Here is a 240,365-nt window from a genome sequence, read left to right on the forward strand (position 1 = left end):
GGACTTATTAGTTGGAATTTCACACTCTCCAACAGCTTCAGAAAGCTCTTCATCCCCCTTTTTCTTGATGTTAAATTTCTTCTTCAGAATTCAAATCTGAGCCCCAGAACAGGAAAATTCAGGACCAAATCAACTTCTTATATATGCAGTTTGCCATCACTATAAAGATTCATGACTGAAATCCTCAGCATAATTACTGTAACATTAGTCCAGTAAAACTCCATGAAACTTCTTCCAAGGAAACATGTCAAGAAGAAGGTTAGGATCAAGGTGCATGACACATGGAAGGGGGGGGGTCTTCTGAGCTCTGCTCCGCCAACTCCAGAATCCTGCACCAGGCCTACCTGCCCAACACAGAGCCTCTCAACTCTGTACCAACTATTTTGCCAGCGCAGACTTGAGTAACCCCATTGCAGGACTTGGGCCTTTCCCCAGGGGAAGGCAATGAATGTCCTCTTCCCTCAAGGAAATGCCCATGGTTGCCCAAAGCCCATGGGATGCAGTAGTAGCCAGTTAGCCACTGCTGCTCCTCTGGGCAATGGGCAGCTCAGGATTGGGCTGTAAGTCTCATTCAACACAATGGGACACTCATAGGATTGTGCTGTTAATCTGTTTCCCCTTGTCATTTTCAGTTCAAAATCCCCCTCTTCAAATTGCTTTTTTCCCCATGGAAAGTACAAATAAGATGGGAAGAACTAAAATCTTTCCCAATGTAGGTGAAAAAAAGCACCTTGTGGAGGGTGATTACGAGGTTAAAAAATGACTTGAAAGGCTCAATCTGCCCTTCCTTCATCCCAACTCACAGTCCACCCTCAGCATGAGGAGGCACAAGAAGGTGACACTTTACCAGCCCTGGAGATCCATGGGGGCTAGGCCTAGCAGCCCATTATCTTCAAGAAAAAAAATGAGGTAAATTGTAGGTCATGCCTACATACATAGCAGTATGCAGGGCAAATTAAAATCCTTCTTCACAGAACACATAATTGATGGAATTTGCTGTCACAAGATGTGTTGATGGCTGCTGGCCTAGAAAACTTTAGAAAGGGATTAAACAAATCCCTGGAGAAGAGGTCTATTACTAGAATTACTTGGCATGATACCTGTATGGAATCTCCAGGGTCAGAGGTAATATGTCCAAATACTAGTTGGAGCAATAGTATGAAAGGGCTATTGCCCTTAAAACCTGCTAGTAGACTGTCGTGAGATGGAGGATTCTGGACTAGATGAATAGTAGGACTTTTCTTCTGAAGGGCATAAATTCTCATTAAAGAATCTAATCTCCTCTACCTTGATTGGCAAACCCTGAATTTTTGATGTTAAGATGATGAATAAACTGACTGGTCAGACTAGGTATCTAGTCTGAAATACGTGTTCATAAAACGTTTGTAACTACTATGTCCTGTTCTGTTTCACACTTACCACAGTAACATTAAATGCTGCCATTACAGCATCCCATTTTTAAACTGGCCTTTCAGTACTGCTGAGTTACCGTATTTTTCGCTCTATAAGACGCACTTTTTCCCCCCCAAAAAGTGGGGGAAAAAGTGTGTGCGTCTTATGGAGTGAATACTGAAAAAAAAAAAAACTCCGCCCCTGGCCCCGCCCCCTGCCCGCTCTGCTCGGCTCCGCTTCCCAGGAAAGCGTGGGTGGGGTGGCAGTCTTGCTGAGCAAGCCCGCGTGTCTACTCAGAAGTAAGTCTTAGAGTCACTGGGGCTCACTCCCAGGAAAGCGTGGGTGGGATGGCAGGCAGGGGTGCTCATTATGTCGATCCTCGAGCTACCAGTCCATCTCCAGGCGAAATGAGTCAATCGCCGGCTTCTCTCCTGTCCACGCATCCCTAGGAGTGAGCCCCTGGCAGGCTTGTGAGCCCAGGGAGCGAGCCTAGGGAGTGAGTCCAGGGAGCCAAGGGATTGAGACAGGCTCCTCCCTGGGAGAGGAGGCGCTGGCAGGCTTTTCTCCCGTCCACTCATCCCTGGGAGTGAGCCCCATTGGCTCTACTGGGGCTGACTTACCTTTCCCCTGCTTTTGCACTGCTATGTATGGAGATCTGCACCCCCCCCCCCACTTCCATCTGTTGGTTCTGTGTGCAAGGGGTTCTGCACTGGTCTTGCTGTGATGCCTATACAGAGATCTTACCTGCCCCACACTTTTCCCCTGCTTTTGCACTGCCATGTATGGAGATCTGCGCCCCCCCCCCACTTCCATGTGTTGGTTCTGTGTGCAAAGGGTTTTGCAATGATCTTGCTGTGATGCCTATACAGAGATCTTACCTGCCCCACACTTTTCCCCTGCTTTTGCACTGCTATGTATGGAGATCTGCGCCCCCCCCCCACTTCCATCTGTTGGTTCTGTGTGCAAAGGGTTTTGCAATGGTCTTGCTGTGATGCCTGTACAGAGATCTTACCTGCCCCACACTTTTCCCCTGCTTTTGCACTGCTATGTATGGAGATCTGCGCCCCCCCCCCCCACTTCCATCTGTTGGTTCTGTGTGCAAAGGGTTTTGCAATGGTCTTGCTGTGATGCCTATACAGAGATCTTACCTGCCCCACACTTTTCCCCTGCTTTTGCACTGGTATGTATCGAGATCTGCACCCCCCCAACTTCCATCTGTTGGTTCTGTGTGCAAGGGGTTTTGCAATGGTCTTGCTGTGATGCCTATACAGAGATCTTACCTGCCCCACGCTTTTCCCCTGCTTTTGCACTGCTGTGTATGGAGATCTGCACACACCCCCCCACTTCCATCTGTTGGTTCTGTGTGCAAGGGGTTCTGCACTGGTCTTGCTGTGATGCCTATACAGAGATCTTACCTCCCCCACGCTTTTCCCCTGCTTTTGCACTGGCATGTATGGAGATCTGCACCCCCCCCTTCCATCTGTTGGTTCTGTGTGCAAGGGGTTTTGCACTGGTCTTGCTGTGATGCCTATACAAAGATCTTACCTCCCCCACACCTTTCCCCTGTTTTTGCACTGGTCTGTATAGAGATCTGCTCCCCCCCCCCCTTATATTGGAATCCAGGAAGATCTGGTGAGGAGGTAGATGTGGTGTCAGCAGTGGCCCCTTTAAGGGTAAGGCCTGGGCATCCAGCAGAGAGTGCTGCACAGCTGCAGCCACTGGAAGGCAATAGGGCCCTCAGGGATATAAGGAGTACCAGAGGCAGAAAGGGTTTGTGGGTTTTGAAGAAGTGCAGGTTGGAGGTAGGGGAGGAGACTGACTGGGTTTATTGAATTTGGAATCTGACTGTGGATTGTGACTGGACTTGGATACCCTGATGGATTTAACTGACCTACCTGGAACCTGACCTTGGACTGTAATTTGGCTTATTGGCTCTGGACTCTGATTTGGTAACTCTGAATGATGGGACTGATTTACTTGGCATCTGTGGACTGGAACTGGACTCATTTTTGCTTGCTGCACTGGTGAATTGCACAAGGGGGACTGATCAGCCTTAAGCGGGCACGAGGCCCAGTGGATTGGAATTTGGCAGAACATCATTGTAGCAGAAAGATAATGTGATCCCCTATTTGTGTGCACCTACTTTTGTGAGCTTCATAAATTCTGACTCTAGCGATGATGAGTTCTTGGTGTTTCCAGAAAACTAGAGTGCTCAAACCTTTAAGTCTCTCCATTTGTTAATGACAGTGATAATGGTTCTTAATGCCACTGTTGACTGCTGTTCACTTTACATGGTTCAAATGTTATTCTGTTATAGTTTATTAAATATTTTATTACACTATTTGGTTCAGAATATTTTTTTCCTTGTTTTTCTCCTCTAAAAACTAGGTGCGTCTTATGGTCAGGTGCGTCTTATGGAGCGAAAAATACGGTATCTTCCTTTCATTCCTTCCATTCATTAACTTGTGGAAAATGTTTGAACAATTATCAATTACCATATGCACAATTTTCAGAACTCGGATGTTGACCCAGGATATGTTAGATTACATTTATAATTAACACACACATACATAGTTGTTACAGAGGACAAACACAAAATTGCCTACTGTAAATCTGGTCTGAATTTCAAAATAAACCTAAAGTCACATTCAGTAAATGGATACGATATAGATTTATCACATCTCTTGGAAGGTATATTCTTCCTGTGAAAGAAAAACATTAAATATATTGGATGCAAAAGAAATGAATATATTCAAAAAAGAAAAAAGGAGGGGGTTACAGACACTAAAGAGTTATTCATGCCTCACATTACTTTTGGATACCTAGGGGTATAATTTCACGTATCTCTGGGGATCTAAGCTGTAGACAGACATTGCATGAGGAGTGAATTATGAGTACATACCAGGAGAAACTTACCTGTTCTCAGCCTAAAGGAAATGTGATAATTTTTCTTCCTTTTCCCTCACAGATAACTCTTGCTTCTATAGGAGATATCTCTCCATTCTTCATCCTCCAGGGGATCACTATGCTGTCCCATGATGCATGAAGAAGCTTGTATTTTTTAGACTGTTTCTGTTAGTTCATCCGCCAAGACAAGCAGGAAGTACCGCTTCAAGAAGTACGTTTGGAATCTTGGGAGAGTTGTTGCCATTCCTACCAAAATAGTGGTGTCAAGCATTTCATCAAGGCAAGAAATGTTGCATCTAAGCAGGAAAAAGTTAATCCCCTTCAATGAGGGGATTAGTTAAAAGGAAGTTAAAAGCAAGGGAGTCAAATCTCTCCAGGATGTTTGGAAGTTATTTAAATCACAATAATAAAAGCCTGGCTAGGATGTGTACCGCAAATTCAGCTGCAATCCTATACACATTTACTTGGGAATAAGCCCCACTGAACATAGCGGGACATACTTGTGAGCAAGCATGTATAAGATAGCATTGTAAGAGCCCAATCCCGAGCCTGCGTGCACAGTCACAAACTTACCATAAGGCACATTTGCAAGGCTTACCACTGGGTAAGCACCAGTGCTAGCCCAGTGCTGGTCGGCACTGACCGTCAAGCCATGGTAAGGTAAGCAGGGTGGGAGTGAGGCAGGGAGGGGGTGTTCCAGGGAAGGGAGGTGTGGAGAGGGCGGGGAGGAGGCATGCCAGGGGAGGGAGCGGGGAGGGATGGTGGTGGGTCCCTCCACCGGATCCAGAGTGTTCATGTGGGGCATGGCACCCTACACAAATGCTCTTCGCTCGTTTGCAGGGCTACTTCCCCTACCTGGGAGAAGGGGACAAAAGTCCCCTTCTCCCGAGGTGCTGCCCGTGGCTGCTGTGGCCATGCTGGATGCAGTGGCAGCCATTTTCAATGCTGCCGCAGCCATGTACCACAGGTGCACAGGATTGAGCTGTAAGAAAGGTACTGTTCCACACAAGACAATGACGGCATCGCTAATGAGCAAAGTCAATAAATTATAAAAGAAGGCTTATTTTGAAAAATGAAGTCTTGTCCAAATGAAGGGGGGAGGAACATGAGCTTTGGCTAAACAATTGTATTTAACAATTGTATTTTATTATTATTACAATTTTAACAACCACCACAACAACAATAATAATATTTTAATGAAAGGCAAGCCCCCCAAAACTGAGGAACATATTGCTAAAAGCATTGACCAACAATGAACATTGCCCAAAGGACAGCTAGATAATAAGAAGATTGTAGAGAAACTAAATTAATTATTTGTACATTATTGATCCTCTACAGAAAACGCTGTACAGATACATATGCCTTATGTTGAAGAAAGGGCATTTGAATAACCAAATCAGAGATGGCAAAAGATGATGTGCGAGAACTCCTTGATAAATTAAAAATTAGCAAGTCATTGAATTTAGATAGTGGACTTGGGAGTTCTTAAAAAAATTCAGATGTGAAATTGCTGATCTAACAAATACAAACAACTTGTCTTTAACAAATTATTGGAAAGTAATCAACATGATACCAATTTCTTTTTAAGGATCCTGGAGGAGATAAGGAATTACAGGCCAGGAAGTTTGACATCCTGCAAGGTACTTGGTAAAAAGAATTATTAAAGCTAGAATTATTAAACATATAGAAGAATAAGCCTTGCTGATGAAGAATCAGCATGACCTCTGCAATGGAAAGACTTTGAGAATGTCAAGACTAGAGAGGGGTGATCCAACAGACTTCCAAACAGCTTTGGACAAAGTTCCTCACTAAAGGATCCTGAGTAATCATAGCAGTTGCTGGATAAGAAGGCACTCCTTTTATGGATTAGGAACTGGTTAAACAACAAAAATCAGTGTGAGGAGTACATGGGTATTTTTCATAACAGATTTAAGTAAGTAGCGGCTAATCTCTATTGGGACCAATAGGATCTCTATTGAGGATCAATGCTATTTAATGTATTCATAAACAATGTACAGAAAGGTTAAGCAGTGAAGTAATCATGTTGCTAACAGGTGTGCTGTTCAGAATACATGTCAACATGCGAACACAGAAGAAATCTGTCTCATATGCTCAGACATTGTGTGGTGGCCAGTAGCACAGCTCAATAGTTTGGCAGGTAAGGATGACGGAGACAAGGGTAAAGGTGCAATAAACAAACATTTATGGGATAATTTTACAAACACATGGAAGGAGAATTAAAATAGAAGCAATTCAGTGTTCCTCAGCCATTCATACAGGTAGGTCCTAAATGTAAGCAGTTGCTATGTACTATGGTATGAAGTTGCTATGCTATGACGAGAGAGAAAAGGAAATCCTTAAAAGAGAAAGATGCTCATGATGTCACAAACATGGAGAGGAGAAGAAGGGGGAGAGAAGAACATCGGGAAATTAGGAAGGTTACATAAGGGAACTGGGTCTGAAAAAAACCGAGGAATTTGATGGTACCAGGAAGGAAAGTGGAGAGAAGGAAAACTGGAGGAGAAAAGGTAAGAAATTGAGTGGGGTTCCTATGACTCTAGCTGCAGCAAAAGTTTGTGACTGAATGCAGTTCTCTGTAACCCGTACCAAGAACTACCAGGGATGGGCAAGTCAGGAGTGCCATGACTTGAGTTTCGTCATGAGTCTCCGGCCCCCGCAACTCAACTCAAAAATGAGTCCTAACAGGGGCACTTTCTGAGTCACCCAGAGCATTTTTACAACTCAAAAAGACTCGAGTCTTGAGTCATTCCCTTTCAAAAGCCCACCAGGGGAAAAATGGGGCAGCTGCCGGGTGTGTGTGTTTGTAGGAGTTCTCTTTAAACACTCCCCTGCTGTGCCTATTCCATCTGTAAACAAGGCAGGAGGGGGTGGGATGGGCTACGAAAAAGCAGGGACAGAAGTGGCAAGAGGGAGGAGAGTCACACACAGCAGCTGCAAGGCTTACCAGGATGACCCAATTTTTTGCAGCTCTACTCAGAAGTAGTCCCATTTGCACCAATCATTCAATGAAGCGTTCTCTTTCCAAGTAACAACAGAGCCATGAGGAGCCATGCATTGGAAAGTGTGACCCTGCCTCCTCCCCCTCCCTGAGCCAATTCCAAGGCTAGAACCCCCTTGGGCTCCTTCTTCTGCCCCATCTCTTCCAAAGAAAATATCAGACCGCCCATCCTTCATCCAATGACCATCGGTTCCTTTGGAGATGGGCAAGAGAACCTGCTCCTGTCTCCTGCCCAATGCAAAACATTAACCCTTCCCTGCCTCCTGACTAGAACTTCCCTGCTGCTTGCCTGGTCTAAATGATGGCTCCACAAGGTCTTTCACACTGCAAAAAAAGTAAGCAAGCACACCCAGAGACAGACAGACTTGAGTCTGCATGCGTGGGGACCACGTGCCAAGTCAATGGCCTCAGACTCGAGTCAATGTCCAAGTCATCTGCACAGGTAACTCAAATCTCCACGAGTCAGTGAAAAATACTGATTTTCACAACTCGGACTCGTGTCACTTGACTCAAGTTCCCATCCCTGAGAACTGCAGGCAAGGAGTGAGGCCCTCAGTGGATTCTGAAATCACTTCACTCACTGGTGGTGGGGCAGCTAGCATTTCCACCGGACAAACCCTCCAATGGCATCACTGCTGTTCAAAGAAAGTCCACCTTGGGCAGCCTTGGGCTGTTTGAGGGACTGGAATGATGGCTAGGAAGTCTAACTGGAGGCCTGGGTTTTAGGCCTCCCCCTAAAACTGTGTAAAACAGACCAGAAGTCCCAGACAAACAAAACTCACACAAAGAAAGTCTAGAGGTGGTAACCGTGTTGTCAATTTGACTGCGTGCAAGAGGAGGAAAGTTTTTGGGATTGATGGTGAAGATGCGGCAAAGACTAAAGTTACTTCCGAGGCAAGGTTTCCTCCAAGTCAGCCTGATAAACTGTGTGCATGATGGGGGGGGGGTGATTGCTCTTAGAGCTCTAGGCCTGTGGGATCTGAGATTCTTGCCATTAGGCCTACTTCAAGTCTGGCCTGGGACATACTCTTCCAGCAGGCACCCAACACTATATACAAATGTATATATTTGTGGCATGCTTCACACATTAAATAAAAATTCTTGTCAGGTGAAAAGTTTGTACATGAGGTTGTTGGAAGAATTGGTGAATTGTGAGACAAAAGTTCAAGCGTAGTCACTACAGGCAACATTGTAAATAGCAGAAAAGGTATATTGTTGAAACATCTTGAACAAATGTTTAACAACTCAATCCTAAGCCTCCCAGTGCCCACAGCTCCAGCAGTGCCAAAATGGTGACCGCCAGATCCAATGGGCACTGGGCTAGTGCTGGGAGTCTCTACGGGGTAATGGAGCGCTTGGGCTCGATCCTCCCCTCCTTGCGCCCTGTTCCACCCACTCCCTGCCTCCCCCCCAAAAATATTCACCACCAGCCAGTATTGCAGGAGTAACAGCCTGGTCTAGCACCAACAGCCCCTCCTCTTTTGAGCATGCTTTTGAGCATGTTCGCAGCACCCAGCACCACAGTGTTAGTACTCCAAGCCCTCAGGATTGGGTTTAGTCACTATTATAAGCAAACTTGTGTAAAGGGGAGTAAGTGACTTTAAAAGAGTTAAATCTTAAAAATGTCCTGCCTTTTCCCAAGAGGCAGTTAATGATAGTTGGAACACCTGGCTCAGCTGCCAGTTATCATGATATGCTGGCATTAACTCCCAAAGCAACTCATAGCAGCTTATTAAAAGGGCAGCTGTGCTTGGGGCTCTCACTTTCTGCAAGCCAGCAGGAGGTGTTAGGCAGCAGGTTGTCACTCTGACAAGACAACCAGAGTCTTCTGGGTCATTACCATCAGGCCCACTTCCTTCTTACTCTCATTCAGGCTCTTGGTTCTCAGAAGCCACTTGGACTGTTAGTCTCTGGCTCTCTGCCCTTGATGTCACCAGGCTAGCCCCTTTGCTTTAGTACTATCTTTTGTTCTCTTTCCCTGTTCTTACAACAAAAATCCTTGTTGAGTTTGAGAGAACTGTGTTTGTGTGTGTCCTTTCGGATCATTCTGCCAAGCTGGCATATCAATACAAAAGATCCAACACATAAACCATCTTGTTTGGGCTTTTTGGGCCATAGGTCAAATTATTCAGGCCAGTGAAACCCACGTGAACTAAGAAGAGCTCCAAAGGGACCTCTTCAGATTCAGTGAACCGGCAACAAAATGGCAAAGTTCAAGTGTTTGCGCTTATACTTGCTGAAGTCCTTCTCCCAACTTGTAATAGATTTTTGGAATTCACAAATTTTGGAATTTTGCTGCCACAAGATGCAGCTATGGCACAAGACGCTGAAATGGCTCCTAGCTTAGTTGGCCTCAAAAGATGTTATACAAATTCATGGGGGAACAAGTCTGTCATGCAGACCACATGAAATCTCCATGTTTGATGGTGCTACAATACTGAATATCTAGCAACAGTGTGGAAGGGTGATTGCCTTCATCTCCTGCTGATGGGCTTCCCAGAGCCATCCAGTTGGCCCCTGTGCGGAGCAAAATATTAGTCTAGATAAGTGTTTCCCAAACTGTGGGTTGGGACCCACGAGGTCGTCACAAGCCAATTTCAGGTGGGTTACATATTAGACTTGATGCTCCCATGGTATGTGACTGCATTTGGGGAAATATAACCGATCTGTACTTTTAACCAGCTACTATGTATATTCTTTTAACAATGATAGTCAATGGGACTTACTCCTCAGTAAGTGTGGGTAGGATTGCAGCCTAGGATTGTTAAAAAATTTCCTGCTTGATGATGTCACTTCTGGTTATGACATCACTTCCAGTGGGTCCTGACAGATTCTCAATCTAAAAAGTGGGTCCTGGTGCTAAATGTGTGAGAACCACTGGACTAGATCAGGGGTCTCCAAACTTTTTGGCCAGATGGCCGCATCAAATATCTGATGTGGTGTGGAGGGCTGGAAAAAAAAATTTAAATATAAAATTTAAATAAATAAATTAGAGGTGGAACTTAGGAGAGTGAATAAATGAATGAATAGGCTCATTCATTCAACCTCTCTGGCCCTCAGAACACCCTCCAGACACAATCAGAGCACAATTCTGGTCATGTTCAGTTGAGTGGGCCAGAGGCTTTCAGGGGACAAGAGGTTGGCCGCGGGCCAGAAAGAGGCTTGCTGCAGGCCGCATCTGGCCCCGGGGCCAGGGTTTGGAGACCCCTGGTCTAGATGATTGTTGAAAGACTGTATATATAGCACACAATTGTCAGTAACATAAAAGTTAACAAAGGGTTTGAGATGTAACATATTCAAAGTCGGATAGCTGCGTTTAGACTAGCCTTTCAATCCACAGGTGCTCCAATTCCCCAGAGACCACAAGCCAAACATCGGTCAACTGCCAGCTTGAACTGTGACAGGATGGAGACCCAGGATATATTTAGAAAGGATTCTTAAGCCAACACACTCTCCCTGTTACACTGGCTGGCTAAACTAGGTCGCTCATAATTGCTAAACCATACTGCTTGTGCTGTGTTTCAGATTCTGTTTTTTTGATTGGAAGACCAAGAATTGTTGCCATTTCCACCTTTTCCATGTTCCCTATCTGTCTCTGCAGTGAGAAACATACCCAGCATATAATTGGTTGGAGAAGTGAGTGTTTTACCACACATGCAGGGTGTGTGGTTTTTTTAAGTGCAAAGCCTGTTATGATTAATTATTATCTTTGAGGAACTGGGTTGCTTCTGAAAATAACAAGAGGTGGCCATTAAATTATATACCCTAAGACTTGATGCTTCAAAACTTCCATTCATAAAAAGCATCCCTGTCATAACGGTGCATTTTGCTATGATTGGTTTTTTCCTTTTCCTCCCTGTTAGTTGCCACATTGGATTCAGCAAAGAGATGAATCAAGGAGAAGTCCTTTTATGGGGTGTGCAAGCCTCACAAAGCAAATTCTCCGAGAGCAACAATGGAGTTAGCAGGATTTACATGTGAGCAAGGGCTTAATGCTGAAAGGGCAGCCAGAAAGGGAGGGGATTCACAGAGGACATATTCTGAAACTAGAACTCTCTCTCTCTCTTTCCAAAAAGTGCCTCCTTCCTCAGGTTTAGGAAATGGATCCCTGCTGGGATTTCCTTTCAAAGGTGACTTGTAACCTCCTCATTAGGGTAGATTTCTGCAGGGCACTCATGAACGAATGGCGTCTTTGGCTGGGTCAGCCAAAAGCTGTGTATGTGTTTGTGTGTGTGTGTGAGAAAGAGTGTGTGTGTGTGTGTGTGTGCATGCAATTTGGGTGAGGGGGAGTATTTGCTTCTCAAAGGGTGGAAAATACCCGCAGCCCTTGGCAGCAGCAGCAGTAGCAATAGCAGCTCTGAGAAGAAGGGAGGACAGGCAATGCTCTGATAGGCACTATGGAGTTCCACAAAGATCCCAGTGCAGTAGCTCTAGAAATGCTTCTCATAGTCCAGCCTGAGAAGAGGAAAACAGTGCAGAAGTTGCAGATAGACAAACAGACGGAGAGTCATACTCCACACCAAAGCCAAGGTAAAGAAAATGGTTTTGACTGGGTAGCTTGCAGGGATGGGCAGTGCATGTCAAACCCACTAGCAAATGATCAGCTGAGCAGGAAAAAAAAAAATCAAGGGAAAGGAGGCTGCTACTTTTGCAAACAATAATTTTTATCAAAACCTGGAAAACCCTTTTGTCTTAGTTTCTTTTGCAAATTTTCAGCTTAGCACCCTCCTGCCGACCTTCAGGTGAAAAATGTTTATATGGGTGAATGCTTTACATATTTCATGTAAAGCTGCATGACTTATCTCTGTAGCATACAGTAGGGAGTCAACCTGTGCAACAGAGCACAGAGAATCAGCACAACTGAGTGCTTTGTTATGATAAGGATAATGGGTGTGTATACTGCCCTGTCTCAGTGTGAGATTTCACCATGCAAGAACCTCCAAAGTGTCATTCAGAAAATGCACTCAATCTACAGACAGAGCCAGTGAGTAGGTTGAAACGGACAGTTCTTCTGTAATTCAATCTCCAGGCTGTTGTCACTATCAACAAAAGGAACGAACACACATGTGTGTTTTTTGCATGCATGTATGTGATTAATTTAGGGAACACTGGAATGAGCTACTTATATAGCTACAATCAAACCAAAAGCCTGAATGACATTTTGTGGAAGGCATAACTGTAATGGTGACTTAAATAGAAATACCCTCCTTTCACTGTACAGGAAAAAAGTGACATGAGTGATCCCAGAAAGGCAATCCATAATAAATAATAGCAATAAACAAGAGATTAGGGTTACTGATCCTGGAGTTGGGCAAAACAGGTATTTCAATTTGCCTGTAAAAGGTACAAGTGACTGAGATTGTATTTTTCTTCTGCCCATAGTGGCTGTCTGAGCTCATGGGAAATGGGCTGTCCAATCCATTCACCTTCAGGAGAACCTGTACATTTTGCCACTAACTTCTTCAATGTGCATGATCAAAAATGCTTAGCCAATAGGTGGATCTGGGTGAACCACTGTCCTGTCTGCCTCTCATCTTCAATTGGGGTACAATGTAATAATATTGACCTACTTTACCTGCTACGGTAAAGATACTCAGAGCATTTCAAGCACTGTACTCAGAGCATTTCAAGCACTGAAATAGTCTATAAAGCTTCAAAGAACTTCATATACATTCTCTCCAAGATCCTAGAACCACCCAAGAGGGAAAGCAAGTATTTACATCCACTCAATGGGGTCGGGGCTGAGATAACAGGAATTTGCCCAAGGCCACCTAGTATGTTCTTGACAGAGATCAATTCAAACAACCAGGGACTTCCTTGCTCATAGTTTATACTTTTTAGCACACAATTCTATACATGTTTATTCAGAAGTCTCAAGGTAACTGTACAGAATGGTAGTCCAGTAGTGCAAGCTTATAAATGTCTACTCAGAAGTAAGCCCCACTGAGTTTAATGGGCCTTACTCCCTAGTAAGTTTGTTTAGGAATCCAGCCTTACTCTTATGCACCTGGGAGTAAGGCCTGTTGAACTCAGTGGGACTTAATTCTGAGGAAACAGCACAGGCTTGCAATGTAACCACATCCACACTCTGTTGGAATGATGGTGAGCAAAGTTCTAGTTACTCTTCATGGTCAGACAACCCATTTGCCAACGTTATCAGGATCCCATGGTTTCTAGTATTTTGTTGATTTGTCAGACGCAAAACAAAACAAAAACTTGGAATTGTGCACAGTTTAACCCACACTGAGGAGTTCCGGTTGTTATTGGAGGAGGAAGTGCCTACATACTGTATGATGGAGCAGAACGCTCAACATTCAGAGAGCGTTCTCTGCTGCTTGCCACAACAAAGAGCAATATATTAGGAAACAAAGCATTAAAGGGTTTTGTGGGGGTGCACCACTGTGGTGATAAAATTAGGAAAACATGGAAACACAATTTTCTTTATTGGGGGATATTAAACTTTTCTGTTTACCATGGTACACTGGTTTGCCTGTAGTAATACAGAACATTGCAGGTTTATCTAATTTTATCCCTAGAAGTATAACATAGCTGAAGTTCTCGTAACAGTCATGGGGATTTCCAGAACGAATCAGGCAGTTCCAAATCTGGCTAAATGGGAGCAATACCGACACAGGCTGCATCATTGAGCTACATGGTTGTGAAAATGAAATTTCTACTGTTGTTTGCTGCTTATTGCTTACCCTGCCAACCACTCACCTCAATAACCTTTGAAAAACAGGTGGGCGCCTGCAACATAAGAGCAGACAAGATACTTTAAATTGGCCACAAATAAAAGTGACAGATAGTAACAGCGTGCTCCAACATTGCTAGACTGCAGCTCTCAGACAACTTCCTTTTAAATAGCCCCACTGGTTTCTGTGGGATTACTGTGGAATAAACAGGTTGTGAGCATCTTGCACCTAAGCTCCTTTCTGAGCTATATCTTAAAGCTTACATTCTAGGTGCATTTACTTGGCAGTAAGTCCCACTGAACTTTGAAACTTCAGTTATATATGAGTCATATATAGGATTGGGCTGCACAAGGGCAATCTAGAGGTCATTTATTCCAGAGTTGCCCTAGTCTCAAAACATCAAGGGACTAAACTCTTCCCCCACAAATTAGTCTCAGGCTGCACACAATGGCAGTAGAGTCAAGTGTTTAAAACCAAATCTACCCCAGCCATGTAGAAAGGAGGGTAAGTGTAGGGGTTTGATATAATGAGCAAAACAGAAATGCAGTTGAGAGCTGAAAAACTCTCACCCTTCCTATAACTTACCTCCCTGTATTCTGTCCTCCAGTGAATTCCCACAATAGGTTTTAATAACAGTCTATGAGAGAAAGGTGCTTAACAGGATGGTGGTTTCAGCCCCTTCACCATTTTACTCCTTTTTCTCAATAATGTGAACACATTCTATGTGACTGTGAGAGAGATCTTGGGGTGGTGGTGGACAGGTCGATGAAAGTGTCGACCCAATGTGCGGCGGCAGTGAAGAAGGCCAATTCTATGCTTGGGATCATTAGGAAGGGTATTGAGAACAAAACGGCTAGTATTATAATGCCGTTGTACAAATCTATGGTAAAGCCACACCTGGAGTATTGTGTCCAGTTCTGGTCGCCGCATCTCAAAAAAGACATAGTGGAAATGGAAAAGGTGCAAAAGAGAACGACTAAGTTGATTACATAATATCAGAACCAGGGGACATCCACTAAAATTGAGTGTTGGGCGGGTTAGGACAGACAAAAGAAAATATTTCTTTACTCAGCGTGTGGTCGGTCTGTGGAACTCCTTGCCACAGGATGTGGTGATGGCGTCTAGCCTAGACGCCTTTAAAAGGGGATTGGACAAGTTTCTGGAGGAAAAATCCATTATGGGGTACAAGCCATGATGTGTAAGTGCAACCACCTGATTGTAGAAATGGGTTATGTCAGAATGCCAGATGCAAGGGAGGGCACCAGGATGAGGTCTCTTGTTATCTGGTGTGCTCCCTGGGGCATTTGGTGGGCCGCTGTGAGATACAGGAAGCTGGACTAGATGGGCCTATGGCCTGATCCAGTGGGGCTGTTCTTATGTTCTTATGACTGGATTTGATTTGGAAAGTGCAGTATAGGAGAACCCCACCCTATGCATTAAAGACCATGGCAACAATCCAGCACAGAGTTGGGCCATCTTAAACCCAGTGAAATTAGTGGGCTTAAGTACACTCACCTTTGTGTTAGATTTATAATAAAAAATTTTCATTTGCAATATCAGAGCATTCTGATTTTCCTTCAGCAACCTGGTCACTTACTGCTCCAGTGTTTTGTGTGCCCTGGTCAGCTGCAGTGGGATGGATCAAACAAAGCATTCCAGGCTGGAAGTCTATTGCCAAACATGGAAAAGTAACAGGGATGGGGGTCAGGAATCAAAGACAGAAGATTTTTCCTTGCAATGAGCCAATGCATTTCAGAAATTACCCTGGGGAGATTTTTGTTTCTGGCCAGGCTTTTGGTTCATTCATCCATTGGAAAGGCTTTGTATATTATTTTAATTAGCAGCTGCAAAAAAAAGGAATAATCTGAGAACAGAAATCCAGTTTATAGGAAGGATCTTCTAAGCTCTAAGTGCAGGTGTTCAGTCACCCTGAAGCACTGATATTTCTGCAGTCAACCATTTATCGCCAGTTCTATAAGCAGGGCTGCATCATGACTCCGTGATCACACCTTTGCAGCTGCAAAGGCAAGCTTTCAATTTTTAGTAAAATCTCAGGGACCAAAGGGAAAGCTATACAGGATTTTCAATAAACATAAAGTAGAGCTTTGGTGTCTGCATAGCTCTTTGCGATTCCCCAGGAATTGCAAAAGCAAACTAAATTATGCAAAATGAGCAAACGTATGCAAATATTTTAATTTATACAAGACACAGAATTCAATTTCCTTGGCATAAAATTTTGTTTTTGTTTAACACACTATGCACAGCCTTGCTTAGAATTCATCTGCAACTTAATTGGACCATTCACAGGTTCCGAGGACGAGTGAGCGTTTTAAGTATGCTAGAGGAGTAGTCTTAACAGTCTGCCATACCTACAAAAGCTGTTAGATTCGGGATGACTGCAGAGAGACAGCAAGAACGGCACTGGGTTCCTAGTAGCTGCCTAGGACTCAGTTCCCTGGAAAGACTGCATTGTGGTGACCCGCTGTCTTTCAGATTTGGATTTCTAACAATATGATGAGTTAGTTAGTTGGTTGGTTCTTGATATTTCTTTTAATTAGGGCTACATTGCTTAATCAATTACTGTAATAAAATTAAGTTGAAGAGGGTCTCTTGCATGTTTCTCCATGGTCTAAAACTCAGTAGGCTTTTTAATTATATCCTCAATTCCTCCCTCTACCCACCCCACTCTAATCTAAGAATCTAACCACTACTAACAGATTCTGAACTCATTCATGATTTTCAGTCTTTTTGTGACCTTCCAAATAGCCCAACAGGTCAAACAAGATTGTATAGCCAAATATTAATTCAATAGTACTGTATAATGATTTTTTTTTCCATATTAGATAATGGTCTTTGAACAAAATTACCAAATTAGTTCCAACACTGGTTTGGAACATCATTGCATATCTTGCTCAAATGCACAAGTCAAATACCATTGGTTTATTATTTTATACAGATTCTCTCTAATATTCAAATATGGAGACAGTGGCATCACTAGGGTTCATGTCACCCGGTGCGGGATGCTAGCGCGTCACCCCCCCATGCAGTGGGCAGGGCAACACCCCAGGTGGTGGGCGTGGTGATGAACCATCACTCCACCCTCATTGGTTTTTTGGCTGTATCTTTTGATAGACAAAGATAGAACACACTCTGCATGAAATTACGCATTGATTGATATATAACATGCTGGTATTATTCTTCCAAATTATGATTTTAGTGATTTTGGTCACTAGTGGTATCACACACAACCCCTGGGTGTCAACTTACTAACACCTTATTGCAGTAGTTCTCAAACTTTTAGCACTGGGACCCACTTTTTAGAATGACAATCTGTCCAAGACCCAACAGAAGTGATGTCATGGTGGAAGTGACATCATCAGGCAAATTAAAATAAATCAGTATAAATAATTAAAGTAAAACAAATAATTAAATAATTATTAATTAATTAATATTAAATTAAATAATTAAATAAGCAGAAGCCAGCCCTGTTCCGCCAAGTGAATTTCCTCTGCAGCCTGCCTGCAATAACACCCCCCCTCCAAAACCAGTAAGGTTTTCAGCTTTACCCAGTACCCAGTTCAATTTAAGAACTTCTGTTTAAACCAGATCACTGTCAGGCTCCACCTGGCTTTGCAAGTCTCAAAAATGTTCACCTTATCAGCAGAAGCCTCTGTTTTGATCCTTTTTAGTGGGGGGGGGAGGCTGCTTTCTGGAGTATTTGTTGAGCTCCAGTTCCATCAGATCAGGACCATTCTGGTAGCCTTGCACTCTCGTTCACCTGATCTTCCACACCAGTCAAGGCACATTTACTTACTTGTGAGTAAACGCAGCCATGAGGCTTAGTTTCGCTTTCCATAGGACTCAATACATTCATCTGCTTGGAGGGAGGGTCTTCCTTCTCAGGTGTTTTTGGGGGCTGCATTCATTTGATCAGGACTGTTCTGGTGTCGTTGGATTCCTCTCAGCCTCCCCTTTCTGATGGACTAAGGCACATTTGCCTACTCACGAGTAAACACGCGATACACTCACGCCTATTGAAATCAGTTGCCAAGTTGATTTCTCCAGCAGTAGGATTCCTTATTAGAAAACTATGTGGTTGCAAAATGTATTATGATTTAATTTTTGGCTAATTTCTGCTCTATCCAAACATGTCCCTTAGTGTATAACATACTTAATTCTACTCGTAAGTACATCATATAATACCCAGTCTGTAATACTCCTCCTAACTGAAATGATAACAGTGAAATACTGTTATATAAATGATAACAGTGAAATACTGTACTTAGGCTAGATGTTGCTTGTTTCTATCCTGAATCTCCAGAACTGCACTTTTACGGGGACCAGAATCCATCATTTACTGAAGCCTGAGAATATTTACCTAGTTAATACCATAGTTCAAATTTTAAACCTGAAGAGCTGCTGCCAATCTGTGTTGACAGTACTGAGCTAGGTGACCAAACGTCTGATTCAATATACAGCAGACTCTTACATTCCTATCTGCATACAGCAATACTAGTCTTATAAGAGATCTGCCTTATCCCAAAAGACAAAGTATACTTTTTTTCCCTATAAAATACTTTTTTTCTTCATATGCAGATTTATGCAGTTTACAGCACAATCCTATCTTGCGCTGGAACAGGCAGGCCAGGAGGTCTGCATTGTATCCAGTGCAAGATAGGGACCCAAAGTGGCTCAGCCAAAGGCGAAGAGATTACCCCTGGGTAATCCACTGCAGCTCCTATGGATCTCCTTGGACTTGCACCACCTCCTAAGGTGGTGCAAGTCCGAGGAGAACGGAGTGGCTTGAAGCCGCTCTGCGCTGCTCGGGAATGGGAGGTTGGGATTCAGTATAAGAGCCAGGACCCAGTCCCACCTCCCGCTTCCCACCCATCCGCCCCCAGGACCGCCCTCCACCCATGCTCCCTGGCCCCAAAATGCCTCCCTCCTGCCTCCTGCCTGCCCACCCCAGAGCCTTGCATCAGCCAAGCTTGGCTGACGCAAGGCTCCACAGCACAGTTGGTACGAAGGCTGGATTCAGACTCCGAAGGCCAGCGTGCATCCTGCGCCTGCCCAGCCAACTCACAAGGAGGCACAAATGTGCTTTACAGCGCATTTGCAACCCTCCTGGGCTGGCGCAAGGGTCAGGATTGCACCCTTAAGTGATCAATTTTTGCAGTTTATTCAATTAATAAGCTAAAACACATCATTGACCTAATAAGATTTTCTGTAATTTATTATTATTATTATTAAGAATATTTATATACCTCTTTTCAACAAAAAGTTGCTAATTTATGACCTAATCCTATTTGAGTGCTTCATCAACAGTGCTTGGATGACATTGCAACAAGAGCCAAATGCCAGGCTTTTTCTGGCAAAGCCATGCTGTCACAGCCCTTCCCAGTAGCACTCCCAGTGTCCATGGAAACTCTGACACAGCCTGTTAACCCACAAATTGGGTTTAGCAGGTTTTTCATTGGAGGAGGTATTTAAAATTAAAAAGGGGACCACCAAATATCATAGAAGCCACAATATCTTGCTGTTTTGATCTTTTCCCAAATTTGTGATGTCAATTTTTGATATGATGGCTAGTTTTCAGGTTTTGGTGAGCCACCTTTGGTTAGGTTCCTTTTTGCATTCCTCCTTGTTCTGAAAACATAATTCATGTTATCATGACACAATTAAAGTTTTGGGGATGCAAGGCATACTGATTCCTGACTACTTATAAGAGAAAAAGAATTATTCACTTTTGAAAAACAAATTATCTTTTCCCTTAGCAGACCATATTCATGCTATGCATTGGCTGGTGTTTTCCATAGAAATCTAAAGCCAAATTGTTCAGGGTTATCCAGTGGGACATGACTGATGTTCAGGTGCCCGGGCAACAGCAATACAAGGCAAACCTCAAAGTGTTCTTGGAGTACATTGAAAACCACATTCAAGGACCCAATATGAAAAGCCATGTTATCACTTTCTTCAGAGAATGACTTTTATTACAGGTATCAGCAAGAAGCTCAAGCTGATACCATCCTCCCTGCTACTATGTTTCCATAGGCATTGGGCAGGTGTTGTGGAATGGGAGGGTTAGATTAAGGAGCACTGAAAACGCAATTGTATTCTCAAGTGGTTAGAGGCAAGAAATGATCGTACCACATTCTATTTCTGCATGCTCAAATGGACTCTTAGAATCTCATACTATTTACTTACTTTATAGGCTTCCAAGGGGATGGAAATGGAAACAACAAGCTACAGCAATACAGAGGAAATGACCTTCACGGTATGTCAGTTTCTCACACCCTTTGGCTTTTTGTGTGAAAAATCCAGTTGTGTCACACTGCATTCTAATACTAGTTGAAGGCAACTGTACTATGCTACGATGTATGAGAAAGACTCTTGGTAGTTTAGCTGTTCTCAGCCTGCAGATGCACCAAAGATGGCCCAAGAGATTTTGATGATTGAGACACAAAGCCCAGATGATGTCCCACTCCAACACAGTGACAAAATATATTCACTAAATTGTTGACATCTGCTGCTTTTTAATGGTACCACAAAATCAGAGCTTCCTTCCTTCCAGCCAGCCAGCCAGCCAGAGGGCAGGCAGCAACAGAATCCTGCTTGTGTTATAAGTGCAGGTGCAAGCAAGAATGGCATTAGAGGTCAGGCATTGGTTGAGGGCCCATCTGGCCAGCCAACCCCATCAGTACCAGTGGCAGTGGTATTACCAATGTGCAATTAGGTGGTAGACAGGAGGTGCCATGGGGGGGGGGAGTGCAGGGCTTTGCTCCAGGGCTCCCAGCAAACTGGTGGCAGCACAGGGTAGAAGAGCATTAGCAGAGCCACAGTTCTGTATGGGGATGGGGAGAGGGTTTCCAAAGCCCTGAGCCAAATGCTGGTATTTGCAAATGAATTTTTCAAAAACAAAATCAAGTAGTAGGTACAAGCATAGCCCTATTAATCATGTAGGGATTCCTAGTCTGCTAATCTCAAACCAGAGTCCAGGTTTGTAATAGTTGGACAGATGGGTGGAAAGTATAGCACCCAGCTCCCACTTCCAGTCCATTTCATTCTGAAACTGGGTTTAACAGGATTAACTTGCCACCACCCAAGAACAGGGAAACCTCCATCCTGCAAGAATGCAGCTGAAGGTTCCCTTAAATGTTGCACAGTAGTGAAGGATGGCGATCTGAGGTAACAGAGTGACCAGTTCTCTCCCAGCTGCATTGAGGCCAAGCGAGTTAAAATAGCAATGGTAAAAATAAAATGGTTTATTAAAAAAAATAAATACCCCAAAACAACAAGGGAGAAAGAAGAAAGGCAAAAATAAAGCACCTCAGAAATCACATAAAGGCAAAAGAAGGTTTAGGTGAACGGGTGATCACAACAGTTGACATACAGCAGGATCGACCAGCCATAAGGCCAACTGAAGCAGTCGCTTCGGGTAGCAGATTGGTGGAAGGGTGCTCACCTGCCTGCTTGCCTCCTCTGCTCCTCTTCCTCCCTCTATTCCCTGGACTGGAAAAAGAAGAGAGGGGACAGAGAGGAAACGTGAAGGGGAGGAGAACGCTGAGCAAGAACCATGGGGAGTGGGAGGAACAGAGACCGGTACATCATCACACAAGTGGGGGGCAGCATGTGACACATCAGATTTTGCTTACCAGTTATCTGAGAAAGAAAAAGATCAACAGCAAACAACAGTGAAGCAGTAATGGCTACCTTGGGCTGACTCAGCTGTCAGGATGCTGAACTCCATACAGGAGCCCCCTTGAATGGACCAGAATAGATTAAAAATAGGGGAGAACAAGGTATTTTCACCACAAAATTACAGAATCATTCTGCTCCACATGCTAAGCAAGCTGTCACAAAGCCAGGGTTCTAGCCAAATCATTACTTGGAATTTACCTGTGACCTCCAGGTGTGACATTTTCAGATCAGAGACATAAAGCAGCTGCTCAGTGCTTTAGATTAATCTAACCCACAGTTTGTCGCAACTTCCCCCACAGTCTTAGGTATCGGCTTTCTCTCCTTACTCCATGTATTGTCAAATGTCCATGTCCCAGCATGGAGGTGTCAACAAATCAATTTCAGGCACGGTGACGGGCTTACTGTACTTGTGAAGTCTGACACCGCGAAGCAGCCGGTGCTCCTACAGTATTTCTGATGATGTAATTACAGATTGAGCCATATTAAAACAAGCACATGGCCATCATGCACATTGCAGTGATAGCTCATCATTCATGGGTCTCAGCCATGCCAGCCATGAGATATGTGGTACCCAGGATGGCAAATGCATTTTTGAAATGCTGCAGCTAATCTTTAGGGACTGTCAAGATCTTTGGAGGAATAAAGGTGCAACCCAACATATTAATTTCCATAGACTGATACACCCTGAAGACTGGGTGCAGGTGACAACTACCGTATTTTTTGCTCCATAAGACGCACTTTTTCCCCCCAAAAACGTGGGGGAGAAAGTGTGTGCATCTTATGGAGCGAATACTGCAAAATAAAAACAACAACAAAAACCTCCGCCCCAGCCCTGGCCCCGCCCCCTGCCCGCTTGCTCTGCTTCCCAGTCAGAGGCTACTCAGAAGTAAGTCACAGAGTCACTGGGGCTCACTCCCAGGAAAGCGTGTGTGGGGTGGCAGTCTGCCCAAGCCTGCTTGTCTACTCAGAAGTAAGTCACAGAGTCACTGGGGCTCACTCCCAGGAAAGCGTGGGTGGGGTGGCAGTCTCACTGCCCAATCCTGTGCATGCCTATTCTGAAGTAAGTCCCATTAGAGTCAGGGGGGCTTACTCCCAGGAAAGCCTCTCTCTCCCCCCCCCAAGCCTGGAGCAACACAACTTCTTTGCAACACAAACACTTCCCCCCGTCTTACACACACAGATGCTCTGCCCCCCCACACACACACACACTCACTCACACAGTAGGGAGGGGCGCTTTAGCTCACCTCATCCAGCATCTGAATGTAAGCCCCATCACAAAGAAAAAACTGTCTCCTTGGTCAGAATGCCAGTGTTTGCTTATTGCACAAGCCCCAGGTAAGGCTCTGTTCTCACTATAAATCCAGAGGTTTGTTGTGTCTTGAGAATTCACGTTGTGGTTGGACTTTCCACTTGTTCATTTGTATTGGAATCACGGAAGAACTGGCAGGGAGGTAGATGTGGTGTCAGTAGTGGCCCCTTTAAGGGTAAGGCCTGGGCATCCAGCAGAGTGTGCTGCACAGCTGCAGCCACTTGAAGGCAATAGGGCCCTCAGGGATATAAGGAGTACCAGAGGCAGAAAGGGTTTATGGGTTTTGAAGGAGTGCAGGTTGGAGGTAGGAGAGGAGACTGACTGGGTTTATTGAATTTGGAATCTGACTGTGGATTGTGACTGGACGTGGATACCCTGATGGATTTGACTGACCTACCTGGAACCTGACCTTGGACTGTAATTTGGCTTATTGGCTCTGGACTCTGATTTGGCAACTCTGATTGATGGGACTGATTTACTTGGCATCTGTGGACTGGAACTGGACTTACTTTTGCTTGCTGCACTGGTGAGTTGCACAAGGGGGACTGATCAGTCTTAAGCGGGCACAAGGGCCAGTGGATTGGGATTTGGCAGAACATTATTGTAGCAGAAAGATAATGTGATCCCCTATTTGTGTGCACCTGCTTTTGTGAGCTTCATAAATTCTGACTCTAGCGATGATGAGTTCTTGGGGTTTCCAGAAAACTAGAGTACTCAAACCTTTAAGTCTCTCCATTTGTTAATGACAGTGATAATGGTTCTTAATGCCACTGTTGACTGCTGTTCACTTTACATGGTTCAAATGTTGTTCTGTTATAGTTTATTAAATATTTTATTACACTATTTGGTTCAGAATATTTTTTTCCTGTTTTCCTCCTCTAAAAACTAGGTGCGTCTTATGGTCAGGTGTGTCTTATGGAGCGAAAAATACGGTCTTTTAAATCAAAGACCAAGGTGGAACAAATTTCCTTTTCAAACATAAAACTAAAAAAGTACCATTTGGTCTGAATGTCCTCTGGAAACCAACTTCCAGAAGCTGTTAATAACATGAGAATCTTTTTCTTGCTGGGTCTAACAAAACATCAGTTTGGTTTTTTTCCAACATAGTAGTAGGTAGCCCAAAATCACAGAGCTTGTATGTGGGACATATTAGTTCAGTAGTAGTGACCATCCCCTGTTAGCCATTCTCAACATTGGGTTCTTGAATTTCAAGGTTAGAGGTTGGCCAGCTCCAACCGCCTTCTAGCAGGAAGACTATTTCAGAGTCACCCTTAAGAATCCCTACATATGTGCCTCTCATCATATGACCCTGCCAAAATGATGGATCCAATCAGAGACTTTCACTGGATCCTCAGGATCATGGTGAGAGACAGGTAGTCTCTTGGGTATTTGTAGTCTCTTGGGTATTTGAGATCTATACTGGTAAGGCTTAACGTGATCACAACCAGCAATTTGAATTAATCCTGAACTAGCTGCAGCCTCCAATTTTTTATCAAGGAAAGCCCAATACAGAATGTATGACTTATAGCATAGCCTCAGTTGGAGTGTAATTTGAACCAGGCCTCATCATGGCTTCACCCTGGAGCATGTACAGAGATTCTTTTTCTTATCAGTGCATAGATGCAGTCACTCCCAACACATCTGGGATATAGGAGCAAAGGTCTCCAGATCAAAGAACAAAACATGCTGAGCAATTTGAACTCTATTATTTAAAAAGAGAGGCACAGGAAGAAAAGAAATTAAGCAGTGGTCTCAGGCTTATGAAGCTGTGAATCATAGTTACAGGGACTGAATCTGAAAAAAGAGGAACAATAACCAGATTTCCAAGTACTATATACACTGAGAAGTATTGTCCTGGATGATGGTAGTAGCATAAGAAGTTCCCCAGAGTCATAACCCAAGAGTATTAATAGTTTCAGCAAGCATGACAAGCTAAGGGAGTGGGAAATATAAAGAACATTATTGATTTGACCAAGTGTACCTAAAAAGCCAAAAATTAGTTAGCAGTTCAAACTCCTAAATCTTAAATCATGGAAATGAAATCAATTATTTAAAATCAAATTGAAAATCTATGCCAAAGTGCTTTGATATGCTTTGAACTCTAAATATACAAACTCTTTGGCAGTAGATAACATTTCTTAGGCTGTTTACATGGGTTGCAATTAAGTAGGCCTAAACAAATTTCTTTAAAATGGAAAATGTAATGAACGTCTTGCATTTAGTGAATTTGCATAATTGTTTTGTAAATTTTGATTTCAAAACTTGAGAAAATTCACACTGTGATTACAATTCAAATGTCATATAGGCATGCCCCCTTATCCACTGGGTTCTGTTAAGAAACAACCAACACTCCAACCCCACCCCCCATAGATAACTGAAACAGGCAATGGATACAGGCAAATGCCCATCCCCGCATTCCCCTCTGCTCCCCTCGCCTCCGGAGGGGCCTCTAAGCTTATCAGAGGCTGAGGATGTCTGTCCCTGGCCTCTGCTGAGCTCTGACTGAACTTTGCAGGTAATAAAACACTTCCTTGAGAAACCGGAAGTGATGTTTTTAATGCCTCATAAGGCATTGGGACATCCTCCTCTGCGGAGCTTGGAGGGGATACACACAGGTGCATGCGCTGGGAGGGCCCGGACCTGATCCATGATAAGTGAATATGCAGATCCGTGGACATGCCCACATTCCAACAAGATCACAAAATTTGCATCAAAATTTAAATTTTGAAACCGAAGTCTTCTAATTAGAATTTGTAATTTATTCAACTTTGCTGTCTATATTTAAAGTAATGTCAATAGTATGCACAATTCTCACTTGTCCATGCCTTTTAGCTTTGAGGCCTAACATTGAGTATAGCACTGTGCTGCTCTCAGCTTTGTATACATGCTTCATGGGGCACTCCTGGATCAGTGTCCTGCATTGCTTCATTTTAATTTTTTTTACTAAAAACTGGACCTGCTTTTGTGATGACAGATCCATTTACCATGGGCTCCGTACCATGAGAAAAATATGTTGTCATTGTAATGCTTCCTTTCTGTCACCAGGCCACCAATGTGGCACAGGTGCAGCAGTTCAGATTGGTCCTGTTCAGAATAATAATAATAATAATAATAATAATACAGGTATTTATATACCGCCTTTCTTGGTCTTTATTCAAGACTTTATTCAAGGTGGTTTACACAGGCAGGCTAATTTAAAACCCCATAGGGATTTTTACAATTGAAAGAAGGCTCTATCTTTCAAGAGCCACAACAATTCAGATGTTTCATTCTGATCTGGCTTCCGTCCTGGCCTCCCATGCTCAGAGCAGATGGAAATAGCTTGGCTCAGCTTGTCAGCTGCTTCAAGGTCACACGATGCTGGTGGCCTCGGACTGGCGACCTGCGGATGTTATCTTCAGGCAAATGGAGGCTCTACCCTCTAGACCAGACCTCCTGGAACAGACTAAGGTACTGTTCCATGCTCATGCCCCACTTTTATGAGTGGTGAGAAAATCCAGGGGTGTAGTGTTACCTGGGTTTGTGTGCTACCTTTAGAGGAGAAATCACTGGACAATTATGGTGTCTATTTCAGTTTACTTACAAATACAGTGGGCTCTCCTTAACTGCGGGCTCCTTAGCCCATTCTTCAGAGGGCCTCCCAGCTACGACTGAAAGTCACTTCTGATTCACACCAGCAACTTCTGGTCACATCCGGAGGTGTTCTGAGATACAGGGAGGCTGTGTGCTACCTCTGGAAGGTTGGATGTTATTATCGAACATTGAACATTATACATTATTATCGAACATTAAATATTCAATAATTTAACTTCTAACAAGTTCTTCAGTTTTGATCAACCCCAAAATTCTTGCTTCCCTTAGGAACCCATGTAACAGTAGAGGTACATGCTAGAAATTCCACCCCACAGTTATTCAAGAAACTCTCCCTGGGAAAAGGTATGAAGCTTTTAAAAAAACAAGTGCTTATTAAGTAAATTACAGGCTGTTGCTTGACACTAAGATCCTGGCATAAACTTGCAAGCTTCACACAAGCTCTATGCTCAAAGATGTATCTAACAAACAGATGGAGTATTGACCACTACTATAGAGGAAAGGTGCTTCAAATCAATCCCCCCACTCCCAAAAGAAAGGATTGGTGTTACCCCCCAAAAACAGGCAGTCAGTGTTCATAAACTCAACTACCATATTTGGGGGAAGAGAGAATGCTCTGGTTCAACAAATGCACTAAGTGCACAAATGGAGGCAGCTCAGCTCTTCTGTTGGGCAGCCCAGTCCTATTCCTGGTGGCTCTGCCAGATGTAGCAGCATCAAAATGGCTACCACTGCATCCAGCAGCACTGCTGGGGCTGCCAGAAGCCTTGGGGCGAAGGGGACTTTTGTCCCATTGAGGCAGGGGCCACAATGTGTCTCCTCCATTCTGTGCCGGCTTTTCAGCCTGACATGGAGCATAGGATCCTATGGAGAATAGGATCCCACCCCCCTCCTGCCCCAGTTCCTCTCCCCTGCCCCAAGGCCCTCACTGCCACCCAGAGCTCCTACCATGCTCCAGGTGGTGTCCATCCAGCGCTGAGCTCAGCACTGACTGGTGCTGGGCCGGCGCTGGCGCTGACTCCTCTCAGGGTGTTGCAGACCTGCCTTATGACACCTAGCGCCGGCACTGAAGCTCAGCACTGGCGCTAAGGTATCTTATGATTGGGCCCGTAGAAGTTGTTCATTCTATTTTGTTTTCTGTCTGCCTGTCTCCCTGTTCATCTGTCTCATATTTTTCTCACAATTTTATAGGTTTTCAAGACAATGGAAAACGCAGACCCCGCCCACCTGGTTCAAAAGACCAACATGGTAACTCTACGGCTGTACTAGACCATCTGTGCACTCCTACAAAACAGTTTTTACAAAGGGACTAAATAGTCAGAACAGGAAGCATTATTTTCAAGTTCAACATCTTGTGAAAGGATATTACAAACTTACAATAAAATAGATAACAGTTTAGCAACAACAGCAACAGCTGTATTTGTTATTGGGAATACTGGAACTGTAGGTGTCCTGTCCAGTCAATGGTCAAAAGCTCAGTTCAGAAATTATGTTCATGGGGACATCATCCATGCAATGTGGGGGAGGGCTGAGAATGCATCGCTGATCCCCACCAATGTGCTCCCTATAACTTGTCTCCATGCATTTATAGCACTCATCTGCACTGACAAACAATGTATCCAAGGAGATTTTCTCTCCATTATTGGAAATTCTCTGTTCTTGGCCACAAGGAGAAAATCTCCCAAACACTCAACACGTGACAGAGGGAGTGGTTTAAGGACCACATTGGTGCAAGGGCAGGCCTTACCATCATGTTCTCTGCCCTGCCACTGTGTGGATAATGTCCATGCAAATATAACTTCTGAATAGGGCTAAAGACAGTCAAGAAACTACTACAGGGAGAAAGCAAGAAAACACAAAATAACATCAACCATAAAAAAGACATTTCCCCTAACAAGTAGTCAGCAAACACACACGTCTGTGTGAGTGAGAGAGTTTTTAAAAGGGAACTAAAAACATACAATTCTTATTAAATCATGAAACATTCAGTTAATTTATGCAAACACCACTGGGTATATAACTTACAAACACAATGAGTGCTCATATCAGAACTGATATGGTACTCTAGAATATTAACACAGAATCCTAAAATTACAATTTTCCAGACACATTTCTACCACCAGAGTCCTCTTCCACAGTGTCAAGATGGTGAATACCCTCAAGCCTTCCACATATAGCCACACAGGAGCAGACTTTTTCCTGTAATTAATTCATCCACTTTCAAAATTAAGAAAACAAAGTATTCCTTCTCTGCCAACAAACCTTCTGTTTATCAAGTCTGTTTACAGTACCTTGAATAAATACAGACTTTGCCTCAAATAGTCACGTAAAAGCTCCAAGAATTACCAACTGGTCTTGTGAGTTAAGAGCCTGATCTCTGATCTTTAAGACTTGAGGAATGTTTGTTGCTGAAGTTAACAAGAACTGGTCAAGCCTAGTCAGAAGCTGCAGCTTAAAGAAAAGAGATATAACTGCTGGGAGAGAGCTCCTTGTCTTGTTTGTACTATAAACTGAATAAATACCAAAGTGTTGTGCTTTACAATTGGAAATCTTGATTCCTATTTTTGAAGAACAGCACATCAACTATCTGTTTAGTGGAAAAATCCTCGTGCGCAGCAACCACAAGGACATCTAGAGGTCTTGTGCAGGGGCACTGTTAGCAGATCTGCTCTCTGGATTTGTAGAGATTTGCTACCCTTGCCTGTAAGTGCGCTCTCTCTCTCTCTCTCTCTCTCTCTCTCACACACACACACACACACACACACACACACACAAGGAGCAATTGCTCCCAACTGGGCCCTGCAAATAAAGAATAAAATTAATATTTTCATGAAATCATTTCACAGTCACTAAAACAAGTGGTTTTGGAACTATTTACTTTTCAAAGGTAATCTACACATTTTGTTTGTTTATTTGTAGGCTTACATATACACAATGAAATATTAAAATGTTCTTAGATCCATTTGGTCCATTAATTCACATGCCCTTTTTAAATGCAGATTTTGGTATATGTCTACCATAGATATAAAACCCTATAATAAATTTTATTGTTATCTCTAAGATTCTACAGACCTTGGCTGTGAACCTAGGGACCTGCAAACAATGTTTCCAATTGGGCCTCACAGTTCCCAAGGTCAACCCTGTTTGCAAGTGTTCGTGCACATGCCCTGCTAATGCTAATGCTGCTGCCGCGGCCGCCTCCTCATCTGCTTGGTTGCTTAGAGAAGTAAGAGAGGGGTGAGGAGCAGAGCAGAGCACAGCAAAGGGATCTGGAGTTCACCTCTTACCTTTTGGGTGGGTCATATTGTAATGCTGTTGTACAAATCGATGGTAAGGCCACACCTGGAGTATTGCGTCCAGTTCTGGTCACCGCTTCTCAAAAAAGACATAGTGGAAATTGAAAAGGTGCAAAAGAGAGCGACTAAGATGATTACCGGGCTGGGGCACCTTCCTTATGAGGAAAGGCTACGGCGTTTGGGCCTCTTCAGCCTAGAAAAGAGACAGCTGAGGGGGGACATGATTGAGACATACAAAATTATGCAGGGGATGGACAGAGTGGATAGGGAGATGCTCTTTACACTCTCACATAACACCAGAAACAGGGGACATCCGCTAAAATTGAGTGTTGGGAGAGTTAGAACAGACAAAAGAAAATATTTCTTTACTCAGTGTGTGGTTGGTCTGTGGAACTCCTTGCTGCAGGATGTGGTGATGGCATCTGGCCTGGATGCCTTTAAAAGGGGATTGGACAAGTTTCTGGAGGAAAAAACTTTCCTCCAGAAAAACATTACGGGTTACAAGCCATGATGTGTATGTGCAATCTGGCCTGGATGCCTTTAAAAGGGGATTGGACAAGTTTCTGGAGGAAAAATCTATTATGGGTTACAAGCCATGATGTATATGTGCAACCTCCTGATTTTAGAAATGGGCTATGTCAGATGCAGGGGAGGGCACCAAGATGCAGGTCTCTTGTTATCTGGTGTGCTCCCTGGGGCATTTGGTGGGCCGCTGTGAGATACAGGAGGCTGGACTAGAGGGCCTATGGCCTGATCCAGTGGGGCTGTTCTTATATTCATGCTCATCCCATCCCATTTATTTCCACTGGCTAGGCAGAGAGCATGTGTTGACAGACAGACTAAAAAATACTGTGTGTCCTTTAAATAAATGGTAGGTGTGCTTCAACATACCTGACCCCTCCCCCCAAAGAAAGTGCATTCCCTGGGAATGTGGGACTGGGCAAGCATTGAATTTAGCATGCCACTTCTAAGGTAGCCTCCAGTGAAGCATTTGCAATTGGGACAGCCTATGCCTGCTGATCCTGCAAATGTTTAAATATGGCCTTGCTTCAGTGTATGTACTGTACCAGAGGCTTTGTACACAGCTCTAACTGGTAACGGCCTCAGCATATCACCATATGAGTGATTGTGAATTCTGTGGCTGTAGGGAGCCTTTGCAGTGCTAGTCTGACAAAGACTAAAACTGATCACCAATTTGAAGAAACTACCCAGCTCCCAAATGGCAAAATGTAATTTTCTGAGCTGTATAGAGCAGGAGCTGTTTCAGTGCGTAAATCTGCTGTAGCTCTCTTAAGATCATAGTAATAGTCTTCAGCGGTGAAAGGCCAGATAAACAAATAAGCCCGTTAAAGAGACAGATGCCTTGTGTTCAAGTGCTGGTTTGAGACAGGTATATGGCTGTGCAGCACATTAAGCAATAGAACACCCCCTCTTGTCTATGGTTGCTTCTTCGCTAATCACAAACTAGGAATGAAGTTGAACCAAGCCTAAGGAATACCAAAAGGGGCCTGACACTGAGGGGTTTGCTATAGTGTTAGTCTTTAAGGTGCACACAACTTTTAATTTAAGCCCAAGCTGATCATAAACTCAAATCTCACATAAGAGAATGCCTTTAGCATAGATCTGATTGAGTCTTGCTTAGTATTTCCCCAGTGGACGAGGAATTCTCTTGCCTTCCAGAATGATTATTGCTGATTATATGTTTGTTTCCAGCTTATCCATGGGACAAGTCCTGCTTGAAATCCATCCCTTTGGACCTGAAGCAATTTGAGAAACTGGATGCATATGCAATAAAGGTAAAACATATAGGTCACTACATCATGAGTTATAATTGCACTTTCCCACTCTTGGAACCTGCATCAAATATCTATTTAAACTAGCCATCCCCCTTGCAGAGATTTTGGTGACCAGTAGATCATCACCACAGGATGGAATCCTCATGAAATGTAGTTATCGGAATCATCAATGCAGATATGAGGTCACATGAGCTGGTTTTGTATACATTCCAAATGGTGTTGGCTGTTTAGTGCAAGCATAAAGGTTCTGTGAATGACTTTGCCATTCTCTCAAATTGCTAGCATGGCCAAGAGCAGTGTGTGCAAAAAGAAGCTCCACAGTTGCTGCTAGACATGCTGGCAATCCAGGCACACAGCAAACTAACATCAGTTAGCATATGTGCATGTAAGTCATACTTTTAAAATCAGACTGCTTAAAAAAAAGGGGGGGGGACTCTGCAAATTGGTCTTTTGCATCAATTAATCTTGTGTTGAGATTCCTAGGAAGCTAGGTTGTTGGCTGAATCATATGTGCAGAATGAATTCCTCAGCCACACTATTTTTGACAAGTTATAATAATTTGCTCTAGAGTGATGGCTGCAGGGTCTATTGCTCATTTGACTCCTTCAGACTGCCCTGTTCCACGTGAATGGACTTAACAACACAAACAATTCATCTTTATTTTGAGCTCATCTGTGTGCTCTGGAATGGTTTTTTTCAATTCTAAGCATATCCTCTGCTGAGCATGTCCTTCCACAATCAATTTACTGAGACCATACCCTCCTGCTCTAGTAGATATGCATCATCACACAAGATGAACATACTCTGCAAGGAGGTGGGCAATCCAAAGCTGTTCTTCATTCAAATGTATAAATTGGTAGCCAAATGGAAATTGGTTCCCACTATGAGAAACCTCAATGTGGTATGTGCACAGCTCACATCACAATTTTTAAAAATCTTATTGAAACACACCTGTGCACCAGTCCTACCCCCCCATCAATTCACATGATGCAGCTGTGCCCCCAGAGTGCACATTACATGCTATTGGGGGGGGGAGGGTGACCAGAGAGCCTGGGAGAGATATGTAAAAATATTTTTTTTCAGTCCAATCCGATGCATGTCTACTCAGAAATAAGTCCCATTAGAGTCAATGGGGCTTACTCCCAGAAATGTGTGGATAGGATTGGGCTGTTACTTACTGCCTGGTAGGCCCCCTAGCCACTAATAGGTCTTGGACTTATGCCAGTTATTTAGGGCTGGGCTGTGAAAGGGGGATAGGACAGAGTGTGTGTTGCTGCTGCCACCAAATCCACCCCTTCCTGTTCCCTGTCCTTCCCACTTGCTGCCCCAATCCATCCCTCCCTCAAACCATCCACAACACCACCACCTTACCTGCTCCAGCATGAGCTGGATGGGCTGTTGGGTTCATTTGTGCTGGCAGTCCTGCAGCACATGATAGCTGCATACTTTTTACGGAGCTGCACCTGCACTTACATCAGCAGATCCACCACTGTAAGTTCCTAAAATTATTGGGCAGTTAGTCTTCCTAGAAATTCTTCAGATGTTTTACCCAAGGAAGGGCCTCCACATTTGCTTTAAAAATTGGCTTGAGGCAATTTCTGGCAACAGTCTAGGGATGTGCTGAAACACAAGATTTTATTACTACTTAAAATATTTTTTTGCTCTCCTCAAAGTTCCTCAGAAATTTCAATTCAGCAGAAACTCCAAAATTTACCTCAAAATTCACCTCAGACAAAATTTCAGTGGCCATGTTAAACAACATGCTGCATATTTTTCTTACAGAGATCAGCAGTCTGGGATGAAATGCACTCTGAATGTGTGACTTTCTAAATCTTCTGTCCATAAAACATTCTTTCATTGGCTGGCAGAGGAAATTGTTCAATAATCAAATCTCATCTGTGGTCTGAGGGTTGAGCATGTCTGGCTGACAATAATCATATCACGTGAAAGGAAACTGTTTAAATAGAATCAAGTTATAACTAGTTAGTGCCTGAACATATCTGAAGGGCACTGGCAAAATAGGAAAGTACAATCCTATCCAACAGCATCTTTGAAGCTTGTAGCAGATCTGCTTCTTAAAACACAGATGGCTGCCAAGCGCTGTATGGCAAAGCTAATGAAAAGCCTACTCCAAGGATCTCATACCAACCTGGAGGCTAATACATAAATGAGGATCCCAAATTAAAAATGTTGACTCCTAAAAGTGTCTTGAGCTCAACTAAGATAAAGTGATTTATTTGAAACACAGCAAGAACATTGTTGACCAAGCGAGTGTTTCTGCCAGGTAGTGGAAGGGAATCAAAACAATCAGCAAGCAGAAAGCGGGAATAGCAGTGCACCTCCATCAAATGTGCTCATTTGAAATTGGCAATCCCCTTTGCTCCTTGTAACACAGGTGACCACCAAAAGCAGTGTGGAGGAGCTGGTGAAGACTTTGCTACGTGTAGCACATAATGACCTGGAAAAAGTCAGGGCCATCTGGACATGGATATGCCACCATATAGGTAAGAACAGAATTCCAACATTCCTTAGAACCTGTGGATAATGCTGAAAGCTTGCTCTGTATTGTGGTTCTGGAATCTAGAACTTCAGCTTACCTGTTGTGTGGTTACTGTAGGAAAGCAGCTGACCTGGAAAATCTGCATAATAAAGATAATTTAAAGACGTTTACCAGCCAAAAAGAAATGTGCTCTTGTCAATCTTCATATTCATATGCCTTTCTTAGAACTGTCCATGATTGCAACATATATTCTACTAAGAGAAAAACCTAAAAAATGACCCAGTGGCATAGCTAGGTCACTCGACCTATAAATTTTTGATATCACACAGCACCACTCTGAAACACACCCCCCCCCAGCGCAAGTAATTTCAGTCTCCAGAACACATGGTCAATATCCCACCTTGGGGAAAAAAATAATAAAACTCACCTTATCTTCCCCCACTTGGAGTAATGGAGAATTCAGCACAGGCTCCCTGAAGCAACCAAAAAGCTGCCTCTCCAGGTTCTATACAGAGTTGCTGTTTGCGCAAGCTCCCTGCTTTTTCATGACCTTTTTTTTTTTAAACAGAAGAGAAGCAACTCTTCCCACTGCCTCCTCAGAGCTTGCTGATATAGGCATCCTGCTATTTTTTAATTGGAAGCCGTGTGCCCTGCTTTTTTAAAAAAAAATTGGAATGCACCCATTATTACAGCCTAACCTGCTGGAGGCAACTTTCCTGCTGCCTCCCCAGAGACTGATGACACAAGTGCTGTCTTTTTTATTATTGGGTAAATGAAGGTAGCTCTTCCTGGTGGCTTTAACTGCATAGGAGTCCCTGCATGTTTTGTCCCTTGCAAGCCGCCACAGCATCTGAACTGATTGGCAGCTCTCTTTGTTCACTCCAAGTTTTGTGTGTGTGTGACTTTAAATGAACAGAGCAGAAAGGAGCAGCTTGGCAAAAGGCATGCGTTCTTTCTTCTTTTTTTTAATTTGCTGGGTTAGGTGAGGCTGTGCTTACTCTGCCTACCAGTCACTGCTGCATTGGGATCTAATGGCGCAGAGACAAAACTTGCAACATTAAGGGGAGATCTTTAAAGATACTACGCATGCTGAGGACTGACATGAAAGCATATAGGAATTCTGCATGCTGACATTATTTGCAACTTGTAAATCTGTCCCTGAAGGAGATCTTGGCATACAGTGAGGCTCAAAAGCAGACATTTACAGAGGAAACATCTCCTGTACTTGTTAGTTTGTATGCGCACAATTCACTGTTACTTAGCACACGTCTGTGTTGCCTGTGGTAGCTGAATGTATACCTAGAGAAGGAATTCTGGTGTAACTTTTTATCACTTGTTCTGCTTCATATGTTTGTCCTAACTTTCGCCTTTGTTTCCCCAGCATATGATATTGTAGGCTTCTTTCACAAAGATGAGCAGTCTTTCAAGCCCAAGGATGTCCTCCACAGTGGAAAGAGCATTTGTGAGGGATATGCTGGGCTCTTTGAACAAATGTGCAGGTACATTCCAAATAGAAATGTTCAACCCACAGAAAGATTTGCATTTTCACTGTCACCCTGCATACCAAGTCAGTTGCCATTTCACCAACTAGGGCTTGAATGTCATTTTGAACTTAGCTCTACTGTTGAATAGCAGCAAGTCCTAGAAAGGTCAAATTCCACCCCCCCTCCCCAATTACTTGTGCCATCTGCTAAGGCTTGCATTGCATTAACATAATGGCAGATAAGTACACGGGGATAATTTACTTACAAGAGGCTGTGTGTTTTTCCTGGCATATTTGAAGGTTAAAAGAACAGGCCTGAGGACTGCAAACTGCCCCTTGAATGCAGGACACAGTGAGCAGCACCCCACACTGAACTTGGCAATGTTCTCAGTGAACACTCACACTCCCATGCAAAAGTTCAGGGATGAGATTGACTGTGCCAATATCATTAATTTCCATCTGACTGTTCATGAAATAAAAAACAGCAAGAGTCCCACTGACTCCTTCAGAGTAGGACTTTCCTACCTGTTCGGCTTTATGCACAGAGGCTGGTAATAAAACTGTTTTTGGTATTTTGCAATCATTGGCACTTTTCATTTTCTGTATCATTCCCTCGTCACATACAGTCCTTTGTGAAATCAGGAGTTAGGTTTCTTTCCAGTATACTGATGAGCACTTTGAAACATACAAATAATAAATGATATTTAAAGCTGGGGATGGGGAAGATTGGAGGGGCTATGTTCTTCCAGCTGGAACCTCTGGGATCCATCAAAAGTAAAGATGGGCACTATCAGCTATTTTATAAATCACTTTGGGATACCATGCTAATGTTCTTATCCCCTGATCATCCTACTGGGAGTTAATTGATTAGTTGCAGCACAATGGGGTTGGGTTTGTTTTCACAATCTGGATGTGCATCTCAGAGCAAAATCCTATGCATGTTTACTCAGAAGTAAGCTCCATTGAGTTCAATGGGGCTTACTCTCAGGAAAGTGTGCATAGGATTGCAGCCTAAATGTTTATCCTGTTGAGAACAATGTGGTATGAATGGGCAGCATTAGCATTTGGACAAAGAACTGAAAGTGGATATCATCCACCTGCACTTTAGTACCTTCAATGGAATGTAGTTCAGATGTGCATTGAAAATGGCATCCCTATACACATTCTGTCACAGCTAGTCAAGTACAACTACAGCCAAACAGGGCAAAAACTCTTACCACCCAGTGCTGGTGGGCACTGAAACCACCAGTGCAGCATGGCATGATGTATAGCTTAAGCCTGCTTGCCTGGGAAATTTTTTATTTCCAGTATTTTTCACATTTTTAGACCACCCTTCCTCCATGGAGCTCAGGGTGGTACACATAGTTCCTGCCCCCATTTTCTCCTCACAACAACCCTGTGAGGTAGGTAAGGCTGAGAGATAGTGATTGGCCCAAGGTCACCCAGGAAGCTTCATCGCTCAGCGGGGATTTGAACCAAGATCTTCCAGAACTAACTCTCAAACCACTACACCACCTTGGCTCTCTGGGAACATGTTCACCACTAGTGCTGTCATTATCTAGCCCAGAATTTCTCAAACTGTGGGTCAGGACCCACTTGGTGTGTTGTGGCCTGATTTCTGGTAGGTCCTGCAGAGCCTCCACTGAAAATATGATTAGGAAAGATCAGATAACTAATTGCCTCAAGCTCTGAGGTTATTAAAAAATCAGATAGCTGCTAATTGCCCTGCAAAGAGCTCAGCTCCTGTAGTTTGCAAGGAGCTGAGCTCTTGCAGTTTGCAAGTTTGTGTAAATATAAGGAAATAAATGTTTGAGTGTTTTTTTTCTGGTATGTGTTTTCCCAAGTCCGTCAATGTCAGGTAGTTGGGGCAGGTAAAGGCTGGGTCACATAACTAAGCCCCTCAAGCCTTGAGGCTATTCATTAGGGTTGCCTCTTTATGAGAAATGATCAAGTTTTTGCAAATAAAAAATAAGTATACTTGTAAATAAATAAAAATTATTTCTTTCTAGGTCACCTTTTTTTTAAGTCTTGTAAAACTAGATGGGTCCTGATAGAGTGTCATTTTAAAAAGTGGGTCCCGGTGCTAAAACATTTGAGAACCATAGATACAGCCAATACCACTGGGCTAGCTGGTACAGCAACATCACCCCCACACTCACTACATGGGCCTTGAATGACAGGGATTTTGCTGTGAAGAAGCCCTAAAAATCACATGGAAGGAGCAGTACATATTAGGACTGCAAACAAGTGCAGAACACCCAAAGTAGGGTGACTTTCCGGGGACTTTTGGCACCCCCTTAAAGCCTACTTCCCACCTTATTATGTTCTAGTGTGAAAATTGGACAGTCGTAAAACAAATTTCATAATGGCACTTAGCCCTTTCCCACAGGACTGAGGCAGTATAATTAAGCTCCCCCTGTTATTTTTAACTGAAATGAATAAAACACTCCAACTTCCCTAAGCAAACACTGACAAATGCCATACTGAAACTCAGTTCCTTCTACCTGACAAAGTAGCTGTACTTTACCCACTTAAGCAATGTGAAGGGAAACGAGACATTTTTGCTCAGTTTGCATGTTTTGCAGCCACTGAGCCATTCGTCAGACACCACTATTCCAGTTCAGAACTCTTTCCCTTTGTGAGCAAGGAGAAAATTTAGGTGTAGCAAGACTGTCCTCTCCCAGCCATTCATTACTGTCTTACTATATTTCCAGGTAGCAATTACAATACATTCATTTTCTAAGCCCTGTGCAGATGTTCAAACACAATACAGAAATGCACCAGGGTGCAGCAAGAATGCACCAGCAAGCCCAACCTCTGTGCTGACACATTTCTTGCCCTAATACCTAGTATGAGTGCACATCTGTCTGCAGCAACAAATCCTGTACCTGGGGAGAGATGCCCTCCAAGATTGAGGATTCTGAGTAGCCACTCAGAGGGAGAAACAGCATGTGTTGCTGCAGACCAATGCTGTATTCATACTGTCCATGGGGGACAGGGGCTTGCTGGAGCACTCTTGCTCGTCCTTCCCAAGCGCAACTTTGTGTATGCATTTTTGAACATCCACAAATGGGTCTATTTATTCCATTCTAGGTAAGACGGTTGGAGACATCACATTTCTGATTAAATAGGTTTTATAGCAACAAGGATTTGCAGTATTGGTACATGAGATTGGGCTTCTTATTTTGGCACCCTGTCACATGGCCTAATGTTGAAATCTCCCATACATTCTACATCTGCTGCAACAGCTGCTTTGCTTGGCAGCCCTATTGAAGATCTGACTACAGTAGGAAGGAGGGGGGCACTCACAGAGAATAATCCACTTTGAAGGAGCCGAACACTAGACAGCACACCGTGAAATACTAATTGTTAACATAAAAATAGCCTCTGAAGCAAACAGGTTTGACAAGACACCATCAATCTCTGTTGTCTTGGTAAATAATATTAAACTACAAACACATTTTTAATAACTTTGAACAGCTCATTTGGCATAAAGCAATCAAACTTGCCCAAAATTCCAGCGCCTCACTGACTTGGGCAGCAGGCCGTATTGGCAACTCACAGTTTGCAACAGTTAATGGCCTAAGGCAGGGGTGCTCAATAGGTGGATTGCGATCTACCGGTAGATCGCGAGGCAAAATGAGTAGATCGCGGAGCCCTGTCTCTCCAAACTGTTAATATGTCAGTTTAGTCTAGTGACTAGATGAAACTGACATATTTAGCTGACACTAAACTGACACTGTAACTGACACTTTAGCTGCTCTTCAGGCATGCAGCAACAAAACTGACTAGACTCTAGTCAGTTTCATCAGTTTCGTGGTGCTGCATGCTGGAAGAGCAGGAGCTAAAGTGGGCGGCGACGGAGGGGGAGCTGGGCTGCACTGGACTGAGGCGCTTCCTGGGGCTCTGTAGCAGAAGGGGGAGGGGTGGGAGTTCGAGATAGAGTTGCTCTGATGGCGGTTGCCGCGGGAGGCCCCGAGGGACCCTCCCCTTCCCTTCCAGTCAGGTCCGGCCCAACCCAGCCCAGCCATGCCCGGCCCAGCCACCCCGTAGGAGCCCAGAGGTAAGTGCTGTGGCCGCTGCCGCTCTCAGTCGGGGCTGACAGGTGAGACGACCCCCCTGGCCCCCCCCGCCGCTGCAGGAGGGCCGGTGGGAGCAGTGCCTCCCCCGCCTGCCGCCTGCACGCACAGCCCCTCTCCATGGAAACAGGGAAGCCCCCCGCCCTTCCGAGGAGGACCTGCGATGCCTCCCTCTCTCTGCTGTTCTCGGGGCGCAGCCACAAAGAGCTTGGGGGACGGGGAGTGGGGAGCTTCTCCCCCCCATGGTGCAGCAAGGCTGGGCATGTGCCTCTTGGGGGGACCTGTGGCTGCCCCCAGTATGTGGGGTGGGGAGAGAGGAGAGGCCTCCCATGTGCTTCCTGAAGCATCTGGTGGGGCTCAGGAAGCTGGACTTGGTGGGCCTCCTCTGGCCTGGTCCAGCAGGGGCTCCATACATCAAAGGGGGTGTCTGTCAGACGCTTCCTTCCCCCCTGGTAGATCTCCGGGCTTTGCGGGGTTTCAAAGTAGCTCTCGAGCCAAAAAAGTGTGAGCACCCCTGGCCTAAGGGCAGATGTAACTGGGCAAACAACACAACAGCTTGGCAGCAGGAAGTACCAAAACATAGAAGTGTTTGTATTTCAGGGGCTGAAATAAAAAAGTTAACATTGGCCCAGCCACAGGTATTACAGTAGCCATTTTCTCCTTCATGAATTCTAGGTAGTTTCCAAGTCTTCAGTCATACACATCACAGGCAGCGGCTTTTCATTTCTTCACATGCCCAGCTGAAATCACTTCTTCCCTCACATGCATTCCCCAAGCCATTAGTAGTTTTGTTATCTTTCTTGGAACTACTTGTCCTTCATATCAAAGTGACCAGATCTGCCTGACACAGTGAAAGGAAAGGTCAAAGCCACTCACATAATTCCACTGCACCATTTTCCTATTTTCTATTCCCCTTTGAAACAGAGGCTAACATCTTATTTGCTTTTAATCACCTCTGTGCATTGAGCAGATGCTTTCGCTGAACTGTCTGCAGTGATTGTATCAGGGTCTGCAATCAATTCCAATTGTTTCTTTCAATCCATGTTACCACAAATTTAATTTCATCTACTATTGCGCTGCTCAAGCTACCACCTTTGTTAAGTGCCAAGGGAGCTCTTCACACCTCTTTGCTAGCCCCTCACTATTAATTGATGAGCTGTTAACAATCCCAAGCAAGAACCTGGTTAAAGGATTATCTGGTATAATACATTCAGCCAGCACTTGTTTGCTCCCTGTGTTTGTGTGACTTCGTCCAAGTCAAAGCCAGAGTCCACCCGGGTGGGCACAGCTGAGCTGATGGGGGGACTGCCTGCCTGCTGGAGCTTTTGAACAATGGAACAGAGTGTAAAAGCAGTTCCAGTTCAGATTATACTCTAAACTTAGTTTGGAGGGTGGGAAGTGAGAAGAACAGGCTATTTTTGACAACAGTGTTATTCTGGTTGACCAGTTTGGCAATCGGATTCCAGGGCAGTGCAGAGGAAGCTGGTGATGCAAGTCAGACCATTTTCCCCTTCCTGCCAGGGCCTTTGGAGACATCATTGGTTACCCTTGGGCTTCCTACTGTTCTTAATGAAACAGAGACTGCTGCAGGAGCCTCCACTACTTTGGCAAGCAGTTTCCATTGGGGGGATTACACAGGGCAGCACTCTGAGACACCACTGCAGAATACTGTGTAATCTGATACTTGGGAGGAAACTGCTCATTAACCCTGCACTAGGCAAGATATGTCAGGAAGAATAAAAAGCAAACATTGATTTTCATGTAGCAGTAGTACACCTTTAATTAGCTATGTAGGAAGACAGACTAAGATCCCAATCCTGTGGTCGGCGGCACGGCTTTGTACTGCTGGCCACAGTCACAAATGTGCCGTAAGGCACATTTGCAGGGCTCACTGCTGGGCTCCCGCCGGTTCTAGCCCAGTGCCAGCCAGTGCTGGGCTAGCGCCGGCTGGTGACCCAAGTTCCACGGCTCGGTGGTCTCCCAGACCGCCGGGTTGCGGAACGGGAGGCGGGGGCATGGAGGAGGTGTTCTAGGAAGGAGGCGGGAGGGAGGCATGCCGGGTGGCGGCCAGGAGGAGGATCCATGAAACTGAGCTCCGCATGATCCAGGCCGCTCATGCAGGGCTGCACACCCTACATGAGCGCCTTTACCGCTGACCTTTTGGTTGGTGGTAAAGTGAGTAGCCCCATTGTGGGGCTGCTTACCTTACTCAGGGAAGGGGATGAACATCCCCTTCTCCCGAGGAGCCTCCCACGGTAGCGTGGGAGGTGCAGAATTCAGCAGCAGCCCTTTTCGGTGTCGCCGAGCCTAGGTGCTCTGGGCAGCTCAGGATTGGGCTGTTAGCTGTTTGGACATGCTTCATGGAAATTTGTGATGAGCTTGAAAGACCAGAACCATTTAGGATTTTGATTAAAGTTGGTTCTTTAGGTTCAGGTCTTTTCTTTCTTCCCTCCAGCCTTGCAGGAGTGCAGTGCATGAATTTATCTGGTTATTCTAAAGGTCATGGCTACAGGACTGGGCAGACCTTTACTGGAGAATGTGACCATGCTTGGAATGCGGTTTACCTTGATGGAAGGTGGCATTTGGTGGATAGCACCTGGGGGAGTGGCACTATCGACGATTGTTTCAGCAAGTTCACCTTCAGGTGCCGTTCTCTTTTATCCTCCATGTAGTGCTGGGGTTGGGGCATGCAAAAGAATACAAGGGAATCCCGTATCCACAGATTCACTTATCTGTGGATCAGGTCTGTCCCTACACTCCCCCTTCGAAGTTGAGGGGAGCGCCTCTTCCCTTACCTCCAGAGGGTCTTCTGAATTCACAGACATCCATCCATGGTCTCCACCAGGCTCATACTGGGCCCAGCAGTGGAAAAAAAATCACTTCCAGTTTCTCTGTGAAACCGGAAGTGATGTTTTTAATGCCATATAAAGGTATTTAAAACAACACTTCCAGTTTCATGGAGAAACAGAGAGTGACTTTTTCACTGCTGGGCTCAGAGGACCTTCTGAAGATGAAGGGAGCAGGGCTGCCCTCTGCTCCAGAGCATAGGGAGAAGGCATTCGCTCATATCTGCAGTTTCACTTAACTGGGGGGGGGGGTTCCAGAACAGAACCCTCACAGATGGGGGCACGCCTTTACTTCTATGTTTTCCCCACAGGCAATATTTACAGCACACAATTTTTGATCTCATTGTTTTACACACATCTGCCCTAAAGTTCATGTTTTAAAAGATGCTACAGCAATTTATTTATAAAGTGCTATTTATTGAGGTACATCATGCCCACTTATTTCTCTTGTCCAATTTACATGGCTTGCAGATTGCAGTCTAAAGGCAAAGATCCAAGTCTCTTTTGAAAATGGATCTATTGAAATAACTTTTTCTGACACTAAGTGATGGATAGACAGCTTTCACTGGCGTTTGTGGGAATGCAACATCTGAAGATAAGCTTGGATTTTGAACACATCTTTTCACAACATTGCACTAAAAGTTCAGAGAGCATAGCACTGATCATTTACAATTACTCATAGAGCATGCCATTTACATTTGGTGTTATACCTTAAACACTGAGAGAACTGCACCAACATAAAGGATACATTCTGAAAGTCTTCCTTTACATTTTTTTAAAAAGTCACTCACCTGTGCCTAGAGAGGGTTCCCCCCCTCCCCTGTGTGCTGAGAATTATAACATGCTAGATTTGCATGCAAGGAGAAAAGACAAGTAAGCAGAATATAGTTCAGTATCCTGAGAATTTCCATCTACCATAGCTTTTATTTTTATAAATCAATCTCTAGTCCTTCAGGTTGCAAAGCTACAGCAAAATTTCCTTCAGTGGATTTCAGTGCCATACATAATTCTGCCCTCTATCTTGAAGCAGTTTATTCAAAATGGTCAGCTTATGCAGATTTGCTTTCTCACTAATGCACGTTTGGGTTTATTTAGCACAGATTTCATGAATTTCTTAAAAAAGATAAAGTATACAAAGCTGTAGCCAGACTATCACAAAGTTGCTTAAATGTCTCTTAGCTATTTGAGCATTTCCCCCAGTTTTCTACATATTGCCACTCTGATTAGATTGTAGAAAAGTTCAGGACTTTTCTCAAGTATGTGAAGAACTGCAGTCCTTTCCAGTCTATGTGTCATCCACTCCTCTGCTCCATTCTGAAATGCACACAAACCCAGAGAAGTAGCTATACCAAGGCACACACCTTTCCCTTTCTCACTGATCCTACTCCTGAGTCAATGGTCCTGTCAAACAACATGTCATTGTGCTTTGCATGGTTTGTAGGATAGTCAGGTTTCAGATTTCCCTGCATCTAGGAATTATTAGGCAGAATATTTCTCCATCACCAAAGGAAACTACCTCAGGTACTGGCCTGTAGGGCATTTTAAAGCAGAGGAAGGAAGATGGACTCCTTCTTGATACACCAGAGTTTTTGGTTTGGCTGTACTCACTCCCCCATAGCATTCTTAGTCAAATGGATTATAGGGCTCATCTTTTTTGCTTTCTAGAACTGTTGTGCTTTGTATGGTCCTTTGGCCCTAATCACACCTACTCAGTCTCATTAATCTAATGAGATATATTTCCAGATAGGTACACTTCAGGTTGTAACAATGCAATCCTATGCATGTTTACTCTGAAGTAAACCCAAGTTGTGTGGCACTCTCTCCCTAGTAAGCATATATAGGACTGCAGCCTAGGTTAGTCTGGGTGCAAGCCTGAGACAAATGTGCACATTGCCAGTAACACATTGACCTCTCTCTCTCCTTGTTCCAGATACAACGAATTTTATTTCCTTACCCACCCTGCCCTATTTATTAATAATCATTTCCCAGACAACAGCAACTGGCAGCTACTCAAACCAACGGTGACACTGAAACAGTTTGAGAGCAACATGTTATACAAGAGTGACTTTTACAAGATGGGATTGCTGGCAGCCCACCCAGAAACACCAATTATTCAAACAGGTACAGTCGCACAGATCTTGCCACACACTGACATTATTATGAAGAACAGTTCCAACTCCTGGCAGAAAAGAGTTAAGTAGCAAAGGTTAGGATTTAAGCTGGAGCTTTATAATTTTTTGAGCGATTAGCACTGTGGGATGAAACTATTGGGCTCAAGAGTTCTGCAGCCATTCTTGGCCATAATCACCATCACCCTTGAGAGTCCATCTGTGCAAAGTCCAAAGCACTGCATATGTGGTTGCACCTGTCCCTGTCATTATCTTTACATTCCCATTTGAAACAGAAAGCTTCAGAAACTGGGGTCTGAAGCCAAGCATCTTACAGGGCTCTGTGTGCACACACGAATGCATATACTAGCTTTCAAAAGCACAGGGCTCCTAGCTACTCCCTTCAATGTCATTCAGAACCTAAATGCAGAATGAAGAACCTCATTTAGGAATCCTGTCTTTTGAACTCTTTCCATTTTCTCTCCACACTGACAGCTTTCAAGGGGTTGCCGTCAGAAGTGCAGGCAGTTTGAGCCGTAACGGAAAGTCACATAAGCTTTCATCTTCTCCCACAGTGATGAGCAATTCTATTGCACTTGTAATAAAACAGAAACAAACAAGTACCCCAAACCAAAACCTCTCCTACCCTCAACCCCCTTGTTATTTATTCTGAATTTGGATTTGACAGAAACTTGACAAATTCTAACCAGCCAACCATAATATTCTCCTTTTCACTGCCAAAATGATTGACAGTACATCGAGATATTCATTCTGCAGGTCATTTTCTCCAAGGCTTTGAGTGATTTGTGTTTTTGAGTAAATAGTAGGAAACATCCTAACCAGCCTCTATTTGCATGTCACAGTAAATGGAAAAGTCACAGTAGCAGTGGAAAGCCGTTTCCCAATGCTGTTCATGTGTGAGTTGAAAGGGGCAAAGGAGTATAGCCTGATGACTCTGAAGAAGAATGGAATGAATCTGGAGCTCTATCCACAGAAGACAGGGAGTCATAAGCTGCAGATCTATGCCAAACCATTCAAAAGCTCAGAGGAGGTCTACAACTGTGTGTTAGAGTACATCTTAGAGTGCAGCTCTGTAGACAGGACCATTTGTTTTCCAAAAGAACTCCATCAACCTGTTGGACCCAGCTGGTTCACAGAAAGAGAAGGGTTCCTCAAGCCTTCCCACAGAGGTCCAATCATTCATACCAATGACGGGCGCTGTGATGTCAACTTCATCCTCAGTAAGGACTTGAGTGTTCTAGCCTCACTGCATTCTGACAGCATAAGCCTCACTGATGACAAAAAACGACACATCTTGCAGGTCTGCCAAGGAAACCGGGTAGAATTTAAGATCCACCTTCCCCATGCAGGGAATTTTGTTTTCAAAATTTTTGCTAAGAAGAAGTCCAGTCCGGGCAATTACAACTATATCTTCAACTACCTCATCTTCTGTCCGAACACTGAGGTCAAGTGGCCAGCATTTCCTCAGAATTATAGCAAGTGGGCAGAAGGTTATGAACTAGTGGAGCCTCTAGCGGGATCGCTGCCAGCAGATCGCAACATCAAGTTTAAACTCAAGCTTCACAGCATTGCCAAGGCATTTGTTCAATGTGAAAAGACTTGTCCCCTCTCTCTAAGCAAGGATGGTTACTGGGAGGGATCCTGCAGCACTTCCGGCTGTACAGAGGTTTATGTGATGGTGCTAGAGAATGCTAACCACAAATTCTACTCTCAGATCCTGAAATATGAAGTGGAACCCCAATAAGAGGCCACAACCCCTTATCAACCCAGCAACAATCAGCAATATTTAATATATCCAAAATCCATATCACAACAAGCAATACCCGTTGGTGTGGGACAACACTCACCATTCTGAAGCAATAGCAAACAATATTGAAACTCCCTGATGGCCCTTTGTTAGTATTGCATAGCGAGTGGTGTTTATAGGAAACATAGCTATCTGGCACGCCAACTCAGACAAGATTCCATACAAATAATCTCAATGTATTGATTAATTTGCTATGGACATAGTACAATAAAGAGACAATTGTGTGTGTGCTCCCACCCCATGCACCTCTAACATTTTGGGATATAACTGCTGGTTTTTAAATATGTTTAAAAAAAACAAAAAAAATTTCACCATGAACAACAAGGTAGCGTTCTGGGTCAGGGAGAAAAGGACCACACCTTTTTGAGCGTCAGTGGAAGAGTGGCTACATAATCTGAATGAGAGAGAGACTCTCATTTAATGATAATCTAAATGGAAGCTTCCTTGTGCACTTCGTTGTCTTACAAATATAAATGATACTGCGAAATGTTTTTACACCAGATCTTAAATGCAATTAAAAGACTAGTTTTTATCTCACTAAGTTGTGGTGGTTTGTTTTTTTTTATCACACTAAGCCCAAGGGACATTTTTTAAGACGGCTACTGTTCTACCTGTTTTATTAATTAATCCATACAAGAGATCCCTGTCTGTAGGAAACACCACATGACAATGTGTGACTATCTGTGAAGCACAGTGGCAGAACCAAAGACAATCCTGATGACCACCATGGAACAGAACAAAACACAAAGATGTTATTGGAAAGGTGCCCTATTTATATAGACACACTTGGATTCTTCAAGTTAAATATGGGTGACTCTAAAGCTATCAAGACAGAAAATAAAATTTCCTTTAATGGAAGTTTTAATCTAAATGATTGTATGATCAAATAAGACAACATTTTGCTTTAAAACACACACACACACACACACACACACACACACACACACACACAAAGCATAGCTAATTAAACATGCAGGTAGCCAACATGATAACCCCAGAGGCCTTCCAGTGCTAAAACATTAATTTTTGATTACACTTCATACATTCATAGAGCAGTATGGATTCTTTGTCTCAGCCAAAAAATACCAGCAATTCATTTTCCAGAAATACCTTTCAGAGTTTAACCCAGCGGTTCTCAAACTCTCAGGGAGTTTTTGAGAGCTACTAAGTCTGCTCAGACGGCAGTGGGGTCTGGGGAAGGCAGAGACACATCGTGCCTCTGACTGGGGCGCAGGGGTGTGCTGCCACTCACCACTGCCAGCAGGAGCCTCCTGGGATCGGGGAAGCCCAGAGCCAGTCTCAGCAGGGCTCCCCATGCAGCACAGAGCCCTCCAGAAGGCGGAGTCCTACTGAGGCTGGCACCGGGCTCCCCCGACCCCTGGGAGGCTGCTGCAGGCATCGGTGAGTGGCAGTGCGCCCCTGCACTCAGATCAGAAGCATGATGCTGGGCATCGTGTCTCCACCTTCCCTGCCTCCGCGCCCCTTAAGGGAAAATAGCACAAGGCTCTCAAGCTAGGGTGTCGCGACATAGTGGGACAGTTTAATCAATTTTTTCTTTTGCAGGAATTTGGATACTCATACTCCTGGTCAAATGTGTTCTTCCTGCTCCATTGCTAGGATCAGACACCGACATGTTTATTCAGATTATCAAGAGATACATGCCTTAGTCACATTTTTCTCCACAGCAACTTCCCTGTGTGTGCTCCTAGCACTGTTACGCAAATAGGGGAAAGAAGATGGGTGGCACTGCCTATAGGAACAAAGAACTACTCTCCACACAAGTCCCCTTCCCCTGTAGTGTTATTTGCATAGTCAACTGGATGAATCTCAGAGAGAGATTGTTGCTGTGGCTCCAACCTGACTGGTTTGGAAGAGTGGTGGCACCGTGTTGAGGAACAAGACAATTGAAACCATAATTGTAAGCACAGTGCAAGGCAAGACATTGCTGAAACTGAAAGGCAGGGCAAATATTTTTTTTTTTTTAATGTACTTGAGGAAAAGTGATGCAGGGAGAAAAGATTATGCTAACTTTTGAAGGCTTATAACAGACTCAGGCCATTCCTTCTTAGGAGAATGAATTTTACAGGATCAGGGCTATAATATTAAACAGTCTAGCTCTGGGCTCGACTAGATCTAATGGAATGCAAAGATGGTACATGATGTGGGGCTGTCTGAAGATCTGATTGGCAAGTCAGCTCAGCTATTGAATGAGGAACATCTAAGGAAGGAAGGCAATACTAAACACCAAAGGATTTGGTGTTGCCAAAGTGCAATCCTTTAGCTACCTTTGAATTCTTACTGCGAAGATTACAAATTAAAATTAAAACTAATATCCTACAAGTTGATTTCCAAAAGATCTTAAACATGTAAAGTAGAAGGCGGTTATCCGGATCAGCCTTGCAAGCAAGGAGGAAAACTCTTTGGTGTTAGGAAAAGGACCTATTCAAAGACAAAACTTCCCTCCAGTTTCATTAATTATAAAACTGTTAAGGCCAGCTGATTATTCCAAAGGGAAATTCAACATTCTGAAGGCATACATCAATGCAAAGAAACCCTGCAGCCACAGATAAAAGTGCCTCAGAAGTCTGTACTAGCTTTGTCATCACCCTCCAGGATAAACAATCTTCTTCCTCTTCCAAAATATGCATATTTACCATCTCAACACACATTAAGCCCACTCAAGAGTTGTTTTGATGGTGTGGATCATAAGCTACATGCATTCCCCCATTTTTAGAAAAACTATCCTTTTCCATCAGGCTTTTCTAGTATTTTCTCCCCCACCCCACCACCCCAATATATGAGGAGAGGCAAAGTCCAAGTATTCCAACCTCCCCATGCAATTTGCTTGTCTCAAATTGCTTGTCCATTTGTGGACAAGTAGGTTGCTCTGCCAAAAGTACAGAACTGTCTCAGGTTCTCAGCACCTCTCAGCTCTCTTTCCAAGAATGAATCTGTGTTTCCCCAGAATTAAAAAAACAGAGTAACTGATATTGCAGTAGAAAAACACATAAAGTGGCAAAAAGTAGAATAGGGATTTTTTTTTTTAAATAGTATCAGGAATAACTCCAGACATGGTCAGGGTTTTTTACTATTTCCCAATTAAGTTCAAAATGTTCGTTTTAAGGGGGAAAACAATTCATCTAAAATGCATTTCCCAAAATGTAATACTTTTGCATTACATATCAGAGCTGGCTGAGACTAGATCGGGTTTTTCAAAAGGAACCAAGCAACATTAACAGCTAATCCAACCTAAATCCCCATGCAGTAATGCTGTGGCATCGGGTAAGGCAGTGATTTTCAACCTTTTTCATCCTACGGCACACTGGAAAGGCACTAAAATGGTCAAGGCATACCATCAGCTTTTGAACAATTGACAAGGCACACGGTGCTGTCACATCCCCCAATGGCCCTACTAATAAATGACCCTCCCCCAAATTCCCGCTGCACACCTGGGGACCATTCACAGCACACCAGTATGCCATGGCACAGTGGTTGAATATGGCTGGGGTAAGGGGACATTTGTCTCCTTCCCTTGGGATAAGCCCCACCAGCCGCAACAGGTCAATTCGGACCTGCACCAGCAATATCACTGGTGCAAATCTGCATTAATCCCTGTGGGAGGATCAGGCCTGGAAAGTCTACCTGCTTGTCTAACAACTGCTAACAAAATTATTGTCTGTTACAAAGACTTCAGAACTTCACTAAACGAATGGCAAGTCACAATATTAACAGCCCCTGAATTTATTCGCTGAAATGGCAACTAAGAGGGATCTAGAAGTACTTGTGTTTCAAAACACCCATTTCAATGTGCACATTTTAGTTCCACATTAACAGCATATGTGCCCTACTCAAGTTGCAGAGCTGGTTTACTATTTTTCTTTTTGTCTGATGAATACTGCTGCCTTATAGGGAGTGGGTCTGCAGCAACAGCTGCTCAAGGCAAGAAGCACATGTTTCCTGGACTTTCAGTTTGTCTTCACAATCTAACTCAAGGCTCTCGTGTAAGAAATGTCAACACACATTCATTTTGCTGGGGACAGGGAATAACCAGTTTTCAAGGGAGAGAGAGAGTGTGTGTGTACCTACACACAAGGCATTATTTCCCTTCAGAAAAGTCTAAATCAAAACATGTTACCTTTTTTCAAGTCTTCATGCAGAGTTTGATTTCATGTCATCCATCAGTATCAAGCTACTGTGGGAAAACACGTTTGTGAAGAGTGAGGTGAAGCCGTAAAAAGCAAACACAGCAAAGCATGATGGTGATGTACAGAAGCAAGTAAAAAAGAAAGCATACATTAAACTGTACTTTGACAGCAAGGGTTTCTCTGAAGCAAGATTCAAGGAAAGGGTAGTTTGTGTTGCCCAGCAATCCAGTAGCAGCAACATCCTCAAGTTTTGTCAACAGTCTAACTGTATCTAGAAATGCAGATGTTCCTCATTTTCTAGACCAGATATTCTCAACACTATCATCCAGCAGAGATAAATGAATAGAAACACCACTCTGTGGGCAGTGGGAAGGAACTTCAGATCAGGACATTTGAAGCTATACAGTATAAAATGTGACATGAAAGGGCTCCTCCAATGTGAATGTCATAGAAAATAAGGAGCAAGTATTATTATGCTTTGTCACAGATTAACAAAACGGTTAAAGAGCAAAAGGTAGAGATCTTAGAATTCAGTTGAGCACCCTGGAACTATCTTGAAAAATCCAAGTGGAAAAAAAGATTGAAATTTCACAAAAACTGAACTTTTTAATTTTGTCAAATTCAGAAGCTCAACAGCTTATTAGTTATTCTGATAAGGTTATTAAGGAGCAGTAGGCAGAAAGGATGCAATGGAAATATAGAAGGTCAATGTTTTGCTTTTCATTTTTCTCAAGGACACATCATGAAGAAATCTTCATTTCTTGCTAGAGATAAACAACTGCTTAAAAGCTGCCTGGCACACTGACCAGGCTCCTAAATATCCACTTATTGCTGTGAACAGCTGCTTAGTACTCCATAAGGCAGCTGCTGTGTAAGTAAAATTGATATCATTGAAACATGTTTATTACTTACAATGAACTTCACCTTCTGAACCAACTTATCTTCTATAACCAAAGCACCTTCTCTCTTAATGAAACATCTATTTGCTTATATTTTATCCTCTATACTTATAACAGCAATGTGACAATAAGATGAACCCTGACAGAACAGCACCAAAAAAAATAACTTGGTGTATGGTATTAAAATCAGGAGGAGAGAAACAAAACTCAGGAAATATTTACCCAACACAACAGGAAGACTAGAAAAAAAGACAAAATTGCAAGTCCTTTTCTCATTTTCTCAAATGACTAGCAGAGCAAATTTTGCAGAACAGACAGCAAGCAAACTTGGAAGCAGATGGTTAATTCCCATGAAACCAGATACTCAAAATGGTAATTGCAATTGTTTGTATTTATACAAACAGGAAGATGATGGCATATTTGTCATTTTATTTCTTCACATAGATACATAAAATAATTCTAAATTCTTTCCACAGAGTTTGCTACATATACAACTCCTTTCTGAAGGTAACTGCATACTCTGAGGCAGCAGGACACAATAAGGCAGCTAGGAAGTTTTTTGGTAGTATAGTAGTGCAATTACTGCCATCAGACAAAATGTTTTGCTCCAGACAAGCTTCATTTCTTTGTTTGCTACCACCGGACAAGCCAGGATAAAGGAGGAGGGAATCCATTGCTAGCTCTCGAGGGCTGAAGCACTTCCTGCCCACAGCTTTCGACAGTTTAAATTAAGGCAGCTCATCAATGAGTGGACCCTGAAGCAATGTTACTTTTGATGTGTAAACTGTTGCACTGTCTTTTCACTCTCCCTTTTCAACTCCTCAATATGTGCATCTAAGCGGTCCAAGATATGCTGAGATCTTACTTCCTCGTCCTCCAGAAATTTGGCAGCAATTGCACCAATGTTTGCAGTAGGTAGGGGACACTAAAAAAAACAACACAACAAATGTTGAATAAGACTGAGGAACAGAAGGCTTCTTGATTCCATGTTGTTAAGGCACACAGAGAAAGCAACACACTTCACAATTTACAGTGTAGTCAGGAAACTAAGGGAAATGAAATCCTGCATTGTATGTATATGGGTAGCTGCAATGGATTACATAAATTCCAAGTCATTCATAAAGGTTGAAAAGAAACCACTTTATACAAACTTTTAAATAATTAAGAATCTTTCAAAATGTATTATTTCAATGGAACATAATTTCGGTTTTTATGCTTATGTTTTGTTGCAGAAAGTAAAATGCTTTTAGCCCTCGGCACATTTTACTGTCCATACAAAGCACAAAAGGATAGTTTGTATGGTAACTTACACTATGATCCAGACAAGCTTGCTGGGAAATATGTACATAGGAAGGGAAGACATGAAATAAAGAAAAAAAAAACTATGGAAGGCAACTCAAGGCACAGAGAAGATAACTTCTTGTTCAACACTTCAAGTGGTATAATTTTTTTAAGGGTGACTCCAATTCCATTCTTTCAAAAGAGAACCAGAACCTTCTTTGAACTTTCATTTTCGAGATGGAAGACAATTCTAGTGTCTCTCTGAAAGAAATGAATCACAGTCTTCCATGAGGAAACTTAATATCTGAAACACCCTGAGCAATAAATTAATCTCCTCTGCACACTGAGGTCTCCTTCCCCTTTTATTTCTACTTGCAAACACCTCCCCCGATGATTTCAAAAGAGCTTGCTTTTAATTAAATGCATCTAGGTTTGCATGCTTTGGAAAACTTTGAGATCAATATTGGCAAGTGAGGCAGTTGCAAATCAAAACCTCTCCCCTCAAACATTTTTGAAAGCAAATATACAAGGCACGGGCACCCAATCCTACCAATCCAGCACGGCATTTGCTGCATCCTGCAGGAGAATTTCAGCTGCTGGAGGTCTCCACAGGGTAAGGGAACATTTGTCCCCTTGCTCCAGGATAAGAGCAGCCGCAATGGGGCAACTTGGCCTGTGCCAGCAATATCACTGCTACAAGTCCATGTTTCCCCTATGTCAGCAGATCAGGCCTGGGAAGGGGGTAGGAAGCGCATGCGCGATCTGCCCACCCCATCGCTGCCATGGGATGCACTGGCATCCCCACTTTCCCCTGCCCTCCCCCCACCCATGTTGCTCAGTGCAGAATTTACCTGCACCAGCGGGTGCCACTCCTTGCACTTCCTGCCAGCAGGCTTAGATGGTGCCCTGTCACAATATGCTTTATGGCAATTTTGTGACCTTGCGCACTGGCCAAGCATTCGCTACATTGATGCAAAACCTCCACTAGGATTGCACCATTAAACAGTAAAATATTGCAAAATTTCTTGAGGGACACGAAGCCCTCAGCAGTCATGCTCTGTACTGGGTGTTCCAGACCACAAGGATTTTCAATCCTGGGGACAGGGTTTGCTTTTTCAGACAAATGTAGTACCCAGACAGAGTGGGGGCAGGGGCAAGGACTAGAAGAGCCAACAGCGTGACAGGAGTGGGACTTGCCAACACAGTCCTAGATCTGGTACAACAGTGAATACTATCCATCACATTTGAAGAGGGTTAAAACCAGTGGTAGCAAAGCATGCAGGATGCGGTGGCAGCCATCTTTGGCGCCACTGCAGTGCTGCAGCCCTGCACCCAGGCAGCTCAAGACTGGGTTGTTAGTCTACCCACCTACAGAAATGATTGCATGTCAGCAGGATGCTCACTGCTAGTATTGGGTTTGGTCAATCTCACCATATGTACAACTATGGCCCAAATCCTAACCCACTTTCCAGCATTGGCATAGCTAAGAACGTAAGAGCCCTGCTGGATCAGGCCAAAGGCCCATCTAGTCCAGTTTCCTGTATCTCACAGTGGCCCACCAAATGCCCCAGGGAGCACATAAGACAAAAGACACAACCTGCGTCCTGGTGCCCTCCCCTACATCTGGCAATCAGAGGCAGCCTGCCTCTAAAACTAAGAGCTTGCACATACCTACTATGACTTATAACCCATAATGAAATTTTCCTTCAGAAATTTGTCCAATCCCCTCTTAAAGGCATCCAGGCAAGATAGGATGTGTGCTGCATCCTGCAGGTGGGTGGCATTCACAGAGACCTCCTCAAAGTAAGGGAATGTTTGTTCCCTTACTTTGGAGCTGCATTGCCCTTATGTCAGTGCTGGAAAGTGGATTAGGATTGTTGAGTAAACTCCTATAAAACTAAGCATCTGCGATCAGGTGGAAGTGAGACACAGAAGTGAGGCCTCCTTGCTCTCCCATGTTTTTGTTCATCAAGGATTGGATAATGGAAAAGTCCAGGTCTGTATTCATGTCACCAGCAGGATGACAGGGACACCACTCCTTGCCTCAGCTGAACACATCTACCTCATTCCATGTCCACCCATCCGCATGCTGCCATCATCTGGTGTCACACTATAGAACCTCTGTAGCTTTCACTTGAAAGAACGGTTTTTGGGCATTTGGAGAGTGAGGCTGTTTGTTGTTCTCTTCAAAGAACCTAACACCCTCATGTGTCAGATGGTACATTCCTCAATTTATTATACTTACCAGAGGCAAACATTCTCTCTCACTGCTTATGATGCTGGATACATAAGCAAATTCCCTATTCGCATGCGGCAAGGAACCTGATTCGAGAAGGGGATCACAGGACAAAAATTCAACAGAGTTGCTCCGGCTGATCTGAGGGGACACTCCAGCAGCTGTACTAGAAACAGGAGCTGCCCTGGCCAACAAGCGCTGTGATTTCAGGAGTTCCTCTTCATAGTTCTGAACAGTCTTGTCATATCTAGCCCGATGAGCCCTTATCTCTTCCTCGTGCTTGCACTGCAGTTCCTGTATTCTCCTGGACATAGATTAACAACATCAGTTTACTTTTGACAAATGAGCAATTCTGAATGGCAAACATTGTTCAAGAATGTTTGTGAAACCTATATAACAAACTGGCTGTTTCTAGCAATGTTCCAGATGTAGAAAAAGCATGGAATCCATTGAAAAAATAAAGTGGAAGGGCAAATCACCATCTGTGGTACTTCACATACAGACCTACATTACAGTAGTTTCTGCCAGTATAAACTATCCATCAGAAGACCCAGGAAGGGGAAAAAAATGAGAACTGATTGAAAGCAGGCATCCCCTTTCAACATGCCTCCCAATTTGCCCAGAGAACAATGGTAGCAAAAAAGAGAATTAATCAGTGCTTGCCCGGTCAGAGAACAATAATTTGGGAAATTAGAGATATAAAAAGACACAAGCTATTGCACAATGGTTTCAGCATTTCCCAGAGTACTACTGGCTTTAGGTACTAAGCCAAAACAATTGCCAGTGACTGTCCTATCAGAAAAGCAGTCTCCCTACTCAAGGCCAGGCAGATTTTTACCTGCTCTCTGCATTCTTGATTTCAGTCATCTGACACTGCATCTGCTGCACAATACGCTCATGTGTGTCTTTTGATACCCAAGAGGAAGTGTCAAAGCTGGCTTGAGTTCCTTCTAATTCCTTCTGTAGTCGCTGATTCTCAGTCTCCACTTTATTTAGGGCCTTGGTATAACTTTCCGGGAGTTCTGCTAAAGGGGTACTTTTTGCCTGATGGAAACAGAAATGCTTCAGTGAGTGTTGCCTTGTTGTGTTCACAAGCCCAAATTCTCCCTAAAACTTGCTTCAATACTGCAAATTTCCAACTCTTCTACCAAGAAAAAAAATCCCTTCAGGGGGTAAATCAATCACAAACTGTCTGAATGAGTCTACATCTAGACAGACTGAACTAATCAAACCTACAGAGGTACAAGCTTCCCTCATTCATCTCAATTGGGTGTGAACTTCAAGACCAATTTGTGACTACTTAAACGTCAGTCATGTTAAATATGTTCCAGCTGTACAGCTCACCAGTTACACCAAAGCCAATGGCACAGCCTGCTTACAGTTGGGTGTATCTAGAACCTCCTGACACTCCATTCATTTGAAACTGCTGTGTGATTAGTGTATTTGCCAGCTGCAAAGAAAAGCTTAAATAACCAGCTGGGACTGACCCCACTGGAGCAACGAGTCCAAGATCCTATTACAGACAAAACCAACTTTATATGCAAACACAAATCAAAACATAACTGATGCCAGCTCAGCTGCCTTGAGCAAAAATAGCTATTTCTTGAAATGTCATCAATTAGTAACATTATCTAACCTATGCAGCCCTCCCACTCCTGCATTATAAAAATTAAAAACTATATAAAAAGAGTTTGCAAAAGCTGCAAAATGCCTCGACATACTGAAATTTCATTCCAACATTTCAGGTCCTCTTTTCCTTATTTTAAGTTTTGAATGAAACTGTTTTATTTTCCTTCTTTTGCTCATCCCCTTATTTCTTGTCACATTAAAGAAAGCAATGTCATAAAGGGCACAATCCTAACAAGGTCTACTCAGACATAAACCCTATTTTGTTCAATGGGGCTTACTCGCAGGAAAGTGTGGTTAGGATTGCAGACTAAGGGTGCAATCCAAATCCACGCTGGAGAAGACAAGCCAGGAGGCTTGCACTGCATCCAACGTGGGTTTCTGGCCAGCAGCGGCTCAGCCAGAGGCAAGGGGAAACTCTTACCTCTGGGTAAGGGCTGCTTGCCCCAATGGGTCTCCTTGGACCTGCGCCACCTTGGAGGTGACGCAAGTCCAAGGAGAGTGGAGCGGCTCGAAGCTGCTCCATTCTCCCTGGGGACGGGGGTTGGGATCTGACATAACTGCAGGGTCCCAGCCTCGCCCCCGGCTCCCCACATGCCCACCCCCGGGGTCGCCCATCACCCGCCCTCCCCACCAGAAACGCCCCCTCCCGTCTCCTCCCCGCCCCCCATGCCCACCTTCGCTGCTTGTGTCAGCGCGGGTGCGCTGGCACAAGCGGTGGGGAGGAAGCCATCGCGGAGGCTTCTGCCAGCCTCTCTGTGTTGGCGCATCTGGATGCACCAACGCAGCTTCCTCCCACTGAGGCGCAAACGTGCTTTATGGCACGTTTGTGACCCTCCAGGGGTTCCTATGCAAGTTAGGATTGCACCCTTAGGTAGACAGTCTATATAGATTTCAAATTCAAATATGGAATGTTTATAAATTCTACATACATTTCTTCTCCTTCACCCCACTGCACCTCACCCCAACTACATGAACATGAGTCCCTCTCCTCTGTAAAGAGATCAGAATTTGGGGCTTGATGGCTCCCCCCACTGTTCTCACCAAATGTCTCTACATGAACCAGGGGTCCTGCCTAACAGGTTCAGGTCCCAGAGAGAGAAACTCTATCCAAACAAACACAGGATCCTTTGGTTGGAATGTTCACTTCCATGCATGTTGACAAGTGTGAGAAGAGGTGAAAGGAAGCACAAATCCAAGGTCCTCTCCCAGTTTCACCATGTGCAGAAATGACCTCGTGCTTGTTTATAATCTCAACAGTCCAATTATTTCATTTAATGATAAAAAGAAGTACAAGTCAATGTGTGGAGCATCTTCCTTAAAGGCTACAACATTTGGGGAGACATGACCGAATCTGGAGAAAGTATGCATCGTCTGGAGAAAGTTGCAGAAAGAATTTTTTCCCCTCTCTCTTGATACTAGAACCAAGTGTCTTTCAATGAAATGGATTGCTGGGAGATTTAAAATGGACAAAGGAAGTGGTACCTCACATAGCACACAATTAGTCTGTCAAATTCATTGCCACTAGGTGTGATGAGGGCCAGTATGGCTTCAATTGTTTTAAAAGGAGCTTGGACAAATCTATCAATGGGCTACTAGTTGTGATGGTGATGCACCACCTCCAGGTTCAGCAGTGGTATGTTTCTGAATCCCAGCTGCAGAGGAGCAGTGGTGGGAAAGAAGTTTGCCTTTCTCTCCTGCTTGCAGGCTTTCCAGAGGCTGCTGATGGACTGATGCTGGGAAACAGGATGCTGAACCAGATGGATCGTTGGCCTGAGCCAGCAGAATGCTTCTTGTGTTCAATTGTTCCTCTTACACTTACTAAAAGAAAATGTTCTAAATTAAAAATGATCTTCTCTCTATTTCAGTGTTTCTCAAATTGTGGGGTGGGACCCACGAGGTCCCAATTTCAGGTGGGTCCCCATTCATTTCAATATTTTATTTCTAATATATTAGAATATATTGATGCTTGATGCTACCATGGTACGTAGCTGCATTTGGGGAAATGTGTCAGATCTGCACTTTTAATAAGCTACTCTGCATATGCTTTTAACAATGATAGTCAATGGGGCTTACTCCTGGGTACAAGTGGGTAGGATTGCAGTCTAGGATTGTTAAAAATATTCCTAATTGATGATGTCACTTCCGGTCATGACATCATTCCTGGTGGGTCCTGACAGATTTTCATTCTAAAAAGTAAGTCCCGGTGCTAAAAGTTGGAGAACCACTGCTCTATTTAATTTTTGCTGCCTTGTTTTCTAAAGTGATCGCAAGTTTTTTCAAGAAGTTGGGAGGTGAAAGAGACACCTCCCTTTGATAAGCTGCATGTTGCAATTAATACAGGACAACGTATCTGCTACACCCTTCTGGAAGTCCTACCAAATCAGCAATACGTGTCCAGGACAAATAACATACAGCGGTGTGTTTATTATTAGAGACTGTATATGATGCATTTGTGGCCCTGAGATCCTATGTGATCTGTAGCTTCACAATTTCTCTATGGCAACATGACAGGCTTTGAACGCCATATTTTATTGCTATGTTCCATTACAGTCTCCTTCACTAACATTCAGTAATATTACTTGCACTGACACCTAGTGGCAACAGCTTATTAAACACAGTTACTTGTAATTTACCTATGGCTTTTTACCTGCAAAACTTCAAATGTTTGCTCAGAAGTAAGTGCATCTCTCATTTCACTTAAGCCCCAGTGGGCCCTTATATACTCTATATACCAGCAGTTCCTAAATTGTGGGTCCAGGACCCACCAGTGAGTTGTGACTCAAATTTTGCTGGATCAAGAAACCAACAGGGCAGACTAGGCGATATGCATCAAGAGTTAAACAATGGTTAAAGCTGGGGGGGAGCACTGCTAGCCAATCACCAATTTAGCCACACCCCATGGCTTTTATAAATCAGGCAGCAGCCTCTAGGACGTCTAAAAAGCTTGGGAACCATTGTTCTATACCGGGTCTCCAAACCCCGGCCTGGGGGCCAGATGCGGCCCGCGGCAAGCCTCTATCTGGCCCATAGCCAGCCTCTGATCCCCTGACAGCCTCTGGCCTAGTTGACCGAACACAACCAGAGTTGTGCTTGTGGGGTGGGGGAATGGGGGTCCATTTAAGTGTGTGCTTTATTTCTTGGTTTGTGTTGGTGCTTGGAGAAGTCCTGGACATTTGAGCCCATTCATTTATTCATTCGTCTAAGTTCCATCTCTAATGTATTTATTTAAATTTTATATTTAATTTTTTTTCCAGCCCTTGACACTGTGCCAGATATTTGAAGCGGCCCTTTGGTTGAAAAGAGACCCCTGCTCTATACTTTAGCCTGCAAAGCTTCAATAGAAAAATATCAAGTCACCTCTTATCTTTGAATAAATATACGAAAGATGAACAACAGCTAAGTTATGCCACAGGCCCATCACACCACTGTACCTTCTGCAGCATTTCTGAGAGGTGCTGATGTTCTTGCTTGAGTGCTTCCAACTGAGAAAGGATGGCCTTCAGAGACAAATTTAAAAAAGAAATTTTCACTTAATTTTTCTAATTGTTAATACAGATCAGAAGCTAGAAACAGACAGGCCTTTGGCCACATGCCTCTTATCAAGGCAATTTTTCTTCAGCCCATAGCCTTATTCAGATGTGAGAATCCCAGCTTTCATCTCAGCACGTTTATGCCCTTGTGGGGTAGAAATGTGAAAACATGGTGCCAGTATGAAACATCATTTGTTTACTCTCCCATGGTTTTTGACACCATCTCGAAACACATTTCACAGTAAAACAGCCACATTACCCTGCGCTCCATGGCCATCTGCTCTGCTTTTTCAATCTCTGTTCTTAACTGTTGCTCCAAGCCCAAGGCAGAACCTTTAGAGGAGGCAATCGTGATATCACGCTGGTGCAGTTCCCGTGTCAGCTGGGAAACCTCTTGCTTCATTCCTTCCAACTCACTGCTGTGACTTTGTTCCATGTGGAACAGTTGCTCCTTCAGCTGCACAGAAGTGTATAAACATTTCCAAGTTAAATGATGCAATGATAAAATGTTAGCAAGCAGGTCAGGTGTACTGCAACACTGTCTTGTCACCAAGGTCTCTAGAACAGTGTTTCTCAAACTGTGGGTCGGGACCTACTAGGTAAATCATGAGCCAAGTTCAGGTGGGTCCCCATTCATTTCAATATTTTATTTTAAATATATTAGACTTGAAGCTACTATGGTATGTGACTGCATTTGGGGAAATGTTGCAGATCTGCACTTTTAATAAGCTATTATGTATAATTTTTTAACAATGATAGTAAATGGGACTTACTCCTGGGTAAGTGTGGGCACTATTGCAGCCTAGGATTGTCAAAAATTTTCCTGCTTGATGATGTCACTTCCGGTCATGACATCACTTCCGGTGGGTCCTGAAAGGTTCTCATTTTAAAAAGCAGATTCCAGTGCTAAATGTGTGAGAACCACTGGTCTAGAAGCACACCTTCCAACAGACTCGCCACTACTGAATCTAATCTGCAGCACTGCTTCAGAAACCATGCAGTGTAATATACAGTACAATAATCCTGATGAAGCTCCATTAATGCATTTAGCTACTGCATTCTAGGGTTGTTGCACTCAGATGAGTCAGGAACTTGTTTATGGAGAACCAGCAAGTTACCCACAAATGGAATTATTCATATTCTGGCAGCTATAACAGCAACATTCCCAACACCACCCCAACTACTTCTGGCTATATTTGGAAATACTTAAGGAATGTGAAGATCTGCAAGCTGGGGCACTAATCCAACATTAACGTTATAAAAAAGGCTCTGCACATAATTCTTGGACAGAGATATCTGAAAATTTGATTGGATGACTTCTACCCAACCCCTCATCATCCCAACCCAATTAGGGAAGAGCTGATGCTTTCTTCTGTTGATATTTCACCATGTATGGTTTCACCTTTTGTCACCAGTGTCAGATTAGTGCCCTGGGCCACAGATTTTTGAATACAGCAATAGACTGCATGCATACAATTGTGTGTGAAAATTTCTGCATGGTTATCTGTGGATTCAAAGTTTGGTGTGGGGAAGTGAAGAGAAAAATAACAGAATATGTTTAGAAAAGATCTGAGGATGGCAAGGTCCCAAAGTCTGAGAAACTGTGCTCTTTGGCTTTAAGAAACACAAACATTTTGGTTTCTCGCTTCTACAGAGCTACAAAAGTATTCTGCTGGCATTGTAATTTGTAATTTTGCTGATGCTAACTCATCCTGATACTACCAGGCATTACACCCAACCAAGTCTTGTATCTTACCTGCTACTGTGCCAATAACACCAATGTGTTTATAGGATGGTGTTATTGGGAAAGTGGCAGGTAAGATACAAGACTTGGCTGTGTGTAATGCCTGGTAGTATCAGGATGTTAGTATCAAGATGTGTTAGTAGCAGCAAAATTACAAATTACAATGCCAGTAAAATACTTTTGTAGCTCTGTAGAAGCAAAAACCCAAAATGTTCTGCGTTTTGCCAAAGAGCACAATTCAGTGACAGAACATATTCCCACAATGCTCTTAAACTATTTCAATGCTACACCATCCTGCAATTCATCTTTTTATCCAAAGGACCTTCACCTTTTTGATCTCTGTCTTGGCCTGGCAGAGATGCTCTTCCGTCAGCTGCAGCTTGTGACAATTCTCAGTTAACTCTTTACTCAGCTGGAGGTATATTGTATCTGCAGATCCCATGCTATGGTCCAGAAAGATCCAGATACAAGTTAAAAGCAAAGTGTCTTGTAAGCTATTATAGCAGCACAATGTGGGGCCCAGGAAATCTAACACCCATTTTTCCCCCTGACTGCCTTATTTGAATCCCAAACAATTTTCATGTTATAAAGGCCACCCACCAACACCAAAGAATTTCTTTGAAAGCTAGTGATCAGCACAAAGAACTCAAAAGAAAAAAAAAATCATCCAGTTGTCATTTTTAGCTACTGTAGCAAGCACGCATGATTCTTAAACTTTAGCAGGTTTAAAGCAGGTTTACATTTAACAGACACTAAGGAAGGTTATACCTATGCAATCCAAAATAAAACTGCCAAAAAGGGCACAAATATTTCTAAATAACTGACACAAAATCCTCACCTGGCTAGTGCTGGCAGAACAAGTGCATGACCTGTTGCAAATGTGCTGTAAAGCAAGCTGCAGAAAGCACAGCCAATCATGGCACCGCTGGGAAGGCCTGCGCTGGCCTGCCACTACCAGTGCAGGGCCCATACGTGGAGTAGGTAAGTCCTGTGCTGGGCAGCAGAGTGGGAGGGCAGGACAGAACAGGGGTGCTCAGAGAGGGCAGAAACAGCAGGGCCAGCTCCAGCTGTATCCTACCCCCCTGCTTCCCCAGTATGAGGCTGCTTGGACTTACACCAGCAATTTTAATGCCAAAGGCCCAAATAGCCCCATAGCAGCTACTGGGGCCAGTGGGATATCTAGGGTATGGTAAGCCAAGACATGAACCCTGGGTGTCATTTGAAAGCGGTGCCAGCTCCCTCATGAGTATGCATGTGCTCCAGGATGCAGACAGTCACAGCAGCAGCTAGAGCTATTTTCACATCGGTGACTGCAGTGAAATCGCCCCAACCACCACTGTGAGCGCACACATGCTCCAGGCAGAAGTGCTTTGACTCAGGAAGTTACAGGACCATGTGCGTGCTTGCAATGGCAGGCAGCTGGGGCGAAATTACCCTAGTCACCACTGTGAGTGCCCAGGTGGCAGGCACTTCTGTCTGGAGCCTGGAGCAATTTCTCTCCAGCAGCAGCTGCAAGCACACACACGCTCCCATTGCTTCCCAAGTCAGGAAGTGACAGAAGCGCCTGCTGTCTTGGTGCTCACAGCAGCGGTTGGGGTGATTTTGTCCCATACAACCTTTACTATGCACACACTCCCGTCGCTTCCCCAGTAGTGATGACACTTGATGTCATTACATCATGTGGCATCACTCCGTTTCTTCCTGGGGCACCACAGCCTCCAAATGTACAGCCACTGAGTGTGGCTGGGTTTTACCCCAGGGGAAGGGTACAAATGTCCCCTTATTTTGGAAAGACCTCCAGCAGCCTCTCTTCCCATGCAGGATACAGCAGAAGCTGTTCTGGTACCGCTGCACTGCAGTGCGGAAAGTTAGTTAGGATTGGGCTGCCTTCAGTCACATTTAGTCTTTGGTTTCTATAGACCAAGTCTTGTCTAAAAATTGCTTCTCTCTTTTCTATATCCTAGAAAAAATGTTTGAGATGATTATCTACCTGCCCTCTAGGCGAGTCCCCTCTAAATGATCTAGCTGCATGGGGTCATGCTCCAACTTTGGCCCATCATGGCAGATTTCTTTGGCTCCCTCACTCTTCTGCAGATGCTCTTCCAGTGACCTACACAAGAAAACAGGCGAGTCCCTAAAGATCTTAGCCTCCTTAGGATGTAAGGAGCCTCCTTAGGAACACCCACTCTGTCCCAGATATAAGCATAGGCAGGTCTGTGAAACAAATAAATGCTTTGCATATTCAAATACCGGATTAAAACGAGTACTTTCCGCTTAGCTATTCATTAATCAGGGATGGGCAAATCCTGAGCAGCTTGACATGACAGACTCATGACAACTTGAGTCATGAGTCTCCACCCCCCCTACCCTGAAGCTCAACTCAAAAACGAGTCAAACGTGGTACCTTCCGAGTCGCCTGGAGCATTTTCGCAACTCAAAAAGACTTAAATCACAAGTCTTTTTGATACACATTCCAGGTGCTGAGAGAAAAAAAGAGCTGCTGCCAGTGTGTGTGTGTGTGTGTGTGTGTGTGTGTGTGTGAGAGAGAGAGAGAGAGAGAGAGAGAGAGAGAGTTCTCTTTAACTCTGTTGCCCCATCCTAACTGTAAACAAGGCAGGAGGGGGTGGGACGATCTGCATGAGAGAAGCAGAGACAGAAGCGGCAAGAGGTAGGAGGGTTGTGTGCAGCAGCTGCGAGGCTTACTAGGATGACCCAATGCAGCTGCACTCAAAAGTAGTCCCATTGCAGCTGGTCATTCATTGGGGCTTCCTTCTCCCAAGTAAAAATGGAGCTCACAGCAGTCATGCAAATAGAAAGTGTTGTCTCTATGAACTTCCCCCTCCCACTTCCCTGCCTCCTTTTTCCCTGAGTTTCTCTAGCCAATTCCAAGGTAAAAAACCCGCTTGGGCTCCCCCTCCTGCCCTCTCTCATCCAAAGAAACAAACCGGTCCACCCATCCTTCATCCAATGATCACTGATTCCTACAGAGATGATCATTGATTCCTACAGAGAGAGCCCATTCCTGCCTCCCCACCTCCTGCTTGGATGCAAAAGCAAACATTAACCCTTCCCTGCCTCCTGGCTGGGACTTCCCTGCTGCTCACCCGGTCTGAATGAGGGCCAAACAAGGTTTTTCACACCACGAATAAAGTAAGCAAGCATAGACAGACTCAAGTCTACATGTATGGGGACCGAGTGCCAAGTCACGGGTCCTTGACTTGAGTGTTTTGCCAAATCTTCCACACGGGTGACTTGAGTGTACATGAGTCAGCAAAAAATGCTGATTTTCACATTCAGACTCCTGACCTGACTCGAGTTCCTATCCCTGCCATTAATGAAGCACTCACATCATTGAAAGGACAGCAGCAAGCTCCCATTCTCACCCTAAATCCTGCAGCCAGTTTCCGTTTTGGATTGGCAAAGCTGACAATGCTATTGATTTTCCTAACTTTAGATAAGTGGTTTAGGAAACCTTACTAGTTGGCACCTATCTGTCACCATGACAGAATATTACAGTTTAAATAAAATAATACAATTGTAGGTATTACTCATTAAGGCTCAATCCCATTACCACCACCCAACCTGCACAGTTTCTGCCAAAAACAGCAATCAGTTTCAGAAGAATTATCTTAAGCATTGGAAAGGTCATGTGCATGCAACATTGTGAAGAGCAGGAATGAACTCAACACAAATGTTACTTTGAGTCTTGCATGCATTTTATGGAGGGCTGTATGATACAACAAAATGTCCAAAGAAATCGGGTAGAAACCTGGGTTCAAGTGAACTAAGTAGTGACTACAGGTGGTGCCTTGGTATCTCTTTTCAAACCCCCACAGATACAAAAAAACAGCAGAAAAAAAATTCGCAGTCAGGCACCCCTTAAAGCCTCCTAAAGCGACCAGAGTTGTACTCCAATCACCTCCGGAGGCTCTTCTGAGGCCCATGGAAGACTGCAGGCCTCAGAAAGCCTTCTCTCTGGAGAAGCCCTCACAGACCCTCCAAAGGCCTAAAAACATCACTTCCAGTTTTGATGCAAAACCGGAAGTGAACTTCTAAGGCAGCGTTTCTCAAACTGTGGGTCTAGGTGGGTCGCGAGCTAATTTCAGGTAGGTCTCCATTTCAATATTATATTCTTAATATATTAGATTTGATGCTACTGTGGTATGTGACTATATTTGGGGAAATTCATTTGGGATGAATCTGGCTCAGTGTGGGTTCAGGGGGACTCATGTTGAGCCAGATCCATGGATACAAAATCCGCTGATAAGTAGGCTCAACCCATACTAGTAATTGCACAAAAAATGCAGGCTGATACTTGAAATGAAGCAAGAGTCCTCAAATTTGCTTGCCAAAGTTCCCTAGTGGACATTCCTTTCCACTATGCAAGTGTGAAGCAAACAGTAATTAATCTTGTCTCCTTCCCCAGCTCCAAGCTAGGGCGCCATTCTAATATAGTAACATATATACCTGTCCTACATTTAGGAAGGCTTGAACAGCTACTTTCTTGACTTGTGATGAAAGGACAATTCATGATCGCAATACATATCAGAAACGTGTACTGGGGAGAAGAAAACATTCAAAGGGTAATCATTTGGCTAAGTTTTCATACCAAGAACCAACCTGATAAGAGCTTCTTTGGTGTGCAGGGTTTCAGTTAGCCTGGAAACATCCTTCTGCAATTGCTCATTTTGGATCCTTAAGCCATTAATGAAGTCATCTTGAGATAGCAGTGTGGCCCTGAGTTCCATCTTCTCCTCCTGTAGAACCTTCACAGAAGAAAACAGAAATTACTGGAACAAAGATACAATAAATGAAGTTAGAATGGCAATCTCAGACTTGAGCTAGCTATTGCTCCACAGTCCTACCTTTGATAACAACCTGGAAAACCTATTACCTACCAAGCATCGTTTCTTAATTTGGAGCACCTCCATAGTGAGAAGCTATAAGAGCTTAAGACACTGACAAAGCCCAGTTACTGTAATTAGCAACTTGCTGGACTATTTCCATTTCTCACACCCTGTACATTACTCTCCTTCCAAGCAACTCACTCACAAACCTCCAGTGAGTTCCTGGAAATTTTCAGCTCATCCTCGACTCTCCATTGTTCCTCCCTAATCTTCTGATTGACGTCATTCAAATCTTCCACTTTCATATTCAGCCTCTCCACTTCCAATTCATTGGCACAGATAGTGTCATTGGCCCTTTCTAATTTGCTGGTTAAATGATGGATTTCAGATTGATTTGCCAGCTTCACAGACTCAAATATTTGTTTCCGATTGGACAGCTGAGCCTGCAACATAGAGAACACCAAGCTGTTAAAGATCTAAGCCAGGGTTTTTCAAACTGGGGCATCGCAACGCCCCAGCTTGCGGGCCCTGGCCCCTGCCCCCTTAAGGGGCGGGGGCAGCCTGGAGGCAGGGATGAGGCAGCGGTGCGATACCCAGGATTGCGCCGCTCAGGGGGGCTGCAGGGGCTTGGTTACACATATCCAAGCCCCTGCAGCCTCCCGGGGGTACGGGGAGCCCATTGTGACCTGCAGCAGGACTCCCCGCAGCAGTGAAAGTAGATACAGAGCGATTGCGCTCCACTTTCGCTTTAGCAGCTACAGGTCGCGCCGGGCTCCCCACACCCTGGGAGGCTGCAGGGGCTTGGGTATGTGTACCCAAGCCCCTGGGGATCGCGCTGCTGCCTTCCCCTGCCCCTGCTGCCTCCCCCCTCCCGTCCACGCAAGAACTTAGTGGCTCTCAAACTCTCAACAGAGTTGAGAACCACTGATCTAAGCAAAACACTGAAAGAACAAAATGAACCTGGAGTCAGAACTTAAGGCCATCAGGTCCATATTTTGCAATATTAAAAAAATGCAAGAATTTTGTTTCCATTGTACAGATGAGGAGTAACAACTGGACAATGTTTTCCCAAAGTCTTCCAGCCTGTCTCTAAATGAACCAGATTTTTAGTTGTCCATGTCCAAAATCTCATCCTAACAGAGCAGTTTTCCAGCAACTTATGGTGAGGATAAATGCCGGCCTTGACCCCCATCACCTGTCTCTCATAGCTTATTCCTTCTGACAGTCAAGAATGAAAACCTCAGTTCATGTTCTCCTCCAACTTTAGCAGGTAAGGCACTCAGTAGACAAATGAGTCCTCACTCTCCCCAGTTCTCAGCTGGGGGAGGGGTTCATTCCTGCAGTTGCATTGGGGTTCCAGAGCACAAGGGGAGGAGAACACAGCTCACACTTGTGCCTTTCAGAGGCACTTCTGAAGCCAAACATGACTACAGGGTGACACAGCTGCATGGGCTTCAGACATGCTCCAGGCAGAACACAACAGGAATGCACTGCAGAACCCAACAGGAATGCACCCCCAACTTCTATCCCAGTTGGAGAGGGCACTTGTTCCCAGAACTTCCAAGGCCCAGCACAACATCAAATAAATTGCCCCACTCCTCCCCTGCCACTCACAAGGAGGAGGCCAGAGTCAGTGGCACACACATATATTGACTGGCTACCAAGGACAGCCAAAATCTGTGGTCTCCTGAAAAATCACAGACAAAAAGACTCACTTTTTATTTAACAAATTATAAAATAGACAAAAACCTGATGCTATCTGTTGAGTTTTAGGGGTTTCCTTAAACTTTAATTAAATTTGATGCTGCTTACATTGTTTACGAAGTTTTTAGATAACTTGTATTGTTATGTTCTTTCATGGCTACGTTGTGAGGATCCTTGGGGTTTACATTTAGGGTGGAAAGGCAGTATAAAGACTCTAAAATAAATAAGGGTTTACACATTAACCTGACTGTGATAAAAGCTACATTGCACTGTTAGCACAACTACAGGCACTTCAATTAGAAGCTCCCTTTGAAATAGAGAACTTGTTGTTTTAAAAGACAGCGGAATATTATATACCACATTCCTGATGTGTCAATGTTTGTTTGCAACTTCACAGTTTTTTTCTTCACACTGCTCACCTACTAGTTTGACAGATATACCCAACATGCCTGGGCTTCATGAACAAGCAGTACTACCCGATTCAAAACAGAGGACAGACATTGCTGTGACAGCTAATACTCACCATTTTGACAATAGTGTGGAGAGGAAAATGATGCCCCACCTCCATGGTACGAGGCAAGGGAACAAAGCATGTGAGGCAGGTGAATGAATACAAATATGTGCAGTTCTATTACTGCCCACTTGACATAGCAATGATCATGACACTACTTCTGCTGAAAGAGAGTGTTGAAGGCTTGCAAATGCAACTTCTCAAATTGCAGTAAAGATTGTCAACAAAATGGGAAAGGCTGGATATAAATCTCTCAAATAAAATAAATAATGAATAAAATCCATCATGCTTCACTGGTAGATCATCATCATAACCATGGGAAAGGGCAAAAAAACAAACATGTGTCCACACACCTCTGCTTACATGAAATGATTCTTCTCTCTCCCTCTTTCAGGTTGAGAGTCGCAAAAGCCATCTAACTGCACAATATTTTTAAATGCAGATATGTATCCAAGGCTGCAAACACTTAAGGGAAAGCCCCACTGATTTCAACAGGGCCTGATCCCAGGTCATTGAGCAGAGGGCAGGCACATAATCAAAGAGTTTAAATAAACAAATAAATAAACTCTTTGGCTACTTTAAAAATCTATAACCTATTTTTCAATTGCCTGGTCACAGATAGAGGAAACCAGCCAAGGCTCCAGTGAAGTCTGCTTTCAGAAGATGGACCCATCAGAAACGCAAACACAGCTGCAGCAAAAAAGCTCCCGCTTTGTCCAAGCAAGTCTGCCAGCATCTGCTTTTCACAAAGCTGCCATCAGTGTCAGCCTCAATCCCATCACTGCCAACTTCTGCCAGGCAGAACTTCCACTCAGTAGCAACTCTGGAGTCCATTAAGCTCAAAGCTCCCAGCAAGAGCTTCTTATCAGCGTCTGCTGCGATTGTGTCAGAGCAAGCTTCTTCACAGCTGGCACTTGGTCTGCTAAACTAACTACGCTCCAGCAGCACAAATTCAATGAACAGATTAATTTTAGGAAAAAAGCAGAGGCTTTGCGCTCTTGCTTCAAGAGGCAGAAACAAAAGAGCAAGGAATTTACACTGGCTTGGTTATCTTGCCACATGCATATTTTGTAGAAAATGCACCACTTTTAGAAAAGCACTCTTTAAACCCATCACACACATTTTGTGAGAGATGCTGCCTGGCACCTATATTCAAATAACCCTTTGAACAAAATAGTATTTTAAAATTTAACACTACGTGATTCCCCTACAAGAAGCTTTTCACAGCCTTTCATGTGCTGACACTCAGCAGTAAAAGGGACCAAGTGTGTTCAAGCCACTGAATAGATTTCACATTATTTCCCAAGTATACATACATATTGGACAGGGCAGAGCTATTCCACCAGGAAGTTCAAGGCCATTTCAATGGCAACCTGAATTGTACTGAGGCTCAGGGGTTGCCAGAAGTCCTTTCTCCTGCCATTCAAGGAAAAGAACTCATCATCCATTAACTCTACCTGAAAAAGATCGGACTGCTCAGCAAAAGCCTTCCTCTGTGCTTCCAATGAGGCCACATGCTGCTGATAGTGCAGGCGCTGTGTCTCCCAATCTAGAGATTTTTGGTGGAACTCCTGTAAAGATAATGCATAGTCCATTTGGTTGACAAATATCTCCTGTTCCAAATCTATTTCTCCCTTGTCCTTGTCCCTTTCCTATTACCTGACATATTTTTCCTACTACCCATTTAGTCAGCCATCTGATGCAGTTGTTCAGAAGAGAAACAGTACTTTTAGACTGATTTCCCTGCAGAATTAAAATCTATGCGTCAAGAATTATTTGTATGGATATTGAGCATGACTACCTTTAATGATTCACAATCAATTAAGAGTTAAACCTCCTTGGAAATCAGCAACACAGCTATGTAGCCTGGAAGCATGAAGTAGATACTATAGCACTAATAAAAGGACCAGAAGTCAGACAATGAATGTCAGAAACACAGTACAGCTCATCATGACAGGGAAGTTAAGTTGATCTTGGAAAACCAAAGTCATACAGAGATTTCCCACCAACAATGGGAGGAGAACAGCCCTCAGCTCTTTGAATTTTCTGTCATTACATATTGTTTATTCACCATGTTTCGAGTATAGGGTGATCCACGAATGGCATTTCTAAATAATCAGATTTTTGTACCCCCTGCCACACACTTTGTTCCCAGTGCTGCTCAGTGTTCACACATCTTCCCACAAGGTAGCTCTTTTGCAAACAACTCACGCTTTCCAAGAGCTCAAAGCATTTCTTATACCTGATTATAGTTGCTCTGTGAAACATGCTATGTAGCACAGGCACATTTAATGCTGTCTGTGTGATATAATTAATAATGAGGAGGCAATCTGATAGATATGCCCTAAGGACCTGCATCAGTTCATTTTCATGCAATCTGTCACCAGTGCCCAAGAATAATTTCCATAGCCTGGTACAATCTCAACACACACACACTTATAATACACATTAACACTAGCCCCTTCCTCCCCTCTGAAAAATATTGTCTGTATTGAAAAACTAGAAGAATGACTGATCTCCTTTAGCTTGTTCAACACCTTATAATTCTGGTTGTCTAATCTGTATTTATAGCCAGACATAGCCAGGAAAGCATGTAAATTAATTTATATAAGTAACAAAGGGGTTGTATTCTATCCCTACAACCTAGTGAGAGTTCTCCAATGTGCTGTAGAGACCAGAGATCCAAATCATTCACTCACATATGCACCAGATCCTGTAAATCTTATCGGTAGCTAGCTCCTACTGTTCCTGGGACCTCAATGCATGCCCTTGATGATTGTGGTGTTTGCCCTTCCATCCTGCTGTCACACCTTGTTGGTTCCTCCTGCGTGCGCAGAGGAAATACCAGCAGGTACTGAGAAAAATACTTCTTTACCCTATAGTTGGCAACCTTCAGTCTCGAAAGACTATGGTATCGCGCTCTGAAAGGTGGTTCTGGAACAGCGTCTAGTGTGGCTGAAAAGGCCGATTCGGGAGTGACAATCCCTTCCACACTGGGAGCAAGTGCAGTCTGTCCCTGGCCTGTCTCCCTGGCTATGGGCCTTCCTTCTTTGCCTCTTAGCCTCAGACTGTTGGCCAAGTGTCTCTTCAAATTGGGAAAGGCCATGTTGCACAGCCTGCCTCCAAGCGGGCCGCTCAGAGGCCAGGGTTTCCCACTTGTTGAGGTCCACTCCTAAGGCCTTCAGATCCCTCTTGCAGATGTCCTTGTATCGCAGCTGTGGTCTACCTGTAGGGCGCTTTCCTTGCACGAGTTCTCCATAAAGGAGATCCTTTGGGATCCGGCCATCATTCATTCTCACGACATGACCGAGCCAACGCAGGCGTCTCTGTTTCAGTAGTGCATACATGCTAGGGATTCCAGCACGTTCCAGGACTGTGTTGTTTGGAACTTTGTCCTGCCAGGTGATGCCGAGAATACGTCGGAGGCAGCGCATGTGGAAAGCATTCAGTTTCCTCTCCTGTTGTGAGCGAAGAGTCCATGACTCGCTGCAGTACAGAAAGTGTACTCAGGACGCAAGCTCTGTAGACCTGGATCTTGGTATGTTCCGTCAGCTTCTTGTTGGACCAGACTCTCTTTGTGAGTCTGGAAAACGTGGTAGCTGCTTTACCGATGCGTTTGTTTAGCTCGGTATTGAGAGAAAGAGTGTCGGAGATCGTTGAGCCAAGGTACACAAAGTCATGGACAACCTCCAGTTCATGCGCAGAGATTGTAATGCAGGGAGGTGAGTCCACATCCTGAACCATGACCTGTGTTTTCTTCAGGCTGATTATCAGTCCAAAATCTTGGCAGGCCTTGCTAAAACGATCCATGAGCTGCTGGAGATCTTTGGCAGAGTGGGTAGTGATAGCTGCATCGTCGGCAAAGAGGAAGTCACGCAGACATTTCAGCTGGACTTTGGACTTTGCTCTCAGTCTGGAGAGGTTGAAGAGCTTTCCATCTGATCTGGTCTGGAGATAGGTTGAAGAGGTTGATAGAGGTTGAATAGGTTGATAGGTTGGAGAGGTTGAAGAGCTTTCCATCTTATCTGGTCCGGAGACTTCTTTACCCAATGTTTAACTAATCTGTGGAACTCCTTGCCACAGGATATGATGATGACACCTGGCCTAGATGCCTTTAAAAAGGGATTGGGCAGATTTTTGAAGGAAAAGCCCATTACATGTTAGCCTACATCTCATGGCTTGTATCTCTGAATGCCAGATGCAAGGGAGTGGCAATCTTGTTGTCTTGTGTGCTCCCTGAGGCATCTGGTGGGCCACTGTGAGATTTAATCCACTGTGAGAAGTTGGATTAAATGGGCCTTTGGCCTGACCCAGCAGGGCTCTTCTTATGTTCTTAACTCTCAGACGTGTTAGTTCTCGAGATGCAAGCCATATAGGGAAGGAAGCACACCTCTCTCTCTCCCTCTCCAGTTATAAGAGTTTCTTGTACAAGCAAAAGGGTGTTCTCTAGAGGGTCTGGGCCAACAGCTCATTATTTGGAAAATTGCTTCCTGTGTTCCAACATTGTTTCTGATTGGCTCCAGCAAATCTTACAAGACTTGGACACCATATATCGGTATAGGACAATTACTGCATAAACATCCACAAGCATGATCTAATTTAGTCTCTGTTTTTCACTCATGGCCACTAACTTGCTAGTAATAAGGTTAGTAACATGGCTAGTAATCCAGGCCAAGGGCCCCTGGGCCCTACTAAATCCCCTCCCCACATGCTGGGACCTATCTTTCACTGAAAATAGTGCACGAGACTTGATATAGCCAGTAAGTATCCTTATGCCATCTTCTGTAACATGCTGCTCATAATTAGAACACTTCCGGGTTTCTTCGCAATGAAATAAGTATCTCAAACTACCTGTGCTTTGTTTGGTTGCATTGTATCTGTATCACAAAATCTTCTCCTATCCACTTTTCTGCCTCTCATCTAGAAACAACCCTCACACATGTTTTGTTAAAAATACCACCAAAGTGATTTTTGTATGTATGGAGATAGACTGTATGCCTATCATGCTGAAAACATGTAAAATTCCGTTCCAAGACAAGGGATGATGTGGAGGGAGCATTGGTGCAGACAATACAAACTGAACCATACAAACAATTCTTGACAGATATGCAAGGAAACCTCTACCAGTTTCAATCTCAGCCATACTTCTGGCTGCAGACAAATGTTTCAAAAGCTATTTGGAATTTATTAAAATTTGAAGTAGCAATTAATTGATAAACTCAATACACTTCTAAGCAGTTTTCATAAGCAATAAAAATTTATTTTAACAAGCCTTTCAAAATTAGTTTTGACAAGATTAATTAAATAAGATCAAAAAAGCAATACACTTTCACTAATGTCCGTATAAGAAAAAAATGCCTTACACGATAAATGCCTTATCGTGCCTTACAACAGGGTTCCATTAATCATTATCAACCTAAAAGCAACTCTTTGGAATATCAAGTATTGTACCTTGAAATCAGGACTATATCCTAGACTTCACCTCAAAAAGCACAACACTTGGGACTATTAGGCATGAGGAATTGATTTAAATCAAGGTAATTTAAAGTCAGTGATTAAAGTCACTGAGAAAGAAGTGTAATTTAAATCAAGTTGCCCATTTTATAGACTTCCAGAACCAGTGCACCCTCTGTTGTACAAAACTACAATTATAAATAAAAAACCTTGTGTGTACAGCCCATATGCCTTTACAATACAGAATTATATCTACATGGGGGTAAGGGGACAACTCTGAAATTCATCAATACCTGTTTGAATCTCCATGTAGACAAGGAGAGTATGCAAGTATAGGTTGAGCCTCATTATTTATTATTATTATTATTATTATTATTATTATTATTATTATTTCCCTGGATGACAAAAATCTCACATTAAAGCAAATTTAAAAACAATGACCCTTTGCTAGGCAATTTTAAAACAGCCTTTCGGACCTTTGTGATGTAAATCAGAGACATTAGGCAGACAGTCCCTTTCCAGGCCCTTAGAAAAGCTTCACTACCAGTGACTCCTCCCTTCACCAATGCAAAGTGATTATCTTTCTTTCACTGCTCAGGGGGAAGGGAGGTGTTGCTTGCTTTGGAGTGCCTGGAGAGAGAATGATTGATGGATTGTCAGCCTGCCCTCTCTCCCATTAACAGGCTATTGTTAACAGGCTACTGTTTTCCTTTAATGGGCCCTTCTCATTGTATGAGAATTCTATCTCATCGAGATAGAAAAATCCAAAGATTTTTCAAAAAATCCATGGATAATTAGGTTATACCTGTAATCACTTGCATGACTGACTCTCTACAACAGTAAGAAAAGCAGTTTGGTTTTTTTAAACTGTGATTTTAAAGGGATGGATTTTTTCCCCTTCTCCAGGGATCAGCACATTCCTTCTCATTTGCAGTGGCCATTCGTGTTGAGCCAAATCTGTGTATAAAAAATTTGTGTAAGGTTGGACCTGTAACCTAAAGACTAATCTATAATCCAAAGGATCATGGAATTAGCTCCTTAAGCTTAAGGGGACTTTAGGTTTGTTTTGTCTCAAACACTACCCCACACAGGACTATGTGGCAAACTGGTTCTGAAATTCAGGGGAAATTTCAAATGGACAGTCCAATCCTATGCTGCACTGGCACAGCGGGACCGCATGGCCTATGCTGTATCCAATGCAGCTCAGGAGGCTGCAAGAGGTCTCATTGGGGTAAGGGGATTTATTTCCCCTTACCACAAGTAAAGCCCCAGCCGTCTCTATGGGGTTTCTCATATCTGCTCTAGCTACTTAGCTGTTACAAATCCCAGTGTGGCACCGGTGTACACCGAAGAAGCCCGGTGTAACACCAGGCAGGCCAGGGGTACAACACTGGTGTAACACTGAGCAGGAGTTAGGATTCAGCAGAGGCCTGTTCTGTGCAGCATTTCTCCATGATACAAAGAAGCCATTCACTTCTGTATCCAGAAGGAGAGATGAAAACATCTTTATTCAGAAAGCACTTAACATTAAAAGTACTGGTAAGTACTGGTATCTTAATATTTACGAAAGCAAATGCAAACAGTAACAGTAACTTTTGAAACCTGACAATGCACTAGAAGGACCAGGAAGATATTTCATATTCCTAGGTGCAAAAGTTTAATCCTGACAACTAAGTCAAGGCTACTTGAGTTTACAGAATTTTTGTCAAGGTGGTACTTTAATCACCTACCTCTAGCTTCTTAGTCAGGATGCTGACTTCAGATGAGTCCTCCACATGGCTCTTGGAAAGTTGCCTAGCTTCCTTCAGTTGTTTCTTCTGCAATTTCTCATAACTTCTCTTCAGTTTGGCTAGCTGCAAAAAAGGAAAAAAATTTTTTGCAATTCCCATCAATGTGACTCCAAGGAGAGGTTTACCAAAAGCCCCCCAAAAAGCCAAAAACAAAAAACTGGCAGTCAGAAAATCAAATTTTAACAAGTCAAGAGCAAGCAAGGCAACTTAATAGATGGAGTTAAATTTACATATACCACAAATGATGCAAAAGCCATTGATTACCTACATAAAACGGCTTGATTGACTACAGCATGAACAGACACATTGTTGAACAATGGCAGAACCATTTGTTTTCACAAAGCCACTTAACAGTTGTCAGTTTACAACTGATCTTATTGCTTTGTAACTATGTTTTTATTATTATAGAATTCCATTTTTTTTATTTGGAAACCATTTTTAAGTCATAAAAAAGAAACTGAGAGAAAGATAACCAATTTTGATTTTCACTACAAAAAAGAAACCAGCATTCTCTGTAAGATTCTCTTAACCCACAATGAAGCTACCCATGACACAATGACAGAATATAAATGAATGCATTAAAAATACTTCCTTTTCTGCTGCAAATACAACTGAAAGTGACTCAACAGAGAAAAAAATGCATGTGTAAGAGTTTGTATTATTATTATTGTGAACAAAGTGCTATAAATATTGGAACCTTTATATCACCTCTAACAGCCCAATCCTAGCCTGTGCCGTTCTGCCCTGTATCCAACATGGGGTTGGGGCCAAAGCAGCTCAGGCTGGGGCAAGGGGAATTGCTTTCCCTTACCCTGAGTAAAGCTGCAGCAGCCCCAATGGGGCTACTTGGATCTGCCCCACCTTAAGAGGTGGCGCAGATCCGAGCAGCCCAGGGCTGTTCAGGACTGGGGTTAGGATCCGGCACAAGTGCCAGATCCTGGCCCCGCCTCCCCACTTGCCCACCCTCCCCCCACCCTGAAATGCCTCCTCCCCGCCCTCCCCATGCCCCCCTAGACCTCCACACCAGCCTAATTCGGTTGGCACAGGCTTACCTCTTCCATTAGCCCAATGGGGCTTGGGCCGGTGTCCAGAGGCCAGAGCACATCTGTGCACTGGCCTCCATCCTCCAAATGTGGCTCGAAAGTGCTTTACAGCACTCTTCAGCCAGTGCAAGGGACTTGCACCGGCCAAGGGCACTCTCAGGATTGCATCCTAAGTTGAATTCTACATATCGTGGAACTGGTAGCCTTAAAAAGAACTGAACCATTGCAAGAATTACTGCATAACACACTCTAGTATTAGTATACTTAGAGGCCTCCGCTGTGATACTTTCTGAATTACTAATGGTCTTTGTCCTTCCCAACTGCCTCATAGCTTTGCCACTCCAGTTGCTAATCTTTGCAAAGATCTGCCATTGCACCTCATTCTTGCTTGGCAGTCTCCCTACTATCCATGCGGGGGGCACCTCCTAAACAAGAACCATTACTCATGCTGGAATGAAAAGACTTCTGGAAATCCAGACAGATGTCTTTAACTTGCAAAGGCAACAACACAAAATTAATTTTATTTATGGCCTACAGTAAGCAGGACTGGAAGCAACTCTTCAGAGAGAAAAGGTCAATGAATTACTAGTCTTTTATGGCATTTTAACTCCAAGCAGCTGACAAGCAAGGAAAAAGAAGGACAAAAGGCAAATGCCAAACATGAAATGCTGTCACACCACCTGCAGGAAATCCCAGCACCTGGCGGGACCTCTAGCAAAATAGTTAACAGTACAGCAAGCCTTTTCATTTCTTAAGGAAGAATTTTAAAAACAGATTTAGGCTGCAATCTTACACACTTTTACTTTGGAATAAGCCCCACTGAACCCAGCATAAATTTTTTCCAGGTAAATACATATAAGACCAAGCCTCACACACTTGGGTGAAGAATGCCATGCCTGAACAAAGGAAGTTGAAAACATACAAAAATCTCTATAAGAACACACATGCTGCTGTAGCAGAAGCAGTCCACCACTCTTGGCTATGATCTGAAAGAACCACTAGCACAACCAAAAGCAGGATTCATGCTTGATCAACAGTTAAAAATACTATACACATCAGCTATATGCTTCTGTGATACACATGGAGCTGTAGCTAACAACCAGCTTTGCAAAGGAAATTGGGCATCCATTAGAATGAAATATCAGCACTAACAAACAGAAGATTGAGATACAAAGTGATGCATCTTATTAGCTAGAAGGGAAATGAACAGAGTGAGGTAAAAAGCAACCTTGGTAGAAGAACAATTCTTCTTCTACAAAGTTTTAACTAAGGAACAGTCTAACCAGTAGGGATGAACTGGATATTTGACATCAAGAACTATGTTTACCCAACCAAATACTCTGTAAACTGAAGACTAACCCTCTCTGCTCTCCTAAGAGTAAAACACAAACCAAAATCAAAGCACACATGTTTTTAAAGAAGAACATGGAGGACCTCTACATTTTCCTAAAAAGAGTACATGGAGGCCCCCATATCTGTGGATCCCGTATCTGCAGTTTCAATTATCCGCAGCTGTGAAGGGCCCACTGCACACCCTCCAGAGGTAAGGGAGGCTGTGTTTCCCTTGCCTCCAGGGGCTCTTCTGAGCTCCAAAGAATTCACACACATCTGCCCGTAGCCTCTATGAGACTCAGAATGGCCTTTTATGCCAAGAAAAGCCACTTCCAGGGTGTTGTTTTGTTGTTGTTTTTTTGTGCAAAACCGGAAGTGATGTTTTTATGCCTTTTAAAGGCATGATGAGGGTCATGGAAGCCCTTAGTGGCTCATAATGCCTTTTAAAGGCAAAAAAAGCCCCCCAGCCCTCTGAGCCCTGCAGAGGCCGCAGGCAGCCTCTGCAGGGCTCAGAAGAGCTACCAGAGCCATGGGAACATTCCTGGTATCTGTGGTTTCACATATCCACAGGGGATTCAATAACAAAATCCCCACAGATACCAGGGTAGTTTGCATCTAGCAGGCAAGTATTTATTGAATAACTCTTTCAAATACCGTTCACCATCGTTGATCTGAAAATAATTCTTAGGCTGTAGTCTTTGGTTTCAATTGAGTGAAACCACTCAGTTGAGTGGTTTACACTCAACACACATAGGGCACAATCCTAACCAGGTCTACTCAGAAGTAAGTCCTATTTTGTTCAATGGGGCTTACTCTCAGGAAACTGTGGTTAAGATTGCAGCCATAGTTTCATACAGGTATACCATGAAATGAAAGGCTACAAATGTTTCAAGTGGCAGTTTCTGTATATGAACCAGCTTTCTTTGGGCTCCTCGGTGATTAGGTAGCAAAGGAAGTGGCCCACTACTAAAGAACAGTACAGTCATAGAACATTTGTACAGTACTGTATTTATTTAGAAGACTTTGCATGCCACCTTTCCTCTTAAAAAATTAAGATGCCCTAGTGGCTTGTAAACCATACAACACTGTAAAACCAAAACAGAAATGTTGTGCAGTTCTTGAAAGATAGAACCTTTCTGTTATTGTAAAAATCCCCTTGGGGGTTTAGAGATAGCCTGCCTATGTGAACTACCTTGAATAAAGTCAGAGGAGTAATCCAACGACCAGAAAGGCGGTATACAAATACCAGTAGTAGTAGTAGTAGTAGTAGTAGTAGTAGTAGTAGTAGTAGTAGTAGAAGAAGAAGAAATGTGGCACATATAAAACAGAGCTGAATAAAGACAGAGAAGCAACCTATTCGAGGGGAACGAGCACTGAAGAGAGAAAATTAACTTAAACAAAATGGTCTTTAGTCCCATCAGAAGGTCATCAGGGAGGAGGCAGTTCTAATTCTATTGGGAGAGAGCTACAAAGTTTCAACACTACCACAGAGAAGGGCTGCCCCCTTGTTGCCACCAACTTAAATTCAATCACATGATGTGGCCCTCCTGTGAAAAAGTTTGGACATCCCTGCTATATAAACTGCCTTGAGAATTTTTTTTGTTCTCTAAATAAAACTACAACAATGAATAAAATAGAAGAGTGCATTATTTTGCCTCCACATTTGCTTGTTGGCACTTTTGTTAGGAGTGCATCATGTAATAAAATCAAGAGATTACTCTAAAAGAGTCTTTCAAATACCAAATACTAGAAGAGTCATCTCTTGATGACTTATTATTGCAAACATAGAAAGAGTAAACAGTTACATGAAAGGCCACAACAACACAATATCAAGTTGGGCTTCTGGAGACTCACCTCTTCCTGAACTTTGTTTAACTGGTGTTCATACTCTATAGTCATTTCATGATTGAGCTGTTCCATCCCTTCCAGTCGCTGATACAACCTCTCGATCTGAAGGAGATCAGAACATCTTATTACACAGCAGTAGATAAAGTTTTCTGGACAATGAAGGAAAATCAAAGCTACACAAAACCAAAAGATACTAAAGTCATCCTGTTCAGCCCACACAATGTAGGATGCTCTCCCTGCTATTTTCCCTAAAGATCAATTCAAACTTGGTTATAGTGACCCACTCCTCCTTAAGTTTAACAGAAGGATCTGGGCTTATCCAAGTGAAAAAAGACAAGTGAGTTGGTAGACTGATTAGGATGACCCCTGGGAAGAGATGGAGCAAGAGTCTCAGTGGCCCGTGCTGTATTTTAGATTCCCAAGGCAGACATCAGAACAGCAAGAACTGCAAATATTCTGAGCTTCTTCACTGCAAGAATGAAGAATTTACATAACTGGGGAGGTGGCACAATCCACCCACATTACAGATATGGAAGAAAAAAAGCACAGTTTATACTCTGCCTTCTGGCCCAAGATAGACAAACAATGTAAGGTTTGGGGGTGGGAGTGTTAGAACCAAACTTGTGCTGCCTCCTTACATTTTAACAAACCCATAATTTGTCTAAATTATTGAGATTATAATCTGCCACAAGTAAAGAATTTGGAAAAACACTCACATATACCACATGAGCTAAGAAAAGTGACAGTGAAACAAATACAGAATGTTCAGATGGTGCCATTCTCTAAAAAGAAATGCAGAACTAAACAAGTTCCTAGAGCCATTAGCTAATATCTTCAGAACAAGCATCCTTCTCAATGCTAAAATAACAGGATTTATCATCACAATAATCATCATCAAGTTTAGTTAAGGAGTAGGTGAGGCACAGGCAAATGTTCCACCCAGGAAAAGCATATCAGAAATAAGCTGCTCAAAACAATAAAGGGAACACTTAAACAACACATCCAAGATCTGAATGAACGAAATATTCCTATTAAATACTTTGTTCCTGACATAGTTGAATGTGCTGACAACAAAATCACACAACAATCATCAATGGAAATCACATTTATTAACCCATGGAGGTCTGGGTTTGGTGTCATACTCAAAATTGAAGTGGAAAAACACACTACAGGCTGATCCAACTTTGATGTAATGTCCATAAAGCAAGTCAAAATGAGGCTCAGTAGTGTGTGTGGCCTCCACGTGCCTGTATGACTGTATGACCTCCCTACAACACCTGGGCATGCTCCTGATGAGGTGGCGGATAGTCTCCTGAGGGATCGCCTCCCAAACCTGGACTAAAGCATCCACCAACTCCTGGACAGTCTGTGGTGCAACATGGCGCTGGTGGTTGGAGCGAGACATGATGTCCCAGATGTGCACAATTGGATTCAGGTCTGGGGAACGGGCGGGCCAGTCCATAGCATCAATGCCTTCATCTTGCAGGAACTGCTGACACACTCCAGCCACATGAAGTCTAGCATTGTCCTGCATTAGGAGGAACCCAGGGCCAACCACACCAGCATATGGTCTCACAAGGGGTCTGAGGATCTCATCTCGGTACCTAATGGCAGTCAGGCTACCTCTGGCGAGCACATGGAGGGCTGTGCGGCCCCCCAAAGAAATGCCACCCCACACCATTACTGACCCACTGCCAAACCGGTCATGCTGGAGGATGTTGCAGGCAGCAGAACATTCTCCCTGCTGTCTCCAGACTCTGTCACGTCTGTCACATGTGCTCAGTGTGAACCTGCTTTCATCTGTGAAGAACACAGGGCGCCAGTGGCGAGGTTGCCAATCTTGATGTTCTCTGGCAAATGCCAAATGTCCTGCACGGTGTCGGGCTGTCAGCACAACCCCCACCTGTGGACCCTCATACCACCCTCATGGAGTCTGTTTCTGACCGTTTGAGCAGACACATGCACATTTGTGGCCTGCTGGAGGTCATTTTGCAGGGCTCTGGCAGTGCTCCTCCTGTTCCTCCTGGCACGAATGCGGAGGTAGCGGTCCTGATGCTGGGTTGTTGCCCTCCTACAGCCTCCTCCACGTCTCCTGGTGTACTGGCCTGTCTCCCGGTAGCGCCTCCATGCTCTGGACACTACACTGACAGACACAGCAAACCTTCGTGCCACAGCTCACATTGATGTGCCATCCTGGATGAGCTGCACTACCTGAGCCACTTGTGTGGGTTGCAGACTCCGCCTCACGCTACCACTAGAGTGACAGCACCGCCAGCATTCAAAGGTCACCCAAACATCAGCCAGAAAGCATAGGGACTGCAAAGTGGTCTGTGGTCACCACCTGCAGAACCACTCCTTTATTGGGGGTGTCTTGTTACTTGCCTATGATTTCCACCTGTTGTCTACTCCATTTGTGCAACAGCATGTGAACTTGATTGTCAATCGGTGTGGCTTCCTAGGTGGACAGTTTGATTTCACAAAAGTGTGATTGACTTGGAGTGACATTGTGTCGTTCAAGTGTTCCCTTTATTGTTTTGAGCAGTACTTTCCAAACCGGAAATGAACAGAAGTTGCAGAATTGTCACACCACAGCTATAGTAGACAAGAAACATTTATGTTACTATTCTTGTTTAGAGTTGCCCCCCTTTCCCCCCCCCCCCCCAAGAACTTGACTCTGTGCTTGTAAACTGCAGGTACAGATTTCTTGTGATAATGAGAGGATACAACTTCATGCAGGCCAATTATAAAAGAAAGTAAAGCCTATTTGAAACAAGTGAATACTTCACAACACTCAGCTAAAGTACCTCTTTACGTTTGTCATCCAATGCATTCCTAAGAGTGGACACCTCCTGCTCTCGTTTAACCAAACAGGACCCCAGTGCCTGTGTTTGGCTTTCCCATTCAGCTTTCTTATGAGCCACCATTATGTCTATCTGCTTCATCAGCTCCTGTAGTTCAGCCTCACATGAAGTCAGGAAGTTTCTGCCGGCAAGAAAACAAATTATTCTGACTACACTGCAGATGTCAGAATAGCGTTACCAAGTAAATAAAGCTTCCATTAGCTCCCTCACATGCACACCATGATAACCTCCAGGCAATGGTAATACTTCATAGCCATTCATTCTCTGGATCTTTTAATTTCAATGGCAGGAGTTCAGTCCCTCCAGCCAAAAAATATGGATGACAATCAGGCAGCATGTAATGGGGCAACATACACCTTGAGTATTGCAGGGAATCCATGGTATACCCAAGGATAGAAACAGGGTACTTGTTCAACACCAGAAATCCTATACAATAAGCTGGAGGGCTGATGTGACAAGATAGTTTAAGGGTCCCTTTCACCCATATTAAAGTTGAAATCCTGCATGAAGTAAACTCACTAGTGAATAAATTCCTCTAAGCCAAGAAAGACTTCTTTCCAATTGCTCAGAAGCATTGCTTCAGAGTACAATGCTCCGGAAAATCTGAGAAAACTGATCTGAGTCTTTTTAAATGGTAAATAAATTAAAAACCAAGAATATCAGGGGCAGAGTTCACTTATCACAACAAGTGAGTAAGGCCATTTGGGGCTATTCTGTTTTCAGATTTAAGGCCTCTGCCCTGGGGAACCCAAATGTTTTTAATATCACTCTTACAGTAAGACCACATATACTTCCTCCCCTCAAGAACAAGACAGAACAGTGATGGAATGTCCGTTCACAACTTTACTAGCAACTAATACATGCAATTCCATCAAAGGCCCATCTCACACTTTTGAACATCTTGAATCAGTCACACACACAGGATTTTGCATTTAAACAAAAACAGTACATTCGCTCCAAGACACTATCATTCTATACATAATAATGCAGTACAGGCGTGCCCTGGTATCCGCAGGGGTTCTGGAACAGCCCCCCCCCCCCCCGCGGATAGCTGAATCTGCAGATACCAGGGACATCCCATGCCCTCTGGAGATGGGAAGCTGTGCTCCCCTCACCTCCAGATAATCTGAGGAATGCAGAGGCTGCGCAGGTCTGCGCATGGCCTCTGCGGGCTTCAGAATGGCCGTTCTGGTAAAAAAAAAGTCACTTCTGAGATTTTTCATGAAACCTTAAGTGATATTTTATGCCTTTAAAAAGCATTAGGAGGGCTGGGGGAAGGCATCAGGAGGGTTCAGGGGCCCGCATCCGTGGTTAAGTGAAACCGCAGATATGGGATCTGCGGTTACTGGGGCATGGCTGTATTGTTCAGAAGCTTCACGCTTCAAAGTTAATTGAGCAGGGTTTTGCGGGGGTATCAATTTTTTTCTCTCTAGCTGAGAGAGGTTTTTAATGGCAAGTTCTACACACCAGAGACCAAATCAATCCAGTTATCAACTCTGTAAATAGAGGTTTATACCATCAATGCTGACAATTCCTTAAGTCCACCAGTATGGAAGACAACACCATAATGAGACAAAGAAATTTGTGATCAACTAGCAAGGGTTGGCTCCCTAAAGATTCTAGGATTTTGCTCTGGCACAGTCATCAGCTGAACTTGCTCAGCTAACTTTTTAGTATTGTCTCTAGTCTATCAACTTGCAAAGTTCCAAAAAAGTGCAAGATGGAGCTCTGGAGAGAAGGAATTCTTGCTGATCTTTACCCCTGTAATTTGCTTGTCAAATACAAAAGAAATAAAAATCAATAGGTTAAGAGATTGAAATTCCTCATTTTCCCTAGAGTGTCCATACTCTTTTACAACTTGATGGTTTTTCTATAGAGAAAGAAATAGAAGTATTTATTTAGGCTTCCTGAGGCCAACTTTCCAGTTTGAAATTTCACTCCAATATACCAGAGTACTGGACCAAAAAATAAGCCACAATTATGCTCATAATTGGGTATTTCACATTAAGTGTAAAGCAGCTTCTTATATCTTAGCAGACCAATCACCTGCTTTGCAGGAGTATTGTCAGCTCTGACTGACAGCAGTTTCCCTATCTGTAGAGACCTCTCGAAGTACTGCTATAGAAGCTCCTTAGCCATTTCTGTCCAGCTTTGCATATATACAACAGGGATCATAAGAACATAAGAACATCCCCACTGGATCAGGCCATAGGCCCATCTAGTCCAGCTTCCTGTATCTCACAGCGACCCACCAAATGCCCCAGGGAGCACACCAGATAACAAGAGACCTCATTCTGGTGCCCTCCCTTGCATCTGGCATTCTGACATACCCCATTTCTAAAATCAGGAGGTTGCACAAACACATCATGGCTTGTAACCTGTAATGGATTTTTCCTCCAGAAACTTGTCCAATCCCCTTTTAAAGGCGTCCAGGCCAGACGCCATCACCTCATCCTGTGGCAAGGAGTTCCACAGACCAACCACATGCCGAGTAAAGAAATATTTTCTTTTGTCTGTTCTAACTCTCCCAACACTCAATTTTAGTGGATGCCCCCTGGTTCTGGTGTTATGTGAGTGTAAAGAGCATCTTTCTATCCACTCTGTCCATCCCCTGCATAATTTTGTATGTCTCAATCATGTCCCCCCTCAGACGCCTCTTTTCTAGGCTGAAGAGGCCCAAATGCCATAGCCTCAAATGTGTACACCTGTCGGCTGAGCAGAAATGGGTTTACTAGAGATCCTGGTGAATATAATCAGGGAGGTGGAGAGTTCTAAAATGCAGAGAGCATAACCAGAGTAAAGACATCTTTCCCATGGTGTGGTTCACGACAAAAACTAGAAGTGGCTTTTTCACCATTTACAGCAGTTTGGAGGCATGGGAAGGCCTGCAGAGGGGGTTGCAGGCTTCCCAGACCCTCCAGAGAGCCATAGCAACCCCCAGATACGTTTTAAAAAAGCTTTTGTCCTTGGTGGTGGTGCAATTGTGGCAATCACGTGGCTGCCCCTCCCCCACAAGCACTTACAGTATCCCAAACTCTTCCTGATATAAGATATGAAGCTGCCAATATTTCAGCTACATCTTTGACAAATGTCTTTATGTGCAAGTATCTGAAAACAATAGACCCGGTAAGTGCGGTTGCTGAAAAGCCACAGGAATTGAGCCACCATGAAAACACAGTACGAGTTTAAGCCTTATCTAACACAATGGAGACAGGATAAGAGATTACCATGTTGAAGGAGGAATCCGAGTTCAAGAGGACTTCACCTAAGGCAGCTTCATAAGTGTACTCTCGAAGTCACACTTGCTTTTTTCCCCTCTGAATGGCAATACCTATCATAGAAGGTGCTTATTTGAAGAAGAGTATTGCACTGTTACATAATGCCAGAAGAAGGAAGTGTTGTGGGAGCAATAAATATGGAAGCAAGGCATTGTGCTTCAGCTGTGCTACCTTTAGGTGTACTGAGAAATGGGGGGAAGGAGAAGAAGGCAGCCATCATGTGCTGCAGTTTCACAAGTTCAGTATCACCTTTATGCATTTGATACTGAAGATCAAGTATACCCATACCTGCCTTGCCCTTCCCTTTGCATTCGTTCTAGCAGTGCCTCCATCCTGAAATCACATCCTTCTGGGCAGCTGGAAAACCAAACAAAGAAATGGTTATGTTACAGCAATTCATCACCATGTGGAATTCCTCTCCAGGTGAATACAGACTGTGTGAGAGGCACGTGACAATTGGAAAAGGGGAAAATAAGTACACCATTTACAGTAACAATGGAAGAAACAGTTGCCACTTCCAGAAATGTACAGGCCAAATACAGAACAGGTAATTTAAAAAACTGAATAAATCACAAGAACACAAACCCAAGTTATCACTCACTTAACACCCAATTTTGCTGGCATTTTTATTCAGGGTGTTGGGCCTTGTTTAAGACCAAGACAGTTACCACAACAGAAATACCACATTTCACAATCAGCAGTGCCAATTACATGGGACTTAAATTAAAGGAGTGCCAAACAATTATTTATACAGTGGATTCTTGCTTTACTATGGTAATCCATCCCACAGACACCACTGGATTGTGAAAATATCGTAATGTGAATACATTGTTTTCCGGCAATTCAGTCCTCAATCTCAGAACTAAACTATTTCCTTCACTAAAAAGTAATTTTTAAAGGTGCTTCCTGCTCTCTTTAGGCGCCATTGTTATTTTCAACATGCTACCACTAGCTGAGAGTTCCTCAAAGCCTTACATTCTGATTTGCTTCCCATCTCTCCTTTGCTCAAACACACAAAGCAATTATGTTAAATATGCTGGTACTAGATGGACCAAATGCTTGCTATTTGGCTTAGCTATCACCCATGAACTTGTGTTGGAGACAATCATAAACCCATTTTACAGTGAATAACCTGTTGTAGAGTGAGCCTTGTTTTGCCATGGAGAGTCCATCATTAAATGATTTCATTATGAGCCCATCATAATACAGGGACTTTTGTACCCTGCTCTTTCACAGAGAAGGAAACACGGGGCTGCGAGGAATTTACCTGCAGAGGTGGAACTACTGATTGTGATCCAGAAAGAATCTGAAGTCTATTTGTGCCTGGAAGGGAGACAACTGGTAATCATTGATAAGCTGATATAAGAGAGAGAGAACAGACTGGAATGCTGAAAATGTCAGTGATGAGAGGTAACAACTGGAAAATCTCTGACAGTACAATTTGTGTGGCTGCCTGCAGAAGTTCGAGGCATGTTCTACACTGCTAAGAGAGATGACTACACCCGGAAGGAAACATCTGGAGACAGAGGGGTTCCATATATAGAGGAGTGTACATTGTAAAATCCCTTATCAGGTCTAGGACACGCCTGCCTATGTAAACCACCTTGAGTATATCTGAATAGAAATCTGAGGATGAGAAATGCAGTAAGCAAGTAAATAAATATTAGATGAAGAGAAAAAGAGAGAAGAGAGAACAGATTCAAGAGAATGCGAGTGTAGGTGTGATCCATGAATTTGTCTTTAATAATGTGGGGTAAATGCCAATTAAAAAAAATTAAGTTCTTATACTGTTTTTAAGTAAAGCACCAATGTTAATACAAAGGCACACTTTTCCAAAATCTTGGCCTTAGGACCCAATCCTATCCAATTTTCCAGTGCCAGTGCTGCTGTGCCAATGGGGCGTGCACTGTATCTTGTGATAGGACAGCAGTCACAGAGGCCCCCTTAAGGTATGGGAACATTTGTTCCCTTATCTTGGGGCTGCATCATGGCTACACCGGTGCTGGAAAATTGGATAGGATTGGACACTTAGACAGTAGCCTGAGGGCCCAATCCTAATCAACCTTCCAGTACCAGTGTAGTCACAATGCAGTCCTGAGGTAAGGGAACAAATGTTTCCACACCTTGAGGAGGCCTCTGTGACTGCCCCAGCACATGCTCCATGGGCACAGCTGCACCAGCAATGGAAAACTGGATAGGATTTGGCTCTTACTTAGTAGGGAGGAAAGAGAGGAAAGTAGGGCAAGACAGCTGGAGGAAAGTGGTGCACTGCGAGGCTGCCCATGAGGAGCGCAGGCACATACTGGCACAGCAGCTTCAGTTGCATTCAGGGAGAGAAGTTGGAGAAAAGGTGGACTGGGTGTTACTGAACCTGTGTGCAGGTTTGGCACTGTGGTCCTTGAATCGCAGCTGGAATGGAGGTGGCGTAACACTAGCAGGTAAACACATGGCAGACAGCAAGGTAAGATAAAGGTGAGGAACACAAGGGTCTAGTGACTCAACTTTTATAACCTTTCTACCCATAGATTCCTATGGAATATTTTGTGGGGTACTCTAATCAAGGAACCTTTGCTATTTGATGGCCCATGATGGCTTATTCCCAGATCCAAATGGGCGCTCCTTTTGTTCTTGCACTTGGTTGAAAGTGTAGTAAATAGCTCAGGAAATCAGTTTCTGTTATAAGACTCTTTAATCGAGTTTAGTCTTGGAGTCAGGGATCCTTTTTCATTTTACTAACAATTTATTTTTCCAAAAACCTGGAAGCCCTAAAGAGATGGCTTTTGTCATGAGGTCAAATTTGCTGTGCAAGCAAAGTGTGGTCACCCATGGAATTTTCCTCTGAGTAGGCAAGACTCTATCCAAGCCAGCCTGATATAAAGTGGGGCAACTGGAAAGACCAGTTGATCTGAGGTCTTGAGCCACAATCCTAACACCAAATTACTTGTCTGCACTATGCTTTCCTAGCAGACACCCAGCACCACATCCTTGCATTCACACACACATTTCCCTGCACACAACAAAATAAAAAGAAATGAAAAAGGCTATCAGGAAATACCTGAAAATGTATTTACATTTTTAGAAAATATGTATCTTGACATTGTTTGTATACCTTGCTCCCCCACCCATCTAGCTCACCAAAACAGAAAGCATGGTGGGTAAATCAGCCCAGTTGCCTTTAAGCCATTCTTGCCCAATATTGCATATACGTGACAGGGACCAAATGCGTACACCTGTGGGCTGTGCAAAAGATAAGTAGCTAACTGTGGGGAATTATCCAGAAATGAAAACATATATTTACAGTTCAGAACCAGGGAATCTGAGGGATGCTTTCTACTATACGAAATGACCTGCCCCCCTGAGGTCAGCTGGAAGGGTCTTTCTGGGGATGCCATCTTTAGCTGAAGATAGAATGACAACAACCAGAGTTAGGGCCTTCTCTGTAGTGGTACTACAATTATGGAATTCTTTCCCATTGGAATTGAGAACTTCTCTCTCCCTGCCTGCCTTCCAGTGAAGTCTTACTTCAACATCTACTTAATTAAATTGTTATTGGGGGTTACTTCTGTGGGGAGAGGCAAGATATAAATATTTTAAATAAATACATTTCAAACCTGGACCGGAATCATGCCAAGTAGAGTTAACACAAAACAAAACTGTATCATCCTTAAACTGTTTCTGTAGAAATGCAGTTCGTTTACTCAGGCATTTCCTGAGGTTGGTGACCCTTCCGTCTACTGTCCATACATAGAGGTGGGTGAAAAAGGTTTTATTTTTTTCCACGGATTTCGGCGTTTTCCAAAGTTAGAAGTGCAGAAAGCATATTATATGTTTTTAGTCAAAATTTACATATATAACGCTTTAAAACTGTAAAAGGTAGTATAGTGTCAGCAGATTAAGCCACCGTCGTTACCCATGAACGCTATTAAATAAATAAAAACCAAATAAAATTGTTTTATTTTTCACAGATTGAGAATTTTTACAAAAATGAGAAACACAGAAAGAAGTGTTATGTGTTTTTATTTCATTATCACTGTTTTCACCCACCTCTGTCCATACATTGACTTGCAAGTGTGTCACACTGAGTTGCATGAGACTTTCATCTGGAAACGCATGTACAGTTGTAGCCTAACTGCTCTATCCTAATCGAACTTACACAGGAGGAGGTCTAACTTCGTTCAACAGATGTATTTCCAGGTAACTGTGCACAGAACTGAAGCATGTTTACTTTTTTTAAAAAATCACTTTAATCTGTATTAAAATCTTGTATTCCAATAATCATTATTAAAATGAGCAAACAACCATTAAAATAAAAGAAAAAAATGTCCTACTGACACTACAACCCTAGGCACACACTTTAGTCAATCCTACTGGGCACTGCATGACTTACTTCTGAGTAGCCAAGCACAGAACTGGGCCATTAGATATTTAATAGGCAGGGAGAGGCAGGGTTGTTGAGCATCCTTTTCTCATGCAGAGAGAGAGAGAGAGAGAGAGAGAGAGAGAGAGAGAGAGAGAGAGAGAGAGAGTTTTTCCTGGATTTGGTTATCATTTTTTAAGTCTGCATTTTTGTAACAAAGACTAGTTGAATGAGGACCTCAGCTGAGCAGAGCAAAACAAAACTGCATTACTTAAAGCAGTGGTCTCCAACTTTTGGGAAACCACTGCTTTAAGTAATCATATTTAAAGGGCCACATCATATATTTTACACATTTAGTGGGCTGAAAAATCAGTTTCATAAATAAATGAATGCTCTTTAAATAAATGAATAAGTTTTACTTAGATCTTTTTGGTAACCAGCATAGTACGATTCAGAAAAAAAGAGAAATGTGTCAATTACAAAGAAACAACACCATAACTAAACTAAGAAATGATACTTATATGAGTAAAAAGTTAAACATTAGCAAACGCTCTGACAAAACAAAAGTTGCTATGGACCAGATAAAATCTTGTGGGCCATAGTTTGGAGACCCCTGATTTAAAGAAAGACAAGGTCTAAGGCTGCAATCCTATGAACACTTTCCTGGGAATAAGCCTCATTGAACACTTTGGGACATACATCTAAGTAGACATGTGTAGCATTGGGTTGAAAGGCTGCAATCACAGGCGCACTTGGACATAAAAGCCTTCGATTGGGTTTACTTGAAAGTGCAACTAACTCCACAAGCCTGCATATCACCAGAGGTGTAACTAGATGCTAAGCTGGGAGGAGCATAACATGCAAGGCAGCCACTTCTGGGTTCTCCCCAGAGGAGGTTCTGGCAGCTTTGTGCCCTCTGTTCCTTCTCCTGAGGATGCTCCACAGGATGCTCCACAGGAGATGCTCCACAGAAGGAATGAGGGACAGAAAGCCGCCAGCACCACCTCCTCTGTGGAGAACAAGGAAGTGACATCACAATGTCATATAACATTGTGACATCACTGCCCCAGGTGCCAAGGGTTCTAGTTATACCTCTGCGCATGACCCTGGCTGGTCAGTTCTCCACAGGGACTGACATGAGCATGCTTCTTGAAGGCACCCTGCTAAGCAGGAATAAGGAGGAGGAGAGGCTTTCCACAGCAGGGAGATCAACACCGCCAGCTGTCTAACTCCTGCCCATCAACCTGCTGTGGGGAGAGGCGCAGGGGCCTGTTGGAGAGTTGGCAACACAAGGCCACGAAGGCACCTTCTGAGTAGGGACTTGCGGTGGGTGGGGAGGCAGGTGAGGCAGAGCCTCCCCACCAGAGTCCTTGGAGAAGCACCGCTGCCATATGAGGCACCCAAGCACTCACAACCCACGCGTTCACCTAGGGTGCCTCACACGGCAGCGGTGCTTCTCCAAGGACTCTGGTGGGGAAACTCTGCCTTACCTGCCTCCCCACCCACCATGGGTTGTGGGTGCCTCACACGGCGGCGGCGGCGCTTCTCCAAGGACTCTGGTGGGGAGGCTCTGCCTCACCTGCCTCCCCACCCACGCCCCGCCCCTGCTGGGGGGAGATTCCCCCCCCCGCGCTTCTTAGGGGGCAAAGAGGCGAGAGCAGGCAAGACCCAATGAACGGGGTGGGGCGAAGAGAAGCCCAACCTGAAACTGCCCCACACTCGCCACCCCCCGCGTTCCCCACAAGCCCCGCATGACAGGTGGAGGCGGCGCAGGTACTCAGGGCCGGCCAAGGACGGGACAGGCAGCCGCAGCGCGCGACAGGAAAAGAGACCCGCCCGCCCAACACCTCCCTGGGCTAAGAAGAGGCGGCAAACAGATAGCCAGCCGCGATTTTCCCTCGCAAACGCCTCCTGCACTCGGACGCGGCAAACGGCCGCTCGCGCCTCGGCCACGCCCCCTCCCTCCGCGCCTCAAATCGTTACCTTTCGTCGCTTTTCGAGCCGACGCCGGGTTCGCGGTCCCCGCCCGCGCTGTTTTGGGAAAACGTCACGCCCCCGCCCGCGGCGTCCTCTCTATGGTTTACGTCCACTACTAGAGCAGCCCCTGTGACGTCACTTTCCGCTTCTCCGAGCTGGAAGCAGCGGCGGAGCGGGGTAAGGGAGGCAAGTCGGGGGAGGAGGATGTCTCTGACCGCGGTGGGCGGCTGCTCCGGCTCCCGCTCTTCAACCGTTGCTCTGTGGAACGGGGCTGCTTCTCAGGTCCATACTTACCTAGGAGTAAGCACCATTGGCTATAGTGGGACTTACTTCTGAGTAGACATGCCCTAAGAAGCTTTCCGTAAAACTACATCACTCCCCAGGGACGCTCTTGGTGTTGTAAGCTAAACAGTAATCAGGGCTGGCCCAAGAGCCCTCTTCCCCGAGGGGGCTTGCCAAATGCTGCTCCCTCTTCCCTGGTGATGGTCATCCTCTGCTCTTTCCGCTCCATGGCCTGGAAAAGGAAGAGGGGAGTGGGACAGATGACCCTTCTCCTCCACACTTCCTCTCCTGTTCTAACCCTTTCCTCCTTTTCCAGTGCAGAGGGAAAGACGAGGGGCAGTGGAGATGAATGGATGCAAGGGGGCACCTGCCAATCTGCTCCTGAGGTGACTGTCAGCCTTATAAATGGGTTGGTCAGTCATGGTAGCCATAGAATGAAAGGTCAGGTCCTCCTAACTGGTTAAACAACAGAAGGTAGATAAACAGAAGGAAGTAAGCAGTGGGTCCCCAAGAGACGTGCAAGCACAATTGCTCATAAATCAGCCAGTGTAGCTGTGAGCAATGAAGTGCAGAAGACACAGCCATGGTTTTTTCCCTAAACTTGGTTTAGGGGGTTTTTTTTGGGGGGGGGGGGGAATATTACTTTCTCATATTTTAAAAGCTAAAATTTGAAAAGGTTTTAAAAGCCATTCCTCTTAGGGATTTTATGAGGATAGGAAGAGTGACCGTGTACACAACTCTTCTTTAGTATGTTTTCATTCAACACATAGCTCATGAAATTCAATGCTATAGCATGTGTTGATGACCACTAGCTGAGATGCCTTTGAAAAGGGCTCAGATTTAGACAAATGGATGGTCTGTTGGTTATTAGTCATAGTGACTAAAAGAAATCTCCATATTCATTACGAATATCAGTTGGTGGGGGAAGGAGAGTGCTGTTGCCTTCATCTACTGTATGTGAGTGTATGAGAGGCATCAAGAAGGCTGCCAACTCTGGGAAAGCAGATGCTGGGAAAGATGGATCTCAACCTGCTCCAGTAGGGCTCTTGAGTTCTATACTACCAAAACGGAACCTACATTTAAACCGCATTTTGTAATATAGTGTATGCATTTTTATGTGTGCCTCATTCGTTTAGTAACGGGAGTCATTTTCATTTTCATTTTTTATTCGTTCCTGTGATTTCAAAATGCTGACTTGTGATCATGCTTCTCATTCTCCAGTATAAAATAGCAAGAGATAACATTAACAGCTAAATTTTGTCTTCAGAAAAATGTTTTATAAAATTGTAGAGGTCAGAGGCTATGATTCTAAGCCCTTACTTAGAAGTAAGTTCTGTTGAAATATATGGGATTTTCTTTAAGGAAACATGTTTAGGAATGGGGTCTGAAATCAGAAGAAATAAACAGAAACACTTTCTCTATATACCAGTCTAGTTCTCTCCAAGCTCAACAAAGATGGACAGTGAAGTACAAAGAGATGGGAGGATCCTGGATTTGATTGATGATGCTTGGCGGGAAGATAAGTTACCATATGAAGATGTGGCAATACCTTTGGTGAGTGCCTACTCCTTCATTGATTTGTCAGCATTCCTATGTCAGCATTCTTGCTCCTGGGGCTGGAGGGAGACAACTCCATACTGTGCACCTTGTGATCTGAGTAGGGCTCTTCCTGAGACGGGGTTTTGTACTGGGTAGGAATTCCATGACTGGCTGCCAAACGTCATCTATATCCTGTTGTAAGATGGTGGATGGGGCAAGGTGAAGGGTTTTTCCTGCTATTTTCCCCTTTCCTATTGCTCCCTATGGGGTTTCTCCTACCTGTGCCGGCTCTGTCATTGATGTATCATTTTTTTCTGGTTTTCGGAGAATATCCATCATCTGAAGGGGAATTAGGATCTGGAGTGCATCAATTCCCCAGTGTCCCTATCATGTTCTTCCTATGTCCTGCCCCAATCTCCTCCCTCAGTGTCTCCACCCATGGGATTGTGCTAGTATCTGAGATATGACTCCACTGTTATGCCATCATCTACAGTGTGTCCTTTGGCGGGAGGTGTTCTGTGTCAGCAGGACCATAATGGGCTATACACTGGCATGTCCCGAGGGTAGGATTTGGGCCTTCAGTTTGTCAACTTTTATTTCTAATAATGTAGATGAACTTATTCATTTCTTTGAACATGAACTTTATTTCTAATAATGTAGATGAATAATAATAATGAACTAATGCAGCTAAATTCCATGGATATTACATGCAAATATGTTAGCTCTAAATTGCTTGATTTCTGCATCCAAAAACAAATTCTTCTGGAAAGTGCAGTCATGTCTGGAATGGCAGATGGTAGGTGGTGTATTACAAAATAAGCTCAGTATACAACAGATTTATTACTCTTCTACTCTTGTGGAACTTTACATTCACCAGTGTTAAATATTTCTTAATTATTCTTTTCTGACATTGAAATTATATATATATATATATATATATATATATATATATATATATATTTCTTTTTCCCAGAATGAGCTTCCTGAACCAGAACAAGACAATGGTGGCACAACTGAATCGGTTAAAGAACAAGAGATGAAATGGACTGACTTGGCTTTGCAGTATCTTCACGAGAACATTCCTCCAACGGGAAACTAGCCTGTCAGTGATTCTTCATGCAGTAGTTTATCTGCAAAATGTTTCTGGCAGCTGTTCATCACCTTATGTCAACCTTCTTTAAGATAGATAGAAACTTTCTAGTCCTGAGTCAGTGGACAGACCTTTTGAGACAAATCACAGTCTTAACAGCTTCGTACAACTTGTGTGTGTTTTTTGTTTAAATGTTTTCACGTAAAATTGTGGGATGTCAGCCAGTGGCGTGAAAGCTGATCACAGTACTGATAAACATTAGTGTTTAATATAAACATCACTTTATGAAACTGAAGGAATTGTGCACCACCAAATATGATGAGGACAATAAAAAGAGGCAGCCTTGTAGTTTGCATATTTTAATAATAGATTCCCTACCCACTGCCATCCCATAGTATTTCTGTTGACAAATTCCTCTACTCTGGTATTCATTTATATTAAGTAGCATTGTCAGCAATGCTACTTTGTTGCTCTTTGTGAGGTATTCCTTGGGCCTTTTCACCTAGCAACCCAGTTCTATGTGTGTTTCCTAAGTTCAGTGGAGCATCCACCTATATATCTATGTGTTGGGTTAGAATATATCCTTATTCTGCATATTTGGGAACAAACTTGTTGCATATCAACAGGCTTGCTACAATGCTGCTTATTTTCTCTCATCCTCAGCAGTCATACCTTGGTAGAAGTATGAAATGAACCAACTTGTAAGTTTCATTCTTCTGATTAATTTCTAAAAAGAAAGAAATGTGAATTTTAAGTCTGCAAAGTCAGGCTTTAGTCATAGCAACAGAAACACTTGACTTGCTCTTGGGAATCTATCAACAATATGAAACAACATTCATGCTCCTTGTGTGACAACATTTTGTTTCCTACTTCTTGGGTGTATGTGTGCAAATTATTTTTATTAATTTCTACATTTAAGCTATGTTGTGTTTCTTTTTGAAAATTGTATAAGTAAAGCTGTTAACAAAAAAAAAATACTTGCTCACTGTCATCTATGGCAGGGCTCTCCAGACTCTGGCCCACAAGCTGGATCTGGCGCCCTGCCTTTTTTCTCCTCTGAGCGAATAGTACTTATGTTCCATGGGGGAGTCATCCTTCCCCGCCACTGATCTACCCCAAACTGTGGTCCGGCCCGCCTTTTGTGGATTCCATCACCCCAGCAGTCACTGTGCCCAGATTTCCAGGCAGATTCAGTGGACTGGGATGCAATTTGGGGGAAATTGGCAGAGGGGAAGGACAGCTCCCCGGAGGAATAAGCGCTGGTCAAACTGGGGACACCTTTCCAGTTGCACGGTAGTCTCCAGTTTGGAAACTACTGATCTGTGGTATGGAAGGGCTTCCCCATGTGTGCCCTTGCTTTACCAGACATAGTGTCTTTCACGGAAGCAAGAGATATGGCAGCTGTACCTTCTCCCAGCTGTTTATGCATTCTCTCCCTCAACATACTCTAGAAAAACAGACTTCCAGGTAAGCTCCACAACAAATACGGAGGGGTTTATTGAGACTGCAGAAGGAGCAAAAAGAAGAGGTGACATCTCCCTTTTCTTTTAGTGGGAGATTTATTAGCCTAGTCCCCGAGATGTGAAGTGCCAGTGCTACTGAAGTGACATCTAATAAGAGTTGTTTAATGTTTTGGCACAAAAGTACATAAGAACAAGCACGTCAAAGAACAAATTTTTGCCATGTATAAAAAATGGTGGGGATTAGTTCTTAAATGAATGCCTTGTTAGTTGTAATCTCAATTTTTTTAAAAAACAAGTTTATTTTAGCCACCATCTTGGTTATAAATCTTGACTTGGTGTGCATGCCATGAATGCTTGTAATTGCCAGTTTTCAGGTCTAATGTTAAGATGGCAGAGTCAGATTGCTTCTGCTCTGATCCTAATTTGTAATATACTGGCATCTTATTTTTTCTTCTTATAGTCTGTACACAAGGAGTTGTGAGAAAAAAAGAGCAGGCAGCATGAGGCTCCAGTTCCAGGACGCAATTCCTGGTAAGTTCAGTGTGATCTTATACAGACACCAAACTTTTCCAAGTGGTGAAGACCAGAAGTGATCTTCAGCACCCCCTACTGCATTTTAAGGTAGTCCTCAGTGTGAACTTGAGTCTTTTACAGTCCGATACTGCTGAAAAGCAGCTATAAAGTGCTGGATGCCAGCACAAGCTGCCAATGCACTGGTGGGAAAGCTGGACCTGTGTTTTCTTTAGGCTGATCGTCAGTCCAAAATCTTGGCAGGCCTTGCTAAAACGATCCATGAGCTGCTGGAGATCTTTGGCAGAGTGGGTAGTGACAGCTGCATTATCGGCAAAGAGGAAGTCACGCAGACATTTCAGCTGGACTTTGGACTTTGCTCTCAGTCTGGAGAGGTTGAAGAGCTTTCCGTCTGATCTGGTCCGGAGATAGATGCCTTCTGTTGCAGTTCCAAAGGCATGCTTCAGCAGGACAGCGAAGAAAATCCCAAACAAGGTTGGTGCAAGAACACAGCCCTGCTTCACGCCACTTCGGATGTCAAAGGGGTCTGATGTGGAGCCATCGAAGACAACAGTGCCCTTCATGTCCTTGTGGAAGGATCTGATGATGCTGAGGAGCCTGGGTGGACATCCGATCTTGGGGAGAATCTTGAAGAGGCCGTCCCTGCTGACCAGGTCTAAAGCCTTCGTGAGATCTATGAAGGCTATAAAGAGTGGCTGTCGTTGTTCCCTGCATTTCTCCTGCAGTTGTCTAAGAGAGAATACCATATCAGTGGTGGACCTGCTGGCTCGGAATCCGCACTGTGATGATAAACGCTCTCTGCAAGTACCTGGAGCCTCTTTAGTGCAACTCGGGCAAACAACTTTCCTACAACGCTAAGGAGAGAGATGCCACGGTAGTTGTTGCAGTCACCCCTGTCGCCTTTGTTCTTGTACAGCATGATGTTGGCATCCCTCATGTCTTGAGGTACTCCACCTTCTCTCGAGCAGAGACAGAGGATTTCATGCAGCTCCGTAGCGATGATCTCTTTGCAGCACTTTAGGACTTCAGCAGGGATGCTGTCTTTTCCAGGTGCCTTGCGAAAGGCAAGGGAGTCCAGGGCCACGTGAAGTTCTTCTAGGGTTGGTTCACTGTCAAGCTCCTCTAGCAAAGGCAGGCACTCAATGTTGTTCAGCGCTTCTTCGGTGACTGCATTTTCTCTGGAATATAGCTCAGAGTAGTGCTGCACCCAGCGTTCCATCTGCTGCGCCCGATCCTGGATGACCTCGCCTGTGGCAGACTTCAGAGGGGCAATTTTCTTCTGTGTTGGACCTAGGGCCTGCTTGATACCGTCATACATCCCCTTGATGTTGCCTGTGTCGGCTGCTATCTGCATCTGGGAGCAGAGCTGAAGCCAGTAGTCGTTAGCACATCTCCTGGCAGTCTGCTGGACTTTGCTGCGAGCAGCTCGGAGGACCTGCAGGTTGCGCTCACTGGGACAGGACTTGTGTGCTGCTTGAGCTCTTTTCCTCAATGACTGGTGTCAACTCCTCAGAGTGGGCTTCAAACCAGTCTGCCGTCTTGTTTGTCTCCTTGCCAAATATGGACAAGGCGGTGTTGTAAACGGCATTCTTGAAATGTTCCCATCTGTTGGATGCGTTTGCATCAACCGGGCCTGGAAGAGATTCCTCAAGCGCTCGTGCAAATTCCTCCACTTTTCTCTGATCCCGGGTCTTGCTGGTATCAATGCGAGGTCTTCCTTCCTTTTTCGTGTGATACAGTCGCTTTGTTTGCAGTTTCACTCTGCTGCACACCAGGGAGTGGTCAGTGTCACAGGCAGCACTCTGATAGCTGCGTGTGATCTTGGTGCTGGGAAGGCTGGAGCGTCTGGTGACAATCAGGTCGAGCTGGTGCCAGTGCTTTGATCTTGGGTGTCTCCAAGAGACTCTATGTTGGGGCTTCGTGTTGAAGAATGTATTGCTGACACAGAGACCATGATGACAGCAAAACTCTAGCAGGCGTTGGCCATTCTCGTTCATCTTCCCAATGCCGAACTGACCTAAGCAAGTGGGCCACGAACTGTGATCCGCACCAACTCTAGCATTGAAATCGCCGAGGATGAACAAAGGCTCTTTTACGGGGATCTTCTTGATAGTGGTGGCCAGGTCATCATAGAATTTGTCTTTGGCTTCTGCTGGAGACGACAGAGTCGGTGCATAAGCACTGATGAGAGTGACAGGTCCTGCTGATGACTGGAGCTGCAGGGACAAAATTCTTTCACTTCCCACAGTAGGTGGGATGATGGACTTCAGCAGGGAATTTCTGACTGCAAAGCCAACACCATGTTCCCTGGTTTCGTTTAGTGGTTTTCCCTGCCAGAAAAATGAGAAATTTCTCTCCTTGACAGATCCGGAATCTGGAAGCCTCATCTCTTGAAGGGCGACGATGTCCATCTACAGTCTGCTCAGCTCCATGTCGATGACAGCTGTTTTGCGTGCGTCGTCTATTTCTTGCAGGTCATCAGAGAAGCCAGGTGTCATTGTCCTAACGTTCCAGGTGCCCAGCTTTAGGGCAGTAGTTTTCTGTTTTCTGTTGCATGGTGCAGAGTTGTCGATCCACTTGTCGGTTTTCACTCTAAACCCCACGCACCCCGTGAGGTTAACGGACCGTGGCAAGGCAACACCTTACTGACTGGGGACTGCCCAGCTTAAGGCGGGCAGTAGCTGCCCAATGAGATGCAATGATCTCTCCCACCGTCGGAAGCAGCCCCTCGCGTCACGCTCTACGCCAATCGAGCGAAGACTTATAACCGGTAAACTGCTGCTTCCCGTGTTGTGCCGACGCCGTATGGCGAAGTTGGAGTGTCCTCTCCAGTGCGCGAAGCCTGGGTAAAGAAGGTATGGAGGATAGGCAGTTACCCATGCAGCAAATCCCCCCTCTCCACGTTGCTGGAATGGTCCAATGGAAAGGCAGAAGCCAATATGGTTGGTTCCAGCGGCGTCGCAGGAGTTGCCAGAACGTGACTGTGTTCAGCCATGAACTGCCTCAGGGACTCCGGCTCCTGATTTTGCCTCGAGGTTGACTCCTGAAGCCTTTTCCACAACTGGATATAGCCACAAGGCAGTGGAGGTTTGGGATCAGATTTTTCCTTCTCTTTTATGTATATAACTGGAATAAGAAAACTGCCTTGCTAGGCATCTATACAATGGCATTATGATATATCCCCTTCTTAATTACTGGAGGAGGCCGCGTACAACTGTCTGCGGCCTCTGTGGGCTTCAGAATGCCTCCTAGAGGCAAAAAAAGCCACTTCCAGTTTTTAGAAAAAAACTGGAAGTGATGTTTTTATGCCTTTAAAAAGGCACAAACACCTGCTTTTCCTCCAAAACCTGGAATTAGCTTCTTCTTTTTTTTGCCTCTAGGAGGCATTCTGAAACCCAGTCAGCAGGTGGATGCGTGTGGCCTCTGCAGGCTTCAGAAGGCTCTCTGGAGGATTTAAGGGGCCCAAAACCATGGATTTGCTTATCCACAGTTTTCAGCATCTGTGGGGTGTATGAGAACAGATCCCCTGTGAATACCGAGACCCCACTGGTACTTACATGTAAGTGCACCTGCCACTTTGCAGCCCATCCTTCCAGTTTGGAGAGGTCCTCTTGAACCTCTTCACAACCCCTTCTGCTCTCAACCACCCAGAATGCTGCTCAGGAGCCACCAATCCCTGGGACTTGCCAGGCACAGAACATATTCATAGCTGGCCGCCTCTGTGGCTCTTCAGAGGCAGCCAGTCAGGTGGCCCTCCCACAGATGCCAAGGCATGGCTGCATTTCACTTCCAACATAATGCAAGCCCCCCCCCATTTGTCCTCCCTGAGTTTCTAAAGCAGTGTTTCTCAAATTGTGGGGCAGGACCCACTAGGTGGGTCACGAGCCAATTTCAGCCACTTTCCAGCACTTTCAGCCAATTTCCAGCACTAACACAGCCATATCAATGTGGCACATGCTGCATCCTGCAGTGGGAGAAGGCAGTCACAGAGGCTACCCCAAGGTAATGTTTGTTGCTTTACCTTGGGGTTGCATTCCAGCTACATCAGCACTGGAATGTTGGATAGGATTGGGCCCTCAGATAGCAGACCACTAAAGCATCTATCTTATTAGTTGATTTTTTTGTTCTGAGAGAACAACAAAGGCCCATGGCACCTTAAAGACTAACATTTGTTTCAGCTTATGTTTTCGTAGACTACATTCCACAACATCAAACACATGAAATTCTCAGCAAGGAGATGCATACACAGTAGGCTACAGGAAAAAAAAATTCTGAAAGAAATGGAAGATGGCTGAACTATATCCCAAGGGAGAGTTTTGGCTGTACGAGGTCTCTTCAGGGATATTTGCCCCCTTGTCACAGGGTTAGTCCCAACAGCTGCTATGGGTCAACTTGGACCTGTATAACTGGCGCAAGTCTAAGTTGATCCATGCAGGCAGATCTGGCCAAGGAAGGAGCTTTGGATTCGATGTGCACTGCTGCCCCCAAACCTGCCCCTTTCCTGGGCCTGATCTGCACTTCTTTCCACCCTGTCACCATCCTGTTCCACTCCCTGCACTGGGCTTACTGCTCTGGTGGGCATTCCAAGGTCTGTTGTCATGCAGGGGAAGACTCCAGCTTTCCCACCAGTGCATTGGCAGCTTGTGCTGGCATCCAGCACTTTATAGCTGCTTTTCAGCAGTATCGAACTGTAAAAGACTCAAGTTCACACTGAGGACTACCTTAAAATGCAGTAGGGGGTGCTGAATAGCTATCCTATACAATCTGCATGATTTTTTCAGTTGCCTTTAAAGTCAGAAACTCTTCCTTGGACTATCCAGTAGAGGTCACAAAAGTACAACAGTTTGCTTGGCTGTGAAGCAGCTTTCTTTAAGCTTGTAAGATCTTATGGCATGAAGGGGTTATCTCTTTGGGGTTGGTTTTTTCTTTCTTTCTTTTGTTTGATTTGGTTTTCTGTTTAAAGTGAATTCTTAGTCACTGCACATTGGGTTTGATGAGAAATTAGGGAGGTTAATGGAATCAAATCTTGTGGCACTCATCATCTGCAACTCTTTTAGGAAATGCATTTTAGGAAATGCATATTCTTTTAGGAAATGCATTTAGGCACTCTTTTAGGAAATGCATGGAGGATTGTATATTTGACAGATCAGTGCATATAATAAAACCCTGATGGATGCTCCTCGTAGGGGGAAAAAGGCTTTGGGAGGTAGGGAATTTGCATCAGAGATGTAAGGTGAGGCAATGCTTAACCTTTTCCTCTACCCACTGTTCTTCTACAGCAACATACTGCCCAAATGCTTCTTCCCCCCCCCCACAGGTTTCCAGGTGCATTTTTATGAGTTAAACATGCATCTAGTACCTCATTTGGGGTAAACAGGGAAGTAGATTAGAGTCAGTAGCAGTAGGGAGGGGGAAATGGCATGGAAAAGAAGGGTTAACCCCATTTGACTTTGGTGCCTTTTGCCCCTTCCTAAAGCATGCTTTAGTCTTGAGCAAACTCAAAGAGAAGAAACTGCAGGTATTCATTTTTAAAATAAAACTTAGAAGCAGTCACTGGAGTTTTCTGAGACAAATTAGCATGTAATGCACAGTTCAGATAACTAGCTTTTACATGTCCAGTGGGGACATTTGTCAGTGTGGCATGTGGTGAGCTCCCTGTAGGGCTTGCTTCTCTGAAAGGGTTCAGCACACACTATAAACACCTTGCTTTTCTAATCAACTGCAAGCATTCAGCTGGTTGAAAACCAAGAGGTTTTTTTAATTCATCATGCTGGACTCCAGTTCTACTAGAAGTCCAGGGTACAGTGTCCAAAACCCCTGGCACTTATAGCTGAAAAATTGCACAGCATTTCTGTCGCATCAGCAAGGATTTTGTGTTTTTCTCCCTAATGGCATTCACTCAACACTAATGTTATATGCTGTTTTTTCCAGCTCTGAAGAACTTCAAAAATAGTTTGTAATATGCCATTGGGGAATGACTGTTGAGGAAAATACTTGAAAGCCCTGCAGGGCATATACATGTCTTCCACATGCCTAAAAGGGCTGACAGGATTTGTGGCTTATGTGTTTAAGTATACAACATACTTTGCCCTTTATATAACATTGGAAAATGTGAATATGTCCTTTGTGGGACTACAGTTTGAGTGCAATTTAATAACCACTTTCCTTCCAAGACTTTCCTTTAAGTGCATGATGAATTCTCACTCCCTGGTATTTTGGGGTTTGTTGTAAAGTTGCATTGTATCCAATGTGCTCCTTCCTTTGAGACAATCAATGGCAGTATTACTTCCTAAAGGGATTTAGACCATACTTGTGAAGAGAAATGGAAAAGTGCTCACGTCAGCCTTGCTTTATGGAGGAAGGATAGCATAAAGCAGGAGATGGTTGCTTCCTGCCTCTTTCCTCAAACTCCTGCAGTCTGCTTGAAAACCATGAGAAAGAGGCCAGATGTAGTTTTCCACAGGTGACTTGAGGGACATTTGGTAGGGAGGCTTTTCCTCTTCTGAGATCTTCTATCCAGAACAGAATCAAATCAGGTCACAAATAAGCATCCTGGCCTGGTGCTTCAAGCAGTAAGCAGGCACAACTATTCACAAGAATATCTGTGAATGTGCACCTTAACCTGATGTGTTTCCCCACAGTGCAAACAGCAACATCAGAGAGAAGTGTTTTATTGGGGTTAGAGATTTGTGAAGAAATATTTCGTCACTCAGCGTGTAGTTAATCTGTGGAACTCCTTGCCATAGGATGTGGTGATAGCATCTGGCCTAGATGCCTTTAAAAGGGGATTGGACAAATTTCTGGAGCAAAATTTCATCACGGGTTACAAGCCATGATGTGTATGTGCAACTTCCTGATTTCAGAAATGGGCTATGTCAGAATGTCAGATGCAAGGGAGGGCACCAGGATGCAGCTTATAGTCTTGTTTGCTCCCTGAGGCATTTGGTGGGCCGCTGTGAGATACAGGAAGCTGGACTAAATGGCCTATGGCCTGATCCAGTGGGGTTATTCTTATGGTTATATAGATACGCTCTGCATCAGAGTTAGACACACTACGTATGTGTGCTCTTGGAGAGAAGAACACTGCTGCCCTGGAAACAGGGCCTGGTTCAACATTGGAAAATGTGGATGATCCATGCAAGACCTTTGCATACATCTCTGCAAGGAGCTCAGGCATGTGGGATTTGCTGTGCTGTCTAACTCTGAGGAAAGGAGCACTGAGGAAGATGGCACTGAAACGGATTCTATATATTCCCTTGGAGACAGAAGCATCAGTGATGTTACCAAGGCTGCCAGGTCCAGGAAGAAGTAAATGACCAGAAAAACTCCTCCCTTTTGTAGCCTGAGGCACAGGAAAGAGAAAGCTCCATATTCATTCAGACCTAAGTCCCAGCCCATTGCACTCTCTCCCCACTCCCCACTGCTGACGTCCTGACTGAATCTCCTCTCCCAGCTGCTACAGCTTTTTTAAACCTACAGAAATTCCCATCACAGATCTTTTAGTCATATTCTTACCTCTCCCACATGTTCTCCTTCACATTCTTACCCCAGCACACCTTCTCATAAAGACTTGCCTTGGTATGGTATTTCAAGCAGCAGGCCTATCCAGAAACACATTTATTAGTCAGGAAATACCCAGTTTCAAGCAACAAGCTGGCATGCCTACCTACAAGCATACCTGCTATTTGTTTTGGACATTTATAATAGGGTCTTCATATTGCTTATTGGTAAATGGTAAATGATAGAAACAATGATGGAAAATTGGTGTTTATTAAATGGCATCAAGTGGCCTTGAAACTTATTGGCAAATTTAAATATTGTCTGACATTTTCCTCTGGTCAGCTAAAAATCTTTATGGATCGATATCAGTTTTCACAAACTTCTGACATTTATCATTACACATGCCTCAAAATATATAAGAATATGAGAAAAGCCCTGCTGGATCAAGTCAAAGGCCAGTTTAGTCCAGCATTCTGATTTCCACAGTGGTCCACCAGCTGCCTCTGGGAAGCCCACTAGCAGGAGGAAAAGGCAGACTCCTCTCCTGCCATTGCTCCCCTGCAACTGGTATTTAGAAACATGTTGCCACTGAATCTGGTGGTAGCATGTAGTCATCATGACTAGTAGCCATTGATAGACAGCTCCTCCATGTCTTTGTCCAATCCCTTTTTAAAGCCATCCAAACTAGAGGCCATCACCAGATCTTCTGGTGACAAGCTTCACAAACTAACTATGCTTTGTGTGAAATACACTGTAGTATCTCCTTTTAGCTGTCTGAGCGTGCTTTCCAAAAGCACCCTTGGGCCAGCGCAAGTCCCTTATGCTGGCCCGTGAGGGTCACAAACGTGCTGTAAAGCATGTTTGTGCCTCCATTCGAGTCAGGGAGGTCAGCTCAAGGACATGCACTGGCCTCTCCATGCTGACGCAGGTCCTGGGAAGAGTGAGTTTGTGCAGGCCTTTCCAGGTTGGCACTGGAGTCTGGGGAAGGTGAGGGGAAGGTGTTTTGGGGGAGGGCGAGCACTGGGTGGGACTGTGGGAGGGTGGGGAATGGGAGGCAGGGCCAGGATCCAGCCTTATGTTGGATGCTAGACCTATTCCCAGACAGCCTGGGCCACCCCTGGGCTGCTCGGATTTGTGCCACTGATTTAAATGGCATGGGTCCGAGTAGCCACACTGAAGCTGCTGCAGTGTTACCCAGGGTAAGGGGAAGTATTCCCCCTTGCCCCAGGCTGGTCTTCAGTCAGCCCCAAACTTGTGCTGGATACAGGCCCACCAGCCCCAGTGCATGTTAGGATTGTGCTGTAAGTCTTCTGCCAATCAGTTTCATCGAATACCCTGGTTTTAGTATTGTGAGTGAGGGAGAATGATGCACTTTTCTCTTTCTACCTCATGCATAATTTTATGAATCTCAACAATATATGCCTTTGATTACTTTCTTTCCAGCTAAAAGAATCCTAAATGTTGTAGCCTTTCCTCATAAAGAAAGTGCTCCTGCCCTCTGTTTCAGTTGCCCTCTTTCACCCTTTCCAGTTCTACAATATTCTTCTTGTAGCAACCAGAACTGTACACAGTATTCCAAATGTGACTGCACCACAGACTTATATAAGGGAAATATTCTACCAGCAGTCTTATTCGCAATCCCTTTACTAATGACCTCTAGCATGCAATTTGCCTTTTTCACTGCTGCCCCACACTGGCAGCCCAATCCTATGCATGTCTACTCAGAAGTAACTCCCATTAGAGTCAATGGGACCTACTCCCAGGAAAGTGTGGATAGGATTGGGCTGTGAGTCAGCATTTTCATTGAGCTATTCATCACAACCCCAAGACCTCTTTCCTAGTCTGTCATTGACAACTCAGACCCCATCGGCATATATGTGTGGTTTTTTTTGTCCGCCTTCCTCCCCCCGTGGATCACTTATGGGCATTAAACTGCGTTTGCCATTTGGTTACCCATTCACCTAGTTTGGAGAGGTCTTTTTAGAGCTCTTTGTATTTGCTTGGTTTTTAACACTGAACAGTTTGGTGTCCTCTGCAAACTTGGTCATCTCACTGTTTACCTCTAATACCCGATTGCTTATGAACAAGTTAAAAACTACTGGTTCCAATACAGATTCTTAGTGGACTCCACTGTGAAAATTGTCCATGTTTCGTTACTCTCTGCTTCCTGTTATTTGGCCAGTTACTAATCCATGAAAAAACCCATCTTCTTATTCCATTATTGCTAAGTTTACTCAAGAGGCTTTGGTGAGATGATGATGATGATGATGATAATAATAATAATAATAATAATAATAATACAGGTATTTCTATACTGCTTTTCTTGGTCCTCAGATTTCTCCTCAGACTTTATTCAAGGCGGTTTACATAGGCAGGCAGTTTAAATCCCCGTAGGGATTTTTACAATTTGAAAAATAAGGTTCTATCTTTCAAGAAACCACAACATTCAGATGTTTCTTTCTGATCTGGCTGCACATTCTGGCCTCCATCCTCCCACACTCAGAGCAGATGGAATAACTCGGCTCAGCTTGTCAGCTGCTTCAAGGTCACACGATGCTGGTGGCCTCGAACTGGCGACCTGCGGATGTTATCTTCAGGCAAATGGAGGCTCTACCCTCTAGACCAGACCTCCTGCCCTTAGCAACTTAACAAAAGAACTTAAGAACTTAACAAAAAGCTTTTTAATAGTCCAGATATAAACTATCAACTGAACCACCTCTATCCACATGCTTAGTGACACTCTCAAAGTACACAGGACTTAATTTTTGCAGAAACCATGCTGATTCTCCTTCTGCAAGATTTGTTCTTCTATAGTAGTAATTTTATCTTTGGTTATGCTTTCCAAATTTCTAGATCTTCCACAAAGTCATCAATCTAAACTAGCCCCCAGCTAACAATTCTGTTCCATTAAGCGCAAAATGGAATTCAAGTACATCAGTCCAATTAATCATAGGTGCAAGATATAGGTGGTTACAAACATTGTTTGTTTCATATAAGTGTGCTCCACACCACAGAAATAAAGTGCTGGGAGGTGACAGAAATGCAGGACCAGACTTCTGAATCCACACCTATTAAACAAAGACTCATTAAATATTTTTAATAATAATGTTATGTAATGCAATTAACATATTTCATATACAAATTCTTGATAATTACAAGGGTTGTTATAAAACGTGTTCAGCTTTTTTCTTCATGTTGCATCTGTCACTCACACAATGGCAATATAAAAGAAATGTTTTTCCTATTAGGGAGTCCTACTCAGATGCAAAAGGTCAAAACTGTAACAAATTGTGATTTTAGAAGTGACAGCCTGTTTATGATTGAGACTCTCTGAGTATATGTGCTCATAGGTAGATCTTCCAGCAACTGTGGCAGGGTGCTAAATCCCATCCCTCTTACCAGGGATGTGCCGGAACCACAGTGTTGAGTCTTAAGTCGAGTCCTGAGCCTCCGCCCCTTAACCCAAGTCGCCCACGAGTCATAACAGTGGCTGTTGCAACTTGTCCAGTACTGTTTTTCAAGTCTTTCTGAAAAGCGAGTCAAACCTCGAAGCAGTCAAAAAAGCAAGTAAGCAAGCACACACACGAAACATTTACCAGCATGCACAAAAGTGAGCCTTGACTTGAGTCTATTAGTCTTTTCATTTTTAGGGTAAAACCCCTGAGTCCCAAGTCAATACCCAAGTTTTGGCATGTGTTTTTGTGACTCAAATCCAAGTCATCTGAGTCATGGCCCATCCCTGCCTCTTACCCAATGGTGCTGGATTGGGAGGTAAGGAGTAGATCCCAGGAGATGCCTCAGCCCATCACTTTCCTCTTCTTCATCTCCCATTCCATTTGCCTCTGCTTTTCAAATACAGCAAGCATGGAAGGAGTGGTGGTGGATGCAGAAGGTGGATCCTATTCGTGTCTACTCAGCAGTAAATCCCTTTATGGTCAATGAGTCTTACTCCCAGGAAAGTGTGGATAGGATTGGGCTCTTACTTACTTATGAATTTATACACTGCTTTATCTCCCTAACAGGCACTCAAAGTGTTGAGATTATTACCCAACATAAAATTGAGATAGGAGGCAGTGGCGTCGCTAGGAGGGGTGCGGGAGGTGCGGGCCGCACTGGGTGACGCGCCCTGGGGGGCTGATGCGCTAAAATTGCGCTGTTAGGAGCTACTGTGTCGTGCCATACACTGTTGGATATGGAATGGCCAGCGGGCCTCCCGCACTGGGCGACGCGAATCTTAGTGACGCCACTGATAGGAGGGATTACTGTCCTAGCTTAATGACAAAGGAATGTACTGTGAGCCATGTATGCCTCACTGCAACTTTTCCAAGGGTATCAGTACCTAGTCACTGGAGAGAAAACTACCCTGCAAGCCCTGTTTTTTCTCCCTGCCTTCTCTTCCAAGCCCAGTAGTGAAATAATGGCAGATAACAACTTACAGCAGCAGCTGGGCTCATGGCCAAGAGTGTTGAGGGAAGTATTTCTTTGTAATTTCTCTCCATCCTTCTGTTGAGAAGTTCCAACAAGCAGCTGAGCCACACCACACATTACATTTTGATGTGTACACATGAAATGTTTTACATGTGCACATAAAAATGTAAAGGCTGCATGCAAACCAAATTCCTGTTTCCTGCACTGGGTAACATCTAGAGTTGTTCTTCTGGAGTGAGGACTCTTCCTCTGGAGCAAGCTATATTGGATGCCACCCCATATGCACCACATATGTACCTGCACTATTCTGGTGGTGTAAGGCCCACAAAGGATTAGGCCAGGGGTGTCCAACCTTTTTGGCAGGAGGACCACATCATCTCTCTGACATTGTGTTGGGGGCTGGGAAAAAAGAATTAATTTACATTTAAAATTTGAATAAACTTGCATAAATTTACAAAAATGTATTAGAGATGGAATTTATATGAATGAATGAAGGTCTCACAATAGCTCAAGGCCTATAAAAGGCTTTGCACAAAGCAAGGCTGGCCTTTCCTTTACTGCCGCTGCTGCTTCACAGACATGAAACAGCAAGGAGTGGAGGGAGCCCTTGGTCCGCAGCTCGCCCAAGAGGTTACCCTCATGCTGAGAGCAGTTGCATCTGGCCAGCACAGGTTCCAGCAAGTGTCTGGAGGGCCAGAGGCTCATTGGAGAGTGGGGGCTCCCCATAGGCCGGATTGGGGGTCCCTGAAGGCCGCAAATGGCCCCCGGGTTGGGGTTTGGGCACCCCTAGATTAGGCTTTTAGATATATCAATTATATCACTTAGGGCACAATCCTAACCAACTTTCCAGCACTGAGGAAAGGCCAATGCAACTCTGAGGTAAGGGACCAAACATTACCTTACCGTGAGGAGGACTGCCCTTCAACTGCAGGATGCAGCACATGCCCCACTGGCCCAGCTATGCCAGTGCTGGAAAGTTGGTCAGGATTGTGCCCTTAGACTGTAATCCTGTACACACTTCCTGGGAGTATGTTAAATACTCCTGGAAGTTTACTTCTGAGTAGATGCACATAGGATTGCACTCCCAGTTCCTAAGCATAAACTCTTTGCATTTTGGCAGACACTGTAATTGAAGCGAGTACTGTACTTTGCTGAACTGGAGCAGACTCCAACCCTCCTGGCTGTCTTCCTAATGTTTTGGGTTGTCCATACAAACACAAAACAAAGCAATATGGCAAAAACAGAAATTACATTCCTTTCAGAGGCCATCAAAATGGTCACATATGCCCTCTTAGAAGCACTGCTGGCTTTGTTCTCATGACTCTCATTCCAGACTTATGATCAAGTCTCTGCAGTAAAAAGAAGCAGTTGGTGAAATACCTTTCAGTAATAATGTTTGCCTGGAATCCGCACCAAACTAGCTTACTATCTCAGCAGAGAAAGGCAAATATGAGTTAGTGAATACCACCACCTTATTCAAAAATTAAAAAGTATCCATGTCTTGCTCTGCTTAGAGTTTCCTTCCTCCCTTTTAACACGATTATCTTCCCAACTAATCACATTTCACAACCGCCCTGGTACAGCAATGGTTCAACAAGTCATTAATTGCTGCAGCAGAACTTCAGGAGTCAAGAAAGGAATCATCAGGACAAACAGCAACAGAGGAGGCTGTTATCTCTATCAAAACAAGATTTGCTCTCCAGCCCCAGGCCTAGGAAAAGCATATATTTCATATCCTCTAACAAAATTTGGCAGAGGAAAACGGGTAAACTTGTTTTACATTAGATGGTGAAGGGATTCATTGTGTGGGAATTTCTCAAAATGAGCAAGCCGGTTCCACAGAGTATTAAACTACACCAATTAAATTTGGAAACACTGTATTAATGTCCAACTAAACATCCCCCTTTAAGCCAGAAATCACACTTCCATATGCTGATGTCGTAAATTTCTGCTCCAGCATTGGGTACAAGATTGAAACTCTAACAGTGCCATTTGAACAAATAATGAGAAAGCAGTAATTTTAATTATTATATAAAATTGGAAGAGATCTATAGGGGCTCTCACTGTGTTGAAAGAGATCATTTCAATGCCAGTTCTGGTACTACAGTATTCTCATACACACCTCCGGTTCACCTATGTAAAGACAATGGTTGCCGCCTAGAGAAAATTAGGGCCCAGTCCTATCCAACTTTCTAGCACTGGTGGAGCCACAATGCAGCCCTGAGGTAAGGGAACAAATGTTCCCATACTTTGCGGAGGCCTCTGTGACCGCCTTCCCACCACAGGATGCAGCACATGTCCCATTGGTATGGCTGCACCAGCACTGGAAAATTGGATAGGATTGGGCCCTCAGTCATATACGTATAATTCCCAAGAAAATCCTTGGCACTTGGGTGCACCTAATCTTCTCTGGATTGTATCCATTGAAATGGACAAGCTACTAGCAAAAGCAGCAGGTTCCATTACTACCAACTGCCCAAACACAGAAAAGGAGGCTGAAATAAATGTGTTCGTCTTTAAGGCGCCGCAGGACTCTTTGTTGCACTTTCAAGCACGGATGTGGAGACGGCCCTCTCTCTTTTCCCTTCTTTTCCTCATCTGCCACTGATTTCCAGCATTGCCATGTGCATGTGGACATAACGCATACACATCCAGCATTACTTGACGCTTAGATATGGTTTTTATTTGGGCAGATAATTTAAGGAGCGAGCTGTTGTCAGCAAATGAGACAGTATTGGAATTTTAATGTGGACCATCTGGAGTATTTGCTAATGTTGAAATATTAGCATGATGTGGTAATTCTGGAGTGTATGCCAAGGAATGGGGGAGTGAACTGTTGGTACTTGTTGCCCTAAAACATAATAACAATTAGCATACTATCTTCCTCCCAGCACATAGACTTAAAAAAATAATAATGATACAATGTGTATGTAAGCTATGGGAGGAAGCGAGGATATGTGTTTATTCTTTTCTCTCCTCCCTGTGCTTTCTTTGGTAGCGGGGCAGTTTCTTTTCCAAGGAGACCTTGAGGTATGGGGTTTTGCTAGGCCCTCCGCCAGCTCGCATGGAATCTGGGTCTCCATGGAAACTGGCCACGAGGCTAGCAACAAACAGAGGCAGAAGAATTTCAGCATTGCCAGCCAGGCCTCACTGGAACAAGAAAAGTTCTCATTTAAAAATGAAGAAAAATAAACGCTTGTCCAAGGAACACATAGGGGGCAGAAGCGTTTCTAAGAATTCCACTCACTGGCGTAGACCCTGAAGCAGTGTAAAATGGACAGGAAGTTCTTGCTACTGCCCTCTCTTTCTTCTCCCCAAAGTCCCCCCAGAGTTCATATCTTGCTATCCCCAGTGCGAATCTGTCATGACTAAAGGACCATGCACCAGGGTGCTCGTGGAGTAATCTTGAATCAAAATCCTGGCACTCTGGATATTCCCTAGGCATGTCTTTATCAAAGATACAGCTATTTTGTCCATCATCACTTTTGTCCTGCATATGTGATTGAAAGGCAGTGAAGACATACACTGAAATGACTGGAAAATAATCTGTTAATGGAAAACGATGGCTTTATACATAAATACAGGAGTGCGCCGCTTAACAACCATCCGCTTAATGACGGACCGCATATAGGACAAATGCGGTCAAAGCACAACAAAGAGGCTCTTAATGAGGCAGTCAGGTCTCCCATAGCTTGCAGCAGAGTGTCTGTTTACACAACAAAGAGGTTCTTAATGCAAAGAAGAGGCAATCTACCTCTAGTATCCTGTATAGCCAGCTAATTTCTGGCAGGGAGTGTCTGTTTACACAACTAAGGCACAAGATTGGACTGAATGTTCACTTAACAACCTAATTGAATAACAGTGGGGATCAGAGAATGTATCCACATCAAGTGGAGCACACCTGTACTATGTTGCAATATTGGCTTAGGTTTGCAAAACTGTCATTCTGGCAGGCAGAGACACCTATCTACTTTTCACCTCAGATGGCCACACATAGATGCAGAAAGTGACAAACAGGCAGTGGTGGGCAGGTTTTGCAGTCGCAACTGGCTCTGAAGTTGAGGAAGAAGGGCCACTTTATACCAGCGGCCAGGTGTCTGAAGAAATTTAATGTGTCCCCCCCTCCCCCGAATCCTAGTGTTTGAAATCCAGCCAGTATTGATGAGACTGAGCTAGGCAGACCAATGCTCTGGCAGCTTCCTATATTCCTAGAAAAACCGTTGGCAGTTCTACTAGGAATGATTGGTAGTAAAGCAAGTAGCAGTCAATACTGCTGAACTGCATTTCTTCAGGACATATGTCCAATGCTCTGTGCTGTTCTTTACCCACACTCTCTGTGCTGGAGGTGACAGTAAATGCAGTAGCAACTACACAGTGACCCCCACAGAGCTGAAATGATACCCTAATGCAAAAAAACACAGTTGATTTCATTGATATCAATGGGCTTTAGAAAAACCATGGGGCTTACACAACAGTGACCACCCACTGTGTCATCAAAGAATTGAGACAATACAAATTCCCTTCAAATTAGCCAGAAAAAAAAGTGGGATCTTAATCTGAACCTAACAACAATTCCTTAAGCATCAAAGGGATGTGGGTCATTTTTCCTTCCCAGGTGGCTCAGGCTCTCATGTACTCTCCCAACTTGTATTCATGGCTCACCATTACTAAGACAGTTAAATTCTTGAATTTGCAGTGCTTCCATATGTTGGAAATATTTTACTCTGGGCTGTTTGGAGACTGATAATCCTATGAATCCTTTGGTATGTTTGGAATGTTTGCATTTCCTACTGTGTGTGTGTGTATGTATGTGTGTACTTTTTTTACACATGCTGTAAAAACAAGAGCTTCCTACTTACCTAGTAAAATGTCCTTTTAATGGTGCCAAGCCCCTTTTCAGTATCCAGAATGAGGAACTGAGCAGAACTAAATGTAATAGGGTCATCATTCATGTGTCCAGACTGTTAATGTATAAAGCAGGACCTGAATGACTATCTTTATCAGTAAAAGGGACACATAGGAGAGAAGTCCTGAACCCTAACCTTCTCTTACACCTTACCTCTCTGCAGTCATTTTTAACTGATGTTTTTTTCCATTCTTTGGTTCCAAAACCAGAAGTGATTCTATAAAAGAGAAAAGAGCCTGGAACAGCAGGTTGAGGGGAAGTAATGTACAGAAGAGAGGGGAGTGTTCAGAGCCTCTCTCCCATTCACATTTACTATTAAATTAAGTCTCCTCACCCCCTGTTTTATATTTGAAGGAGGCAGACATATGAAAAGTGTCTACCATTATAAAGTCTAGTTTGGCCCTGAATCTAACGTCACAATGAAGCCCGTTCTAATAATATGCCTATGACTTACTAACAGCAGAAGGGACAAAGACCAGTCTAAAACTACTTCTTCAGCCTTGACCAGCTAAACTTAGTAGGTGTTTACTGATGTGACATGGAAGTAGAGTGATGGGGGAAAAGTGTCGCCTGCTTAATTTCTGCATATCGAGTTCCTATCTAAAAATTAGCAATCCTAATACGAGCGTACCAGATTTATTTCTGCTCTGTTTCTGCCTATGCTGTTTCTTGTCCTCCCTGAGCTGTATTTCTCTAATGCCACTGAAAGGATCCCCAGACAGTACACTGGTGTTTTGAATTTTCAAATTTCATGCAGCTGCTTCATTTACAGCTCAAAAATCCCAGACTCCACTGAATATGTTTTAAAAGGCTTCTGATCTCTTCTGTTTCCCCAGTTTCTTCCTGCTCCATCACTCTGTCCTTGTTCCCACAATTCCCTTGATGCAGGAGTAATGAGAGAAGAGATCTTCTAGAACAGGGGTGCTCAATACATCGATCGCAATCCACCGGTCAATCGTGAGGCAAAATGAGTCGATCGCAGGCTTCTCTCCCGTCCACGCATCCCTGGGAGTGAGCCCCGTCCTGGGAGTGACGCATCCCTGGGAGTGAGCTCCTGTCTACACATCCCTGGGAGTGAGCCCCGTTGACTCTACTGGGGCTGTCTTACCTTTCCCCTGTTTTTGCACTGGTATGTATGGAGATCTGCCCCCCCCCCAACTTCCATCTGTTGGTTCTGTGTGCAAGGGGTTTTGCACTGGTCTTGCTGTGATGTCTATATAGAGATCTTCCCTCCCCCACACCTTTCCCCTGTTTTTGCACTGGTCTGTATAGAGATCTGCTCCCCCCCCCCCACTTGTATTGGAATCAAGGAAGATCTGGTGAGGAGGTAGATGTGGTGTCAGCAGTGGCCCCTTTAAGGGTAAGGCCTGGGCATCCAGCAGAGTGTGCTGCACCGCTGCAGCCACTTGAAGGCAATAGGGCCCTCAGGGATATAAGAGCACCTGAGGCAGGAAGGGCTCCACTTATTTATGTGAGTCAGCCTTTTCCTACATGAAGATCATTAAGTCTAAGTACCATTTCACCATGACTGATGAACATTTGGAAGTGTGCTTGAGGCTGGCTGTCAGCAGCTACTGTCCGGACTATGCATCCTTGGCTGATTCACTTCAGTGCAAGTCATCAAAGTAAACTCAAGTAATTACAAAAAATGTTTATAGTTACTTATGTTGTGTTGTGCAATACTGGCTCATGCAGTTATGCCAGGTACACCAATATACATTGTACACATAAATGTTAAATGTTATGATGGCGTGAACATTGTAAAAAAACTCTGGTAGATCTCCAGGCCTTGCTGGGTTTCAAAGAGCCAAAAAAGTGTCAGCACCCCTGTTCTAGAGTGAATCCATCTGAGAGAAAGAAGTCTTGGGCAACACACTTGCCAGCATGTAGCTGTTATTTTTCTGAGGCAGGACATCAACTTGTGTAGAAAAGAAAAAACAAAAACAGACATGTATAGTTGCAGCCAGCCAAAAAATTTCAACATGCATGAGCAAACTCTGCAGAAAATATGTTTCTTCTAAAAATCAATACTCAACATTTTTAATCGCCTTCTTTCTAAATATTTATTATTTACGGTTTTTAAACTTCTTCAGAAAAGGTCTGCTAGGCAGTAACCCTGTACCCCTTACATGGGAGTAAATCCCACTAAGCTCAGTGGGGCTTACTTATAAGTAAACATGCTTAGTATTGTGCTGCTAGAGTCCTTATTTGCTGACCTTCAGAAAACAGTAGCATATTCATTGTACTGGTTCATTATTTAGACATTATATCCTACCACCTAAAAGGCTCACAAGACACCTTATATTTAGCTTGCAAATCAGTGTAGCCTTCCTCCTTTTTCTCTTCCTTCTTCCTTACTGAGAAAGATGATGGATCCCTGAGAGGGGAAGGGGAAGATTTCTCAGGTATTGCATTTATATCTTTCTGTCTTTCTTCCACCATGAAACACAAGGCAACACAAATGAGACGGCAATTTCCTATCTGAGTACTCACCAGGCACAGGCTCACTTAGCTGCAGCAGGATGTGCCTTCAGATAGCACTTTGTTGTCATGAAGAAATTCATTCAATGTTGCGCATTGTATATATTTTCATTAGTTGTTGCTTTTTGTTTTGGTTATTATAAAGAAAGATTAACAACCTTCAGGTAATTTTGGATGGAAACATGGGAGGTGTCTCTTATTTGGAAGAAAACCAGATCCCATGATCTCTCATGTGTTTAAACATTATGTGTAACCACACAAGACACCTTGTAATGTCAGGCCCACATCATTGCATTGATATCGTGACAACTTCCATTAGTAAGGGCCCAATCCTGTTCAACTTTCCAGTGCTGATGCAGCTGCAATGAAACCCCAGGATAAGGGAACAAACATTCCTTTATCTTGAGACCTTTGTGATTACCCCTCCGAAGCAGGATGCATTGCACACCCCATTGGCATGGATGCACCAGCTCTGGAAATCTGGATAGGATTGGGCTCTGAGTTGCTTAGGTTCTGCAGTTGCTGGTCTCAGTGAAGGCAGCCAACTGGAAATAGCAAAATTGCCAAAAGATGGAATCATTCATGTAAGTTACATTCCAAAGATGTCACATCAGAGAGAGACCATTTGGCCTGGCTGAGCCCTTGCCCCTGCCCACAGCGCTTGATCTCCTGTGTGATGTGAAATATGCTGCCTGCTCTTGATCCTTCTGAACTTACATTGCTTTCAGAATTTCACCCTGGATTGTCTGGGACCCACAGCTACATAGTTCTCCCTAGAACCTGACAACAGCATTTGAGGCCTAACACCAGATGCAACCTCACCAGTTTGTTGCTTTTTCCCATTCCCCAGGCCACCTCTGCACAGTTCTGATACCAGAAGTGAGCCTGGCAGAGAGTAAGGCTATAGGGAGGTAAGTGGCAGATGTGAGAATTCAGCTCCCTTCACCCATGTCACTCCTTTTACTCTAAACATTGGATCTCTGCCATGCTTTATACATGTTCAGGGGAGAGCCAGGTTTTGAACAAATGAGCCTACTGCCATCATCTGAAATTTGAGCTGAAGGGAAGAACTGCCTCCAGTAGGTTTTAAAAACTAAATTCCTACAGGATTTGTTGGCTGTCTGAGGGCACCCCTAAAGGAAGCAGTGAGGTGTAAGTGATTGATCATTGTGAAATAAAGGTAGGGATGCTGGGAGCAGGAAACAGGAAAGGGAATAACAAGGAAGGCACTTTAACTAACTAGAAGGCAACAATTTGAGAAGGTGTTAAGAGATCAAAGGAGGAACAGAGTGGGAAAGAGGAAATGAGGAGATAAGGACTGAGGCATGGAGGCTGTGGAATTGGTCAGTATAGTTTCAATGCCAGTCTGTGTTTCTCACGTATCTTAAGCTGGGGGGTTTGGCCTCTAAACTTCTTCTTCTACCTCTTGGGCCCCTTGAAACCGCCCCGCCCCCCACAACCATCTGTTCTACAGCAGAGTATACAAAGATTCTTGTGCTGCTCCATGCTAAGATTTGGGACCTAGGTCACAGATCCAACATTACCATTAGGAAAGGAGTAGAAGAAGACATCTCTGACTGCTTGTAAAAGCACACACAGGAAAACACCATTCGAATGAAAGCAGCTGTTCTTCCCAAAGCAGCTTGGGATGAAGGGGCTTGCGGGGCAGCAGCCACTACCACAAATCCAGTGTGGAACAGTGATGGTGTACTGCTAGTGGCATTCAGCTTCACTGGTGAAGGGAAGAATGCTCCACCTTGCTCAAGATCCTCTCTCTTCTGGAAACTTGAACCTAGATTTTCCTGGTCCTAGCCTAACACACTATCACTATACCATAGTGACTCTCAAACTATTGGATTATCTGGAGTGGGAACTTGGTCAGGCCAACAGTGTAACTTCAGCAGATAAATCATTCCTCCCTGCTTCAAACGTGCCTCTCTGCATCTTGTATTAGCTTTTATCCTGGGGGAAATAGCAGCACAAATGCATGTTTGATCAAGATGAGGCCCCACCACACCTCCAGATTCAATTAAAATAATTATCCCTTCTAATCTGGACAACAATTTTGCCTCATCAGGAATGGACATTTCTCAGAATGGGCCAAAGCAGCTTTGCTTTACTTTGGATCTGGAGTCTGGACAGGGCAGGGTTTAAGTCAGGGCTGGCCCATCCATGAAGCCAAACGAAGCAGTCATCTTAGGCAGTGTATTGATGGGGGGGGGGGGGGCGCCTCTCATCTCTGTCAGGATACCTGCCTCTACTTCTTCTTTTCCTTCCACTTCCTGGACTTGAAAAGGAAGAAGAAATGTGGAGGAGAGTACTGTGCCAGAACATCAGAGAGTGGGAGGAGCAGAGGCTGGCACACCATTGGGTAAGGAGGACAGCGTTTGGCATGCAGCTTCAGGTGTCAGGAGGTCTTGGACTAGCCCTGGTTTAAGTTTATTTTTAATGATTAAAATTGTGAACCCAAAGCATGTAGCAGAAGCACCAGTGACTCACATATGTTCCCATCTGGCTTTTTCCTTACAGTCCTGGTTGGAACTAGAGAGCGTTCCATCAGGATTTTAAGCAAAATGCGTCCTTTGTAAGGGTCTAAGCATGGTATGCACCAGTAAAGAGGGTGGGTTGGAGGTAATAGGCAGCCGCAGGACACTCCACCATGGCAAATATGACCACTTCCCCCCTTTCATTATCCTTATTTTGGTACTCTCCATGAACTTTCACTTTGGTGCAGTGCTTAATTTATGCACCCCTATAAGAACTTCCTTCAGTGGATTTGTGTTGGCCCATAAACTTTCTTCCAAGAAATAGTGCCTCAGACAGTCACAAAAGGAAGAATTTAAACATTGGATGGATTAACATGGACTAAAAGCTTTATCAGAGCTTTATCAGAGCTTCTCTCTTCTTCTAGAAAGGCATGAGGGTGTGCTGGGAAAGCTCTGACTTTGCATCCAGAAATGATAAATTATTCTTTAACAACTATATAACAACTATTCTTGAACAACTATTATGTCAGTGCCCTTTCCAGCACTGACATAAGGGCAATGCAGCTCTGAGGTAAGGGAACAAATGTTCCCTTACTTTGAGGAGGCCTCCGTGAGTGACACCCAACTGCAGGATGCAGCACATGTCCCATTGGCACCACTATGCCAGTGCTGGAAAGCACTGACATAAGGGGTTAGGATTGTGCCCATAGACATTTATAAGACCTCTATCCGAAAATTCTATAAAGACCTCTATCCAAAACTCTGGAGAACTGCTGCAAGCTGATGTAAATACTGAGTTAAAATGCACCACTGGGCTGAGTTGGTACAAGGCAGCTTCCTATGCCTTGGAACTTTCCATCTCTTTGGAAATGTATAACATTACAATCAGAGAGAGCAAGATCCCTCTACAGCAGGGGTCTCGAAACCTTTTGGCTAGACGGCCACATCAAATATCTGGTGTGGTGTTGAGGGCCGGAAAAAAATTTAAATATAAAATTTAAATAAATAAATTAGAGATGGAACTTAGATGAGTGAATAAATGAATGAATGGGCTCATTCATTCAACCTCTCTGGCCCTCAGAACACCCTCCAGATGCAACCAGAGCATAGCTCTGGTCATGTTCAGTTGAGTGGGCCAGAGGCTTTCAGGGGACAAGAGGCTGGTGGCAGGCCAGATAGAGGCTCACTGTGGGCCACATCTGGCCCCTGGGCCAGGGTTTGGAGACCCCTGCTCTACAGCTTAAAAAATGATTTTTAGTTCCTTTTTTATAGTATCCTGTTAGTGATACAATTGCTTTCCATAACCTAGTCTTCTGTAATGATATCCTGACTCTGTAACCTTCATACCATGCTTCATTTGTTGTATCTGTGTGTTTTGTTTCTTTCCTTACAAAAAAAGTGACCTTTTCTCTTTCAAATAAAAACATAGTTTCTAAAAATACATCATTTGGGTAATATTCACATTCATTCATATGTACCGTTAATTAGGCTGCAATCCTATAAATGCCTTTATGGAGTTAGTTCCACTCAATTCAGTAAGAGACACTAAGTTCTGAGTAGATATGCATAAGACTGCACAGTTAAAAGAGCAGCTAAAAGACCAGATGACTAATTAGCTCAGTGGTTCTCACACATTTAGCACCAGGACCCACTTTTTAGAATGAGAATCTGTCAGGATCCACCAGAAGTGATGTAATGTCTGGAAGTGATATCATCAAGCAGGAAAATTTTTAACAATCCTAGGCTGCAATTCTACCCACACTTTCCCAGGAGTAAGTCCCATTTACTATCATTGTTAAAAGAATATACATAGTAGTCGTTCAAAGTACAGGTCCCCAAATGCAGTCACATATTATGGTAGCATCAAGTCTAATATGTTAAAAATGAAATATTGAAATGAATGGGGACCCACCAGAAATTGGCTCATGACCCACCTCGTGGATCCCAACCCACAGTTTGAGAAACACTGAATTAGCTAAAATAAAGTTGTTCACAGCCCTAGCAACCACACTAGCCATTAGGCCTATTCCAAAAAGAGGTGCCCTTTCCTCCCAACAAGGTGGATATCAGATGAAAACCATGCACAGAAAGGAATACTATTCTGTTCAATGCAGTGTTCCTGAAGCTTCACAGCTCATTTCTAAAGTGTAAATGTTTTCCAAACATGGACTGGTCATGTCCAGAGGGAGTAAACAGCCTCTTTTGGTACATTCCCTGCATCTCTAACATTCAGGTTACCGCTCTGGAATGTTAGACAGACAAAGCCGAACTTATTCTTATCAACAAGGGAGAGAAGAAGAAACCCTTGTTCCTGCTTCCACTCCATTCTTTCCTTGTGAACCTCAAGCTGTGCAGCACATCAAGCTGATGACTCCAAATGTAAGAGCTGGAGCTTCAGAACGAATAGAATAAGCACCAATGTATAACTGTTAAATGCGGTGAATATAGAGCATTAAATGCGATGCTCTATGATCCTTCATATTCAGGAACATGATGAATGCCTGTGCAAAACATCCTCTCTGCAACAAAGAGCTGATGCAGTGAGGTACAAGGGCAATTCTTGAACTGAAAGAGTCTGATAACTGCACCACTGAACTATAAGGACAGATTAAAGCACATTAAAGTCAGTGGAGGTTTTATCTTTATTTTCTAGACCAGTGGTTCTCATTAGGATGACAATCTGTAGTGGACCCACTGGAACTGATGTCATGGCTGGAAGTGGCATCATCAAGCAGGAAAATTTTTAACACCTCCCATGCAATCAAATCAAATTGAGTAAGTAAATAAATTAAAAGTTTACAATAAATGTAAGTTTAAACATGCATTTAATATAAAGAAGGGCCCTCCTAACCCTCCCAAACACTTGCTGATTTGTTTAAAAAAATTCTCCAAACATCCCAAAGGCTGAAATCCTATCCACGCTTACCCAGGAGTAAGCCCCATTGACTATCATTGTTAAAAGCATTTACATAGTAGCCTGTTAAAAGTACAGATCTGTAACAATTTCCCAAAGGCAGTCACATTCCATGCTAGCATCAAGGCTATTAAAAATAAAATAACACATTGAAATGAATTTTGACCCATTTGAAATTGGCTCACGACCCATCCAGTGGGTCCCAACCCACAGTTTGAGAAACACTGATCTTCTAGACCAGGGGTGTCAAACATAAGGCCCGGGGGCCAGATGCGGCCAACAGAAGCTTTTTATACGGCCCTCGGGCTTTCAGCTGCTGAGCAGTGCTGAGGTGGCACTGCTGAAAGGGCAGCCCACATGAATATTGGGCTCTCCCATGTCTTGAAATATGATCAAGATTTGTGTGTTATATCATTTTTAGCTAATGAGTTCTTGAGAAAAAGTGCTTATTTTTGGTTATGACCTGTTTAATGACATCACTTTCTGCCTAATGACATCACTTTTGGCCCTCAGCAGGCATCATGAATGCTATTTGGCCCTTGGTATGAAATGAGTTTGACACCCCTGTTCTGGACCATACACATGTGCATACATCTTAGGAAAGAATATAATTTTTTTGTTTTGTTTTTTGTTTCCAATACTTTTGGTGAGGAAGTAATCATAGAAATAATAGAAATGTAGAAATAGAAATATTATAGAAATAATCATAAAAATTTATCATCCTAATACAAATAGACTCATATGTGTGCTTGCCAAGAAGCAAATCGCACTATATTTAATAGGCCTTACTCATTGGTAAATATGCCAATGCATATTTACCAATATGCATATGCAACTCAAAAGTCTCAACAGTTGCTTAGTCGGGCCCAGTTAATACATTTTACTAAGCTACTGAAATGTGCATTTGATAGATAGATCACCCAACTGGCCTATCTATTTGCATAAGTATCTAAAATGCAGTACTGTAAATCAGTGTCTATAAGCAGTTCTGTGATTGAATAAAATGTCTAATAAGCCATATTAAAAAAATACGAAATACATAATGTCATATACAGGCATTCCAAATGTTCTTTTTAAATGCAATATAAACACTAAACAGCAGTGTTCCATCAAGCATATTAATAATAGCAGCTGAAACCGAAGAGGAAGCTAATCAGGGGCAACTGAAAAGACTTCTGGAAGAGGGTCACTTTGGCCTTGTTAGTACAACATCATGTGCATTAATTGACCACTTAAATGTGCATATCAGTGCCCAAAGGAAATGTATGACCAGCCCTCTTAGGCTGAAACCTTAGAGTATTATGTGACTTTTGTTTGCTGCACTATAGGGTATGTAAGAATATTTGTCTTCTGTGTCTTGGGTTCTGTGGCATGCAGACTCTGCCTTATAAAAAGCAGGATATGAAACCAATAGATTGGAATGGCAGTTCGTGGAACTGAGCAGGAAATAATTTCAAGGTAGTGCATTTCTTGACAGGGCATGACTTCCTGGCTTGGGAGGGACCCTCTGCCCCAATTCATTGTCCCTGCTGCTTCCATTTAGGAGGACAGGGCTTGGAGGGGGAGTGGGGTGTGTCTGGCAAAAGCAGCAGCCAAAGATCAGGATTCATGCTATTTCTCAAGCTCTGCCTTTACTGTCACTAAAAAGGAGACAGACACTCTAAGAAGCCTGGGAGGACTGCTGCGTGTTATCAGCTATATTTAGGGCCTGCCCTATATATATCCCATTTCCCATCCTAATGTGTAAAGGGGTGTGGATTAAAACCTAACATTGAGCCAAGCCTGTAGCAAGAAGAGGGCCTGAGGTCAACTAAGGCTGGGAGGGGACAGGGATAGCCAAGAGAAATCTCAGTTGGAATCCATGGGAATATTAAAGCTCTGCAACCAAAGCCAATTAGGTTTGATTTACAAATCAGGGAATGTGTTAGTTAAAAAGGTATATTTGCATACGGTGTTTTAAGATGGATCATACTGAGAAGCTGGGAAAGCAGGAGTGACTTTCTCTGGCTGCTTTCTTATTTTCCCCATTTGGCCTTCACTTATAAGAGAGCTACAGGCTGCTCCCACCAATCTGTAATGTATGCGCCGCCTCCTACCTGCACAGAGCTCGGTTTTCTGCTATAATGAAAAACTATCACCCCAGTGATCAGGAGGTTGGAACACCTTCCCTACATGGAAAGGCTATAGCATATGGGGCTTTTTAGTTTAGAGGAAAAGTGGCTAGGGCAGGGCATGATGAAGATTTATAACAGTAAGCACAATGTGGAGAAAATAAATATAAATATTTCTCTCTCTGTCTCTTTTGTATTACTAAAACTTGGGGTCATCCAGTGAAACTGATTAGCAGGATATTCAAGACAGACATCAGAACATAAGAAGAGCCCTGCGAAGTCCAGCTTCCTGTCTCTCACAGCAACCCACTAGATGCCTCAGGGAGCACACAAGACCACAAGATACTTGCATCTCTCTGCCACTTCCCTGCATCTGGCATTCTATTTATCCTTGCACCCCCCAACGAAGACACCAGACTGCACTTGGGTATAATTTGGGCCAATTTATTAAACACGTGACCAATTTTTAAGCATGCAACCTACTGAACACACGTTCCCTCCCTTGCCAGTCTGGGGTAGGCAAAAAATAGAATACATCTTCACATAGCATGTCATTAATCTATGGAATTTGCTGTCACAAGATGTGGTGATGGTCACTAGCTGAGACAGTTTAGACACATTCATGGAAGAGAGAACATCAAGGGCTGTTAGTCTGTAGACAAGACAGAAATTCTGAGAAGAGCTGGCAGGCACCACAGTAAAAAGATTGCTGATGGGGGTAGAGCCAGGCACAAAATGAGATCTCATTCCACCCAGCTATTCACATGCAACCAGCTTCTACCCATTCATTTGCCACCACAGTCACCTCGCTTCTGCCACCATCTCCTTGCCTTACTTCTGCTTGTCCTGCTTGATCCACTGACTGTTCTTTGGAGTTCTGCTTGGCTCACTGTGTCCTGAGGGAGAGGGAGTGGAAGAGGAAGTGTGCACAAGTGGGGAGGAAGACGCTTTGCTTTCCAATTGCCTTTGCTCACCACACTTCCCCTTCCAGGGTCAAAGTATGCATTGCAGGTGGGGCAGAAGAGACAGCGCTAGCAGTTGACTGTTGCTGCTAGACTCCTTTGTGGGTGCCACATTGGGGACTCCTGCTGTAAAACCTCAGAATAATAGATCATGCGATGTGAAAGTATATCAGTAAGTGACTGTATTATCATCTAGTATAGCAGTAAGAAGAGCATTTTGTTGGTAACCCAGGACTATTGGATAGTTTCATTCCAATCCTGGAGTGACCACCAGGTGAATTTATTGAATACTGGTGACAATGGAATGGAGCAGGAACCAGAGAGATATGAAGGGCAAATACAGTCACTACACATCTTGTCTCTGAAGTTGCTGGGAGAGCTATGTGAAAATGTAATATTATTAGTTAGGTCTTGCAAGCATATTGTGCAAACTTTACATTTGAACTCCCTTGCTTCAGAGCCAGAGCCTCTGAATCAAAAATTTCTTGTTGGTTCTCTCTGATTAGGAAACAATACAGTGTTACTTTGAAAAGTAGTTGGTTTATATCTGTGCAAAAACTAGTGCAAAAACAGGACAGCTTTGACATGCAAATTTTCACCTATATGAACCATCACCATAAGACTGCTTTCACTCATATGAACTTAGCCGAGTTTTTATATGAGCATATGAGCCCTCTTGCTCCATTCCTATTTGAGACATGATTGGTTGGTGCTAGGGACAGAGCCCTCTTAGTAATGGTGCCCTAGCTAAGGAATACACTCCAGGGAGATCCAGCAGGTTCCAATTCATCCCATTTTTGATGGGCTTTAAATACTTTTTTATTCCATCAGGCATTCAGTGATTAATCTATACTGCTCTAACTGCTTTTAAAATTACTTGATTACTGCTTATTGTTTTTCTGTGTTCTAAATTCTTAAAATATTTGTATTTTGTTATTATATGCCAGTGGTTCTCAAGCTTTTTGGGAGCTTTACTCCCAAAGTAAGTCTTTGCGGGAGAGGGGCAAGGGCAGCAATGTGATCCCCAGGATTGCGTCGCTAAGGGGGAAAACGGGGTGCTTTTACTTACTGTGTGTTAGGGAAAGCAGCAGGAGGTACAGGGAGCCCTGTGCAGCCCTCCACAGGGTTCCCCAAGGCTTAGAATCTTCAGAAATCTTCCCCGAGGCTTGGAATCTTCCAAATCTTGCAAACTGGAAGTGGCTTACACTTGTGATTTCTAAGAAATCCCCTTAAAGCAGCCATTTTCAACCACTGTGCCATGGCTTACTGGTGTGCCATGGATGGTCTGCAGGTGTGCTGCGGGAGTTTGGAGGAGGATCATTTGTTAGTAGGGCCACTGAGGGGTGCAAGCTCCTGCTGTCAGTGTGGTGTGCCTTGTCAATTGCAAAAAACAATGGTGTGCCTTGACAATTTTAGTGCCTTGTCAGTGTGCCATGAGATGAAAAAGGTTGAAAATCACTACCTTAAAGGATGGGGGAAGCATTACACAAACTGGTGAGTCGTAACCCACCAGTTTGAGAACCACTGTATATATGCCACTCTGAGTGCACCTCAGGGTAGAAGAGCAGCACTTCAATGAAACAAACAAACAAACAAACTGTACCATCAGTGGGTAAAGGGAACCATGAAAAAACAACCAGCACAAGCAGGGCAAGGTTTTGAGGCACCAGCAATGAATGAAGGTTGCAAGATGAGTTTCTTCAGTACCACAAAGGTCCAGAATCTCCACCATAGAACCCAGAGTTATTTTTCCAACTCTAACCCCTATGAAGGTGCCACAGGAACCATGTGTCTCACCACTGCAGTGGGAGGGAACATTGTATCATAAATGATCCCTGATAAAGGACCTCACAGATTTGGGAGAACCATTCACTCTTCTGGGTTGTATTTAAAAAAGCATCAAGTCCAAATGTCAAGAGATAATATTCACATGGGATGCAGTTTTAAAAAAAATTTGTTCAGTGACCATCTTACAGAATTTTTGTAGACCTATTTTCATGGATCCCCAAATAAAGGTCTTCTTTCCTCCATGTTGAATGTCCTTGTGTTGAATTCAGGGACTCTACCACCATCCCAGGAAGCAGGGAAAGAGGAATTGTCTAGGCTGATGGCTACTTCTTTACCCTCCCCCTTGAGAAATAATGAAAGACATGACTCCCCTCCAGTCTCAATTAGCAGAGTCCCTTTATCTCAGAAGCATGAACTGTGAAAGCAGAGATCTTACACACAGCTCCAGCTCCAAGCCTGCAGGTGCCTTTGTTCTTATCAGATGACTAGTGCCCAGCTGCAGGATGTGATAAGGCCCAGTTCGTTAGATATGTTCTGGCTGGAATCCTGGGGAGGAAACTTCCTCCTTTGTGCTTTCACGTCTGGGCAGTGTGCCCCATGGGTCACCATTTGTCCCATATCATTCTAGGGAAAAAGAAGGAAGAAAATAAATCTCTCCAAGTAGGATGAAATGTGATCCCAAAAGGGAGATAAAGGAGCTGTCAAATAACCTTTTTGAGAGTCTTTCCTGGGACCTCACACAAAGTCCTTTGCAATAGGAGTCACACACCTACCATGGCTGCTAAGCTGTTGGGTTGACCACAGCAAGTGTTCACTATACCGATATCAAACATGGAGTTTGCCATGGCAATGACACCCCAGTCCTATGACTGACTGGGAAGAGGGGCCCTATCTTTATGGGTCATTGCAACTTAGGGACCATCTATTAAATATGTGGCAGAGCAATCTATCCACCCTAGCAAATGCGGGAGCACAGCATTTGAAGATGTATTCAACCACATTAGACAATTTGAGAACCAAGATAGTGTTCTAGAATCCCAGCATTTCAGTGCAAGCCTATGCATGTCTATTCAGAAGTAAGTCCCACTAAGTTTAATGGAGCTTACTCCCAGGTAAGTATGTATACGATTGCAGCTTTGTGTGGGGAGGGGGGCTAGGCTCAAATCCCTGTTAAACTGCAACGCGTACTGGGTGATCATGAGCTAGTAACCATCTCTCAGTCTAACCTACCTCATAGCATTGTCGGGAGGATAAAAGGACAGTGCACAGTACCTTGAGCAACTTGGAGGAAGGGTGGGATAAAAATGTGATAAATAAGGTGAAATTGTTGCAGTTCCCACCTCAGCCTCAACACACATCCCATTTTAACCAACATACCATCCCTCCTTTGTTGAAACTTTGCTATCCCTTCCCTCATTGATGCATAACATACTTCATAGACAGTTTGTTATTAGTTGAACTTGCAATGTGGCTGAGCTACCTAACTTACATTCCTCCTCCTGTTACAAAAACTAATATTTACATGTTTCCCATACCTACTGTATGTACTTCGTCTTGCAGAAATTGTGAAAAAAGTGAAGGGAACCTTAAACCACGATAGTGAATAGACTCAAGGTGAACAAAGCTGCTGGATGTGGTTTCTGCCCATCAGAATGAACTGACAAAATGAATAAGGCATGTAGGTAAAAGGGAAAAATTGACTGTTACAAAAATAAATTAGAAAACACCTCTGATAATGAAAGAAGGTGGATCAGACAAATGCTCGAATGAAGGACAGCATGGGTTTTTTTAGTCTTGCAACAGCAGAGGAGATTTGAGCATGTTGAGCATCAGAGTTGAACATGTGAAGCTGCCTAATTAGACAATTTGTCCATCTACCCATGATTGTCTACTCTAGCAGCAGCTTTCCAAAGTCTTAAAAACAGGCCTCTCCCAACCCTCCTGCTTAAGACCCTTCCTTTAACTGGGTGCAACAGAAATGGAAGTAAAAGCATGTGCTTTATCCCAGGGTGTAGCCTCTCCTCCCTGTTAAAAGTGCCAGGTAGGTTGAGCTTTACATGTATGAGATTCCTCTAACTGGAGATACCTGAGATTTAACTTGTGCTTTCTTCATGCACAGCTGTGTCCTAAAGGTCATTCATTGTCTTTGGAAAAAATCAAGCCTTATGGTCTTGGCACATGGATGGCCAAAAAGCAGATGAAGTTAACGGCCCAATCCTAAAGAGGCTATCCACTGGAGGAACTAGCAAATACTGCCTTAAGATGCTTATTAGGTTATCTTGGCTAGCTCTCTCTCTCTCTCTCTCTCTCTCTCTCACACACACACACACACACACACACACACACACACACACCCCTGGTTTGCAGGCTTAGCATGAGGATAAAATGGGTTTGTAACCCCATACATATATGCCACCCAAAACTCCTTGGAAAAAGGTGGAGATACATATAGGAAATAAGTAGATTCATATTATTAGTTTATCCTTAACATCATCCCTTCCTGATAATAGAAATACCCTGAGCTTTCAGACCTCTGAACCAGAATGTTCACATTTTGCATTTAAAAACTAACATTCTGTGACATGAAAAACTCATATTCTGTGTTCAGAATAAATTGTGTTGTTATCATCTGACCCATAATTTTAAACCACTCATAGTTTCCCCCCCCCCCAGCCACCCATATGTGAAGAGGTCATAAATCTTTTGGAGACTGCTCTCCCATCTAGCCAGATTGGACACAGCCAGGGAGTCACAGAACTGTAAGATTGGAAAGAACCAGAAGGCCAACTCGTTTCCAGTTTCCAAATCCCAGCCACAGTTTCATTCCTGACCTCTGTGATTGTGGCCCATCCCCTGAGACATGAATAACACAACTTCATTGTATGAGAGAACCTTAAGGTATCCCACAAAGCCTTCATTCCGCTGTGGCTGCATTTTTCTGTGAAAAGAAAAAAGCTTATAGACAGAGTAATTTTACACCAGGAACAATTAAGATCTTGTCTCTGTTGGCCTGTGCCTCATCTTACAGCTATGTAAGTGGTTTGGTTTTGCAGAAGTGGCATTCTCAGAGACTAAGGAACTTGACTTAGATTGCTAGTGTTAAAATTGGAATTTGCAGTTGACTTCTGTGAAAAGATTCAGAGAGTTAAATGTCTGTCATTTGGCTAAGCAAAAACAGGAAGAGCGGGATGATAAGTGAGAATGGTGGAAGAGTTTCTGCACAGAAAAGGTGTGATCTTAAGGTGTTACAAATCTGTTAATTAATATAGCACACCCTTCATATGCTGGACATGTTGGTATGATTTTATTTGGACAAATAGATTCACTTCACATGTTGTTTTCTTCTGCTTAGGAAGAAAGGAAGCTTATAGGAACCTGCAATTAGGAAGCTGCCTTCTACTGATCATTCTGTCTAGCCCAGTTTTGTCTGACAGTAGTGTTCCAGCAGCCTTTCCTGCCTGAAGATATCAGGGATTGAACCTGGTGCCTCTGCTTAAAATGTCTCCTGCTGAGCTACAGCCCCCATTTCCACGTCTACAAATTGCTATGGACAACTATAACAAAAAAATAAAATACTGTGGGAATGGGACAGGCAGCTAGGATGGGAGCTAGATTTGTGGTATTACAGCTATGAATAAAGTCCAAACATTTTCAGATGACTAGTCAGGAAAGCATCCTGGTAGTAAAAAATCTGGCTGTGGACCTGTCTTCCCTACGGAGCTCATTCAAGTTCTACCAGTACAGTATTTAAACAGAATGGCAAAAAGGAGCAGAAACACAAGATAGGGAGTCATCCCACTCCACTCCCAGGTAGAAAACTGGACAGTTAAGTCACCTAGCCTATCATCTGCAGACACAGAAGCAGTCAAGTAGAGACGTGTCATTCTTTTTTTGCTTCTCCCTTCAGAGGGCTACACACACTGCAATGGAATGTTGCTGGTATTGTCTGTCTTCTTCCTACTGCCCTAGAATTACCAGCCTTCTTACGTGCTATGATTTGATGTGGTCTCTAGTGAAATGAACTACGATAGGATAGACAATGACAAAAAAACAACAACCCTCCTCCAAGTATTGCATTCTGTATCACAGACCTTCAGGGAAACATCTCCTTCTGCAGGTTCTGGCAACAGATGGCAATAAAGCTTCAGAGGAAGTACTGAATCTGGTTTCAAACCTGGTTCACTTGGCCTGTTCAGATGCTCCCGTGTTTTCCTGTGTTGCTCTCTTAAGAATTACTTAAATGGACTGGGCAAAGATAGTATTTTTCCTATTGTCAGTGTTTTTGTTTCTGCCTTTGATTTATTCCACACTGCTTTACAAACCCTCATAGAGACTCACTAGGAGCTATCAATCAAAATGTTGGAACTTAAGCTTAGATTCAGGCCAGTGGAACTCAGGCAGCAATCCAATACACATTTACCTAAGCGTAAGTCTTATTGGACACAGTGGGGCTCATTTCTGAGTAAACATGCATAGCTTTGGACTGTGCATCAGCTTAAATCCAAATACTTTGACTTAAGCGGGCTGTGGACCAGAATGTAAATTTCCTCCAGATGCAGTCATCTTAGCTGTTCTTGTATTTTTTATTTTTTTTTACGTTTAACCATTTTCTAGTTCAACATGCCAAAGCTTCTAGGAAAAAAATTAAATCATGGCATGGGCCTGCTATAAAAATTCCTTCTGAAAGCCCCTTATGATCTCATCGACTTGCGGTTATTTTTTTTTTACACAGGGTAATATCATATTGATATTTTGGATACATTTACTGACTGAATTGTTGCTAAATCGCAAAAGATGGTCATTGCAGAGCAGGAGAACATTCTTTCCATCATTGACTGCAATTTTAAAATCTTCTTTTTGCTTACCCTGAAGTATAGCCACTTCTCTTGAATTTTCAAGATGTGCTGATTTCATGTAATCAACAGAAGTGTCTGTGGGTGGGTGGGAAATAATCGATCTGGTGGAGAACCGTGAAAACACAGTTTCACACAAGAGGCACTCAAGTTTCAAAAATTAGAATGAATTGCATTCCTGAATATTTGCTAACTTATGTCTGGCTATAATAATGCTCATGGGGCGATGATAGGAGAAGCTGGTCTGAATGGTTCAGCTGTATATCACTGAAGGAGCTCATGAGAGCCAAGCTCCGCAATCTGTTTTGGTTTCTGTTCTGACTGACAAATATTACAAATGGCTTCTATTAAACTGGCAAAAATTGCATGCAAAAAAAAAAAAAAAACCCACAAAGGGCAACAACTGTGATTCCTTTCTTTGTCATTATCACTCTTAAGGCTGGGTTTAATGCAACCTTTCCCATGAAGCCCCTCCTGGTTTCTTTGACTGATGATCAAGCAATCAGATCAATCTGTTCTGAAGGTGAAAAAAATACATGGGGGCATTAACCTGTACATAAGGCAGTCCATAAGGCAGTCCACAGCTAGATAAGAGCATTGTGAATTAAATAGTCAGCATTAGATCATGGAGGAGGAAATGGATGCTGAGTCAACATGCATAACTTTGGGATACAATATGGTCTGTAACCCCTCACCGCAGACTGTCCCGCCAATCCCTGAATCCCCATGAGTGAACCTGCTACACTAGCAATTACGAACATTAATTTTAGAATCTTGGTGAGGAACATGATCCTGAAAGCTGCACATTACGGCTTCTCCAACAAGATGCAGACGTTTTACACAGATAACCAGATTTGCAGCCCAATCCTATGCATATCTACCAGTGGTGTCATTAGAATTTGTGTCACCGGGTGCAGGAGGCCAGTAAGTTACCCCTATGATGGACCTCCTCCCATACATTGGGCATGGCAACACCCTGGGCGGTGGGCATGGTGATGAACCAATGCCCTGGCCACGCTGGTTTTTTGACTATAACTTTTGATAGAATACAGATATTTCAACACGGTTTGTTTCATTGCATTCTGCATGAAATTACGGTACCCATGAAAGTATATGTACATGATGGTATTATTCAAAAATACCAAGATTTTAAAAATAATGGCCAGCAGTGCTGTCAACCCACCCCACCCCCCTTTGCATCACCCGGTGTGGACCAAACCCCCCTAGTGACACCATTGATATCTATTCAAAAGAAAGTCTCATAATGTTCAATGAAGCTTACTCTCAGGAAAGTACATATTATATGATGGTAGCCTTAAGCTGCAATCCTATGCATGCTTTCCTGGGAGTCAGTCCCATTGAACACAGTGGAACTTACTTTTGGGTGCATAGGATTTTGCTCAAAAATTACTTGCCAGCTCATTGCTCATGAGCCCCCTCCCCATATTTTATTTATTTTTTAATTTTTTTTTGTTTCCTCTACCCCTGCAGAGACCACCAAGACAGCTCAGAACAGTTAAAATAATACAGTACAATTTAAAACAATAATATTTTAAACGGGCACAGCAGCAAATAGCAACTCAAAAGGAATAAGCCGCGTTGGGTCCAAACTGTTCCCAAACATTCCAGCTGTTGAACAGTTGGTAGAAGTGTAGGCAGTGATGGGATATTGATTCAGTGCAGCTATTAGGAGGAAAGCAAATGGTTGGTTGGGCTGGTGGGGGGTTGGGGAAATGCCTACAACTTGCTTTTTAAAATGAATGAGATTTGGTGGCCTGATGAAGCTGCCAGATTTAACTAGCAGCGCAATCGGATCCAAATTGCCACACTGCTAGCACTGGTGCGACTACTGCTGTATCCAACAGGGAGTTCTCAGCTGCAGGAGGTCTCCTTGGGATAAGGGAACATTTGTCCCTTTGCCCTGGGGTAAGCCCCAGCAGCTGCTATGGGTCAACTCAGACCCGTGCCAGCTTGACAGTTGATGCAAGTCCATGTTGACCAGGGAAGGTGAATCAGACCTGGGATTGGAGTCAGGATTCAGCATGCATTGCCACCACCAATTCTGCCTTCTCCCAAGCCTCCTCCTTGCCCTGTCACTGCCCTGTTCTGCCCACTCCTCCCCCATTCCACCCTGTTCCACTCAACTACCTCCCTGCCTCCCTCCAATTCCCTGCATGGCTTTCCTGCTCCGGCAGGTCTCCATGGATTCACCAGCATGTGGGAGGCTTCTCTGGCCTACCCATCAGTGGGCCTGCTGCACATGTTGGCAGAGGCTGCTTTGCGCCACTACTTATGCTGGCGTGGGAGGGGAATAGAATTGGGCTGAAAAAATATTGTATTAAAAATGTTCTGATGGTTTAATGACCCAAAAACTGTGGTTCAGCATTTGAGATTTTAGTGAGCATTATACAAAGCTAGCATGAATTCTCTCAACAATTTTTTTAAGCTGAGATGGCATTTCTGAAAATGTTTAAAGTGAACTGAATTTTCATGGTTCAAATTTTGAATTTGGGTTTAATATTTTATTTCAAAATGGAACAAAAATTGGTTTTGGAGAGTTCTTGAGCAGTGACTTAGGACCGAATCCTAAACAGCCCTAGGGCTGGTGCTGTGTGTCACAAATGTGCCATAGGCATGTCCGTGGCACCCAGAAAGGAGGGGCTACCAGTGCTGGGTTAGTGGCAGTTGGCACTGGGCCTCAGCACTGCATGGATGGCCAGTTCTCCTCTAGCACCAGCCAGCAGTAAGACTTCTCAGGGCGGAGGGAGGCGGAAAGTGGGTGGAACGGGGTGGAGGGAGAGGAGGTTTGGGTCTGATGGGAGGGCAGAGATGGTGGCAGCCTCTGCCACCACATTCTAATCTCCCTCCCAGCCCAGGCAGCTTGATACAGGTCTCCTTGGGTCTGCGCTCACTCAAAAGTGGGTGCAGATCCAAGGAGACCCATTGGCACCATGACTGTGTTACCAGGGGTAAGGAAGCAAAAACTCTCTTACCCCAAGGAGACTCCTGGTGCCTGTAGGATCCTGTGGTAGCCATTTTGGCACCACTGGAGCCCTGGGTGTAGTCAGGATTGAACTGTGTCACAGATCCAGAGGCAAATCTACTAAAACCAGTACATTTCTCAGACCAAGCCTCAGAATGACTGTTAGCATGTAAGAATGACTTGCAAACTGTTCCAGTTTTATGGTGGTGCCTATATCTGGCAGACACCTGACATCAGTATTCTCAGAAAAGAATTGATGGGGACAAGCTGTTTCAACATTTGCATTTTCAGGGTCGAAAAATAAGCCAGGATAGGGATCTTTTCATTTTGGTGAAGAACATTAGACTAGCTGCAGGTGAAAGGAAGCTGTTAAACAGGTAGATGGACAAGGTTATTCATCACTGGAGTAGCCCCTGAGAACAAGTCAGCCACATTTGTGAAACTCCTTCTGAAAAGCACAGGGCAGCCTCAGCCTGACTGCTGAGGTGGAGGGTTGGCAAACAAGCTGAAACTCTTCCTTCAAGCACAGGTGGTCGCCTTCAGTACCAAAAGGTTGTTTGCATTCAGAGGGAAAAGAAAGAAGCAACTGTAGCCTGAAAGGACTCCTGTGACCTCAAGCTGCTAATTTTCTCACCATTGACTTGCTTAGGGCTGGGGGGGGGGGGCTACCCAGGTGAGGCATGTCTCCTCCTGCAGCGGCTGTTGTTGCCAATGCCAGGATTTCACACCTTCATACTGTACAGGAGGGCACTGAAACACTTGGAGGGACAAAGGCTAGAGTTTACAAATCAATTAAACAGGGTATCCACTGTCCTATGGAAGTCTAAGGTGTGTGTGTATAGGAAAGTGTCCAGAAGAGGAGCCCATAGTTCAGTAGCAGCAAAAAAACACACACAAAAAAAACAACAACACCATGTTCTGTGGTGTTTCCTTTATTCATTTAATATTTGTGTCCCATTTGTCAACCACAAAGTTTTCCAAGGTGGCTGAAAATATAAGAACATAAAGGCATCAGTATAAAACCATCGCAAAATGTAAACTGATAAAAACTATCAGTGAGTTCACTTCAATGGCAGCATCTAACTGCCACTAGCTTCCTGATGGCTTCTTGAGACAGCTACAGACTGATGCTCCATTTTGAATTTTTTTTTTCATGTATATTGCTTTTCAATGATATACAGCTCCAGCCTTGTTATACTCGGATTTTTTATACACATGAATGGCCCCTGGAAATGAGAAGGAATGTGCTGATCCTTGGAGAAGGGGGAAAATGCACCCCTTTAAAATCACAGTTTTATCTGTGATTAAAGCAGTCAAAAAACTGCTTTTTACTGTTGCAGCGAGACAGTCATACAAGTGATTACAGGTATAACCTAAGTATCCACAGATTCTTCTGTCTCGAAGCTGATGAGAAGGGCCCTTTAAATTAGAGGAAAACAGTCCTTTAATAATGCCAGAGAGGGCAGCTGGCTGACAATCCACCAATCATTATCTCTGCAGGTTTCACTCCTCCCTTCCCCGTGAGCACCTCAAAGAAGGATAAATGGCAGTGATTATCACCTTCTCCATTTTCCCCCTTGCTGGGGCTCCTAGTGGGAGGAATTGCTGCCTCCTAGTGAAGCCTAAGCTCCTGGAGAGAGACTGATTGTGTGCACTACAAAGGTCATCAAGGCCGTTTTTAAATCACCAGAGCAAAGAAACTATGTTTTTCAAATTGATTTGCTATAGTGTGTTTTTTTGCCATCCATGTGAGTTCTAGGAAGGGAACCCTCCGAAATAATGAGATTCAACCTGTACAGTACTTTCATTGTTATTTGTAAGTCACCCTGAAGGTCCCTTTAATGGGACCAAAAGGCAGCAAATAAATGTTTCAAACAACTAAATAACAAAATAAGATCTTAATAGTATGGTAGGTACATATGGGAACAGTGGGGAAAAAGTGCAGAAGTAAAGAGTTACACACTCCCAACCACCCCGCCATGGTCCTGATCCAAGCCAAGGTCCCACTCAGCTGCTACTCCTAAATAAACATGTCCCTTAACTACACGTAAACCTAAGTAAACCGAAGACTCTAACTAAGCAGCTTTATTAACACTGCATGTTGTTTGGGAAAGAATGTTGTAATTGCTCCCTTTTAGCAACTGAGAATTATTTTGGCAAATAAATGTTGGGCACGGCTTTTTGAGATCCCTGCTACATCAGAGAAGGCGACTGGGAATCCCTGGGATGCGTTGGCTCCTTTCTACCTGACTCCTTTGTCTCAAGCACAAAACAGAGAGCCTGTTCAGAGATGTACTTTCTCAGTAGTAATAATTATCCCCTCCCCCAGAGAAATGGATTCCCTTTTTTACTTGAGGAGCTACAATCCCTTCCTGAGACTTATTTGGCTTATTGAGGAATTGCCTGCAAATCCCAAAGCCTCTGTGGGGTTTTCTTTAAAGGTGCTGAATACCAGCTCTCTAGAAAGGGAGCTAAATGTTCCATATCTAATTAGCAATTTTGCCTGCACCTGCCCCCTCTTTCTTTCTCTCTGCCTCACACTGTCATCCTTCTGACCATCTGCTGTCTCAAAGTCCATACAGACAGCAGCAGCTCTATGTCTGGGCGGCTCCGCACACATGTGCGTCTCGGGGAGACCAGCTGCAAGACAAGAAGGGACTTATTTCAAATTCAGTTGTCAGTGCCCTTGAAAACAGCAGGAGGGTTGAGTGCCAGCTACATTCCTCCATGCCCAGAGGTTTTGAATGCCCTGAGAAGTAATCGGAGCAGTTTCTTGGCATCTTTTGTTAGGCAATTGGCTATTCACAAAATACAAGAGCTTTTGTTCCTTGTAGGAAGCACTGGCATGGCAATTTGGCCAATCCTCCAGGGATCAGAAATAAGGCAGCTTCCAAAAATGCAAGCGCTGATCTACAAATATTGTATGGAAGGAAGTAGAACTTAAATTAATGGGTCTTTGTTACATGCTTGGGATTGGGGGTTGACAAATCATTAGACTTTAACCAACAAAAACATGAGACCTTAAAGCACCCATGATGATACAGTGACATCACAACTGCGTGTCTATCAACACTTAATCCATTCCATCTCTGCTCTCCAGACAATGACTATGAGGGTTGCTGGGATATGGAAGAGCAGCCCTTCCTTTTCAGTCCTGGGGTTATGTATCCCGCAGAAAGAACCCAGAGAAACAAGTTCAAATTCTGCCCCTGGCAGATGGTGTTTCACACACACACACCCTTGACATCCCACAATATTCCACAGCTGGTATTCAGTATAATTCACCAGAAACACTCACAGTACTGTAAGAGTTGTCTTGCTAAAGCAGATAAAGGTCAAAATGCTGCGAGAAAGTTTGTCATGCAGGCCCTGACCTGAGTACATGTAAGTCTTAACAGGAACTGGAATTAGGAAACACTGGCATTCCTGGAAGGGGGGGGGAATGCTAAGTTTCTTCCAGTACCTGGTGTAAAGTGGTCCCTCCCCTTCACTTTCAGAGCCAGTCATGGCTGCAAAAGTAAAAGCTAATCTCTCCCAACAAACATTTTATAGAACTTTTTTGATCAATGGAAGGCCAAGCCACACAGGGCCTGAAAAAATTCATACTCCTCATTTCCTGAAGGGAAATAAGGTTATAAAGTTCCCTTGACCTCCTGGAATGGTTGCAAAAGAGCCACCTGTTGCTTCTACTACATCAGGGGTGCCCAAACATTTTGGCAGGAGGACCACATCATCTCTCCAGCACTGTGTCAGGGGCTGGGGAAAAAAGAATTAATTTACATTTCAAATTTAAATAAATTTACATAAATGACTATATTAGAGATGGAACTTGTATGAATGAATGAAGGTCTTGTAGTAGTTCAAGGCCTATAAAAATCTTTCCTTTGCTGCCACTGCTGCATCACAGATGCGAAACAACAAGTAGTGGAGGGTGCCCTCATACCATAGCTCACACAAGAGGTTGAACAGTGCCCTCATGCTGAGAGCAGTTGGGTTGGGTCAGCCTGGGCTCTAGCAAGTCTCCGGAGGGCCAGAGGCTCATTGGAGCCTTAGGGCTCCCTGTGGGCCGGATTGGGGGTCCCCAAGGGCTGCAAGTGACCCCTGGGCCAGGGTTTGAGCACCCCTGTACTACATGATTCCCTATTACAGATAATTCTTCAGTGTTCCACACTCCTTGGCATACTGCTCTGTGTCCTCTGAATTATCACCATGTTATTTGAGGTACATAAACAAAACTGTTAGCATTCTCAATCAGAAAAGGCAGGGAAGTGTTAAGCCTCAAGGCCACTGTGGGTCTTGAACCTGGGACTGGTGGGTGTCAGACATTATGTGGGTGTGTCTCTAACCAGCAAAGGGAGAATTCACTTTCCTGAAGGGCTGGAACAAATCCTATCTGCTCTGCCTTATCTTCTTGCTTCAGAGGTCACACAAGGAGCTGCTGCCTGGAAGGTCTTAGCCAAAGGGTAGAGCATTGCAACCAACAAGTCAATATGCATATAGATCAAAGGTGATGGCATGGGTCTTTATCTACCCAGGCAGATGAGTAAGTGCTATTGAGTGATAAGGGGATCAAGGGATCCTCCAACTAGATCCCTGCAGGCTGTCAGCAGACCCACAATTTCTCAGACCACTTCAGTATTACAGATCTTTTAACTGCTAACCAACAAGGTATGTAGCTCTACGTTTTTGCAGACTGACTGGATTTTTTTTTTTAACACTCCAGTGTTTAAATTAAACTATTGAATTTGGAGCCAGTGAGAGCTGGTTGGAGAAAGAAGTCCAGGCTACCTATCTCTTCCTTGTGCCAGCTTGTGCCCAGGCTTTTTTAAAAGTGCAAATTGGGGGGAAACCTGCTGCCTCCCCCCAGCAGTTCACCACCCACTTGATCTGCAACCTCTCCCCCAGCCAGTGGCATAGCTAAGGCATCTATATGCTACCTGGGATCAAAGAAGATTTTGTAGCCCCTGCTCCACAACAAAATCAAATTTAGTTAAGTAAATAAATAAAAAGTGTGCCCCTTATTGGTTAGAGACACTGTGCTGGGGTGAAGAGGGATGGTTATTCTCCTCCTGCTAAATATACAAGGAGCACCACTTGAAAAAGTGCCTGTTTACCAGTTAGCAGGAATAACTGTGTTATAATACATGGAAATGAGAGCCGACTCATATTAACACCTTATTGGTTCCATGCTGTATCATAACAACATCTCATTGGCTCTCAGAACAATCAGTCTCATGAGTCAGTTTTGAGTTAAGAAAATCCACTTTTTGTTCCATAAGGCAGTTGCGTTTTTGTTTTCTGGTTAATTGATCATAACTTTTGATATTCCAATGCAGTTTGTTTTATTGCATTCTGCAGTAAATTATCTTTCCAATGATACATAACATGATGGTATTATTCGTACGTACCAAATTTTTTCACTATTTTGGCCACTAGTGTCAAGCTCAGCTTGTTGCCCCCCTAAAGCTTATTGCCCAGTGCGACTGCTACTCCCTGCAACTCCTTAGCTACGCCACTGACTGGATCTACCACTCAGTGCTGTCTCTGGGCCTGCCACTGTCCACCTCTGCATGCTGGAAAGGAAAAAGGAGCCCCTTGCCATGCTCTATCAGCAGTTCTCAAACTGGGATGGGACCCACCAGTGGGGTCACAACTTAATCTTTGGTGGGTCATGAAATTGTCAAGTTAATAGCTGATAATGTATTGAGAAACTGGAAACTGAAACAGAGCAGCATATGCATGTTTTCTCAACACCACCAGAATGGTCTCAATCCAATGGGCACAGGCCCCAACAAACTCTTGAGAAGGAAGTCTCCCCCCACAAGCAAAAAGGGAAAAGGCCCTATGGAAAGTGAAACTGAGCCACACTTTTGCATTTACTCATGAGTAGGTGACCATGGCTTGGATCTTACTGAAGATTAGGCGAAGGGGAATGCAAGGTCACCAGAACAGTCTCAATCTGATAAATCTCTTGTAAAGCTGGGTGGGTCCCGATAGAGTGTTGTTTTTAAAAGTGGGTCCTGGTGCTAAAAAGTTTGGAAACCACTGCTCTAGTACACAGTTTTTGCTAATGTGGAAGTGCAGGAAGCAGATGATCTTCTTTCTACTCATTTTCAGCTGGAGAGATCCTTGTATCTTCAGCCTCCTCATTTTTCTCCCCCCATTTGCTGCTGATGAAAGCTGCATCAGATCATTCCATGGCTGTGTTGGCTGTTTTTGGATGCAACAGCAAGAATTCCCATGGAGGAAAACTTTCCGCACCTCTGTAGTGAGTGACCTGACAGAAACCAGAAGCTAAGAAGTCTTAGCTATTGCTTTCTGGTATTTTATCATTGATGACCCACTTGTGACATGTCTACGAGATTGCGGCCACTTATAGTGCAGACTCTTGCCACTTAGTAAGCCCTTGGCTTCAGTGACAACCTATGACATTGCCTTGTGCACAGGGAAGTCTACACCAAAGGGATTGGTAGATATCTTCTGGCGGGGGCACAAAAGCTCACTATAATTTTTGGCACGCTCTGGACCCCTAGAGCTGGAAAATAGATGATAGCCTTGCATATGGCCTTCTTAAAGCTATCATCACAGCTTCAACCATACCCCTTAATTCAGAAATGCTTTAGTGAGAATTCTGCAGTTGGGCCAGGAAGGGTGGGTATATCAATTTCCTGTCAATTTCCTTCATTACAAATTCAAACTCTAAGGCTGCATTCCTATAAACACTTTCCTGGGAATAAGCCCCATCAAATACAGTGAAACTTACTTCTGAGTAAACCTGCAAAGGCTTGCACTGTAAGAAAGTCAAATACCTTCACTTTATATTGTAATAAGAACAGCCCCACTGGATCAGGCCATAGGCCCATCTAGTCCAGCTTCCTGTATCTCACAGTGGCCCACCAAATGCCCCAGGGATCACACGAGATAACAAGAGACCTGCATCCTGGTGCTCTCTCTTGCATTGCCATTCTGACATAGCCCATTTCTAAAATCAGGAGGTTGCACATACACATCATGGCTTGTAACCCATAATGGATTTTTCTTCCAGAAACGTGTCCAATCCCCTTTTGAAGGCATCCAGGCCAGATGCCGTCACCACATCCTGTGGCAAGGAGTTCCACAGACCAACCACACGCTGAGTAAAGAAATATTTTCTTTTGTCTGTCCTAACCCTCCCAACACTCAATTTTGTGGATGTCCCCTGGTTCTGGTGTTATGTGAGAGTGTAAAGAGCATCTCTCTATCCACTTTATCCTTCCAATGCATAATTTTGTATGTCTCAATCATGTCCCCCCTCAGGCATATCTTTTCTAGGCTGAAGAGGCCCAAACACTGTAGCCTTTCCTCATAAGGAAGGTGCCCCATTAAAAGCTAAGCCAGAGGTGGATCTAGATATCTCAACAAATAACTTTGTGAGTGCCCTTACAGACTGAGAAATAGAAGATCGTCTGGCAAGGCTAAATACCTTGTCTACTGTTTAGACAACAGTGGCTGAATGACATAAGAGAAGCTCTGCTGGACCAGGCCAAAGGCCGATTCAGTCCAGTATCCTGTTTCCCATAGCGGCCCACCAGCTGCTTTTGGAAAGTCCACAAACAGGAGAGAAAGGCAGACTTCTGAGGGGTGAAAGCATAAATAAAATGCTAGATGCAGGGAGGTGGCAGCGAGATGCAAGTACGTTGTGGTCTTGTGTGTGCTCCCTGAAGCATCTGGCGGGCCGATGTGAGATACAGGAAGCTGGACTAGATGGGCCCTGGGTCTGATCCAGCAGGGCTCTTCTTATGTTCTTATGTTCTCTCCTACCATTGCTCCCCTGCAACTGGTAATTCTTGTTCATGTTATTACTACAACTGGCCAACTTGCTCCCCAGGCCTTATTGGCTTTCTCTGGGTGACAAGCCACTCACAGGCACCACACACTGCACCACACTATTTTTTTTTAATGTTTATCTTCTTATTTCTAAACTATCTAGGACTGCAGTTCTATACCAACTTGCCCAGGAGTACGGTAAGTCCCACTGACTTCAATTTGATAGACAGCAAAATCTCCATTGTTGGACATTTTTAGTATTTCAGCAACTTAATATGGAGGGTGCATGTGCATCCCGAGCAATATTTGGGAGGCATGTCCCATTGTTTGCTTTTACTATGGATGTTCACCAAAATCTACAGGGAGAAGGATTCTAAAGGGATTCTACAGGGAGGCTAGGATTCTACTGAAAGAATGCTAAGCATCCAGTGTGCAAGAGGAAGCAGGACCACTGCCCGGTTCTCCTACAGGACAGCGATGGGCACTACCTACCTTTCTCTGTTGAAAGAGGAATGAGCAGAGAAGTCTGTCTGAACATTAGGGCAGGAGGGGTTGTGTGTATGTACCCTTTTCTATTCCAGAAGGACTGATGTTGAAGCAGGCCTCCTGATGGGAAGGAATGGCTCTCTCCACCCTCCTGCTGAGATAATGGGCTAGTGAGAAGAAATATACAGCAGGGACTCATGGTGTTCTAGGAAAGGCATGGGAGTTAGTCTTTGACCTGAGGTGAGCAAATTGCTGCCTTTTGTCCCTTTGCATTGTACTTGGAACAGAAGAGGAAATAGCTGCATTCCACACATTACCATGTCAATGTAAACAGAGATGGGGAGAGAGGGTGGAGATTGGCTGGACTCTGTGTCTGTGTGTGTCTGTGTGTGTATGAGAGAGAGAGAGAGAGAGAGAGAGAGAGACTCTAGTCTGTACAAAGGATGCCTGTCCCCTTGTCCAGAATGCTTTCTACAGTCCTTAGGAAAAGGATTTTACCTTGAGAACTGAGGCTGCAACATTGAAATTACTCTGATGCTAAACCACCATACCATGTGCAGATATGGTGGCTGGGTATACACATTGCTACGGGTATACTGTGGACCTATGCAACATATGCTATGGACATAGAAAACTGCAGTCTCATACCACAACAAACCCATGAACTTGCCATTTTCAAAGTATGTGACGGCATTGTGTTCCTCACAAAGAAGCAATGCAAATGTTTCCATGCTCTGAGCAAATAATTCTGCTCATCTGCTTTGGAAAGACCAAGCAGAGTGCAACAAAATTCCAGCCAAAACTGGTGAGTGCATAATGCAGACAGTGTTTGTTAGTCACCTGTTCAGAAGCAAAACAGTTTGCATATAAACATTCCGTCATCTTGAGACTGTACCATTTCAGATTGCAGGGTTGTGTGTGAGTGAGGCAGAGGGAGGGATTTCATCAAGGATGGGAACTCGAGTCAGTTGACTTGAGCCTGAGTCGTGAAAATGCACATTTTTTGGTGACTCAGGTGCACTCAAGTCATGTGCATGGAAGACTTCGCAAAACACTCAAGTCAAAGGCCCCTTGACTCTGCAGTCATCCCTACGCATGCAGACCAGAGTCTGTCTGTGTCTGGGTGTGCTTATTTACTTTTTCATGGCCTGAAAGACCTCATGGGGCCATCATTCAGATCGATTAATGGTTAATGTTTGCTTTTGCATCTGAGCAGGAGGGGGAAGGTGGGAGCAGGCTCTCTTGCCCATATCTAAATCCCTGATCATTGGATGGATGGGTGGTCTGATATTTTCTTTGGCTGAGATAGGGCAGAAGGAGAAGCCCAAGGGGGTTCTTGCCTTGGGATTGGCTGGAGAAGCCCAGGGAGGGGGAGGAGGCAGTTTGTAGTGATCATGCTTTCCAAACACATGGCTCTCCTTTGTTGGGAGGAGGGAGCCTCATTGAACAACTGGTACAAATGGAATTACTTCTGAGTAGAGTTGCAAAGGATTGGGTCACCATGGTAAGCCTCGCAGCTGCTGTGCATGATCCTCTTCCCTCTTGCCGCTTCTGTCCCTGCTCTCACACAGTTTGTCTTACCCCCTCCCACCTTGTTTACAGATGGGTTGGGGACAGCAGGGCAATGTTTAAAGAGAACTCCCCCCCCCCACACACACACACACAGACACACAGCAGCCTTGTTTTTTTCCCCATGGCTGGCTTTTTAAAGGGAATGACTCAAGACTTCAGTCTTTTCAAGTAATAAAAATGCTCTGGACAACTTGGAAAATGCCCCCATTATGACTCATTTTTTAGTTGAGTCACAGGGACAGAGACTCGAGACTTGACTCAAGTCAAGCCATGCTAGATTTGCCCATCCCTGGATTTCATAACTGAATGCTTTGCTCAATCAAAAATTTGCTACGTGTCAAAAGTTGACATGTCAGGGAGAAGGATTCTAGCCCAACCTGCTGTCTGTTGTACTAGTTTTCTACATGCAGGAAGCTTTTGATGTAAGCCTTAACAAGACTATCTCCACCTACATTCCGAAGTGGTACAATCTCAGTGTACAGAATATCACAACTGGCTGTTGAGACTTTTTCCCCAATTTTTTTGACTGGCTTTTATTCTTAATCACATATTTGTGTATGCTCCACCCAGCTTTCTGTAGCATGGTACTCTGTTCCCACAAAACAGAAGGAGATTTAGCTTTTGCCAATTGAATCTAACAACTCAAAATGTACTTTCTAGAGATTAAGAAAACCAAATGGGACTTCCCACTGAGTGAACACACTATCTTGCTAAAGGAGATAGCATTGCATGGTTGTCATGGGAAGTATGCCCTATATTTAGTGCATTGTGGAACCATAGTCATAATTGCAATTCCAAATGATTGCAGAAGAGGGACACTTGCGCTCAAGGGCGCTAGCGTGGAAAGAGCCTAAGTAGTGACTAACCATGCATGAAGATTTTGCTTCAGTTCAACATGGCCTTTTAGGTACTTTCCATAAAAAGGTAGGAATTTGCTTTCTCGGACAATGGAACTGTGAAGTCCATTCTGTGACTCTCAACCTCATCTCACCAGCTTAGACATGGGGAAAACCCACATGCACTGCCCCAAGCTCTTTGGAAGAAAGTCAGGTACAAATGGGATAGATGCATAATTGACTGTCCTAGCTCCCTAGTAATCTACAGTTCACTATACACTTGGTATTTTAAAATTGCAACCAAGGCATGCGGTCTTGTCACTTTGTTTTGTCTTGGCTAGCCTTTGCTTTGTCTCTTCTGCAGCAATGACCAGGACATTGTTGGGACACTTGGCCATGGGCTCACAGCCCAATCCTATGCAGTCTACTCAAAAGTAAGTCCCATAAGATTCAATGGGGCTTACTTCCAGGAAAGTGTGGATAGGTTTGGGCTGTCAGTCTCCTATGGTGTGTCAGTGGACTTTCCCCCAATAGGTGTGCAGGGGGGTATACTCAGGAGATCCCCATCACCAGTGAAATGTCCACAGTGCCCCAGCAACCCATTCTGTTTTACTAGCATAGTTTTTGAAGTCACATGGACATTTCTAAAGAAAATGGCTATCCAGTATTGGGATTGGAACAGCCTTATGCTATGTCTACTCTCACTCTCAATGACAGTTGCTGGAGATTGTCAAAGGTAACAGCACAGGTACAGGTTGGTCAACAGAATTTACCCATATCCTACTGAAAACAAACAAATGTGGTGACAAGTCAGTGAGAATACAGCTTGGATCAAGTCAGATCACAGCAGCCTGGATCGTTCAAGGGTCGATGGCATATTCCGAAATCCTTCAACTGTGACCTTCCTGTTCGGTTTCTGAATTGACATCTGTTCAGTGGTCTCTCTCATTTCCATTCAGAACAATGAAGAGCTGGAAGGTGAATGGGGCTTTACTGTGCAAAGATAATTGTGCTGAGGCAGGAGTACATAAGAGAACATGCTGCCTCCCATAAATCAGTTTTGTGCATTGTCTTCAACACATCTGCAGCTGTCTCTGGGCCTGAGGGCCAAGCAGATGGAGAGAAATGGAAACTCGTTCTATAGCAGGCAAGGCAAAGGATGAGCTTCCCTCTTTCTCTGCAGTCTGGGATGTACTCTAGTTTCAATACTGTCATGTCCTGTGTTAAGAAATAATTTCCAAGGGAGCTTGAACTTTTCTCTAGCTTGGTTTTCTCTACCATGATTATGCAAAGAGTGTCAAAAATAAACCTCAGATGAGCAAATTGCTGTGTAATGCACCATTCTTCATTAGTAGGAGCTGAGGCTTCTATTCTTTTAGTGGAGATTTCAAAGATCATGCCATATTTAGGAAGTATTCCACAACAGTTTGGTGATCCCCCCCCCCCCCGCCGCGACAACATATTTTATTAACTCTAAATAGGTTTTGTGCTATGGATTTGCCAGATGTAGCTTGTAGGTGAATGTCAGGAGTCGGAGTCGGCAGCACTGGGTAGCCGCCCAGAGTTCTCAGAAGGGCCCACTTCTAATCCCTAAGACCACCTATAACCTTCATGTGATGGTGCTGAATTAATTTTCTTTGTGTCCACCCAGGTAGGAGGTCCCATGGAGGACAGTTTGCTGAAAGTCCTCTGAAACTTGGAACTAGCCCTGTGGCTAGATCAAGATAGGGGTAAGTGTGTGTACTAGGTCACACATTAAGGGTGGAAGCAGGTCAATACTGCCATGCAAGTGCCTATAAACAGAGATGCTTGTGACATCATTGCAATACTATGTGAAATTGGAACAGTTACGTGTCTGTGCAAACACCCTTGGATTTCAGCCCATGCATATACACACCTATCTCTACCTTGGTCAATTTCTGATGAAGCTTATGCCACAATAAAGGCAGCTTGTAACTGTTTACACAAGCTCATGCCACAATAGACCTGTTTTGTCCAAAAGGCAGTGCACAACATTCTTTGTTGTTCATAGTTCTCTGGCATGTCAAAAACGTTGGCATATCATGATCCATGTCAAGCAAGTTAAAGTTCTGTTTTTGAAATATGCTGCTGACATAAATTTCAAAGTTAAGACTTGAGGCTCAAAGGGACTGTCCATCTAGATCAGACTTGTTTTGTGCCTGGGTGCAGCTTGTTTTCGAGTTAAACTCTTGACCGTATTCTCACCCACACCTGTGAGGGGTCACTGTTATCACAATCTAATTGGTACAGGTACAGTTAGGGTTGCTTGGTCCTTAACTTGACACAGGGCCTACATATTTACATGCATTTTTATTTATGTATTTATTCTTTGATTCATATCCCACTCTACCCATGGTTCCGCATTCTGTTCCTAAGGGGCTCATAATGTAGAATGTCCTGCTACATAACCTGCCCCATGTTGCCATGAGTCCTCCTGTCCTGCTCTGCTTGTATTGAGACTACAGTAGTTTCAGCAAGCAACACATGAAGTTAGATGAGAGGGCTGATAGAGATACAGAAGTCTCATTCGGTCATTATTGTACTTGGGCTCAGTGTACTTAAGGACACTGGGAATCCACTGGGAATCGTGGATCATGGGGAGCAACTCCCCCAGATTCAACATTTGCTTCTACAGACAAACTCTGTACTTGTGGAAAGCCCAGGGTGTGGGCCAGGAGCATGCTGGCACAGGAATCAAAGTAGCCAGCATGCTCCTGTTCCCCCTTATACTAACAGGGTACAAAAATAACTGAATGGGGCTATGAACTACCACTTCTCTCAAATGTTTTGGCACATTTAAAGGGATACACACCATCTCCAAGAGACAACCTGTTAACACTAGTCAGCGGTACATCTTCATTGCATAAACCTCTTTCACTGTAATCCTAAACATCTGTATGCAAGCAGATTTCATTAAAAGTAATGTTCTTTGTTTCCAGAAGAGTAACCATGTTAGGGTCCAATCCTAAACCAGGTCAGCACTGGTACTAAGCCCTAGCACCAGTGCTGGGTGCCATAAACATACCATACAATATGTTTTACTCACCATAAAGCAGTGAGTAGAGAGCACCAGCGCTGGGCCCACGGCAGTCAGATGCTGGACCCAGCACTGGAAGAAGGAGGACATGTTGCCGGTGGGGATGAATGCAACTGCTGGCTCAAGGTGCAGCCTCTGGGGAGCCGGGAGAGGGCAGAATGACGGAGGGGTGGGGGAGAAACTGAGGTGGGAGCCAACAGGATCAGCGGAGCTCTGCTCCACCAGGTCCTGAAATCCCCGTGTTGGGTTGGAAGGCCCAACATGGAGTCTCTCAAGTTGTGTCAGCAAAATAGCTGGTGCAGACTTGAGAAACCCCATTGTGGGGCTTGAGGCTTTCCCCAAGAGAAAGGGACAGAAGTCCCCATCTCCCAAGGAGACCTTTGGCTGCTTCCTGATGCCCGCTGGATACAGCGGTAGCTGCTTTGGCATCACTGCTCCATGGGGCACCAGGGAGCTCAAGATTGAGCTATTAGTCTGTTGCAGGCAAAAAAGCAATGTGACATTTCTTCAGGTGCATGAAATATTATCTTCCGTTTGCAGTGTGTGTACATGTACACACATGTATGCATGCATAACATGTGTGCACGCACACACAACTGGGGATAGAATTTCATTCACCTGATGCGGGCTCTAGTCAATGAAATTCAATGATAAATATATTTCTCTAAGGTGCCACACGACTCTTAGGGCCCAATCCTATCCAATTTTCCAGTGCTGGCGCAGCTGTGCCAATGGAGCTTGCACTGCATCCTGGGGTGGGGAGGCAGTCACAAAGGCCTCCACAAGGTATGGAAACATTTGTTCTCTTATCTCGGAGCTGCATTGAGGGTGCACTTGTGCAGGAAAGTTGGATAGGATTGGGCCCTTATTTGCTTTGTTTCTTGCATGCCTTTTCTCTAATATTTGTCAAAACTCAAGCTTGGGCATTTTCCAGAAATTATGCAAGACTAAAAATAAACAAGTTTCTACTACTAAGGGTAGGTTAGGGATCTGGTTATTGTTTACTATATCTATGTTGGAGATTTGATTTTGAAAAAAATGTTTACCAGCTTTCAGCCTAAAGATTTTGCTGCACAACCAGTCTTTGTGCCACCATAAATGCGCTTTTGTTTCTCATGTGCTGCACCTAGTCCTCATGACTACACTTCTGTTGCCTGTACTGCTGTTGCCAAGCCCTCTAAAGCATATTGTGGCTCTGCAAAAATGCAGTAATTTCCATAAATATTGTGCCTGCTATTTGAAACTTGATTATAAGAATGTTATTATGGGCAATTATTTGATTATGCAATGAATGACAAGCAACATACCTCACCTTCTTCCCACAGTCTCACCACATCTGCCCCATTTTAACATTGTGTTTTTACGAGCTAATGTAGTTCTTCAGAGGCTCTGCATTCACAAATTTAAAATTAATAATTGAAAGTAGTCTTTATACCCACCCTCTTCTAAAGCCTCCTTCCCTATAATCTAATTGAAGGTGCTCTTCAATCTTCAGTGTAATCCTCAGTTACAAAATCAAAATGTATCCCATTCCTTGGCTGTGTGTCCTTTGGGTACAGCAGGAAATGTTTTGGAAATTTGCCATCATGAAGGAAGCGCAGGAAAGGGGGGAGGGAAGGAATTCCCAAGCCACCCTGGAATGTTCCTGCAAGTCAAAGGATGTTGTGCCTTTTTGTTACTTACAAACAGCCATCACCTGTCAAATGGGGCAGACTGGGGCAGGGGGGGGCGGCAGACTTCATTGTGGGTTGTTCAGTGGAAAGAACAGATGGTAAAGGCAGGTTCTTTCTTTCTTTTAATCAGCCTTGTTTGGCGTTAAAGACAACAGATCCTCTCACAGCTTTGATTAAATAAGATTTATTTCCACAGGCAGCTGGCAGGCAGAACGCTTATCCCCCAGTCAGTAAATACCCCTCCTCTTGCAACATGCTGCCTGCCCTCTCTACACACGCTCACTCAGACACATACACACCGTTTCCAAGAACGGTTTCTAGAACACTTCTCATAAATACCCCCCCCCCCATTGATTCCTCCTGTAGAAAATTCCTTGCACTCTGCCAGCAGCACTGGCAAATTAAAAAGAAAAAAAGTCAGGTTCTCTCCTGAGAGAATTTGGAACTTCCTCCTTCCCAAGAAGGAGGCCAGGATAGTCCCTTTCTGAAACACATTCCCAGCAAAGATGAATCTGTAAAATAAATGTCCCAGAGAGTGGATTAAGCCTGCCTTAAATCTGTGCCCACTAACCTGGAATTCCAGTTCCACAGTCTTTGTTGCAACGAGATTGGAGAAAGTTGCTCCATAGGGAGGGGTATAAGGGGAAAAGTCTCAGCTACTATGAGAGGTATAAGCTCTTGTCTGAAAACAGGTTTTGGACCATTGAGCCTCAGGTTTGAACAGCAAGAAGCACCTCAAGTTTGCACTAAGACAGATCCCTTTTTGCATTGTGAAGCCAGAGAACATTGGCTAATACTGTATTATTTTCTTATTGATTTTATAGTGATGATTTTCTTGTTGCTTTTATTTTGAAAATTCTCCTGGATGAAGAATGGTGCAGAAATGTGGAAAATGTCATAAAACTAAAAACTGGGGAGTTTTATGAAGGGTGACAATCCACAGGTCTCAGGACAGGATGGAAAGAGGCTACGTGGTAGCCACACCAGTGAAGATTCACAGAGGAAAATCCCTTCTTCTATGTACAAACCTGCCATTTTTCTGAGTGAGAGCAACAGTCTATCAAGGTCAATACTGTATTGACTGATGGCAGTGCTCCAAGCTTTGGCTTGGGGATGTCAAAGATTTAGCCTGGGGGTTATCTGCATGCAAAGTATGTGCTGTACCACTGAACTGCAGCCCTGTCCCCCAACAGAGGAGGAGCTACAGCCATCTCCCCACTGGGGATATGGAATTTTTTTCTGCTCTACCTGGATGCTGAAAGGGCGCGGGGAGGCCATGTACATGGGTTGTCTCAGATGGCGCATGTGAAAATCAAGGACTCACTGAGATGATGAACCTGTGTCTGGGTTGTACCATTTCAGACTACGGGTGGGGGTTCACTTGGTAAACCTCTGCACAGAATGTCAGGGATATACCCAGAGTTGCTCATGCTCTGCGTACTATATAGGGATTTTTTTATACAGTATATGGATGAATATTAAATTAGACGAACCTCCACCTGCAGTCTGAAATGGTACAACCCAGACACAGGCTTACTGTACGTCTTCAGTGAGAACTGAAGAGGTAAATTTAATGAAGACAATTAAGAGGTGGATTTAATGGAGGTCTAGCAAAGCCAACTGCATACATGGCCCTCTACTGGCTGCTTTGCACCTTTCTTTTGGAATTGCCCCTGGAAGACCTAATGGCATGCGAGCAAATGCCAGACACAAAGTTAAGGTAACACCTTTTATGAGACCAGTTTACACTGGTCAAACAGAACACAAACTTCCAAACTCTCTCCCCCCCCCCCTTTCGGACAAATGTCTGATGAATCAGATGAGGACTGGCAGAAGAGTCAATGTGGGGTAGTGATTAGAGTATTAAACAAGGAAACCTGGGTTCAAATATCTGCCTTGGACCAATTCCTATCTCTTATCCTGACCTACTTCACAGGGTTGTTGTGAGGATTATTCCCCCGGAGGCTGGGGATAAGAATAGGCCCTCAGTTTGGCTGAACTTGTTGTAAGAGGCGACTAAACAGCCACCAGGTAGATGGGACTCGTTAGCCTGGGAAGGCAGCTCATCTGAGAGAAGGAAAACTCTGATCCCAAACCTCCACTGCCTTGTGGCTACAGCCAGTTATGGAAAAGGCTTCAGGAGTCAACCTCGAGGCAAAATCCGGAGCTGGAGTCCCTAAGGCAGTTCATGGCTGAACACAGTCACATTCTGGCAACTCCTGCGACACTGCTGGAACCAACCAGAAGTACTGGCTTCTGCCTTCCCATTGGACCATTTCAGCGATGTGGAGAGGGGGGATTTGCTGCATGGGTAGCAGTCTATCCGCCATATCTACCTTACCCAGGCTTCGCGCACTGGAGAGGACACTGTTTCGGAACCACTATTCAGAGCGCGATACCATAGTCTTCCAAGACTGAAGGATGCCAACTAGGTGTGAGGATTAAAGGGGGTTAATTTTGTAACTGCCACAAACTCCCTGGAGGAAGGGTGGAATAAAAATATAAAGAAGGAATGAAAGGGAATGACATCTGGGATTTGAGGAAGTGCTTTGAAGCACATCTGCACTCAGCAAGGGAGGGCAGCTGCTTGGGCTCCATGAATATTTGAAGGGCCTACTTAACTGACCCCCCCCCCCCACCTGGCTCCTGGCTATACGCTGTGCTCTTTGAACTTTTGGAAGGCTAGCAGGGAGAGTGGGTTTCTAACTGGAACTGTGGAACATGCAATACCCTCTTGCTGGTGGGAAAGCCAGGACATTCCTTTGGGGAGCCTCACAAAAAGCTGCTCCTTTTTCCGAGCCAGAGAGTGAGAGTGTGGTCTAGTGGTTACAGTGTTAGACGAATACCGGTGAAACTAGTTGAAATCTCTTGGCTGTGAAAACCCCAAGGTGGCCTGGAGTCAGTCCCACTCTCTTTGCCTGCCTTAGCTTGCAGGGTTGGTGTGAAGATAAGGGGAGGGGGAGAAGAGCCCTGCCTGCTGCCCTGAGCTCCTTGGAGGAAGGGCCAGGCTAAAAGTGAAGCTAAGGCATGCACTGCAAGCAGGCAGGCCCTTCTCCTTTTCAGAGTCAAGGGCACAGGGACCCGCTTCCCGCCTTCTGCGCGGTCCCCCATATTTGCAGCCCGTCCAGCTGTGAGCCTCCCGCGCCCGCTCGCCCCAGCTGCAGGGCAAAGGTTGGGAAGCCGCCCCGCGCCCCCTACTGGCCAGCGGCGCATCGGCAGCGGGAGCGGCAGCAGCGAGGTTATTTGTAGGGAGCTGCTTTGATCCCAGGAGGGGAACCTGAAACTCTCGCATTCCTGGCATAGCAGCCCAGCCTCCCGGGCTCTCATTACAGCTGAGGAGGCTGGCGCTGCGGCGCTCGCTCGCTCGCTCAGTCGCCTTCCTTCCAGCAGGGGCGGAGGTGGGCGCTGTGCTGAGCCAGGCTCCATGCGCACCAGGCACACACACACACACACGCAGGCAGGCAGGAGCGCGCACGCTGCGGGCTGTGCTCGGGCGCTCGCTTCTCGTTGTGCCTCCGCTGCTCGCAGAAAGAGCCCGGCGGTGGAGCCCCCGCGTCCCCTGCAGACCGAGGCCGTTGGAGCTGCTACGGTCCGGTAAGTTCCGCGTCCCCGGGGCGCCGCGGGTGACATCTGTCGGGCTGTCCTCTGCAGCCAGGCGCCCTCCGCAGGCGCGGGCAGCGGATTCTCCGCAGGCGGCCGCAGCAGCAGCAGCAGCCCCGGTTTCCACCAGTGGTGGGGAACCGATCAGCGCTCTTCCCCAGGAGGGACTGTCTTGGCCACTCGGGGCGGTGGTCTGGGCGCGCTTGCGGGCGCAGGGTGACGCCTCCCCCCTTGCAGCCTGCTTTGAGATCTGGGGGTGCGAGTCCCCTACACTCCTCCGGGTGCCCCCCAATTCTCGCTCTCTCTCTGCCTTTTCCCAGCCTGCAGAAGTCGCAGCGCTCGCCGAGGGCACACAGCCCATAGAAGAGCTTGGGAGGAGAAGCTGCGAGGCGGGGGGAGCAGCAGTCACGGGGGGCGCCAGGAGAGCCTGCAGGTGCTGTCGAGGGTATCCCCCGCGCAGGGCAGCCTTGGCTTTGTCTTGCCTGCTGGAGCCCTGAGCTCCTCGTTCTCACTTCGAAGGAATGTTAATTGCAATCCAAACCCCTGTGATGTCAGCGCAGAACTATTTGGAAAACAAAGAGCGGGCGGGCGGGCAGGCAGGCAGCTCGAAAGACGGCGCAGCAGCTGGCAATCTGGGGGCTGCGCTTCGGGCGATCGCGCTCCTCCCACCCCCTCCCCGGGCTTTGGAAAGGGGGTCGGGATCCTGCCCCTGGCCAGCTCCGAGCCCCAAAGAGAGTTTCCCGGGAACTGGCCGCTGAACTGATCGCAAGACCTTCAGATCAGGAAGGCGGCGTGCGCACGAAAGAGGCTCCTGGCCCCGGCCCCAGAAGTGGTTGTGAGCGGGAGTGTGCATGATGCGCGCATCGGCTGCCAAAGACTAGCAAGCAGCCCAATCCTAGGCACGTCTACTCGGAAGTAAGTCCTCTTATAGGCAATGGAGCTTTCTCCCAGGTCACTGTGGCTAAGATTTCAGCCTAACACCGTCCCCCCCCCTTTAGGTAAGGTGAGTCAAACTTCATACATGGCAATGTGCTGTAGAAATTTTGCCTGTTAGAATGAAGGCTGCAGGCCTCGGTTTTCTTACCTGGGAGTAAGCTTCAGTGAATATGATGGACCTTCCACTCTGGAAGGTGGAACTCCTCATTTAAACCCCCTTCCCAACTAACCATTAGAAGCTGCAGAGCTTTTTGCCGCGTCCCCCCCCCTTTGCAGAGCTTTTTGGTATGTTGTGTAGTGCTGTAGAACTACTAAATAACCAGGAATTGGTGGGTGGTTGGCTTCCCAGCAAGAAACCTCTCTGTAGAAATCAAACATGGACTACTTTGAAGTACCAGCAATGCTGCCCTTGGGAGATTTCTTTTTTCATTTAAAGGAGACAAATGTTTAACCTAAATTTACCCAGAGACTCTGTGTGTGTGTATGTGTTGAAAAAGGGACTTGTCACGTCTTTCAAGTGAAAGATTAAGAAGCCCCTATGAATGGAGGTAGATTGAGGAGGGCTTTCCAGCAGCCAAGTTAGCAGCTGATCCTCGTCTAGATTTTATTTATTTATTGCATATATAACCCTTCCACCAAGGAGTTCAGGGTGGCAGATGTGGTTCTCCTACCTTCACCCCTTTCAGCCTCACAACAGCCCTGTGAGGTAGGTTAAACTGAAAAATGGTGACCAACCCATAGCAACCCAGGAAGTCTCATGCCTGAGTGGGAATTTGAACCTTGGTCTTCCGACTCTTGTAACCATTAGAGCACCCAAGGAAGAGCAGATATTGCTACTGGAACTACAGCTGTTTTATGGGCAATAGAATTCTCTAGAAAGGAATATACCTACTGAGGGCCCCTTATTTGTGACTCTGTTGTCATCTTGAAATAAAGTGTAATATCTGTTGTAGTAGTAACATCTATTGAGAAAGGAATGTGCAGTTCCTGGACATTCAGGGTCTCCACTTCCAACTGTTGAAAGCTTATTTACTCTCACCACAAGTGTGGCTCAGTGGGCAAGATGTTGGACTAGGTAGCTTAAGAAATGCAGCTTTAGTTCTCTACTGTATGCCATTGGTTGACTATGGGAAGTCAATTTTCTTTCACTTCATAGCCTACTTTACAAGGTTGTCCTGAGTCACGATGAATCTAGTTTTTAAAAAAGCATACATAAGTTTGTTCACTGCCCTCAGGCTGCAGTCCTAGCCATACAGTACTTACATGGTAGTAAGTCTCATTCACATTAGAGAGATTTGCTTCTCAGAAAGCATAAATAGGATTGGGCTCTAAGGCTGCAATGTTAAGCGGACATACTTGGAGAAAAGTTGAAATCATTTAATGCATCTTTATCCTACTGAAGTCCAGGAGCTCTGAGGCTGTAATCCTAGGCCCACTTACCTGAAAGTAAGCCCCATTGCATAAAATGGAACTTACTTCTGAGTAAACATGTATTGGATTGCACTGTGGGTGACTTGACAGTGCAACAGAACAGACATAAATGAGATTTAAAACCAATGCTTCAGTAATTAAAAAAGTCATTTATTACATTTTGCACCTTCCCTTCCTCTAAGCAGCTCAACAGGGAGATAAAAGACAGTTATCTCATTTTTTCCTAACAACAGTCTTGTGAGGTAGGATAGGCAACCACCATGAGGGAGCTGCTCTCTTTAGGGAAGCTCTCTCAGCATTGAGTTCTGATGATAGACAACAGGAAGATGAAATGTGGAAAAAGTTTTGCCTGCTCTCTGCTCACTGAGCTGTGCTATGTGCTGACTCCAGTTCTCCTTCCTTTCAGGCTCATTTGGCTGGACAGCGGCTGCTAGATTCCAGGGATAGTGGGTGTTTTCTTCATTGTTGTTGTTGTTGTTGTTGTTGTGTTTTCTGTGCCTTTGGAAAGCACTGGTTGACCACCAGTTACCCGAGAATGCGGACAGCTGAGGATTCCTCTGGGACTGTCCTTCACCGTCTCATCCAGGAGCAGCTGAGATATGGCAACCTCACTGAGAACCGTACGCTCCTGGCAATACAGCAGCAAGCCTTGCGTGGAGCAGGAAGTAGCAGCAGTCCGCGGTCTTCTCTGGAGAGTCTCACCCAGGAAGAGAGCCAAATGGTTCAGCAGTCAACCCGGCAGGAGCCCCAGGGCCAGGAGCACCACTGCGACCACCTCTACCTGGAGAATAACATGTACCGCCTCTACCAGCCTCAGCACAAGGGGGAGGAGCTCCCCACCTATGAGGAGGCCAAAGCTCATTCCCAGTATTATGCCTCACAGCGAGGACAACAGGCTGGGGCAGCTTTGTCTGGGGTGCCTGCTGAAGGAGGACAGCGCAGGGCCTATGCCTCAGACACCAGCAGCCAGCACCAGGACGAGTCGCTGAAAGAGCTGAAACACGGACATGTGCGGTCGCTTAGCGAGCGGCTCCTGCAGATGTCACTAGAGCGGAACGGGGCCAGGGCTCAGAACCACATGAGTTCCTCTCACAGCTACCCACAACTTTCTAGGCACTATCAGCTGTCTGTCTCCAAAGGAAAGCCCTCTGAAGGGCTGGAACCCCCGGGTCCTCCTCCAGAATATCCCTATATCATCTCAGCCCAAGAGGCTTCAGGCAATTACCTGCCAGACCCCAGGCTTCACTACAGAGAAAGTCCAGGGTTTCAGCATCCTGAAATCAGGTAATCCATCAGATTGGAGCAGCACCTCACGTGTGCATGTCAAAGTACTCCAAGTGTATTATCTTCTTGTAACCCTTACATAAGCAAGCATTATTATCTCCACATTGCAAATGGGAAGCAGAGACAGGGAGGGAGTGGCTTGCTAAAAGCTGCCTCCTAGTGAGTTCATGGTAGGGGTGATATTTGAATCAGGGACCTCCTAATGCATAGTTGAGTCTCTTAGCTACTGCACTACCAGCTCATGGTTCATTTCAGTTGTGCTTAAAAGGTCCATGGGCCAAACTGCCAGGAATGAGATGACTCCAGAGGAGCTCAGGTAGTGAATTAGATTCAGGTTGGTCACTTGGTGAAGTGTTGTGAAGCTGCGTTGTCTACTCTGATGGAAAGAGCACAGCTTTTCTCATCACCTGTTACCTGATCCTTTTAGCTAGGAATGCTGGAGGTTGAATGTGGGACCTGCTTTCATGCAAGGCATGTACCCTGTCCCTGGGCTGTGACCCCTCTCCTGTTGACAGATCCCTGTCTGGAAATCCATCATTTGCTCAGGTTTGCAAGGTGCTCAAAGATCACTGGTTTGATCCAGGCACTGGATTGTTTGCTTCAAAACAATTGCCCTTCAAAATCATTGCCAGCAATCTTTTCTTTTTGAGAAGGGAAATTGTTTAGGAATTTGATGAAGCTTGTGGTTCAATAATCTGGTTCCAGGTCTCCCCCCCCCCCTTTCAAATTCCTCCTTCTCTTTATGGGTTGGTTTGAAAGTTCACTTTTCTTCAGACAAGGGTTGCAAGAGAGCCTTGAAGAGGGTGGAGAAGCACCTGAGCTGCAAAGGTAACCAATCCAAAAGAGATACAGACCTCTTAGCTAGCTCACTAGTGCTTCCTCTTACCCCAGGGAAGTAGGAACAGGTCAAAGTCACATGGAAATACTCAAAGGAATGAGGCAGCTTGTGCAAGGTTGACCTCCTCCGTTATGAATCTAGTTAGTAAAGAAGTAAAAGTCCACATGGCTTTCTTTTGGGAGAGGTAGGAGGAAGATGCCATGTCTTCATCCAACCCTATTCTACATGGGGGGGGGGGAGTTAAAGGTAGACTTCTCCTTGAGATTTCTTTTTTCCTTTTTTTTTTTTTAAGTACAAAGTATTTCAGAAGGAAGTGTCTGGACAGTCTAGAACAGAAGCATCACGTAGTAGAAAAGACAGCAACTATGTTTTGCCCAATGGAAGATGGAATTATTTGCTTCCAAAACCTGTAGTTTTTGACTGGAGGAAAGTAAAACCGATGTGTGCTTAGAAGAGTGCACCAAGGCAACCAGCGTGAGCTCTCAAAATGTCAATGGGGGCTTAACATCCTATCTCCTTTGCATGCCATTGCCTTTCTAGAATCATGAGCTCTGCCACCAACAATGAATGAGTATGCAGAGGGCTGATCTTGAACAATGTAAGGCATTTTGAAACCATTCAAAGGGCTTTCCTATTTGCTTAGGAATAATATGGTCTTACAGTTGTCTTAAGGACCTTTACAAGGGATTTCACAATGGTCTCTCTCTGCTTGTGAAGTAGCAAACTTTAGAGAAGAATGGGGGAAGTTGAAATGTGGTTCTTTGCTGTGAAGCAAACTGTAGTGAATGCTGACAGGAAGAGATAATGTTAGAGACAGGAAATGAACTCTTTCCTGGGGAAGAAAAGGAGGGGGTGGTGGCTCTATGCTGAAAGAAAAGTGCATTTATTCTTGTTTGCTCCAAGAATGCCTCACAAGAATGTCTGCCAGTCCAGCCTTTGTCAGATGAGGCCATGTCTTCTCAGGAAGCATCTACCCATTCAGGCACCAGAATGGTGGCCATGTTGAATTCTAAGAAACTCCATGGAGGATTAAATTTATAATAATAATAATAATAATACAGGTATTTCTATACCGCCTTTCTTGGTCCTCAGATTTCTCCTCGGACTTTATTCAAGGTGGTTTATGTAGGCAGGCTAAATAAATCCCCATAGGGATTTTTACAATTTGAAAGAAGGTTCTATCTTTCAAGAAACCACAACATTCAGATGTTTCTTTCTGATCTGGTCGCAACATTCTGGCCTACATCCTCAGAGCAGATGGAATAACTCGGCTCAGCTTGTCAGCTGCTTCAGGGTCGCACGGTGCCGGTGGCCTCGAACTGGTAACCTGCGGATGTTATCTTCAGGCAAATGGAGGCTCTACCCTCTAGACCAGACCTCCTCCTTATGAATGGCTAAATGCCACAGCGTTGATTCATGCCCAGCTAAGAGCTTTGCATGCCATAGAGTCTCATTCTCTTATATTTACTAAATTGTCCATTTCAGGGTTCCAACCCAAATGTGAATTTTATTTGAAGAGACAGAATACTGAAATTCAAATGCATGCCTCCTGTGAAAGTGACAGACTCTGTTTCTCTTGATCACTTTGTCCTTTTGAACATCCCTGCATTGGTGTCCTTTTGAACATCCCTGCATCACATTACAGCATTGGTGTTAAACACATTATTCACTTGGCAGTAAGATCCATTCACATCAGTGGATTTCATTTTCTAAGGCTGCTACAATCCTATGTATATACAGGTGTGCACCATTTAACAACCTTCCACTTAATGACAGACCACTTATGTGATGGTGGTCAAAGACAACAAAGATACTGTTAATGAGACAAGTCAGGACTCCCATAGCCTGCAGCAGAGTGTCTGTTTACACAACAGAGGCTCTTAATGCAAAGCAGATACAATGTATCTCCAGCAGCCTGTGCAGCCAACTAGTTTCTGGCAGGGGCTGTCTGTTTACACAACAAAGGCACTAGATTGGGCTGAATGTTGCTTGGATTGGAGAAGGTATCCCCATTGTTAAATGGAGCACACCTGCACTTACATGGGAGTCAGTCCCATTGAATAGAGTGGGACTTCCTTTCAAGTAAACATGCATGCAGTCATGAGAATAACCAGATACAAAACAGAGTACCTATACCTTTAACCACTGTTTAGTAGAGGGAATTTTGGCAGGTTCAACTCAACATGGAAGGGTTTAAAAAGCTACACCTGCCAAAATCCCCTCTTTTATGCAGCGGATAAAGGTATAGGCACTCTGTCCTCCACTGGAGTAGCCTGTAAATACATGATCAGAATATAAGTAACTACAATATTGTATTTTAGCTGTATGGTACTGAATAACTAATCATACCTATTAAATAATAAATATTAGTGTATGTATTTACAAAAAGACTTCAAAGCAGTGCATATGCTGTATGAATTCTGCAATGCAATTTCTGGCTTCAAAGCCTAATTACAGTAAAGTTCAAAATTGCATAAGTGTTATATTTTGCATTTATGTTGCCCCCCCCATTCTGCACTCTTTCAACCCCATTCTTTCAACCCCATTCTGCACTCCTCCATGTGTTAAACTCCTGTGAAGTAATGCAAAGTGTAATACTTGTTCTTTCAACATGGGGATTTGGGGACGGAGTGGATTGCATGTATTGTATATGTTCCTTCAGAAGATATTGGATTTCAGAAGTACTTCTCTTAATCTTGCTTCTGTTCCTGTTCATTGGGATGGGCCTTGGGGACATTCACTTTCTTCAGGAGCAGAGTTTGGCCAGTGATTTTGGGTTAGGTAGATGGTACTATTGGTTGCTATCATGTGTTATGAGTGAGAGGTTGTGTCTTTCCCAAAAAAGCTTTCAAACTGTATTCAAAGGTTCTTTGAAGGATTATTCTGATAAATAAGGATTTCAAAAGCAGATTCAGTGATATGCTTCTCAAGAGTCCCTTATCAATGAATAGAAAAAGGACATAAAAAACCAGTTTGCACCACCTGGATTGTTGGCCCAACTTCGCTAGATTGTTAAGCACTAGATTGTTCAATGACAAAATTCTTGGGGCATAGTGGCTTACATTATTCATGTGATTGCATCAGGTGTCTACACTGGAGATCTGTATATGCAGTGTTGGGCAAAGACCAGTGCTGAGGTCTTCCTGCTTCAAAGTGTCTGCTTGTCTTTGTAATTCCTTCACCTCTCCTTTCTCTAGGGTGATGCAGGCTCAGATGTCCCAAGGTTTCTTGCCACCACAGGCTGCAATGTGCCATAGTCCTCTGGGATCTCTGACTTCAGCTGGGGTGGAGGCTTTGATGTCAGCCCAGGCTGCTTCTGCCAGCAACCACTTGTCCCAAATGGAAGCTGTGTTGACTGAGAATGAGAAGTGCCTGAGAGAGAATGAGAAGCTCCAGAGGGAGAACGAGATGCTGCGGCGGGAATTGGAGAGCTATGGTGAAAAAGCCAACCGAATCCAGAAGGTAATGGAGCAAGCAGCTCCATTGGAAAGGTCAAAGCATATGCAGCAGTTGCAGATCCACATGTAGGCTGAGGATCTTCTCAGCAAGGGATTGCTTCTTCTCACTTCCTGGATTTGAAAAGAAAGACAGGAAATGGTCCAGGAAACGGTCCTGTCTTCTGCTCCATTTCTCTGTTTTTTTTATTTGAAAAGCGGGCAGAGAAGCAGGAGGAGTTGGTGCACCACTGATAAGGGAGGGAGTGTGGCCTTTTGTATGCAGCTTCTGGAGGTCTTGGGCCAGCCCTGGTTCATAATGATAAGGAAGTGCCTATTGAGACCATTATGAAGATGCCATTTTGACTGAGAGTAGTCATAGTACTCCGTCCTATGGGGACCTGGGAGTTCAGCAAAATGCCTCGCAGGCCCAGCCTTATCTTCAGCAACATTTCCAGAAATTTTCTGCCCCTTGTCTTTTGTTTCCCAGAAACAGCTGTCATGAAAACACATCTCCTTCTAATTTTTCTTAATCACCCCCTCCCCATTAAACAGCTGTGGAGTGCAAGCACAAAGTGCACAACAGGTCTTAAGCTAAAGCAGTTGTTGAGTGGATAGAAAAGAGTCCATTCACCATCTCTATTCACAGTTGTGCCCTCTTGCTATGGGGCCCTCCCTCTTGGGGTCTGCACTAGGCAAGTCACAGAAAGCCTTTTGTGCAGAAGCACACAAGGAGCGGCCTGTTCTAGCCCAGCTTGAGCCAAGGGCAAGACTCCTCCCCACTGAACCAGTGAGTTATTTGGGGACTGTAGGGGGCACGTGCCAGGCCTGCAGAGGTGGGGATGCAGAGGAAATGTGCCAAGTCTGCATAGGAAAGGGTAAAAATGGAACATGTAATTGGATGTCAAGATCCTGCCAGCTGGGATTTGAGTGGGAGAAGGAGAGAAGAGCAAAGAAATTGCCTGCAGAATACATCCAAGTCATTGTCATGTTTCCTACATAATTTATTTTTAAATCTTCATAGTTTGTAGATTTTTGGGTGCCTTACTTAAGCATTTTCAGAGCACTGGGGGAGGTGGCATTTGGCAGCCTTTTGGTATGGCCGTAGGGGACTGAGAGGGAAGGAGTGGCAGCCAACACTGCTCTTCAGCCATGACTTTTGCTGCTCATTTTCAAAACAATTGCCTAGCTTAAGCTGGGGCTTGCCTTCTCAGCAATGTTAGATAGTTCAGTGAACCAGCAGAAAATGAGGAATGGGCATTCAGAAAGATCAACTGAGAGATCAGAACTGCACAGTGACCAGTTTCAATCATCTTAAAATGGAGCCCAACAATGCTGATTTAGCTATTATCTGATGGTCTTTTGGCTAGGCTTTTAGCTGCGCTTGCATGTGTTTTAAAACATAAATATGAATCAATGAGCCCAAGAATTTATCTACCTTCAGTTTGTGCAACTGCTCTTCAATTGGTTTTGCTGCCATGACTTTTCTCAGGGAGCCCTGATTTGTAGTTCTGCAAGGGTGGCTCTCCGCATCCTCCATACCAAAATCCCCAAATACCTTAAAAAAAATGCAATGAAAAAATATTACAGTCACATTGTACTTTTGCAGCATTATAGATACAATTCCTGAGGTCTGCCTACATAACAAGATGGGAAGTAATGCTATACCCTAGTTAAATTTGCTGTGTAAACATTTTATAAGAGCACCAACAAATAGGCACCAGCGCTGTTTGATGGGTCAGACCACAAAATTCAAAGCCATTTTCAAAATCCAAGATCTGTATAGTACAGAAGAGGCTGCTAACCTTCGGTATTCTCTTGGTCTGTGAATTGCATTTCTTGAGCAGATATCTGCTAGAGACTTTCAAGTATCTTCTCATGCAGATACTTTTTTAACCAAGATATTTTGGTTCTTTCCTTCAGTTGGAAACTGAGATTCAGCGAATTTCAGAGGATTATGAAAACCTAATGAAAGCATCTTCTAAGCGAGAGACACTGGAAAAGGCCATGAGGAGCAAGAAGGACCAAGAGATGCGGCGATTGCAGGACTTCAACCGAGATCTAAAAGGTAAGATGGTGTGGCTAGGACTGGCAGTATACTTAGTGTTAATATCTAACTAGAGGGGCTGATAGTCTGCAGAAAACCTTATGTTGGGCTGATGCTTCCGTTCTTGCACCCCCTTGAAGCAATACAGTGCTACTAACGTGGTATAATCTGTTCTACCGCCCAGCATGGCTCTACCCAGGGATGCAGTTAGAATGCGTATCTTCCATCATAACTAGCCCCTCACTGAATTCATGGTTTTGGAAGACAGTGAGTGAGCTGCAGATTTGCACATGCTTTTCTCCTCAACTCCTGTGCAGCTTCTGTTTCTTTCCAGTTTACCAATGGGTTTCAGAACCTGGTTAGGACTAGTTCTTGCCCTCCAAGTTTGCCAGTGAGCTCTTAACAGGGAAAGAGAAAGAAATTGTTTATGAGATGAGGGGGAAGGGAGGGGAGCAGAAAGTGTGCAGGTTCATACCGTAATCACAGTCCTCCAAACTTTGGTTTGGAAAACTGTCTGAACAGGACAACATTGTTTGTTTGACAAGACCCTAAAAGCCATCTCCCTTTAAAAACTAAGTTTTTAAAAACTGTTTTTAAACCTTAGTATTTTGAAAGGAAAAAAATTACATTGACGGGAGAGTGTGTTACGGCTTTGGAAAAGAGAAAGATTTGCTGGTCGTGCCTTAAATATATAACACAAAAGATGCTTCTTTGGCATTGTGTGCCAGTTCTACAGCCATGCTTCCCTGTCATGATTGCCTGTAGTGTTATCAGAGCGCCCCTCTGGTGGGGAGGGAGCCTTTATGAATTGCATTCTAATTCTCATTCTTCTTTCAATTTGCCCCAGAGCGCCTGGAGTCTGCGAACAAGCAGCTGGCCAGCCGGGCACAGGAAAACCAAGAAGGAAACCAAGGGACAATGGCAAAACTTATTGCCCAAAGTAAGCAGTCTCCAAATGTTTGTACTACTGTATATTTCAAGCCCAGCTGAGCTGTTCTCTACACTACCATCTTCCGGAGCCTTTTGCTGTAGATAGGTTGGGAGAGAGGATTTAAGGGAGGTCCCTTTAAGATTGAGGAGAAGGCGGATCCTCCCTTGGAAGAGTTTTGCCATTCCCCAGAGAGTGCTAAGCTGTTCTTGGCACTTAAACTAGAGCCATTAATCACCACAGCCATCAGTGTGACCTGGATTCTTTGCATTCCAGTGGCTGTTCCGGCTGTTCCTGCACACAGACTGTACTCCCTCTGTTTAGAATCCTTGGTCCAAGAGTGTGCTTTCTTTCTCTCTCACTCACTTATCATTCTGGATTTTCTTAAAAAGAAAAACTTGTTGCCAGGTGGTGGGAATTAGCCTGGAGGAGGGGTGGGAACAGGGACGAAAGTACTAGTTATCTTTTCTACAGCTAATACAAGGAGCTGCTAATACAAGGAACTGCTTCTTCCCAAACAATACCTTTCTTCCCAGCCTTGCAAACAAAGCAGTGTAAAACTTCATTTAGAATTGAATGGGTATGGCCCTCTCATGGCTCTTTTGTTATAGCTAGAGTGACCTAGTGTTCTGCAGGAAGGATCAAGTCTCCAGCCCTTTGCTGAAATAAATATAGCTTTCTCACCTAACCAGTAGTGGCAGAGTGACTACCATTTTGAGGGGCCTTGGAAGTAAGGGAAGGCGCTCACTCAGCTTGGTTACTTTTCTGACCTGTTCCTGCTCTGGTGCAGCTGATAGAAGAAGCCTCCATGAGATTTGTGTAGTTTCTCCAGAACCATGAGTGGAACAGCCAGTCAAAATGCAGTTTCCCTGGTTTCTGATAGGGTGAGAGGGAAGTAGTACGTAGCCAGTTCAGAAAAGTGTGGACAGGCAGAAAGCAACAGGTAACTCTAGAGCTTCTCAGACCACTGTGCTACATTCCCATGGCTTCTTTCTTCCTCTCGTTATGCTGAACATACTTGATGTGATGATCAGACAATGTGACCATCATGATCAGATTGAGCAGAGCAATAATATGAGGATGATATTCTGGTATCGGTAATTAGAAGAAAGCATAAAGTCAAAGTTGTTTAGTACAAATGTGCATTTTTCTGTTTCCTGTAGTTGTCTGTTCCCTGGGCAATGGCCCAATATGATCCCACCATGGAATAATTCAACTCAAGTACAGTCAGTGGCTGCTAAGAACGTAGGCAACACCCATTTCTAATAGACAAGGAATGGCTGGCTCGTTCACGATGAATCAGTCAAAAATTATCTCTGCAGATTCTCTTGCTTTTTTCCCCAGTGTCTTTCTTGTGATTAAAAAGGAATGGGAAGTATCCACGGTTAGTGACCTCTCCTCCTTGTGTTTCCTCCAGACTACGAGCACCAGCAAGAGAGGGAGAAGCTAGAGCGGGATGTTGCACGACTGCAAGGTGCCAATGAAGACCAGCGCCGCCGGGCAGAGCTACTGGAACAGGCTCTGAGCACTGCCCAGACACGGGCCTCCAAAGCAGAGGAAGAGCTGCGGAGGAAGCAGGCCTACGTGGAGAAAGTGGAGAGGCTGCAGCAGGCACTGGGCCAGCTCCAGGCAGCCTGTGAGAAGCGCGAGCAGCTGGAACTGCGTCTCCGTACACGCCTAGAGCAGGAGCTGAAGATGCTGCGGGCTCAGCAGGTGAGTGGAAGGCTGAGGAACCATGAAGGGCCATCCATACTGTTTAAAAACCTGATTGAGGGCTATGGCTCTCTGGGTCAGTCAACGTCTGGTGAACTGTGGCTACATATCCTTGCTAGAGGCTCAGCAGTTTTGCTTCATATTAACTTAAGGGGGAATGTCTATTAGAAACAGCCAGGGAAGCAGGAGACAGATTTCTTGAGAAAAATCATATAATCAAAGGACTTGTAGGCATGCCCCATAATCGTTCTTAGAAAAAATAAACAAAACTGACCTCAAAAGGGGAGCCTTAACCTTCTGCAAGAATGGCTTACCATATGGGGTATTTTACCAATCTTATGCCTCAAGCCACTAATGCACATGTTTATGGAACACCAATCTAATAATATAATAATAATAAACAAATTGAGGTGTGGATTCTCTCCAGCAGTCTTCTTGCACGTCTGGTCAGATTGACCGATGATTAAAATTTGACCGAGGCAAGCATGTAAGTTACCTGGCTACCATTATTGAAAAACAATTAGCAGCCAGCACTGCATGTTGGTGTTTCATAAGTTAGCATGTGCTGAGATTTAGTCTCAAGATGAAGTTAAAAAGGCACCATGTAGGAAAGAATGAAACTCAAGATATGCCCGCACTGTAAAAATGGTTATATTATTATTAATTATGACATCAGCTATGTTCATGGTGTTACTTAAATTAGCCTGTTGGAGCAGAAGCAGGGAAAGAAATGAAAAACAGATATTTTGCCCATTAAATTTTTTTTAAAAAATGTTGAATGTAAATATTTTTACTTGCCAAGCCCAGCTATTTACTAAACTGAGCTGTGCCAGCTTCCAAGACCAATAAGACAGGCTAAAGCTTGCCATCTTGCATGGTAAATGTGGTGTATGTGTTTGGTAACACCCTAATGAAGAACCTGCTGCAAAAAAAATATGCTTGATTGACATGGGTTCCTTCCAAGCCAAAACTGCTTAGAATGGATTGGCTCAGGATGTGCACTCATAAAAACATAAGTTCAGTTCAAAACATAAGGAAGTTCAGCTTCCTGTATCTCACAGTGACCCATCAAATGTCCCAGAGAGCACACAAGACAACAAGAGACCTGCATCCTGGTGCCCTCCCCTGCATCAGGCATTCTGACATAGCCCATTTCTAAAATCTTAATATATTAATAGGACCAGTCCATATTATTATTGTTAATAATAATAATAATAATAATAATAATAATAATAATAATAATAATAATAATAATGAATCAGCTGTTCTCAGCAGCAGCAAGAACACAGAGTGACATCAGTTTTTGCTTCTGTTTGCTAATCCAGAGACAGATAGGTGTGCCTAGCAGCGGATCTTCTGAGTTGAATGCCCATGTGCTGTCTGAACAGCTGAGAGAGAAAGAAGAGAAGATCCTAGCCTTGGAGGCGGACATGACCAAGTGGGAGCAAAAGTACCTAGAAGAGTGTACCATGAGGCAGTTTGCCATGGATGCTGCTGCCACTGCCGCTGCACAGCGGGACACCACCATCATCAACCACTCCCCGCGCCACTCCCCCAACAACAGCTTCGACGAGGATCTCTTGCTGGCAAATCACAAGCATCAGGAGATGGAGAACAGGTTTGTCCTGCTAGAGAAGGTTTAATAAGGGGATATTGATTAACTGGCTTGGGCCCAACATGAATGTTTTCTTTTTCAATGTTGCATTCCTTAGGAAAAAGGTTCTTTTGTGGTCAACCATAGGAAAACTTGCGTTCTTAGTACTCATGCACTAAAGGCACATTAAAAAGAGACTCTCTGTTTGCAAAATGGAAACAATGGTGGTTGCTCTCCTGAGCACCTTTTATGTATATAGAACCTTTATTAGCATAAACAATCAAGCAACAAATAAATATGCAGCAATAAACATGCACACAAAATAAATGACACATGAAAATTAAATTAGTTAAGACGGATGTTTTTTACTTTCTGAGTAACTACAACAGAATCAATCAACCCTTAAAGTTTGGGGGACCTTTTAAAAGTGCTCTTTATCAGGGGAGTACAACTGTCCCTTTGTACCCCAGCATATCTTTCCCAATTGTGTGCCCTTTGGGGACAGAGAATCATTGGTTGATTGATTTTTAGCTATGCAAACTGCTTTGTGAACAACTTTTGTTGAAAAGCAGTATATACATATTCATCATCATCATCCTCATGCATTTAGTGGGACAGCTCTGTTTTATGAGCTGAAAAGCAGGTATCTGAAGGATGCTTCAGAAAGGAAGATGCTAACTCTGAAACACCGGTGCCTGAAATAGCACCACTGCCTGCTTTTTCTCATACGGTTTTCTGTATTTCCCAGGTTAAAAGCACTCCATGCCCAAATACTTGAGAAGGATGCTGTCATCAAAGTCTTGCAGCAGCGCTCTCGGAAGGACCCCAGCAAGGCTCTTCAGGGCTTCCTGCGACCTGCCAAATCCGTGCCATCCATCTTTACAGCCTCTGGCACCCAATATTGGCCAGGCACCTCTGCCAGTGAAGGTGGTTCCCGGGGGAGTCCAGGTAAGAGAGAAGTTGCATGATAATAGGAGAAGAGCAGGAAGAAATTCTAGGTCTCTTGTGTGTTTATACAATCTATTTCCAGTTCAGCTGTCATGTTCCTTATCCTTCAAGTCATGGTCTGGAGGTCTGGGAACATGATATGTGAATTGATTTAGGCCATTGATTTGAACGGAATGGGGGGAAAGACAATAACTGTGAGTGGAATTGTTGTCTCTGCTTGGCTGTCAGTTCTTGGTCCCTAATCTGAAGTCCACAGTCCAGCTGTGGAATTTCCTGTAGGTGGAGACTGGATAGAGATGTCAGTAATGATGTCTCATGTAGTGAAACTTTACACCCCCAACTTCTTCTCTTGCCAGTGCTCATGACAAGGAAGAAATACAGAAGGAAGCATTAGTATAAACTTGTAAATGTTTTCTTTCCTTGATCAGGGTCTTGTCCTTAGACATCAAACCCTGAAAGGCTGTCTGAAATTTACTGAGCTTTCTGGTCTAAATGGAGCTCCTTTCCTTCTTCCTGCAGCACCCAAGACTTCAGCAGAAGGGACCATCCCACCCATTTGTGGCCCCCTTCCTTTCCATGCAAAACATGGTAGCAAAGATGGGACTACGCAGACAGAAGGGTTGTTTGAGAGCGCTCAGTGTGATGAGCCTGAGCCCCACCTTGAAAGCAACAGTGGTGCAGCAAGTTCGCTAGGTAAGTGCCTGTGGCTGGCCTAACTCCCAGTGAGTGTCTTGGGACTACCAAAGTGCGTGACCTTCTCTTATAGACTTGACTAATAGTTATGTCCACCGTAAACCCAGTGAACTGCCTTCTCCTACCAGAGATGCCTGAGAAGGTTCACATAACTAAGAGGTGAACACAGAACCGCCTTGTGCAGGATCAGTGCCAGGGCTGAGATTCCTGCCATAGTGACTAATCATGAGTTTCATGCAATGCAGTACAGGCTTATCCGAGAGGAGCAGGTGGAGCTGAGGGAAGGAGATAGAGAAAAAACCACAGAGGGGGAGAATATGGCTTGTGGAGAAGATCTACATCATTTGAATCTCCCCAGGTTCCATAGTGCAGTGGTTCTCAAACTTTTTAGCAGCAGGACCCACTTTTTAGAATGGCAACCTGTTGGGTCTACTAGAAGTGATGTCATGGCTGGAAGTGACATAATCAAGCAGGAAAAAATTTTAACAGCTCCCATACAACAATCAATTAATTAAGTAAATGAAAAGTTTACAATAAGTACAAAAATTTACTTAAAGATGAACCCTCCTAACCCTCCCAAGCAGTGGCTGATCTCTTTCTAAAAAAATTCCCCAAACATCCCAAAGGCTGCACTCCTAGCCACACTTACCCAGGAGTAAACCCCCCAAACATCCCAAAGGCTGCACTCCTAGCCACACTTACCCAGGAGTAAACCCCATTGACTATCATTGTTAAAAGCATGTAAGTAGTAGTCTGATAAAAGTACGGATCTGTAACATTTTCCCAAATGCAGTCACATACCATGGTAGCATCAAGCCTAATATATTAAAAATAAAATACACTTTGAAATGAATGGGAGCCCACTTGAAATTGGCTCATGACCCACCTAGTGAGTCCCAACCCACAGTTTGAGAAACACTGCCATAGTGGTTTCAGAAATATCTGATTCCACAATCAAGCCCAGGGGTTCTCAACTTGCACATTATCTAAACAGCTTGGAAAGGAGAACTGGTGGATGATTGTGGTTCACTGAGCAGCTGTCTTCTGTCTTCCTCCACACTCTTTGCCAAGGGTGCTTATCATAGCCTGTGCTTTAGAAGCCTTACCCAGACTGTAGAACACAAACCTGAGAGATGTTTCCTGCCCTGGACCCTGTAAGGCTATACAGTATAGCACAGGGGGACAGATATGTTTAGAATTTATGCAGGGAACTGGAATTGATCAACCTTCTCTAACTTGTGGCTTGCATCAATGGCTGGTGCCCATGGTAATGTCAGTATACCACATGTTTCATTAGCACTGATGAAGGGTTGCAGTGGTAAAAGCTGACATATTCCATATGCAGTTTTGGTAGCCCACCCCATGAAGTGTTTTGGAAGAGAGGGTTGCTTGGTTGCAAAGTCATTTTTCAACATATGGTTCTAAGACTCCTTCCCATTTTTTTATTTGAGTACTTCATATTATGATAAAGGTTCTGCTTCAAAGTGCCTGGGTTCACTTGGCTCACCATTATGCCAAAAATTGCTTTGAATTCTTCCTCAAAATAGTTGCAGTATCATTGTCTGTTTTCCTTGCAGAGACTTTGCCAGCTGCTAAAATTCTGGACCTGTCAGACATGGTGGAAATTCTCATCTGAGGAGCAGGGAGTCCTCTATGGATGTGACCAGACCTAACCACTCCTTTCTGCTTTAGCAGAGGCACAGTAACTGACCAAGAAAGCATAGACTGAGGATCCCTTCAGCTATTAAGATGGACTGTGGAGCACAAGCAAAAGAATTTGCAAGAGGAGCTGGAAGACGCACCAAACAGACTGGCTGCAGCATTTAGGGATGAAAAGCTACAACTGTGGTGTGCCTCTGTTTTTGAGTGCCCACTGTCACCCTGACAGGCTGCTCCTCCAATGGGCTGAGCAACAGCTGGTGGAACACCATATGTTTGAGGCTGGTGCTTTCATAAAGATAACAGCGCTGTGTTTTCTGTGCTACTGGTTTTCCCAAGAGATGGAGAGGAAAACTGGGAAACTAAGTGAGACTCTTGTGCAGCCCGGGTGTGGCCCTCCAGAGGGTGGCATGCTGGAGTTTAGCACTGAAAGAGGTGATATACCTAATTGATTGATTGATTGACTGGGCTCCTGGCAGGTACCTGGACCTGAAGTGTAAGCTATCAAAAGCAAAGAGTGTTCGTCTGGTGCTGGTGTGGCTAGAATGAATTTTTTGCACCGTATTCTTCCCACTCACCCCTAAGTCTACCCTTTGCCTCCAAGGCAGAGGGACCACTGTTGATGCTGGGGACTGCAAGCAGTCTAACCTTTAGTGGGGGTGGGGATAGCACACAGCCTGTCATAGGTACTTGGACGGGGATCAAGGAGATGGTCCCCCTTTTCTTTTGTAAATAATTTTCTATAAGAAAATGCCCGATAGAAATCAGCATTTCAGCCACAGTCCCTCTGATCTGACTCTTCCTTCCCCTTTCCACTGCTTGCAGTGGGTCTGCCTAATATTTCTGTTTGCCCCTCATCACTTAAACATTTTTTTTCCTTTGTCTTGTTTTTGGATTTCTCTAGTGTTTGCTTTTTCTTTTCCTCCATTTCATATCCTGTTTGTCCGGAGTTAAATATCCGCCTTCGGAGTCCTTCAGATTCCATTTCCTTTGAAGCAATTTCCCATGATGCTTCAGACTGGAATTTCCCTGCTCTTTGTTTGACTAGCAGCCACGAGCCAAGTATTTCTGTTCATGTGTTGTTGTTTCCAAGCTGCGGTCTTTTAAACTGGATACATCTCCATGTGGGGTAGATCTGCACAGCTGTATTGAAATGAATGGCCCCATTCCCTAGCTAGCATAAAATTGGGGTCATTCCACCTGTGGAGAATATGTCAGGTCCAAGGCAGGAGCAAGAGTGGGCCTCTAGCTGACAGGAATGAAAATTATTCAGTACTTCAGCAGTACTTTAAAAGTGAATCGGAACCGCTCCAAGAGAGTGGTGGGAAAGTATGATGCAGTATGTGTGTGGGAGTTTGTATTTGAGCTGATGTGTTTGTGAAGTGAGGAAAGGACATTGCTGAGAATGATATGAGTAAATCTGGAGATGCAAATCAACTTTTATATCCTAAATGTGTCATTTTTAAAATTTCTGGATAAATATTGATTCCACCTACAGATGCCCTCCTTTTTCTCTGGAACCACTCCAGAATGTGCTGTCTTGATCATAGGAAGCCTCTTACACTCCCCTGTCTACTGACAGCTGGCTTCTGACAGTAGCTCATTCTGATATATAACTCACTCTGCCATTCCTGGTGCTTTCTTTGATTCTGTGTTCACACACGTTCATCCCCCTACTCTTTTTTTCTATTAAACAGGTGCATTTGCTGGACAACTGCATTTTTTAAAACTCTCCTCCATAAATATGTAAAAAGGTGTTCAGTTATTGTGCATTGTTTACAAAGTGAAAAACAAAGCAAAAAAAGTTATGAAAGAGAGCGAGAGAGAAAGAGAGCGAGAGAGAAACACAGCTTAATATATTTCATATTAATATTGGTATTCCTTTTTAAGTATTTTTGTGCTGTGAACATTTTTCTGCCAAAGACAATGAGGGGTGTTTTTTTTGTTTGTTTTTGTGCATCTTAAGTTATCAAGTATTTAAACATAAACCTGGCTGTTTTATTATGCCGCTCTATACCGAGATTGCTGTAGCATTCCACTTGGTATAACAATATTTTAATAAAAAAATAAATATTGTCTAATAAGCCTGTGTTCTTTCAACTTCATTACATGCGCTTAGATTGTCATTGTATGGGAGAAAGGGAGATTGACCAATAATGGAGGGTGGGTGTCTCCTGCCTCTCTGCCCATCTCTGTGCGCTCATGTATCCTATCAGTTGCATTGGTTCCCTATTACCTTCAAGGTACAATGTGCCTCAAATGAATTTGGGGTCCCCAATTTACTGAAGAGGCCATTGTGCTCTCTAAGAGTTAAGAGTGTTACCTATCTTGTAGTGCTAGTTAGAAGAAGAGCTGTAGCTCTGGTAGAGCACACACATGCACTGGAAGCAGAAGGTCCTAGGTTTCAGATAGGCCTTGGGAAAGACCCTTATGTGGAAACCTTGGAACACTTCTGTGAGTCAGCTCCACAATGAGTGAAGAAAAGCAGGGACCTGGATTTGTACAAGGCAGCTTCATGTTCATAGGGAGCTTCAGAAGGCATGTACAAGGCAGCTTCAGAATACTTAGAAAGGTTTTCTCAGTACCTGTTCCATGATTATGGAACTCCCCTTAAGGATATTTTTCCAACAGGTAGTCTTTTCCTTTAAGGCAGACTTTTATGGGCTATAAATATATTTAAATGAAATGTATTGGAGAGGAACCTCTCATAAACGGAATCCCTTGGCTCATTAGCAGTGACTTCTAGGATTGGATTTGGAGCCCAAGCATATAGTCAGCATTAAGATATTGTACATAGCCTGGGATGGGTTGAGTTTTTCTATTTGTAGGCTTCTGAGTTTTTCTATTTGTAGGTTAATTAAGTGGGTAATGATTTTATGAGTACATTAGTTTGGCTGGACTAAAGTGTTGAGGGGAAGAACCTTTAATCTTAAAGGGGATTTGAGCAGGTTCAGAGAAAGATAAAATGTGCCTATCGGTGGATGCATTCACAATACAGATACAACTGCAGCAGCACTCATTTTAGCTAACTGGAGCACATCCCTGGCATAAGACAAAATAATTACGTTCTGGTCACAACCTGGCATTTTGAGAGAGGGGGGAAAGGCTATACAGGATTGCAATCACCGATTGACTCAGTTGGCATGACAGTTCCATTAACCTTAATGGAACACTCTGGGTAAACATATTTCTGATTCTGCAAAGTGGTGTTTTTCCCTGACAGCAACTGATTCTCATCTGACCTGCAAGAGATGGAATTTCCTTCATCTCACATTACTTTTATATATGGATCTTTTATAGCCTTTTTCACCTTCAGCACAAGAATGGCTTAGGGCCCAATCCTATCTAACTTTCCAGTGCTGATGCCGCCATGCCGCTGGGGTGTGCACCGCAGTGGGGGGGGGGCAGCTGTCATGGAGGCCTCTTCAAGATACAGGAATGTATGCTTTCTTATCTCAGGGCTGCATTGCTAGAAAATTGGATAAGGTTGGGCCCCCAGTTGATTAAGGTTTGCTGGGGGAATGCTGAACCCCATTGCTAACTTTTTAAATGCTTGCAAAAGCAGACAAACCACAGTTGTTAGGTGTAGTATTCCTCTTCTTCAGGACCTTGGCTTTCAATGAAAAATAAATCTCATACGATGTAGTGGCTTCGATAGTGATTTTCATTGTTTTTCTTCTCACAGCACATTGACCTTTATGGTCTTTGCTTCTTGTGATGTCACTTCCCGTTTTCAGGAGACTCTTCTGAGTTCTGCAGCTCTGTTTCTAAGGCAACTGTCTGTAGTAACAAATTGTTACAGAGAGGAAGAGGGACAATTTGTTACTACAGACAGTTGCCCTGGAAACAGAGCCTCAACCCAGATGAGCTTTTCAGCAATTTTCAATGCTGTGTTCCAAACTCCTGTAGCACACTTGCGGACCTTTTGTGGTACACTGTCCCCTGGCACACTAGTTGGAAATCGCTGGGCTAGGATGAGACTTTGACTAAGGAAAACCAGGGTCAAATTCTCATTCAGCTCCCAGGATGCCTTTGGGTCAGTTGCTGTCTTCACAATTCTCTTGCACAATGAAAGGTCAGAACCCCATACTTACTGCCCTGAACTTCTGGGAGAAGAGGTGGGGTGAAAATGTAGTAAGAGTTGGCTAATGTGATGACCCTGCAGGTTTATTTAGATATATCATACTGTGGAAGAGATTATGGCAACCACTCTGAAGTCTGATGATTACTGATATTTCAAGCACATTTCTTTATTATTAATTTAATAAACTCCAAATACATTAAACATAAACTTAGAGCCCAATCCTGAATATTCCCAGCACTGCTGCTGGGTGCAGTGAATGTTCTGTAAAGCACACTTATGGCACTGGGAGAGTAAGGTGCATGCGCTGCACCAGTCAGGTACCAGACCCAGTGGTGGTAGGAGGAGGATGTGCCACTACTGGGGGTAAGTAAAACCATTGGGCAGCAGTGTGGCATATGGGGGCGGGGGAGGGTGGAATGAGGAGGAGGAACTGAGGCAGGAAGGGTGTGGGAGTGGTGGAGCTCTGCTCCGCCATATCCTGAACTCCGTGTTGGGCTGAAAAGCCAGACACAGGTATCTCTCAAGTCTGCACCGGTAAAATAGCCAGTGCACACTTGAGAAGCTCCATTGCAGGGCTTGAGGCTTTACCTGGGGGAAGAGGATGAAAGTCTCCTTCCCTGAGGAGACTTCCGGTAGCTTCCTGGCACCTAGCCGCTTTGGTGCCACAGCTCCAGCAGGTACTGGGAAGCTTAGGATTGGGCTACCCCTACCCCTTAACAATAGTTAATTAAAATACTAACACAGTTGGGATTGGATAGTTCAGTTTCTGTTCGGCATCCTTTCTCTTGGTTGTTCCATTACTCTTCCTCAGCCAACAGCTCTCACTCTTTCTCTCAAAATGCCTGTTTTGAGTCATCTAGTCCTTCCCGTCAGGATCTCCACCTCCAGCCTTCTATGTTCCTTCCTCAGCTCCCCTTCTGTTATTTTGTCTTCCTCTTCCAGGCCCTTCTCTTCCTGCAGCCGACATTTCATGTCTTTACAGGAACCAGGTATTACAGTAGTTCTTATGCCTGGTGGAAAGACTGAAGAGTGGCTGTTTGGGTGATTGCATTTATATCCAACTCTTCTTCAAAGAGCTCTGTATGGCATGCATAATTCTCCTTGCCTCATTCCCTAGGGAGGTAGCTATGAAATGGTGACTGGTCCCCCAGTAATGCAGTGAGTTTCATGGTTGAGGTGGGATTTGAATTCAGGTCTCCCCAGCTGGAGTCCAAACTCCTAACCACTTATCTGCACTTCCAGGGAAGGGGGGGGCATGAAATCCAATGGCTTATGCACCCTCATCATCACTTAATGGTGCGAATTTGCATGATTTCTATTATTTATACCGTTGCACCACCGAAGAATTCAAATCTTCTCTCCACCATGACTTTTCTCGGTGGCCTCAGCCTTGTCTCCCCATACGGGGAGAATAATGCTCATTTACCGTACAGGATTATGAAGACAACAGCATGATAATAAATGTAGTGTATTGCACTCCAGAAAGCACAGTACAAATTGCTTATTATTATTAGACTTAAGAGTTAAGGAAAACAAAACACCCTTTTGAATAATCAGCTGGGTGGTAGAACAACCTGCTTAGGCTGCTTGTACAATCTTAGTCACTGGAAGTTTTGAAGGCAGCCCTGGAAAAGTACCCTGTCACACATCATGCTGTCTGTGTAGGGCTTCCTCCTGCCTCAAGGTAAATGGGCAGTTAGACAAGGTGTCCAGCACAAGTCTTTGACTGTGTGGTTAAAATGTGAAGGTTTGGGAGATGAGTAATCAGGTCAGATTTTCCTTGGCTCTTTACTTGTGCTGCTGTATCTTGTGTTGCTACCTCTATAGCCTGTCCCAAAGGAAAGTGGTGAAGATGACTTGCTGCCTGGGATTGTAATCTGTTGACCTTTCATTAAAAGAATCAGGGAGCTGAGCACTCCACCTCCAGAGAGGAGGAGCGCACAGCTCCAAAGCATTTTAAAAAGGTACAGGAGGCGGTAAGATTTCAACATGACAGGAAAAGTGGGAAGGAAAGTGAGGGTCAGTGAGGTGCAGATGGACTTAAGCCAGAAGGATCTGGGTTCAGTTTTCAGCTCAGGTATGAAGCCTGCTTCCCTCTTGGTGTAACCCATCTTGCAGGCTTGCTTTGAGAATAAAAGGGGGTGGCACTGCCTTGACTATTGGAGAAAGGGTGTGATAAATACAATAAGGCAGTGGTTTTCAAACGTTTAGCACCAGGACCCACTTTTTAGAATGAGAATCTGTCAGGACCCACCAGAAGTGATGTCATGACTGGAAGTGACATCATCAAGCAGGGAAATTTTTAACAATCCTAGGCTGCAATCCTACCTACATTTACCCGGGAGTAAATCCCATTGACTATCATTGTTAAAAGCATATACATAGTAGCCTGTTCAAAATACAAATCTGTAACATTTCCCCAAATACAGTCACATACCATGGTAGCTTCAACTCTAATATATTAAAAAATAAAATATTGAAATGAATGGGGAACTGCCTGAAATTGGTTTGTGACCCACCTAGTGGGTCCCAACACACAGTTTGAGAAACACTGCAATAAGGGTAACATTGATGATTTCATTCTGGGGTGGGAGCCTGCATGTTAAACAGGCTGAATGAATACAAGGATTCAGACCTTGCATGATTTACCTAGGGTCAGCCTCAGCCTCAAAAAAAGAAATAACAGCTCAATGTTCTTTTCAACAACGCTTGTGGTTTTATGGCAGAAAACACTCCATAGCGGTTTTTATTCCAAAACAAGGCTGGGCTGGGCAGGGGAAGAAGAAATATTTACAACGTGGCATGGAAAGTGATACCTCATGCCATTCCTTATCCCCTGATTCAGTGACACTCTTCTCACAGTATTTCTTTATGTCAGAGCCCCACTAAACATACATGATGCTCCTCTTGGAGGGAGAACTATGTTGCCTTGAAGAAGAGAAAAATCTGGGCTGTTGACAGTGCTTCCAACATGGCTCATGAATCTGTACACTTGGCCAGAAAGTCTCTAGCGAAATCTCTATGGTTTCCTTGGGTGCTCAGAAAGTGTTCCCATGCATCAATCAGTTTTCCCTGGTAATTTAAAACCTACATTAGCAAGAATGTAGATTTTGATTTCTCCCCCACATTAACGTGGTGCAAGCAGGAGAACAGAAGCCCATAGCTGCTTTTTACTGTCTTGTGTGAATATAGTTCAAAAGTATTGATCTTCTGGTCTGCATTTTAGGTGATATGACCCTGAGACTTCTGTCTTTTGGTGTTTTTCTGGATATTGTGGTATGAGCAACAGCCTCCTTTCAGAGGAATGAAGTAGCACGTATTTAGACACAGGGTTGTTTCCTGGTAGCTTAAAAAGGGAAGAACTAGAGATAAGGGGACTGCAAAATATGCCTTTGATCACAGGGGCACTTAACATGCCATCATGAATGCATTACTTATCAGTATAAAAACAATAAAGTGTCTTGTGGCACCTTAACGATGAACAAAATGGCCATTTACCTCTTTGTAATGCAAGAACTGTACATAATGAATGCTCATAGCCTTAGGAAATTCTTCAAAATCCTTCTCATTTCTGGGTTCTGTAGGCTGCTAGCAATGCCAGGCTTCCATCCTAAGTGGGAAGTGCGGCCCCTTCTACCTGGAATCCTGCTGTTTCTGTCCCACTTGGGGGCAGTGAACCTCATCCAATAGCCACCGTGCCATGGCAACTCCCTGTCTGGGGAAACTGGGTCCCCTGATTCCTTTGCCATGAGCAACATTGTGTTGGCATCCTTCAGTCTCAGAAGACTATGGTGTCACGCTCTGAATGGTGGTTCTGGAACAGAGTGTCCTCTCCAGTGCGCGAAGCCTGGGTAAAGTAGGTATGGAGGATACCCATGCAGCAATTCCCCCCTCTCCACGTCGCTGAAATGGTCCAATGGAAAGGCAGAGGCCAATACGGTTGGTTCCAGCGGCGTTGCAGGAGTTGCCAGAACGTGACTGTGTTCAGCCATGAACTGCCTTAGGGACTCTGGCTCCGGATTTTGCCTCAAGGTTGACTCCTGAAGCCTTTTCCATAACTAGATGTAGCCACAAGGCAGTGGAGGTTTGGGATCAGAGTTTTCCTTCTCTCAGATGAGCTGCCTTCCCAGGCTATCGAGTCTCATCTACCCGGTGGCTGTTTAGTCGCCTCTTACGACAAGTACAGCCAAACTGAGGGCCTATTCTTATCCCCAGCCCCCAGGGGAAGCAACATTGTATGAGCAACTCTATTGTATGGCAGTTGGCCTTGGCATAACAGCCCAGCAAAATCAGGCCACAGGATCCCCATTAACTGTTATGCTGGGAGCTCTCTAGTTCTAGCAGCACAAGCCTATGCATGTCTACTCAGAAGTAAGCTCCACTTAATTCAATTAATCTTACTCCCAGGTAAGTGTGTACAGTAAAGGACTGCAGCCTAAGAAAATTAGAAATCATGTGAGAATCAATTCTAAATTAGAGTACTCTGAAAGCTAGAATGTTACCAGTAGCTGACAGGAACTCTTTGACAACACAGGTAAGGCTTGGCTGGGCAGCCGGCATGCTAGAGTCATTGTCCACTCTGCTATCCAGCAAAATCTTTTTGTGCCTTGAACTCAATTTATTTGTCTGCTGTATCCACTTTAGGTTATCAGCCAATTAGGGCACAGGCTGTCTTTTTTGTGTCCAGAGCTCCCAAGCGCTAACACAAGATGTAAGAAGGGAACAATTTCTGCACCTATGGCAACACTCAGTCAGGGTGCAGTGAATTTTGACATTAAGTGTGCATTCACACACACACACACACACCCAGAGGGCAGTTGCATTCCAAAGCAAGGAAGGGTATGCTTCCAAAACGTCCTGTTAAAGTCCATTAACATTTTCTGCTTCATCACAGCAGCTTGTACTCTGTAGACACTGACCTTGGTGGTTAATCTGTAACTATTAACAGTGTATTTGGCCCAAGTATGCGCTGTGATTAACCTGAAGAATTTGAGCAAGGAGCCAACAAGGTTATTGTGGAGAGGAAAGCAATGCTTAACAGCTTTTCTGTGGTTTCCTTCTTTGAAATAAACAGTGATAAGCAGATGTATTTATTGTAATAAAAAAAGCTAAGCTATTTTCAGACCTGAGCAAAGTGATTTGGAGGGTGCCAGGGTATTTTCATACCTGACAACTGTGTTGTAGTCAAACATGTTCTAACCATTGCCATCCCTGGACATTAGTGTCTTTGTGTGTGGGTGGCGGGGGAGGGGGGTCATTTGCAACCCACTATAACTGGGTAACAACCCCCATGTTATATATCCTAAGCTTCTTATCCCAGCCCTAATCCTAACCCTACCATTGTGTTTTAAAAATAAAAAAGTACATCTAACATACATATACATATATTGGGACACAAATGTCCGGGATGCAAAAAGAATGAGCACAAATGTCCAGTACCTGGACACATTTGACCAGGATACAGTTGTCCAGGATGCAATGGTCCTATCACTGATTTGGTGGCATTAAACTTTTCCCCAGGTATTGTTGTTGGCGACCTTCAGTCTCGAAACCCCCTAACAAAATTAAAAATGTATCCAAATGAACGAGCAATGTAAATTAAGTGCCATCAATCAAGCCAAACATTTTAAGATGGTATAGTTCAGATTGGGTTAGACGCCAAGGCTCATTTAGCAAATTTAGAAGTACTAGATGTACTTCTAGTCCAGCTAGAAGAGACTGAGGCTAATCTGGCAGAGAGATACCTTGAGGAGAGGATTCCCCTCATATGGGGAGAACACACATGCACAAAATACTGAGTTAGAAGGACCAGTGGTCTAATGGAACATGGCAGCTTCCCATGAGTGCAGTTGTTCATTTAACCCCTGCTAACGGGGACATTAGAGACACTTTTTAAGTGGGTGCTCTTCTTTTATTTAGCAGGGGGAGAGTAACTGGCCCTTCTCGCCCCAGCACTGTCTTTTCTAGTGGCTGTCTGCTGGTGTTCTTTTGCATCTTTTTAGACTGTGAGCCCTTTTGGGACAGGAAGCCATTAGTTGTTTGATTTTCTCTGAAACCGCTGTGTGAACTTTCCGTTGAAAAGCAGTATTTAAATACTGTTGTTGTTGTTGTTGTTGTTGTTGTTGTTGTTGTTGTTGTTGTTGTTGTTGTTGTTGTTGTTGTTGATGATGATGATGATGATGATGATGATGGTTATATAATTGGTTATATTAATTGGTTATAATGGTTATTATTATTATTAATAGTCCAGTATTACCCATTCAGTAATCCTCCACCCTCCAGTGTGGAGGATCTTGGGTCTACCTGGGGTCCTTTTATTGGCAATGCCAGAGACTGACCCTTAGCATTGTTGCCAACACTGCTCCATCACATGTACAAGTATGTCCTGCAAGTGTCATCACACACACACAAATAACTGAAATTCAGGAAATCAGCAAGCAAAAAGGCCAAATCTAGCAGTGTGACAAAGTTATGGAACCATTGACATGGATGAGCAGGGCAAACAATCTCAAGGTGCCTCAAAATTAGACTTACAGTCACCACAAGGCAGAGCCAGAATGGCTCCAAAGGGGAGGAGGAGGGGATGCATGCACGCTGTGGCAAGGCTCTCTCCAAAACTCATGGCTTTACACCCCCTCTAGCTATGCCACTGACACTAGGCTGATCCAGTGAAACATTTGAGCTGTGAGCTCATGCTTCATTTGAGATACCTGCATTGGTTTTGACGGGGTTATAAACAAGGTTGATGTTTATCAAGACCAGCTCATGTACTTGGTTGAACTGGTCTGCATTTACTATGACGGAGCAGGTGAGAAAAAGAACCTGGACTGGTCACTTCCAGCATGTCTCTTTCCAGTGTTTCTATCGGAATTGCAGCCAAACACTGGTGGTCCTACCCAGTTTTAATATGGGAAGAAGTTTCCTCTCTGTGCTCGAATAAATGTATATGAGAGACAGAATAATTTTACTCCCTAACAATGCATCTCATTTTGGCTCTTATTTGAAATGCAGTGAACCACCCTCTGAATTTCACATATATTTTACTGTATTGCTATCTTATGCACATTCCAGAAAAGCACAGTACCGTGGCCAATATGCGTCTTGCGGGAATTTTGGGAAGAACGTTCAGTTCTCAGCCCACCCTCCCAATCAGTGATCTCATATAAGGTTGCCAACTGTTAAAGCAGTCTCTGGAGCTGTCCCTAAAGAGCAGTTTGATCAGCAGCAGTGAGCAAGTAAGTCAGAACAACTCTCTCATAAGAAAACTTCACATGTACCTTTGTTTCATGCCTACTAACATTCATTTAGCTAAAACACCAAAAGGCTGATCCAGTCTGTCACTAGATGTGCAAAGCCTTGCTGTGAGTGCAGTACTGGCCCAAGGTCTGGCACCTGAGGTTCTGGGCCAATTCCCTGATCTGGTGATGCACCAGGCTCTGCTCCTCCCACTTCTTGGATTGGAGATGAGCAGAAGAGGAAGTGTGGAATACAGGGAATAGGAGTCTATGGGCGCAATCCTAACCCTTTATGTCAGTGCTTTCCAGCACTGGCATCGCAGTGCCAATGGGACATGGGCTGCCTCCTGCAACTGGGTGTCACTCACGGAGGCCTCCTTGAAGTAAGGGAATGTTTGTTCCTTTACCTCGGTGTTGCATTGCCCTTATGTCAGTGCTGGAAAGCACTGACATAAGGGGTTAGGATTGTGCCCTATGTGTGTGAACTTCATCACAACATCATATAACAGGGGACCCTTTTTTTCCAGTTGCTCCCCATCAATCCCCCACTAGTTTGTTGCTAACAATAAAACAGGAGCAGAAGCAGTAAATAGATTTTAAATAAATAAATAAATAAATAAAACCTTCCTTACTATTTAAAAGCATGTGATCTATGTTCAGTAGTACAGGCCCTAAACAACTTTGGAACAGGGAATCCTATAAGTATTCCCTCTGTATGTGTGTGTGGACTCCATGAGGCTGGCTCCAGCATATAGATAGTCAGGACAGTGAGAGAGAGAGGGAGGAAGCAAGGTAGGGACACACCTCCACAGGTCATAGAGGAAAAACATAAAGCTCTGAGACAGGTAGCCTCTGCGACATCTGTCTCCTGGGCAATACAGTGCCTCCCAGTTCCTGCAGACAGCATTGTACCTATTTTCTAACACGGAGGAGAGTGGTGAGCTAGAATGTTGGAGATGCTCTAGTCTTCCACTCTTCTCTTCTCCACACTTCCTCCTCTGCCCTTCTTCCAGTGGCATAGCTAATGATCATGTAGCCTGGTGCCAAGCTCAAAATGTTGCCCCGGAAGTGATGTCACAACTGGAAGTGATGTCACACCTGGGCTTTTTCAAAAGTGAAAATTGGGAGGAACCCACCTCCTCCCTCTAGCAGCTTGCCACCTACTTGTTCTGCTGCCTCCCCCCAGTCAGTGGCATAACTAAGGCATCTATCTGCTACCTGGAGTCAAAGAAGATTTGTAGCCCCTCCCCCAGACAAAATCAAATTAATAAAGCAAATAAATAAAAAGTGTGCCCCAGATAGGTTCAAGACACTGTGCTGGGGTGAAGAGGGATGATTATTCTCCCCTTGCTAAATATAAGAGAGGCACCTCTTGAAAAAGTGCCTTTTACCCAGTTAACAGGGGTAACTGTATTATGATACATGGAAATGAAAGCTGACTCATATTAACACCTTATTGGTTTCATGCTGTATCATGATAACATGTCATTGCAAAATGTCAATAACATGATAATATGTCACTGGCTCTCAGAACAATCAGTCTCATAGGTCGGTTTTGAGTTAAGCAAATCCACTTTTTGTTCCATAAGGCAGTTGTGTTTTCATTTTATGGTTAATTGGCCATAGCTTTTGATAGAATGCAGATATTCCAATGCAGATATTCCAGTGCAGCTCCCTCCCTTACCTGGGAGCTGCATTCTGCATTAAATTACCTTTCCAATGATATATAACATGATTGTATTAATTATACATACCAAGATTTTCACAATTTTGGTCACTAGTGTCAAGCTCAGCTTGTTGCCACCCTAAAGCTTGATGCCCAGTGCAACTGCTACCCCCTGCACACCCTTAGCTACACCACTGCCTTCTTCCTTTCCCAATCTAGGGAGTGGGGGGAAGAGAAGAAGCGGAGGCAAATGGACTCTTCCACTAACCTGAGACGATTGCCTCAGTCAGCCTCATGAATGGGCCGGCTCTGTTTGAGTGCAACTCTTCTTGCACCTGGAACTGCATGTATGAGATAGGGAGGGAAGAAAACAATAGGCAACCAGGTTGTGCCCTACCTAGATTCTGTACACTTTTATTATGTGTCAAAGTTAATGATTTTTTCCTGTTTCTTAACTGAAGAGCAGTGATTCCCAGGCTTCTTTCAACTGGTGACTCCCTTGACCTTCTGGGCCACTGGCTGAGGTTCCCCATTAGGGTTACAATTCTATACATTGTATAGGGAGGTGGGTTTTCGCAAGGATTCTGTGGCTCCCCTGGCTGGTTTCTGTGGGGAGCCATGGCTCACAGTCTGGGACCCACTGCTGCAGAGGGTTTTGCTACAATGGCTTATGGCTAAATGCATTCCAAAAGAAAGAAACCGCAGGGCATGCCAGCAGCCAAACTTCAGTAGCTCTTCTGAATCAGCTCGAGAGTTCCTAGTTGGCTGCATCATAAGAACATAAGAATAGCCCCACTGGATCAGGCCAAGGGGCCATCTAGTCCAGCTTCCTGTATCTCACAGTGGCCCACCAAATGCCTGAGGGAGCTCACAAGACAATAGACATAACCTGTGGCCTGGTGCCCTCCCCTGTATCTGGCAATCAGAGGCAGCCTGCCTCTAAAACCAAGAGCTTGCACATACCTACTATGACTTGTAACCCATAATGAACTTCAGGATGTACATTTGTGCCTTCCCCAGTTCCTTATCTCTCTGAATATCAGCAGTTAACAATGCTATCTCAGGGACAGCTGCTTTGAAGCTTAGCTTGGAATGCATCTTCTGCACCCTCAAACAAACCTCCAGAGGTTCAGTAAAGGAGAGCTGGCAGCTGGATCCACAGTGAGGGCAGGCAGGAAGAGTTTGCTGGAAGGAAGAGAAGGTTTTCTTTTCTGAACTTGCAAACCAGAATGTGTTGAAAGAAACCACTTGTTGCTTGCAGGAAACCACACAAGAAACAACCAGCTCTCACAGCTATTACTTATTGTTATATAACATTTGGCTGACTGAGGCCCAATGAACTGTTTGAAACTCAACCCAGATTAACCAAAAGACTCTTGGCTGGTGAATACCTGGACCTAAGATTGGGGTTCATCTTGTTCTGCAAGGGGTTGCATTTCCCCTAAAGGATCACTTCTGCAGCTTGGAGGTGCTGTAGGCTGTTTTTATTTTATAATATAGGCTGCTTTTAGAATTCTTTGTTGATCAGTAAGGTTTTACCTGCATCACCATTTTATATGTCATTTAAAAGCATAGGACTGGAGGAGCTCTGCCAGAAGGAAAGGTGGCACCACTAGCAATGGTCTATTTTACAGGCTTGTTGCACAGATCAACATATTATGGATTCCGGAGCCCTCTGTAAGCTAGAAATGTTTGTTTAAAATTCACAGAGAGCTTGCAGGCTTGATTAGGTAGATCTTCGTAACAGTCATGTGAGCCAGGTCATCACTGTGCCTCATCATTGCTGCTTAACAGACAGAAATTCAGCTGATGAATACTGATATCATGAGAGCAAATTTTACCTGTTTTCTTTCTGCCCTGTTTTGGCAGCTGTTAGAAGTGCAGGGGAGCCCTACCAGAAAAAAAAGTGGCAAACCTAATTTCTAGTAGTTAAAATATACCTACCTTACATATCAGAAGACTGTGAGGAAATAACTTGCCAAAGGACATACAGTACCATAAATTCATCACACAACTGGAATTATAATTCAGTCCTGCAGATCCATGTCTCATAGGAACTAGTAGCAAAGTGTCTATCACTGTACCCCACAATATGGAGAGTATTGGGCTAATTAATCAACTGAGAGTGCAGTCCTAACCCCTTATGTCAGTGCTTTCCAGCATTGACATAAGGGCAATGCAGCACTGAGGTAAGGGAACAAACATTCCCTTACTTTGAGGAGACCTCCGTGAGTGACACCCAACTGCAAGATGCAGCACACCCATTGGCACTGCTATGCCAGTGCTGGAAAGCAATAACATAAGGGGTTAGGATTGCGCCCTGAATCTCTTCTAATTCTGATTCACCATCATTATCATCATCATCACCACCACCAGCACCAGAATCTATGTGAGAAAAAAGTCACAGGGGGAAAATATGAGTTTTGGTCGTAATTCCTTCTTCTTGCCCATTCCATTTCTTTCAGGACTTCAATTGCTCATCAGTAAGATGTATGTAATCACATGTCCCTATAAGGAGGGGTTGTAAACATGTTCCTGAGTCAAAGAGTGTAGAAGATTCTCCTGCAGAAAACAGAAAGCAGCAGCTTGTGTGTACATGGACAGTGAACCCAGTTATAGTAACTAGACATGTATTTAAAGCCATGACCATCATCTTTCAGAAAGCATAGCAATGTGGACCTGTGCCAGAAATGGACAGATGTTCCCTAGGATATATGGCCCCTTCCTCAAAAGAGCATGCCTAGCTTCCAAACATAAATCCATGTTAAAAATAATCACCCAGACATTAAGAAATGTACCAACCAAAGCAGAAGTCTGTCCCAGTGGTAGAATTACATAATCCCAGGAAGGAAGAGGAACCTCAGTAAACCACAGGCAGTGGTGTTGTGGTATATTTTGTACAGGAACTCATCATCACAACACTCCCCTTTGTAGCCATCCCCTGTAGCCATGCCCCACTAAGACTATTCAACAACAAAAATCAACTTTAAATTTCTTTCTTAGAGTGTTTTTCTTCTCTGACCTCTTATTTTTACTTTGAAACTTTTTGTAGGTCATTTAAAGATCAAATTCATTTCACCCCAAACTCTTGGAGTGGGTTGCAATAGTGTAAAACAAAATTTTAAAAATGGAATTTTTATAATCTCTTATAGAGGTTAGTTAGCAGCTTATGCATATTTACGTGAAGTACCTCTGTGTTCAATAACAAGACATTCTCCCAGATAAATTTACACAGAATTGAAGCTTTAGGCCCAAATCCTAACCAACTTTCCAGCACTGGCATAGGGGTGCCAATGGGGCATGTATTTCATCCTGCAGTTGGGTGGCACTCATAGAGGCCTCCTCAAGGTAAAGGAATATTTGTTCCCTTACCTGGGAGCAGCATTGCCCTTACCTAGAAAGTTGGTTAGGGTTGCACCCTTTATGTAATATGAGCTACATACTGTCTCTCGGGTAGCCCTTTTGGAAAGACAATGGGCACTAGATGTTAACAGGGCTATAACTCAGTGGTAGCACACCTGTGTTGCATGCAGAAGGTCCCAGGTGCAATTAACAGCATCTCTAGCCAGGACAGAGAAAAATTCCAGCCCTGGTGAGCTGCAGCCTTCTTCAAACAGCATTAACAATACTGAACTGAACTAAACAGATCAATGGTCAGAGACAGTGTATAAGGCAGCTTCCTGTGTTCCTGTTTGCCCCTGAGCATATTTTTCAGTTTGCCTCCTGCTGGTCCTGATGCTTCCTCTCAGCTAAGGTTTTTTTTTTTTTTTTTTTTTTTGGAAAAGCTTCAAAGGCAGCACCTGTGGTGACATCACTGCTTCTGCTACAGGTGAAGTCCTGGTGCTGTACTCCATCTTACCCCTCCCCCCACCAACTACTAACCTGGCCATAGAACTAACATAAGAAGAGCTTTGCTGGGTCAGACCAGGAGCCTATCTATTCCAGCATCCTGCTTCTCATAGTGGCCTAATATACAGGAAGCCCAGGCATGGGACATGCAGGCAAACAGTTCTCTTTCACCAAGGCTAGGCTTGTCCTCCACAACATTTTCTAAACCAGGAGTGTCAAACTCGTTTCATATAGTGGACTGAATAGCATTCATAGGGTCTACTGAGGGCCAGAAATGACATCATTAAGCAGAAAGTGACATCACTGAGCAAATGATGGCCTGAAATAAGCACTTTGTTCTCACAGAGAAACTCATTAGCTGCAAATGAGAAGAGAAAATGTGCAACTCTTATTCATAATGTCAAGATATGAGAGAGCCCAATTATCATGCTGGGAAAACTCAGTTATAACTGGGACCAGAGAAATTGCTTCTGAGTGCTGCCTCCGGTCAGCAGGCCTTATGTTTGATACCCCTGATCTAAACCACTTTTAAAGCCATCTAGGTTAGCAGCCATACCACTTCAAATCATCACCATGTTATAATACCACTGAATATGTGTGGGTACGTACAGCTAATTTCTAAAATGAGAGGCACTGGAGCTCAGGTCAGCTGTGATGTCATACTTCTGACCTGTGAGATCTCATCACCAGCGCCAGTGCTTACTTGGCATTGAAGCAAGGGCACTCTGCACATGATCAGAAACCCTCTCTTCTTTGTTGTTATTTCACATGTTTCAGGGGAAAGATTAGTACCCAAACTAGACCTGACCCTGAATTCATTGATGATATCATCAGCTTATGCCAATAGGAAAGGAGCCTCAGATGGACAGAGGAGTTCCTTCCTCACTCACCTGCCACCAGAGTCTAGAAAAGAGGGTTACAGAGCACCAGGGACTCTTTCCTGGCCAATGGCGAGGACCTGATGGTGAGGACCAATATTGTGAGGACACACAGCAACTGTTTATTCTAAGCAGCCCATATGTGCACACAGACTGGAAAGAAATTCCTAGAAATTCCTAGAAATGAATTTACATTGTGCACTCCTTGTTGTAAATGCCAAGGCAGTTGCCAGCAAAGTGCTTTATTGCATTCCAGACATAGCATGTATCTTGCCAAGTGGCAGTTTATTTACTTGAGTTCCAGCAGCTCCTCTCTTGTCTACTGGCTGTCGCTTTTTGCTGGATCTCGCCTCCTATTGAAAAGCTGATGATTTCAATTGCTCTGATCAAAGGCAATGATAAAGAAACACAAATTGCAGGAAAGCCTGGTCAGATGGCTGATATGGGGGCAAAAATGCTCAGTGTTTGTCCTTGCAGCAGTTGGTATTTTCATCACACCCTGTTTTTGAAATCCAAACAATTTTTTTGTGAATACAATGAATACCAGAGTCAGCTCCTCTCTCAACCAGGAAAAGCAATGCTGAAGTTGGTCTCCATCTACCCTTGATACCAGGCAGCTCCTGTGTCTCTTGGTAACCAGATCAGACCATCCACTGAACATTGGCCGCAAGCTGCCCAGTAGAATGGCAAATGGAACACACATAGAAGACTTCATTCTCTTCTCTCATTTCTATCTAGGTATTTACCTGGCTGATTTACCAGGCCTGTATCTATTTTTAAAATTTCACCATTTTAAAATGTATCCATGTGAATTAGCATCCCCATCAGCAGTGGTCTTAATTGTTTCAGCTTTTGGAGAGAGGAGACAATCTCATGTCCATGACTGCAGTCAGTGAGGGGATGATTGTTTTGGCCTAAGGGAAGAAACAGGAAGGCCATATCACTCATAGAGATGGAGAGGCTGGAAACAGGTGCAGAATAAGCAAGATGACCAAAGGGGATTTATTTAGCCTGGGGTCTGATCCAAGTTTCTAGACACCCAGGCATCTATTATGTGCATTACGCCATGAAGGAAAATCCACAAGTACCATCCCTGGATTCCACCCTCTCACCCCCATTTTAGTTTCTAAAAGTTGTAACTGACGGGACCACCACAAAATGTAGGGGGTCTGGGCTCCCATGAGATGGTCTGAATGCACATGATTCAACCAGCTTATGAAAGCTAAGCAAGGCTAGGTTGATCAGTACCTTGAAGGGTGAACAGCCAGGAGCCCCATGTATACCACCTTGAGTTCCATGATAGAAGAAAAGTAGGATATGCATGTAGTAAATACATTGAGTGCTTGGACCAGGGCAGCTCAGTTTGAAAACCTTTAATATTCTCTGGACACAGTGTCTTCTGTATATATGGAACCTACATATTGGGAAGTCTAACTTGATCTCTTTGATATGAAATGATGGGGCAGATTGCTTTCTGTCTGAATAGCAGACAAATAAGGCTCATCCTACTTGACCATTCATACTGAGGATCTTCTCAGACCTCTGTTCCCAGAAATCCCTGAGTGTAGCCACCTCAAACTCTAACCATGAACACGCACATAAGTTTGATGACCTGCAATATACAACTAAGTTCACATTGCATATTTGAAGGACAAAGGGCTACCCTCCTTGCAGAATATCTATTCACCTTCTCTATCTAGCCACCTAGCCAGTTCACCTTCGCCTATCAGGTCTCAGAGTTTTACTAGGATGAAAAGTGATGAGTGGCCTTTGCAGTCAGCATTTTTGTGCCTTGCTCAGCTGATGATTGTTGAGATGAGAATAGGCTGACAGTTTCAGGGAGTCCAAAACCGGAAGGGAACCACCAGTCAGACTCCTTTCTTTCATATGCAAGGTCAATCACCTCTGCCTTTCAGGTACCCAAGTTCTGTATTAGAATTATGGAAAGTTTTTACCACAAAAAGGACTGGAAAAATATATTTTAAAAAGTAAGACCACTATGATGGGACAGGACAATTCTAGGTAATGGGACCTTTGGGAACAAAGATGTATTCCTCAGGGGAAGAAGAGGAGCAAGGTTAAAGATATACAGCATGTGCTCTTCAAACTCACTGGGCCAATTTGGACAATACTTTTATCAATACACAGGGACAATATTTTTATCAGTACACGTGGGTGTCTGTTGGAATTGAATAGCACTCCCTGTAATTAGAAATGCAGAAGTGGGGAAAGCAAGTAAAGGAGCCAGAACATGTGAGTGTCATGAGTGCCATTCCCCCAGTTGCCCAATTTGAAGAGATCCTTCTAGAGCTCTTCACAATCCATTCTAGAGTTCACCACCTGGAAAAGTTTACTGTCATCGGCAAACATGGCCACTTCATTGCTTATCCCCACCTCCTGGTCATTTATGAACAATTTGAAAAATGCTGGTCCCAATGCCTTGGGGCACACCACTTTTCACTTCTCTCCATTGTGAAAATTGCCCATTACACTCACTCTCTGTTTCCTGTTATTTATCCCATTCCTAATCCATAAAGAAATTTGCCCTTTTTCCCCCTGATTGTTGAGTTTTTTTCAGGAGACTTTGGTGAGGGACTGAGTCAAATGCCTTATGAATGTTCAGATATATAATATAAACAAGTTCACACACATCCTCATGCCTGCTGACCTTTACAGAAAAACTCAAAAAGATTTGTGAGGCAAGACTTATCTTTGCAGAAGACATGCCAGTTCTTCCTCAGGAAAGCTTGTTCATTCATATTTTGCAATATTTTATACTTGATTAGGCTTTCCACCATCTTACCTGGAACAGATATTAGGCTGACCAGCCTGTAGTTTTCCAGGTCCACTCTCTCTCTCTCTTTTTTTAAAGATTTGCATAACATTAGCTATCCTCCAGTACTCTGGCACAGTGGCCATTTTAAGGGACAAGTTGCAGGTTTCCCTAGAAAATCAGCAACTTCATTCTTTAGCCCTAGCCCCCTGCCCAGGCCCAATCCTGTAGCATGCATCCATATGGACCCGCACCAGCAAATTAACTAGCACAGGTCTGAGTAGACCCCTCTGCACTGTGGAAGCTTACCAAAGGTAACATTTGCTCACTGACTCAAAAGAGACCTCTGCAATTCCCCCGCAACATGCAGCAGAAGTCATTTTGGTGTGGCTGCATCGGCGGGGTGGGGGGTGTAGAATAGGATTGGGCTGTAAAAATATTTTTTAAACATCTGTAACCACTTTTACTACAGTGCTTATCATTAGCCAATTTACACACACACACACACACACACACACACACACACACTTTAAAAAAACTACTGTCTGATTGGTTGAAGGTACCTTTATAGTTGATTGAAATGTTAACATTTAATATTATATAATGTAATATTATAGCTCTATATTAAATATTATATAATTTAATATTATAGCTCTATCATTTATACATTGGTGCATTAAGGCTGCCAGGGCAATGTGCCTGTTCCCACACATGCCCAGAAAACCATGTGTGTCCATTTGGATGCAATCACACATGTCCCAACATGCTTCCAGGTTGGCAAGAATGAGTCTTTCCATGCCACATGCACACAGTTATGAGCTGTTCATTTCACAGACAGAATTCATATGCTTATCCAACTGCTCCATTTCCCCTTATGAATGAAAATAGAAGAGGGTCTGGAGAACTTCCTTTCTGGCCAAGGGCATGGAGTTCAGTTAGTAACCTTGATGCATAGGGCATGATGAAGAGGGGGAAAAAGTGATTCAGAAATGTTCCTACTGTCTAACAGACAATGACACTCCCACAAACATCCACACCCCCATACAGACACACATAGATAGACATACACCAGATGTTATGCCAAGCTCTTTGGAGTTCAGCTTGAGTAAGAAGCTGTGGTTCTTTGCCCACAAGAAGATGCCTTTGATACAAACACATTTTTCTCTCATTAGTTGACACCCTGAGATCTTCTTGGATTCTGTCCTAGCCTCTATTGATTCGTTTCACTCTACTATCAGATTGCTAGGAAATTCCTGCTAGTCCACTCAGCCCAATTGCTTAATTGACTGACTAAATTCCAGGCATAACCAAGAGGTCCCAAATGATGGCTTTCTAAGGCCAGTTAGTATTAATGGGTGGAGTGAAGCTGCATCTCATAAATAGTGAAACTGTAAGCAAGAAGCCATTTATCTTATTCTGTCATGATGCTGGACTATCACCTCTCTGCAGTTGCTGCCCAGGAAATGATGGGAATGGGAAGTCCATTCAATTTCTTGGGAAGCAAATGCTGGTTTGGCTGCTATTAATACTGCTCCCCCTTCCCATTGTGCTCTCTCTAGCCATTATATGTCAAGCATGGCAGCCAGGGGTGCCACAGAAAGAGAACACCACCTGCTCAGAGAAAGACATGGCATGACATTATAGTAATAAGAAGTGAAGATTTGACTTCCCATTTGCTGCTTGTCCTTACATTTAAAGACCTAAATGGCTTAGGACCAGGGTACCTCAAGGACTACCTGCCTCCTCCCACATTCACCTGCCTAGGCATCACATTTGGCTTCATATGATCAAGGATTTTAAAACTATACTCAAGCCAGGGTTAGCTCCAGATTTTTTTTGGAGGAGGGGGGTGAGTGTCCTTGGCAAACTGTCCTCCATGGGCATCCTCCTACTTGGGTGGGGGGAAAGTCATTCCATCACCACCACACCAAAGTTATGGGAACAATGGTGGGCTTTCTGAGGGCCCGTGTCATCTGCCCAACAATGCCAGCCCCTGATGTGACCTCCAACCTATCCCTACACACAACCCAATTCTAAGCACACTTATTCAGAAAATCTCTTACTGTCCTATGGCAATGTTTATTGCTGGTGTATCCATGCAGGCTTCATTAGTGACCCACTAGCACTCATCTTAGTTCACACAATATCTTCCTGACCTGGAGGATCATAGAGTCATAGCTTCAGAAGGGGCTTTCAAGGTCATCTAATCCAACCTCCTGCTTAAAACAGGAATCCTTCCTTAGAGCAGAGACAACTGGACTGGGAGATCTATGCAACTCTTTCAATATACACATTGTAGTATGTGAGCAGAGAGACTGACATGGTTGAGCAGCAGCTGTAAAACAATGATCCCACAAACCCTGCTCAAATGAGAGCCTTGCTGTTTTACAGATGGGTGTTTCTTATCTCTTATACTGCATAAGCCTTGGAATGTTCAGCCTGTTATACAGATTGATAATTTGAACTCCCAAAGATCTGGAAACCAGTGGTATGAACAGAATGCAGGAAAAGATTTCCAAAACAGCCCATTAGATTTCTCCATACATTATGGAGCAGTACTAATGGAAGGAGACAAATGAAGAAGGCACAGTAACCTCTTTTGATCTTGTCCTTTTCCCCCCAGTTCTGAGCTCAAATCCCCTTGAGGGCTTATCTTTTCTTTTGCTTCCCTGTTTGAACAGATTGCTGTCCTCACCATTCATTGTTTAGCTATTTATGAAATGCAAAAACAGTTCTATCAAACTTCTTTCTTCATGCCTTGTAAAAACCTGGCAGCCATCAGGAGTCATGACACAACAGTGTGGTATTTATAATAGAAAAAAAGCAACCCTGATAATTATTTTACAACTCTTGTTAGGCAGCTGAAGTAGGCAGGAAAAAGCCAACTCTGTTCCTCCCTCAGTCACCCTGCCTGCCTTTTGTTGTTCCCCTTTCTTTGTATCTCTTTCTTGCCCTCTTGCCATGAGGTCTTCTTTCATTGATTCCCCATCTTTATTTTTGGGGTTGTTACTTTCTGTTATTGTCATGTTGCTCCCTTCTTTTGTATGTATTTTAAAAAATTTATTATTCACGCCTGATCACAATCTATGAGTTCCTCAAGTTCAGCTTCATTTTTAAAAATTATTATCTTTTCCAGTTAGGAGAAGACCACATTGTCTGGTCAAATTGTTTAACCTTCCATATATCACACATTAAATTGTTCCTGCTTCAAGCCAGACAATCTTTCATCAAAGTAAGGCAGTTTTTCAAGTAATGGACCTGGCCCCCATGCCACCCTGGGGTGCAGGTTGGCAACATGGCACCCCCCCCCGCATGATGCTGCCCCCACAGAGGATACTTACCTAGGTGCATGGAGCCTCGCACAATGCTCCAAAGCACTTGAAAAGCAGTTTCTGAGTACTTCCAGTTTCCTGACAAAACTTTAAGATCGTGCCAGAATCCTCAGAAGACTTTTCAAGTGTTTTGGAGCACCGCATGAGGCTTTGCCTGCCCACAGAACAGCCCCAATGGGCAGGCAGAAGCAGCAGTGGTGGGGACACGGCTCCCCCCCCCCAGCCTCCCAGGGCCACTACTGAGTTTTTCTGTACTATATCATCTTAAAGTATGAATGTGTACTATTCTGGCTAGTAGTCACTAACATTTTAACATGCACACATGTTTACCTATTGAATTAATATTCTGCTCTTACTTCCAGTCCAAGATATTTTGGTGCCTGAAGAAGAAAATCAAATTTTTTTCTCAAGAGGACAGGCAGTAAAGGTTAACCTCAGGCCATGGGTGAAGAGGCATTGCTGGGCTCTGCCCCATTGTTCAAAATGTTCTCTGTTTTTTGAAAGGTTAGCAGTTTCGTGACATCACCATATCTGGCCTTATGACATTGCCTGGTCCTACCTCAGAAATCTCAGGTTTTAGGCCTCAGAAATCTCCAGCCTGGCAATCCTACCACACACACTCACAAGGCACTAGGGCCAGTTCCTCATGTACCAGCCCTGCCCCAAAGGCTAAGCAGAACAAAATTTTCAGCTGCTGTTGAAACAGTGGCAGTGATTGAGCCAGCCATACATCCAGGGCAAGGAGGTTCATAACCTGGGAGCCCCATGTGTATCACCACCTAACAGACGTCTGCAAGTGGTGAGTCATGTAAGAAGGCCATCTCAGTTGCTCTCAGAGGGTGGGCAGTTTCATATGATGGGAGACAGTCTTTCTTGCATTCTGGTCCCAAACCTTTGCAGTGAGCCCTGCCTCATTGTAAAGAGCATCATGTGTCCTCAGACCTGCTTCACAGTTTATGAATTAATATATGTTGGTATTCTGTATCATGTGCACCAGATATATGCATTTCTTTTCTTGTGTTCAGAATGTACTCTTCTGACCTCTAAAGATAATAACCAAAGGAACATTAAGAAGGCTTTACTCACAGCTTTTAATTATCTTGAGGGAAAAGGTACCTGCTATCTTGGAACACTTCCTGAATTCCCACTGGGTCATCATAGCCAGGAGCATGGGAAACTACCACCTGGATTTGGCCTTGTTTCTATCAGGGTGATACCTGAGTTTCAGCAGTGCCACAATGTTTAGCCTATACACTGCAAGTCCCAGTGAAGCTTTGTCTCAGAACCAAACCTCTGATTGTCTCTTTGTAACATGTATCCACATGGCAGCTTCCCAAAATCTCATTTGCCTGCCAAACACCAACTGGAAAATGTAGGATGCATATGGTAATCAAATGCCAAACAGACCAGGGCACAGCAATGCAGATGAGGGTGTGTCAGCAATCACAATTTTTCTCACTCTTGCACAACAAGCTGCACCTGTCCAGATTCCCACTTTTGCACAACTGTTTAACAGAATTTATTGAAGACATTTACATCCCCACCTCTAAACCCCAAAATGGCTAACCATCACATAAAACCACTGATTAAAAAAAAGTTAAAGCACTAATTAATTCAGCAATACATATTAAACTCCACTGAAATCTAAAGAGAGAAGCAGTATTATTATTTGATTACCCTAGGATGTGGGGCAACCTGAAAAAGCATCTTCTTTGCATGCTCAAAAGCACAGCTCCTACTGTGCAAACTGCACCAGTTGCACAGAACATCCACTCTCCACTCTTGGCCATTTGCACTATGGATAGAGTGAGAAATAGAAAAGCTAACAGACCAAGGTTTTTCTGACCAGGTCAGAATTTCATTCTGCCCAGCTGCCAGGAGGATGTAAAGACAGGAAAAAATTATCAATGTTTTCCATGTTATTTCTGTCCCATGTAGGAGAGGGAGTTTTTATTAAAAAAAAGAAAAAAAAAGCAGTACCCTTACATGGGGTACTGTGTACATGTTCCAAAGCATCCTGCTATTTCTTGGTTTTTAAGAAAATAGGCTTCCATTCTTATCAGAGGCTAGAGCACCTCTGAACATGTGCAGAAATCTTCAGGGCCACTTTTTAAAAAATGAAACTGAATCTCTTCACACTCTACAAATGCTGATGGGAACTCAAACTAAGGGGCAAGAATATTTGAAAACACAAGCTGGTTGTATGAAGTTATAGGAGGATTCATGACATTGGTGGTGGAGTGGATATATGCTGCATCCTTCTATCAAAATCACCAGGAAAAGATGCCCGTCAGTGTTAGCACAGCTAAAGGGACAATGAGGAGAAAAACCTAGTGCTTCTTTCTTTTAATTCCTGAAATATGAGGAAGTGTGAGAAAAGCACTTCCTCCTACTCTTGGGCATCTTCATGTGAAGCTCATCAGGAAATGATAGAAGAGAAATAGTATCTGATGCCAGATAGCAGAGGTGTGGACCTGCCACCAGGTTAGGAAAGGACAATTAAGAAAAGCATAAAATCAAGGGCAAACTGTGGTGCTGCTGTGGTTACCTCACACAGGCCTAAAGACAGGGCTTGGGGGCCTTAGAGTTTGACCACACTTGCCCAACATGTTACCATGTCAGCTCAATCCCATGGGGCTGAATCAGGGCATATATGACAGTAATCTGCACTGAGATTAAGTAGTGCTTATGTGTGTCCCAGATAGAACAAAAGCCAGATATTTCTCTCAGTTTGCTTGAATAAGCAGAAGATTTTGTATGTCTGAACAAGCCTGCCAAATTCCCCCTCCCTCTTGCCTGAACTGTACTGCCTGCCTAACATTCCTTGCATATAAACAGTAAACAGCCTGTTATTATCCTGGCATGCTTGGAATAGCTGTGGCTATTTTTTCAATTCCCAGAATTCTAAAAAGGCAAAAAAAAGTGCAGTTTTTCAGTCAGCTCTCTCACTCCTTTCCCACCACCCCCACGACCTTGAGAGCCAGGCAAGAAAGCCATAGGACCTCTCTACTGTTACATTCATTGCATTGCTTCCTTAGGGCCAAATCCTGTCCAACTTTCCAGCCCTGATGTAGCCATGCCAACTGGGTTTGTGCTGCATCCTGTGGTGGAAGGGTAGTTATGGAGCCCTCCAGAAGGTAAGGGAGCATTTGGTCCTTTGCCTAGGGGCTGCATTGCAGCTGCATCGGTGCTAGAAAGTTGGATAGGATTGGGCCCTTAGTTGTCCCATTGTCGAGAGCTGCTTCCCATGTTGCAAAATACACAGAGATCGCTTTTGTGGAGGAATGAATGCCTTCCCACACACTATCACTATGTGTAAATTGCTGTATGTGCATGCAATTGATGACGTCTGCTTCAGATTACTACACAACAAAATATCTGCATGCAGGTACCATGTTAATTCCTGGGCTCAAGTGCTTTCTTCCATTTTTACATGGGAAGCAGTCCTGAGTGAGCTTGTAGTTTGGGGACATATCCTGGCTTTGTTGAAATCAAAGGTCAGGCTCAGTTAGAAGCATAGCAAGTTGCCCTCTCTTTAATCAGACCACCAATCCATCTAGGTCAGTATTTTCTGCACAGACTGGGAGTGAATCTCTGGGGTTACAGGCATGGTTCTTTTCCACTACTACTGGGAGATATCAAGGAATGAACCTGGGACCTTCTATAGGCAAAGCAGATGCTCATTCACTAACTAAGCCCTTCCCTAATCCTCTCATGATATAGCTGCTGACAGACAGACAGTGGGTAATCCCCCCATCTCCTACATTATCTGCCTAACCATCCACTCCCTTTTCATTCAGTGTCCCTCCTCTATGTATGTTTGTGAAATTAACAATGTTTGGGGTGGGAACCTTGTTTATTCCACCAGTGCCAGCTCTTGATCTCTGATGAAGATCAGGGAAAACATTGGTCTGGTTCAGACCATGCTCTTAGTCTCTGGCCAGTACTGTGCAATAAAGAATCTGTGTGCTCATGACATGTGCATGTATCCTCCCCTCCCTCCTGGGAAAGTTTAGGGCTCTTTAATTGCATGGGGGGATATTAATCAGAACTCTTCCTCTACCCATGTTGATAAATCTACAGTACTTTAAAAAATAGGTTTATCATTGCATAGAAAGGGGTGATGTGGGCAAATTGTGTGTGTATGTGTGTGTGTGTGTGAGAGAGAGAGAGAGAGAGAGAGAGAGAGATTATGGAAAGTACCCTGAACTCTCCTGGATAGGATGGGACATGCATGCACCATGGGCCTACATATCCTTGATTGTGTAGAGCCAATTGGGCAGTAAAAGTATCATCCAAAATGACCCATTATCAAGTTTCCCCAGCATGTTTTTTTTAAAACCAACTTCAAAAGGCTATATATATGCATAACAGTGGCAGTGCACATACTAACATTTTAATTTTGTTTTGCTTTTTTCTTTTTTTAAAAAAAATTTAAAAGACATTAGTGACATCGAAAAGGCTTTCCCTCAATGGAAAAAATGCAGACTAAAGTAAAAAAAATGTTTCAAATGGAATGCACAGATGATGTAAGACATAGACATAGACACATGGGAAGGTTGAAATCTTCCTGCGTGGCCAATAATTGATTAAAAACTGTGATACCAGTGCATTTAAAACTGCATTTTTGCTTTCCTCTCATGCACACCAACAGTGGAAGAGAGCTTCAAAAGGGTTTAAAGTCACCCATGTGCACATGGTTCTTGCACTGTTAAAGCTGCAGCCTACAACTGTCTGCTGGGTGCAGTCTGATTCTCCAGCTCAGAAAAAACTTTGGGCTATGTATGTTGGAGTCAGTGTGACTAGCCTAAATTTTGCTGCAGAACCTGCTCCTTTTTTGGAGGCTCTGTCCACCCAATTTAACCTTGGTATGCCAGCAGTAGACACCAACGAACATTTCTGAAATGCTATGTCTGGTCTAACTGGTTAGGCAATGTGCACAGCGAGTGGGAATGAACCACCTCCACACCATCTTAGCAGGCTCCATGTAAACGAGCACTGAAATATTTTTCCTAAGCGTCACCTCTCTTTTTTAACGGGTGAACTTGTTTATTCATTGCCTGCTGTGGCATTTCTGGCTTCCTTAAGTTGAATTAGTTTTAGAATTCAAATTCCATGCCTCATGGCTTTTGCATGCAAGTATTCACACCTAATGTGCTAATTGGGGGGGACGGGACACAATGCCTGATCCAGCAACTAGTTACAACCAACTGATGCAGTAAATATTTGCAGGTGCTAGCTATCAATGGGATAAGCGCAACATTTAATAAAACGAATAGCGAGCTAGTTTTGAAAGCTATTCACAGGTATTCCGGAACAGGGAAGAAAAGAGACAAACAGGCTGGGTACATTATTTAATGTGAATTGCTCAGCTCAGTGGCGTAGCTAATAAGCATGTAGCCTGGTGTCAAGTTCAAAATGTTGCCCCGGAAGTGATGTCACAACCAGAAGTGACTTCATGCCCCGACTTTTTAAAAAGTGAAAATTGGAAGGAACCCACCTCCTCCCCCCAGCAGCTCACCACTCACTTGCTCTGCTGCCTTCCCCCAGTCAGTGGCATAGCTAAGGAATCTTTCTGCTACCTGGAGTCAAAGAAGATTTTGTAAACCCCCCCCCCCCACATGGTAAAAACAAATTTAATTAAGAAAATAAATAAAAAGTTATTGGTTCCATGCAGTATCATAATAACATCTCATTGGCACTCAGAACAATCAGTCTCATAGGTCAGTTTGGAGTTAAGCAAATTCACTTTTTGTTCCACAAGACAGTTGTGTTTTCATTTTCTGGTTCATTGGCCATAACGTTTGATAGAATACAGATATTCCAGTGCAGTTTGTTTCATTGCACTCTGCATTCAATTACCTTTCCAATGATATATAACATGATGGTATTATTCACACATACCATGGTGGTTGGCAACCTTCAGTCTCGAAAGAAGACTATGGTATAAGCCAGGGGTGTCCAAAGTTTTAAGCAGGAGGGCCACATCATCTCTCTGACACTGTGTCAGGGGCCGGGGGGGGGGGGGAAGAATTAATTTACATTTAAAATTTGAATAAATTTACATACGTTTGCATAAATGAATATATTAAAGATGAACTTATATGAATGAATGAAGGTCTTGCAATAGCTCAAGCCCTATAAAAGGCCTTGCATAAAGCAAGGCTGGCCTTTTCTTTGCTACTGCTGCTGCATCACAGATGTGAAACAACAAGCAGTGGAGGGAGCCCTCATCCCACAGCTCATGCGAGAGGTCAAACAGTCGCCCTCACTCTGAGAGCAGTTGCGTTGGGCCAGTGCGGGCTCCAACAAATCTCCGGAGGGCCAGAGACTCATTGAAGACTGGGGACTCCCTGAGGGCTGCATTGAGAGGTCTTGAGGGCCACAAGTGGCCCCAGGGCCGGGGTTTGGGCACCCCTGGTATAAGCCTATAGTATCTGGTATTCCCAGGTGATCTCCCATCCAAGTACTAACCAGGCCTGACTCTGCTTAGCTTCTGAGATCAGACAAGATCGGGCATGTGCAGGGTATACCAAGATTTTCACAATTTTGGTCACTAGTGTCAGTTTGTTGCCCTCCTAAAACTTGATGCCTGGTGCAACTGCTACCCCCTGTACCCCCTTGGCTATGCCACTGGCTCAGTTGTAATCTTTCTCTACAAGAGATTTGGGATCAATTCATATAATCATTTATAATCATTTTGTTCCTGCATATACAGACCATGCCAAACTGCAAACCTTCCAATCACAGGTTCCTACCTAAGATGTGGTGGATTATAAATAGGGTTGTCACTGTTTTCTGACTGCTGCTGGGCTTTCCATAGTACCTTAACATGCAGAAATTAATTCAACACAATGTCCTGCCACTTGATCTCCATGAAAAGAAAAACGTTTCCTGTTCAATTTCTGCACGGTGGAGGCTACTGTTAAAAACACTAAGCATTCATATGGTGCACTTCACATATATCATTTTATCAACCCTTACAATAACTCTGTAAACTAAGGCAGCATTAGTATTCCCACATTGTAGATGGTGGGGACAGAACTGGGGCTGAAAGCATGGTAGCTTAGCTAAGGCCTCTTAAGGCCCAATCCTATTCAACTTTCCAGCACCAGTGTAGCTGCAATGCAGCCCCAAGGTAAGGGAACAAATGTTCCCATATCTTGGGGAGGCCTCTGTGACTGCCTTCCCACCACAGGATGCAGCACACACCCGGTTGGCAAAGCTGCACCAGCACTGGAAAATTGGATAGGATTGGGCCCTTAGTGAGTTCGTTGCAGAGGCAACTTCCTGGCCAGTTGCTCAGTCCCTTAGCTTGTATGCTCCATTAATTCTCAAGAGCAAGAATGTTACAGGAACGCAAAGAAGCAGGTCTGTGGAACAAAAGGCAAAAAAGTAAAGAAAAAAGAGGAACTCCTAGCTGCTGGATGGAGTCCAGATGAAACAATCCAATGACTACTTTGATGTGAGTGAATTAGGGTTGCAAAATGACTAGAAAAAAGTGGTCATGCCTTTCAAGCTAACTTGGCCCTTCCTCCATCACAATGGTCATCACCATGTCCAGCTGCTGGTATTTTTCAAACCAACAGTGCCACTAAAGAACCACCAACCGTCCTGTATGGAGGAGGAGAAGAAGCTGTCCATGAGGCACAACACTTCCACCTGATGATTTATTTCCCATTGATTGATTTTCTATATTCTGCTCTGGGAACTTTGTCAGGTGAGGAAAGGGATACAAATACTTCAGATAAATACGCAGAAGACTGAGAATCATTGGAGAATAAACAGCTCTATGTTCAAAAGCCAACAGGTGAGCTTCTCGCTCTATGGAGATCAACATTGCCACCTGCTAATGCCTGCAGATCAAGCAGCTGTTAAAAGCATAGTAAGGGTAGTTGGTTGAAAAATTGGCAGCCCATGTATGAACTGACTTTAGAACACACACCCCAGATAATGAAATGTACAGGCACATGCCTCAATCCACTCAAGTTCTGGCAGAGAGACCACCTTGGTCTGTTCTGTACACAAAGTTATGCTGTTTCTCAGCTCTGTATGAAGAAGGGCAGATATATGCAAGATTCAGCATGCAAACTCTGTGACTCAGACATGGTGAATGCTGTTCCCAGAGTATGTTCTCCCATCACTGATTCACCTTGTTGCTTGCACACATCTACTGTTGCCAGGAGAGAAGGCTCACTGTTTCCTTTGTGCTTTTAAGAATTGCGTACAAGTGAGAATGTATCTATTGACCATATTCATATCCTACCCTCCCACCAAGGAGTTCCAGGAGGCATATCTTGGTTTGTACACACCCATCTCCTTTTATCCTCACAATGATCCTGTGAGATAGGTTGGCTTGAGAGAGGAACTTGTCCAAGTTACCCAGTGAGCTTCATGGGTGATTGAGACTGAGGGTTTCTGGTCCAACCACTGTACTACACTGGCAGTCCAATCCTATTTTGAACAGCTGTCATCAAAGTGCCTCAATCATAAAAGGTACTCCAGCAGTGCACTGAATATGTGCTGCCAGGGAAGCTGAGGGGAAGGCCGGAGCCTTCCTGCACACATCATTGGCTCTCTTACCACCTGCCAGAGTAGTTATATCAGCAGGAGATGCAAGAGGGAATGGCATAATAGGGGAAGGGAGAGGGCAGAAAAGGAGGTGGGAAGGCTGCAAGAGAGTGTGGATCAGCAGCAATGGCATGGATCAGATCCTATCTTCTTTTCCTGCAGTCTCCCTGCCCCTTTCTTTCTCTGGACTTTGCTAGCAAAATGGCTAGCACAGGTCTGAGAAGACCCATTTCAGAGTGGGAGGGTTACAGAGTTGTGAGGGGATTTAAATCCCCTTTTTGCCTCTTAAGGCTCTGATCTGCCCCCATCTCCACTGGATACAGCATGCCTGTTTTTGGCATGGCTCCATTGGCAGTGGTGGGGAAGGATAGCATTGGGCTTGGGTGCTCATAAATTCAACTTTTCCCTGCTATAGTGACAAGGGAAGGACATATGTTGAAAATGTCCCTTCTATCAAATTTGTGAAGATACAGAATACTTCTCAGGGTTTTAATCTCATAATTTTGTACAGATCACGTAACTGTATGCTGAGAGCAGTTGGTGGTGGCTAATTGGAAGCCTCTGAATGCAAACAGATGCAAAAGACTTATCTGTCTCCCTGCCCAAACTCTCCTTTTGACACAGCTGCTAAGGGATGGAAGCCTTGTCCTTTGCTGCATCTATGGGTACCCTTTAGCCAATGATTTTGAAAAGATTCAAATGGTGACATATATGCATCAGAAGTGAAATTCCACAAAGATTTGTCAGAAAACATCTGCAAGGGCATTACAGTCCTTGATTCCTTTTCATGGGTCTTTCTTGAAATGTCCCCTTCCACAGAGGGATCAGCCAAATCTATGTCTGATCTACAGGCTGCTTAAACCAGTGATATTTTACATTAAATCAGTAGAATCTGCTAGAGATGCCAACTTTTTAAAAGGCTGTACTGCTATGCTTTTAACATCAGCCTGGCACACAGAAATCAAGTAGGTAAAGCTTTTGATGGCATGGAATTAAGTGGTGGGGAAAAAAGTTTCCTTGTGGGGGAAGAAAAATTCCAGCTGAATTTAAGGGTGTTGGGCTACTGTTAAAGATACAATGTCTAGCTTTTTAAAAGCTAGAAGGCTTGCACACAGACCAAACTCATGGATCCTGCAAATATCCCAATTCTTTTCTTTTTAAACAGTTGAATTCAATTCCTCTTTTTAAAAAAACACACACACAATTTTTGAAGATCAATATGGATCTTCTAAAAATCCATACAGATGTATATAGGCCAATGGGAGTTTTTCTTCCATGGTATATATGTAGTAGCAGCAGCAGCAAGAAGGGGGTAGTTTTCTCCAAATTAGGATCATGGCAGGTGCAAAGAGTTAAAGCCCCCTTCCCATCAAACCACTGTTTCATGGGGAGCCAAATCCAGGTACTATTCATTAAAAACAAAACACCACCAGGTATATTTGTGTGAAATGTGTGCTTAACATTTCATTTGCCCCTTAAGAAAGCATCTGCTCACTGCAATTATTTCTCCTATGTGTTACTAGTAGGTTTCTATTTTTTATCCTAGCAGAGACTCAGCTTTATGATTGTTAGAATTCACAAGGCACAACCTTCCCAGGTATATCACTCAAACATCTACCTTATATGGAGCCCCGATCATAGTTCTATCAAGCTCAGCATTACTGACACTGGCTCTCCAGGCTTTCAGAGAGACATTTTTCTTAGCCCTATCTACAAGACATCTTCTAATCTACACTACAAACTCACATGTGTTCTACCACTGCATTACAGCTCCTCTCCCTATGGAGAAACAGCACTGATGGGGGAAAGTTGAATTTGTGGGATTGCTGCCTCTGATGCAGCTGTTAAGCCTTTCTCAGAGGGAAAAAAGGGGCCAGCCCTACTTACTACGCATAGAGTAGAACATTAGTCAGCCCCTCGTTGCCCTGAGCAAAGTTGTAGTACCAGTCATTCTAGACCCAGCCATGCGGTTCTCACCAATGAAAGTTGTGAGTCAGTCACTACTGAGGTGGAGAGACCAGTTAAGAGAAGATGATCTCGTCCTCATACCCTATTTTCAGGGATGTGAGAATGGTTCCACCCTTATGATGCGGCACACGGGCATCTGATCCTTCTGTGTCTGACAGGAATATTGCTGGAATGTCTAAAGCTCTGGAACTGAATGACCAAGAAATGCATTTATATCCATTTTGGGATGTTTGATATGCATCTAGTTTTTTCAGTGGATCTTCAGATGTGTGTAATGTTTAAATTTATGGTGCATGCGTCTCTTGTTGCAAGTCAACTTGGGGGCCCAGTATAGGCTGAAGGGTAAGCTTGGATTTGTAAATGCAAACGTTTATGGTAAGTCAGTGTAAGGCTCTGGGTAGATGGAAAGGCTGAGTAGAATGATTGCAAGAGATGTGAGGGAAACAGCCCATTTTCCTTTGCCACCCACATGTGGGAAACTGAAGGAAAAAAATCATAATTACAAGCCTCTCCCAAGTACCTTCTGTACATATTTCATTAATGAAGTTACTCATATCTTTCACACTTATGGAGCAACATCTATTGCATGGAGAGGTGAAGTAGCCAACCAGTTTTTGATAATGGGGAGGTTATTAGTTTGCTAATACAGTATAGTGAAGATATGATGTGGCACATACTATGCTAAATATGCAGGGAGGCAAATACCTGAGTAGCACAAAGGAGCATTACTCCATCTGGCTTAAGCCAGCTGCAGAACTGCAGATCCTGTAACCAGTGGTGCAGTGATAAGTTTTGCAATGCAGGAACTCATGCTTACGTCCCCCCATTGACATGCCCAACAAAGACTATGCAATGAAAAATGTTGGCCTTAAATCTCTTCATTAGAGCATTTAGGTCTCCTGAAACCTATTATATTTCATTTAAAAGATCTATTCTAGCTCATTTCAATTGTTTAAAATAAATGTGTAAACACTGAAAAATGAAATTTAAAAAAAATCCCAGATAAATATAAAAGGTATATAATCAAGCAGCCCTGGGTAAAGGTGATGGTGTAGGCATTCACATATGCCAGTAGGCAAGTTTCTCAGTTTGCCTCCTGCTGTTTCATCTTGGCTAGGGTCCTTTGACAAATGTCAGAGGCAACAGCTGAGCTGTTGATATCACTGCTGTAGAAGTCCCAGAACTCCACCCCTCAGTGCAACCATTAATACTGTACTTTGTTTCAATTTACAAACTTCACTGTGTTTGTTCTCATCTGTGAAGAACAATCTCTCATCCAAAGCCCCACAAGAAATTTATGAACCAGATCTCCTAGGTCAACTGCTAATTCTCTCTCCCCAATAGGCCATGCTACCTGTTAAATAGTGGGTCCATGCAAATAAATGAAGGCATAGAGATAACAGCTCAACACATTTATTTAATCTTCAGAACAGAACCTGGCAATGAAAACACAAGGCAAACACCCCTGGCTTTATAGGCCACACCTGGAGTATTGTGTCCAGTTCTGGTTGCCACATCTCAAAAAGAATATAGTGGAAATGGAAAAGGTGCAAAAGAGAGCAACTAAGATGATAACTGGGCTGGAGCACCTTCCTTCTGAGGAAAGGCTATGGCGTTTGGGCCTCTTCAGCCTAGAAAAGAGGCGCCTGAGGGGGGACATGATTGAGACATACAAAATTATGCATGGGAAGGATAAAGTGGATAGAGAGGTGCCCTTTACACTCTCACATAGCACCAGAACCAGGGGACATCCACTAAAATTGAAGGTTGGGAGAGTTAGAACAAAGGAAAATATTTATTTACTTGGCGTGTGGTTGGTCTGTGGAACTCCTTGCCACAGGATGTGGTGACGGCATCTGGCCTGGATGCCTTTAAAAGGGAATTGGACAAGTTTCTGGAGGAAAAATCCATTATGGGTTACAAGCATGATGTGTATGGGCTATGTCAGATGCAAGGGAGGGCACCAGGATGCAGGTCTCTTGTTATCAGGTGTGCTCCCTGGGGCATGTGGTGGGGCCGCTGTGAGATACAGGAAGCTGGCCTAGATGGGCCTATGGCCTGATCCAGTGGGGCTGTTCTTATGTTCTTATACCCCTTAGGTCCACTCAGATTCCCAAGGATTGGTGCTGTTGAAACACTAAACTAGAGGGTCAATCGCACAGTAGGATTTCGGTCCACCACCCAATTGGCCAGCCATAAGACTGGGCCAATTGGTTATGCAGGATTTTGATCCTGCATAATTTGCATACATAACACCACCCCTCTTCTGAAGCTGAATACTTGGGATGTGTGATCAGATTTAGCTCATTGGCTGTTATTAAAGAAAGCAGCAGAAATAGGATATTGGAGGAGCTTGACCAGGTCTGTGAAACCAGTGATTTTAAGATGCGGTTCAACGCTTACTTGGGAGTGTCCCATTGAAGTCAGGGGCGCTTACTGATAAGTCAGTGTGCCTAGAAGGATGGGACTGTATGTTCTTTGCACTCAGCCGTATGTGTATTTGAGTATCTCTAATAAGGACATCAAAGGACATTGCCTCCAGTAGACCAGAGGTGCCCAGTGGAATGCCTGATTGCCCACTGTGGTGCAAAAGACCTAACAGTTAGGCAAAGACAGGCAAGACAATGCCAAAATGTGCAGTGATCTGTTCTGCAGTAGCACCACATACAGAGAGGTCAGACATTAAGTGAAACCACAGAAGTGAAGAACAAGAGACCAGAGTATATTCACAGTAGCATGTGTTGGGCAGTTTTTGTTTTTCTTTTTTTTTTTTAACCTGGAAGGCAGGCCAGAGCTTAAAGTGTTGCTGGCAAAAAAGATTAAAGAGCAACTACATTATGCCATAGAAAATGACACATCTTAGGGCACAATATCCTAACCCTTTATGTCAGTGTTTTCCAGCACTGACATAAGGACAAAACAGCTCTGATGTAAGGGAACAAAGATTCCCTTAGGTCAGGGGTGTCCAAAGTTTTTTGCAGGAGGGCCGCATCGTCTCTCTGACACTGTGTCGGGGGCCGGGGAAAAAAAGAATTAATTTACATTTAAAATTTGAATAAATTTACATAAGTTTACATAAATGAATATATTAAAGATGCATATGAATGAATGAAGGTCTTGCAATAGCTCAAGGCCTATAAAAGGCCTTGTGCAAAGCAAGGCTGGCCTTTCCTTTGCTGCTGCTACTGCATCACAGATGTGAAACAGCAAGTAGTGGAGGAAGCCCTCATCCCACAGCTCACACGATAGGTCAAACAGTTGTCCTCATGCTGAGAGCAGCTGCGTCGGGCCAGTGTGGGCTCCAACAAATCTCTGGAGGGCCAGAGGCTCATTGGAGACAGGGGGCTCCCTGAGGGCTGCATTGAGAGGCCTCGAGGGCCGCAAGTGGCCCCAGGGCCGGGGTTTGGGCACCCCTGCCTTAGGTTGAGGATGCCTCCGTGAGTGACACTCAACTGCAGGATGTAGCACATGTCCCATTGGCACCGCTATGCCAGTACTGGAAAGCACTGACATAAGGGGTTAGGATTGCGCCCTTAATCACATTGGCTGGATAACCTAAGTGACTTTGGCTGCAGTCCAATATGCACTGGTCTTGGAGCAGATTCCATTGTATTCAGTGGGGCTTAGTTCCAAGTGGACGCACCTAGGATAGCACTGTTGGGGTGAAATTTAACTCTGTGTGGACAATTGTGTGTATGCAAAGCCACTGAAAGGAATTTAAAATCAGAGGGTACAAAGTTTCTTTTGGGTACCTTCCCTTCTCTCTTCAAATGTGAATTTGGCTCCTGGGCCTCCTTTTCTGGTTCCTGGGATCCCTTTTTGACCATGGGTTCAGATACAGTGTACCCCCCACACACACACCCTCTATCTCCTAGGCCCTGTGTGCACACATGAATCTTTCTCACCCCATCCAATCATCTATCAGGGCAGTGGGGGAGGGTAAGGCACATGACTCTGGCATGTTGCTACTTTAGAAAAGCAGATGCTCGCATAGGCTTGGCCCAGGTTTATCCCTTGTTTGTTTAACCTCTGGAGAATGGTTGGAATAGTTTGAATGCTCGGGTGTCCATTGAGCAATTTGCAATGACTGCTTTTGTGGCCCCACCTTGTCTGGAAAGAAAAGGAACCTGCTCTTGGGTATTTCCACAGACTCATCCTGAGGAGGTGGTTTAGAAAGTCACCAAGAAACAGTCAGGCTTTTTCCAAAAGCAACAAGCCTCACAAAGATATTTTGAGGCATGACTGGTTCTGTTCCTGTATGCAACCATCAAAAACAAACAGTGAGAAACAAGGATTATAAGACCCATGTTAGCCAGATGCAGAGCATCCTGGAGCAGATTCCCAGATATTTTTATTTGATAAACATGAGGTTTGCCGGTTTGCTCAAAATGATACAGTTTCTCTAGCCTTCTAGCCTTTTGCTTCCCCCCCCCCCATTTTGAGACCATAATTAAGCCGTGCCTTTTCCCTCTGGGGTCCTACTTTATTATTGCACCCCCCCCCCATTTTTCAAGGATTGGCTATCATGTGACATGACCAGGCTCTGGCTGCAATCCTAACCATACTTTCCTGAGAGTAAGCCCCATTGAACAAAACAGGACTTACTTCTGAGTAAACCTGGTTAGGATTGTGCCCTCTGTCTCAGAAACCTCAAGGTTTTTTAAATGTATCTGTAGTAAATACAGTGTTGCCCCCATTGTGATCCTGATGCCAGCTGCCTTTAGCTGCTACTTGCCCAGAAAGAAAGCTCCCATTAGTGGGGCAGGTTCAAAGCTCCTATTCCAGGCACACCACAATCCCAGGGCTGATTCCTTCCCCCCCAATTTGGCTACTTAAATTACTAAAAAATACACATGCAGGGCTAAGATAGATGTGATACGGAAGTAACACAACTGGAATTCCAAGTGATTTTTTTTCCTTTTGCAAATAGCAGCCATGGTGTGTGTGTGTGCGTCTAAGATTATCAGGCCCACAGTGCAGAGGAAGGGGCTTTAACCTTTTACCCCCAACCCAGTTCCTTAACTTAAATTTCACAGCCAAGGCTACTATTAGCCAGAATGGGATTGGGGGAGGTAGAGGAACAATTTGTTCCTATTGAGTTTTGGACTGGGCGTGAAAGAGTAGACATTCCATGCCCAGTTCAAATCTCCCCCCCCCCCCCGCCACCATTGGTGCTTTTTGGAAAAAAAATCAAGACATCAGGAGCTTCAGTTAGGGATGTGCCATGTCATATCTGGTCTGGCCCTGGCTGGTTTATGTCAATGTTCCTGGCACTTTGGCCCTTGCTTGATTCAAGAGATGACCTCCATTAAAGTTTAGTGGCCAACCAGGGATATGACCTTACTTCTTTGTGGGCCACCAGTTCAACCAGTTCCTTACTTCCAAGTATTTGTATTCAAATATTTGTGTGAATTACAGTAATTACAAAAGGAGATAGGTGGGACCAGATGAATTCTGGGAAGACAAGTCCTATGTGGCCTTATAACCCCAGGGTAAACATCTCTTATGTAATTTAGATCAGCTCAGGAGTAGACTAATGGGGGCAGAACAAAGCATGTAACTAGTCTTCTGACATGGTCAGTTAATGGGAAGATTACTGGGCTAAATGACACATTTGCTTATTTGTTACTCATTAGAATCTATCTTTAGCCAATCCCTGGAGGCCAAGTGACACAGCAGCCTCCACCTGGAACACAGGGTATGTCTGTAGCATTGTCACTTCCTGCATTTTTTATTCAGTGCCATGGCTGGAAAGGAGCATAACAAAATGTGCACAATGTAGTTCACCTTTCTGCTATGCTACAGAGGGCGCAATCCTAACCCCTTATGTCAGTGCTTTCCAGCACTGGCATAGCAGTGCCAAAGGGACATGTGCTGCAGTTGGGTGGCACTCACAGAGGCCTCCTCAAAGTAAGGGAATGTTTGTTCCCTTACCTCAGAGCTGCATTGGCCTTATGTCAGTGCTGGAAAGTGCTGGAAAGCACTGACATAAGGGGTTAGGATTGCGCCCAGAGTCTCTAGTCTATGCTATACCATCTGTCACTGGGCTATGCAACAGCCTGATGTTACAGTCCTGTCCCCCCCAGTCTTGATATGCTGGGGAAGATGGAATGCACAGAATTAGCACAGCTAAACACGGTCCCCCAAACACACAGTAGGCCTCCTGTAGGTCTCCTGATTATGGGCTTGCTTCTCATCACATGGGACAAGGAGGTACACTGGACAAAGAACTGACTTTGGATGCAAGAGCTGTGTCCTCATCCCACCCCCTTCCTGTCTATCATCCTGCCTTTACTACAAAGTCAATTCTCACTGAGTGTTCTTGAGCCAGTCTCTGCCTCACAGAGGCATAACCATACTACAGTCATATGACACAGTCCTATGGTGCCACTGTGCCAGCAGAGTGACTGCTCTGTCAGCACAGGCTGTCACAAATGTGCTGTAAATGTAGCAGCACAGGCCTGTGCTGTCCTGTCAGCACCAGTGCAGGCCTTGATGCACACCAAGCAGGTAAGCTCTGCACTGGGCAGCACAGGGGCAGGGGAGGGGGTATAACAGGGCAGGGAATCAGTGGATCAGGCCCAGGGCAGAATCGACTGTAGAGGTGCATGCCATATGCTATCCCCCTTCCCAGACCAGGACCACCAACACAGATCCACTCATACTTGTGCCAGTGATTTAGCAGGTGCAGGTCCTAGTAGACCCATTGGCGCAACTGGGGCTTACCCTGGAGCAAGGGGAACAATTTTCCCTTACCAGAGGAACCTGCATTCCAACACCCTCCATAGAATGCAGCAGAGCCCATGCTGGTGCTGCTGCATCGGCGTGGATGAGATTGGATAGGATTGGGCTGTTAGACTAATTCATTGGTATTCAAACTGGGGCATCGCGACACCCCAGCCTGAGGGCCCTGGCCTCTGCCCCCTTAAGGGGCGGAGGCAGGGGGAAGGCAGTGACACAATCCCCAAGATTGCGTTGCTAATGGGGCTGCAGGGACTGGGATATATTCACCAGTCCCTGCAGCAGCCTTCCCAGGGTGCAGGGAGCCCTGCGCGAGCGTCTGCAGGGCTCCCCAGCCGCTTTGAAGCGAAAGTAGAGCGATCACACTTCACCTCTGCAAAACCAGGAGGTGGGGAGAGGGCGGGGAGGAGGCGTGCCAGGGGGAGGGAGAGAGGTCCGGTGGAGCTCTGCTCCACTGAGATCCAGAGTGTTTGTGTGGGGCTTGGCACCCTACATGAACGCTCTTCCCTTACCACCGACCTTTCGGTCAGTGGTGAATTGAGTAGCCCCATTGCAGGGCTACTTCCCTTACCCAGGAGAAGGGGACAAATGTCCCCTTCTCCCAAGGTGCCGCCTGTGGCTGCCGTGGAAACACTGGATGTGGCGGCAGCCGTTTTCAGTGCCGCCGCAGCCATGGGAGTGCAGGACTGGGCTGCCCAGTTGCAATCCTACCCACACTTTCCTGGGAGTAAGCCTCATTGACCATAATGGGACCTATTTCTGAGTAGACATGCATTGGATTGGGCTTTCTTAGGCACTAGATCTCATTAGCCCTCAAATTACATTTACATGTAATATGCACCTTTCTGATATGCTGGAAGTCAGGGAAGTACACTTGGAGTTCCCAAACAGTCTCAAGCAGTCTCCCATCCAGGCAGAGGCCAGACCTATGTCCGTGCCTCAATCATTAAAGCAAATGCGATATACTTTCTTTTGCAGAGAATCCAAGTTTTAAAGAGTTAACCACTTGTCTCCGACAAGGGTAGGATGAACTAGTTTTACGTCTTCATCACAGGAGACAGCTCAGATTAATAGGCAACCTATATTAAAATATGACAAGTTCAAATTTAGGACAGTTCTGAAATAAGGAACCAAAAGCTGTTTGCAATCAGGTAGTTTAAAATAAAGGACAGTTTTTCAAGCCATTTATCTGACAGAGACATTTGTTGCAAAGAGCCTGCCTTCTTGGATCACTTCAGTAATGGACATAATAGAAAGGTGGTTATATAACCTTAAAAGTGGAAATATTCATATTCTGCACAAATTCTTGTTCATCCAGTTTATAGGGAACAGTGGCATAATTTAATGCAAAAAAATGAAGGGGTGGTATCAGATTCCTGAGTACATGCCAGGCTACCTTTTAATCCACGTATGATATTGAGGTATTGCTTGTGGCCAGGTCAGTGATCTTTGCCAGAAGATTTATAAATGACCTCTGTTGGTCCTATTAAATCTGTCAGCAAAGAGGCTTGTGGTACCTTGAAGACAATTTCTCATAGCACAACTTTTATAGTCCACTTCATCAGATGCATCAAGCATTATCCACAGGAGTTTCATAAGGGAGCAGGCACTCTTTAAGGTCTCATGGACCCCAAATGTAACTTTAAAGGTCAAAACACCCTGTGTTGGGTTGTAAGAGCTATAAAAACAGTGCACCATTTTCTCCACCCGCTTCCTCACTGTGTCTATCTGACTTCTATTACAATCCTTCTGGGTATACTCAGAATTACGGGTGGTGGAAAAGCATCATAAAATTCTGGAGGCGTGTTAGGTGTGAAGAACATCAAGACCAACTCAAGATGCCGAGCGTGGAAAGTGACACATTCTGAAGATGATATCCACCCACATTTTAATTGCCTTAACACACAAGCTTTCCCCCCTGCTTTTGCATAAAAATCCAGGATGAAGTAATATGCGCTTCAGCCTTGTGATCCCATAGTGTGGTTTGGAAGTTGCATCCATGCCCAGTGTACACCACCCACCTGCACAGATGATCAGCATGGCTACCACAACCATTTACCCAGCAGTATAATCTCTTATGGAAACAGTAATAACTTCTCGTTAAATGGTTGCTGGATGGCCTGGAGCTCTTGGCATTCCTGAGAGCCCTTCCAAAGTTTAGAAGTGCGTTGCCATGGCAATAGAAACATATTATTTTTTCCAGCTGTCAAAAAATGTTGAATCTGGGGAAAAAAAATAGAAACCAAGAGAGGAAATTCTGAGAAAATGAAATAAGCTGGAAAAATAGCGAACGGACTTTTCATTTCAGCTCCCTGCTCCCACCCTTGAAACAATAGTCCTTTTCCAAAGGGGAATGAAACCCAAACCCTAAGCCAAGGGAGGCAGGAGTACCTCAGAGGAGGCCCTTTAACACCTTCCCTGTTTCCTGAATACCTCATTTACCATTACAGAAGGATCTCTAATTGATAGGTTCTAATTCAGGGGTCTCCAAACTACAGGCTGGGGTCACATCTGGCCCACCACAAGATTTTATCTGGCCCGCAGCAACTTAAAATATTTTTTTCCCAGCCACATGGTTGGAAAGTTAACTTGTGCAGTTCTATCCACTGCACTCCTTTCCATAGGGCCAGAGTGGTGTCAGCCTGGCTAACTCTCATTTTCAGTCACCTGGGCTATATGCTTTAAGATCCTCAAACCATAATTTTTCAGTGTTAACCCCTCACTCCTGCTGATAAAACAAATCGCATTTCCATATGTAGACTTTTCAATGATGCCTTAAAATGATTGTGGTGAGGAAATGGCATCATTTTTGCACATGCGCAAACAAATAAAAACAAACTGGGTTTCTGTGATGGATTGGGCAGAGACAGTGTGCTGTGCATTGCTCGCCTTTACCCTATGTAAAGCTGATCTTATTTGGCCCATGAAAATGTGTAAAAGTTTGAGAACAACTGTTTTGTTATATAAGGATCACCCTGTGCAATGTCCCACTTTCTGTCCATCTTGCTTCAATGTCCTGTATGGCTGGCTCATTTCTTAGGTCAACTGAGATAACTGACTCAGTAAGTGGATTGGTGTGAAGCATCTGCCACTGACCTCTGTCCCCTGCTGCCAAGCAGCAGCAGGTCTTTTGCACTTTGGCTGGTTCTCTTGGGGGCACCGGAAAAAGAAACCAACTTTGATCTTCTTCTCAGTTGTCTTGGACTAATGCAAAATTAAAACCTTAACCTGGGCCAACCCAACAGGCAATCCTAGCAAAATGAAGGATCAAAGGACGTTTATAAATCTGCAAAATATAGTATCTCCAGTCCTGTGCAACTTTGTGTAATCTCTGCAGGAATGCACCTAAGAAACCTGTATCACTTTTGTACCAGTTTAATTGCCATATCTTTCACCAAAGGGACCTGGGAATCATAATGTACGTCAACACACATTTTGGGCACAATCCTAACCAACTTTCCAGCACCAAAGTAAGGGCAATGCAGCTCTGAGGAAAGGGTACAAACATTCCCTTACCTTGAGGAGGCCTCTGTGACTGCCACCCAACTGCACGATGCAGCACATGCCCCATTGGCACAGCTATGTCAGTGCTGGAAAGTTGGTTAGGATTTGAGTCTTTGTTGTCTTAAAGACAACACCTATACCCTATTCCTGGGTATATTTGGGGTGCTGATTCCAAAAAAAGTCATCAGTTTTGCCATATCACATCTAGTTTTGGAGATACAGCATAGCCTCGTTAGTGAATGGTATAAGCATCCTCTTCATGAGGAAGCTGCTTGAATCATTCACTATGCCATATCTCTGAAACTAGTCATGATAGGGCAAAACTTATGCCATTTTTTAAAATCAGCAACCCAAATTCATATGAAACACCCCAAATTCATATAAAACCACCATAAATTTTGAGAAAAAGTTTTTCTGACCCTCAATTTTGCAGGCCTGTGAATTTGGTGAGAATACTGAGAATTATTTATCTAACCCTGCTGATAGACCTACAGTTCCTAGGGTGCTCAGGAGATGGAAGAAGAGAGAAAGAATGCTTATTGACCAGATTAAGGCTGTGTTCATTTTTCAGCTTTCAGCATTAGAAGTGCTAGAAAGCTGTTTTATATTTCCTGCTTCCAGCACACTAGGGTCGTGTTCGTTTTTCATATTCTAGCACACTTACCATGCTAGTAACCTTTCCAGCAAGGGCTAGAGAACATGGCTGGCTCCATAAATAATATTATCCTATTGCCCTGTTCCAAGGAAACAACTGAGCGCAGCCATCTTGTACAGCTAGTAGGGGAGGTGGTAGAGGACGGGTTTTTGAACCTGGACAAAAGGAGCCATACATTTTCAAGATTTTAAAAGAATTAAACAGAAGTTAACAACTTTACGGTAACTTTTATGACTATAAGGCATTGATGAAATATGGAGAAAATAATACCCTGAAATACGTTTGACCTCCAATTTAAACACTTGTTCATTTTCAAATATTCCAATTCTGTCTTGTTCTGTTTTGGGAGTCTGATTTGGGTTTCATGTCATTTTTTATTGTTATTATGGCTAGGGACTTCAAGAGCTGGAAGTGGCCCAGGCCTTTCTTGCCCTCTGAGAGGGCTTATTGGCAACCTCACTTGCTCCAACTATCCCTATTTTTGGTTACCTGTCCCTGAAGAATCACCATCCCAATTTTTGCCTTTGGGGGATGCTTAATTAGCAATTTGTTAGCTGGAGTTGCTAGAGTTGTCCAGGATTCCGCTGCTTCCCCAGGACTTCTGGAAGTTAATGCTGGTCTTGCCTCAGTGTACATGCATGCAGATGAGCAGTAAGGCTCCATGAAAAGCAAACAGAGCCTGCCATTTCACACATTGCAGCTGCTGAGGTCTACATTGAACTGTGCTAAAATATTGCCAGATACAATAATGATGCTTTTCTGTGGTGCTAGAGCAGTGCTTCCCAATCTTTTTAGCTCCACAACCCACTTTGTCAGCCACATTGACCAGGTAGCACCCAAGAATGCCTTGTGGCAGCCGGCTAGCAGAATGCTTTACTGCATCAGAGTTGGTCCTGGGCTACAACCTTTTCGCAACAGACCAAAAATCAACTCGCAACCCACTATTGTGACCCATAGTTTGGGAACCAGTATGTTAGAGTAAACACTGACTTCACTTTTAAATCTGGAGGACAGGTGAGTTGTGGGCTAGAGCATCTCCACACCCCAGCATCTCTGTTCTACCCCTGCCCCTTTTTTCCTTTCCAATTCAGGTAGCAGGAGGAGGAGAAGATGGTTGGACAGACAGAGGATGGCACCCCCCCCCCATGTCTCACACACACCAATGCCTGGAGCAACCACCTCGGTCAGCCCCATAGATGGGCCGGCCCTGAGCACAGAGATGCTACAATAGTATTCCTAGATAAATTATGGACCAATGGCTTGACTCAGTACAGTGTAAGGTTGCCAATTAGTTGGGTGGCAAAATCGCCAAGGTTTTTCCCGTGCCCTTAATAGCAGTATGGTATGCAGGAATCCAGAGGTGAAGCATTTTGGGGTGTTACCCCCAGCTAATGTCTAGGTATCAAACTGAGGTCGAAGGGCACAGGACAAAAGCCAGTCATGAAAGCCTGCAACCACAGAGTGGCACAGCTGTGCTGCATTATGCCACAAACCAGTGAAAGATCCTTAATCCTTAGCCCAGCAGCCAAGCAGGGCAATTAAGAAACATGCCTAACAAAAACAAACAAAAAACAACCAGCTGTGGAACTCAATCTACTTGGCTTTGTTAACCTTTGCCTCACAAAGCTGATCAGGTGAGAGGAATGAGGAACCTGTGAAAAGTATGGGGTGTGTCCTCTGCAGCTGGAGTGGAGCCTGGGAAAGGCAGGAATCAGCCAAATGGTTTGCTGCCTGAGCAAGGCTCCCAGTGCGGAGGGCTTCCCTTTCTGTTGAATGAAGAGAGTTTCGGTCTCACATTCACTTGGCATCTGCATGCAGTCAGTTTGGTTTCATTTACAGCAGAAACATTGAATCACACCAGGAATTCTCAAGAGCTGTGAATTATCAGGAGAGAAGATGATTTGTGTTCAGAAAATGCTCATTTTAACAAATCCACTCAAGATGCTAAAAATCCAGAGCGGATGGATTTCATCTGAAGAAAATACAGCTAAGGCTGCAATCCTATGCACACTTTCCTGGGAGTAGGCCCCATTGAACACCATGGGATTTACTTCTGAGTAGACCTGCCTAGGACTGGGCTGTAAATGAGCAGTCATTGAATCAAAGAGCAGGAAAGGATCAAAAGGCCCTTTTGTCTCACCCTCAGACAAGAAGCTGAACCACAGTCAAGAAGCTGGACCACTCAGCCACCCACTGGCTGCTTTGAGGGAAGGGGTCTGCCTTTGGCCAGAATGCTTCCAGGGCTAGATGTCCATGTGCTGCATGGGGGACTGTGCCACAAGCGAAGTCCCAAGTATGAAGTATTGCACTCTGCTATGCATTGCTGTATATGTGCAACCCCTTCTCCCCCTAGCTTTGATGCGTTGGTGTCATTTTGTCTCCCATCTACTGAACTAGAGAACCAAGCATTGCATTATTATTATTATTATTATTATTATTATTATTATTTGAAGAGACACTTTGCCAACAGTCTGAGGCTAAGAGGCAAAGAAGGAAGGCCCATAGCCAGGGAGACAGACCAGGGACAGACTGCACTTGCTCCCGGTGTGGAAGGGATTGTCACTCCCGGATTGGCCTTTTCAGCCACACTAGACGCTGTGCCAGAACCACCTTTCAGAGCGCGATACCATAGTCTTTCGAGACTGAAGGTTGCCAATACAAATATTATTATTATTATTATTATTATTATTATTATTATTATTATTATTATTATCAACAACAGTATTTATATACTGCTTTTCAACAAAGTTCACAAAGCAGTTTACAGAAAAAAATCAAATAACTAATGACTCCCTGTCCTAAAAGGTCTCACAATCTAAAAAAATGCAACACCAGCAGACAGCCACTAGAAAAGACACTGCTGGGTTAGGTGGGCCAGTTGCTCTCCCCCTGCTAAATAAAAGAGGAGCGCCCACTTGAAAAAGTGCCCCTTAACCAGTTAACAGGGTTTAGAAATGCAGTCTGTACTTTTATGCCATAGCCAGTCCTAAAGGACTTACTGTACCTGTCCAGGAGTACCACAAATCCTGCTACCTGGTGCCCGTATAACATGTTGGTCAATATCAGGACAACTTCAGGCTTGCAGGCTATGTGTTGTTTGTACTCTACATGCCACAGTCCATCAACCAGAGCCAACCACAAAACAATGGGCTGGTGGGTAGGAAGAACATATAGTGAGAATTAAAGGACTGAGTATCTCTGAGCACATAGATCAGGAATTTGTGTGCCATTTCAGAACCAACCCGACTGTCCTTTTCACATAACCATGCACCCACAACCTTCCTTCATTTCTGCAAAATTGACCAATTTTAAAAACAACCTTTTAAAAAATCTCCTTAGTAAAATCACCCAGATGTCTACCAGTAGATCCTGATGTACTTCTCTTGGCCTGGATCCACCACATATAATTAGATACATTCATGAAGGTTAAGCCTATGAATAATTGTTTGGTGTGTTAACATAGAACCTCCATTTTCAGTACACCTTCAAAAAGTGGAAATGGGAAACAAACAAGAGAAGATAGTTATGATCAGTAAGACTTGATTGTGAGTTTTCTAGGTGCATCTGGCTGGCTATTGCTGGAAAATAATGCTGGAAAATAATGCCAGCGCAATGCTACTTATGCCAACAGCCATGGGGCATAGGCTTGGCCCATCACTTTGGTTTGTTCCAACAAGACAATTCTTATGTTCCAGTTTCACAAGCTGAAAATGTGCATTATGTAAAATAACACAGGAAGGATCAGACAAGAAGAATGCAAACATTTGCATATTTTCAGCTTGCATTTGCATTGAAAATGTGTGCTATGCACAAGAACATAGGAAAGAATTCACAAAAAGGATGCAAATATTTAGTAAGCAATGTGGGTCAAAATCAAACCCGATCCACATGGAATATCCTATAGTAAAGACATGGCCTAAGTGACAGGTACAAATACTTTCAGATGTATAAATAAGATGTGCCTGCTGCTTTCCAAGAGGTGTGTTTGGAAGGTGGAGTAATTGTCTAGTATTTGCACTTGGCTCTGCAATGATGAGATAAGTAAGTGTTAAGAGACAGGCGTTGGAGGTGGGATTTGAAGATGACTGATGAAAAGGATTTAGCACAAGATGGTGAGTTGGTTTTGCCTGCCTCAGAAAAAAACAACTCTCTGGGATACAGTACATCTTGCAAGACATTTACCCCAAATGGCCCGATTCGCATTCTTGAACAAAATCCTGAAAAGATTTGAAGTCACCCTACTGTTGATTCCCCAGGGTGCTTGATGGAAGTGCATGGAGACACAGATAAAAACTCATCACTTAAATTGCATTAAAAGAAGTTCCAGTGCCCTGAGCTTTTCCTTCCAACATTACATTCCACTTAGCAATTTCTGCTGTCACAAGGGAAGTTTTATGCAATTGTAAATGGGAGGTGGAGAGTGGTTGAGAGGCAGTTTCTCAACTAGGATGCAACCCATGCTGGGTAAATGCTTAAAAGCTCTAGTGGAGGAAGCATTTGGATAACTGGCAGATAACCAATGCTTGTTTATAACTGGACAAATGCAGGCACCTTTTCCTGTAGGTCCACAGCCTCTTTTGGCCTTTCCTCCTCATGCCCACCACCGAATCCAATGACAGCCTCCATCTCACTTCATGTTTCCCAGCTGAGTGCAGAGAAGGTGAATGAACTCACGTGGCAGGATTCTGGAGCGAACACTGTGTCCACATTCTTGAACATGGAACTGGAATGTTAGCTTCTGTCCTAATGCCAGAGATTGCATTCCTTTGAGTTGTTAAGCCCAGAAATGCCAGCCAAGATTTCCTTTAGAAATGTCACATAGGCCCAGGGTGGAGAATTCCCAATTAAAAATTCTGAACGGGTTTCACCATCACCATTATCATCATCATCACTGTTTTGCACAAAGGACTCTAAAGAGCAATGTGTATTTACAACACAGCATCAAGAGGGAATTGCTGGAATTCTCGCCCCCACAAGCCCATCCTCTCCTCTTTTCTGTTTCCTTCCAGGCAAGAAGGACATTCCATCCAAATTCTGGAATTCTCCCATCAGTCTTTCAGATATGGCCACATACTGCTGAAGAACAACCAAACTGGTCAAACAAATCAAGGCTCCAGCCAACGAGAAAAAGTGCTGGAAGGGAAGAATGAACACAGGCAGCTGAAAGATGGGGCATGTGGGACAGCTTTCCTGTGTCTGATCAAAGTCTATCTACCAAATTCTTTTCTGGCTGGGGCTTCTTATTTTGGATGCTTTATATTGCAACACTCACCCCTAGAATTCCTTACTGGTAATTTGTAGCACCTGAAGGTCATGCGTTCATCATCCCTGAGTTACATGAAAAATTAAAGTTCATATGTTTATTTAATAGATTCATCATAATAGTACGTATTAATTTAGTATGTATTATAAATAATTTGATATTTTCTTATAACCACGAAAGTAATGTTTTCCAGATCACATGCACAAGCTCTCTTTCACTGTTAGGTTAACCATGGACTCCTCTCAGCCACATGCCCATTAACTAACAGAAAGGTAGTTTTTTTTTCAACTGTTCCCAAAGAAGTAAGTATGTGAAAAAAACTCTCTTTAAAAAATCTTATTCAGTATGCTCATGTTCCAACTGCACAAATTCCTGTGCAGTTGGAGAATTTGTCAGAAAACCTCAGGAATTATGTGGGATTTTGTTTTAAGAGCCTATTTTTTCCCCTCACTCTTTAAATTGGGGCCTTAGGGAACAGTGCCACCCAGTGGTATTAGAGCATGCTTTGCTTGATTATGGCATTTTTAGTGCAGTATGGTATAGTATCTATGTAGCATAGTACTTTTAAAAAACATTTTAGTTTATATTTCATAAAAAATATACATTAGAAACAATATATTTATTTAAAATTGTAATTTATTTTAAAACAATTTTTCAATTTTCATATGTATGATTTCCCCTTCTATCATCTCCTGTCCATTCTTGCTGCAGTGTTCTTCCCAGCACAGTATCTGGAACCTAAGTAGAGGTGATCAAAGGCAATGTTCTATTGATACACTTCCTGAAAATGAGCCAGTCACCATCCCAGAATGCTTTGGACTACAGAACTCTTGCCACCAGCTGATACCGTATCCAAGGAAACCAAGGCTTATATTAATTAGTTTCCAGGATCCGTTTTCAGAGGTTGTACAAATTAGGGCAAGGGGCAAAACTGGATTCACATGGTCAACCATTTGCAGTCTTCCCATGGCGGGCATCCACATGGAAACCAAATCTGGGCATGTGTTTGACTGCCTCACATCACACACTTGGGAAAACTGACTGGGCTTTCTGCCTTGTTGGTGCTGCATGCTGTGGTGCATGACTCTGATCAGTCATGGAAACATGTAGCAGAGAGATGTGCTTGCAATGGGAAGTAACTCTTTTTATAAAAAGCAGCTGCAGATGGGGGAATCGGGACTACAGAACAGCCTTGGTTTCTTTGAATAGCTGGTGGCTTGATTTCTGAAGTCTAAAGCATTCTGGTGGGACTAATTCTTTGCTTTTGTGCTGTTTTCCTGACAAAAGATTGCTTCCCCAGAGCTGTGATTTGCAGCTATTGGAGCAATTTGAGATTTTCAGTGGGAAAATGATGTAAAGGAACGAGTTAGTATCTCTGTGCTTAGGTGCTGCAGTCCCTGTTAGCCTTTCCCCTCTCATAACTTCTTTACAAAAAAGAAGCACTTTCAGCAGGCTTTCATAAGACAAGGAAAATGGTCAAGTGGACCAATTCACACGACTACACTTCTCACATGGTAACTGCAGCTGTGGAATTAGGAGTGACACAGAAAAGTTTTCTTAATTTTCCTCTAGAATGGAATCTCAGAGTCCAAGCCTATACATGTTTAATCCCATTATAGTTATTGGGGCTTACTCCCATGTAATTGTGGATAGGATTGCAGCCTCAGAGCCCGATCCTGAGGTCCATGGCGTGGCTCCGCACCGCGGACCACAGTTGCAAACGTGCTGTAAGGCACATTTGCGGGGCTTACCACCGGGCTCCTGCCGGAGCTAGCCCAGCACTTGCCGGACCGCCGGGCTGCAGAACGGGAGTCAGAGGTGTGGCCGGGGGAGTGGGGGAGGTGTTCTGGGGATGGGGGGAGGTGGGAGGCGTGCCAGGGGGCAGGCCGGAGGCATATTGGGGGGAGGGGGAGAGGCAGATCCACAGAGCCGAGCTCTGCAGGATCCAAGGTGCTTGGGTAGGGCTGCTCACCCTACACGAGTGCCTTTACTTTAGTGCCAATCTTTTGGTCAGTGCTAAAGTGAGTAGCCCTGTTTCAGGGCTGTTTCCCTTACTCGGGGGAAGGGGAACGTCCCCTTCTCCCACGGAGCCTCCCGCAGTAGCGTGGAGGCGTAGGATCTGGCGGGAGCCAGCCATGGGGCCGCTGAGCCTGGGCGCTGCTGGCAGCTCAGGATTGGGCTGCCCTGCTCCAAAAGCAAGCAAAAGTGAAAATTAGAAACATTGATGCACAAAGTGTTGTTTTGTGTTTGTTTCGTTGTTGTTGTTGTTGTTGTTGTCATTACCAGGGATGGACACTCAATTCCCAAAAATTTGAGTTGCAAAAAATGCATGTTTACTGTGACTCGTGTCAACTCAAGTTATGTATGTCACTGACTTGGGCTCTGACTCACAATTTGGGGCTCTAACTGGGAGAGTCATGACTCATATAGACTCAAGTCATGAAGGCTAGTTCTTTTGAGTCCGTGACTCTGCGATTCAGCTTTGTGTGTATGCGTGCACGCACACTTTTTTTTCCCCATCTCCTGCACTGCCTTGAAAGACCTGGTGGGTGATCTGGAAGCTAGCATCCAAACTGGTACTAGCAGCAGACTTGGTGGGAGAAGGGTAGGTTGACTCCAGGATGCAGGGGCTGGGGGTGGAGGGGAGGAAGCAGGCTTATAAGGCTGATGAAAGAAACCAGAAGAAGGCTGGGCAGACAGGACATAAGGGGGAGCAGGTTTTTTTGTCCATTTTGGAAGGAACAGATGATTGATTGGCTAAATGACCTTATTTTTCTCTCCAGAAGAGGGAAGGAAAAAGAGGAGCCCAATGGACAGGGGAGGGGGTTCTTGCAAGAGGGTGTTAAATGAAAACTCCGACACACACATAGCTCAGAAGCATCTCTGTTTTTTCTGCCTGACTTGCAGCTTGACTCACTTTTGAATTGACTCTGACTGGACTCTAAAAAGGCTCAGGACAAGTCACAATGGCCGTCCCTTATGACTCATGAGCAAGTTGAGTCAAGGGAGGGGGAACTTGCTACTTGGTGCAATGACTCTGGCACATCCTTGGCCATTACCACATGTGAAGAAAACACCTGTTGCCTTAACTTTAACCACACTTTTCAACCTGCAGAGGGCAGCGTAGTACAGCTATGCATTTTCACATTAATGGAAAGTCCAGGACTAATTGAGTGGAAAACTAGTCCTGAAAAATTGGTATCCTGGATTTTAAAGATGAATTATCCCCTGTGTAAGTTGGTGTTTCTGTGTTTCAAGATGAAAATGACATTTTTGCTATAGCTTTCCAGAATTTTCCTTTCGGATTTCACCCCAATTTTAATTCATTAAAAAATTACATAAATACACTCAAAAAGAAGTGCAAGCTTAATAAGTTTAATTGGTAGATAAATCAGCAAAATTTTGTCATTGATTAATTAACATGGGGTGCAAATTTAATTAGCTCTTGCAAAAGGGAGAGATGTATAGGCAACACAGTTGATAACAAAGACACATGATAATCCTGAAGGGTCAGAAGAGGGGTAGAGTTGGGAGACAGAGATGCTGCTGCAGCATCAATACATTGTGGCATGGAACTTGCTTACCCGTGCGGGATGGATTGTGCTTGCGTCCCCTGTTGGGGTGCTGAAGTAAAGGTTCCAGCTGGTTGTTTATATGTAGAGTTTATATGTAGAGCATATGTAGGCATGTGCAGTGTGGGGGCAGCAGGAGGCAGATGAGGCAGGAGGTGTGGTCTGCAGGTTGAGCCATCACATTGCCTGAAAAAGCTAAGCTGGATCAGCTTGAGCTTTGCTTTGGATGGGAAACCAGAAGCCTCTGGCTATTGACAAAGCAAGAAACCAGCAAGAAATGGATAACATCCTGAGAACCAGCCTGAGGCATGTTTTGCAGCTGCCTGTGGAAGCTTGGAAAGTGCAAGAGGATGCAGCCAGGATGACGACTGCAAATGAAGGGACACATTTGGAGAAATGGATGATCCTATGAGTTTCTCTCATTGAATAAAATTGGTAAAAACCCCATTTGAAAAAAGGGGGTTTATGGTGAACCTACCCATGTAAACCTCCTTGATTCTATGAGACTCAAATCTGTCTTTGAGAAAAGTGGTAAACAAACAAACAAACAAACAAACAAACAAACAAACAAACAAACAAACAAACAAACAAACAAACCACCCAACGGTAATCCACTGAAAAGAGCCATAGCCTTCCCTGCGACTGCTCACATGCTCCACATGCGGAAGCTGAGTCAGAAAGCACAGTTGCAGGGGAGGCTACAGTGGTTTTCTGTGGACCATGGTAGGGTGGTTCTGCCTCCCCCCACACTGCCCATTCCTGTTGAAGTCCTCCTGTGGCAGTGTCCCTGCAATAAGAATTCAGAGAAGACAAGTGTTAACCAAATATTTTGCCATGCTTTTTGTGAGGGACAGGCTGCTTGTCCACAGTACTCCCATGATGCACCAAGTATCCTTTCATCAAAGTTCCCCTTTGAGAGATCAGAGAAGTATACCCTCATACTGTGCATCTGATCCTCTGAGCTGTAGTCTCCCTGGCAGGCAGGGGCATTAGTAATGAAGTTGGTGTGCTGGGATTGGCTGCCAAATGCAGTCTGTACCCTATGCTCCATTATAAGAAGTGGGTGAGGGGTAGTAGGAAGAGCAGTTTTCAGTTATTTTTCCCTTTCGCATTGTTCCTTACTGTGCCAGTTCTGTCACTGGGGTAGTGCAGAGGTTCTCAAACTGGATGCAGAGGTTCTCAAACAGAAGCCCTGCCTCTGACCCCTTAAGGGGGGGAAGGCAATGATACAATTCCCAGGATTGTGCTGCTGCCAAAGATGGGTTTTTTAAAAACTTACCTTCACCCAGTGCTGGAGTCCTGGGGGGTCCTGGGGGTCCAGAGAGCTCTCTTCAAGGCTCCCAGTGCCTCCTTACACCTACAATTTACCAAAAATGGGCACTTCCGATTTTGCCGGTTTTCATTGTTGAAAGCTAGATGCTTGAGCAAATAGGCTTTTGGCCTGATCCAGCAAAGTTGTGTGTGTGTGTGTGTGTGTGTGTTTGCAAGAAAATTCAAGTTAGGAGAAAAGGTCTTTTTCCTTCTCAGAATAAATTGCACCTCTACAAAATTCACAGAAAATGATCTTTATGTATGAGAATTGCCTAATGTGCAATTGCCACATAAGTAGTACTAGTGTAATGTTAGTAGAGTATAACACACACGTGCCCAATAAGCATTTTTACTGCCACCTGTAAGCACCCATAGACAACCAGTGGCTTGAGTGTTGCCTCAGATGCTTCATTCAGGATCAAATCAAACTACAAAGCCCTGGGCAAGTCACTATAGCACAGTCTAAGCAACCTCCTTGGGTTGTTCTGAAGCAAAATGCAACTCTAAGCTCCTTGTTGGATGGGCAGGACAGGAGTACATCCATTATTGCCTTGATTTGACAGCCCTATATCTCGGGGATAGCAGTGATAGTCCTTAGTAGTATCACTACGGAAGGGGTACACTGGTATTTCAAAGCTTGGAGGGTCAGCAGTAGAAGCAGAGTTTGGGGGACACAGTTCCTTCCCTTGTTTGGGGGGGAAAGCCTGGAGATCTTATCTCCTTTACAGAATTACCAAGCTAGAGGCTGCCAAAAGCAAACCAGAATCATGGATGATTGGAAATGTAATGTTTAGCTTGCAGCCAGGACAATCAATGATTTTGTCATGTGCTTACCATGAAAATGTTTCCGAAATATAGCATAAATTAATATTCAGGCTATACTGAAGTCTGGCCAACATTCCAGACACATATAGAAATAGGCTCACAGGCAATGGCCAACTGTAAAATCCGGGAGGGAAAAAAACCCCTTTCATGCTTAGCCCCATTACACCACACACCACTCCCCTTATAAGGCAAACAAAAGAATGGTATGTAGGCTCCCAACCACAGGCTGTAATAATGTGCAGATGCTCTACTCTTTTCCAGCCCAAGCCCACATGCATCTGCTTATTTAATTCAGTCATAGCTACAGTTGGTTTCTCTGCTAATGTTCCTACAATGCTTTTTCCATGAGCTGCTCCATGCTAGATGCTAACCTTGCTAAATGTTTCAGTTCTCCTGCCCCACAATCCATCTAGGCAAAATTTCTAGGAATCAAATGGCTCACTGAAAACAAAAACTCTGCCCTGGAGCTCCTGGAGTGTGGAGTGTAACTGTCCTCTTATGGAAGCTGTCTTGCTTGCCAAGAGTGGGGAAAACAGATCTCATAAATTAGCAGCCCAATCCTAACTGTATTCCCAAATTGTGATGCAGCTGCACCAGCATGGGCTACACTGCATCTCATGGGGGAATTCTGAATGTTGGAGGTCTCTTCAGGGTAAGGAGACATTTGTCCACTTGCCCTGGGGTAAGTCTCAGCAGTTGCATTGGTTCAACTTGGACCGACACCAGTTATATTGCTGGCACAAGTACCAGATCAGACAGTACCAGTACCAGATCAGATCAATTCAGGCAGATCAGACTTGGGAAGGGGGATAGGATATGGCATACACTGACACCACTGATCCCACCTCCCTCCAAGGCCCAATCTGCCCCTGCCCTGCTGCTGCCCTCACCTGCCCCATTCCACCTCTCCATGCCCTCCTCCACCCCTGCACCAGACTTATCTGGCCCAGCACGTGTCCTTCACTCCACTGGGCACTTGCTAGAAGGCTCCAGTCTTCCTGCCAGCACACTGGCTAGAAGTGCAAAACGCTTTATGGCACTTTTGCAACAGCATGTGCGAGCAGAATGTATGTTCCACTGGCACAGCAATTCATTAAGATTGGGTCATAGATCTCATAGTTTTCCTCTGGGGTCAGGGATCAAAGGAATCTGCACAAAAATGAATGTTAACAAGTAGCAGTTCTGGCTTTTGGAAGGCCCTGGGGCAGAAGTCCAGCAAGACTGTCCCCCCAAGCATGCTCCCCCTGCTTTCTAAAGCATTGTATGCACCAGCTACTCCATTGTCCCATAGTGTTCAGCACGTGACAGTGGACAGGTGGCCATTAGAGTTACAGGCAACAGCTCAAAGGAGAACTCCTATCCACTGCTGCCACTTGCTCCAACTGCCTCTTGATAAATATTACCATTCGGCCCTGTGCCTGGCTGGCTTACAGGGTGATGCTGAGGAGCACTGGCAACAGAATTTGTAACAGAGCAAGGCCTGGTTAGTACTTGGATGGGAGACCACCTTGGAATACCGGGTGCTGTAGGCTTATTCCATAGTCTTTCGAGACTGAAGGTTGCCAACCCACCCAATGGAGAAGATGGGCTGCTACCCCCTCCTACTACCACCCAGTATGCATCCCAGTATCACCCAGTAAGCATCACCATAGACCCTTTCCTACCAGGCAATGGAGAAAGCAGAGGATCCTAACTGCCTCAGTGGTTGGCTAGGCATGGGTGTGAGCTCTTGACTGGGCCTAGGTTCCTGGCATGTGCCCCACTATGTTCCACTCCTGGCTTTAACACATTGCAAAGTTATTTTCCAAATCAGCCTAAGCAGGACATTGTTGGTTTGGCCCAGACAGGCAACGGCCAAGGGCCTATGGCCATCTGAGAGCCCAGCCCACAGGCCATGCCACCCTTGGAACCCTCAGTAGCAGTGGCAGTGCCCAATATCCCATCTAGGGGTGGGTGGGCGGCATCATGGCTGCCCCAGTGCAGAGTTTTGCCCCAGGCCACATGGTGCCAACACTGAATCTAAGAATTTTGTCTGAAACTCCCTAACTATGAAGAGGGGGGAAATGAAAGTTCTGTGCATTGCTGTGGTCTAATTCAGTGAGGGGTAATAGAAATATGGGAGAGTGCAGCAAAAAAACAGAAACAGAGCAAAAAAGGGAAAAGACTGAACTAAAACAAAGAGGAAATAAACCAAAGAAGGACCATGGGGTCAGAAATACCTGTAGGAGGGGGAAAGCGAAAAGGCGGGTAACCAAAATGAGCATGAAATGGTGTGGTATAATGGTGCAGAGTGGAGATTCTCCCCTCTGTGCCACAGAGTACAGAGAGACCTACAGAGTGGGAAAGGAGAAAGAGGAGCAGCTGAGCCTGGAGAGTAGTCCTGGCATGGCACCAAGAATGGGAGAAAAGTGTGCATGTTATGGAATATAGCTTGCAACCAAACATGCTATTTGAGCCACTAGAGTTCTTCCAATCCTTGCAAAAGGAAACCAAAGAGTGTAGACTGTGGTTCTGCTACTCCCCATTGGTGACACAGCAGCGATGTCAAGAGAGCTCATGAACAGCAATATTATATGTGCTACTGTAGCATTTGTAAAATGATGTGTCACAACTGAAGGGTAGAAAAACAAGTTTACTTAATACTGAGCAACTCATTACAACTGAATTCAAAACAGCCGCTACCCAAGGTTCCAATTGCTGATGAACACCTGCTGTTGTTCCCCAGAATTGCTTCCCACCATGCATCCTGTCAGGGAAATTACTAGGAGAAGGCAGGCTAAACAAGGAAAGTAGTGCCTAGTGGTTAGCGCTCACACACCTCTTCCTACTGCTCATTTTCCCCTTCCACTGGGTCAGCCACTGAATGGGGGAAATCTGTTCATTTCTATCTGCTGCCACTATTCCAGGTTGTGGAGACGAGGAGGGGAACTGTCTGTGAGAAAAACCCTCCCAGGGTTGAACACCAGGATTCTTATTAAAAACAAAAACCACCGTAGTGTCTTGTCTGAGCTGACAGCCCACTGCATTACCTGCATGAACATGGACTAGGGATTCAAGAGTCAAAAGATAACTAGTTTATTAAAAATCCAGGAGAAAGTGAATAAAACCAAATACAGAAAGGGGGGAGGGGAAGAAGATAAAAGTACAAGCAGACTGATAGAAAATTCCTGAACTCAGCTGATGGACACAAAGAAAAACTTGGCCAAATTAGGTATTGTGACTAGTAACACCCAAAAGTCTCTCCTCCACCACACACACACAAACACAACCCTAATTAGGTTTGTAAGCTAGCTTTGAGGGACTAGAGCAACAAAGCAAAATAAAAAAAACTTGATGCATCTGACTAGGAGCATAGTCACTTCCACTAGCTACTCACATTATCCAAGGAACTCTGGTCCCTGCACTTATCGGTGTGCCTTCCACAAACAAATATCAGATTTCCTGACAGAAAAACACATGAATAAAAGTGTTTGAAAACAGTGTTGTTTACTCAGAAATAAGCCCACTGTCTTCAATGAAACTAGGCTGTAAACTTACCTTACGGCACAATCCTATGCATGTCTACTCAGAAGTAAGTCCCATTGTGCTATATAGCACTTACTCCCAGGAAAGTGTGTATAGGATTGCAGCCTTACCAGAAACAAACATCTGTACGTGAGTATCCCTGGGCTTCAACATAAGTATTCTAGTTTGATAAAGTCATAAGTTACCTGATTGGAGGAGTGGAGCCACTCCATCCCATCTCTTTACCATCCTAAATTGACCGGTTTGACTGCCCAATTGGTGAGGCGTAGCTACTCCAAACAGGAGAGAATGAGGCTCATGTATTACATGTATTGGCAACCTTCAGTCTCGAAAGACTATGGTATCGTGCTCTGAAAGGTGGTTCTGGCACAGCGTCTAGTGTGGCTGAAAAGGCCAATCCGGGAGTGACAATCCCTTCCACACCGGGAGCAAGTGCAGTCTGTCCCTGGTCTGTCTCCCTGGCTATGGGCCTGCCTCTTAGCCTCAGACTGTTGGCAAAGTGTCTCTTCAAACTGGGAAAGGCCATGCTGCACAGCCTGCTTCCAAGCGGGCCGCTCAGAGGCCAGGGTTTCCCACTTGTTGAGGTCCATCCCTAAGGCCTTCAGATCCCTCTTGCAGATGTCCTTGTATCGCAGCTGTGGTCTACCTGTAGGGCGCTTTCCTTGCATGAGTTCTCCATAGAGGAGATCCTTTGGGATCCGGCCATCATCCATTCTCACAACATGACCAAGCCAACGCAGGCGTCTCTGTTTCAGCAGTGAATACATGCTAGGGATTCCAGCACGTTCCAGGACTGTGTTGTTTGGAACTTTGTCCTGCCAGGTGATGCCGAGGATGCGTCGGAGGCAGCGCATGTGGAAAGCGCTCAGTTTCCTCTCCTGTTGTGAGCGAAGAGTCCATGACTCGCTGCAGTACAGAAGTGTACTCAGGACGCAAGCTCTGTAGACCTGGATCTTGGTATGTTCCGTCAGCTTCTTGTTGGACCAGACTCTCTTTGTGAGTCTGGAAAACGTGGTAGCTGCTTTACCGATGCGCTTGTTTAGCTCGGTATCGAGAGAAAGAGTGTCGGAGATCGTTGAGCCAAGGTACACAAAGTCATGGACAACCTCCAGTTCATGTGCAGAGATTGTAATGCAGGGAGGTGAGTCCACATCCTGAACCATGACCTGTGTTTTCTTCAGGCTGATTGTCAGTCCAAAATCTTGGCAGGCCTTGCTAAAACGATCCATGAGCTGCTGGAGATCTTTGGCAGAGTGGGTAGTGACAGCTGCATCGTCGGCAAAGAGGAAGTCACGCAGACATTTCAGCTGGACTTTGGATTTTGCTCTCAGTCTGGAGAGGTTGAAGAGCTTTCCGTCTGATCTGGTCCGGAGATAGATGCCTTCTGTTGCAGTTCCAAAGGCCTGCTTCAGCAGGACAGCGAAGAAAATCCCAAACAAGGTTGGTGCAAGAACACAGCCCTGCTTCACTCCGCTTCGGATGTCAAAAGGGTCTGATGTGGAGCCATCGAAGACAACAGTGCCCTTCATGTCCTTGTGGAAAGATCTGATGATGCTGAGGAGCCTGGGTGGACATCCAATCTTGGGGAGAATCTTGAAGAGGCCGTCTCTGCTGACCAGGTCGAAAGCCTTTGTGAGATCTATGAAGGCTATAAAGAGTGGCTGTCGTTGTTCCCTGCATTTCTCCTGCAGTTGTCTAAGGGAGAATACCATATCAGTGGTGGACCTGTTGGCTCGGAATCCACACTGCGATTCTGGATAGACACTCTCTGCAAGTACCTGGAGCCTCTTTAGTACAACTCGGGCAAACAGCTTTCCTACAACGCTAAGGAGAGAGATGCCGCGGTAGTTGTTGCAGTCACCCCTGTCACCTTTGTTCTTGTACAGCGTGATGATGTTTGCATCCCTCATGTCTTGAGGTACTCCACCTTCTCTCCAGCAGAGACAGAGGATTTCATGCAGCTCAGTGACGATGATTTCTTTGCAGCATTTTAGGACTTCAGCAGGGATGCTGTCTTTTCCAGGTGCCTTGCCAAAGGCAAGGGAGTCCAGGGCCACGTGAAGTTCTTCTAGGGTTGGTTCACTGTCAAGCTCTTCCAGCACAGGCAGGCACTCAATGTTGTTCAGTGCTTCTTCGGTGACTACATTTTCTCTGGAATATAGCTCAGAGTAGTGCTGCACCCAGCGTTCCATCTGCTGCGCCCGATCCTGGATGACCTCGCCTGTGGCAGACTTCAGAGGGGCAATTTTCCTCTGTGTTGGACCTAGGGCCTGCTTGATACCATCATACATCCCCTTGATGTTGCCCGTGTCAGCTGCTATCTGTATCTCGGAACAGAGCTGGAGCCAGTAGTCGTTAGCACATCTCCTGGCAGTCTGTTGGACTTTGCTGCGAGCAGTTCGGAGGACCTGCAGGTTGCGCTCACTGGGACAGGCCTTGTATGCTGCTTGAGCTCTCCTCTTTTCCTCAATGACTGGTGTCAACTCCTCAGAGTGGGCTTCAAACCAGTCTGCCGCCTTGTTGGTCTTCTTGCCGAATATGGACAAGGCGGTGTTGTAAACGGTATTCTTGAAATGTTCCCATCTGTTGGATGCGTTTGCGTCGGCCGGGCCTGGAAGAGATTCCTCAAGCGCTTGTGCAAATTCCTCCACTTTTCTCTGATCCCAGGTCTTGCTGGTATCAATGCGAGGTCTTCCTTCCTTTTTCGTGTGATACAGTCGCTTTGTTTGCAGTTTCACTCTGCTGCACACCAGGGAGTGGTCAGTGTCGCAGGCAGCACCATGATAACTGCGTGTGATCTTGATGCTGGGAAGGCTGGAGCATCTGGTGAGGATCAGGTCGAGCTGGTGCCAGTGCTTTGATCTTGGATGTCTCCAAGAGACTCTATGTTGGGGCTTTGTGTTGAAGAACGTGTTGCTGACACAGAGACCGTGATGACAGCAAAACTCTAGCAGGCGTTGGCCATTTTCGTTCATCCTCCCAGTGCCAAACTGACCTAAGCAAGTGGGCCATGAACTGTTATCAGCACCAACTCTAGCATTGAAATTGCCGAGGATGAACAATGGCTCTTTTACAGGGATTTTCTTGACAGTGGTGGCCAGGTCATCATAGAATTTGTCTTTGGCTTCTGCTGGAGACGACAGAGTCGGTGCATAAGCACTGATGAGAGTGACAGGTCCTGCTGATGACTGGAGCTGCAGGGACAAAATTCTTTCACTTCCCACAGTAGGTGGGATGATGGATTTCAGCAGGGTATTTCTGACCGCAAAGCCAACGCCATGTTCCCTGGTTTCGTTTGGTAGTTTTCCCTGCCAGAAAAATGAGAAATTTCTCTCCTTGACAGATCCGGAATCTGGCAGCCTAGTCTCTTGAAGGGCGACGATGTCCATCTGCAGTCTGCTCAGCTCCATGTCGATGACATCTGTTTTGCGTGCGTCATCTATTTCTTGCAGGTCATCAGAGAAGCCAGGTGTCATTGTCCTAACATTCCAGGTGCCCAGCTTTAGGGCAGTAGTTTTCTGTTTTCTGTTGCATGGTGCAGAGTTGTCGATCCGCTTGTCGGTTTTCACCCTAAACCCCACGCACCCCATGAGGTTAACGGACCGTGGCGAGGCAACACCTTACTGGCTGGGGACTGCCCAGCTTAAGGCGGGCGGTAGCTGCCCAATGAGATGCAATGATCTCTCCCACCGTCGGAAGCAGCCCCTGACGTCATGCTCTACGCCAATCGAGCAAAGACTTATAACCGGTAAACTGCTGCTTCCCGTGTTGTGCCGACGCCGTATGGCGAAGTTGGAGTGTCCTCTCCAGTGCGCGAAGCCTGGGTAAAGAAGGTATGGAGGATAGGCTGTTACCCATGCAGCAAATCCCCCCTCTCCACGTCGCTGGAATGGTCCAATGGAAAGGCAGAAGCCAATACGGTTGGTTCCAGCGGCGTTGCAGGAGTTGCCAGAACGTGACTGTGTTCAGCCATGAACTGCCTAAGGGACTCCGGCTCCTGATTTTGCCTCGAGGTTGACTCCTGAAGCCTTTTCCACAACTGGATGTAGCCACAAGGTAGTGGAGGTTTGAGGTCAGAGTTTCCTTCTCTTAGATGAGCTGCCTTCCTAGGCTGACGAGTCCCATCTACCCGGCGTGTGTGAATGAGGCTCACACACATGATAATGTGCAAAGGACAAATATCATGTGTGTGAATGAGGCTCACACACATGATAATGTGCAAAGGACAAATATTGCTGGAGGATGTCTCAGCAACGTTTTAAATGCTGAACCTGCACATGAGCTTCTGGGGAGTTAGAAATGTCCAAGAATAAGGAAAAATATGCAAAAGGGGGAATATTCATCACACACCCACACTTTGGTTTCCACTATCAGTATCGTTCCTCCTAACCTGCACTGGATACAGCACAGGCCACTTGGCTTGCCTGTTCCAGCACAGATTAGGTTTGGACTGTCTGTTACTTGAGGAAAGAGCATCATATAGATGTGAAAAATAAATAATGGTTTTTATTTAACTTGGCAGGAACAGGTATAACTTTGCCTTGAGATTGTCTTTCTCTTGCACACTTTAGTGAAACAAATTTAGCATATTTTCTACATTCTCTCCTATATTATGGATAGGAATTTATGTTACAGCTGACATCATGCATATAATGGACTTCTGCACACCCCTCTGGCATTTCTTTGTACTTGGGGTTTCTGTTAATACAGTACAGTACTAGGGCTTCCTTTGCTCTGAGATTAAAAGATTTTTAAATGTTTTTAAAGGCCTAAATCCTATTGAGGCTTTGCACAAGCACATGGTCCTTTATGGCTGCATGATAACCAGGCCACTGTCAGGCACTGCTGGGCTGCAGCAGCAAATGGTGACAGACAAGATGTGCACAGCGGTGGCCCTGAGTGGGTCTGCAGGTGCCAAAAAATTGGTGGCAGGAAGCTTTCAGTTCTCTGAGTCATCCCTCTAGTCTAGTGTACAGGTTTCCTCCCTGCTAGTCTGTCTATAAGTATAGCCTCTTCTACAAGCAAGATACTGATTGCTTTGCGCAACTGTAAACAAAAACAATGAAGGTAATGGGTGTGGGTCTGCCCCCCCCACCTGGATCCATGGGTAAGTGAAACTGCAGATACCAGATCTGTAGATATGAGGGGTTGACTGTATAGTCCACATTGCTAAGCAGAAGTCACAGATGATGCTTTCCTATACCAGAAAGAGGCAGGCCGTTGTGGTAATGAGCAACTATCCTGACATCTACTGGAAGTCACACTCAGCTAAGACCTGGAAGTCCAATAAATACACAAATGAGAAAGTGGGGGAATCACAGCTCAAAACAGGTGATAAGGCAGTGGTTCTCAAATGATTTCAACTGGCAGCTCCCTTGAACTACTGGGCCATTGGTATGGCTCCCTATTAGGGCTGCAATCTTATACATTGTTTAGGGTGGCTAGGTTTTCACAAGGATTCAGTGGCTCCCATGGCTAGTTTCCACAGCTCCCCAGAGAGCCATGACTCACAGTTTGGGAACCACACTGATAAGGGAATACCAAATTACTTTACATTAATTTAAGTCTCTAGAATCAGGTGGTCTCAACACAAGGAGACAGGATAGGGAGTTGGCAGATGTGATCTCAGAGCCACTGCCCATAATCTTTGAGAACTTCTGAAGAATGGGTGACATGGAGACAAGGAAATGTCTGGAGACAAGGAAATGTCCCTACCTGTAAAAGGAGGAACCAAAAGGATCCAGGAAAGTACATCAATGCCTCCAAATATCCTGGAAGAGCTTAATTAGAATGTCTGCGAGCTCTTACAAATGAATAGGGGGATTTCCAGAAGTCATGTAATAGTGAACTCTCTTTCATTGGAGATTTTCAAGCAGAGGATTGATGGCCACCTAACAGGGATGCTGTAGCAGTTGGCTAACTGAGCATGGGGGTTGGACTAGGTGACTTCCACGATCCCTCCCAACTGTAACAAACCATGATTCTAAGACCTGACAAAAGATGGGTGGCAAAGAAGAAAGAGAATTCAGACAAAATGTTAAGACATTGTACCTTTTCAGCAGGGTGAATGGTGAATGTTGACAATGGATAAAGAGAGTGTTCAGGGAGAAGAGGCCTTAGCAGGAAAAATGAAAAGTTTGGTCTTGGACATACTGAGCCATTGACAACAATGGAGCATTCAAAGGAAAATATTAGATAGGCACTGGAGGAATGGATGGAGAATGAAAGATCTGATGTTGTGGTGAACAGGATTTATCACCCCCATATACAAGCCTCTATGTGTATATACAGTAACTGAATGCCAGTTTAGATAGCTGGGCAGGATAGAGATAATATGGTGGAGATGAGGAATATATCCTGAAGATTATGTAAGGAAAGCTCAGGTGTATGTTCTTTTTGCTGCATCGTTGCCTGGCCTGGAAACCTATGATTGGCCACAGCTTCTCAAGTCATAAGCAGCATACAGCAAAAGACACAAACCAGAAGATTGGGGCATGATATGACCTTGCTTCACACCCTACAAGCCTTTGATCTATCCAAATTGGTCACATGAACAGTGCTATAGTGCCCAGTCTCATGATGCCTGCAGTGAGTAGGGACTGTGTGTACAGCAGGGCTCCTGAGAGGAATTTATCAGGGGGTACAAAGTTTCTTTTGGGCTCCTTCCTTTCTCCACTGGATCATAATTTCATACAATAATTGGGTAATAATTTATATGAATTACAATATCTGAAACAAGGTAGGCAATTACAATATCTAAAACAAGGTAGGCAAAAGGAGTTTTTGGCTGAAAACTGGAAGCGAGTTTTTAAGGCCTTCTGAACACCCCTAGACAGGGGCTGGTGGTAACAGGGTGGGGTGAGGAAGGTGGCGCCACCCCTAGGGGCATGGTGTCCTGGGGCATTTGCCCCCCTTGACCCATCCAGAATGCCACTGACAGAGGCTTACAAAAAACATAAATGCTAGTCTTCACATAATATTTGGAAATATTTTCTGAGAGCTGAGGAAATTTTGGCCCCCCCCTTTGGCTCCCAGTCCCCCTTTTTGACCCCAGGTCCAGGTATGATGTACCTCCTGCACCCCCCTCTCATGGGCCCTGGTGAGACTGGAAAATGTAGTATCCCAGGACATTTTTGGGCTACCTCCTTTGGCCTCCTTTGGTTCCCAGGCCCACTTTTTTACTCTGGATCTGGGGAAGAATTTACCCCCTGCCCCCCTCATGGGCCCTGGTGTAGAGGACCAACTTAGGCGCATTCATTTGAAGGTCTGCATGGTATGCAATAAGACTGTCTCTGCCCAACCTAGAACCCTAGAAAAGCAGGATTCTCAGTGGGATCGTCTTCCTGCCACCAAGCAGAATTCTGTGGAGAGAGCCCTACACATATCCAGTTGCACTTGAATACTGGATTTTTTAAACAAAGGATTGTACTTGTAATTAACAAAACTGTTGTTGGTAGTTCAAATATTCCTTGTTTAACAACAACAAACAACTAATAAAGTTATTATTAGAAAAACAAGTTCAACTTAGCATGAATAAAAAAGGGGATGGACCTGCTGGTCTATCCTGATCCTACTTCCTGACGTGCACATTCATTCAGGCTGGACAGGAAGCCCTGTCATGAGAAAAGGCTATATAGATAGCTAAGCACTTCATTCTGTTGACATGTGGTAATCTACTTGTCAGCTGCACTTTATTTCCCATGCAGAGAGGCGCTTTTTTCATTGGAATTTAACACATGTAAAGTAGCTTTAATTCCCATTGCTGTAATCCTCAACTCACTAACAGCCCAATCCTATCCAATTTTCCAGTGCTGGTGCAGCCGTACCAGTGGGGCGTGCATTGCGTCCTGTGGTGGGAAGGCAGTCACTGAGGCCTCCTCAAGGTATGGGAACATTTGTTCCCTTATCTTGGGGCTGCACTGCAGCTGTACTAGTGCTGAAAAGTTGGATAGGATTGGGCCCCTACTGGGGAAGACTCAGGGTCTCTGAGAAAAATTTTATTAGGGGTACAAAGTTTCTTTTGGGTCCCCTCCAGGTGGGGAGGGGTAAAACAGAGGTGGGAGGGTGGCAATGGGGATTGGCAGAATAGGGGCAGGGAGGGGGCAGGGCAAGGTGGCAACAGCCAGAAAAGTCTTTGTAGCCCTTGTCTACCAGGTTCTGCATCAGCAGCCAGATACAGTAATACAGAAAACCAAACACACTCCTAAGCCACTCTAAAATCTTTTAAATATAGGAGATCATTGTGCAAAATTAGCATCATCATATTTAGGCTTACACTAGAATGGAAAGTATCCTGTTTGCACCTAAACTGACTTCTGCAGCGGCTGTAGCCCTGCAATTGTCTCTGAGCTCCTATACACTCCTTCATGGTAAGTGTGTTCACAAGCCAAAGAGCTACTGTAGCAGGCCAGTTTCCTCCCAGATGTGATACTGGAAATTAAGAAATGTCATGGAGGCATTCCTTGGCCTGGTGTTTATGGTTTTCGGTGGCAGTCCCAGCATCCCACTGGGAAGTGAGTCCCAGTGAGACTGGAAAATGTAAGATCCCAGGGAATTTCTGGGCCCCCTCCTATGGCTCCTGGGTCCCATTTTTGGCCATGGGTACAAAACAGGGATGTGCAGTGGGTGAAGAGAAAGGTGAGGCTATGCCTCCCACAGGGGCACTTTTCAAAGGACTCCAGTGGGGAGGCACTACCTTACCAGCCTCCCCACCCATCACATGTCCCAGGTACAAATTACCCCCTTTACTC

At 44.3% G+C, this 240,365-nt stretch overlaps 4 protein-coding genes across 13 annotated transcripts; 3 read left to right on the top strand and 1 right to left on the bottom strand.

Annotated features, from left to right (window-relative positions):
* Nucleotides 1-11,273: 11,273 nt before the first annotated feature.
* KY (kyphoscoliosis peptidase) lies at nt 11,274-46,481 on the top strand. Its single transcript, XM_066621496.1, has 11 exons — nt 11,274-11,295; nt 11,711-11,848; nt 20,222-20,284; nt 26,879-26,953; nt 27,800-27,856; nt 31,618-31,700; nt 34,096-34,204; nt 35,582-35,699; nt 42,218-42,406; nt 44,539-44,729; nt 45,580-46,481. Exons 1-11 carry the CDS (start codon nt 11,274-11,276, stop codon nt 46,479-46,481), a joined length of 1,947 nt encoding a protein of 648 aa, XP_066477593.1.
* Nucleotides 46,482-51,269: 4,788 nt separating this feature from the next.
* CEP63 (centrosomal protein 63) lies at nt 51,270-93,089 on the bottom strand. Of its 6 annotated transcripts, none has more exons than XM_066619829.1 (16): nt 93,017-93,089; nt 91,064-91,136; nt 86,965-87,033; nt 83,342-83,519; nt 80,544-80,639; nt 76,255-76,377; nt 70,528-70,641; nt 67,065-67,298; nt 66,629-66,774; nt 63,999-64,118; nt 62,337-62,451; nt 60,524-60,721; nt 60,166-60,231; nt 55,944-56,149; nt 55,115-55,409; nt 51,270-52,513 (listed from the first exon to the last, which is right to left on the bottom strand). In XM_066619829.1, the coding sequence occupies exons 3-16, from the start codon at nt 87,006-87,008 to the stop codon at nt 52,355-52,357; spliced, it is 2,094 nt and encodes a 697-aa protein (XP_066475926.1). In that variant the 5' UTR covers nt 87,009-87,033; nt 91,064-91,136; nt 93,017-93,089; the 3' UTR covers nt 51,270-52,354. The 6 variants fall into 6 exon arrangements, with proteins under 6 accessions (XP_066475926.1, XP_066475927.1, XP_066475925.1 ...); XM_066619830.1 differs by lacking the exon at nt 91,064-91,136 and adding an exon at nt 87,944-87,999 and having other exon boundaries at nt 93,017-93,048; XM_066619828.1 differs by lacking the exon at nt 91,064-91,136.
* Nucleotides 93,090-93,147: 58 nt separating this feature from the next.
* Nucleotides 93,148-115,972, top strand: ANAPC13 (anaphase promoting complex subunit 13). 4 transcript variants are annotated; one of them, XR_010794138.1, is made up of 5 exons: nt 93,148-93,187; nt 94,722-94,846; nt 95,805-95,933; nt 97,845-97,915; nt 115,586-115,972. XR_010794138.1 is itself a non-coding variant. In XM_066621729.1 (3 exons), exons 2-3 carry the CDS (start codon nt 94,748-94,750, stop codon nt 95,928-95,930), a joined length of 225 nt encoding a protein of 74 aa, XP_066477826.1. In that variant the 5' UTR covers nt 93,148-93,187; nt 94,722-94,747; the 3' UTR covers nt 95,931-96,875. The 4 variants fall into 4 exon arrangements, 3 of the variants coding, with proteins under 3 accessions (XP_066477826.1, XP_066477827.1, XP_066477828.1); XM_066621729.1 differs by lacking the exons at nt 97,845-97,915; nt 115,586-115,972 and having other exon boundaries at nt 95,805-96,875; XM_066621730.1 differs by lacking the exons at nt 93,148-93,187; nt 97,845-97,915; nt 115,586-115,972 and adding an exon at nt 93,205-93,292 and having other exon boundaries at nt 95,805-96,875.
* Nucleotides 115,973-154,105: 38,133 nt separating this feature from the next.
* AMOTL2 (angiomotin like 2) lies at nt 154,106-173,947 on the top strand. 2 transcript variants are annotated; one of them, XM_066619858.1, is made up of 10 exons: nt 154,106-154,352; nt 157,132-158,009; nt 162,045-162,309; nt 164,205-164,349; nt 165,176-165,268; nt 166,674-166,969; nt 168,295-168,587; nt 169,312-169,511; nt 170,031-170,204; nt 171,782-173,947. In XM_066619858.1, the coding sequence occupies exons 2-10, from the start codon at nt 157,261-157,263 to the stop codon at nt 171,838-171,840; spliced, it is 2,274 nt and encodes a 757-aa protein (XP_066475955.1). In that variant the 5' UTR covers nt 154,106-154,352; nt 157,132-157,260; the 3' UTR covers nt 171,841-173,947. The 2 variants fall into 2 exon arrangements, with proteins under 2 accessions (XP_066475955.1, XP_066475956.1); XM_066619859.1 differs by lacking the exon at nt 154,106-154,352 and adding an exon at nt 154,902-155,273.
* The last annotated feature ends 66,418 nt before the right edge of the window (nt 173,948-240,365 follow it).

Source organism: Tiliqua scincoides, chromosome 3 (genome assembly GCF_035046505.1).
Source record: "Tiliqua scincoides isolate rTilSci1 chromosome 3, rTilSci1.hap2, whole genome shotgun sequence".
NCBI classification, from domain to species: Eukaryota; Metazoa; Chordata; class Lepidosauria; order Squamata; family Scincidae; genus Tiliqua; species Tiliqua scincoides.

Bases quoted from the DNA above. Each gene is read 5' to 3' on its own strand.
- CEP63 (XM_066619828.1), bottom strand. From the start codon at position 87,008: ATGGAGGCACTGCTAGAACGAATGCAAAGGGAAGGGCAAGGCAG. The intron at 80,640-83,341 runs GTACTTTAGCTG...GATCTCCTTCAG, and splicing joins TGGATGACAAACGTAAAGAG to ATCGAGAGGTTGTATCAGCG. The intron at 52,514-55,114 runs GTAAGTATAATA...TGTTTTTTTTAG, and splicing joins AGAGAGAATGTTTGCCTCTG to TGTCCCCTACCTACTGCAAA.
- AMOTL2 (XM_066619858.1), top strand. From the start codon at position 157,261: ATGCGGACAGCTGAGGATTCCTCTGGGACTGTCCTTCACCGTCTCATC. The intron at 165,269-166,673 runs GTAAGCAGTCTC...TGTTTCCTCCAG, and splicing joins GGCAAAACTTATTGCCCAAA to ACTACGAGCACCAGCAAGAG. The intron at 166,970-168,294 runs GTGAGTGGAAGG...TTGCTAATCCAG, and splicing joins AGATGCTGCGGGCTCAGCAG to AGACAGATAGGTGTGCCTAG.
- KY (XM_066621496.1), top strand. From the start codon at position 11,274: ATGGAGTTAGCAGGATTTACAT. The intron at 27,857-31,617 runs GTAACTCTACGG...GTTTGTTTCCAG, and splicing joins TGGTTCAAAAGACCAACATG to CTTATCCATGGGACAAGTCC. The intron at 44,730-45,579 runs GTACAGTCGCAC...TGCATGTCACAG, and splicing joins AACACCAATTATTCAAACAG to TAAATGGAAAAGTCACAGTA.
- ANAPC13 (XM_066621729.1), top strand. From the start codon at position 94,748: ATGGACAGTGAAGTACAAAGAGATGGGAGGATCCTGGATTTGATTGAT. The intron at 94,847-95,804 runs GTGAGTGCCTAC...TCTTTTTCCCAG, and splicing joins AAGATGTGGCAATACCTTTG to AATGAGCTTCCTGAACCAGA.